Raw genomic sequence first — 288,358 nt, 5'->3', positions numbered from 1 at the left:
ACAGTACATTTATTCTCCGATAGCTTTTTTTCCACCTTCTTATTCAGTCTACTATTTACTTAATAAACTGGGAGCAAGTACGTAAAATGCGTTAAATAAACACTTCAAAATGTCACCAGTAGGAAAAATTGTGCTTTACGCCGCAAAAACGAGAAAATAAATACGCAGAAATAGCAGAAAAAAGGGACGAATTAGCAGGGATATAACCACTAATGTGAGGCAAATTCGGTGTTTTTCGGACACTTGCAAAAGTACTAGCGTACTGTCAAGTCGTTTTGCAAGACTATCACTACAAAAATGTACGTCAGGCTCTGTAATACTATAAAGTGCCGTACCATACCGAAAACTACCAAAACTCGAGTGCATCTGAACTGTGACACCTATCGCAAAGAAGCTGAATGCAATATCACTTGCCCTTAAAATATACGTAGCTGGTTTATTCCCGGTATCAAATGGATACTGTTAAAATGTCTGCGCAACATATATAAATAATCCACGAAACCTACGAAAAGAATTCGTCTGTACTAGGGATATAGTGACATTCGAAACATACAGGGCGCTATACTGACAAACACACGACGTCCCAAGAACACGTGACCAGGCCGGCAATGTATGTTGACAACACAAAATCTGTTCTGCGCATGTGAATGCTCAGTCCAGAGATATATACTCTATGGATTCTGCACGCTACGATTCCGCCGCTCCACCGCCGAGAGGAACTGTGCGAGTTAAAACACAACGTATTAGTCTGATTAAAGGGTGTCAATAAATGATTGTTAGTGGAACCACCAATGTTTCACTCACACCTCACCCACTGATCCAAGGAAAGAGCCCACTTCACCACCCTCAAAGTGTCGCTTCCTTCCCACCATCCCTGACAAAATAATGACCTTTGCCCCCCTCTGTCACTGACGCTCAATATCTAGTGGCACTAAATCCTGACTCGCTACAATGGCAAATTCTTCGTACAATGGGCGGCGGGATACTCAGTTTTGAAGTATCTTAACAAAAATGACCAGTAACGAAAAGATAACCACCTCATCGTGCAATATTTACATTGGTTATAAATACATTAAAGACATCATGATGTTCGCCCTTCGTTTGCCACGTAATGTCACTGCAAACGCCAGTTCGCTACGGAACGCATAACATTCGCGCCTCCAGACAACTTTCCTGTCGTGCGCTAATTATATCTTGTAAGTTATATGAATGTGATGATACTCAGTTACTTAATTTTGTTCTCTGAAATTTATTCATAACATTGCGCAATGCCCCGCGAACAAAATGCGGTATCCCACACCAGTCGACTGTCCCTGGATACTTCATGGTATCCGTGCGACGCCGGTCTGAGTCGTTAGTACTGTGCAAGGCGAACCTCGCGTTACCAACGAAAGGTAAAACAGAAACTATATTTTCCGAACATTATTCAGGAACAGAGTCTAAAAGCTGCTTTGTGACCCCTGTTTCCACCGGCAGTGGGGAGCGGCTAACGCGTTACCGTCCGTGTTGTTTGTAATAAAACTTAATTTCTGAATTTTGTAATAATCAAGCTTGAAATTAGGTAAATTAACCACAGAAAATTCTTTCTTTGGCGACTATGTTATAAGAAAAACTGAGGTCATAAAGTGAATCGCGGTTGATTAAAAATTACCAAATGAATCGTCTGCCATGCCAAGTGTGGGCCGTAGCTACTCTAACAAGCGCTATGAAAGAAACTCTATAGCATTATAAATTTTTCTTGCCTTTTCCATGCAATCGTTCGCGATACAGGGTGGTCCATTGATAGTGACCTGGCCAAATATCTCACGAAATAAGCATCAAACGAAAAAACTACAAAGAACGATACCCGTCTAGCTTGAAGGGGGAAACCAGATGGCGCTATGGTTGGCCCGCTAGATGGCGCTGCCATAGGTCAAACGGATATCAACTGCGTTTTTTTAAAAATAGGAACCCCCATTTTTTGTTATATATTCGTGTAGTACATAAAGAAATATGAATGTTTTAGTTGGACCACTTTTTTCGCTTTCTGATAGATGGCGCTGTAATAGTCACAAACGTATAAGTACGTGGTATCACGTAACATTTCGCCAGTGCGGACGGTATTTGCTTTGTGATACATTACCCGTGTTAAAATGGACCGTTTACCAATTGCGGAAAAGGTCGATATCGTGTTGATGTATGGCTATTGTGATCAAAATGCCCAACGGGCGTGTGCTATGTATGCTGCTCGGTATACATCATCCAAGTGTCCGGACCGTTCGCCGGATAGTTACGTTATTTAAGTAAACAGGAAGTGTTCAGCCACATGTGAAACGTCAACCACGACCTGCCATAAATGATGATGTCCAAGTAGGAGTTTTAGCTGCTGTCGCGAATAATCCGTACATCAGTAGCCGTCAAATTGCGCGAGAATCGGGAATCTCAAAAACGTCGGTGTTGAATATGCTACATCAACATCGATTGCACCCGTACCATATTTATATGCACCAGGAATTGCATGGAGACGACTTTGAACGTCGTGTACAGTTCCGCCACTGGGCACAAGAGAAATTACGAGACGATGACAGATTTTTTGCACGCGTTCTATTTAGCGACGAAGCGTCATTCATCAACAGCGGTAACGTAAACCGGCATAATATGCACTATTGGGCAACGGAAAATACACGATGGCTGCGACAAATGGAACATCAGCGACCTTGCCGGGTCGTTATGGGAGGAATGATAACTGGCACCCATTTTATCGATGGCAATCTAAGTGGTGCAATGTATGTTGATTTCCTACGTAATGTTCTACCGATGTTACTACCAGATGTTTCACTGCATGACAGAATGGCGATGTACTTCCAACATGATGGATGTCCGGCACATAGCTCGCGTGCGGTTGAAGCGGTATTGAACAGCATATTTCATGAGAGGTGGATTGGTCGTCGAAGCACCATACCGTGGCCCGCACGTTCACCGGATCTGATGTCCCCGGATTTCTTTCTGTGGGAAAAATTGAAGGATATTTGCTATCGCGATCCACTGACAACGCCTGACAACATGCGTCGTCAGCGCATTGTCAATGCATGTGATAACATTACGGAAGGCGAACTACTCGCTGTTGAGAGGAATGTCGTTACACGTATTACCAAATGCATTGAGGCTGATGGACATCACTTTGAGCATTTATTGCATCAATGTGGTATTTACAGGTACTCACGCTGTAACAGCATGCGTTCTCAGAAATGATAAGTTCACAAAGGTACATGTATCACATTGGAACAACCGAAATAAAATGTTCAAACATACCTACGTTCTGTATTTTAATTTCAAAATTACCAACTGTTCGTCTAAAATTGTGAGCCATATGTTTGGGACTATTGCATCGCCATCTATCACAAAGCGAAAAAAGTGGTCCAACTAAATAATTCATATTTCTTTACGTACTACACGAATATGTAATAAAAATGGGGGTTCCTATTTTAAAAAAACGCAGTTGATATCCGTTTGGCCTATGGCAGCGTCATCTAGCGGGCCAACCATAGCGCCATCTAGCGCCATCTGGTTTCCCCCTTCAAGCTAGACAAGTTTCGTTCTTTCTAGTTTTTTTCGTTTGACGCTTATTTCGTAAGATATTTGGGCAGGTCACGATCAATGGACCACCCTGTATAGTAAACGATTGCATGGAAAAGGCAAGAATAATTTATAATGCTACAGAGTTTCTTTCATTGCACTTATTAGAATAGCTACGGCCCACAGTTAGCATGGCAGACGGTTCCTTTGGTAATTTTTAATCGATCGCGAAAAGAAATAACGTTTTCCCTCCGGGTGGAGCGGGGAATATTTAGGAATAATATCGGACTTGCTAAAATTTAAATTATTGCTGGTTCTGTCGCCTATGTTAATTGAATTACAATCCCGCGCAAAGTGTTGCTTAGAAAGATCGCGAACCAAACGAAAAGCCTCCGTATTTAAATAAGTCGGTTTGACCAAGGATACTACTTTCAATGATGATGTAGTCTTTACTCAAGAAAGTATTTTAGAGATTTTTTAAAATGAGAAACAAATAACACATGAACACACATAGTATTTCCAATTCACATAGCAAGAGAAGTCAGCCGGCTTAGCGTAGCATCAGTGTTCTTTTTTTTGTACCAGTACGCATATTTACAGTCTATCGAGAAAATATTTGTACAGAGATTTATCTTGTTATTCACTTTAGATCACGTGGATCGCAGAATTATGCAGATACTGACGGAAAGAAAATTGAATACTACTCCATTTATGCGCAATAGATCGTAGTATATAACACGTATTGTTCATGAAAAGAGGGGGAAAATTTTATAAGTCCAGCTGTGACGCCACGTAGTCATAGCTCTTGGGCGGTGTCTAAGTCAAACGCCCGTGACAACAGCACGAAAACCCGGTATTGAATGTACTTTTTCTCGGAGCATTAAAAAAACTTGTGTCACTGAATTTGTCTTTTACAGTTCTACTACTCTGGAGTAAAAATTCCGGAGTTCCATTAAAAAGTTGATAACTGATATCTCTGTGACAGATAATTGGAAAAAATGCGGTTGCCATTGTTACATGAGCTCCAGGACGTTGTTTGTAAAGGTGAAACATCTTTAATGAGTGAAAGGTTATTGTGGGTGGGAAAGTTGGTACACTGAATAGTAAACTACTGCTCGTTTGTAACACACTTGCAACAACTTGTTACAGACAGCTAAGATTTTAGTATATTTTAAGACGTATTAAAAGAAAAAAAAAACTGCGCGGAAACGAGGCCTGTAATGCAGTATTTGTTCCCATCACCATGGCAACGGCGAGTGTAGCGGGATTACGATGACGTGCGGATACGTTCATTCGTTCCGGTAATTCGCAGCGACGTTTCGTTTTTGTGACCAGCTTCCCGTTAAATATTCACGGTACTTGTCCAACGGGAGAATCGAATATTCTGCCTCACTCAATAAAACACTCTCTCGACTCGCAATGGACCGGAACGTTTGGCTTTAAAATAGGAAGTTACTTTTAGTTAATTCTACAGCCTGTGAAGTTAATTTTGCAGGTTCAGCCGCCTGCTGCAACTGTTGATGACGAGAAATAATTCACCCAACAGTTTACGATGTCAGGCAGTGCTTATTATATTAGCCGTTTGTGATTAAAAAAGTGGGTCCGCCAACATAGGCAACATACTGTACTGGGATTCAGACTGAGAAGTAGGTTTTAATTCTAAACGGAATAATTTAATATGGGACCTAATATAAATTTTCATTTGAATTTCCGTGAAGCGAACATTTTAGCGGGCAGAGTGGAGACTGACTATGCCCGTATTTATTGGTCACCTTTCACTGTGCAGTAAGACTAGACAAGCTCAGAGAACTAAGTGCCCAGATGCCAAGTTGAACACAAGTTGAGCGTCCTCCACGGCTTCCTGGAGCCTTTAGGTGGCATACTCCCTAAGGAAGGAAGAAGCCTCCTTGTGTACCGAAAAACTCATGTCTGTTTCTTTCTACAGTCCTGGAAATGGAAAAAAGAACACATTGACACCGGTGTGTCAGACCCACCATACTTGCTCCGGACACTGCGAGAGGGCTGTACAAGCAATGATCACACGCACGGCACAGCGGACACACCAGGAACCGCGGTGTTGGCCGTCGAATGGCGCTAGCTGCGCAGCATTTGTGCACCGCCGCCGTCAGTGTCAGCCAGTTTGCCGTGGCATACGGAGCTCCATCGCAGTCTTTAACACTGGTAGCATGCCGCGACAGCGTGGACGTGAACCGTATGTGCAGTTGACGGACTTTGAGCGAGGGCGTATAGTGGGCATGCGGGAGGCCGGGTGGACGTACCGCCGAATTGCTCAACACGTGGGGCGTGAGGTCTCCACAGTACATCGATGTTGTCGCCAGTGGTCGGCGGAAGGTGCACGTGCCCGTCGACCTGGGACCGGACCGCAGCGACGCACGGATGCACGCCAAGACCGTAGGATCGTACGCAGTGCCGTAGGGGACCGCACCGCCACTTCCCAGCAAATTAGGGACACTGTTGCTCCTGGGGTATCGGCGAGGACCATTCGCAACCGTCTCCATGAAGCTGGGCTACGGTCCCGCACACCGTTAGGCCGTCTTCCGCTCACGCCCCAACATCGTGCAGCCCGCCTCCAGTGGTGTCGCGACAGGCGTGAATGGAGGGACGAATGGAGACGTGTCGTCTTCAGCGATGAGAGTCGCTTCTGCCTTGGTGCCAATGATGGTCGTATGCGTGTTTGGCGCCGTGCAGGTGAGCGCCACAATCAGGACTGCATACGACCGAGGCACACAGGGCCAAAACCCGGCATCATGGTGTGGGGAGCGATCCCTTACACTGGCCGTACACCACTGGTGATCGTCGAGGGGACACTGAATAGTGCACGGTACATCCAAACCGTCATCGAACCCATCGTTCTACCATTCCTAGACTGGCAAGGGAACTTGCTGTTCCAACAGGACAATGCACGTCTGCATGTATCCCGTGCCACCCAACGTGCTCTAGAAGGTGTAAGTCAACTACCCTGGCCAGCAAGATCTCCGGATCTGTCCCCCATTGAGCATGTTTGGGACTGGATGAAGCGTCGTCTCACGCGGTCTGCACGTCCAGCACGAACGCTGGTCCAACTGAGGCGCCAGGTGGAAATGGCATGGCAAGCCGTTCCACAGGACTACATCCAGCATCTCTACGATCGTCTCCATGGGAGAATAGCAGCCTGCATTGCTGCGAAAGGTGGATATACACTGTACTAGTGCCGACATTGTGCATGCTCTGTTGCCTGTGTCTATGTGCCTGTGGTTCTGTCAGTGTGATCATGTGATATATCTGACCCCAGGAATGTGTCAATAAAGTTTACCCTTCCTGGGACAATGACTTCACGGTGTTCTTATTTCAATTTCCAGGAGTGTATTACCATGTGACTGCTTTCCAACAAATGGTTTAATTGTAACACAGGGGATAGGGGGGGGGGGCATGTTGCTCATTTAGAACCTCGCATAGTTATATGCCTTGTGCCAAATTTGCAGTTCGCAAAAGTGCCATCTTTGTACCTTTTCTCGGAGTTTGGAGAACACCAAGTTGTCTGTCATATAACCGGTATTCCGTCGAACATATTTAGATCAACACGATTTTACAGATTTTACGATACAATAAAACGTTGGTATTACACAATATGTCCAACTTCGTAGTGAGAACAATAACCATGGCCGGCTGCTGTGGTTGAGAGGTTCTAGGCGCTTCAGGCCGGAACCACGCGGCTGTTGCGGTCGCAGGTTCGAATCCTGCCTTGGGCATGGATGTGTGTGATGTCCTTAGGTAGGTTTACGTTGTTCTAAGTCTACGGAACTGATGACCTCAGATGTTAAGTCCCATAGTGTTTAGAGCCATTTGAACCATTTTGAACAATAACCATAGGATACAGACTTTCTTCTCTATTATTCAACCGGTATTTTGATGAAGCGATTAAGGAAATCAATAAAGAGGTAGACAAGGGATATGAGAAATAAGGGAAAAACGTATGAATGACAAGATTCGTCGATGACATTTTTATCCTCTTATGAAAATGTGGAAGGATTACAGAACCTGTTGAACGAGAAGGATATTCAACTGGTCAACTGAGCACACAATATTTCTTTAGAGTAAACAAAGGACAGACAGAAGTATTAAGGAGTAGCAGAAATGTGATTAGTGGCAATCTTAAAACCGAAATTTGGGATCACCTTATAGATGAAGGTAAGGAATTCTGCTACTTTGGAAGCCAAATAAAGCATGATAGACGAAGCAAGAAGGACAGAGGAGCAGAATATCGCCGGGAAAATTATTATTCTCCTCGTTTTATGAAAGTGATTCAGATACCGTGGCAAAAGCAGGAGAAGAAGAGAATCGAAGCGTTTGAGTTGTTGTTTTACAGGGGGATTGTGAAAATTAAGTTGGCTGATAAGAAAAGGAACGAGGAAGTTCTCCTCAGAATCGCCGAGGGAGGAATATGTGGAAAACACTAGAAACAGGGATAGGATAATAGGACACTGTACCTTTTTTCAATAAAAATAAATGATATGTTGAATGTTGTGAACTTATACAGTAGCGGATTGGTTTCCTATCTTTTAACTTCAAGTGTGCCTGTGTTGTATGGCTGAACAATGCATGTGGTGTATTACGAAACGCTATCTTATGAACTCGTCAAAACTGTGTAACTCTGTTCGAATAAACTTCTACCAATTTCATTAGGAAAAGTAAATCTGTATACTAAGTGGGGTGTCTTGTGAAACTCTGTATTGAGCAGAGAACAGCGCTAAAGTGCGTGACGTCACAATACATCACGTGATGTTTCAACACTCAAAACTAACAGTATAAAAATGCTACGTAAACTTACGAAATGACTTTTAAAAGAATAAATAACCATAAATGTCCTTTCCTCCCCCCCCCCCCCAAAAAAAAAGTCCAGTAATTCTACGTAAGCAACTGACTAAATAAAATTCCAATCGCTAGGTTATACACAAGCAAATGTAACTGAGCACTGTAAGAACGAGACTGTCTGACAAGAAATGTAATTTCAACTAAGCTTTACCTAATCTGAACCTGATATTAATTTTGGAATGCAACACCTAACTATGAATGATCTTATTGTCATGGCTCTGATGTAAAACTGGCCCTGACAAATTTTCTTGACTCAAAGAAAACTCTGTACAGCTCGAAAGTAATCAATATAAAAAGTAGAGCGCAGCAGGCGACCAGCTACATAAAAATAGATTCCTTTGCAGTGCCGTGCAAAGACACGCAAGTATGTTGAGCACATCAAGGTCCAGCTTTACTTTTGTTCAGCTGGTTCCGCTCAGTACAATCAAAAAATAAAATTCGTGAGGAGACGGTGGAGGACATCGCGTTTACTATACGACTGAAAAGAGAGTAGCGTTCAAACACTACATTATGCATGATGAAACTAATGCTACGATTATTACGAGGGCAGTTCAATAAGTAATGCAACACATTTTTTTTCTCGGCCAATTTTGGTTGAAAAAACCGGAAATTTCTTGTGGAATATTTTCAAACATTTCCGCTTCGTCTCGTATAGTTTCATTGACTTCCGACAGGTGGCAGCGCTGTACGGAGCTGTTAAAATGGCGTCTGTAACGGATGTGCGTTGCAAACAACGGGCAGTGATCGAGTTTCTTTTGGCGGAAAACCAGGGCATCTCAGATATTCATAGGCGCTTGCAGAATGTCTACGGTGATCTGGCAGTGGACAAAAGCACGGTGAGGCGTTGGGCAAAACGTGTGTCATCATCGCCGCAAGGTCAAGCAAGACTGTCTGATCTCCCGCGTGCGGGCCAGCCGTGCACAGCTGTGACTCCTGCAATGGCGGAGTGTGCGAACACACTTGTTCGAGATGATCGACGGATCACCATCAAACAACTCAGTGCTCAACTTGACATCTCTGTTGGTAGTGCTGTCACAATTGTTCACCAGTTGGTTCAAATGGTTCAAATGGCTCTGAGCACTATGGGACTCAACATCTGAGGTCATCAGTCCCCTAGAACTTAGAACTACTTAAACCTAACTAACCTAAGGACGACACACACATCCATGCCCGAGGCAGGATTCGAACCTGTGACAGTAGCGGTCTCGCAGTTCCAGACGGAAGCGCCTATAACCGCTCGGCCACTTCGGCCGGCCGTTCACCAGTTGCGATATTCAAAGGTTTGTTCCCGCTGGGTCCCTCGTTGTCTAACCGAACACCATAAAGAGCAAAGGAGAACCATCTGTGTGGAATTGCTTGCTCGTCATGTGGCTGAGGGTGACAATTTCTTGTCAAAGATTGTTACAGGCGATGAAACATGGGTTCATCACTTCGAACCTGAAACAAAATGGCAATCAATGGAGTGGCGCCACACCCACTCCCCTACCAAGAAAAAGTTTAAAGCCATACCCTCAGCCAGTAAAGTGATGGTTACAGTCTTCTGGGACGCTGAAGGGGTTATTCTGTTCGATGTCCTTCCCCATGGTCAAACGATCAACTCTGAAGTGTATTGTGCTACTCTTCAGAAATTGAAGAAACGACTTCAGCGTGTTCGTAGGCACAAAAATCTGAATGAACTTCTCCTTCTTCATGACAACGCAAGACCTCACACAAGTCTTCGCACCCGAGAGGAGCTCACAAAACTTCAGTGGACTGTTCTTCCTCATGCACCATACAGCCCCGATCTCGCACCGTCGGATTTCCATATGTTTGGCCCAATGAAGGACGCAATCCGTGGGAGGCACTACGCGGATGATGAAGAAGTTATTGATGTAGTACGACGTTGGCTCCGACATCGACCAGTGGAATGGTACCGTGCAGGCATACAGGCCCTCATTTCAAGGTGGCGTAAGGCCGTAGCATTGAATGGAGATTACGTTGAAAAATAGTGTTGTGTAGCTAAAAGATTGGGGAATAACCTGGTGTATTTCAATGCTGAATAAAACAACCCCTGTTTCAGAAAAAAATGTGTTGCATTACTTATTGAACTGCCCTCGTACAATAATCTTTATAAAAATTACTTCTCCTTTAAAATATGACTCTGAAATGAAACTGAGTATGGAAATGGTAAAGAAGTGATGGACCTACAAGTTCTGAGTGTAAGCCATGTGACCTGATGATTCTACTTATGCACGTCTGACCAATGAAACTAGCCCGAAGCAATAACGCCGATCGAATAAAACTTCGTTTTCTAAACAAATCATAAATGAGAGGCTGGCAAGGAGCGCAGAAAAACGTTGCCACTCTTCGCTTCTCAAATTAATCTTTACCAAATCATATGCAGATGATCTAAACATCATTAGCGATAGAAAGAATCTGTAACAGCAAATGCGAATGCGTTAATCAAGGCTAGTGAAGATGTAGGTCTAAGGATAAGTGAAGACAAAACTAAATACCTGGTTACTACTAGAATGCCAACAGCAGTAGATCACGAAATGTTAAGAGTTGGAGACATGCAGTTTGAAAAAGTGAACACATTTAAGTATCTAGGCGTGGACATCACTTCGAGAAATAAGATTGAATCCGAACTGAGGAAGAAATTACGGGCGGGAAATGCGTGCTACTTTTCACTGAATAGATTGCTTTCACCACGGATATTGTCTAGGAATTTAAAGATTATAATATACAAAACTATTATTCTACCAGTTATGCTGTATGGGTGTGAGACTTGGTCTCTCGCTGTGCAAAATGAAAAGCCGTTTCGAGTATTTGAAAACAAAATTTTGAGGAAAAATTTCGGAGCAAAAAGGGATGACATTAGCGGAGAGTGGCGAAAACTGCATAACGAAGAGGTTCACGCACTCTATTGAAGCCATGACATAACAGTATTATTAAATCACGTCGGCTGCCATGGGCGGGTCACGTAGCTCGAATGGATGAGGGCAGGGCAGCGCGCAGAGTACTGGTAGGGCACATGGAGGGAAAACGTCCTGTGGGGAGACCGAGGTGTAGATGGGAGGACAATGTGAAGGCTGATTTGAGGAGCCTAGGTATTGAAGGTGAATGGAAGGAAATAGCCCAGGACAGGGGCAGATGGCGAAAATACGTTGCTGTAGTAATGGACTCTCGAGTCCGGTATGACCAGTGAGTGAGTGAGTGTGAAACCATATTCTCAATTTTCAACATCCTCTGTATGTTTATGCGCTGCAAGCTATTTACAGTAGTGTGACTTACACCCGACTCACTCACTTACTTCTCACAGAATGCTACAGCAACAACTGTACTATTGACAACCAAAGATCACACTGCTTGTTCTCAAAACCTCTGTGGCGTAACATACCGTCTATTGCAACTACTGTTTGAGAAGTATCCGGAGTAGAGATACGAAGTATGACGCATCAAATGAAAATATAGAGTTCGCATCACAATCCTTGAATACCAAAAATAAACTAGAAATCTTACAACACGTATTAGGGCAGCAGGAATTGTAGAAGAAGACGAAGACTGGAATATGTCCAACAAATAAGTCCTTGCTGCTAATACATTGTCAGAAGCACACGTTTTCGTAGTCATTCGAAAAGACATTCATCATCCAGTCACATTAACGTGACCACCCGTCAGAAGTCTGAACAACCACCTTTTACAACACGGACCGCTGCGAGATGTGCAGGAAGAGAGTCAGTGAGGTTGTGGAAGGTACCGACAGGGATGTGGGGCCATGAAGACCCCAGTGCCGACTCCATGGCGCGAATAGCCCGATCGAAATGGTCTCTTAGATTCTCAATTGGGCTTAAATCCGGGGAGTGTGGTGGCCAGGGGAGTACATTAGACTCTTCCTGGTGCTACTGGAATCTCGCACGTACACTGCGAGCTGTGTAAGACGTTGCATTGTCCTGCTGGTAGATGACGCCGTGCCGAGGAAAAACTAACTGCATCTAGGAATGGATTTGCTAACCAAGGATAGGGACATACTTGTGTTGGTCCATGGTGTCTTCCAGAATGACGAGATCGCCCAGGGAGTACAACGAAAACATTCTCCAGATCATGACGCTCCCTCCTCCGCCCTGTAACCGTTAGACGATTGTTGCAGGGTGTTTGCTTTCAGACATTTCACACCGTACACGCGCAGTGCCATCCGTCAGATGGAGCATAAAACGCGATTCAACTGAAAACGCCACTCAATGGACGTCCAGCTGAGGTATTGGCGTGCAGATTCCAACCTTCGTCGATGATGAACAGCAGTTAGTGTCGGTGCACGAACCAGGCGCCTGCTGTGGAGACCCATACGCAGCAAAGTTCGCTGAACGGTCATTGAGAGGACGATGTTGGTAGCCCCATGGTTCACCTGGGCGGTCAGCAGCTCAACATCTGCACTTGTATTCTCCCGTATACATCTCCACAGCCGTCGTTCACCACAGCTGCCTCGCCGCCGTTTTGTATAGCGCCATTTTAACCTGCACAGCGTACTTTAGCTTGGAGTTTACAAACTTAGCCGCTTCGGAAATGCTTGCACCTCAGCCCGAAAGTCAATGATCGTTCCCTTTTGAGCGTAAGATAAATCGCTCCCTTTCTACATTATGACATCGACTGTACTGTTTTCCGCGTCCTCCTGACACGATCTGTGTGTCCTTCACTGCTAGTGCTGCCACCTACCGTCTGCGTATGGTTATTGCACTCTGATGTCGAATGTAGGTGGTGTTCACATTAATGCGATTAATGCGACTGGACGATGAATCTGTATAAATGTGCAAGAGATATACAGAAAAGGCTTCCAGCTCCATTATGAATGATAGTTCATATGTGAGTGGGTTAAGTCGTTAGAAGATGTAGTTTCCTGCCATTTACAGTACTCATTCCTAAGGTTTCGGTGCCATTACAAGGGCTCTCTTCACTGGGACATTCTTCTTCTTCTTCTTCTTCTTCATCGTCGCCTTGTCCCACGTCACCTAGGGTCGGCGTTGATCTTCTGAATTCTTCGCCTCCACAGTACTCTATCCATTGCCTCTTCCTTCTTCCATCCTTTCTCCCTTAGGTCCCCAGATATCTTATCCTTCCACCTCATCTTCGGTCTTCCTGTCCTTCTCGCTACTTCAATCTTTATATCTTCAACTCTGTTTCCGATACACTGTTCCCCTTTTCCCTGTAAGTGTCCGTACCACCTTAGTCTGCTCTCTTGTATCTTTTTCCCCATGGGTCCCACTTTCGCAGCTCCTCTAACAAATTCATTTCTAATCCTGTCCTTCCGTGTTACCCCACACATCCACCTCAGCATCCTCATTTCCGCCACTTCCATCTTCCTTTCCTGGGATACTGTGATTGGCCGTGTCTCTGCCCCGTATTTCATAGCAGGCCTTACCACCGACTTGTACACTTTCCCTTTCAACCCAATGCTCACCTTCTTGTCACACAACACTCCACTCATTTTCCTCCACTTGGTCCAACCGCAACTTATTCGGTGTTGTATCTCGCTTTTCAGTCCTCCGTCCCTCTGTATGTACGAACCCAGGTATTTAAATTTGCAGACCGATTTCAGCTCATCATCCTGGATCTTGTAAGACCTCATCTGCACACCCTTCAGTGCTAAATATTCTGACTTTGTCCTCCTAATTTTCATCCCTCTTTCTTCTAGTGCCTTCCTCGAATCCTACAGTTTTTCCTCAAGTCTGTCAATGCTCTGCTCACATAGAACCACACCATTCGCAAACATCATATTCCACGGCGCTTCCTTCTTCACATCTTTCACCAGCAAATCCATAATCAGGTCAAAGAGGTAGGGACTACGCGCAGACCCTTGATGTAACCCTACTTTTACTGGCAACTCCTTTGTCATGCCCACACTACTTCTCACCTGTGTCATTGCTCCTCTCTACATTTCCTTCACTAACCTCACATACTTCTCTGTCACGCACTGCTTTCTCATGCTTCTCCACATTTCGTCGCTTGGGACTCTGTCATATGCTTTCTCCAAATCAATGAAAGCCACATGTAGATCGGCTTGTAGCTCCCCGTGTCTCTCCACTATCCGCCTTAAAGCATGTATTGCATCAGTTGTTCCTCTTCCAGGCATGAACCCAAACTGTTCTTCACACACCACAGTCCCCTTGCGTAATCTTGCTTCTATAACTCTTTCCCAAATTTTCATTGTGTGTGCCATCAGTTTAATACCTCTATAGTTACTGCAGTCCTGCACATCACCTTTCCCCTTAAATATTGGGGTCAGTACACGAGTTCTCCACTCGTCTGGCATCTCCTATCTTTTTCATCTCTTCACTGTGACATTATCCCATCTTATGCTGTCTCTAGCATGACCTCCAACCGGAGACGCTAATCACTGGTTTCTCCGCCAGGCTATATGTCAATATGGCGCCGGGTATCCAGTGTTTGTCACTGACCATACTTTAAGATCACCAGTCGCATTTTATTTTCAAAGTCTTGTGAGGCGAGGGCTGTTTACCTTAAGCACCTCCACAGTTTCTACGAGTACTTCTTTTCAGAAGACTCGCTCTTCTTTCACTGAATCGGAGTAGTACAGGGACATCCCCAAGCAGACAAAATTATGTGCAACTATTACCTACACTGAGGAGACAAAACTCATGGGATAGCGATTTGTGCGCATAGAGATGGCAGTAGTACCGCGAACACGAGGTATAAAAGAACAATGCATTGGTGGAGCTCTCAGTCGTACTCAGGTGATTCACGTGATAAGGTTCCCGGTGTGATTATGGTCGCACGACGGGAAATGACAGACTTTGAACATGGAATGGTAATTGGAGCTATCCGCATGGGTCATTTGATTTCGGAGATCGTTGTTGTTGCTGTGGTCTTCAGTCCTGAGACTGGTTTGATGCAGCTCTCCATGCTACTCTATCCTGTGCGAGCTCCATCTCCCAGTACCTACTGCAACCTACATCCTTCTGAGATCGTTAGCAAGTTCAATATTTCGAGATCCGTAGTGTCAAGTTATCGTACCGTGTTATCAGGAGAAAGAAAACTGGCATTCTACGGATCGGAGCGTGGAATGTCAGATCCCTTAATCTGGCAGGTAGGATAGAAAATTTAAAAAGGGAAATGGATAGGTTAAAGTTAGATATAGTGGGAATTAGTGAAGTTCGGTGGCCGGAGGAACAAGACTTTTGGTCAGGTGATTACAGGGTTTTAAATACAAAATCAAATAGGGATAATGCAGGAGTAGGTTTAATAATGAATAAAAAAATAGGAGTGCGGGTTAGCTACTACAAACAGCATAGTGAACGCATTATTGTGGCCAAGATAGACACAAAACCCATGCCTACTACAGTAGTACAAGTTTATATGCCAACTAGCTCTGCAGATGATGAAGAAATTGATGAAATGTATGACGAGATAAAAGAAATTATTCAGGTAGTGAAGGGAGACGAAAATTTAATAGTCATGGGTGACTGGAATTCGTCAGTAGGAAAAGGGAGAGAACGAAACGTAGTAGGTGAATATGGATTGGGGGGAAGAAATGAAAGAGGAAGCCGCCTTGTAGAATTTTGCACGAAGCATAACTTAATCATAGCTAACACTTGGTTCAAGAATCATAAAAGAAGGTTGTATACCTGGAAGAATCATAAAGATACTAAAAGGTATCAGATAGATTATATAATGGTAAGACAGAGATTTAGGAACCAGGTTTTAAATTGTAAGACATTTCCAGGGGCAGATATGGATTCTGACCACAATCTATTGGTTATGAACTGCAGATTGAAACTGAAGAAACTGCAAAAAGGTGGGAATTTAAGGAGATGGGACCTGGATAAACTGAAAGAACCAGAGGTTGTAGAGAGTTTCAGGGAGAGCATAAGGGAACAATTGACAGGAATGGGGGAAAGAAATACAGTAGAAGAAGAATGGGTAGCTCTGAGGGATGAAGTAGTGAAGGCAGCAGACGATCAAGTAGGTAAAAAGACGAGGGCTAATAGAAATCCTTGGGTAACAGAAGAAATAATGAATTTAATTGATGAAAGGAGAAAATATAAAAATGCAGTAAATGAAGCAGGCAAAAGGGGATACAAACGTCTCAAAAATGAGATCGACAGAAAGTGCAAAATGGCTAAGCAGGGATGGCTAGAGGACAAATGTAAGGATGTAGAGGCTTGTCTCACTAGGGGTAAGATAGATACTGCCTACAGGAAAATTAAAGAGACCTTTGGAGAGAAGAGAACCACTTGTATGAATATCAAGAGCTCAGATGGCAACCCAGTTCTAAGCAAAGAAGGGAAGGCAGAAAGGTGGAAGGAGTATATAGAAGGTTTATACAAGGGCAATGTGCTTGAGGACAGTATTATGGAAATGGAAGAGGATGTAGATGAAGATGAAATGGGAGATAAGATACTGCGTGAAGAGTTTGACAGAGCACTGAAAGACCTGAGTCGAAACAAGGCCCCGGGAGTAGACAACATTCCATTAGAACTACTGATGGCCTTGGGAGAGCCAGTCATGACAAAACTCTGCCATCTGGTGAGCAAGATGTATGAGACAGGCGAAATACCCACAGACTTCAAGAAGAATATAATAATTCTAATACCAAAGAAAGCAGGTGTTGACAGATGTGAAAATTACCGAACTATCAGTTTAATAAGTCACTGCTGCAAAATACTAACGCGAATTCTTTACAGACGAATGGAAAAACTGGTAGAAGCGGACCTCGGGGAAGATCAGTTTGGATTCCGTAGAAATGTTGGAACACGTGAGGCAATACTAACCTTACGACTTATCTTAGAAGAAAGATTAAGAAAAGGCAAACCTACGTTTCTAGCATTTGTAGACTTAGAGAAAGCTTTTGACAACGTTAACTGGAATACTCTCTTTCAAATTCTGAAGGTGGCAGGGGTAAAATACAGGGAGCGAAAGGCTATTTACAATTTGTACAGAAACCAGATGGCAGTTATAAGAGTTGAGGGGCATGAAAGGGAAGCAGTGGTTGGGAAAGGAGTGAGACAGGGTTGTAGCCTCTCCCCGATGTTATTCAATCTGTATATTGAGCAAGCAGTAAAGGAAACAAAAGAAAAATTCGGAGTAGGTATTAAAATTCATGGAGAAGAAGTAAAAACTTTGAGGTTCGCCGATGACATTGTAATTCTGTCAGAGACAGCAAAGGACTTGGAAGAGCAGTTGAACGGAATGGACAGTGTCTTGAAAGGAGGATATAAGATGAACATCAACAAAAGCAAAACTAGGATAATGGAATGTAGTCAAATTAAATCGGGTGATGCTGAGGGGATTAGATTAGGAAATGAGACACTTAAAGTAGTAAAGGAGTTTTGCTATTTAGGGAGTAAAATAACTGATGATGGTCGAAGTAGAGAGGATATAAAATGTAGACTGGCAATGGCAAGGAAATCGTTTCTGAAGAAGAGAAATTTGTTAACATCGAGTATAGATTTAAGTGTCAGGAAGTCGTTTCTGAAAGTATTTGTATGGAGTGTAGCCATGTATGGAAGCGAAACATGGACGATAACCAGTTTGGACAAGAAGAAAATAGAAGCTTTCGAAATGTGGTGCTACAGAAGAATGCTGAAGATAAGGTGGGTAGATCACGTAACTAATGAGGAGGTATTGAATAGGATTGGGGAGAAGAGAAGTTTGTGGCACAACTTGACTAGAAGAAGGGATCGGTTGGTAGGACATGTTTTGAGGCATCAAGGGATCACAAATGTATCATTGGAGGGCAGTGTGGAGGGTAAAAATCGTAGAGGGAGACCAAGAGATGAATACACTAAGCAGATTCAGAAGGATGTAGGTTGCAGTAGGTACTGGGAGATGAAGAAGCTTGCACAGGATAGAGTAGCATGGAGAGCTGCATCAAACCAGTCTCAGGACTGAAGACCACAACAACAACAAGTGTCAAGAGTGTGTCGAGAACAAATTTCAGCCATTACTTCTGATCACCAAGGACAACACTGTGGACGACGGTCTTCACTTAACAACCGAGAACAGCGGCAGTTGCGTAGAGTTGTCAATGGCAACGGACATGCAACAGTGCGTGAAATAACCGCAGAAACCAATGTGGGGCTTATGACGAACATAACCGTTACGTCAGTGCGGGAGAACCTGGCGTTAAGGGGCTACGGCAGCAGACGACTGAGGCGGGTGTCTTTGCTGAAAGCACGAGATTGCCTGGGATCGTAAAAATATCGGTTGCACCCCAGACGACTGGAAAACGGTCGTCTGCTCAGATGAGTCACACTTTCAGTTGGTAAGAACTGATGGTAGGGTTAGAGCATGGAACAGACCCCACGTAGCCAAAAGGCACTGTGCAAGCTGGTGGCAGTTGCTCCATAAGGGTGTGGGCTGTGTGTACATGGAATGGAGTGGCTTCTCTGGTCCAACTGAACCGATCACTGACCAAAAACGTTTACGTTCGTCTACTTGGAGACCACTTGCAGACATTCATTGACATCATGTTCCCATAACAATGTACCATGTCATCTGGCTATATCGTTTCGTGACTTGTTTGAAGAAAATCCTGGACATATCCGAGCAAATTGGCCACCCATATCGCTCGCCATGAATCCCACCGAACATTTTTATGGGACATAATCTAAGGTCACTTCATGCAAGACTTTCGCAGTAATGGACGACTCTAGAGGCAGCGTGGAGCAGTATTTCTGCAGGGGACTTCCTACGACTTGTTGACTCTATGCCAACTAGAGGTGCTGCACTACGCCTGGCCAAATGAGATCCGACACGATATTCGTAGGTATCCCATGTCTTTTGTCACCTCAGTGGAATTATTGAAAAGGAATCAGAAGAACGCACAGAACTAAAGACGTACCTCTTCCAAGTAGATTTTTTTAAAATTATAGAACATGTATTGTGCTTGCAAAAATTTACACTACTGTCTATTAAAATTGCTACATCAAAAAGAAATGCAGATGATAAACGGGTATTCATTGGACAAACATATTATACTAGAACCGACATATGATTACATTTTCACGCAATTTGGGTGCATCGATCCTGAGAAATCAGTACCCAGAACAACCACCTCTGGCCGTAATAAAGGCCTTGATACGCCTGGGCATTGAGTCAAACAAAGCTTGGATGGCGTGTACAGGTACAGCTGCCCATGCAGCTTCAACACGATACCACAGTTCATCAAGAGTAGTGACTGGCGTATTGTGACGAGCCAGTTGCTCGGCCACCATTGACCAGACGTTTTCAGTTGGTAAGAGATCTGGAGAATGTCCTGGCCAGGGCAGCAGTCGAACATTTTCAGTATCCAGAAAGGCCAGTACAGGACTTGCAACATGCTCTCGTGCATTATCCTGCTGAAATGTAGGGTTTCGCAGGGATCGAATGAAGGGTAGAGCCACGGGTCGTAACACATCTGAAATGTAACGTCCACTGTTCAAAGTGCCGTTAATGCGAACAAGAGGTGACCGAGACGTGTAACCAATGGCACCCCATACCATCACGCCGGGTAATACGCCAGTATGGCGATGACGCATACACGCTTCCAATGTGCGTTCACCGCGATGTCGCCAAACACGGATGCGACCATCATGAAGCTGTAAACAGAACCTGGATTCATCCGAAAAAATGACGTTTTGCCATTCTTGCGCCCAGGTTCGTCGTTGGGTAAACCGTCGCAGGCGCTACTGTCTGTGATGCAGCGTCAAGGGTAATCGCAGCCATGGTATCCGAGCTGATAGTCCATGCTGCTGCAAACGTCGTCGAACTGTTCGTGCAGATGGTTGTTGTTTTGCAAACGTCCCCATCTGTTCACTCAGGGATCGAGACGTGGCTGCTCGATCCGTTACAGCCATGCGGATAAGATGCCTCTCATCTTGGCTGCTAGTGATACGAGGCCGTTGGGATCCAGCACGGCGTTCCGTATTACCCTGCTGAACCCACCGATTACATATTCTGCTAACAGTCATTGTATCTCGACCAACGCGAGTAGCAATGTCGCAATACGATAAACCGCAATCGCGATAGGCTACAATCCGACCTTTATCAAAGTCGGAAACGTGATGGTACGCATTTCTCCTCCTTACACGAGGCATCACAACAACGTTTCGGCAGGCAACGCCGGTCAACTGCTGTTTGTGTATGAGAAATCGGTTGGAAACTTTCCTCATGTCAGCACGTTGTAGGTGTCGCCACCGGCACCAACCTTGTGTGAACGCTCTGAAAAGCTAATCATTTGCATATCACAGCATCTTCTTCCTGTGGGTTAAATTTCGCGTCTGTAGCACGTCGCCGTCGGGGTGTAGCAATTTTAATGGCCAGTAGTGTGGTATTCCGGAGTCCGAAAAATCTCACGTGGGAAACTATAAATACTTTTGGCAAGCACCGGAAATGTGAGAGCGAGCATGCTCTGTTCATTAGCGAGATTCAGAAGGAAGTACCTAGGGACTCCAGAAAGTTCCAGACATATGGTCCGCGCTAAAAGACCATTGCGCAGGGTGGCGCATTGTCAGAAGATTGTGTATGCAATGTGGCAGTAAAATGGCGCGGTGACTGAAGATATACTGCAGAATTGAAATACGCGGGGCAGTACGACTGTTGTGCACAGAAGCGTCTAAACTGCACACAAGTTCACCGTGATATTATACCATATGCTATGTCGCGCCCTGCCTTAGTGAGCTGGTGCCAACAATTTGACCACTGCCGTGCAGACGGGGCTGATGCAGATTGGGAAGTCCTGGTATTGCACCATGCGATTTCCATCTTCTCGTCAAGCTGAAGGAACTTGCGCGGAACGAGAAGATCTTTTAATCACGAGAACGCCCACACAGCGGTCCTCGAATGCCCCTGTATCCAACGAATGGATTTCTAACTTCGAGTAACTTAATGTTTGATAGTACGCCGGGCGGGGTGGCCGAGCGGTTCTAGGTGCTACAGTCTGTACCGCTACGGTCGCAGGTTCGAATCCTGCCTCGGGCATGGATGTGTGTGGTGTTGTTAGGTTATTGCCCGAGTCAGGATTCGAACCTGCGACTGGAGCGCCTAGAACCGCACGGCCACAACGGTCGGCCAATCAGAGAAGTTACGTATTACTCAAAACTCGTCATAGCTCTTTGTGAATCCGTCTCTCCTCAACTTCCTTGGTGTGGCTGACAACTCGAGACCTGTCCTGTCTGTCCTGTGGTATAACATTTACAATGGCTTCTTATTTCAGTATTTTAGCTTCACTGATCGTATTCTCAATCGCATTTAAGGTAGCGTGATACGGATGAAGGCTGATTAAACTATGGCCTTTAGGATCAGCCAGTTCCTCGACCTGGTACCGTCGGGTTTTTATTTCGTACAGTACTTCAAGTTCCACTAACTTCACATTATACATGTTTGTGTTCAGCCTTAGCTATTGGAACATTTCTTTGTACCCAGAACCAAATATCCGCTTTCATCCACTGCGTTGTTGTAGCTTCATCCATCGCAACAGAGTGATATGGCACAATGTCCGTTATTATTGTCGAATTTCGAAATTTATGGTAAGGTCTCACGGGACCAAACTGCTGAACTGCTGAGGTCATCGGCCCCTAACCTTACGCGCTACTTAATCTAACTTACGCTAAGGACAACACGCACACCCATGCCCGAGTGAGGACTCGAACCTCCGACGGGGGGGGGGGGGGGGGGAGGGGAGCCGCGCTGGCCGTGACAAGGCGCCTGAGACCGCGCGGCTATTGTTGAATTCGGAGAAATATTTTGCAGCAGAACATTACTTTCAGAGCCAGAGAATGTGTTCCTGAACGTCCATTTTTATTATTGTGTTTTCAGACGTACTACAGTGTTATTATTAATGCAGCACCAATACAAAACACTCATTCACAATACCTGACGACTATAAAACACCTCAGCGCCAGAAGATATCATTTTGTAACGAGAGTTAATGAACGTAGGTGCCTCTGATGGCGTGACACAACGTCGTAGTGCTTACCCACCGCGTGGCAACAACGGACGCTTTACCAAGAGAACTACTGGCGGCGTGGTACGGAAGCCCGGCTCGCCGTTGGTGTTAGCGGGGCAACGGCGTCACGTTCCCGCCGCTGAGCCACACGTCAAAAGCTGCAACTAACTGTAAACGCACTGAAGTCCGTACGTTCGGTTACCCAATGATAACGACGTCCCTCTTTCGCTGTATTGATAACCTTCTTATACCATATTATTTTTTACGTACTTGTCAGCCCATTACATTTACTGTTGGAACGTTCTTGTAATCAAAACTTCTATGATTTGTTCACTTTTTTGGTTACTTAGAAGTAACTTAACTTCATTTATAGTTTCTAACATAATTTCATTTCATTTCTCCTTATTAGGACATTGGGCTGTCGTCGCCCTTTAAGCCTAATACAGTGATTGCTACGGGTTTTTCTTTAGTCTGTTAATTCCTTATGATGGCTCTGGAAACTCTCACTCTGTGCCATTCTCGAAGTTCGGCTATCCCAGCATATTCTAGGTGACTGGCTGTATTTCTTAATCGGTCCATTTTTTCCAACAGTTTTCTAGTATTTTCCTGTATTTGTTGTGTGACTGTTGGCGTACTGAGTTCAACATGTGAGTTATTTATTCTAGTACAAAAAAAAAATGGTTCAGATGGCTCTGAGCACTATGGGACTTAACTTCTGAGGTCATCAGTCCCCTAGAACTTAGAAGTATTTAAACGTAACTAAGCTAAGGACATCACACACATCCATGCCCGAGGCAGGATTCGAACCTGCGACCGTATATTCTAGTACACCGCGGGGCTTTGAGCATTATTCTGAAACAACGGTTTTGGACTCTTTGCAACACTTGCTGGTTTGCGTTGCAAATTGTCACCCAAGTTGAGCAACTGTATAATAGTGTTGGTAATATAGTTGTTTTGCCGGCCGAGCGGTTCTAGGCGCTTTAGTCTGGAACCGTGCGACCGCTAAGGTCGCAGGTTCGAATCCTGCGTCGGGAATGGATATGTGTGATGTCCTTAGGTTAGTTAGGTTAAGTTGTTCTGGGTTCTAGGGGACTGATGACCTCAGAAGTTAAGTCCCATAGCGCTCAGAGCCAATATAGTTGTTTTATACAGTATTGATTTTGTTCGCATTCCCATATCTGTTCTGGCCAAAAGTGGGGATAGTGTATGTACTAGTATTATCATTTTGTCTTTTTTATATACGACATGTGTTTTAAAGGTCAGCTTATTGTCCAACATTACTCCAAGATATGTCACCTGATTTGTCTAATTTGTATGTGTTCCATTTATTAGTAATCTGTCGCGTAGTTCTGGCCGCTTCCTCGTAAACAATATTGCTTGTGTTTTTCAGCTTTTGACATGATTTTCGCGTGCCTTTTCTTCTATGGTCCTTAGCTGTCTTTGCACACTCATCGGACCGGTCGTTGTACTACTGCTCGCAAGTAGGGCGGTGTCGTCTGCAAGTTGAGCCAATTCTACGTTGAGTAACGGGCGTATGTCGTTGGCAGGGATTGTGAGGGTCGTCGGCGATTACAATATTACTGTTGACTGCACCATAATTTTTAAAATTGCTTCGATATTTATAGAGCATTCATGCAAAAATGGCTGCGAAAATTTCACTTAACTTTGCAGCTATGCTTTCCCCTATTGGTTAAGTTGCATGCTACCTTGCTCGTCCTGGTATCGATTTATAAATGTTTTAAAATAAGAAAATAAAACTTCTCGGAGGAAGGTCGCATCATATTAACGACAGGAACAGAGTAGCGAAAATACAGTGGAACTTTGGCTTTAGAAGTAATGAGCTGAAACTATGAAAATTCTCTTGCTGGGTGTATCACTTTAAATTAGTTAAATACCTGTTCTCTTCGTGAAGCTAAAGCGTCAGCCTTAAAAGTCGTTGTTGGAAAGTGTGTTAGGTTTTTACACAAAGAAGTGATTTGTCAGATAATAGAAATAACGAACGGACTTCGGTGAATACATGGATTGCAGGCTCGACTTATAACTCTTGAAAGATGAAAACGATTTCTTGCTTATAGCGCGCAATCGTGTCACCAAACCGAGTACTTTCAAGCATTTTAACAGGTTGAAAATCACAGAAAAGATTTAATCGCTTAGAGGATCAAAGGATTAGATATACAGAAGTGGAAATTAGTATAAAGGCAGCGATATTTGTACGAAAATTAACCTTGTCGGATGGAATAGTTGTGTACAGTGTATATGCAATAGCATGAGATCTAGCATACTGACAAACGCAGTCAAATGGTATCGCATTTGGTGTCAGAAGTACAGTATATAACAAGACAGCAACATTCAGGTGTTAGAGGGCGGAACTCAATATAAAAACAACCAGCTCTCTGTGGTGTTAATGTGTTCGTATGTGTCTTTACTGGAGATAGGAAAAAGATACCATTAGCGACAGTGCGTGTTGTGTACATAAACCATAGTTGTGACAATTCCACGTGGAAAACAGTTAACATGACATGAAAAAGCAAAAATTGGTGCGCGAAAGGAAATGGGACTCTCTAGCCGCTAAATCGCCAAGAAGCTGAACCGTTCGAGTATAGTGATCGATATTTTCCTTAGATGGGGCGCACGATAGGGACAAAACGAAAATATGGGCTGATTAGAAAATTACTTGAGGCATAGAGACGGTTCATTCCGCCAAAGCAAGGGCCTCAAACCTTCATTCTTCTCGACTTGTTGCTGATCACAGTTGTCGGTTAACTGCCAGAAGTGTGCGACAATTTTGTCAAATGACAAATATCTCACATTCAAGAAACGACCAGAAGCCTCCTCTGACACCAAAACATAAATAGACTAGACTGGGGTTCGCTGAAAAACACAGATGGATTACAGAATAGGGTAAAGTGATCTTCAGTGATGAGAAGAAATTAAATTAGATGAGCCAGACAGATTTCAATATTATTGACATTAGCTGAGAACAGAGCAGCATGTAAGAATGAGCAAAATTTTTTTAGGTGGGAGTATTATGATTTGAGCAGCATTCTACGCAAAAGATAAATCACCCATTGCTTCGCTTAACACTGCAGTGAACTCTGACATGTACGAAGAGACGATAGTCACAGAATTGATTAGAGTGTATGAGAACCTAGGGAACGGTAGTCTAATGTTTCGACAACATATTGCATCTGTGCATGTTCTGCTACGGTCAAAAGTGGTTTGAAGATAAAGATATCGATGTCTTATCCTGGCATGCATATATCCCGGACATGAACCCATTGGAAAACCGTTGGGAAATACGTGCAAGGAGTGTTTATCGCAATGGAAGGCAATTTGAGGCCACATATTAGCTGAAAGGTGCTATACGAGAAGAGTGGGTGACAATTTCACTGTAAGAAATACAAACCCTAAGAAAACGAACGCCGGAGAGAACTTTTGAGGTAATTAGGAAGAACAGATGTTGAACAAAGTACTAACAGTGCAATAAAACAACAGGACACTGAGTGCCTTTGTACCAGTTTCCATCCAGGAAATGCAAACGCCTTATTTTGTTACTTGTCTTATGAAAAAAAAAACAATCTACTTTCGTAATAAATTCTATACAGTTTGCTACAGACAGGAAGTGCAAAATGGCTGAGCAGCGATGGCTAGAGCACAAATGTAAGGATGTAGAAGCATGTACCACTAGGAGTAAGATAGATACTGCCTACAGGAAAATTAAAGAGACCTTTGGAGGTTAGAGAACTACCTGTACGAATATCAAGAGCTCAGATGGAAAACCCGTCCTAAGGAAAGAAGGGAAAGCAGAAAGGTGGAAGGAGTATGTAGAGGGTCTACATCAGGGCGATGTACTTGAGGGAAGGCCACATAGATGAAGATGAAATGGGAGATATGATACTGCGTGAAGAATTTGACAGTGTACTGAAAGACCTAAGACGAAACAAGGCCCCGGGAGTAGACAACATTCCATTAGAAGTTGTGATAGCCTTGGGAGAGCCAGCCCTGACAAAACTCTACCATCTGGCGAGCAAGATGTATGAGACAGGGGAAATACCCTCAGAATCAAGAAGAATATAATAATACCAATCCCAAAGGAAGCAGGTGTTGACAGATGTGAAAATTACCGAACTATCAGTTTAATACGTCACGGTTGCGAAATACTAACATAAATTCTTTACAGATGAATGGAAAAACTGGTCGAAGCCGACCTCGGGAAAGATCAGTTTGGATTCTGTAGAAATGTTGGAACACGTGAGGCAATACTGACCCTACGACTTATCTTAGAAGATAGGTTAAGGAAAGGCAAACCTACGTTTATAGCATTTGTAGACTTAGAGAAAGTTTTTGATAATGTTGACTGGAATACTCTCTTTTAATTTCTGAAGATGGCAGGCGTCAAACACATGGAGCGAAAGACTTTTTACAAATTGTACAGAAACCAGATGGCAGTCATAAGAGTCGAGGGGCTTGAAAGGGAAGCAGTGGTTGAGAAGTGAGTGGGACAGGGTTGTAACTTCTCACAACTGTGCGAGGCTTGGCGCGTAATGTCTAGCGCATCTGCCTGGTGAGCAGGAAACCCAGGTTCGGATCCTGGCCTTGGTACAGATTTTCATTCGTAAATTCACACTGCATGTACACATAATAGAAATATAATTAATTATGTGGTTGATATTCCAGTGACTCCAGAAAGAGATGTAAGACTACTACACGTACTTCACTTTTTTTTAAACAGCATACAGCCAAAAATTGGAAAAAAATGTATTAATTCGTTACGTAGATATTAACTCTGCTTTAAGCATCGCGAAATACAAAAGTTTGTTTCACTGCACTGCTGAATGGCAGAGGCAATGTCTACTGCATAATATGGAAACGGTATTCAACTCTGTTTCATACAGGGGCTCATCGTTTGACGCATAATAGTTTCTTCTAGACAGTACAGATAATTAACATGCGATAAATGGTATTCATGTTATGATGTTTATGCAAATGTTTTAATTACAACCGATTTGTGAAAGTTTTGCAACAAAATAGTAGATGTATTAAAAAAACTAGAAACCCGCCTCGATTGCGAAAAAAGCACCTAGTGTTAACCTAGGTTTCGGCGTAGATAACTACACCTTCTTCAGAACAGCAATAGTTTATGGCGAGTCATGGCCCATCGAACATAGGTCGGTGTGAGGTGGAGCGTACACTATTAAGTTAAGTAGTGGTTTTGATTTTGTACGTGTGTACTGTTTGTGTTTTCCTTTTTTTCGTTTATAAATGTATAGCTATGGTGTTCTTTTAAAAAAATGGCTTTGAGCACTATGGGACTCAACTGCTGAGGTCATTAGTCGGTGTTCTTTTAATCATTGACAAAGGTCTTCTTAGGCACTTGTGGGTTTTATTGTTCTGAAGAAGGTGTAGTTATCTATGCCGAAACCTAGGTTAACACTACGTGCTTTTTTCGCAATCGAGGCGGGTTTCTAGTTTTTTAATATATTAACCAACTATTGCCGACGCGCTGCGATGTCGAAGGTCCTTAAAATAGTAGATGTCATGACTTGTGTTTAAGTCTGAAATTTTTGTTACGATCTCGACCATTTATGTGAATATATACCCCTCCCTCCATCTGGTCGTAGTTAACAGGAAACATAAGAAAACTGCGACGGGGTCTTCGGACGTAACATTTTACTCAGTGAAAGATGATATGAAGCATTCTACAATGAAAACGGTACAGTATAGAGTACAGACGTTAATTGTTTTAAACACATGTTTTGGTAAAACAACTTGTGAGAATATGTTGTTTACTAAACTTGTCATTCAGTATGTTTTTAAAGTCTCTGCTTATACAGCTCAAATTTGTTGTTTATGAAATTAAGCTTCAGTTAACGACCTTATTATTTTTTGGTTCGTAGTTTCTCGTAGATAACACCACATGAGTGACATATAATACATAGCAGAATGTTAACTCTTATAGTTCATTTTGAAAGTCAGTAAGTGTCAGGAGTCAGAAGATGCTGGATGATGGTGATGCTTGGATGGTGTTGCAGGCGATGACAAGGTACGACGGACCAAAGGACAGTCTGTAGGCAAGGTTATCAGTTGTTTTGGGGATCCATTTTTGTCGCCATGATCCTGACAGAAGTTGATGACCAGACAGCGGGCGGAATAAGTCAGCGTAGCCCCGATTGGATGTCAAAATGTCATCAGACAGTCCACCATTACCAGGTTACATGCAACAGTTGTACAAAGGAATTAGAATTACTTAATGTACGACCTATATAGGTTGCAATGAAAAAAAAAAACCTTTCTTAATACACAAGTAAAATTTTTCACTTGACCTGAATGTATGACTTGAATGTATGAAATGGATGTGTCTATCTCGTGGTGACATTACATTTATTCGTTTTTAAAGTACAGCTCAGTGCTAAGTACATAGCGTTAGAGATCTTTAATTTTTGTTTTGAGCTAGCTGATGAAGTCAACACCACTATAGCATAGTATATGTCCGCAACAAGCACTGAGAGAGCGTCCCTGTTGGACAAACGTTACTGATGTTTACTGTATAGTTTTAAACCACAACGTCTTGCACGGTGCTCCACGACGACAATCAGTCTTGTGGCAGGCAGTCTGTATTGTCGAACTTGCAACGCTGAGGTCCACTTCCCGGTGTGCGTCCGTCTCAGCTACTTAGTGAACGAGATTACACAGAAAATGGTAGAATATCACTCGAAGACATCCTTCATATTTACTTGAGCACCATATGTGAATCACAGATTGCTGGCTACAACTCAGGTAAATACAAAAGTACTTTAAAGAGCTTCCTCTGCACACTAGGTTTGCTTGTCCTCAACGTTTCACTGGCAACAATGTGTTCACCAGTGTTCCATACTTTCGTTGTATACTCACTAACAAAGTAATTTTTTCGAGACTGAGTTCACTGTACCACAGTTTGTCATTACATAGTATTTACAATGCTTGCTTTCATATCAACCACATGGATCTCAATACTTTGTTCAATAGGAAAACATATATATAGCACCAACTACTTCTCAAGCAATCATACAACATTTCACACAATTGGTGCGAGAGCAAGCAATCGTGCGAAACTAAAAAACTGCCAGCAGAACGAACTACTTGTACAGCTGTTCTTGAAATTTGAGTTACATGATTCACAGATGGAAGTGGTAAACAAATCTGCCTTTTTACAGACTCCTGTTATATTTAGACTCATTTAGAATATGAGTTGTCATTCTATATTTATTGGTACCATATATAACATTCATGGCAATTTTTCTTACTTAAAGCTAAGAGTCAAATTCTGAAATGCTGTCCTTCAAAAAATATCACTCGATTCTGAACCATATATAATGTTTATTAGCTTATTGGAGACTATAATAATTTCCCATGTCACTTGCAAATGAGCATTTCGATCCCTGTTCACATATTAGCATACTGTGTAAAAACTCAGTCGTCTTTAAAACAGGTTGATAACAATTCAAACGAAACAAGAAAGAAGATTAATTGGGAGCAGAATGCCGAATAAACGAAATAAATCTTATTCGACTGTAGCTCCGACCGCAAGAATAAATTGCACTGGTTAGATCTATTGTGGAGATAGTACTCGCAATTATCAGCAAACAGCAGGACGAGCTAAAGCCTGTGAACTACATTAAATCGTAATCGTGATACTTTATTTATTCCCTAATGGCTGTGTTTTCGTATGACCTGCACTCTGTAAGATACTGCAATACGTATTCTACGGTTATTTTCCGACTGAAGTCTGAAATATATTAGTACGCTTTGACAGCAGATTGCTAGACCGTTGGAAACTGAAAACTGGAGCAAAGCCCGAGAGCTCTGAGCTGTGACGTCAACTGTTCTGATAGCTCGAATTGCGTTCAAGCACAGTACTACGCGGAACAATGAATTAAGATTAACGGGCTCACCAACTCGTCATTGTCTCGCCGAAACAAGAAGATCAACACATTGTACAAGCCAGTCTTTGCATTGTATTCGTTCTAGAATGACGTGTCCATATTTGTGCCATGCTGTGCTTTTGCAGTTGTTATTAACTGATTTCTTCGGAAAAAGTTTAAGGATTTATTACTACGAAGAGCACCGCCTGGAAGAATATTCTACGAACACATTTCCTGTTTTGCTCTCAGCTGTTTGTCGTTTCCTTTACAAATAGGTGCAGTGAGATTATTTATTTTCAAATATTTTGCAGAATGTACAGTGTTTTTATTGTTGCTTGAAGCAGAGACAATTACTCTTTGTTTTACTTCTGAATAGTGTTTGGTGCCTGTCGGCGAAACGAGTGGTAGAACATTATTGGAAGCAGTGAGATACGAGAGCGTGCAGAAAAGTAACGTCTCTGATTCATTTATGTGAAGGTTCTTAAAGCTCTTTAAGTAAAAGAACCGTTATTAACATTCTACGTCTTTATTCTTCATATCTACATGTTCGAAGCCGTCTGCCGCTGGGGCTCCGAACTGTAGTGTGTAACATGGCAGTGTGTAACTACGTCGATGCGTGAATAAGAGCATGCTGTAATTGAGTTTCGAATTCGAAGAGTCTGTCCACACGTGGAGAACTCTCTCCTTCAGCATGACAATGCTAGACCACACACACACACACACACACACACACACACACACACACACACACACAAGCGCTGCGACATCTGCAACAAGCCGACGCCTTGGATTCCTTGTCACTACCATCCTCCATATGGTCCTGACTTGGTCCTACACGATTTTCATCTGTTTTCGAATCTTAAAGAACACCATCGAGGTCTTCATTTTGGTACTGATGAAGCGGTACAAGCAGAGGTGAGGTTTGGCTCCATCGACAAAGGCAAGCATTCTTCAGTGACAGTATCAACAAACTGGTGTCTTGTTGGGAGAGATTTGTCGGCGCCAGGGTGACTACGTCGAGAAATAAATATGTAGGCATAAAGAATAAAGATTTAGAAGGTTTTTAATAACGTTTGTTTCATTTATTAACTTTTAAGAATTTTCAGATAAAAAATTCGGAGATATTACTTTCCAGTACACCCTCGTATGTATACTGAGACTCCAATTATGATTTATATAACAAAATCTGCCAATCTGCACCGGATCTAATATTCATTTGTTCTGGCAATGTGTTTCAGTCAAACATGGGCATTAACTCCGAAATCAACAAAATGGGATGAGTGTGATACAGCCAAACAAGCATACAGCAACATAGTAAACTGGACAGAATATGTGTATATCAAGGGTATACACGTTAATTTTGCTTTGTACCTATGCTGCAGTACATAAATTTTGTTTTGTACCTCTGCTGCAGTACATAAACTATCATGGTGATTGAAACTGTCAACCTTGGCCCATTATGTTAATTTCATAGTTAGTGGTCTGAAGATAGTCGTCCTTGAATGAAACTGGTACCAAAATGAATAAATATTATAAATTTCCTTTAATTTACGTCTATAGTCACAAGCGTTTTGTTAACAGGTTACCGGTTTCGGTCTATAATGACCATCATCAGATCTGTTTTATAAAAACAAAGTCCTAATGTACTGCAGCCATAGTGACATCGTCAAATATAAAATGCAAAATGAGCACCAGCATCGTAAGATGTGATACTGACAACATGACTCGTGCATATGATGTTATTTATATATATTTGATGATGCTGGTGCTGATTTTGCATTTAACATTTGACGATGCCACTATGGCTGTAGTACATTAGGACTTTGCTTTTGTAAAACAGATCTGATGATGGTCATTACAGACCGAAACCGGTAATCTGTTAAGAAAAAGTTTGTGACCATAGACGTAAATTAAAGGAAACATATTGTATATACGGGTCACTGTCTCGCTGCTTGTAAGAATAAATATTAGATGCAATTCAGAATGACTTTTTGTCAATCTGCTTGTGATGATCGCTGTCGTTCCAATATGACAGCAAAAATTATTATGATTTGTACGTAAGTAACTTAAAGTTCGCCGGGATTTTTATTTTAGGACCCTTATATCGGTATAGTTGAACTAGAAGAACTTGAACATTTAGTGAACACTTCGTGCTCGGAATTTTCAGTTTACGTTTTTTCAGAATGAACTCCCTGTATGTTACCCTTGATAATTTCAGAATTTCAAGGAGTGTATTTCAGTAATGAGGTTACTGCTCTCACAGCTCATCCGAATATCGAGGTGTCCATACGAGCCTAGCGAGCAACAGCGGTGCGCAAGTTGTGAGTTTAAGTGAAAGTGCATCTCTGGCCACAGCGACAGATGGGTTTTGTCTTGAGTTTCGGGCCACGGCCTGTTAAAGAGTCGGTCGGCACAGTCATTGGCGAGCAGTCGTAGCGAATGATTGTAGTGATGTGTATCGGGAATTCGACTTTTAGATGATTCGCCTGAGGATGATAAGAAAGTCAGCCGCACGAATTTTTGTAAAGGTGTAATTAAATTGCTAACCAGATTGCTCAGAAAAAGGGGGGGCACATACACTACCTGTCAAGAAAGTGGAGTACCCACAAGGCGTGGACTCAAGTCAATGTAACTTCATACACATAAACAGCGTCGGGCGATACGTAAATAATTAGGAGTTAGAATGACCACCAGAGGTCGTTAGCCAGGTTCGTATTCAGTGTTACCACGGCTGGTAGGGTATATACAGGGTGTTTCAAAAATAACCGGTATACTTGAAACGGCAATAAAAACTAAACGAGCAGCGATAGAAATACACCGTTTGTTGCAATATGCTTGGGACAACAGTACATTTTCAGGCAGACAAACTTTCGAAATTACAGTAGTTACAATTTTCAACAACAGATGGCGCTGCGGTCTGGGAAACTCTATAGTACGATATTTTCCACATATCCACCATGCGTAGCAATAATATGGCGTAGTCTCTGAATGAAATTACCCAGAAACCATTGACAACGTGTCTGGCGGAATGGCTTCACATGCAGATGAGATGTACTGCTTCAGCTGTTCAATTGTTTCTGGATTCTGGCGGTACACCTGGTCTTTCAAGTGTCCCCACAGAAAGAAGTCACAGGGGTTCATGTCTGGCGAATAGGGAGGCCAATCCACGCCACCTCCTGTATGTTTCGGATAGCCCAAAGCAATCACACGATCATCGAAATATTCATTCAGGAAATTAAAGACGTCGGCCGTGCGATGTGGCCGGGCACCTTCTTGCATAAACCACGAGGTGTTCGCAGTGTCGTCTAAGGCAGTTTGTACCGCCACAAATTCACGAAGAATGTCCAGATAGCGTGATGCAGTAATCGTTTCGGATCTGAAAAATGGGCCAATGATTCCTTTGGAAGAAATGGCGGCCCAGACCAGTACTTTTTGAGGATGCAGGGACGATGGGACTGCAACATAGGGCTTTTCGGTTCCCCAAATGCGCCAGTTCTGTTTATTGACGAAGCTGTCCAGGTAAAAGTAAGCTTCGTCAGTAAACCAAATGCTGCCCACATGCATATCGACGTCATCAATCCTGTGCACTATATCGTTAGCGAATGTCTCTCGTGCAGCAATGGTAGCGGCGCAGAGGGGTTGCCGCGTTTGAATTTTGTATGGATAGAGGTGTAAACTCTGGCGCATGAGACGATACGTGGACGTTGGCGTAATTTGGACCGCAGCTGCAACACGACGAACGGAAACCCGAGGCCGCTGTTGGATCACCTGCTGCACTAGCTGCGCGTTGCCCTCTATGGTTGCCGTACGCGGTCGCCCTACCTTTCCAGCACGTTCATCCGTCACGTTCCCAGTCCGTTGACATTTTTCAAACAGATCCTTTATTGTATCGCTTTTCGGTCCTTTGGTTACATTAAACCTCCGTTGAAAACTTCGTCTTGTTGCAACAACACTGTGTTCTAGGCGGTGGAATTCCAACACCAGAAAAATCCTCTGTTCTAAGGAATAAACCATGTTGTCTACAGCACACTTGCACGTTGTGAACAGCACACGCTTACAGCAGAAAGACGACGTACAGAATGGCGCACCCACAGACTGCGTTGTCTTCTATATCTTTCACATCACTTGCAGCGCCATCTGTTGTTGAAAATTGTAACTACTGTAATTTCGAAAGTTTGTCCGCCTGAAAATGTACTGTTGTCCCAAGCATATTGCAACAAACGGTGTATTTCTATCGCTGCTCGTTTAGTTTTTATTGCCGTTTCAAATATACCGGTCATTTTTGAAACACCCTGTAAGTGCGTGAACAGCGTCAGATGTTGAGTGACCACTGTGGAGGACACGGAGATGTCGCGTGCTCATGTGCGACAGCGTTATCAGCACCTGGCATAGTTTGAAAAGGGCTTTGTTGTGATTCTTCATTTGGCCAGCTGGTCGAATCGTGCAATATTCAGATATGTAGCTCCTTCGGATGGGGTAGTGGTCCGATGTGTGACTGTATAGGGACATGATGGCAGACATACTTGTGACAAGTTAACTCGTAAAGTGAAATGACGGTAAATCACAGTTTTTTGGTAGGTTACCACTTGGTGCATCTTTGAATCCAAATACAATGAAAATTATCTGTTTATTCTTTGCATGCTGAACACATGAGCGATACACAGTCTCTGGTTTCCAGAGGTTACATTATTAATCAGAGCGCAGGCAAGCAGTCGACTTGAGTGGCAGTCTTGAGCAGTACCAGTTGAGGAGTCGTGCAGAGGGAGTCTTGTATAATGGCAGAATGAGCAGGTTGGAAAGAAATGTTGAGATGTTCTACGATGCGTAAGTTTAGAATAAGGAATGTTTTTAAGATGATTGTATAAAGAGACAGCGCTTCAGAAAAAGTTAATTTATTTTGAGTTTCCTAGCTGCTAGAAGTAGTTCAGTAATTACTGCTGTGCGAACATTTCATTGTGTCTAATAATATCTACGTATTTGTTGGTAATAAGGAAGAAATGTCAATCATATTTTTAGTTTTCTAATTAACCTTCCCCCATTTAAATTACTTAAATAATATTGATTGAAGAATCCAAGAAAATAAATTTCACAATAGAAATATTTTGTATAAGCAGAAATTATAGTATATGCAATGTGGAGAAAAACCCTGCTGATTGTTCATATTAGCTTGAGCTTACTTTTGTGTCATTAAACACGCCGCAAATAATTTCAAAATATTTCCTATTGTCATTTATAAATATTTAGCAAAGCGAATCCCCACTATTCAAAGAAAAATATGTTTAGTGAAGTTTAAACCGGCGCACTTTGCACCATTGCGTGAACAATAAATTAATAATTTTGAAAAGAGAATAAGTAAATAATTTGCTAAAATATCAGTATAAAAGAAATAAAAATAAGAAGGCAAACTGCTGTGCAGCGATTTATTTCAGGTCATCAGTCTTGCAGTGCTGCCAGAGCAGAGTAGCGTTACCATTCCGAGGTAAGAATTTGTTGTTGGGCCTAAATGAGCATTTTGACAGAACATTAGGAAGAGTTTTCACTTACTAAAATTTCATGTAAATTCAACAGACGCGTTTTATCTAATAGGTCATATTTAAATTACCTAACAGTTAGTCATTCTGAATATTCTTGTCCGTCCTTTTTATGCAATCTACTTACTGGCAGTTAGATGCATTTCAGATTAATTAAAATCAAATTGCTAAAACGTTCACCTTCGAATTGCAGTAGCTAGGCCGATTCTGGATCAGAATCTGTAATCGGAATTTAGGAGTCGGAGAGTTTTCAGATTACTAATGAGAGATTCAGTTACATTTCAGCATAAATCTTTCAAAATACATACAATTTCACTCATTGTAAAGGTTCTGGTCGATCATGTCTGACCAACACAAGAGAGGATCACCGAACTGCGTACCAGGCACGTCGTAACACCTTCACATATCTGTGTCTGCCAACCGACAACAAGGACGAGAGGAAAGGGGCGGGGGAAGGGGGGCTCGAAAAGATTCTAGCCTAACAAATAAATAATGACGGAAATTTCATAACACCAATTTATTTTTCAATATAATACCCGTGTACACTAATACAGTTGCGGGCACGCTGAGATAACTTCTGAAAACGCAATTTTGTCATATGATGACATGATGGAGACCGTGGCTGTTGTTTGGAGACAAATGTTGATGGTGTTAGGACAGCAAACAGCCACAAATTTACTTTCAGTTCCTTTATTCAAAGGAAACCGTTACCGGTTTCGAATCGTTGTGATTCATCCTCAGACGGTTTACACGCTTTCTTTATGACATTTGGTGTGTTTCTACAGATTAATTGTCGTGGCTGTTTGCTGTCCTAACACCATCAACTTCTGCAAACAATTGAAATAAAAGGTATTCGATTTAAAGTCCAAACAACCGTTCATAGCCTCAGTCACTGCATCATCATTGTCCAGTCGTCGTCCTTTGAGGTCTTCTTTAGGTTTGGGAAAAGAAAAATGTCTGATGGAGCCAAATCTGGAGAATGTGGCGGATGACGTAACAATTCGAACCTGCAGTCACGCAGGGTTTCCAGTGTTGCGAGGGATATGTGCGCCGATGCGTTGTCCTGATGCATAAGAACTCAGCGCGCCAATTTTCCGCGCCTTTCTTTATTTATCTCGTCTCTAAAACGGTGGAGGAGGGTGCAATAGTATGACGCGTTGATAGTTACGCTCTTATGCAAGTAATTCGCCATAATTACCACTTCTGCATTCCAGAAAACCGGTGCTGTCACCTGACCGGCTGATTTTGGGGTAGGGGATGAAGGATGTTTCCACTGTTCTGACTGTTGTTTTGTCTCAGGATCAAGGTGGTGTACCGACGTTTCGTCCATTGTCACATACCTTGCAAGAAAGCCGTCTTCATCCGCTTCAAATTGGCGGACGATTTCTTCAAAGACTGCACACGTTCCCGTATCTGATCTGCATTCAAGTCTTTCGGGACCCACCGAGATGAAACTTTCCGCCGGCTTTTGCGGCCGAGCGGTTCTAGGCGCTTCAGTTTGGAACTGCGCGATCGCTACTGTCGCAGGTTCGAATCCTGCCTCGAGCATGGATGTGTGTGATGTCCTTAGGTTAGTTAGGTTTAAGTAGTTCTAATTTCTACGGGACTGATGACCTCAGATGTTAAGTCATATAGTGCTCAGAGCCATTTGAGCCATGAAAGTTTCCGCTTTCCCGAAATATCCACAACGGTGTCATGAGCACGCCCATGGGAGATTCCAAATGTGGTTTCAATGTGCTGCAACGTTGTCCGACGATCCTGCAAAATCGTAACGTGAATTGCAATCACTGTTTCGTCGGTGGCAGCGGTGGTAGGCCTTCCGCTCGTTGGCGCATCTTCCAGAATCACTCATCCACGTTTAAAGTCTGACACCCAGTTTATCATTGTTGCGTAAGAGGGAGCACTGTCCTTAAGTGTACTCCGCATGTCCTCCACAATTTCCTTGTGCGTCATTCCTCTCAAATGAAGATATTCAGTCACAGCGCGATTCTTGATTCTCTCAAAATTCGCCATTTTTTTTACGCTACGGTATACAACGCATCCTAGCGGCAAAATTACCGAAGCTGGCGCAGCGAAATTTGACTTGCATACCCACGAAGGGTCGCCATAAAAGTAGATTATGGTGTTTGTGCGAGACATTACAGTAACTACCTCGGGCCAGGAACTTTTCGACCGCCCCTCCAGACAACATTCCGCGTCATCCCACACCATTGGCCAGAGATCAGCAGCCGCCGGATCAAGGAATAAGTGTCACATGCGTAGGCTGCCGTTAACACCACGACACAAACGTTAGCGTTCGGGGTGGTGCCGTAACAGGGAGGCACGGAGTGCTGATGAATAGCCTCGCATCTTGTTCAGCAATGAATCCAACGCCTCCACTACTGTGGATGGCCATACTACGTGCGACAATAATGTAATGAGACTGATTTTCTTTGCAACATGTGGCAACCCTGCAGGCTTACATAGGCACAATATCTTTGACCTTGGTCTATAAGCTGCTTCTAGTCCAAGCGGCACATCTATGCAACTGCACAGTTGTGAGTTGTGCTTTAATAAGTTAACACTTGTTTGTGTCTCTCGTCACGGAAATGGAACAGCATTATATTGCGCAACTGTATGACATTTCTTTTTGCGTTAAATTGGGTGAAAACGCGACGACAACTTACGCTAAGCTTCAGAAGGCTTTTGGAGAGGAGGTTATGTCAAGAGCTCAAGTTTTTCGTTGGCATAAAATGTTTAGTGAAGGGAGAACGAATGTTGAAGATGAAGACCGCAGTGGACGACCATCAACCTCACGGACGGATGTCAACTTGGCCAGGGTGCGTGAACTCGTATGATATGATCGAAGATTATCTGTGAAAATGATTGCAGAAGAACTGAACATCAGTCGAGAAACGGTTCGTCTAGTAATAACTGAAGATCTTGGTATGAGAATGATTTGTGCAGAAATGGTCCCCACAAATCTCACACCACAACAGCGAGAAACGCGGAAAAATGTGGCAGCCCATCTGTTAGAGCAAACGGAAATCAGTCCAGAATTGTTGAGCCATGTTATCACTGGTGATGAAAGCTGGTTGTTTTTTTCAGTACGATCCAGTGACAAAACGGCAAAGTTCGCAATGGTGCTCAAAGGGATCACCCAGACCAAAAGAAGCTCACATGTCAAAGTCAAAAGTGAAATGCATGCTTGTGTGCTTCTTTGATTGCAAGGGAATTGTTCATAATGAGTGGGTGCTTCCTGGACAAACAGTTAACCAATATTACTACAAAGAAATTTTAGAAAGACGTCGTAAAAGAGTTCTTCGTGCCAGCATTGCTGATAATTGGATTCTGTATCACGATAATGCGCTATGCCATAGTGCTCTGTCAGTACAGCAATTTTTAACCTCAAAACAAATTTCAGAACTACCACAGCCACCTTATTTACCAGATATCGCTCCGTGCGACTTTTTTCTATTTCCAACAGTCAAAAATGCGGTCAAGGAACACCACTTTCAAACAACACAAGGTGTCCAAAAAGCTGTGACGAGGGTCTTGGAGGATATTACAGAAGATGAGTTCGAGAAATGTTACCATCAATGGCAGAAGCGCTGGAAAAAGTGTGTGCAATCAGAAGGGAACTACTTTTAAGGAGACAACACTAAACTTGACTAAAACGGTAAGCAACATATTTTCTTCACATCAGTCTCATTTCTTCTTTGTCGCACCTCGTTTTCCGCCCGCGTTTATGGGTGCTCAGATAGATTATATAATGGTAAGACAGAGATTTAGGAACCAGGTTTTAAATTGTAAGACATTTCCAGGGGCAGATGTCGATTCTGACCACAATCTATTGGTTATGAACTGCAGATTGAAACTGAAGAAACTGCAAAAAGGTGGGAATTTAAGGAGATGGGACCTGGTTAAACTGAAAGAACCAGAGGTTGTAGAGAGTTTCAGGGAGAGTATAAGGGAACAATTGACAGGAATGGGGGAAAGAAATACAGTAGAAGAAGAATGGGTAGCTCTGAGGGATGAAGTAGTGAAGGCAGCAGAGGATCAAGTAGGTAAAAAGACGAGGGCTAATAGAAATCCTTGGGTAACAGAAGAAATATTGAATTTAACTGATGAAAGGAGAAAATATAAAAATGCAGTAAATGAAGCAGGCAAAAGGGAATACAAACGTCTCAAAAATGAGATCGACAGAAAGTGCAAAATGGCTAAGCAGGAATGGCTAGAGGACAAATGTAAGGATGTAGAGGCTTGTCTCACTAGGGGTAAGATAGATACTGCCTACAGGAAAATTAAAGAGACCTTTGGAGAGAAGAAAACCACTTGTATGAATATCAAGAGCTCAGATGGCAACCCAGTTCTAAGCAAAGAAGGGAAGGCAGAAAGGTGGAAGGAGTATATAGAGGGTTTATACAAGGGCGATGTACTTGAGGACAATATTATGGAAATGGAAGAGGATGTAGATGAAGATGAAATGGGAGATAAGATACTGCGTGAAGAGTTTGACAGAGCACTGAAAGACCTGAGTCGAAACAAGGCCCCGGGAGTAGACAACATTCCATTAGAACTACTGATGGCCTTGGGAGAGCCAGTCATGAGAAAACTCTACCATCTGGTGAGCAAGATGTATGAGACAGGCGAAATACCCACAGACTTCAAGAAGAATATAGTAATTCCAATACCAAAGAAAGCAGGTGTTGACAGATGTGAAAATTACCGAATTATCAGTTTAATAAGTCACAGCTGCAAAATACTAACGCGAATTCTTTACAGACGAATGGAAAAACTGGTAGAAGCGGACCTCGGGGAAGATCTGTTTGGATTCCATAGAAATGTTGGAACACTTGAGGCAATACTAACCTTACGACTTATCTTAGAAGAAAGATTAAGAAAAGGCAAACCTACGTTTCTAGCATTTGTAGACTTGGAGAAAGCTTTTGACAACGTTAACTGGAATACTCTCTTTCAAATTCTGAAGGTGGCAGGGGTAAAATACAGGGAGCGAAAGGCCATTTACAATTTGTACAGAAACCAGATGGCAGTTATAAGAGTCGAGGGGCATGAAAGGGAAGCAGTGGTTGGGAAAGGAGTGAGACAGGGTTGTAGCCTCTCCTCGATGTTATTCAATCTGTATATTGAGCAAGCAGTAAAGGAAACAAAAGAAAAATTCGGAGTAGGTATTAAAATTCATGGAGAAGAAGTAAAAACTTTGAGGTTCGCCGATGACATTGTAATTCTGTCAGAGACAGCAAAGGACTTGGAAGAGCAGTTGAACGGAATGGACAGTGTCTTGAAAGGAGGATATAAGATGAACATCAACAAAAGCAAAACTAGGATAATGGAATGTAGTCAAATTAAATCGGGTGATGCTGAGAGGATTAGATTAGGAAATGAGACACTTAAAGTAGTAAAGGAGTTTTGCTATTTAGGGAGTAAAATAACTGATGATGGTCGAAGTAGAGAGGATATAAAATGTAGACTGGCAATGGCAAGGAAATCGTATCTGAAGAAGAGAAATTTGTTAACATCGAGTATAGATTTAAGTGTCAGGAAGTCGTTTCTGAAAGTATTTGTATGGAGTGTAGCCATGTATGGAAGTGAAACATGGACGATAACCAGTTTGGACAAGAAGAGAATAGAAGCTTTCGAAATGTGGTGCTACAGAAGAATGCTGAAGGTAAGGTGGGTAGATCACGTAACTAATGAGGAGGTATTGAATAGGATTGGGGGAAGAGAAGTTTGTGGCACAACTTGACTAGAAGAAGGGATCGGTTGGTAGGACATGTTTTGAGGCATCAAGGGATCACAAATTTAGTATTGGAGGGCAGCGTGGAGGGTAAAAATCGGAGAGGGAGACCAAGAGATGAATACACTAAGCAGATTCAGAAGGATGTAGTTTGCAGTAGGTACTGAGAGATGAAGAAGCTTGCACAGGATAGAGTAGCATGGAGAGCTGCATCAAACCAGTCTCAGGACTGAAGACCACAACAACAACAACACTTGGGGAGAGATCCATTCTTCCAATGTTTTATAGAAGTTCAAAACTGTTTGTCGTAGCGTAAATCTGGGAGTCATCTGGTGTGACTTTCGGTCACTGCTCGGTAGTGACGGCACAGTGCTGTCCTCATGTGTTGCCTCTCACGCGACAGTACCATGGTCTCAACACGACAGTGCTCGGCCACACAGGGTACATGCTTCTACGAACTGTCAGCGTGATGTTTATGTACTACCGCGGCTAGCAGGATACCCGTACCTGTCCCTGACACAACAGGTGTGTGACCAGCTCCGAAGTCAACTCTGCCCCGATGACAGTATTCAGTCTTTCATGGACCAGTTGTAACAGTTGCGAGCCAGACTGGCTCAGGAGAGAATTCAATGATCTTGGCGGACCCTTCCCAACGGAATCAGTGCATACATCAAGAGATACATCATGATTCCCGGTCATGCTCATAAATGGGCTCAATCTGGCAAATTCTATGTGAATTTAACTCGAGTTCATAACCGCTGACTTAACACTACATACCCTCTCAGCGCTGCATATTGAACTACTTTCTGAGCCACTGACAGATTTAATAAACGGTAATAAAAGTAATTTTTTCCTCTAGAGTTGTAGGTACGGATACGTCATTTCTTCTCAAATGCTGACGGATTATTTATGACGAATTCGTTAGCGAATGGTGGAGTTAAAATGCCGAACTCCATCAAGAGATACCTACATGACGACCACAGGCGTACGCTACATATTATTATTACTGCTTATTTTTTCTGAGTCTGATTTACGCCAGGTAATTATTCTCTAAGACATTAAGACACGTCCCCTTAGGAAAATTATACATGACTGTGCTTAAACTGACACACAATATTTTTTAGCGCAACGCAGTCTGACTTTCAATAATCCCTACAAGAGAATGGCCCTGACTAAATTAACCTATACCTTTCACAAAAATCTTCGTTACTCGAACTACTGCAATACAGCGAGCGCCACTACTGCCAGCTAAATAAATGATTCAAACTACGGAAGGCACTAACTACTGATAGGCATAGTTAGCAAAAGAAAGATTTTGATAGAGAACAAACAATGTATTTACCTTAATAGTGTTCAAAAGTCATAATATATATATCAGTCCATGATATCCCATATTACAAATTTACTGTTTCCGATGGACACACGTCCAGATCGTCCGCTCTCAAAACTCCGCCATCTCTCTCCCCACATCCATCACCGCTGACGGCTCACCTCCAACTGCACAACGCTACGCGCTGTTAACAGCCAACTGCCCAACACTACAATAGCGACTATTGCAACAATGCCACCCAGCCACAGACTGCACACAGCACAGCCAGTGATTTTCATACAGAGCGCTACGTGGCGTTACCAATATAAAAAGCTAAACAGCCTACTTACAATTACTGAGTGAAAATATGCCAGGAGGTTAATTCGTTTGTTTCCAAGACTGGCAACTATACCAAGAGCAAGAGTAGCTGAACTTAACGTTTGAGAAACTCGTTAGTATGTTTCTTTCAGTTCAAGTTTTCATCAATATTTACACCCAGAGATTTGAACCATTCTACCGTACATAGTAACTCAAGCTCCTGCACCACATAAATTGATAGTATAAGTACGTTGTACAGAGTCCTTTTTCAGAGAACCACTTAGTAATTAACTTCTCACGGTCGGGGTTTCTAAAAGGATTTTTAAAAGACATTATATTCGTCATTGACTGTAGAACTCATTTATTTCACAACTGCAATTTCAGTCTTTGGGACATTTTCAAGTAGACCTGCAAACGATTTTGCTTCAGCGCATGCCACACTTCAAAACCCTCCGACATGTATATATATTGTCAAAATAAGCTTTTCCACTGTACAAATACAGTAACAACAGACGATTGCGAAGCTCTGTGGTGTAAATTACGTGAAAAGTTTGCGTAATTTCATGATGTACAGAGCTTAGCACTCGTCTGATTTTACTTTATTTCTGCAGTATAAAAGCTTATTTTGACGATGACATATATACATACTGCAGGCTTAAGAAGTCTGACATCTGCTGAAGCAATATCTTTTGCAGCAGCCACTTGAAAATGGCCCAAAGGCCGAAATTCCAATAGTGAAATAAATAACGTCAACGGTCAACAGCGAATATGTCTTTAAACACTTAATAACTTTTTAAAAAACTTAATGAACAATCTCTCTAATGCTATATATTATAAAACTAGGAACATCTGACAAAAGTAACAGTTCTGCTTGTTGAATGTTGAGTCGAAGGCCATTTAAATACACAGTGTGTAAATTTTAGGTTGACAAACCAGAATAGCTCGAAAAGTAAGTTTCACACGAAAAAAATGTGTAGAATCCAAAGTTGATTACTTTTGAGAGGGACATCTGCTGGTGCTAAAATTAGCCCGCCACCCCGGCCCCCTGGGGGTAGGGCGGGAGGCAGCTTTAAAATTTCAAGTGGGAACCCCAATTTTTTTATTGTAAAATCATATTCTACATAAAAAACTACGTACATTTTGTCTTAAACATTTGTTTTGATCCTTGGTAGTTGGCGGTGTAATTCAAGAAAATCCATGTTCTCATTTTTGAGTGGAAAATGGTTACGGATAAGCAAAAAATAGTTATTAACTTCGTAAATTTTGATTTGCTAAAACTAAACCTCTCCCTCTCTCGACATAGTGTGGGGTATGAGAGAGAGGAGTTAGAGTTTTACAAATGTTGACCCAAATATTATTTTTTCCACAGATTCGGCTAAGTTTCGTTTCTTTGTGTCAACATTTGTAAACCTCTAATTCAAAATTTTAGCACCAGCAGATGTCCCCCTCAAAAGTAATCAACTTTGCATTCTACACATTTTTTCGTGTGAAACTTATTTTTCGAATTATTCTGGTTTGTCAACATAAAATTTACACCCTGTATAACGACTAAAAATGGACTCGGGATTGAACCCTGTGGGACGCACTGCGCGATTTCTCCCCAGTCACTAAGATTTTCTGTTTTTCCATCACTGTCTGAATTATTCAGCACACTATTTTGCATCCTCTTTGTCAAGTATGATTCAAACCATTTGTGCATAAAGCAATCAATTCCAAAAAACAAGTGATATAAACGCAGGTTTGCCTCTCTTATGTGTCTGCTGAGATATTCCACAGTGTCAGTATTGTCTCACGTGTTGCAATGAGCTACATCTACATCTGCATGGATACTCTGCAAATCACATTTAACGGCCTGGCAGAGGGTTCAATGAACCACCTTCACAATTCTCTATTATTCCAATCTCGTATAGCGCGCGGAAAGAATGAACACCTATATATTTCCGTACGAGCTCTGATTTCCCTTATTTTATATTGGTGATCGTTCCTCCCTATGTAGGTCGGTGTCAACAAAATATTTTCACATTCGGAGGAGAAAGTTGGTGATTGGAAATTCGTGAGAAGATTCCATCGCAACGAAAAACGCCATTCTTTTAATGATGTCCAGCCCAAATCCTGTATCATTTCTGTGACACTCTCTCCCATATTTCGCGATAATGCAAAACGTGCTGCCCTCCTTTGAACTTTTTCGATGTACTCCGTCAGTCTTATCTGGTAAGGATCCCACAACGCGCAGCAGTATTCTGAAAGAGGACGGACAAGAGTAGTGTAGGCAGTCTCCTTAGTAGATCTGTTACATTTTCTAGGTGTCCTGCCAATATAACACAATCTTTGGTCAGCCTTCCACACAACATTTTCTATATGTTCCTTCCAATTTAAGTTGTTCGTAATTGTAATTCCTAGGTATTTAGTTGAATTTACGGTTTTTAGATTAGACTGATTTATCGTGTAACCGAAGTTTAACGAGTTCCTTTTAGCACTCATGTGGATGACCTCACACTTTTCGTTATTTAGGGTCAACTGCCACTTTTCACACCATTCAGATATTTTTCATAAATCGTTTTGCCATTTGTTTTGGTCTTCTGATGACTTTATTAGTCGATAAACGACAGCTTCATCTGCAAACAACCGAAGACGGCTGCTCAGATTGTCTCCCAAATCGTTTATATAGATAAGGAACAGCAAAGTGTCTATAACACTACCTCGTGGAACTCCAGAAATCACTTCTGTTTTACTCGATGAGTTTCCGTCAATTACTATGAAGTCTGACCTCTCTGACAGGAAATCACAAATCCAGTCTCATAACTCAGACGATATTCCATAAGAACGCAATTCCACTACGAGCCACTGGTGTGGTACAGTTTCAAAAGCCTTCTGGAAATCCAGAAATACGGAATCGATCTGAAATCTCTTGTCAATAGCACTCAACACTTCATGTGAATAAAGAGCTAGTTATGTTCCACAGGAACGATGTTTTCTAAATCCATGTTGACTGTGGGTCAGTAGACCGTTTTCTTCGAGGTAATACATACTTTAATACGTTAATGGCAGTATTCTGCCTTATCGGTAACTACTGAATTATGGGAAATGAAGAGTTCATACAGCTGCACACAGGCACGGAGGGCGGTAAATAGCCGCCTTAATTTGGTGAACTGTCGCCAAACAACGGCACTGTGTGCAGACAGCACGCGACAGTGCAGTGCAAAATGAACCGTGACCATCGCGCGCCCGACACGTGTACACAGCGGCGGGGGTTTTTGAGGACGCATCTCCGTTAATTCGGCGTGGCGCAGTGTAGCCAGCCAGCGCTGGTGTAGCGGGCGGCGAGCGGCGTGTTGTGTCAGTGCGGGCAGATCCCTCCCTGCTGTGCGACCGTGTGTGGCGGCGGTTGGTGTGCCGTAGCGGAATGCAGCGAGACACAAATCAATGCGAGAGCTCCGCTGGACACTATAAACACTGCCGCAATTTACATAACATTAGTTGCCCATTATAGCGGCAACGCTGCGTGTTTACGGCGCGGGGCGCCCATCGAACAGTAGCGTGGGAGCGCAAGCAGATCATCGCGGCGCACTTGTTTTACATAGCAACGCGCAGAGCTCCGGGACTCCCCGTCGACTGCCAGCGTTGCCTAGGCAACGGGCAGCGAGCGTGCTGTTGCGAGAGATAGCTGCACTGCTGCACTTCGGCGATTAACGAAGAGTGGCACCAAATGCATGATTAAGTAATTTAACAGCAAACTTCGCATCGGGCTAACAACTGAAAGCGCTGTTGACTCTTAGGGTATTTGTAACTAAAAATTACACTCTACAGTGGACTGACGGTGCTTTATACAAGATAGAAATTTAGCGCGGCGTACTTCAAAGCGAGATGCTTCGTGTAGTTTCCACAACAAAAATCTCGCTGAATATCTGGCAGGATATCCAATCAGATTCTGCTCGTATATAAAGTACACCAGCACTAAGGCACAATCAGTACAGCAATGGTATTATCACCGACGACAGTGCTCCTAAAAGGAGTTACCCAACACGGTTTTCTGAGATTATTTCACCAAAGAAGAGGCAACAAACATTCCAGAAGTCGATTCAAGAACAACTTCAAAATGGCTCTGAGCATTGTGGGACTTACCATCTGAAGTCATCAGTCCCCTAGAACTTAGAACTACTTAAACCTAACTAACCTAAGGACAGCACACACATCCATGCCAGAGGTAGGATTCGAACCTGCGACCGTAGCGGTCGCGCGGCTCCAGACTGAAGCGCCTAGAACCGCTCGGTCACATCGGCCGGCTCAAGAACAACTACCAAGATGAGAAACTGACAAGTAATTATTCACGATGTAGCGAAGGACCTTAAATCACTTAAAGGCAAGTCGTCCGGTCTAGATCTATCCCTTTACGCTTCTTTTCGGGTATGTTGACGAAACAGCTACATTTTTGTCAGTCATATGCAACCCCACGCTCGACGAAAGATCCATAGCTAAAGACTGGAAAATTGCAGAAGTCACACCAATACGCAAAAAAGGAAATAGAAGTAATCCGCTGATTTATTGGCGTCTATTTGTAGTAGGATTGCCGGCCGGGGTGGCCGAGCGGTTCTAGGCGCTACAGTCTGGAAGCGCACGACCGCTACGGTCGCAGGCTCGAATCCTGCCTCGGGCATGGCTGTGTGTGATGTCCTTAGGTTGTTGTTGTTGTTGTTGTCTTCAGTCCTGATACTGGTTTGATGCAGCTCTCCATGCCACTCTACCCTGTGCAAGCTTCTTCATCTCCCAGTACTTACTTCAACCTACATCCTTCTGAATCTGCTTAGTGTATTCATCTCTTGGTCTCCCTCTACGATTTTTACCCTCCACGCTGCCCTCCAATGCTAAATTTGTGATCCCTTGATGCCTCAAAACATGTCCTACTAACCGGTCCTTTCTAGTTGTCAAATTGTGCCACAAACTCCTCTTCTACCCAATTCTATTCAATACCTCCTCATTAGTTATGTGGTCTACCCATCTAATCTTCAGCATTCTTCTGTAGCACCACATTTCGAAAGCTTCTATTCTCTTCTTGTCCAAACTATTTATCGTCCATGTTTCACTTCCATACATGGCTACACTCCATACAAATACATTCAGAAACGACTTCCTGACACTTAAATCTATACTCGATTGTAACAAATTTCTCTTCTTGAGAAACGCTTTCCTTGCAATTGTCAGTCTACATTTTATATCCTCTCTACTTCTACCATCACCAGTTATTTTGGTCCCCAAATAGCAAAACTCCTTTACTACTTTAAGTGTCTCATTTCCTAATGTAATTCCCTCAGCATGACTCGACTTAATTCGACTACATTCCATCATCCTCGTTTTGCCTTTATTGATGTTCATCTTATATCCTCCTTTCAAGACACTGTCCATTCCGTTCAACTGCTCTTCCAAGTCCTTTCCTGTCTCTGACAGAATTACAATGTCATCGGCGAACCTCAACGTTTTTATTTCTTCTCCATTGACTTTAATACCTACTCCGAACTTTTCTTTTGTTTTCTTTACTGCTTGCTCAATATACAGATTGAATAACATCGGGGACAAGCTACAACCCTGTCTCACTCCATTCCCAACCGCTGCTTCCCTTTCATGTCCCTCGACTCTTATAACTGCCATCTGGTTTCTGTACAAATTGTAAATAGCCTTTCGCTCCCTGTATTTTACCCCTGCCACCTTCAGAATTTGAAAGAGAGTATTCCAGTTAACGTCGTCAAATGCTTTCTCTAAGTCTACAAATGCTAGAAACGTAGGTTTGCCTTTCCCTAATCTTTCTTCTAAGATAAGTCGTAAGGTTAGTATTGCCTCACGTGTTGCAACATTTCTACGAAATCCAAACTGATCTTCCCCGAGGACCGCTTCTACCAGTTTTTCCATTCGTCTGTAAAGAATTCGCGTTAGTATTTTGCAGCTGTGACTTATTAAACTGATAGTTCGGTAATTTTCACATCTGTCAACACCTGCTTTCTTTGGGACTGGTGTTATTATATTCTTCTTGAAGTTGAGGGTATTTCGCCTGTCTCATACATCTTGCTCACCAGATGGTAGAGTTTTGTCAGGACTGGCTCTCCCAAGGCCGTCAGTAGTTCCAATGGAATGTTGTCTATTCCCGGGGCCTTGTTTTGACTCAGGTCTTTCAGTGCTCTGCCAAACTCTTCACGCAGTATCGTATCTCCCATTTCATCTTCATCTACATCCTATTCCATTTCCATAATATTGTCCTCAAGTACATCGCCCTTGTATAGACCCTCTATATACTCTTTCCACCTTTCTGCTTTCCCTTCTTTGTTAGAACTGGGTTTCCATCTGAGCTCTTGATATTCATACAAGTGGCTCTCTTTTCTCCAAAGGTCTCTTTAATTTTCCTGTAGGCAGTATCTATCTTACCCCTAGTGAGATAAGCCTCTACATCCTTACATTTGTCCTCTAGCCATCCCTCCTTAGCCATTTTGCACTTCCTGTCGATCTCATTTTTGAGACGTTTGTATTCCTTTTTGCCTGCTTCATTTACTGCATTTTTATATTTTCTCCTTTCATCAATGAAATTCAATATTTCTTCTGTAACCCAAGGATTTCTACTGTACTTCTTTCCCCCATTGCTGTCAATTGTTCACGCAATTTGAGTGCATAGATCCTGGGAAATCAGTACCCAGGACAACCACCTCTGGCCGTAATAACGGCCTTGATGCGCCTGGGTATTGAGCCAAACAGAGCTTGGATGGCGTGTACAGGTACAGATGCGCATGCAGCTTCAACACGATACCACAGTTCATCAAGAGTAGTGACTGGCGTATTGTGACGAGCCAGTTGCTCGGCCACCACTGACCAGACGTTTTCAATTGGTGAGAGATCTGGAGAATGTGCTGGCCAGGGCAGTAGTCGAACTTTTTCTGTTGTGACTTGGCAAGACAGCCAAGTCACTATGCGAAGATGCCGAAAGGCACGCGTTTAAGCTCACGCAGACTGGCGTGAGGTCTGGAACAGGACAATGTCTTGAGAATTGCAAATTAAGTACGAAGATCTTGGAATACTTAACTTTAATCCATAATTGGTGTACATCGCTCTTGACGGTACATTAATAACAATGTCAATATAAACTGGTAATGGCGCCTTGCTAGGTCGTAGCAAATGACGTAGCTGAAGGCTATGCTAATTATCGTCTCGGCAAATGAGAGCGTATTTGTCAGTGTAGCATCGCCAGCAAAGTCAGTTGTACAACTGGGGAGAGTGCTAGGAAGTCTCTCTAGACCTGCCGTGTGGTGGCGCTCGGTCTGCAATCAGTGATAGTGGCGACACGCGGGTCCGGCGTATACTGATGGACCGCGGCCGATTTAAAGGCTACCACCTAGCAAGTGTGGTGTCTGGCGGTGACACCACATTTTCTGTATCCAGAAATTCCCGTACAGGACCTGCAACATGCGGTCGTGCGTTATCCTGCTGAAATGTAGGGTTTCGCAGGCATGGAATGAAGGATAGAGACACGAGTCGTAACACATCTGAAATGTGACGTCCACTGTTCAAAGTGCCGTCAATGCGAACAAGAGGTGACCGAGACGTGTAACCAATGGCACCCCATACCATCACGCCGGCTGATACGCCAGTATGGCGATGACGAATACACGGTTCCAATTTTAATGGCCAGTAGTGTAATATCTACGAGCCAGTCATGAAATTTCCAAAGATCCGGGCTGCATGGAATGCTTGGAAACCATTGTAGACGCGCACGGCACTGACGCCACGGACCAAATGACTACGTGGAACACACGAAGACACAAACAACACTGAGGACAAGCTGTCCAGGCGCGCGCGACTCTTCAGTGAGGCTGAAAAGAACGAGGGAGAACTAAGTCAAGAGCGAAGCGACAACCACACTAAACCAGATCAGACAGAAGAGCAGACAGGCCTCATGTATCGACAGACAGAGGCCGTACAGCATTAAGGAGTATGCTTGTAAAATGTGCCAACGGTCTTGCCGCAGTGGTATCACCGGTTCCCGTCAGATCACCAAAGTTAAGCGCTGTCGGGCTGGGCTAGCACTTGGATGGGTGACCATCCGGTCTGCCGAGCGCTGTTGGCAAGCGGGGTGCACTCAGCCCTTGTGGGGCAAACTGAGGAGCTACTTGATTGAGAAGTAGCGGCTCCGGTCTCGCAAACTGACATTCGGCCGGGAGAGCGGTGTGATGACCACATGCCCCTCCATATCCGCATCCTGTGACGCCTGTCGGCTGAGGATGACACGGCGGCCGGTCGGTACCGTTGGGCCATCATGGCCTGTTCGGGAGGAGTTTAGTTTTAGTTTGGTTTGTAAAATGTCGCATGAAATCATTGGCAGACATTGCCCGTGAGTTTCAATGTGCTACCAACAGTCCATCCAGTGCAAATGATTATGCGTAGGGAATTATAAATAATGGGGTACAATGGTCCAGCAGTTGCTTGTAAGCTGTACATTTCTTGATATTAAGAGACCCTTGATGTGGTGCAAACGGTGACCCCACTGGATAGTGGGTGACAGGAAACGTGTGATTTGGTGTGATGAATCACGCCATATCCCGTGCCAATTCGATGGTTGGGTTGTGGAATGCCTGGAGAATGTCACCTGTCATCACGTGTAGTGCCAGCAGTGAAGGAAGGGAGAACGTCATGTTATGGTACTGGGGTGATTTTGCGATTGGGTTGTGGTCGCCTTACTGCACTTACGGGACGGATGACCTCAGCAGGTTTGTCCCACAGGAACTTACCACCACCACTGCACTTAGGAAAACGTTAAACGCGTGCAGTAGAGGAACAGTTTGGAGACAGTAGAGGAACGATTCGGACACCATGAGTGGGTGATTCAGCGTCACATTGCACCCTCTCATAAAGCAGAAGCTACGAGGCAATGGTTAGCGAGCACGAACATTCCTGAAATGGACTAACCTTCCCAGAGTCCCGACATGAACCCAATGGAATGAATTAGACCGTCGACTTCGTTCCAGACACCACAGTCCAACACCATTGCCGCCCTTGGTTAAGGCTCTCGTGTAAGAATGGGCCGCCATCCCTTCACAGAGATTCAGTCAACACACTGAAAGTCGCCCCAGTAGAAGTCCTCATAAGGGGGATGGGTGGGCACATCTCATGTTAATGTCCACTGGTAAGTGGGCGAATAATTTTGATCATGGTGTGTTGATGTAGAAATACGAGGCGTGTTTAAGTAAGTACCGTTTCTAAATTAAAAAAAAAGACGTGCTAAGACATCTCAATAATTTTATTTTTACATGAAATCCTGTACGTACTGACGCCATTACAGTCTGATTCTTCCTTGTTTACGTTGTGTACTGAGTGTTTAAGATACCTCCGATAATCGTGAGTCCCGCTGATTGTGAAGTACGGGCTGTTATAAGGTTTCTTAGTTCTAAAGGCCTAAAAGCGATCGATATTAATCGTGAGATCTGTGCAGTTTACGGAGAAAACATTATGAGTGATGGAATGGTAAGAAAGTGGGTGAGAGCATTTAAAGATGGCCGCACAAATGTGCATTCGGTGATTAATGAAAGTTAGGTGCAGGAAGTGGGCAAAAAAAAAAAAAAAGGTTAAAATGGCTCTGAGCACTATGGGACTTAACTTCTGAGGTCATCAGTCCCCTAGAACTTAGAACTACTTAAACCTAACCAACGTAAGGACATCACACACATCCATGCCCGAGGCAGGATTCGAACCTGCGACCGTAGCGGTCGCGCGGTTAGAGACTGTAGCGCCTAGAACCGCCTGGCCACCTCGGCCGGCAGGAAGTGGACAATAAGGTGAGACAGAACAGACGCTTTACGATTTCCTCCTTTCGGGATGACTTTCCTATTGTTTCTCGTAGTGTTTTGTATGGCATTGTGACCGAACACTTGAATTACCGAAAATTGTGCGCACGTTGGGTACCGAAAATGTTGACGGATGTGCACAAAACCAAACGTTTAGACAGTGCATTGACTTTCCTTGAGCGGTACGACAACGACGGTGATAATTTCTTAAGCCAAATTGTTACGGGCCATGAAACGTGGGCGGGCTACGTCACACCAGAATGAAAGCAACATCCACGGAAGTTGAGCAAGGGCATCGTTTTGCTGCAAGACAATGCCCGTCCGCATGTGGCGAATCAGACCAAAGATCCCATCACATCTTTTCGATGGGAAACTCTAGAGCATCCTCCGTACAGCCCCGATCTTGCGCCCAGTGACTACCATCTGTCCCTGCACTTGAAGAAACACCTGGGCGGTCAGTGTCTTCGAGACGATGACGAAGTCAAAACAGTGCAGTTGTTAACAAGTCAGACGGCAGACTTTTAAGAGGAGGGTATTCAAAAACTGGTACAACGTTATGACAAGTGCCTCAATATTGACAGAAATTATGTAGAAAAGTAGATTAAGGTACTGGCTTCCATGTAAAAATAAAATTATTGAGATATCTTAGCACGTCTTTTTTTAATTTCAAAACGTCACTTACTTAAAAAACACGCCTCGTATTAGGGGCCCGATACCATAGGTGAAAGGAGACTGCATTTTTTTAGCAGTGTCAGTAACATTCTTTTTTAATATTGCACTAAGTGCGACTTATGACAGGCATCACTACCATTTTGAGGCATATTCGCTGGAAGAGGAGCACGTAAGTAACATAATGGTCAGAACTAGTTTTCGCACTTATGTCAAATGGGACGAAAGTCATACAGCCATCACTTTTCAAGTAAGTACAGCGTGACAATTATTGAACCATGTGAAAAAACGTAAATCTGCTACAAACTAAGGCGTGCACACTGTCGTGTCCTGACATAGGTGGGAGAGGGAACAAGGGGTTGCTGGTCAGTCTGCGCTCCCGAGCGGTACAGGACAATTCGCAGTGAAGGCATATGATTGTTTTCTTCTATCTGAGCCAACACTAGTACAGGCATTTACTAGAAATGCAGGTGGTGAGACTAGGTAGGGGAACTCGTTGTGGAGACTCTTGGACAAACAGGGTTTTGAAATAGTTGTTTATTCCAGAAAGGACTAACTAATACACTGGAAGCTAGTTCTAGGGTTAGAGAAAGCATGAACAACACTATTGCAACAGAAGCCAGTGAAGAAGTCCCAGGAGTGGATGCTAACTACAGTGGCAAACACTAGCAGCATCTTAAGGCAACAACTTAGTTGCAAAACAAAACATAGTAAATGTGACGCTGTTCGCTAAGGCACTCCAACTGAGAGAGCAGACTTACGCGGAGCTGGACCGAGGCTGGAGTCGACGGACGCCGATTCGGCGCCCAGATCGTCTGACTGAGAATGCCAAAATGCGGAATCTAGGGGTTTTAAAGAGTCGCGTGGGGGCACTGTTTTTCCCATTTAAAGCCACCCAGCCAATCCCGAAGGTCTCTTGCAGGTGCCTGACAATCATGGTTTAGTTAATGCGGGGATGTTAATGCAGTTTGGTATCAACATTCTTCAGCTGAAAGCTAAACGTAAGTGCTCTGTCAAATAAGGCTTGCAACACTATTATTATACACCATTTACCCACGTCCCCCGGGCTCCCCGGTGTAGGGGCTGCTAGGTCAACAGTTTTTAGCGTTTTCGCTCTCTCTCTAACCCTTGTGAGTCTACTGACGTTACTGTTGTCAGGGCTGGTATCAAGCTGGCTTTATACACTAGTACGTGCCTGTTGGTTACAAAGTTCTACTGTGACAACCTACTACAGCGTCTAGACGACATATGAAGTTACATGTTAATTCCTTGAAGAGTAACTAACGCCCTGGGACCGCGTCTGGGGGCGTCTGAATTTTCGCAAGGCTCTCCCCTTACTGTTCACTTCATGTAACAGTATCTCTCCTAGTTTCGTCTGCCCTTAGCATCGTCTCTGCTTCCGCGCCTTGGAACGCCTGTCCTCCTTTCTCACAGCTCCAAGATAACACTGCAGTAGCAAGGAATAATCAATATACAGGGTAATTCAAAAAGAATACCACAACTTTAGGAATTTAAAACTCTGCAACGACAAAAGGCAGAGCTAAGCACTATCTGTCGGCGAATTAAGGGAGCTATAAAGTTTCATTTAGTTGTACATTTGTTCGCTTGAGGCGCTGTTGACTAGGCGTCAGCGTCAGTTGATGCTAAGATGGCGACCGCTCAACAGAAAGCTTTTTGTGTTATTGAGTACGGCAGAAGTGAATCGACGACAGTTGTTCAGCGTGCATTTCGAACGAAGTATGGTGTTAAACCTCCTGATAGGTGGTGTATTAAACGTTGGTATAAACAGTTTACAGAGAATGGGTGTTTGTGCAAAGGGAAAAGTTCTAGACAGCCGAGAACGAGTGATGAAAATGTAGCACGCATCCAGCAAGCATTTTTTCGCAGCCCAGGAAAATCGACTCGCAGAGCTAGCAGAGAGCTGCAAATTCCACAATCAACTCTATGGAGAGTCCTACGAAAAAGGTTAGTTATGAAACCTCATCGAGGCGATGGATCGGCCGCCAGGCAGCCCGTGACGGAGCACTTCATCACTGGCCTCCAAGAAGCCCTGATCTTACCCCCTGCGATTTTTTCTTATGGGGGTATGTTAAGGATATGGTGTTTCGGCCACCTCTCCCAGCCACCATTGATGATTTGAAACGAGAAATAACAGCAGCTATCCAAACTGTTACGCCTGATATGCTACAGAGAGTGGGGAACGAGTTGGAGTATCGGGTTGATATTGCTCGTGTGTCTGGAGGGGGCCATATTGAACATCACTGAACTTGTTTTTGAGTGAAAAAAAATCTTTTTAAATACTCTTTATAATGATGTATAACAGAAGATTATATTATGTTTCTTTCATTAAATACACATTTTTAAAGTTGTGGTATTCTGTTTGAATCACCCTGTATTACAACACACTTTATTCAACATGTAATCGTCACTACAGATACTCGGATTTAGGTTATGACACGTTCGATATGCCTGCCGTCATTAGTGATGATGTGGTGCAGACGAATAGCGAAGCTTTGCATGACCCGCTGAAGTGTCGGAACATCGGTGCTGTCGATGACCCCCTGATGGCTACATTCGGCTCAGCGATGGTTTTGGGGTTATTGCTGTACACCTTGTCTTTAATACAGCCCCACAAAAGGGAGTTCGGAGAACATGGCGGCCAACCGAGGCCCATGCCATTGGTCTCAGGGTACCCCAGAACCAGAATGTGGCCCCTAAATTGCTCCTTGAGGACATCACTCTGATGCTTCGATGGAAACGAACTACGTCTTGGATGAGCCACATCTTAACAAAATCAGGGTCACTTCGGACAATAACGATGAAATGATCTTCCAAAAGGTTCACGTGCCGTTTGGTGGTCACCGTGCCATCAAGGAATGTCGTACCGATTGTTGCGTGACTGAACGTTGCACACCACACAGTCACCCGTTGAGGGTAAAGAAACTTCTCGATCGCCAAATGCGGATTCTCAGTCCCCCAGATGCGCCGGTTCTGCTTATTTACGAGCCCATCCAAATGAAAGTGGCCTTCTTAGCTAAATCAAACCATATTAATTCCCCTCATGCCCCGCAGCCAGTCGTGCATTTTGAAAGGCCTAACGCAAACCGTTCAGAAGTTATGGCGATTTTTTTTCATATAGTTCAATAATCGTGACTCTGTATATCTTTATATTCACGTAATTACATCGTGACATGAAGCCGTATACCTTAATCAATATCTCCACTAATATTAATCCGTATTAATGTACTTACCATAGCGGATATACATGGAAGAATGGATACATGTATACATGGAAGAATCCTGGAGATACTAGTAGGTATCAGATAAATTATATAATGGTAAGACAGAGATTTAGGAGCAAGGTTCTAAATTGTAAGACATTTCCAGGGGCAGATGTGGACTCTGACCACAATCCATTGGTTATGAACTGTAGATTAAAACTGAAGAAACTGCAAAAAGGTGGGAATTTAAGAAGATGGGACCTGGATAAACTGACTAAACCAGAGGTTGTACAGCGTTTCAGGGAGAGCATAAGGGAACAATTGACAGGAATGGGGGAAAGAAATACAGTAGAAGAAGAATGGGTAGCTCTGAGGGATGAAGTAGTGAAGGCAGCAGAGGATCAAGTAGGTAAAAAGACGAGGGCTAGTAGAAGTCCTTGGGTGACAGAAGAAATATTGAATTTAATTGATGAACGGAGAAAATATAAAAATGCAGTAAATGAAGCAGGCAAAAAGGAATACAAACGTCTCAAAAATGAGATCGCCAGGAAGTGCAAAATGGCTAAGCAGGCATGGCTAGAGGACAAATGTAAGGATGTAGATAGGGGTAAGATAGATACTGCCTACAGGAAAATTAAAGAGACCTTTGGAGGAAAGAGAACCACTTGTATGAATATCAAGAGCTCAGATGGAAACCCAGTTCTAAGCAAAGAAGGGAAAGCAGAAAGGTGGAAGGAGTATATAGAGGGTCTATACAAGAGCGATGTACTCGAGGACAATATTATAGAAATGGAAGAGGATGTAGATGAAAATGAAATGGGAGATTCGATACTGCGTGAAGAGTTTGACAGAGCTTTGAAAGACCTGAGTCGAAACAAAGCCCCGGGAGTAAACAACATTCCATTAGAACTACTGAAGGCCCTGGGAGAGCCAGTCCTGACAAAACTCTACCATCTGGTGAGCAAGATGTATGAGACAGGCAAAATACCCTCAGACTTCAAGAAGAATATAATAATTCCAATCCCAAAGAAAGCAGGTGTTGACAGATGTGAAAATTACCGAACTATCAGTTCAATAAGTCACAGCTGCAAAATACTAACGCGAATTCTTTACAGACGAATGGGAAAACTGGTAGAAGCGGACCTCGGGGAAGACCAGTTTGGATTCCGTAAAAATGGAGGAACACGTGAGGCAATACTGACCTTACGACTTATCCTAGACGAAATATTAAGGAGAGGCAAACCTACGTTTCTAGCATTTGTAGACTTAGAGAAAGCTTTTGACAATGTTGACTGGAATACTCTCTTTCGAATTCTAAAGGTGGCAGGGGTAAAATACAGGGAGCGAAAGGCTATTTACAATTTGTACAGAAACCAGATAGCAGGTATAAGAGTAGAGGGACACGAAAGGGAAGCAGGGGTTGGGAAGGGAGTGAGACAGGGTTGTAGCCTCTCCCCAATGTTATTCAATCTGTATATTGAGCAAGCAGTAAAGGAAACAAAAGAAAAATTCGGAGTAGGTATTAAAGTTCATGGAGAAGAAATAAAAAACTTTGAGGTTCGCCGATGACATTGTAATTCTGTCAGAGACAGCAAAGGACTTGGAAGAGCAGTTGAACGGAATGGACAGTGTCTTGAAAGGAGGATATAGGATGAACATCAACAAAAGCAAAACGAGGATAATGTAATGTAGTCGAATTCTGTCGGGTGATGCTGATGGAATTATATTAGGGAATGAGACACTTAAATTAGTAAAGGAGTTTTGCTATTTGGGGAGCAAAATAACTGATGATGGTCGAAGTAGAGAGGATATAAAATATAGGCTGGCAATGGCAAGGAAAGCGTTTCTGAAGAAGAGAAATTTGCTAACATCGAGTATAGATATGAGTGTCAGGGAGTCGTTTCTGAAAGTATTTGTATGGAGTGTAGCCATGTATGGAAGTGAAACATGGACGATAAATAGTTTGGACAAGAAGAGAATAGAAGCTTTCGAAATGTGGTGCTACAGAAGAATGCTGAAGATTAGATGGGTAGATCACATAACTAATGAGGAGGTATTGAACAGAATTGGGGAGAAGAGGAGTTTGTGGCACAACTTGACTAGAAGAAGGGATCGGTTGGTAGGACATGTTCTGAGGCATCAAGGGATCACCAATTTAGCTTTGGAGGGCAGTGTGGAGGGTAAAAATCGTAGAGGGAGACCGAGAGATGAATAGACTAAGCAGATTCAGAAGGATGTAGGTTGCAGTAGGTACTGGGAGATGAAGAAGCGTGCACAGGATAGAGTAGCATGGAGAGCTGCATCAAACTAGTCTCAGGACTGAAGAGCACAACAACAACAACCACAACAACATAGCGGATATCGAACTTCTGTATTCCAGTCTCTTAAAAAAGTTTCGCCTGACGTAACCAATCACTGTGTAAAGCCCGTTTTGACGTCATCGTCGTTGTCGCGGTGCTGACCGCCTAAATGTGTTATTCGAGTGCGAAAACAAATAGTAACAACTAGGCTTTAAATAACGGCTAATCAGAGAGAAATCGTGTTAACAGAGTGCTGTTAGATCTTGGATTCGTTGAGACGTATGTGGATGACTATGGGTATGGAGTGAAGTCTCTTTTCTGAGCTTTCCACGCCTTTTGACTTACATAGCTCGTCGTAGTTTAGTTAAGGACTCATTGTACAACTCAGGGTTTAATTTTTGCAACAAAATTTCAGCTAGTAATACCAAATACATTGATCAAGAATCGCAAGAAGAGGTACTAGTAAAGCACATGAAGACCCTGGAAGAAACCAGTTGGATTACACCATACTGTGGCCTACATTCTGAAATCAGATATTGGATTGTATGGTGTATACAGAAGCTGATACAGACTCAGATCATAACTAAGTAGTGATGGAGAGCAGACCGAAGTTTAATAGAACTGTGGTGAAGAGTCTGAGTAAAGAAGTATTGTGGAATTGTGATGTACGTTTGAAGTTCTCCAAGGATGTAGATCCTGCTGTAGTGAATACCACGTTATGTGAAATGTACAGTATGTACCAGATCTAGAGATGTTATGAGAAGGGAAGACGAAGAGTGAACATCTCGAATTTAGAAGAGCATATGGCAGAATGACAGCCATGACGGAAAGGTTCAACAGTAAGATTAAACGAAATAAATCTCGGGTGAACAGCCTAGTATGAGTGTGCATAGGACACAATATTTCGAAATCAACCACGTTGCCATCATCAGGTGAAGAATCACAGTAAGAGTAAATTTCGTGACAAAAAGATATAAATGAATCTGAAGAAGCATTACAAGGCCTTTCGATTTGCACTAAAAAGTTCATTGAGGGTAGAGTAAGGACTCAGGGAAAACAAAGGATGTGGAAAGAAATGATTAAGCAGAAATGTGATAAGCGATTAACTTAACATCGAAAGTTAGGACAACGTACTATACGATGTGAGGCCGAGGCGAGAAGAATCAAATTAGCACAGGCAAAGAAAGAAATCCTTACTAAAACAAGTTTGCTGCCACCAAGCACACACCTTAATTCAAGGAGGATAATTTTTGCAAATGAATGCAAATGAACATATCTAGCACAATATTGGATGGTTATGAATAATGGACTGTGGAAGAATTAAACAAGTGAGGTAATTTATGATAAAAGAATAGGAGGCCATATATTTTGTTAGTACTCCCTGACAACTGCTAAACACACTGAAGATGGTTCTTCAAGTTGAAATGGTTTGACTGAATTACATGTGTGAGACTTGAGTTTCTCCCGACGATGTTCAAATAACTAACGGGAATGGAGCCGGTAGACGTCGTCGACAACCGCCGATATTTCAACGGGTCATTTTCAAGACAAAATTGCGTCAAGTGAGCACTGTGCAAGTGAATTAAAAACCTCGTCTTGAAGAGCAATTCCAGAAAATAACACGCACATACATACTGTAAACACTAGAGCAACCTTACAACCAAAGGTGACCGACGCCAGAAGATATCGACAGTGAAAATTACTAAACAACCAGTGAGATAGCATAACTCCGTCCCTCTGATTTTCGACAAAGGAGAGAGCAGGATTCCACGTAGGATTTAAGCAAAAACCTTGATCTTCATTTTCAACGTTACTCGCTAATTTATCTCAACTCCTTTCTTAATATCACCAGCCCAATAGCTGGAAGTGCATGTAGACACTCGCCTTACGCAAACCAGTATCATCCTTCATAAAACCCAAAAAGTTACTAATCTTAGATGGAGGTCGGGAAACACATTTCACATAATATTTCGGCAAAGTGCGACCAAGCCTGTTGGAGATACTCCCTGCGTAAGGCAGAAAGGCCGTAGACCTTGGTACCAACTCGATATCATCATCCATCATTCACCTGGTGCATCCTTGGTCGATAGCGCAAAGCACGTCTGACCTTTCACTATATCCATTCTGACTGAAAGTGACCTGAGAATTGGGTGTGACATGACGTGGACTCTGTCAACTAATGTAGGAAGTACCCCTTCACACTGAGCCGGACGGTTGCATCCACACTGAAGCGCCAAAGAAACTGGTATAGGCATGCGTATTCAAATACAGAGATACGTAAACAGGCAGCACACGGCGCTGCGGTGGGCAACGCCTGTATAAGACAGCAAGTGTCTGGCGCAGTTTTTAGATCAGTTACAGCTGCTACAATGGCAGGTTATCAAGATTTAAGTGAGTTTGAACGTGGTGTTATAGTCAACGCACGAGGGATGGGACACAGCATCTCCGAGGGAGTGGTGAAGCGGGGATTTTCCCTTACGACAACTTCACGAGTGTACCTTGAATATAGGGAAATCGGTAAAACATCAAATTTCCGACATCGCTGCGGCCGGAAGCAGATCCAGCAAGAACGGGACCAACGACGACTGAAGAGAATCTTCAACGTGGCAGAAGTGAAACCCTTCCGCATACTTCTGCAGATTTTAGTGCTGTGCCATCAACAATTGTCAAGGTGCGAACCATTCAAAGAATTATTATCGATATGTGCATTCGGAGCCGAAGCTCCACTCGAGTACTACCTTTGATGACTACACGACACAAATCTTTATGGCTCGCCTGGGCTAATCCACAGCGACATTGCACTGGTGACCCAGTCGGACGAGTCTTGCATCAAATTGTATCGAGCGGTGGGACGTGTACGGCTATGGAGACAACTTGATGGATTCATGGATCCCGCTTGTCAGCAGAGGACTGTTCAAGCTGGTGGAGACTCTGTAATGGTGTGGGGTGTTTGCAGATGGAGTGATATGGCACCTGTGATACGTCTAGATACGACTCTGACTGGTACGTAAGCATCCTGTCTGATCACCTGCATCCATTCATGTGCATTCCGACGGACTTGGGCAATTCCAGCAGGACAACGCAACACCCCATACGTCCGGAAATGCTACAGCGTGGCTCCAGGAACACTCTTCTGAATTTAAACACTTCCGCTGGCCACCAGACTCTGCAGACATGAACATTATTGAGAATATCTAGGTCCTAGGATGTCTTGCAATGTGTTGTTCAGAAGAGATCTCCACCCCCTCGCACTCATGATTCATGCTGTCACTTCCCTCCAGCACTACTTAGACATTATTAGAGTCCATGCCACGTCGTGTTGCGGCACTTCTGCCTGCTCGCGGGGGCCCTGCACGATATTAGGCACGTGTACCAGTTTCTTTGGGTCTTCAGTGTATCCTCCTGCATATACAACACAGTCGCAGTAGGCTTCCTATAAACAACGTGTTCCAAAGGATCATAAACCTTTCTCCTGACTAACTCATCAACGAAGGGAAGGCAGCCATCGTTTTCCACCTCTATCATGAAACAACGATTATTCGAATAGATTGAATTCAAATATTCTTAAAAGTCTTTCGAATTCCCACTGCGACGAGGCCAAACACAGAAAAGGTCGTCTTAAAGACGCAGGTTTCAAAGTCGCCGAGTAGAGGTCACGAAGCTCGAAGTCTTCCATTTAAAAAATTACTTGCTGCAGTTTTGCCTTGAAAATGTCAGGGTGTGCTCCTGTCGAATTATCGGCGGTTGTGGATGTCACCCAGCTGTGTTCCTATAAGTCATTTGAAAATGAATTTCACATCCTTTTGGTGATGCCTCCACTCTGTGGACTGTTTTCTTCTATTCAGTGCTATTTCAGCTCAAAAATGTGCATCACCTTCATTACTGAACCGATCATAAAATTTACAGAACTGGTTACTAGACTGATTTTGTGCACTTCAGTCAGTATTTTCCGAACCCATCGTCAGCACAAGTTCCAGTACTGTGCAAGTGTTCTGTAAGAATTTCATGAAGAACACTTCTTAACAAACGACGTAGCTGATCCAGCTTGCTACACCAAACTGGTCACAACACTGTCACAACGAAAAAACATTCCAAATTCAAACGAATGCAAAATCTTCTAGATTGGTGATCTTTTACAGAAGTTCGAAATTTAGCGGGGACTTCAATGAGAGATGCTTAAAATAATTTCCACAACAAAACTTTGTTTCGAAATCCGGCAGAAAATCTAAAAAGATTCTGGTCGTATGTAAAGTATGTTAATTCAAATGGCTCCAAGCATTATCGGACTTAACATCTGAAGCCATCAGTCCCCTAGACTTAGAACTACTTAAACCTAACTAACCTAAGGACATCACACACATCCATGACCGAGGCAGGATTCGAACCTGCGACCGTAGCAGCAACGCGGTTCCGGACTGAAGCGCCTAGAACCACTCGGCAACAGCGCCCGGCATAAAGTATGCTAGTGGCAAGACACAATGAATGCTTACTCTGCACGGTAGCAATGGAAATACTATCGATGACAGTGCTGCTAAAGCAGAGTTACTAAACACAGACTTCCGAAATTCCTTCGCCAAAGAAGACGAAGTAAATATTCCAGAATTTGAATCACGAACAGCTGCCAACATGAGTAACGTAGAAGTAGATATTCTCGGATCAGTGAAGCACTTAACAAAAGTTAAGTATTCCGGTCCAGACTGTGTACCTATTAGGTTACATTCAGAATATGCTTGTGCAATAGCTTCATAATCATACACAACCTCTCGCTCGACGAAAGATCCGCATACAAAGACTGGAAAGTTGCACAGGTCACACCAATATTCAAGAAAAGCGGTGAGAGTAATCCACTAAATTACAGGCCCATTTCATTAACGTTGATATACAGCAGGATTTTGGAACATATAATGTGTTCGAACGTTATGAATTACCTCAAAGAGAACGGTCTATTGAAACACAGTCAACACGATTTAGGAAACAACGTTCTTGTGAAAGACTAGTATCTCTTTACACACACGCGGTGTTGAGTGCTATTGACAAGGGATTTCAAATTGATTCCGTATTTCTTGATTTCCAGAAGGCTTTTGACACTGTACGACACAAGCGGATTGTAGTGAAACTGCGTGGTTATCGAATATCGTCTCACTTATGTGACAGGATTCGTGATTTCCTGTCAGAGATGTCACAGTTCGTAGTAATTGACGGAGAGTCATCGAGTGAAACAGAAGTGATTTCTGGCGTTCCCCAAGGTAGTGTTATAGGCCCTCTGCTCTTCCTTATCTATATAATCGGCTTAGGAGACAGTCTGAACAGCAGTCATTGGTTGTTCGCAGATGATGCTGTCGTTTATCGTCCAGTACAGTCATCAGAAGATCAAAACAAATTGCAAATGATTTAGAAAAGATATCTGTATGGTGCGAAAATTGGCAGTTGACCCTAAATAACGAAAAATGTGAGGTCATCCACATGAATGCTGAATGTAAACTTCGGTTACACGATAAATCAGTCAAATCTAAGGGCTGTAAATTCAACTAAATATCTAGGAATTGCAATTACGAACAACTTAAATTGAAAAGAACACATAGAAAATGCTGTGGGGAAGGCAAAGCAGAAACTGCGTCTTATTGGCACAACACCTAGAATGCGCAACGGATCTACTAAAGAGACTGCCTTAACTATGTTTGTCCGTCCTCTTTTAGAGTACTTCTGCGCGGTATGGGATCCTTACCAGACATGACTGACGGAGTACGTCGAAAAAGTTCAAAGAAGGGCAGCTCGTTTTGTATTATCGCGAAGTAGGGGAGAGAGTGTGTCACTGAAGTGATACAGAATTTGGGGTGTACATCACTAAAACAAAGGCGATTTCGTTGCGGCGGAATCTTCTCATGAAACTTCAATCAGCAACTTTCTCCTCCGAATGCGAACATATTTTGTTGACGCCGACATACATAGGGAGATACGATCACCATAATAAAATAAGGGAAATCAGAGCTCGCATTGAGAGATATAGATGCTCGTTTTTCCGCGCGCAGTACGAGGCCGGAATAATGGATAATTATGATGGTGGTTCGAAAAACCCTCTGACATACATTTAAAGGTGATTTGCCGAGTATCCATGTATATGACGATGTAGATGAAGATTTCACATGCGTGTTGTACTCCAAGTCTTCAGTCGGCGCCCACATCACACTCCATTACAATCATTAGTACGGCCATATTTAGACGCTGTAATACATTTCATTACCATTTCATCGCTGACAGTGCTCTCTACATCAATGTCACTAATTCACCGATTAAGGGGGGTGGGACGTCAAACGGGCCGACTTCGAGGAGAGGCAACACAGGACATTTTAATTTGCACTGCCTATACGTTTACAAATATATTCATAAAACTTTGTCAGCATGTCCAGGAATGATTCAGGATTCACACTCATAGCAGTGGAAGTTCAAAAACACGAAAAAATAATGTATTTTAAATGTGAAATTTCATGATTTTTTTCACTTACTGTTGGCTGCATTTGTTGCTATAGGTACACTTTTCTTCATAAGTAAGAAAGATTCTTCGATGAATTTTGCGCAGCTTACAAACCGTACTTACAGGTGTATGAAACTCTAGAATGTATGTAATCTACGGAAAAATCAATGGGCTGTTACGTTTTAAACTTCGTATTTAGAGAAAACTCGAATTTTATAGTAAATTATCTCAATTTTTTCCACAGTTTTTATCAGATTTGGGAAATTCTAGAGTTTCATACACCTGTAAGTATGATTTGTATGCTGTGCAAAATTCATCGAAGAATCTCTCTTACTTATGAAGAAAAGTGTACCTACAGCAACAAATACAGCAAATACCAAGTGAAAAAATGATGAAATTTCAATTGTAAAAAAAATGAGTATGAATCCTGAATCCTTCCTGGTCATGCTAACAAAGTTTTATGAATTTATTTGTAAAACTATAGAGAGTGTAAATTATAACGTCCTGTGGTGCCTCTCCTGCTCCAAGTCAGCCCGTTTCACGTCCTACCCCCCTTAATTAGATTGTGATGACGCCCTTTTGTACTGAGTAAACGGAGCAGACCACGTATTTCACATTCGGTGGGATTTTCAATTAACTGCCACATTTGATATATGCGCAAACAATTTTTCAAACACAATAATGCTGGACGTGGCTAGCCAACTGCCGTACACTTTCAGAGCGCATGCGCAGATGCTACACTGCAGTACTGCAGCGGCCTTATAAATGGAAAAAAAGCGATGTTTGCTTAAAAACACGCCTCATACGTAAAATGTAGCCAGTGACATTTCGTGCGTCACTTACGGTTTTAATCTAGTGTCGCAGAATCATTGGTATTTCTGCTTTAAAAGGTTTATGCAAACATTGGTCTCCGCTCAGCTCTTTCGGCTAAGTGCTGCCATTAACTAAACGGCCAGTTGCCTGCGAGTCAGGGCACAGTCGTCGAGACACACTTAATAAGACCTTCACGAGCACGAACTTGTGCCAGTTAACTGGCTGCGCAAGTAAGGCACGACACAACTCGCGGTATGTCTTTACATCTCCATCCACACTGCACGGGGAGGAGTGCAATACTTCTACCAGTGCAATTTCCCCCTTTTCCTGCTCTTTGCAAAAAATTGTTCAAATGACTCTGAGCACTAAAAATCGGAGGTCATCAGTCCACTAGAACTTAGGACTACTTAAACCTAACCAACCGAAGGACATCACACACATCTATGCCCAAGGCAGGATTCGAACCTGCGATCGTAGCGGCCGCGCGGTTCCAGACTGAAGCGCCTAGAACCGCTCGGCCACAGCGGCCGGCCTCCTTGCACGTGTAGTGATTTTCTTGTCGTGGTGAATTTGCTACATAAATTTCGGAGGAAGTAATATCAATCTTGTCGGAACGCTGATGTGATTGTCGTGGTCTTCAGCCCCAAAACTGGTTTAAGGCAGCTCTCTGCGCTGGTCTGTTCCGAGCAAGTCTCTTCGTCCCTTGTATAACTACTGCAGCAAAGAAGCACTCCGTAGATTCCTGCAATTATAAGGTCCCCCCCCCCCCTCCTCCCCGGTACTTATCTCTGTTACGGCGTGAAGTGACGTGCCAGCACGCCAGTCGGGAACGATAGAGCGAAGAGGCCTGAGACAAGACATCAGCCAATTGCACGCTGACCGACCTCTCTCGAGGACGACAACGCGACAGCAGCGGCCCCTATGCCAATGGGACATAAGCGCCGCTCTCGACTGATCGCGGCCCAGTTCTACAGAAGCTTCAAGACTAGCGTCGTCCGTCTGATCTTGTCCTCTCTTCCCCAACGTCCTTCCTATGTCACCATCCATAACACGGACTCCTACACCTTCTACCCCTCCGCCAGTGTGCCCCAGGGTTCCGTCCTCTGCCCTCTTCTCTACTTTCTATATATGACTCAAGGTCAATCCTCCGAAGCCCCAGGCGATCATTGAAGGCAAAACCACCCCTTCCTTCCGTCTCCTCGATTTCTATATCACCATCTATGGCCATCCTATCAAACTCACCCCCACCGTGTAGTACCTTGGCATCACCCTTGACCGTCGCCTCTCCTGGACCCCCCATCTCCTGACAATCCAAGCGAAGCCATCCTCCCGACTCTGCCTCCTCAAGCTCATTTCTGGCCACACATGGTGTCTGGACCCCTCCACCATCCTCGACACCTATAAATCCCCCATCCACCCTATCCTCCTCCTGGATCTCTGCCCCTCCTACCTTCTACAAATCCCTTCAAATCCCGGAATGCCATGCACTTCACCTCACCTATCGTGTCCGCCTCCCCTCCCCAATCCGGATCTGTATGACCTAATTCCGTTCCCCCAGCTCCTCCTTTTCCTTGAACGGATACAGATCCTCTACACCTCCCACAAACTTGATCCCCATTACACGCTTGTCTCTCCCATTCTTTCCCACCCCTGTCTGCTGCCGTGCCTGTATTCCCACATCCCACCCACTCTCCATCTCTCCACCATACCCTCGCCCAAGGTGGCTTCTGCCAACTCCCCCTCCCTGATGATGCCCTCATCCCCTACATCTGCCCCTCCTACCAACTCTGATCCTCCCTCCCCCCATGTTTTTCCCAATGGCACCCTCTCTCCCTTTCCTACCTCCTCTCTTCCTGCCTCCCTCCTCTCCCCCCAGGCTTCCCTTAGCACCCTACCTTCTTTCCTCTCCCTCCCTTCTCCTCTGCCACTGCCTTCTACACCCTCCCCCTCTCCCTCCTACCCCCACCTTTTCCCCTTTGGCAGGTCCCCAGAATTGTACATGAACAGTGACTGTTTGTGTTCCGGAGATCATCGCCAACGGTTTTTGTGTGCCTTCGTGTTAGTGCTTTAGTGTTTCACCGTTTGTGCTCCATCGTTCACATGTGTCATTTCTGTCGTTTATGTTCGTGTACAAGTGCTGAACGATTTTTATTCGGGCACTACGCCTGTGAACGGCTCCATGTATTTCATTTTGTCTGTCTACTCTTTTTTATCCACCATGTTTGTTTTGTTTTTGTATGTCTCTTTATGTACTGATTGTATTATCTGTGGCCGAAGAGCGGTGCAGTTTTGGCGCTGCCGGCCTGCCTGTAAAGGTTTGAAAATGACAGTAAAGAAAACAAAAAAGACTAGCAACTAGAATAGAAGCGTCAAAGCTGATTACTTTGCTCGTATTCTGTATAACTGAAACTTGGAACTGTTATACTGAAGAAACGCGACTATTTTGTCTGTCGCCCTTTGCTAGCGACACATGTGTAATATTCAAAGTTAAGTATTGTCATTTACTTTTTCGTAATAAAACTCATTAACACGATTTGCTTGAATTGTTGTCTAGCGATCCGAGAACAATCAGTTTAATAAGCCACAGCTGCAAAATACTAACACGAATTCTTTACAGACGAATGGAAAAACTAGTAGAAGCTGACCTCGGGGAAGATCAGTTTGGATTCCGTAGAAATACTGGAACACGTGAGGCAATACTGACCTTACGACTTATCTTAGAAGAAAGATTAAGGAAAGGCAAACCTACGTTTCTAGCATTTGTAGACTTAGAGAAAGCTTTTGACAATGTTGACTGGAATACTCTCTTTCAAATTCTAAAGGTGGCAGGAGTAAAATACAGGGAGCGAAAGGCTATTTACAATTTGTACAGAAACCAGATGGCAGTTATAAGAGTCGAGGGACATGAAAGGGAAACAGTGGTTGGGAAGGGTGTAAGACAGGGTTGTAGCCTCTCCCCGATGTTATTCAATCTGTATATTGAGCAAGCAGTAAAGGAAACAAAAGAAAAATTCGGAGTAGGTATTAAAATCCATGGAGAAGAAATAAAAACTTTGAGGTTCGCCGATGACATTGTAATTCTGTCAGAGACAGCAAAGGACTTGGAAGAGCAGTTGAACGGAATGGATGGTGTCTTGAAGGGAGGATATAAGATGAACATCAACAAAAGCAAAACGAGGATAATGGAATGTAGTCGAATTAAGGCGGGTGATGTTGAGGGTATTAGATTAGGAAATGAGACACTTAAAGTAGTAAAGGAGTTTTGCTATTTGGGGAGCAAAATAACTGATGATGGTCGAAGTAGAGAGGATATAAAATGTAGACTGGCAATGGCAAGGAAAGCGTTTCTGAAGAAGAGAAATTTGTTAACATCGAGTATAGATTCAAGTGTCAGGAAGTCTTTTCTGAAAGTATTTGTATGGAGTGTAGCCATGTATGGAAGTGAAACATGGACGATAAATAGTTTGGACAAGAAGAGAATAGAAGCTTTCGAAATGTGGTGCTACAGAAGAATGCTGAAGATGAGATGGGTAGATCACATAACTAATGAGGAGGTACTGAATAGGATTGGAGAGAAGAGGAGTTTGTGGCACAACTTGACCAGAAGAAGGGATCGGTTGGTAGGACATGTTCTGAGGCATCAAGGGATCACCAATTTAGTATTGGAGGGCAGCGTGGAGGGTAAAAATCGTAGGGGGAGACCAAGAGATGCATACACTAAGCAGATTCAGAAGGATGTAGGTTGCAGTAGGTACTGGGAGATGAACAAGCTTGCACAGGATAGAGTAGCATGGAGAGCTGCATCAAACCAGTCTCAGGACTGAAGACCACAACAACAACAACGATCCGAGAAAGCAGGTTTCCTAGACACCCAATATTCGACGATTAGAGTCTTGTACAAAAGTACAAGATACGTTCAGTAAGTAATGCAACACATTTTTTTCTGAAAGCAGCTTGGTTTTATTCAAGATTTCTGTAACCCACATTATAGCCCTCTCTTCTGGTTACAAAGCCTTATTTTTCAACATTATCTGCCTTCAGTGCGACGGCCTTACACCACCCAACTGGCAGGGCCTGTATGCTCGCCAGGTACCACTCTACTGGTCGACGTCGGAAGCAGTGTCTTGCTGCATCAGTAACCTCGCCGTCCACGCACTGCTTCCCGCGAAGCACATCCTTCATTGGGCCAAACAGATAGAAGTCGGAATGTGCGAGGTCCGGGCATATGGAGTATCGTCTCAGTTGTGTGACTGGACTCGTCATTTCCTCTCAGAGAGGTCGCAGTTCGTAGTGACAGACCGCAAATCGTCGAGTAGAACAGAAGTGATCTCTGGCGTTTCGAAAGGTAGTGTCATAGGCCCTCTGCTGTTCCTGATTTATGTAAATGATGTAGGTGATGATCTGAGCAGACACCTTAGATTGTCTGTAGATGACGCTGTAATTTACCGTCTAGTAAAATCATCAGACGATAAATTCCAGTTACAAAATGATCTAGAGAGAATTTCTGTATTGTGCGCAAAGTGGCAATTGGCATTAAACAAAAAAAAGTGCGAGGTCATCCACATGGGTACTAAAAGAAATCCGATGAATTTTGTGTATACAATAAATCGCACAAATCTGAGGGCTTTCAATTCGACTAAATACCTAAGAATTACAATTACGGGCAACTTAAATTGGAAAGACCTCATAGGTAATATTATTGGGAAGGCGAAACAAAGACTGCGCTTTGTTGGCAGAACACTTAGAAGATGCGACAAACCCACTAAAAAGACATGTTACATTACATTTGTCCGTCCTCTGCTGGAATATTGAAGTGTGGTGTGGCATCCTTACCAGGTAGGATTGACGGAGGACATCGGAAAAGTGCAAAGAAGGGCAGCTCGTAGAGTGTTATCGCGCAATAGGGCTGAGAGTGTCACTGATATGATACGCGAGTTGGGGTGGCAGTCACTTTGCGGCGAGATCTATTTACGAAATTTCTGTCACCAACTTTCTCTTCCGAAAACGAAAATATTTTTTTGACACCCACCTACGTAGGGATAAATGATCATCCTAATAAAATAAGACAAATCAGAGCTCGAACGGAAAGATTTAGGTGTTCCTTTTCCCCACGCGCCATTCGAGAGTGGGATGGTAGAGAAGTAATATGAAAATGGTTCGATGAACCCTCTGCCAGGGACTTTAGTATGAATTGTAGAGTAACCATGTAGATGTAGATGTAGAGGGGTCGATGACGAAGAACAGTCCAGTGAAGATTTTTGAGCTCCCTTCTGATGCGCAGACTTGTGTGAGGCCTTGCGTTGCCATGGAGAACGAGATGGTTTGCATTTTTGTGGCGACTAACACGCTGATGTCATTTATTCGATTTCCTGAGAGTAGCGCAATTCACTTCCCAGTTGATCATTGTAGCATGATCGAGGACATTAAACAAAATAGCCTTTTCAGAGTCCCAGAAGACCGTCGACATGACTTTACCTGCTGAAAATGTGGCTTTAAAATGTTTTCTTCAGAGGAGAGGTGGTGTAGCGCCACTTCATCGATAGCCGTCTTGTTTCCGTTTCGAAGTGATGACCCATGTTTTATCGCCAGTGACGATGTTGGACAAAAAATTGTCACCATCATCCTGGTAACGCACAAGCAATTACGCACATATGGTCCGTCGTTGCTCTTTATGGTTTTCTGTTGGCGGCGAGGAAGCCAGGTGGTATATACCTTGAGTTCCCCAATTGGGGGAAGAGTGTGTCAGCAGTACCAACGGAGACGTCCAGTTGAACAGTGGGATGTTTGATTGTGATCCGCCATCACCTTGAATGAGAGTGTCCGCACGTTCTAACATTGTTTGAGTCACAGCCGTCTCCGGTCGGACGTCACGCGGGAGTTCGGACAGGTTTCCGCGACCTTTTTGCTGTGGTGACGCATCCCTCGACCCACCGACTCACCGTGCTTTTGTTCACTGTCAGGTCTCTAGAGACATTCTGCAAGCGCCTATAAATATCTACGAATCTACGGTTTTCCGCCAAAAGAAACTCAATGACAACTCTCTACCTGTAACGCAACTCTGTTACAGAAGCCATTTTGAAGGCTGTGTATAGCGCCGCCACCTATAGGAACTTCGTGAGACTATAGGGGCTGAAGTAGGAGTATTCCACGATGTCTCCCAACAAATTCCGCATTTTCTCCACCGGAATTCGCCGAAAAACGTTTTTTGCATTAAATAGTGGATACATCTTATAAAGCAAGGATAGTGTAATACAGTCGAATTAAATCAGGAGATGCTGTTTGAGTTAGATTGGAAAATGAGACACTAAAAGTAGTAGGTGAGTTTTGTTATTTGTGCAAGAGAATAACTGGAGAAGAAGTGGATATAAAATGCGGTCTGGCAAAAAAGGGCATTTCTGGAAAGAGAATGGTGTTGATATCGAATATAAAGTATCTGGAAATCTATTTTGAAGGTAGATTTGTGTGGAAGCTGAATCGAAATACAAGAGGTTCAGACAAAAAAAGAAGTACAAGCTGTTGAAATGTGATGGTAGAGAGGAATACTCAAGTTTAGATTGACAGATCAGGTAACTAAACGTGAGGTACTGAATAGAATTTGGGAGGAAATATATTTATGGCACGACTTTATTAAAGGAAGGGATCAGTTGATAGGACACATCTTGAGGCATCATGGAATAGCCAATTTCATAAAAGAGGAAATTGTGGACGGCAAAAGACATAGAAAGAGACCTAGGTATCAATACATTGAGCATGCTCTGATGGGTATAGTAGTTGTTAAGATATGAAGAGTCTTGTACAGCACAGACTAACATGAAAATCTCTATCGAACCAGTCTTCCGACTAGCTACTTGATCTATTCCAAATAATATTCAGAAATCATGTGGAACACCGCTTTCCAAAAGCTCCTCTTTTCTTCTTATTCACACAGTCTATTGTCTAAGTTTCAGATTCATATGTGCCTACAAGATAAATACGCTGCGCAAAACATTTAAGGAACACTTCTTCGTAATCCTGTATTTATTTCACATTGTGACGTTAGTTTGAAATTTTGCTCAGAGATGCCTGCAACCTCTGACCATTCAAACCATTTGATGGAATTTGAACGCGATCTGAAGCAAGCAAATACCATTTACGCATTTTCAGCCTTCCTGTTTTGCGCTTCCCTGCCTCCATTTAAGATAATTAGGGATAATGATAGCAGCTGGAGAAATGAGTTAAAATTTGTGCCACGGCCGGGACTCGAAACCGGGTCTTCTTCCTTACATTTAGATAAAGATGAGACTTAAAAGTCTCGGAGAAAATTTAATTTTAAGATCATTAAGTTCGGCAGTAGTCTCAGTGCGACCTGCTCACGTTTGTTGAGCACCTTAGAAACGTACATGGCGAAAAATATTGAACTATATGAAAAAAAGACGGAAATTAGTTACAAACTACCACGTGCACACACTTTATTCAACATGTAAACGTGACAACAGATATTCAGATTTAGGTTATGACATGTTCGATATGCCGGACATCATTTCCGACGGCGTGGCGCAGGCGAATAGCGAAATTCGGCATGACCCGCTGAAGTTTTGAAACGTAGATGCTGTCAGTGACTTCTTGAATGGCTGTTTTCAGCTCATCAATTGATTTGGGGTTATTGCTGTACACCTTGTCTTTAATATAGCCCCACCAAAAGGAGACGCATGTGTTCAGATCTGGAGAATATGGCGGTCAATCGAGGCTCACGCCAGTGGCGTCTTGGTACCCCAGAGCCAGAATGCCCTCTCAAGAGTGATCCTCTAGAACATAAAACACTCTCTCCTGCTTCGATGGAGTCGAGCTCCGTCTTGCATGAACCACATCTTGTCGAAATCAGCGGCACTTTGGGTAATGGGGATGAAATCATCTTCCAAAACCTCCACGTACCGTTTGGTAGTCACCGTACCATCAAGGAATATCGCACCGGTTATTCCGTGAGTGGACACTGCACACCACACGGTCACCCGTTGAGGATGAAGAGACTTCTCTATCGCGAAATGTGGATTCTCAGTCCCAAAAATGCGTAATGTTGCTTATTGACGAACCCATCCAGATGGAAGTGGGTTTTCTCGCTAAACCAAACAACAATGCGCATACTAATTGCCATCATGTCCCGCCTCCACTCGTGCAGTTGGAGAGTCCTAACGCAAGCCGTTCAGAAGCTGTAATTATTTTATTTCATGCAGTTCAATAATTGTCACCCGTTACCTGCACAGAGAAAACCCGTGAGAGAGTCTTGGCCTCTTGCTAATAGGCATGTCGGGATGGACAAGTATAAAAGTGATTGCCTACCTACAGGGGCCTAGGAGTCTCGACACGGGTTTTCGCTGGAAAGATAGGTTTTAAAGGGTTCAACAACCTTGGGCGTATGGCACTGGGAGTGTTGCAGCACGGGGGAGGGGGGAGTCTTTGAGGTGCCTTTTCCGTTTTTAGATTAGATAAGATTAGGTTCAGTTTTTGTTCCATAGACCCAAAAAATGAGATGATTCTCGTGGGTGTGGAACATGTCTGAGCCGTTCGTGGCTCGTGTTTGTGCCGTTATTGCTTCACATGTTGTCTTGGCGGTACTGCCCTGTCGTTTCTTATTCCATTTACTGGCGTCACTAAGTTTGCTGGTTTGCCTGCCCGTGAGTGGCAGCAGCAGCGCTTATCGATAAGAGCACTGTCGTACTATCTTTGGAGCGACCGCCAGTATTTCAAGGTCGTCGTGTGTCTGGAGTTCAGTTGGGACGGAGCAACAGTGAGGTCCGGATGACTTCAGTGGGGATGACCTTGGTTGGTTGTTCGGTCAGTCGTCTCATCGGACGACGTGTATTTGGTCGCCGACCGCTTCCGGGATCTCTGTGTGTGTCGACTAACGATTCCTCCTAGTTGTTCCACAGTGACTGGTTTTTATGTTGTTTGAGTTGTTTGTGGAAGTGTTTTCACGGAACCACGTGTAGCTTGTGTGGTTTTGACTGAGCAGTTATTTTAATGCCGTCTGTGTGCTGGATTGAGGTGGTCGGTTGGTTGGGACGGAGCAGCGAGGAAGTCCTCGTGGCGCGAGCCAGGCCCGGACCGTTGGCGGCGGGCACGTGCTGTCAGATCGTGAGGCGCTAGTTGCGACAGCGACAGAGTTCGTTGCCCAGCGAACCTGGACGCTCAAGTTGAGTGATCAGTTAACCTGTTGTGAAACATCAACTATTGTGACATCTCGTCGTTCATTTGAGGGTTGTTGCTCCCTGGGCTGTTCGGGCTAGCAGCAACATACGAGGTGTTGGAGTCTGCGCAATCTTACAGCTGTCTTCCTATATTGTGATTAATTATTAAATTGACTGTTACTTGCCAGTGAAGTGCACCAGCGGTATTTTCTGCCCTGTGGTCGTTAACGCCCCAGTTACCTTCCCTGGCCGTTAGTGTAGTTTTCTGGCAGTGTTCCTTTCCTGGTCGTGTTCATGCTGTCCAGCACGGCGTGTAGTTCGACAGACTTTAAGTTGTTTGGTTCATATTTTGCTTAGTGTGGTTATTGCTGGCTTGGTTAGTTTTAGACGCCAACTTCTGAAAACGTAGTGCTCTTAGTAGCCTCGTCCTCAGCCGATACTTTTTATCGTTGTGCCGTTGGTCGGATGGAAGGGAATTAGTTAAACTGTTGGTCGGTCCTTGGGCCATCCCTAGTTTGGCTGCCTGTCTCACCTCACCTTACGTTTGAGCTACCTTCTCAGGCCGACCCTGGGGACACTTCTGAGCACCACTTCTTCTGTTTGTTTTAGACTGTGATTTTCATTTTAGTTTGAAGTATTGTGCGAGGTCTTCGGCTGTGTATTAATTTAGTTCTTTTTCAATTTTACATGAAGGCCTTCAGCCGTGATAAATTAAAATTTTGAAGATTGATTTCATTAAAAAAATTTTTTTCCTTAAAATTTGTCCTACCTGAAATTGTTTGGAATCCAGGCCCTAAGCCGTTAGTTGTTCGATGTGTTATGTGTGGCCTTCAGCTGAGGATTTACGCGAACAACTTGTAATAAGGCCTTCAGGCATGTGTAGTCATCAAACGAAATTTTTTTATAAGAAGGAAGTGGTTTATTTTAAATTGTTTGTCTGACTTGGTGTTCAGGCCTTCAGCCGTTGTTTCAAATTTGTTTGTGGCCTTCAGCCGTGCAATAAGTTAATATTTCTTTAATTAGGCTTTCAGCCATTCTGTTGTAAGTTTAAAAAGAAATTTCTGGGTTAGAAAAATTGTTTATTAATGTGTTTTAATTATAGTGGTCCTTCAGATGTGTAGTGTAGGCCTTCAGCCGCTAATTGTTTTCAAGTGCATGTTTTTTTTTTAAATTTTTACCTTCTATTTTTAATTGCTTTTGATTTCTAAGCCAGGCATTCAGCTGTTCTTGTTTTTGGGCCTTCATCCCAGAAAGCATCTCAAGGTTTCTTTAACTAGGCCTTCAGCCGTATTGTCTAATTGTGATCTTTTACAGCAAAGTGTAAATAAGTGGTTCTTAGAAAAATAAAGTTGTGTGTTTGGTTGTGCAACTCACAGGAACTGTTTACGGCCCCATCCACAATCATAACCTTACCATGTGCGCTCTGTGAGTACCTACCAACCAGGTTTCAGTGTCAGAAAGTACAACACAAAAAACAAAGCATCTGAATATAATACTTACTACCCTGCTCATTTGTCTGGAGACTGACAACCTATGTGAATACAATGCTGTAAACTGGAGCAGCTAATATTCACAGAATTAATACGCTGCCAGAATGAAACATTGTTATACACTATTCATATTTTGTCACACACAAAATACTTAATCTTGAGTGTTGCAACCAAGTGGCGTCAAAACCGAAATCTAACCATTTTTACTTAAGCTGGCCTCACAGTCTCTGTTAAAATATTCATGTATAGAGAAATTCGAGTGCCTATCAAAAAGTCTTTCAATCTCTATTTAAACCGTACTTTATCTGAAACCAAGTTTTTAGTGGTTGCTGGAAATTTATTGAAAATGTGTGTTCCTGAATATCGGACGCCTTTTTGGACCAAGGTAAGTGATTTTAGGTCTTATTGATACTATACATTGAGTTATTAGTTGGAAATAGAGATATAGTACTAGCTACAAATTTCATTAAGGAATAAATATACTGAGAAGCAGTGGTTGGAATACAGAGTTCCTTGAACAGGTTCCTACATGACGTTTTTGAATTTACACCACAAATGATTCTTATCACACGCTTTTGCACCCTAAAAACTTTTTCTCGGTTTGATGAGTTGCCCCAGAATATGACCCCTAATGACATATTAGAATGAGAGTAAGCAAAGTATGCAATTTTTTTGTACGGGTATTTATATCTCCTACGTCTTACATCATTCTCACTGCAAATACAGACTTGTTTAGGCACTTAAGCAATTATGTAGTGTGCCCTTCCCAACTGAACTTATTATCGAGTTGTAAACCCAAAAGGCCGGCCGCGGTGGTCTAGCGGTTCTAGGCGCTCAGTCCGGAACCGCGCGACTCCTACGGTTGCAGGTTCGAATCCTGCCTCGGGCATGGATGTGTGTGACGTCCTTAGGTTAGTTAGGTTTAAGTAGTTCTAAGTTCTAGGGGACTGATGACCACAGATGTTAAGTCCCATAGTGCTCAGAGCCATTTGAACCATTTCTGTAAACCCAAAAATTTAACACTGTCAATTTCTTCGATCTGTTTGTCTTCATATGTTATATACATGCTGGAAAAAAATCCCTTACAGGTTTTGAACATTCACGTATGTGTCAATGTAGCACCCCGTCCCCCTATGATCAGGCCAAACGAAGATGCAAAACAACATAACTGAAAAGGCATAAGCAGCCTTTGCTTCAGATCGCGTTTAAATTTCTTCGAATCGTTATGACCGGTCCCTTGTAATTCCTCACTGTAGACCAGAGTAAAAATAGTTGTCGCACTGTTCACTAAAAGGTTGCGATCACTATCGGTGCAACTGCTGGCCCACGTTGTTTTCAGAGAAGGGTTGAAGCTTACGTGAGACGTGAGCAGAGTTCTTCAAGAACGTCGTCCTGTTGCTTCTCGCACGCTGACCTGCTGTTCCGACCGCGAAATGTCTGAGAAACAACGGCTCATGGGAAAGGAAGGTTCCATTGAAGGTCATTACGTCACCCCCATAGGCCTTCTCGTGTCGATTCTGAGCACTGGTGTGTCTGAAATGTTTTCCTCGGGCACACATAAGAAAACCGCGTGATTTCAACTTTGCGCGTCGCGGTTCTGACCTCCATCGCAGAGGCGTCAAAAGGAGGGGTCAAACGTGAATAAGCGGGCGGCGCGACCGCTCTCCCGCAGTGTGAAACGTGACGGTGGCGTCGAGCAGTTTCGTGGTGAAATTTGGTGGCAAAGTGACGTCATTAGCCCAGCTTAAACCTCATATGAACTCCTGAGCTCTGGCCTTTTTACCAGCACGTGTCGATACGTCGCAGTTTGAAGCGACGCCGAGCCACCGGGTGACATCACATGCCGCCACCATGTTGCAACATTGCAAAGGAAGGCTGTGGGCAACTTTGAGCCAAATTTCAAACTTACACGACGCAACTGGAGATAATTACAAGGCTGTGAAGTCTATTTCGAGACGAGACATTCTAACAACTGTATTACACTGAAGCACCAAAGAAACTGGTATAGGCATGCGTATTCAGAGATATGTGAACAGGAAGAATAAGGCACTGCGGACGGCAACGCCTATATAAGGCAACAAGCGCCTGGCGCAGTTGACAGATCGGTTACTGCTGCTACAGTGGCAGGTTATCAAGATTGAAGTCAGTTTGTACGTGGTGTTATAGTCGCCGCACGAGCGATGGGACACAGCGTCTCCGAGGTAACGATGAAGTGGGGATTTTCCCGTACGACCATTTCACGAGTGTGTCGTGAATATCAGGAATCCGGTGAAACATCAAATCTCTGACACTGCTGCAGCCGGTAAAATATCCTGCAAGAAAGGGACCAACTACGACTGAAAAGAATCGTTCAGAGTGACGGAAGTGCAACCATTCCGCAAACTGCTGCAGATTTCAATGCTGGGCCATGAACAAGTGTCAGCTTTCGAACCATTCAACGAAACATCATCGATATGACCTTTCGGAGCCGAAGACCCACTCGTGTAACCTTGATGGCTGCACGACACAAGGCTTTACTCCTCGCCTGGGCCCGTCACCACCGACATTGAACTGTTGATGATTGGAAACATGTTGCCTGGTCGTACGCGTCTCGTTTCAAATTGTATTGAGCGGATGGAGGCGTACGGGTGTGGCGACAACCTCATGAATCCACGGACCGTCCATGTTAGCAGGGGATGTTCAAGCTGGTGGAGGCTTTGTAATGGTGTGGGGCGTGTGCAGTTGGATTGATATGGGACCTCTGATACGTCTAGATACGATTCTGACAGGTGACACGTCCGTAAGCATCCTGTCTGATCATCTGATCACTTGCATTCATTCGTGTCCCTTGTGCATTCTGACGGACTTCGAAACTCCAGCAGGATAATGCAACACCCCACACGTCTAGAATTGCTGCACAGTGGCTCCAGGAACAGACTTCTGACTTTTAACACTTCCGCTTGCCACCAAACTCCCCTGGCATGAACATTATTGAGCATATCTTGGGTGGTAGAATGAAGGCTTTCACGACCGGGTGACATGGCTGTTGATATACTTTCCGGGATGTGAGGTCGTGGTCCAAGAACTTTTCTGCTCCTTACGTTTCGTCCAGGACTGCGCTGGACTTCCTCAGAGGCGCTGCTCCGCTGAGTCTTGCCGACTGACTGGTCGGGTGTCTGAGAGCGACTTATATATTGTGAGAAAGGGGGGCGTGGTTCAGGTGACACGTGATGAGCAGTGATAATCCATAGCAAAGATAAGGTTGACTATCGATTACCACCTTGTCAAAGATAAAAATTGTTAGCAATTTTGTAGAGCCACTGTCCATATAGCGCTAAGTTTCATAGCCTCCTCTTTCCTATTAAAATTATCGTGATGTTTATAAATTTCAACAGCTTCTCTATATAGCAGTGGATAGTAATTTAACGTTGTAGATAAAACTTCGGTATCCGAAAACTTCACTTGGTGGTTGCCTGGTTGAAGAGCATGTTCCGCTACCGCTGATTTTTCTATTTTTCCACGTCGACAAAGACTTTTATGCTCTTTCAGTCGCGTGTTTACGCTTCTTTTGGTAGTACCAATATAAACTTTACCACAGGTACATGGAATTTTATACACACCATATGTCGACAGGGGAGGGCGTTTATCTTTCACAGATCGTAGTACTTGACTTATTTTCTTTGTTGGTTTAAAGACAGGTTTTATGTCATGTTTTCGTAAAATCTTACCGATCCGATCTGTTACTTTTTCAATAAAAGGGAAAACTACTGTATTTTTCTGTCGTTGTGGTTCATTCTTATCTTTTGGTCTTCTATTCCTTGGACGCAAAATTCTATTTATCTCTTTTCTTGAGTAGCCGTTTTTTTCAAAAGCCTGCTTCAGATGTTTCACTTCAGCATCCAAATGTTCATATGTACATATCCGTTCCGCTCGATCGACAAGACTTTTTATGACACCAACCAACAGAGAAAATAAGTCAAGTACCACGATCTGTGAAGGATAAACGCTCTCCCCTGTCGACATGTGGTGTGTATAAAATTCCATGTACCTGTGGTAAAGTTTATATTGGTACTACCAAAAGAAGCGTAAACACGCGACTGAAATAGCATAAAAGTCTTTGTCGACGTGGAAAAATAGAAAAATCAGCTGTAGCGGAACATGCTCTTCAACCAGGCAACCACCAAGTGAAGTTTTAGGATACCGAAGTTTTATCTACAACGTTAAATTACTATCCACGGCTATATAGAGAAGCTATTGAAATTTATAAACATCACGATAATTTTAATAGGAAAGAGGAGGCTATGAAACTTAGCGATATATGGACAGTGGCTCTACAATATTTCTAACAATTTTTATCTTTGACGAGGTGGTAATCGATAGTCAACCTTATCTTTGCTATGGATTATCACTGCTGATCACGTGACACCTGAACCACGCCCCCCTTTCTCACAATATGTAAGTCGCTCTCAGACACCCGACCAGTCAGTCGGCAAGACTCAGCGGAGCAGCGCCTCTGAGGAAGTCCAACGCAGTCCTGGACGAAACGTAAGGAGCAGAAAAGTTCTTGGACCACGACCTCACATCCCGGAAAGTACATCAACAGCCATATCTTGGGTGCCTTGCAACGTGCTATTGAGAAGAGATCTCCACTCCCTCGCTCTCTTACGGATTTGTAGACAATCCTGCAGGATTAATGGTGTTAGTTCCTTCCGGCACTACTCCAGACGATAGTTGAGTCCATGCCACGTCGTGTTGCGGCACTTCTGCGTGCTCGCGGGGGTACTCCTGACAACAAGAATCCAATAGTATTTTCATTTCTCCATTTTTTTTCCGTCGTTGTGCTACTGGTTCGCACATAACCTTCAAACGCCGGTCACGAACCGCCAACATGACAGCTTTCTCCTCGTGATTTAGTCTTTGCTTTTCGGTGTCGTATTTTCTGTGCACTGCATGACACGTCAATTGAAATATCACTGCCCAGTGAGTGTGATCTTGCGTTAAAAACTTGTGAAATGTGCTGCGTATTCAGAGTATGCTGTTACTAATCTATGTATGTACTCAAATTTTAAGTAAGTGTACCTTCCTGGGATTGAAAGCTGAAGTGTCTTAGCATACACGGAACTAGTTAAAATAATTAAAATAACAAAACAATCAAATATGAAATTCCAGACTGAAAATTAGAGTGAAAAAACAACAACGTTAATGATGAAAAACAAAGCTAGTTCTACAAAAATGAAGCAAAGTGAAGCAAACTAAATTCGGAACTTACAATTAGGCAAATTAGGGGAAAATACGTAGAATTAGGACTGACTGCTTAGTTTTTGCAGATCATCTGTGACTGAAATGTCAGAGAGCGCCATAAGAAACAGATTCTTCAAAAAGAAATAGCAGGAGGAGCAGACATCCAAAACACGTTACAAGATTACATGTCTGGCATCAGTTCTAACAATCACACAGAAAAATCGCCAAAAATTTAAACTGAAATATGTAGGCAAAAACTATTCGAGAAACTGGCCTAGAAATAGTAGTCATGAGATGTGGAAACTGTTCTCAGTCTTATAGAAGACGTACCAGTAAGAAAATGCAAAACTGACAGACAATAAGACGGTAAAGAAATGGAGTGTCACTATGTGGCAGCAAACACTGATTTTAAAGAGAAAGAGAAAGGTGAAGACATCCAAAAGACAATATAAAGTAATAAAAAAATTAGATAAAAATACACTTGTGATGGAAGAGTAACAGCAAACAACACATCAGAAGCAAGCTAACTTTCATTCGGAAGAAAAGAACATGCAGATTTAAATTCTGTGGAGATATCGAAATGGGTCCGCGAAACGGTGCACGGTAACTATATGTTCCTAAACGCCACCCTCGAAACAGATTTTTCGTTTTTTTTTTTATCTCGGGTGCTGTTAATCACAAAGAAAAGGGGCCAAGGGGTCTCCAACCCAGGAAAATTGAGCAAGTCATTTGGTTCTTTTATAGCCTATTAGGTGTGGTATAGAGTGGGTCTTAGGCAACTTATAAAAGCAACATTTGTCCGAGGGCATGTAATGTCCCTACAGAAAATACCCTCTACAACGCAACAATTAATCATTGTCAATCGAACCATCCACATTCATTCAATTTGGAAAAGTATCTGATCTGATTTTCTCGTAACATATGCGGCGACAGCTCGACGACGCCAAAGTATTTTCTAGTGCGTTTATTCTTTGAAATAACAGAGATGCATATATGCATTCTCCATGGTTGTTAGAGTGGTAACTAGGACAGCTTCTGGAGTATCTGTTGAGGGATTGACGTGTTTCTGAGAGATACGTATTCTGCTTTTCTTCTCGCTAAAGCGAGCCAATTAACATTTGTGCCGCTAGCGGTTTGTTTGAAGAGAAAGAGACTGTAAAAGGAAAATAATTAAGACGTGGAATCACCGGAGATCTGGACATGTAATGGAGATGGATTTAATACACAATTTCGTTCATAAATAACGTTTGTGACTTTTTGTTCTGGAGTGAATGAACGAATGAGTTTTTCTGAATCATTTGATGATCACGTTGGCCCTGTAATTAGTGAGGAAGTTTCAGCTGTGTCGAAGAGAGTCTGCCATCACTGAGTCTGTGTTAAATCGTCCAAAAAGGCTTCGTACACATCTGGAATTCGCAATCTTTCGTAAAAGGAACAAATTGTCCACACGATTGATTCTCCCGACTGAATACAGTGTTTAACAGTAATAATAAATGTAAAGATATCTTACAGCAAGTCGTCCAACAAATGGGAGGTCCTTACTTTACTGTATAGATTTATGTGTGAAGGTGAAGGGATCTTAAAGGCAACAGATACACGTCTATACAGACAAGACATTACACAAAGTTAGCGGCTAGCTGCATTCATCATCTATTCTTAGATGAAGAGACGACAACTTATTATCCTTAACATTTAAAAAAATGTTAAAGGCAGTTCCTGAGAAAATACCAAAAAACCAAGATTTTTTGAGTGCCAAAACGACTGTTGTGGGGATGATTATTTGTACAATTTCCATTCGTGGCAAATCGTCGAAATTATTACTGTGTGTCTTAAAATGCTGTTCATTAGGAACGTTGAAAAATTTACGGTATTGTTATCTGTTATCGAGATCCAGACGTTCAAAGATATCGTATTTATGCAAGTAAAATATCCACGTAATATCCGGTCTGAGAAGTAAACGTAGTTTTAAATGACGTAGTGAACACATGGAGAAGGTTAGCGTTACTGAAGTGTGCTGGAAATTAAGAGGACTGATAAGCAATCATAGCAAGGAATCTGAAGTTACCAAACTCCGTTTCCAGTCGCCATTTTTTTCACCAATTTAACTTTATGATGTGCTATCTCTGCACTTGGTGTTAAAAAGGGACTTAACAACTTTGAAAATTCATATACATTAATTCATAGTACCTACACAGGTGACTGTAGTGTCATTTTGTAGGGAAATACATCACTTTTGTCTCGCGTAGTTCGCTAGTGCCAAATCACACCATAAAGAGCGCTAGCGGCAGTTGCGTTAAAGATGGCTGCCTTCACTGTACCCCAGCGTGTTAGCTGTTTGTTGTGGTTTGAAGAATCGAAGTCGGCGACAACAGTTCAGCGTAATGTCAGTACCAATTATACTAAAGATCCTCTTAGTACGCCTACAGTTTATGAGTCGCATAAATGTTTTGTAGAAATAGGGTGCTCGGTAAGACATGGGAAATCATCAGGTCGTCCAAGCACATCTGACGACGTCGTTGAGCAAGTGAGACAACGTATTGTCAACAGCCATACGAAATCGACCCAGCGTGCATTTCGCGCACTGCAAATCCCACATATGACTGTTTAGCGTATGTTGAGAAACCGTACAAATTGACCATCGTAAAAACAATAAGAGAGACTGATAAAATTGCTCGCAAGAACTTCTGTGTGGGTATACTAAATCGATTACATGAGGATGAACATTTCTTGGACAAAACCATATTTTCTGACGAGTCGACTTTTCAGTTAAGTGGCAAGGGTATCACACGTAACTGTAGGATTCTGGGCAGTGAAAATCCACATTAAACATTGAAACATGTTCGTGATAGCCCTAAACTGAACGTTTTTGGTGCATTGAGCAAGAACAAAGTATACAGCCCCCTTTTTTTCCATAAGAGAACCATCAATGGGACAGTGTACCTGGATATGTTACAACAATTTTTGATACCACAGATCGATGAGGAATAGCAAGAAATAAATGTTTACTTCATGCAATATGGTGCACCACCCCACTACGTGGCTGACATCTGGAATTTTCTGTGACCTCTTTCTAAGACAATGGATTGGCCGTGATGCGCCAATTGCATGGCCCCCACGTTCCCCAGACCTGACACCATTCGATGTTTTTTATGTGGATTCAGCAAGGATATCATGTTTGTACCTCCTGTGCCGGCTTCTCTACCTGAACATAGAGCAAGCTACACCTGCGATGCTACAACGAGTTTGGGAAGAATTTGACTTCCGATGGGATGTGTGCACTATAGTCACATACAACATCTTTAATTTGTAAAAGAACTTGATGTGTTTCCCTACAAAATAACACTAAACCCAGATCCACATCTCCTTTCAATAAATGTATGTGAGTTTATAAAGTTGTAAAGTCCTTTTCGAAACACCCTGCATAATGGGCACTTCATGTCTGGGCAGGCTGTATTGACCTGTAAATTTTACATTGGTACAACCTGGCTTCGTAAGCCCCTTAAAAAATTATTTTGTCAACAACTTCTTTGTACTTGAAAATCAAACACCGTAGTTTTTGGTGTTCTACAGATGTAGACTGATGACCTCAGCAGTTAAGTCCCATAGTGCTCAGAGCCTCTATAGGTGTAGCTTAAATGTGTTGTGTGTTTTTATGTAAGGTAATGTAAAGTAAACTTGCGTTGACCTATAGAATTCGTTTTATAGGCATCATACCCTGCTGTAACATGGAAAACAAGGTAACCAGCTGAGAAACGATACTGTCAGAGCACTAAAAAGCGGAATATGTTCCCATTCAAAAGTAGGGAACTAGCTGTCCCATTCAGCCTCCCTCATCAAAAATTTTAGCATGTGGCCACATTTTCGGTTTTTTTTTTCTGTGCTGAGGGCAGCAGAGAGACAGCGATGGTCGAAGAGAGAACAGACATTGTCAGAAGGAGAAAAAACGAGAGGAGGCAATGAGAATGGCAGAAAGTGGCAGTGAAAGAAAAAAAGGATGGATGAAGATAATAGCAGTGGGAGCCAAAGAAGTGGAGATAGTGGTGATCAGTGCGAAACAGCAGCAGTAAAAGAGATGGAGAGATGGAAAGAGACAGTAGCAGTGGGAGCGAAAGAGAGAGGAGGCAGTGAAAATGAAAGAGACAGATGAGTGGTGACAAATAGGCTTTGGGGTTCTGAACCCCCAAGTGGCCGAACTTTAACACGACAAAATTCGCCCATTTTTCTCCATCCCCTACACCCACTTGTCAAAGTTTTGCGGTCTAGTGGTCAAAACACCGAGCAAACCGTCCGCAAGTACATGTTTGGAGAGGAGACACTGTTTGTTGATGAGTCAGACAAAGTTCTAAACGAGAAAGAAAGAGACGGTGGCAATGGGACAAAGGCAATGGCAGTGGGACAGAGAGACAGTGAAAGTGACGGAGAAGAAGACAGTGCTAAGGAAGAGAGAGAGAAAGAGCTGTAGATACTGACAGTTGGAGAGTCAGAAGAAAGTGCCAATGGGAGATAAAGGAGACAGTGGGAGAGAGACACACATACAGTCAGCAGCAGTGAGAGGAAGATTGTGAGTATGAAGGCTTCTCTACAAAGAGAGACTGGATGAAAAGATATGGAATGTTATGTGTCAAAAGAGCGCAAATATGTTCTCATGCAAAAACTTTCGGTGAGGAAAGCGGAGTGTGGATTGAGGAAGCTGGTTCTCCACTTTCCTGTTTAAAGAGGAGCATATTCGCCTTTTTTGTGCTGCGACAGGAGCATTTTTCTGCTGGTAAATTAATGTAAGTGATCAAATGCACAATCTTAGAAACCAGAAGTAAATCTAAAGTGCTTACAATAAAATGTAATGGGCAGTAAAAGGATACTTGAAGTAAGTAGCGATAACTCAACAGAAGGTGCAAGACTGGATAGTTGGCTAGGAAGAAACACCCAAGACGGAAACCGTTTGGTCTAAGAGGTAGGCAGTCCATTTTCAGACAATGATGGCAATAAGGACATAAAGGAAGTTTAAAAGACAATTCTGTAATGGCTTTCATTGCATTTCGCGTGCTCGAATAGAACCTAAAACAATCAAATATACAGGGTGTTACAAAAAGGTACGGCCAAACTTTCAGGAAACATTCCTCACACACAAATAAAGAAAAGATGTTATGTGGACATGTATCCGGAAACGCTTAATTTCCATGTTAGAGCTCATTTTAGTTTCGTCAGTATGTACTGTACTTCCTCGATTCACCGCCAGTTGGCCCAATTGAAGGAAGGTAATGTTGACTTCGGTGCTTGTGTTGACATGCGACTCATTGCTCTACAGTACTAGCATCAAGCACATCAGTACGTAGCATCAACACCTACGCTCAATGGAGCACGTTATCATGATTTCATACGGGATACTCTACCTGTGCTGCTAGAACATGTGCCTTTACAAGTACGACACAACATGTGGTTCATGCACGATGGAGCTCCTGCACATTTCAGTCGAAGTGTTCGTACGCTTCTCAACAACAGATTCGGTGACCGATGGATTGGTAGAGGCGGACCAATTCCATGGCCTCCACGCTCTCCTGACCTCAACCCTCTTGACTTTCATTTATGGGGGCATTTGAAAGCTCTTGTCTACGCAACCCCGGTACCAAATGTAGAGACTCTTCGTGCTCGTATTGTGGACGGCTGTGATACAATACGCCATTCTCCAGGGCTGCATCAGCGCATCAGGGATTCCATGCGACGGAGGGTGGAGGCACGTATCCTCGCTAACGGAGGGCATTTTGAACATTATTGTAACAAAGTGTTTGAAGTCACGCTGGTACGTTCTGTTGCTGAGTGTTTCCATTCCATTTGAAGAGAAGTAATAAAATGAGCTCTAACATGGAAAGTAAGCGTTTCCGGATACATGTCCACATAACATATTTTCTTTCTTTGTGTGTGAGGAATGTTGCCTGAAAGTTTGGCCGTACCTTTTTGTAACACCCTGTATAGAACGTCCGTCCCTGGTAGCTGAGTGGTCAGCGCTAGGGAATGTCATACCTAATGGCCCAGGTTCGATTAGCCGGCAGGGTCGGAGATTTTATCCGCTCAGGGACTGGGTGTTGTGTTGTCCTTATCATCATTTCATCCCCATCGACACGCAAGTCGCCGACGTGGCGTCAAATCGAAAGACTTGCACCAGGCGAACGGTCTACCCGACGGGAGGTCCTAGCCACACGGCATTTCCATTTCCAATATATAAAACAACAGTAATATGCATTTTACAAATAATGTAGGAAACAAATCAAGAGAAAACCGATACGACGATTACTTTATCTTGCATTATCTTTATATGACAACTAACTAAAATTATTATAACAGAATTCTGTGGACCAAATACATGGAGGTATCACCTAGTATTTCATTAATTTCAGTAAATAACATAACTACAGGACAAATAATTTGACTTCATCTACTTCTGGAAATGGAAACTGTTCGCTTAAACTACTGGAACCATCTAGAAACGCGCGTTGAAGAGTTCTGAATACTCCTTCGAGCAGTAGTTAACAATGTACTGTAAACAAATGACCTTTATCCTACCTTGTGTTCAGTGAACAGCCGGCCTGAGTGGCCGAGCTGTTCTAGGCGCTACAGTCTGGAAACGCGCGACCGCTACGGTCGCAGGTTCGAATCCTGCCTCGGTCATGGATGTGTGTGATGTCCTTAGGTTAGTTAGGTTTAAGTAGTTCAAAGTTGTAGGGGACTGATGACCTCAGAAGTTAAGTTCCATATTGCTCAGAGCCATTTGAACCATTTGTTCAGTGAGTTTCACTGTTAGAACGTCAGACGAGCAACATTTAGTATTGACGACTTGAATTAAAAGCCTATTGGTGTGTTGGATGCTGGGAACTTGTGCTGAAGCTACACTTCGCATATCTTTCAGCACATCATAACAGAAATGAGAATCCCTCAAAGAGACATGATGATATGTAAAAGAGGTGGACGGAAAGTACAAAAACGCGACACATGACCATGCCTAATACGGAGTAGGAGAACAGTTGGCATTGAAAACAGCATCCAGTCGTCTCGTGATGGATAAATACAGTGTGGTGTCACCGCTAGACACCACACTTGCTAGGTGGTAGCTTAAATCGGCCGCGGTCCATTAGTACATGTCGGACCCGCGTGTCGCCACTGTCAGGATCGCAGACCGAGCGCCACCACAAGGCAGGTCTCGAGAGACGTACTAGCACTCGCCCCAGTTGTACGACGACGTTGCTAGCGACTACACTGACGAAGCCTTTCTCTCATTTGCCGAGAGACAGTTAGAATAGCCTTCAGCTAAGTTAATGGCTACGACCTAGCAAGGCGCCATTTGTACCATTGCATGTATCTCAAGATAGTCTCACTTGTATCATCAAGAATGCTGTATACCAAAGGACGATATAAAAGTCAAGTGTTCTAGTAGCTACGTTCTTTTCTTTATCACATTCATTACGAATCCTGTTCCAGACTTCGCGCCAGTCGGCGTGTGTGTACGTGTGCCCTTTCGGCTACCCGTCACTGTGGACTGGCTGCCTTGTCAGTCCACTACATACAGGTTCCGCATTTTTTTCAAGGGACTCTTCCATCACTCTTCCTGCAAAATCGTAGCAAGGTCAGATAACGGTGATCGAGGTGGATAGCGTTCAAGCATTCTTCTCTCCAAAGTAAAACATAAAGGCCGAATAATACTTGAATCGGTGACTGCTTGGTTAGTAGAGATGTGACAATTCTCAGGTTCACATAACCAGTCCTGGACAACGCGAGCTGTGCTAATAGGGACCCTGTCGCCTTAGAACAGAGCATTACCATTGGGAAACAAATATCGTTCCATGGAATGGTCTCAAAATCCTTGGTAGGAATGCAACCTTGCACAGTAACCATGGAGTACCTGGACCACCACGATATGTCTGCCCAAATAATTACCAGATCCCCGACATGTTTCACTCCTGGGACTTAAACTCGTCCAGAAGTTGGCACCAATCTGAAACAAGACTCATCTGGCCAAATGACTTCTTTCAATTGCTTCATAGTCCATGTTTTATGGCTTCGACACCACATTTTCCTGTGATTGGCATTGCCATCACTAATGAATGATTCTAGAATTTCAGCTCGCCCTAAAATTCCCTGCTTATGGTGCTCCGTTCGCACTGTTTTGGTGCTGACAGGGTTCGCGAGTGCGACATTCAATTCTGCAGTTGCATCTTCTGTCGTCTTATTTTTCGGCACAATCCTCTTCATTGATCGTCTGTCACAGTAACTCATCTTTAGTCCGAGTTATGACATAGCGGATGATGTTTCCCGCTTTCTCTGTATGCGGAACAAACTTCAAAAGGCTGCGTGTTGAAACACCAAACACTTCGACAACCTAGGATACGGATGGACCCACCATACGAACAATTTGGCCACGTCGAAGAGACTTAGCTCCGACACAACGCACTTACAACTACACAAAACACTGTTTTTACCACGGCTAACAATTGCCACGTAATGAGGCTTTGCACAAGTGCCTTTGGTTGCGAAATACACCGCAACCTGCTGGGTTGGATAGTTTCTGCATTTACGTTCAAGCAGGCATTTCTTGCTGTGCACTGGGAGACAGAAGAAAAACAACGCATCATGAAGGGATTATCCGAATGAGATGAAAATCGGTAGATGTGATGTATATGTACAGACAAACAAACGATTACAATTTCAGAAAAACTGGATGAATTATTCAAGGGAAAGAGCTCCACAAAAAATTTAGCAAGTCAATAACACGTTGGTCCACGTCTTGTCCATATGAAAGCAGTTATTCGGCTTGGCTTTGATTGATAGAACGTTTGGATGTCCTCTTGAAGAATACCGTACAAAATATGTCGAATTGGGTGTTAGACTTCACCAGGTGCTACAGAAGCTCCGAGACGATGGGTGGGTAGAACGCTTCATGTTGTCCTGAGTCCACCTCACCATGACTCATTCTGCGGTCATTTAAGTACAGAGAAACTGTTTACCCGATTTAAGAGTGTGATGCTTATATATCTCCCACGACAATTCTTCACCTGACCTCAAAGTTCCAAAGATCGAGATCAGCTGGATATAAACGTCCTCCAGACATACTGTGTAGAAATCTCTACCTCCACAGTTTCAGTAACAATTATATAATCACATTGTTCTCCAACCATAGGGTACGATTTTTTTAACTAAAAATACTCTTTATAAGCTCGGATGAGGATGACATTTAAACAATACGTGACACAGACATGGAAATACTGGTATATGAGTTTGATAGCATTCAGTCAAAGTGTTAACGGTGTAGGCTAACACTTGCCACTACTGAGTCCGTTTTACAACCTGCACCACGCAAGTAACGAGCAGCCCTTAGTGGCTCGCCATCACAGTTTTATTTATCTTAAATATCTTTGTGACTAATGCCCTTTTAGCATATTTATTATTTTATAAATGACATGTAAGTACTGCCAGTCTTTCACGATGATTCCTTACTTATACTCTTGCATTCTTACCGTTTTGTGGTTCGACAACAGGGAAGATTAGTCGGCTCCTGAAGAGGCATAAAATAGACACAATATCCAGGCCTCCAGCAAAGATCCGGCAACTAACGAAATCTGTGAAAGACGATGTAGGCCTCAGAACGCCAGGAATTTACAAGACACCGTGTGGATGTAGACACCGTGTGGAAGTAGAAGTGGATAGTTCCTGTGAATTATTATGGGTGGAGGTTACACTCAACAACCGAGCTGGGTTAATAATTGGCTCCTTTTACCGACCTCCCGACTCAGCAGCGTTAGTGGCAGAACAACTGAGAGAAAATTTGGAATACATTTCGCATAAATTTCCTCAGCATGTTATAGTCTTAGGTGGAGATTTCAATTTACCAGATATAGACTGGGACACTCAGATGTTTAGGACGGGTGGTAGGGACAGAGCATCGAGTGACATTATACTGAGTGCACTATCCGAAAATTACCTCGAGCAATTAAACAGAGAACCGACTCGTGGAGATAACATCTTGGACCTACTAATAACAAACAGACCCGAACTTTTCGACTCTGTAAGTGCAGAACAGGGAATCAGTGATCATAAGGCTGTTGTAGCATCCCTGAATATGGAAGTTAATAGGAATATAAAAAAAGGGAGGAAGGTTTATCTGTTTAGCAAGAGTAATAGAAGGCAGATTTCAGACCACCTAACAGAGCAAAACGAAAATTTCTGTTCCGACACTGACAATGTTGAGTGTTTATGGAAAAAGTTCAAGGCAATCGTAAAATGCGTTTTAGACAGGTACGTGCCGAGTAAAACTGTGAGGGACGGGAAAAACCCACCGTGGTACAACAACAAAGTTAGGAAACTACTGCGAAAGCAAAGAGAGCTTCACTGCAAGTTTAAACGCAGCCAAAACCTCTCAGACAAACAGAAGCTAAGCGATGTCAAAGTTAGCGTAAGGAGGGCTATGCGAGAAGCGTTCAGTGAATTCGAAAGTAAAATTCTATGTACAGACTTGACAGAAAATCCTAGGAAGTTCTGGTCTTACGTTAAATCAGTAAGTGGCTCGAAACAGCATATCCAGACACTCCGGGATGATGATGGCATTGAAACAGAGGATGACACACGTAAAGCTGAAATACTAAACACCTTTTTCCAAAGCTGTTTCACAGAGGAAGACCGCACTGCAGTTCCTTCTCTAAATCCTCCTCAAACGAAAAAATGGCTGACATCGAAATAAGTGTCCAAGGAATAGAAAAGCAACTGGAATCACTCAACAGAGGAAAGTCCACTGGACCTGACGGGATACCAATTCGATTCTACACAGAGTACGCGAAAGAACTTGCCCCCCTTCTAACAGCCGTGTACCGCAAGTCTCTAGAGGAACGGAGGGTTCCAAATGATTGGAAAAGAGCACAGGTAGTCCCAGTCTTCAAGAAGGGTCGTCGAGCAGATGCGCAAAACTATAGACCTATATCTCTGACGTCGATCTGTTGTAGAATTTTAGAACATGTTTTTTGCTCGAGTATCATGTCGTTTTTGGAAACCCAGAATCTACTATGTAGGAATCAACATGGATTCCGGAAACAGCGATCGTGTGAGACCCAACTCGCGTTATTTGTTCATGAGACCCAGAAAATATTAGATACAGGCTCCCAGGTAGATGCTATTTTTCTTGACTTCCGGAAGGCGTTCGATACAGTTCCGCACTGTCGCCTGATAAACAAAGTAAGAGCCTACGGAATATCAGACCAGCTGTGTGGCTGGATTGAAGATTTTTTAGCAAACAGAACACAGCATGTTGTTATCAATGGAGAGACGTCTACAGACGTTAAGGTAACCTCTGGCGTGCCACAGGGGAGTGTTATGGGACCATTGCTTTTCACAATATATATAAATGACCTAGTAGATAGTGTCGGAAGTTCCATGCGGCTTTTCGCGGATGATGCTGTAGTATACAGAGAAGTTGCAGCATTAGAAAATTGTAGCGAAATGCAGGAAGATCTGCAGCGGATAGGCACTTGGTGCAGGGAGTGGCAACTGTCCCTTAACATAGACAAATGTAATGTATTGCGAATACATAGAAAGAAGGATCCTTTATTGTATGATTATATGATAGCGGAACAAACACTGGTAGCAGTTACTTCTGTAAAATATCTGGGAGTATGCGTGCGGAACGATTTGAAGTGGAATGATCATATAAAATTAATTGTTGGTAAGGCGGGTACCAGGTTGAGATTCATTGGGAGAGTGCTTAGAAAATGTAGTCCAGCAACAAAGGAGGTGGCTTACAAAACACTCGTTCGACCTATACTTGAGTATTGCTCATCAGTGTGGGATCCGTACCAGATCGGGTTGACGGAGGAGATAGAGAAGATCCAAAGAAGAGCGGCGCGTTTCGTCACAGGGTTATTTGGTAACCATGATAGCGTTACGGAGATGTTTAATAAACTCAAGTGGCAGACTCTGCAAGAGAGGCGCTCTGCATCGCGGTGTAGCTTGCTCGCCAGGTTTCGAGAGGGTGCGTTTCTGGATGAGGCATCGAGTATGTTGCTTCCCCCTACTTATACCTCCCGAGGAGATCACGAATGTAAAATTAGAGAGATTAGAGCGCGCACGGAGGGTTTCAGACAGTCGTTCTTCCCGCGAACCATACGCGACTGGAACAGGAAAGGGAGGTAATGACAGTGGCACGTAAAGTGCCCTCCGCCACACACCGTTGGGTGGCTTGCGGAGTATGAATGTAGATGTAGATGATGTGGGCAGTTCTATGTCGGCCAGACTGTTCGTACTATTGAACAGCGCCGCATAGAACATGAAAGGTGTTACAGTCCGCGCTATCCCGAAAAGTCAGCTGTAGCAGAACATGCTCTGGAAAACGGACACCGAATTGCATTCGATGAGACGTCTATTATCAAACGGACAAATGGCTTCTGGGATAGCGTGATGAACGAGGCCATAGAGATTAGAATTTCTGACAAGACCTTCAGTAGAGACGGTGGATTGCAGCTGAGTACAGCGTGGGATCCGGTGTTGAGGGAGTTGAAGCGGGCCTGGCAGTCGCGCGGCCAAACCATTACCACATATGGTGCGGCACAGAGCACCAGTGACGTCACGAGTGACGTCACTAGCGACGGCGCGGCTATATAAGCACAGCAGTGACAACCACACAGCAGTCATCCACTTGAAAACGGCAGAAAGCTCGTGGGCAGTAAACCACTTGACGCGGCTTGAAACCCTAGAATGTTTTACTAACGGACATCGCCGCGAAGGTACGCATTCGTACAGAGATTAGTATGTCTGCAGTGCTGAAAGGAAACAAATGTGTAATATAAAGGAATATAGATGACTTACAATATGTTGCTTGCATCAAATTTCGTTATCAGTTGTGCTACGAACTACTGTAATTCAGTTGTTGACTCAGATTTATTTTCTATCAAAACAAACCTTTTAGTCAGCGAATGTTGGAAGTTGGGAAACGCGCATTCAGCCTTTACAAAAGGTTTGAATCACGTAGTTAAGAATCCATGCTCAGTAACTTAATTTTAACCTGTGCCTGAGCTATTCAAGGATAGGAAACAAAAAGCACATTATGTTACTTCAACGGGGATGAGGACAGAAAAGAATAGAATGGGAAGGAACTAATGGTGTCAGCTGCATCGGAGTTTTTGTGCAGAATTAGCGGGGACGAGTGAAAAACGTATGCCAGACTGACACTCGAACCCAGGATCTCCTGTTTAGTGGGCAGTTGCGTTAAACTCTGCGTCACCCGGACGTAGTATTTACTGCAAATGCGCAGACTATCTCGCCAAGCTCCCCAGCCGACTCACATTCTCACCTAGCTCCACCTGTCCGCAGTCTCAGTTCATGTTCTCCGTGTCCACTGATTTTAGATTCCCGCTGGAAGTCGAACAAAAACGTGCATCTGCATTGAAGTTTGTGGATTCATTGCCCATCGATCCGAATCATGTCCAAAAAAATAGACACAACACATTCATGATAATTCATACACTACTGCTACACCACGAAGATGACGTGCTACAGACGCGAAATTTAACCGACAGTAGGAAGATACAATGATACGCAAATGATTAGCTTTTCACAGCATTCACACAAGGTTGGCACCGGTGGCGACACCTACAATGTGCTGACATGAGGAAAGCTTCCAACCGATTTCTCATACACAAACAGCAGTTGACCTGCGTTGCCTGGTGAAACGTTCTTGTGATGCCTCGTGTAAGGAGGAGAAATGTGTAGCATCACGTTTCCGACTTTGATAAAGGTCGGATTGTAGCCTATCCCGATTGCGGTTTATCGTATCACGACATTGCGGCTCGTCTTGGTCGATATCCAACGAGTGTTAGCAGAATATGGAATTTGTGGGTTCATGAGGGTAATACGGAATGCAGTGCTCGATCCCAACTGCTATCACTAGCAGTCGCGATGACAGGCATCTTATCCGCATGGCTGTAACGGATCGTGCAGCCACGTCTCGATCCATGAGTCAACAGATGGGGACGTTTTCAAGACAACAACCATCTGCACGAACAGTTCGACGACGTTTGCAGCAGCGTGGACTATCAGCTCGGAGACTGTGGCTGCGGTTACCCTTGATGCTGCATCACAGACAGGAGCGCCTGCAGTGGTGTACTCAACGACGAACCTGGGTGCACGAATGGCAAAACGTCACTTTTTCGGATGAACCCAGGTTCTGTTTACAGCATCATGATGGTTGCATCCGTTTCTGGTAACTTCGCGGTGAACGCACATTGTAAGCGTCTATTCGTCATCGCCATACTGGCGTATCACCCGGCGTGATGGTATGGGGTGCCATTGGTTACGCGTCTGGGTCACCTCTTTTTCGCACCGACGGCACTTTGAACAGCGGACGTTACATTTCAGATGTGTTACGACCCGTGGCTCTACCCTTCATTCGATCCCTGCGAAACCCTACATTTCAGCAGGATAATGCACGACCCCATGTCGCAGGTCCTGTACGGGCCTTTCTGGATACAGAAAATGTTCGACTACTGCCCTGGCCAGCACATTCTCCAGATCTCTCACCAATTGAAAACGTCTGGTCAATGGTGGCCGAGCAACTGGCTCATCACAATACGCCAGTCTCTGCTCTTGATGAACTGTGGTATCGTGTTGAAGCTGCATGGGCAGCTGTACCTGTACAGGCCATCCAAGCTCTGTTTGTCTCAATGCCCAGGCATATCAAGGCCGTTATTACGGTCAGAGGTGGTTGTTCTGGGTAGTGATTTCTCAGGATCTATGCACCAAAATTGCGTGAAAATGTAATCACATGTCAGTTCTAGTATAATATACTCATATACTAGTATAATATACCCATTTATCATCTGCATTTCTTCTTGGTGTACCAATTTTAATGGCCAGTAATGTATAAACAACAAGCATATTTTCTTCCCCCACCCTTTTCAGCTAGAAGCAACTGAGTGCCTATTCCTAATTCGAAAATTATTTTTTTCGTGGCCGTAGAAAATAACTTTCCCACAGGCGCCGACTAGCATCAGTCACGTGCGACATATTGGTTGTCGGAGACGGGAGGTGGGGACGATTTCGAAAGGGGATAACAACTGGGATGGCAGGAGAGCGAGTGGGGTGGGCGAGATCGGTGGCCGGACAGAATGGCGTGGAATTGGGGTGCATTGTGGCGGGCGCCGTGATCCCACATTACGCATGCGCGGCGGCCGAATCGGGTCGCATTGTGCGGGATCCCGTGCAGCCGCCGCTGGCGTGCGTGCGTGCGAAGCGCTGCGTCAAAAATGCTACGTGTGGCTGGCTGCGGCTTTTTCTCCCTGCGTCACGTCGCTCCGAGCCATCGTATAAAATTTGCTGTTTCGTATGGGGGAACCTGTTGTGCCCGACTCGTTTCGAAATCAGCGAATCAGCTGCTGTCGGTGTTTTACAGGAAGCTGTAAAACAAGGGCAAATTAATGAAACATGAATATAAACAGAAGCGCGAAAGAATCTGGTATAGGTATCCGTATTGAAACACAGAGATATGTAAACAGGCATAATACAGCGCTGCGGTCAGCAACGCTTATACACTCCTGGAAATTGAAATAAGAACACCGTGAATTCATTGTCCCAGGAAGGGGAAACTTTATTGACACATTCCTGGGGTCAGATACATCACATGATCACACTGACAGAACCACAGGCACATAGACACAGGCAACAGAGCATGCACAATGTCGGCACTAGTACAGTGTATATCCACCTTTCGCAGCAATGCAGGCTGCTATTCTCCCATGGAGACGATCGTAGAGATGCTGGATGTAGTCCTGTGGAACGGCTTGCCATGCCATTTCCACCTGGCGCCTCAGTTGGACCAGCGTTCGTGCTGGACGTGCAGACCGCGTGAGACGACGCTTCATCCAGTCCCAAACATGCTCAATGGGGGACAGATCCGGAGATCTTGCTGGCCAGGGTAGTTGACTTACACCTTCTAGAGCACGTTGGGTGGCACGGGATACATGCGGACGTGCATTGTCCTGTTGGAACAGCAAGTTCCCTTGCCGGTCTAGGAATGGTAGAACGATGGGTTCGATGACGGTTTGGATGTACCGTGCACTATTCAGTGTCCCCTCGACGATCACCAGTGGTGTACGGCCAGTGTAGGAGATCGCTCCCCACACCATGATGCCGGGTGTTGGCCCTGTGTGCCTCGGTCGTATGCAGTCCTGATTGTGGCGCTCACCTGCACGGCGCCAAACACGCATACGACCATCATTGGCACCAAGGCAGAAGCGACTCTCATCGCTGAAGACGACACGTCTCCATTCGTCCCTCCATTCACGCCTGTCGCGACACCACTGGAGGCGGGCTGCACGATGTTGGGGCGTGAGCGGAAGACGGCCTAACGGTGTGCGGGACCGTAGCCCAGCTTCATGGAGACGGTTGCGAATGGTCCTCGCCGATACCCCAGGAGCAACAGTGTCCCTAATTTGCTGGGAAGTGGCGGTGCGGTCCCCTACGGCACTGCGTAGGATCCTACGGTCTTGGCGTGCATCCGTGCGTCGCTGCGGTCCGGTCCCAGGTCGACGGGCACGTGCACCTTCCGCCGACCACTGGCGACAACATCGATGTACTGTGGAGACCTCACGCCCCACGTGTTGAGCAAGTCGGCGGTACGTCCACCCGGCCTCCCGCATGCCCCCCTCGCTCAAAGTCCGTCAACTGCACATACGGTTCACGTCCACGCTGTCGCGGCATGCTACCAGTGTTAAAGACTGCGATGGAGCTCCGTATGCCACGGCAAACTGGCTGACACTGACGGCGGCGGTGCACAAATGCTGCGCAGCTAGCGCCATTCGACGGCCAACACCGCGGGTCCTGGTGTGTCCGCTGTGCCGTGCGTGTGATCATTGCTTGTACAGCCCTCTCGCAGTGTCCGGAGCAAGTATGGTGGGTCTGACACACCGGTGTCAATGTGTTCTTTTTTCCATTTCCAGGAGTGTATAAGACAACAAGTGTTGTAAGACGTCGTGGTCTCCTGACCTTCAGTCCTTACATTTTACGCCCTCACAATCATATTCCGCACATCAAGACGCTTCATTCGAACCCAAACTCGATAAGATAAAGTCAGTGTTGTATAAATTCATGTAAACGATATGCAATGGACAAGTGAGCGCACCGTGGTTGAAATACTCGAGGCTGGCGTGCACACATACATTCCGGACACGTCAGTCACAGAGGCCTTTAGTTCTGGAGAGAGGCTGTAGGGAAGCAGCCTACTCACGCCATAGTAAATTCACATCAGTCTTTCCATTGTGTGCCAGCCAGTCCGATCGGGTGGAAATGGATTGCCACGTGAGCAAACTGATCAGCTGCAATACACTATAGGTATGGAATAAATGTGCTATCCTATGCTTTAAATGTTAATAGAGTGAGTATTACTTAAGTTTATACACTAGCAACATAATTGAGTAACATAATGACAGACGTGAAATATTATTTATAGCTCAGCATAAATACACTTCCAAGTAAGTAAGTACATAATTGCGGATGTGGAACTGACACAGCAGCAGAGGACCAATAATTGGATTTAGTAGTCAACTAAACGTAGTGTGTTTTGAACACTCAGAATCGTACTATTACCAAAAGTTAGTCACATGTACAAAGAAGCTGAGAAAACTACTAATCAAATATACTCATACTATCTCTAAGAATAAGGTAATCGAAGATGAGTCAGCTAAGTGAATAAAATACAGATTTGTCAGGAATGTACCGAGCATTGATTCAGTGTTCCGGCCCAGAAATAATAAATTGAAATTAAATAGAATTCATGATTGTATGCCTTGAGCATAAATTTTCTCTAGTAAGTGACTAACGGCGTTTTGAGCCATTTGTTTACCGATTTTATGACAGTCAAGTAACCATGAGAGTAAAATTAAAAAGATTCTGTTAACTTTGTTCCAGCAAAATATTGAAGGATAAAATGTATATATCCCCATTTCATTGTGACCCACCCTTAGATAATAAGTGAACAGAGTCTGAGGCACTCTTTTTGTTTGTTCTACAGGACAAACCAGATAATGGCAGCCTGGTAGCTGCGTGAAAGCGTGGAGTGACTTGGACACAACTCACAGTGACCCCTCCCCTTTCCCCATGTAATTTAGAGTGAATGTGAAGGACGCACACCATAGCAACTTCCCCTCCTCTACCCTTGTGAATGAAAGTGTAGGACGCCAGCCAAAGCGGCTACAACCACGTGTGAAAAAAAAAAAAAAAATATTTGTGAAATTTTCTTTCAGGTTTAGAAAAGACTGCTAAGAGATAATCATCTGTTTATGTAGCATGAATAACTTATTTTCTTTGAATTTGTGTATGTAAAAATGTATTTAATGGATTTAAGATTTTCATAATTTTACATATTTTGTGTGTTTGTTTCTCTAAGGCAATATGTATGCCAAAGTGTTTCATTGACTTTGCTTAAATTTTGAGTAATAATGTTGCTTAAGAGGCAGTGAACATGCCTGCAATTTAAATAATTAATGTAGGTAATCAGTTTTCTTTTAATGTTTGTACATGTTTACATTTCAATTTTAAAATTTCATAGGAAGTTAAGCTGTACTCTTGCTTCCCTTTTTGTAATTAAATTTTTTTTTCTCGTTCATTAACATTCATAAACAAAAAATTTAAGTAGAGTGTGAGGTAGGGAAGCAGCCTACTCACGCCGTAGTAAATTCACATCAGTCTTTCCATTGTGTGCCAGCCAGTCCGCTGTAACTAGCTCTGACATCATAAATGTTGCGCAATACTTTAAAAATCAAGCAAATAACCTAAAACACTATCATGTCAGGAGTAATACTAAATTAAAATGTGTTAAATATCAGTTCGATAACTTTAGCCATTTTCGAAATTTTGACGTTTTTGTGTAAAAATCATTGGCGCAACAGAAAAGAGCTAGAGAATTAAAAATTGATAATTAGATTCATTTTTCATAATTATTTAATAAAAACAGTCTTCTGGATCTCACAATTTAAGATTTTAGTGGAAATTCATGATTTTCTGGTTTTTGTCTTAAAACTTAAGGAATCAAGATAGATTAAGTAGGCTAATAAATAAGGCTAGGATGTTTACATTTAAGTAGGTTGGAGATCCGCTATAACTATGAAGATGTGAGAAGTTTCATTTGAATACCTATAAAACTATAGCGATAGCGTATCTCCAAAGGGCCACTTCAGAGCTCGTCTACTGCGTGTAGTGTAATTAAATTAATTCTCTCGCCCAAAATATATAACTTAGCCACGTCAAAATTGTGTTATCAATACTTACCTGCGTGCTGAATGCACATTTAAATTAAGAGCTTCATCGGCCATCAGCAAGAGAAGCTATGATTTATTCAATGACTTAAAGTGGTGCATTACTAGCCCAGCGGCTAGTCGGGAGAGCCGATTTGATCAGGCGTTCCCTTAGCCGTCCGCACCGCAGCTTTATATATAAGAACGCTGCGCGAGGAAGCAAGGCCCCAGTTCTCTCCAGACGCTGAATAACACGCCATCTGTGTCGGGAGTCGCGTCGCGTCGGTATCATTGCAACAAACAGCCTCGGATGACGTATTAAGTTACTCTAGATACGCGTAACCATGAAATCATTTTCGAGTGAAGTGTTAATTCTGGGATGATTTTCATTATCTAGCTTCAGTTTGTGTATTGTCGTATTTTCACGTGCCGCGGCGGGACAGACATTCTACCATGATTTAGCGTGGCGTTTGATGAACCTTATCATCAAATTATGGCGAGCATTCATTTAAACATTTAATTTGGACATTTATAGTTGCATCAGCGCATTAGACTCTGAACTGCTCTGTTAGTTAGATTGTGTGGATTCTTTTGTTTTCATCTGGGACTTTCAGAATACAGAACGTTTTTTTTACGACCGTTTTTGATTATAAATCCCGGACAATCTCCTAAATTCCTCAGAGCTATAAGCTGTAACTATAAGTGTATTCTCAGATGAAGTGGGCACTAGGAATTCTAATTACAGGCTTCACGTTTGCTAATCACTTTCTGGTTGCCAATATTGTAGTTAGAGAGCCAGTGTTGAGAACGGCGAAAGACAGCATAATTAACATTCTAAATAATAGGAACATTTAACAGGAAGTGTTTCTACAAACATTTATACAACATTTAACAACAATAATTCCACCCGCCGCCCCACATATGGTGCATCGGCCGGGAAATACTACATTTCTACATTCTACAGGATTTTTATATGTTGTTGTTGTTGTGGTCTTCAGTCCTGAGACTGGTTTGATGCAGCTCTCTATGCTACTCTATCCTGTGCAAGCTTCTTCATCTCCCAGTACCTACTGCAACCTACATCCTTCTGAATCTGCTTAGTGTATTGATCTCTTGGTCTCCCTCTACGATTTTTACCCTCCACACTGCCCTCCAATGCTAAATTTGTGATCCCTTGATGCCTCAAAACATGTCCTACCAACCGATCCCTTCTTCTAGTCAAGTTGTGCCACAAACTTCTCTTCTCCCCAATCCTATTCAACACCTCCTCATTAGTTACGTGATCTACCCACCTTATCTTCAGCATTCTTCTGTAGCACCACATTTCGAAAGCTTCTATTCTCTTCTTGTCCAAACTGGTTAGCGTCCATGTTTCACTTCCATACATGGCTACACTCTGTACAAATACTTTCAGAAACGACTTCCTGACACTTAAATCTATACTCGATGTTAACAAATTTCTCTTCTTCAGAAACGATTTCCTTGCCACTGCCAGTCTACATTTTATATCCTCTCTACTTCGACCATCATCAGTTATTTTACTCCCTAAATAGCAAAACTCCTTTACTACTTTAAGTGTCTCATTTCCTAATCTAATTCCCTCAGCATCACCCAATTTAATTTGACTACATTCCATTATCCTCGTTTTGCTTTTGTTGATGTTCATCTTATATCCTCCTTTCAAGAGACTGTCCATTCCATTCAACTGCTCTTCCAAGTCCTTTGCTGTCTCTGACAGAATTACAATGTCATCGGCGAACCTCAAAGTTTTTACTACTTCTGCATGAATTTTAATACCTACTCCGAATTTTTCTTTTGTTTCCTTTACTGCTTGCTCAATATACAGATTGAATAACATCGGGGAGAGGCTACAACCCTGTCTCACTCCTTTCCCAACCACTGCTTCCCTTTCATGCCCCTCGACTCTTATAACTGCCATCTGGTTTCTGTACAAATTGTAAATAGCCTTTCGCTCCCTGTATTTTACCCCTGCCACCTTCAGAATTTGAAAGAGAGTATTCCAGTTAACGTTGTCAAAAGCTTTCTCTAAGTCTACAAATGCTAGAAACGTAGGTTTGCCTTTTCTTAATCTTTCTTCTAAGATAAGTCGTAAGGTTAGTATTGCCTCACGTGTTCCAACATTTCTACGGAATCCAAACTGATCTTCCCCGAGGTCCGCTTCTACCAGTTTTTCCATTCGTCTGTAAAGAATTCGTGTTAGTATTTTGCAGCTGTGACTTATTAAACTGATAGTTCGGTAATTTTCACATCTGTCAACACCTGCTTTCTTTGGTATTGGAATTATTATATTCTTCTTGAAGTCTGAGGGTATTTCGCCTGTCTCATACATCTTGCTCACCAGATGGTAGAGTTTTGTCATGACTGGCTCTCCCAAGGCCATCAGTAATTCTAATGGAATGTTGTCTACTCCCGGGGCCTTGTTTCGACTCAGGTCTTTAAGTGCTCTGTCAAACTCTTCACGCAGTATCTTATCTCCCATTTCATCTTCATCTACATCCTCTTCCATTTCCATAATACTGTCCTCAAGTACATCGTCCTTGTATAAACCCTCTATATACTCCTTCCACCTTTCTGCCTTCCCTTCTTTGCTTAGAACTGGGTTGCCATCTGAGCTCTTGATATTCATACAAGTGGTTCTCTTCTCTCCAAAGGTCTCTTTAATTTTCCTGTAGGCAGTATCCACCTGCCGCCCCACATATGGTGCATCGGCCGGGAAATGCAGTGTTTCTCTATTCAAACTTTTATATAGCAAAAAATTCCACCCGCCGCCCCACAAGGCCGCACAGCGGGACGCCAGGCCCTTCAGGGGACGACCCAGCCCATGTCGGCCGGTGACCGCCCGTAGCGGACAGTGTGGGCCCGAGTGGAAAGGGGGGGGAACAACCACGTGTTCGGCTTAAAAGCAAATTCCGCTACATTGCGTCCAGCCTACGCATTCTTTACACATAGCACGCAGTTTCAGAGATTTTCACAGGGAGACAGCAAACGCCAAACGCCAAAGCTACAAGCTTCCGGATTGGTCGCCTTAAACGAAACGTCATTCTCCCGTTTTAGAAGCGCAATGCTGATTGGCAGATGATATTTCTGACGTCTTGAGGTGAAGGAATAATGGAAGAGACCGAAAGATATACCCCTACACGTCTGGCATGGAGAGGCGCCGTTCCGTTGTCGCTCTTGGAGCGAGAACACGTAACGAGAGCGTGTGCTCTCGTACATGTACTCGAAAGAGCGAGTAACAAGTCTCCTCAGTACTTCACTGGGATAGCACCTCTGTCGAGAGCGAATATAAGTGCGACTCCATATTGAGTCCTTGGGATCAAGCGTTGTTCACTGTTTTGGCCAACACACTTATTGTGTAGTGTGAACAGACAGAGCTATAGTTAAACGCCTGCGAGCGAATTTTGAGTGGCATCGCGGTGGACTGGTTATCTGACCGGTGTACCACGCCAATAGTTAGACTAGGGGCGAATAGGAATCCTTAACTTCATCAAGGCATAGGGAGAGTTTGATTGGCGAAGGTCAATCCAGATAGAACGAGAGTTATCTTATTTGTCAGCAGCGATCGGCGCAGACAGCAGTCATTGCAGCTTACGGTATTGTGCGCTACAGCTATTGTGAGCCCCATATTTCCTCTACAACAGTACACTTCACTTCACTGCATTTCACACGCGACAGCCTCGCCTGTACCTAGCAACATTCTAAAGGATAATTATTCAAGTTGAGTAGGCGTGCCTCTCAGCCATTCTGCCAAGTTAACTACCATCTTAAACTTAGTGTAGAAATTTCATTACCGAATCCTATCTTTGAAAGGTAACTTCACATTCCGAATAGAACCAGGATATAACTTGTTCAATTCATAACTAAAAGTGTCATTGTGATTTCTCAAAAGTTTTGCAAAATAAATAATAACTTTCGTTAGTTTCATGTTTCTCTTACACTAACTAGCACTACTCCAGTACCCAAGTATCCCACCAGTTACATAAGAAATTTTGTGAATTTTTGTGTCATTTCCTTACAGCGGACGACTCCAGAAGATATTTATGCTGAAAGTTTTTCAGGCATTTCTCTTTAGAACGTTAGGAGCGTCTGACTTCTGTAGTTGTGTGGGAGTGGAAATTGCATCTTGCAGGAGCCACAGGGTAAAGGGTAAATCTCAGATTAATCCATTGCGCAGAATAACAGAATAGCAGATCAACCCCACGCTCACAGTGTCTGACACAGTCGTTAGATCGGTTACTGCTGCTGCAGTAGCAGGTTATCAAGATTTAAGTGAGTATGAACGTAGTGTTACAGTCCGTGCATGAGCTATGAGACACAGCATCTCCGAGATGACGATGAAGTGGGGATTTTCCAGTACGACCATTTCACGAGTGTACCGTGAATATCAGGAATCCGGTAAAACATCAAATCTCCGACATCGCTGGGGCCGGAAAAAGATGCTGCAAGAACGGGACCAGCAACGACTGAAGACAAATGTTCAACGTGATGGAAGTGCATCCATTCCGCAAATTGCTGCAGATTTCAATGCTGGGTCATCAGCAAGTGTCAGCATGTGAACCATTCAACGAAACATCATCGATATGACCTTTCGGAGCCGAAGACCCACTCGTGTGCCCTTGATGACTGCACGACACAACGCTTTACGCCTCGCCTGGGCCCATCAACACCGAAATTGGATTGTTGATTAATGCAAACATGTTGCCTGGTAGGAGGAGTCTCGTTCCAAATTGTATCGAGCGGATGTACGTGTACGGGTATGCAGTCAACCTCACGAATCCATGGACCATGCATGTCAATAGGGGACTGTTTAAACTAGTGGAGGCCCTGTAATGGTGTGGGGAGTGTGCAGTTGGAGTGATATGAGACTCCTGATACGTTTAGATACGACTCTGACAGGTGACACGTACGTAAGGATTCTGTCTGATCACCTGCATCCATTCACGTCTATTGTGCATTTTGACGGGCAATCCCAGGGGGACAATGCGGCACCCCACACGTCCAGAGTTGCTACAGAGTGGCCCCAGGAACATTCTTCTAAGTTTAAACACTTCCGCTGGCCACCAAACTCCCCAGTAATGAACATTGTTGCCCAACAATGGGATGCCTTGCAAAGTGCTGTACAGAAGTGATCTCCACCCCCTCGTACTCTTACGGATTTATGGACAGCCCTTGGGGGCCCTACACGGTGTTGCGTTGGTTCACCAGTTTCTTTGGCTCTTCAGTGTATAAAACAATCGGAAATTAATGATTGGTGAATATAAGACCGCATACTAGTTGATGCTCGTAGCTTTATCACATAAAATAACTGTTGAATGATTTAATTTTGTCATATCTTTTCATTTGGACAAATACTGACCAGGGGCTCATATAGCAAGAATCAACGCTTTCTCGCTGGTTGGTACGCATGCGAGAGCATGCATTTCCAGTATATTCCAAAACGCCACTCTTAAAAACTGGTTTCTTTCGGGGCTCATACCTCGAGTTCTGTTGATGGTGGGAATGTTGGGTCAAGTGTTTTGGATAGCCCTTGAGCTAGGGACCACTTGTATAAATCAGAAGGATCAATTTACTGTAACTATCCAACAGTAGGTGGTCAAAGTCTGAATAATAAACATGCCTCCAGCTTAGGCTATTGGAGCAATTCTGTTGATTCTTTTTCATTAGATGTGGCCTACAGTGCACTTTAAAGCGATTACGGACGCACCATTTAGTTCACAGGCGGTTTCTGAAAAAAAAATGAGAAATGGTTTTTCAAAACTTTTTCTCCGTCAGCAGTTGATACCTGCAGCACATTGTCCACATTTCAACGCTATTTTCTCTAGGAATTTATCTAGAACCGGGATTACTGGCAAACAACAAATGGCTGTAATTTTTACGATACATCTCGATCTCAAATAGCCTTCAATATTTTCTTGATATCTTAATTGGCTTCCGAGTTACAGAGGTTCAAAGTTATCCTACATGAACACGTGAAATACGTACGTAATATCCGATGTGAGGGGACAACGTAATTTTGAAAGTGACGTAGCACGGAGAAATGTGCTGTAAAATGTCTGCACGTAAAGTCCGGTCCGAGATGTAAAATTAGTTTTCCGATATTTCAGTTTTACATACCTAAAGTATCAAACTTTTAATTACCTATAAAGTAATTTTCATATGAGTGATTTGCCATGCAGTGACAACGGAGCACAAAAACGGCGAATATGGTGCTGTCTAAAAGACTTTGAGGAGTGGAGTAACAGCTGCCTCGTCTTACATCCCTGAGCAACTCTAAAATTTTCTCAAAAATTTTGGCATGCGAACATTTTCACGCTTTTTTATGCCGAGAGAGAACGGAACAGTGGCAGTGGGAAAGAGACAGAAGAGTAATAAATACTGGATGATAGTAGGCAGTGTCTGCGGTAGAGAACGAGCGAAGCAGACAACGGAAATGTGACAGAAATAGAAAGGGCAGAGTGGCAGTGGAACGTAGCTGACTGTGACAACGTTGCTAGGAAAAGAGTGAACGTGACAGTGGCTTTGGAACGGGAATAAAGAGAAGGAGAAAGTGGAAATGCGTGAGAGCCAGTGATAATTAGTGTCTGTGATAAGGAGAACGAGGATGAGAGAAGTAGTGAGAAGAGACAGCAGCAGTAGGAAGGAATGAGTGAGTGAGATAGTAGCAGTAAGAGAGAGCAAGAGGGAGAGAGAGTAGGAGGAGACGGTAGTAGCAGGACAGAAAGGAGTAGACTGTGGATGTAGGACGGGGACAGTGACAGAGAGACACCAAGAGATAATGGCAATGAGTTGGGTGGAATGAGTGAGTGAGAGAATGGACAAGTGGGAGGGAATGGGTATGAGCGACTTACAGCAATGCACTAGTGAGTATGAGTGAGTTACACATTGGGGAGCTTGTCGGAGCTAGAGGCGAGCTGCATGTTGGAAAGAGACCGAGTATGTTCACATGCCAAACTTCCTGCGAAATTTATTAAATGTGCCGGGGAAGGTAGAACGAGGCAGCTGGTATCCCACTTTTCAGTCAGAGTATTTTCAAACAGGAGCATATTAGCCTTTTTTGTGCTACGAGAGGAGAATTTTTCCTCTGGTGTAGGACAACATCCAAAGCGAAACTCTTAGTTTTTTCACCTCGAACAACTTTTGAATGATTTAAGATATTTGTTATCTCTTTTCCCCTAGATACATAGTACCCAGGGGTTCATGTGACGAGAATCAATGCCAGAATGAGATTTTCACTCTGCAGTGGAGTGTGCTCTGATATGAAACTTCATGGCAGACTAAAACTGTGTGCCGGACCGAGACTAACTCGAGTTTCAGGAATCAATGCGTTCTCAGAAGTTCGTTGATAACTGAGATATGGACAGCAAATAAATTAATTGATGAAAGGTGATACGCCCGCTAAACCCGCTAGGCAGAACAAGTTATTAGAATTGTGGAAAGGGACAAATAAGGATGCGGTCAATAGCCGAACTTTTACTGCTACTACTACGAGTGTCAAACACCAAATCTTTCACGGCTGAAGGCTTCCAAACAAGATATCTTAAAAATCAACAAGTTAAAAACGCAGTTAAAAAAGCAATTAAAATAATTATAATGTAGATATCACAGCTGGACTCGCATTCGGGAGGACGACGATTCAATCCCGCGTCCGGCCATCCCGATTTAGGTTTTCCGTGATTTTCCTAAATCTCTCCAGGCAAATGCCGGGGTGGTTCCTTTGAAAGGGCACGGCCGATATCCTCCCCTAATCCGATGAGACCGATGACCTCGCAGTTTGGTCTCTTCCCCCAAACAACCCAAACCAAATACAGGGTGTTTCAAAAATGACCGGTATATTTGAAACGGCAATAAAAACTAAACGAGCAGCGATAGAAATACACCGTTTGTTGCAACATGCTTGGGACAACAGTACATTTTCAGGCAGACAAACTTTCGAAATTACAGTAGTTACAATTTTCAACAACAGATGGCGCTGCGGTCTGGGAAACTCTATAGTACGATATTTTCCACATATCCACCATGCGTAGCAATAATATGGCGTAGTCTCTCAATGAAATTACCCGAAACCTTTGACAACGTGTCTGGCGGAATGGCTTCACATGCAGATGAGATGTACTGCTTCAGCTGTTCAATTGTTTCTGGATTCTGGCGGTACACCTGGTCTTTCAAGTGTCCCCACAGAAAGAAGTCACAGGGGTTCATGTCTGGCGAATAGGGAGGCCAATCCACGCCGCCTCCTGTATGTTTCGGATAGCCCAAAGCAATCACACGATCATCGAAATATTCATTCAGGAAATTAAAGACGTCGGCCGTGGGATGTGGCCGGGCACCATCTTGCATAAACCACGAGGTGTTCGCAGTGTCGTCTAAGGCAGTTTGTACCGCCACAAATTCACGAAGAATGTCCAGATAGCGTGATGCAGTAATCGTTTCGGATCTGAAAAATGGGCCAATGATTCCTTTGGACGAAATGGCGGCCCAGACCAGTACTTTTTGAGGATGCAGGGACGATGGGACTGCAACATGGGGCTTTTCGGTTCCCCATATGCGCCAGTTCTGTTTATTGACGAAGCCGTCCAGGTAAAAATAAGCTTCGTCAGTAAACCAAATGCTGCCCACATGCATATCGCCGTCATCAATCCTGTGCACTATATCGTTAGCGAATGTCTCTCGTGCAGCAATGGTAGCGGCGCTGAGGGGTTGCCGCGTTTAAATTTTGTATGGATAGAGGTGTAAACTCTGGCGCATGAGACGATACGTGGACGTTGGCGTCATTTGGACCGCAGCTGCAACCCGGCGAACGGAAACCCGAGGCCGCTGTCGGATCATCTGCTGCACTAGCTGCGCATTGCCCTCTGTGGTTGCCGTACGTGGTCGCCCTACCTTTGCAGCACGTTCATCCGTCACGTTCCCAGTCCGTTGAAATTTTTCAAACAGATCCTTTATTGTATCGCTTTTCGGTCCTTTGGTTACATTAAACCTCCGTTGAAAACTTCGTCTTGTTGCAACAACACTGTGTTCTAGGCGGTGGAATTCCAACACCAGAAAAATCCTCTGTTCTAAGGAATAAACCATGTTGTCTACAGCACACTTGCACGTTGTGAACAGCACACGCTTACAGCAGAAAGACGACGTACAGAATGGCGCACCCACAGACTGTGTTGTCTTCTATATCTTTCACATCACTTGCAGCACCATCTGTTGTTGAAAATTGTAACTACTGTAATTTCGAAAGTTTGTCCGCCTGAAAGTGTACTGTTGTCCCAAGCATATTGCAACAAACGGTGTATTTCTATCGCTACTCGTTTAGTTTTTATTGCCGATTCAAATATACCGGTCATTTTTGAAACACCCTGTATAAGCTCTAAGATATCACAGCTAGGCTGAAAGCCTCAAGGCAAGGGTGGATGGACAAACATAGACAAGATGCAATACAAACGGCTGAAGGACCACAATAAAATTTTCAAGATTTTAAAATAAATTACCATAACACTTCACATTCAGAAGACCGCAATGTTTAAGCTTGAAAGGTAATTTTAAGAATAAGATTCCAAGGCTGAAGGCCCACAATTAATTGTCCAAAATAAAAAAAAATATAACCATAAGCCTTAAGTTTTAAGTAGCTGAAACCGGACTGAAAGAAAGACAACGCAACGGCAATAACCTTTCAGCAAATATCCACTTCCCGGAATTGAAACTTACGTACATTAAACACAGTAAAACCAAGATTTTTTTATCATTGACTATGATAGATTATAGACAGACACTTAAACAACGATGAGAAAGACAGTAAAGACAACAGCACTCAGAAGCCTCCAGTGGGTCGGTCTGCCCTCGTTCACTTAGGTGAGACAGGTGGTGAGCCCAACTGCACTCGATCCGTCGGGACCCAACCAAGGGGCAGCCACGGACCGACCGACAAACTATTGCTTGCCACCAATCGGTACATGAGAATTCAAACACAAAATGTTACGGGCGTGATTTTCCACAATCTAGTATGTATATGTATTAAGCTGTCAAAACTACAAACCGCGTTGGAAGCGACAACAGGTGAGGAAAGGACACTGCCTGAAATTACGTTGGTGGTTAGGGCAGGTAACCGGAACACTAACGGCCACAAGGCAAAAAATTCCGCTTTTGCACTTTAATTGTAGTCAATCAATACAGTTAATTCCACCGCATGGCGACTAAATTTCGGCAATACAAACAATCGGCGTTGCTCACAGGAAAACCTCCCTAACAGCGAACCACCAAAACGAACCACACAACATAAATGGACGTGGCTTGTGTACTTGGAACCACTACTTAACTATGACGTCCTGGGTGGGTGAACCACGAAGCTCGTAGCGATCGGACAGCTCCACACATGCTGCGACACTCCGCAGGGATCGCCAGAGGACCCAGCCGACTGCACCGAGCGGAGATAACTTCCCTGGTCCGCAGCAACCGACCGACTCTTCTCTGAATGCCGACAACATCTAAAATAATCGTCAGTGGAAATAACGACAACTACACACGCAATCTGACAAACACAGCACGAAGACCTGAACGATATCCAACAGTAACTAAGTACGCGCGAAGACAAATCGGGAGTCGCGCGCGCGCATGCGTGGCGGCAATAGTCGGGCGAGACAGGTCGACGCAGACCTCACTGCTGCTCCAACCCAACTGCCCTAGTGCCGCATTGCAACTCCCCGACTGGCAGGTCCGGACTGCACTCTAGACGCGTTCCAACTGACTGCAGCCCGAACTCGCGACCCGAACTCCCTTACGACCGACGACGACCGGGAAGTAATAGCAGTCGAGCAAAGATACTACGATAGGGGATATATTGACACCCGCTGCTAACGCCGTACACGGTCAGGCAAAGAAGCAAGTCAGTGACAGTAGTAATTTAAATTAACGTAGTGAGGTGGAAGTACATTAGAAACTGGGTGTAAAATACAGGGCTATTACAAATGATTGAAGCGATTTCATAAATTCACTGTAGCTCCATTCATTGACATATGGTCACGACACACTACAGATACGAAAAAAAACTCATAAAGTTTTGATCGGCTGAAGCCCCACTTCAGGTTTCTGCTCGAGAGCGCAGTGAGACAAAATGGCGATAGGAGCCGACAAAGCGTATGTCGTGCTTGAAATGCACTCACATCAGTCAGTCATAACAGTGCAACGACACTTCAGGACGAAGTTCAACAAAGATCCACAAACTGCTAACTCCATTCGGCGGTGGTATGCGCAGTTTAAAGCTTCTGGATGCCTCTGTAAGGGGAAATCAACGGGTCGGCCTACAGTGAGCGAAGAAACGGTTGAACGCGTGCGGGCAAGTTTCACGCGTAGCCCGCGGAAGTCGACGAATAAAGCAAGCAGGGAGCTAAACGTACCACAGCCGACGGTTTGGAAAATCTTACGGAAAAGGCTAAAGCAGAAGCCTTACCGTTTACAATTGCTACAAGCCCTGACACCCGATGACAAAGTCAAACGCTTTGAATTTTCGGCGCGGTTACAACAGCTCATGGAAGAGGATGCGTTCAGTGCAAAACTTGTTTTCAGTGATGAAGCAACATCTTTCTATTAATGGTGAAGTGAACAGACACAATGTGCGAGTCTGGGCGGTAGAGAATCCTCACGAATTCGTGCAGCAAATTCGCAATTCACCAAAAGTTAACGTGTTTTGTGCAATCTCACGGTTTAAAGTTTACGGCCCCTTCTTCTTCTGCGAAAAAAACGTTACAGGACACGTGTATCTGGACATGCTGGAAAATTGGCTCATGCCACAACTGGAGACCGACAGCGCCGATTTCATCTTTCAACAGGATGGTGCTCCACCGCACTTCCATCATGATGTTCGGCATTTCTTAAACAGGAGATTGGAAAACCGATGGATCGGTCGTGGTGGAGATCATGATCAGCAATTCATGTCATGGCCTCCACGCTCTCCCGACTTAACCCCATGCGATTTCTTTCTCTGGGGTTATGTGAAAGATTCAGTGTTTAAACCTCCTCTACCAAGAAACGTGCCAGAACTGCGAGCTCGCATCAACGAAGCTTTCGAACTCATTGATGCGGACATGCTGCGCCGAGTGTGGGAGGAACTTGATTATCGGCTTGATGTCTGCCGAATCACTAAAGGGGCACATATCGAACATTTGTGAATGCCTAAAAAAGCTTTGAGTTTTTGTATGTGTGTGCAAAGCATTGTGAAAATATCTGAAATAATAAAGTTATTGTAGAGCTGTGAAATCGCTTCAATCATTTGTAATAACCCTGTACATGATAGCGGGAACACGAGCCACGCACTGCTCAAAAGGAAAACAACAGTGTCAGAGCCACCATTCAGTGAGAGCTTCTGTATGGGAAGGCAGAAGGTGGCCAGAGGCAGTAGAATGAGACACTGTGGCAGCTACCAACGGGGTGTGTAGGCCGCTGGAGCAGCTGGGCGTGGCTGCACACAGCAGCTGACAGGTGTACATGCAGACGTCGACTCGCCAGACTATCTTCGAGATTCCATCTAAAATTACAAGTTAGGCTACTTCATAGCACCTGAAGCTATGATAATTAGACGGGTCATAATCCGGCGATAAAGGTAGTTAGCGTATGATGCACTGAGTACAGATCTACCAGCAGCTTCATCTACATACACTCCTGGAAATTGAAATAAGAACACCGTGAATTCGTTGTCCCAGGAAGGGGAAACTTTATTGACACATTCCTGGGTTCAGATACATCACATGATCACACTGACAGAACCACAGGCACATAGACACAGGCAACAGAGCATGCACAATGTCGGCACTAGTACAGTGTATATCCACCTTTCGCAGCAATGCAGGCTGCTATTCTCCCATGGAGACGATCGTAGAGATGCTGGATGTAGTCCTGTGGAACGGCTTGCCATGCCATTTCCACCTGGCGCCTCAGTTGGACCAGCGTTCGTGCTGGACGTGCAGACCGCGTGAGACGACGCTTCATCCAGTCCCAAACATGCTCAATGGGGGACAGATCCGGAGATCTTGCTGGCCAGGGTAGTTGACTTACACCTTCTAGAGCACGTTGGGTGGCACAGGATACATGCGGACGTGCATTGTCCTGTTGGAACAGCAAGTTCCCTTGGCGGTCTAGGAGTGGTAGAACGATGGGTTCGATGACGGTTTGGATGTACCGTGCACTATTCAGTGTCCCCTCGACGATCACCAGTGGTGTACGGCCAGTGTAGGAGATCGCTCCCCGCACCATGATGCCGGGTGTTGGCCCTGTGTGCCTCGGTCGTATGCAGTCCTGATTGTGGCGCTCACCTGCACGGCGCCAAACACGCATACGACCATCATTGGCACCAAGGCAGAAGCGACTCTCATCGCTGAAGACGACACGTCTCCATTCGTCCCTCCATTCACGCCTGTCGCGACACCACTGGAGGCGGGCTGCACGATGTTGGGGCGTGAGCGGAAGACGGCCTAACGGTGTGCGGGACCGTAGCCCAGCTTCATGGAGACGGTTGCGAATGGTCCTCACCGATACCCCAGGAGCAACAGTGTCCCTAATTTGCTGGGAAATGGCGGTGCGGTCCCCTACGGCACTGCGTAGGATCCTACGGTCTTGGCGTGCATCCGTGCGTCGCTGCGGTCCGGTCCCAGGTCGACGGGCACGTGCACCTTCCGCCGACCACTGGCGACAACATCGATGTACTGTGGAGACCTCACGCCCCACGTGTTGAGCAATTCGGCGGTACGTCCACCCGGCCTCCCGCATGCCCACTATACGCCCTCGCTCAAAGTCCGTCAACTGCACATACGGTTCACGTCCACGCTGTCGCGGCATGCTACCAGTGTTAAAGACTGCGACGGAGCTCCGTATGCCACGGCAAACTGGCTGACACTGACGGCGGCGGTGCACAAATGCTGCGCAGCTAGCGCCATTCGACGGCCAACACCGCGGTTCCTGGTGTGTCCGCTGTGCCGTGCGTGTGATCATTGCTTGTACAGCCCTCTCGCAGTGTCCGGAGCAAGTATGGTGGGTCTGACACACCGGTGTCAATGTGTTCTTTTTTCCATTTCCAGGAGTGTACATCTACATGACTACTCTGCAATTCACATTTAAGTGTTTGGCAGAGGGTTTGAATAGTACCCAAGTAAAATCAAAGGCATTGCACAAAGACTTTTTGGCTATCTGTAGCTTTCTAGCTATTATTCGTAGTTGTGTTACAGTATTTTGTGATTTTTTGCTAAATGTAAATAATCTTGCACAAAGTGGATGAAACGTTCAATTCCGGAATTATGCCTCAGGCTTCACTCGTAAACATTCTCTCCAAAAGCTTAGCTGGCAGCAGGTACTGAGCAGGCAAGGAGCCTTTTGGGAACATCTTGCCAAAGAAGAAGACGTCGAAAACCAACCGGATACAAAACCAATACGGAACTGTGAGCAGTAAAAACACTGAAACAACAGAATTACTACTCCATTTTTCACTTTTATCATTTTCTTTTTACGAAGATATTACTGTAGCTATATGAAGCACAGCTGGAACACAGACGATGATTTACATCCCATTTTTGGAGTAAATACTAGTTGGTAATCTAAGTAGATAACTTTTACTGTATCTCATTCTGATGTCAGTTGGACTCAACATCTTCCAGGGTAGCTTGTCAGTGTCGCTCTCAAAAGTGACTCGCACAGTGTTCAATTTCACATGGAGTTATCGGATGAACACTGCATGTTTGCGACGAGTCAGTTGAACCGTGGAATTACTCAATTCTTTAGACAATCAAAAATTACAATCTCACCACAGTTATTTAAAGCAAATAGGAAGCCCGGGATCACTGGTGATGGAAAAGCTTGTAATTGTTTTACGATTTTAATTTGACTCAAAACAAATTTTACTATAAACTTCAATTTGGACATCTGATCTCTTACTGCTGCAATATACAAATCTTCACTGTAACTGAATTACATAAATACAGGTAAGAATCAGATTATTTTCCGTCCGCAACCAAAATCATAGATAGTAGCACGGTGATTAATCAGTCATAAACAATCGTTTTTGTTTAACCATATCTCAAAAGACTAGTAACACTATACACTTCCAACCCAAAGTTACACAGCCACATAATACCACAACTTCCGGTTCTAGGCGCTTCAGTCCGGAACCGCAAGACAGCTACGGTCGCAGGTGCGAATCCTGCCTCGGGCATGGATGTGTGTGATGTCCTTAGGTTAGTTCGGTTTAAGTAGTTCTAAGCTCTAGGGGACTGATGACCTGAGATGTTAAGTCCCATAGTGCTCAGAGCCATTTGAACCAATATCACAACTTCATTAAAAAAACAAAGATCTTAAAGCTTAGTAAAACTGAACAGCCCACATAAACGACCACGATAAAACATGCTTATACTAAAAATACAAGGCGGGCCAACCACGGTCGCAAAACTTGCACGCTGAAATAATAAGAAGTTTCATGGTCATTAAAGATACACAAATGATTAAAACAGGTGTTAAATAAGAATGGCTACTAATAACTCAACCAGTAAAATAACTTACAGAAACGCTAATATTATAACATGGTGGCCTCCCTTAACTAACGGACATAATGACTCAGAATGATTCCCAAATTGCACTTAAATTTAGAGAACGGCCGGGAGACAATACAAGCGTTCACTGCACACGGCTTGCGCACAGGGTCACATAGCAGGCGGTATATATTTATATATAATCCGACAGACACCACAATGAGCGGTCCTGACAATCCATAAGCGCACCGACCCCAGGGAACAAACAGTCTTAACAAATGGCCTGCAGCATAAATATATTGCAATGGAAACAAGGTCAAATCACAGTCACACTGGACTAAATAATAAGCACATCCCCAAATTCTTACGGAGCAATACTCTAACATTCCTGTGCCCCAGTAAATTAGCGGAAAACTTTAGAGACCACTTCCAGTTCCCTTAAGGCACTTTCAATATTACATAAACATACCGAATGCTGCCGTGACAAATGATGAAACCATCAACTCTACGGGCACGTACACATGCGCAGCCAGTCCCAAAGCTGCAATAGGCGCTAAAGCAAGTTAAAATTTACATGAAAACCACTTAAAACACACACTCCACAGATAAACAGAAACGGAATGTGGAAAATAAGTCTCCTTAAAAATAGCCACTGTGGAACCATGTTCAGAACCATCTGCAACAGCGACCGTAAGTTTCAACAATCTTCTTAGCTGAACACAGAATAAAAGTCGTACGTAACCTGGAGCTTGCAAATTACGAGCTGGGAAGCCGTTCAGCATGAGCCGACGAACCCACCACAATTTTGCACGTCAAGGCGCCCAATGATCGGCACCGTACATCCGGCGACCGCCTAGACAAGGGCGGCGAGCACGGCGAGGCGCGTGCACCACGGTTAGGGCTTGTTTTCAACACAAGTTGGCTCGTTGAACGCCGATCGAAGGCTCACTTGTCACACGTTCACCCAGAAAACCCCCCGGCGGAGCAGTCAAAGATAGCAAGACAGCCGAATATCGATATCAGCGATGCAAGTCGAACAGCCCAGCGCCAGCCGCCATGGCTCATCAGTGTTACATGCAACAGGTACCTGCAAGGTCTGAGCAGGTGGCGCCTCCTGTAAGGAGCGGGAGTGGAGAGGATTGCAGCGCACATGTGGCCAGCAGCAGGTAGGCTTTTGTAAGCGTTACAACTCCACAAACTGTACCAATAGCAGCAACACGAGATTGCCACCTGATTACTGGGAAACGCGTACCTCTCGTCAATAACATTTTAATTTAAAACCGTGAAAGTGTTACGTCATTGAGTACGCAGTACTGTAATCGAAACAAAGTCTGATTACTGAGCTAGTAAGCAGAGAGTTTTTCCGGCATTTTACTGCTTGGAGAGACCATACAAATCAAAGAGTGAGTAGCTGGACCAGATCCCCGTTCTCAAATAGCTCGTGGCAGTAACTGGCTCCGTGTGTACCTCTTTACAGTACGTACCATTGCTCAAGCCCTGGATGTGCGGTCATAATAGTAAACACACGAATCGTACCAGAGACACGATTTTGACTCTCCTTTAGTACAACAGGCCAGTCGACTGTGGGACATCTTCTCCTGACGACGGGGCACTGGTTTGCGGCGCTGTTACCATTCCATCGAGTTCCACGTACGTTATTGTCCTCTTCTAACTCCTGTGCTTTACCAGCCGGTAAACCTGAAGTATTTTCATTTTAAATAAAACAATTAAAAATTACTTCAAAAGGATGGAATGGTGGACTAGACTAATTCACACACAGAAGTTGGACCTTATACTGTGGATTTATTTACAAGGAATACTCTTAACAAAACTCACAAGACACAATTATTTTAATACTACATACATTAACGCACTATCTCAATGAAAACATCAAATTTTTCTTCAGATAAGTAAATATAGCGTTTTTCTTTAAAATTTCTGCCGCGCAGGATTAGCCGAGCAGGCTAAGGGGCTGCAGTCATGGACTGTGCGGCTGGTCCCGGCGGGGGTTCGAGTTCGAGTCCTCCCTCGGGCATGAGTGTGCGTGTTTGTCCTTAGGATAATTTAGGTTAGGTAGTGTGAACAAAACTAATCTCATCGAAGCAGGTATCGCAGTCTGTCTTTTTTTAATTTTTTATTTACACGTCAAGTTCCGTAGGACCAAGCTGAGGAGCAAATCTCCTAGGTCACGGAACGTGTCAGTACATGAAATTACAACATAAAAGTAATAACAGATAAAAATAAATGTTCATGAACCTGAAAAAAGTCAGTCAATAACTTTAAGTAAAACGCTATCAGCAATACAATAAGAATCAGCTTAATTTCTCAAGGAACTCCTCGATAGAATAGAAGGAGTGACCCATGAGGAAATTCTTCAGTTTAGATTTGAAATCGCGTGGTTAACTGCTAACATTTTTGAATTCGAGTGTCAGCTTATTGAAAATGGATGCAGCGGTATACTGCACACATTTTTGCACAAGAGTTACGGAAGTCCGATTCAAATGCAGGTTTGATTTCTGCCCAGTATTAACCGAGTGAAAGCTGCTTATTCTTGGTAATAAACTAATATTGGTAACAAGAAACAACAATAAGGAATATACATATTGAGAGGCCAATGTCAAAATACCCAGACTCTTGAACAGAGGTCGACAAGAGGTTCGTTATCTCACACCACTTATTCCCCGAACCGTCTCTATCTAAAAGGTACGACATTACATTGTTTCTTAGTATTCATTCGTTAAGCGAACATTTCATGTCATCATACTTGAACCACTGGAACACTTTTGGGTTGGGTTGTTTGGGAGACACACCAGACAGCGAAGTCATTGGTCTCATCGGATTAGGGAAGGTCGGGGAAGGAAGTCTGCCGTGCACTTTCAAGGGAACCATCCCGGCATTTGCCTGGAGTGATTTAGGTTCAAATGGCTCTGAGCACTATGGGACTTAACTGCTGAGGTCATCAGTCCCCTAGAAGTAAAAACTACTTAAACCTAAGCAACCTAAGGACATCACACACATCCATGCCCGAGGCAGGATTCGAACCTGCGACCGCAGCGGTCGCGCGGTTCCAGACTGTAGCGCCTAGAACCGCTCGACCACTCCGGCCGGCGGAGTGATTTAGGGAAGTCACGGAAAACCTTAATCAGGATGGCCGGACACGGGATTGAACCGTCGTCCTCCCGAAAGCGAGTCCAGTGTGCTAGCCATTGCGCCACCTCATTCGGTCACACTTTTGATGGAGGCTTTATCAAAGGATAAGGCATAAGTAAATACCACACAGTACTAAGGAATATCCGAAGGCTTGCCCTCGAGTGATGAACCAATTCAGTTGCAATCAGTCAGACATGATCTAGCAGACAAATTCGTCCCACATCACGTACACTCAGGCTCATAAATTAAGGGTAATGCTGGTACATGGTGAAACAACGCTCTGTTGGGCGGTTTGTGGGAGTAAATCTCCTCGGGGTACGACGATACGGTGCAGTTGACCTGCTGTCGTCACATGGTAGCGCTGACAGCAGTCCACATACGCAGAGGTGCGTTGGTGCATCTCAGAGTACGGTGCAGCGAGTAAGTGTGCAGACGTTTTCAGACATGCTAATGGTGACTGTGTGCTGAAAATGGCCCAAAGAACCATATTGATGTTATGAGGGGTAGAATACGAGGTGTGGATAGAAAAAAACCGGACTTGTACTGGTGAAACAATAAAACGAATGCAATAAGGCTGAAAGTCGCGTGGCCTGTCACGTGACTCTCGCTCCGCCTACTGCTCGAGTTTCATCTGCCTCCTGCACTCAGTCTGCCCGTGGCGTCTGTTTTAAGTAGTTGACGTTTTGTCTGTGCGTCGGAAAATGTTGAGTGTACAGAAAGAACAACGTGTTAACATCAAATTTTGTTTCAAACTAGGAAAATCTGCAAGTGAAACGTTTGTAATGTTATAACAAGTGTACGGCGATGATTGTTTATCGTGAACACAAGTGTTTGAGTGGTTTAAACGATTTAAAGATGGCCGCGAAGACACCAGTGATGACACTCGCACTGGCAGACCATTGTCAGCAAAAACTGATGCAAACATTGAAAAAATCGGTAAACTTGTTCGACACTTTCCTTGTCAACTCCTGTTAACTCAGACACTGCTCTGATTGTTAAACGGCGATATTGGCGAACAAGTTTACCGATTTTTTCAATGTTTGCATCAGTTTTTGCTGACAATGGTCTGCCAGTGCGAGTGTCATCACTGGTGTCTTCGCGGCCATCTTTAAATCGTTTAAACCACTCAAACACTTGTGTTCGCGATAAACAATCATCGCCGTACACTTGTAACATTACAAACGTTTCACTTGCAGATTTTCCTAGTTTGAAACAAAATTTGATGTTAACACGCTGTTCTTTCTGTACACTCAACATTTTCCGACGCACAGACAAAACGTCAACTACTTAAAACAGACGCCACGGGCAGACTGAGTGCAGGAGGCAGATGAAACTCGAGCAGTAGGCGGAGCGAGAGTCACGTGACAGGCCACGCGACTTTCAGCCTTATTGCATTCGTTTTATTGTTTCACCAGTACTAGTCCGGTTTTTTTCTAGCCACACCTCGTAGTAGGGCGACTGGAGGCTGGCCAAACATAGCAGGTCGTAGCACGAGCCCTCCGTGTGCCACAAAGTGTGATCTCAAGATTATGGCAACGATTTCAGCAGACAGGAAACGTGTCCAGGCGCTACAGTACGGGACGTCCACAGTGCAAACACCACAAGAAGACCGACATCTCACCATCATTGCCCACAGTCGTCCACGGAGTACTGCAGGTAGCCTTGCTCGGGATCTTACCGCAGCCACTGGAACAGTTGTCTCCAGACACACAGTCTACAGACGACTGAACAGACACGGTTTATTCGCCTGGAGACGTGCAAGGTGCATTCCACTGACCCCTGGTCACAGGAGAGCCTGTAAAGCCTCGTGTCAAGAACACAGTATGTGGTCACTGGAACAGTGGTACCAGGTTATGTTCACGGACGAGTCCAGGTGTAGTCTGAACAGTGATTCTCGCCGGGTTTTCATCTGGCGTGAACCAGGAACCAGATACCAACGCCTTAGCGTCCTTGAAAGGGACCTGTATGGCTGTCGTGGTTTGATGGTGTGGGGTGGGATTATGATTGGTGCACGTACACCCCTGCATGTCTTTCACAGAGGAACTGTAACAGGCCAGGTATATCGGGACGTCATTTTGCACCAGTATGTCCACCTTTTCAGGGATGCTGTGGGTCACACCTTCCTCCTGATGGATGATAATGTATGGCCCCAACGAGCTGCCATCGTGGAGGAGTACCTTGAAACAGGTGAATGGAGTGACCTGCCTGTTCTACAGACCTAAACCCCATCGAGCACATTCAGGATGCTGTCGGTCGACGTATCGCTGCACGTCTTCAAATCCCTAGGTCACTTCAGCAGCTCCGACAGGCACTGGTGCAAGAATGGGAGGCTATACCCCAGCACCTGCTTGACCACCTGATCCAGAATATACCAACCCGTTGAGCAGCCTGTGTATGTGTGCATGGTGATCATATCCCATATTGATGTCGGGGTACACGAGCAGCAAACAGTGGCGTTTTGTAGCACATGTTCTTCGGGACAGTTTTCTCAACTTATCACCAATACTGTGGAGTTATAGATCTGTGTCCTGTGTGTTCCATATGTGTCTATGCTATTAGCGCCAGTTTTGTGTAGTGGCACTTTGTATGGCACCACATTATGCAATTATCCTTAATTTATGAGCGTGGGTGTAGTAGAGGCATTCTTCAAGTAAGTACCAACGACAACTGCTAACACTTAGAAAACTGTAACATGAAATTCTTTCCATCTTGACACCCCTCTTGTACACTGCAGTCCATTTTAAAGGGGCCCGGTAACTGATTTCGACACCTAACGCCCGGAACACAAATACGGCTGGAGCCGACTTACATATCCAGAGTGGTGCTGCATTTACAAGCCTCCCCCAGAATAAGAGCGCGGGCGCGACACAGTACCTTATTTCCCACTGCATCAAGTACACCACGTCGGCCACGTCGCTTAAAACTGCAGCTGTTATTATCCGTCCCGCACTCTCTGCTATCCGTCGCCGTACACCCAGTGCAGCAAGAGGACTCTACAGGCGTACCAAGGGCTATGCTGTGGTTTTTCAGCTCCGTTCCACCTCTCCGTGCCGACAGCTTTGGTTAAAGCCACCTGCGCGTTGCCACACCAGGTCGACTGCCCACGCTTCGTTTCTGCCTACCGCCCCCGCTTTCTCGATTACACGATTACATAACAGACAATAAACTTTGTGATACACTGAGCGAATCTGTGAAGCTCCTGAAAGCGATAATTACTATTCTAATGACCACGTCACAAGTCGAACGCTGTTTTTCTTCGCTGAAACGCATCAAAACCTTCTTGCGGAATACTGTGGACCAAGAAAGACTATCAGCACTCGCGATGCTCTCTATTGAACGAGACCTCGTTTTAGGAATTGCGACTTCAATCAAAGAGTGATTGAAAGACCTGCAAATATGAAGGAAAGAAGAATAGAGTTCCTGTACAAGTGATCACCACCACATTCAAATTCAGAGATATAATCGAACAGCGTTAACATCAGTCCTGTTGAAAAAGGTTAGTAAGGCACGCCTACCACTTTTTGAGTACATAGAGCTGCAGGTGATTTTAATTCCTTTTATTCTGCAAAATACTTTTTTCCGTGTACACCTTTTTGTTTGATTATGAGTAGATGCAGGAGTGACAGGAGCGAGCGGTCTGCTTATATCAGGCATTACAAAAACATTGAGCAGTGTACTGATTTTCTCCCTTTTGTTGATGTTTTCCTTCGTGAGTAAAGTGCACCATCCTCTTCTTTGGTCACGAGCCGCCACTGATATATACATATATATTGTTGTTGTAGTCTTCAGTCCAGAGACTGGTTTGATGCAGCTCTCCATACCACTCTACCTTGTGCAAAGTTCTTCATCTCCCAGTACCTACTGCAACCTACATCCTTCTGAATCTGCTTAGTGTATTCATCTCTTGGTCTCCCTCTAGGATTTTTACCCTCCACGCTGCCCGCCAATGCTAAATTTGTGGTCCCTTGATGCCTCAGAACATGTCCTACCAACCGATCCCTTCTCTAGTCAAATTGTGCCACAAATTTCTCTTCTCCCCAGTTATATTCGAAACCTCCTCATTAATTATGTAATCTACCCATCTAACCTTCAGCATTCTTCTGTAGCACCACATTTCGAAAGCTTCTATGCTTTTCTTGTCCAAACTATTTACAGTCCATGTTTCACTTCCATACATGGCTACACTCTATACAAATACTTTCAGAAACGACTTCGTGACACTTAAGTCTATACTCGAAGTTAGCAAATTTCTCTTCTTCAGAAACACATTCCTTGTCATTGCCAGTCTACTTTTTATATCCTCTCTACTCAACAGCTATTTTGCTCCCGAAATAGCAAAACTCATTTACTACTTTAAGTGTCTCATTACCTAATCTAATTTCCCCAGCGTCACCCGACCTGTTAAAGTGACACGTTCCACATCATTACGAAATGTCGTATTCATGATCTATGGAACAAATATTAATATAATATTGTGATATTGGACACTGGGCTGTTCTCAGACATTCCAGGTGTGTTACACCGCTATCAGGTCGGGAGTCTTGGCAAGCCAGTCCACTACAGGAATGTCACTGCCTAGGAACTATTGGCTCACGGATGCTGTTTTATGACAGGGTGCATTACCGTGCTGACACAACCGTCGTCTCCGAAATGCTCAGCTAATCTACTCGATACACAGTGGTGCAAAATGTGTTCGTATCACAGTGGTGTAAAAAGTGTTGATATCCTGCGGAATTTAGCTCAATAGCGGGAGCACACCCAAACCACAAAGAATATTCCAGTGACGTTCGTAACACCACTTCTCCCGTACTTTGCTGTTGGCACTGCACACGATGTCGCGTAACGCTCTTCAGGAATTCGCTGAAACCCAAATCCTTTCATCGAATTGCCACAGCGAACAGCGTCACTTCCAATCCACTTTTTCCCAGTCACCCACTGTCCCCTGCGGCCTCTCTTCTACACACTACCTCAAGCTTCACTTGAAACGTGCGGCACAGTCGTTGTGTTTTGTAGGGAGCACATTTTGCTCGTGTGAGAGCAATCTAGATGCTTGTAAAACAATCAACTGGTAGCCAAGATCGCAGGAATTCTTGGCATTTACATGAGGCTGCCACATAGTTGTACTTCTTATATTAAGTGTATCTTAAGACCAAAACCCATAGGCTCATACGCAATGTGTATTTTATCGGCATGTTTTTTAATATAAGACCAGAAGGATATGCATTTGTGTAACCCTGCAGTGTTCTTAAATTTGTGTATGTCGTTTGGTAGGTTTTATATATGACCGGACGATGTGCACTTGTGTAACTCGGCAGTCTCAGAAAATTTGCATTTCTTTCGGTATGTTTCATATGTAACCAGGCAGATGTGCATTTGATGTGACCGGAAAAATCTGCGCTCGTACGCAAGGTGTGTTTTATTGATACTTTTATATATGACCAGACGGGTACGCACTGTGTAAACCTGTAATGTTCTTAAAATTTGTGTGTACTCTCGGTAGATTTTATATATCACCAGACTGATGTGCTGCAGATCCCTTCAAATATCTATGTACGTTCCTATCTTATTACGTATAGGACCAGACAGATGTACATTTTTGTGAATCCGCAGTTCTCATGAAATTTGCATTTGCTTCTCGATATGTCGTATACGTGACGAGGCAGATGTACAATTGTTCTGCAGCTTTGGTTCAAATGGTTCAAATGGCTCTGAGCACTATGGGACTCAACTGCTGAGGTCATTAGTCCCCTAGAACTTAGAACTAGTTAAACCTAACTAACCTAAGGACATCACAAACATCCATGCCCGAGGCAGGATTCGAACCTGCGACCGTAGCGGTCTTGCGGCTCCAGACTGCAGCGCCTTTAACCGCACGGCCACTTCGGCCGGCTCTGCAGCTTTCATAAGTTTTGTATATGTTTACGTGGTACAGTAATCTCTAGAATTATGTACAATCCCTAATGACGTAGTGTTGCCACAAATGTCGGGATGGTTCTTTCCCTGTCCTTCCTTAATCCGATGAGACCGATGACCTCGCTGTTTGGTCTCTTCCCCCAAAACAATCCAATCCAATCCAATGTTACCACACACGCAGAGCCTGTTATGACGCGACCTGTGACATTCATTGCCGCCTCTTCCGATAGCGCCATCTCGCGACGCCGCCTGTAGTGTAAGGACAGAGCCGGAGTTGCGGTAGTACCTGGCTTACGCTTGTATGTGATGGAGACACTTAACATGTATGTCATCTCTCTTGGACGCCTCTGTGCTACTTACGACAATGTTGTAAGGCCTGCGTGTTATAGGCAACTGTTAATATCACCATTATTTGCCTTGATGTTGTAACCTGTATGTGTCCTAAGGTATGTAACTAAATTTATATGTATACATGTTATATAAGTGGAATCCAAGGCCACTTTCATAGTGTTTTCTGTCCTCCCTAGATCCGACGATGGCGGCTTTAGTTTCGCCGAAACCGGTAATCATGAATAAAAGGAATTCCTGCGATCTTGGCCACCAGTTTATTGTTTTACAAGTCACTGTGTTTGTTACACTGCTGGTAACGGTTTGGAACTCGCAAGTAATCCCTTCCACTGGTCACACGCGGTTATTTACAGCCACCTTCCGCAATACTCTACGGTCCGTTGTCGGTTAGGAGATGAAATCTGATCGGTCTCGGTTTAGCTTTGGATGTTCTTTCACGTTGCTACTTCACATTCATATGGCCAACAGTCCACTTGGGTAGCATTAGAAGTGAGTGGCTAGTCCGTGTTCTGAGTCACTGCGCTCTCCTGGCTGATTAATTCAGCTTTTACTGCATCTCTACTGACAATACAATAATCTGCGCCTTCTTTTATACTGACACGTCCGCGTCTCGTGACATCTGATAGTCACTTTCACGCGCATAGCGCATACAGTGCGAGATGCCTATAACAGTTTCCACAACGAAACTTTGTCTCGAAACCTGACACAAAATCCAAAGAGATTCTGGTGGCGACAAGAAACAATCAATGCCTTCTCTGCGCGATAGCAATGGAGATACTATCGAAGACAGTTCTGCCAAAGCAGAGTTACTAAATACAGTCTTCCGAAATGCCTTCACAAAAGAAGACGAAGTAAATATTCCAGAATTCGAATCGAGAACAGCTGCCAACATGAGTAACGTAGAAGTAAATATCCTCGGAGTAGTGGAGCAACTTAAATCACTTAATAAAGGCAAGTCTTCTGGTCCAGACTGTATACCAATTAGGTTCCTTTCGGAGTATGCTGATGAATTAACTCCATACTTAACAATCATATACAACCGTTCGCTCGACGAAGACCCGTACCCTAAGACTGGGAAGTTGCACAGGTCACACCAATATTCAAGAAAGGTAGTAGGAGTAATCCACTAAATTACAGGCCCATATCGTTAATGTCGACAAGCAGCAGGAGTTTAGAACATATATTGTGTTCAAACATTATTAATTACCTCGAAGAAAACGGTCTATTGACACACAGTCAACATGGGTTTAGAAAACATCGTTCCTGTGAAGCACAACTAGCTCTTTATTCACATGAAGTGTTGAGTGCTATTGACAAGAGATTTTAGATCGATTCCGTATTTCTGGATTTCCGTAAGGCTTTTGACACTGTACCACACAAGCGGCTCGTGGTGAAATTGCGTGCTTATGGAATATCGTCTCAGTTATGTGACTTGATTTTTGATTTCCGGCCAGAGACGTCACAGTTCGTAGTAATTGACGGAAAGTCATCGAACACACCAGAAGTGATTTCTGGCGTTCCGCAAGGTAGTGTTATAGGCCCTTTGCTATTCCTTATCTATATAAACAATTTGGGAGACAATCTGAGCAGCCGTCTTCGGTTGTTTGCAGATGGCGCTGTCGTTTATCGACTAATACTGTCATCAGAAGATCAAAACAAACTGCAAAACTATTTAGAAAAGATATCTGAATGGTGAGAAAAGTGGCAGTTGACCCTAAATAACGAAAAGTGTGAGGTCATCCACATGAGTGCTAAAAGGAACTCGTTAAACTTCGGTTACACGATAAATCAGTCTAATCTAAAAGCCGTAAATTCAACTACATACCTAGGAATTACAATTACGAACAACTTAAATTGGAAGGAACACATAGAAAACGTTGTGGGGAAGGCTAACCAAAGACTGCGTTTTATTGGCAGGACACTTAGAAAATGTAACAGACCTACTGAGGAGACTGCCTACACTACGCTTGTCTGTCCTCTTTTAGAATACCGCTGCGCGGTGTGGGATCCTTACCAGACAGGACTGACTGAGTAAATCGAAAAAGTTCAAAGAAAGGAAGCACGTTTTGTATTATCTCGAAATACGGGAGAGAGAGAGAAATGATACAGGATTTGGGCTGGAAATAATTAAAAGAAAAGCGTTTTTCGTTGCGACGGAATCTTCTCACGAAATTCCAATCAGCAACTTTCTCATCCGAATGCGAAAATATTTTGTTGACACCGACCTACGTAGGGAGGAACGATAACCACGATAAAATAAGGGAAATCAGAGCTCGTACGGAAAGATGTAGGTGTTCATTCTTTCCGCGCGCTGTTTGAGATTGGAATAATAGAGAATTGTGAAGTTGGTGCGATGAACCCTCTGCCAGGTAAAATGATAGAGTGATTTCTAACAAGAAAACCTTGAAACATTGTGTCTCAATGTGGAAAAAAGAATACTCCCATTCATATGGAACTGTGGACTGTATTATAGGCAACACACAAGACATACGCGTATCGCAGATTATCGATCTTTCAGGAGCAGAACTAAGAAAGAAAAGCATGCCTAGCTCCGCCGGGAACCGTCAGCGGATATTTGGTTACTGACGAAAGTTTTTCCCCGTGAAGTGATATATCAGTCCTAAGGATTTGATGCAAAGACTGTGGAACGCCCCGTATTTTGGACGCTTCACGGTACACAGCGTGGTTGTAATTAAACTTTCGTTACTTGAGAGTGGAGTCTTTTGTAAAGACATACGGGAGAGGAACAGCGAATAAACTAATGATAGAAACACATTTTACTTTCTACATGAGAAGGTTCAAAGCTGGTGATGTTGGTGGTTACGCGGTGTGGAACGGTCGGCTAAGGACCTAATTTGCTCCTGGAAGATACCGACGGCCAATTGCGCCACACTTTGTTAAGGACGTTTCTCTTGCCATGGTTGACAATATTGGACGCAATGTGCGATCTCCAATCGGCGCACGACTGGTGAACATTCCATGATCCACCGTTCGAAAAGTGCTGCGAACAACTGTGAAACGGTAGCCGTACAAACTTCAAATAACTCACCAACTTTTGCCACGTGACGCAGACATCACAGTAGACTTTACTCTTACGTTTCGTGCCAGTGTTGAAGTTGACGACATGTGGCCTCGGAACATTTTGAGGAGGACTCTTTACGATCACTGGGAAGTGGTCGTTACCGCCAATGAATGTTCATGAAGTTTCCCTGCATAGAGAATGCACCACGGTGTGGTCTGGCTTCTTTGAAAAACTCAGACCTCAAGGACCAAGGACATGCAGCGTAAACGCCACAGGTTTCTGTGATCTGGCTCGCCAATGTGCGATCCTTGCTCTATGGGAGAGAGGTGTTTCAGACCCAGCTGTTTCGATGCCTTACGTTGCTAGTGGGTTTTCTCTGTTACTCCGTAACACATACGGAGAAAACCAACTCACTGCCTGGAACGTTCCGAACTGTGTAACAACCAAGATCACCAGAGTTGAACCCTCCCATGCAGAAATTAAAATGTGTTTCTTTCGATGATTTATTCGTTATTTCTCTTCTGCATGTCCTCACAAATGTTTCCACAAAGTTTCATTGGTCTACGATCACTGTCTAGTAGTGAATCTTTAATTAAGGAAGAGACATGCAAAGACAAGAATTTCCACTAAATGCAGCTTTTCACAGTCAACATAAAACGTATTGAAAATAACATATTGCGATGCAGACTCCTTTACTTCTGTGCCAAAACCCAGTTCATAGCAGTAAATCCAATTTAAAATGAAAATATTCCTTCTAAAACTACATTTAAATATGGACATTTGCATGGAACATTTAATAGACAAGTTCAAAAGTAAATATCTTGTTTTTTTCTTTTTTCTTTTTTAAATAAGTTACATGTTAGCGTATAAGGTTTGCTATACTAGAGTGTAACATATTCCGCATTTGTAACAGTTTAGTATGTGATATCATGGGAGAAAAATTATAAATTGGTAACTAACATTAATATTCAGTGCTCTGCCGAAAGTCCTGTTTTCATTGTTGCTTCACAATTATTTTAAATATTTCAAATCAGCATAACAGACTACAACGATGTAACAATGGCATCACCTATTAATAGGGACGTTTTTTGAGGTAACTGTTACACTTTAACGTATAAACATCTTCTAAACAATCAGAAGCAATTTCCTTTACCTCTATGTTAAACGCTGTGGGTACATTGTCACTAATGGATGCGTACCGAGTCAAGTTTTATTGATGTTGGTGCACTTCACCGAAATAGTTTGCAGTAAACCGTCAACAGCTTTCTTCTTGTCATCTGACATTGGATGGCTGACGAGTTCTTCATCTCGTGGTCAAGAAGAAGAAACCACTAGAGTTTTAAGCCACAGTAGACCTCTAGAAAGTAATTTAACAAAAGGTGAGAGGAAGGCTCTTATGGATTTGAATGCAGATGAAGAAATAGTGGTTCTTCCTGCAGATAAAGGGAACGCTACTGTTGTTATGAATACAGAAGATTACCGAAAAAAATTTTGAACCTTTTAACGTCAGGACAGTATAAAAAACTTACGAGGGATCCTACAGCCAGTGTACTTAGGAAAACAAATAATTTGATTAAGTCATCTACCTCTATCCGAAAAGAAGATAAAAGAACTTTGTTGAAAAGTGAAGCTATGTGTCCTCGATTATATGGTGTACCTAAAATTCATAAAATAGATTTTCCTTTAAGACCCATAGTCAGTGCCATCAATTCTCCCACTTATGAAATAGCAAGATATTTAACAACTTGTTTACAAACATTTATTGGAAAAACCGACTCATACATAAAAGACTCGCGTCATTTTATTGAAAAACTAGAGGGACTAACTCTGGCCCCTGAAGATATTCTTGTAAGTTTTGACATTGTGTCCTTATTCACAATGATTCCTGTTAACGAAGTTATGATTTTCATAGCGGATATTTTTCCAGAAGATTTGACTGTTCTTTTCAGACATTGTCTTACATCAAGTCAGTTCCAGTGGGATAATGAATTTTATGAACAACTTGATGGAGTAGCAATGGGTAATCCTTTAGGCCCTGCGATTGCCAATCTTTACATGGAGAAATTTTTACAATCAGCCCTAGACAAAGCTAATAACAAACCATCTCGTTGGTATCGATATGTAGATGACACATTTGTGGTTTGGTCCCATGACAGAAAGGCCTTGGACGATTTCTTTGATTATCTAAATAAAATTCACCCAAAAATACAGTTTACCATGGAAATAGAAAAGGATAACAGAATATCTTTCTTGGATGTCTTAGTTATGAGACGGTCCGATAGAAGCTTGGAATATAAAGTTTTTCGGAAGGCAACACATACGGACAGATATTTACATAAAAATTCTAATCATCATCCACAACAAAAAAGAGGTGTCATAAAAAGTCTTATCGATCGAGCGGAACAGATTTGTACACCTGAACATTTGGATGCTGAAGTGAAACATCTGAAGCAGGCTTTTGAAAGAAACGGCTACTCAAGAAAAGAGATAAATAGAATTTTGCGTCCAAGGAATAGAAGACCAAAAGATAATAATGAACCACAACGACAGAAAAATACAGTAGTTCTCCCATTTATTAAAAAAGTAACAGATCGGATCGGTAAGATTTTACGAAAACATGACATAAAACCTGTCTTTAAACCAACAAAGAAAATAAGTCAAGTACTACGATCTGTGAAAGATAAACGCCCTCCCCTGTCGACATGTGGTGTGTATAAAATTCCATGTACCTGTGGTAAAGTTTATATTGGTACTACCAAAAGAAGCGTAAACACACAACTGAAAGAGCATAAAAGTCTTTGTCGACTTGGAAAAGTAGAAAAAACAGCTGTAGTGGAACATGCTCTTCAACCAGGCAACCACCAAGTGAAGTTTTCGGATACCGAAGTTTTATCTACAACGTTAAATTACTATCCACGGCTATATAGAGAAGCTATCGAAATTTATAAACATCACGATAATTTTAATAGGAAAGAGGAGGCTATGAAACTTAGCGATATATGGACAGTGGCTCTACAAAATTCCTAACAATTTTTATCTTTGACAAGGTGGTAATCGATAGTCAACCTTATCTTTGCTATGGATTATCACTGCTCATCACGTGTCACCTGAACCACGCCCCCCTTTCTTACAATACATAAGTCGCTCTCAGACACCCGACCAGTCAGTCGGCAAGACTCAGCGGAGCAGCGCCTCTGAGGAAGTCCAGCGCAGCCTGGACGAAACGTAAGGAGCAGAAAAGTTCTTGGATAATTGAGGGTCACTGTAGACCATCCCGAAAAGTATATCAACAGCTATGTCATCCGGTCGTGAAAGCCTTCATTCTACAACAAGAAAAAGAGGTTCGTAAAGGTCCATCTTCGGTTCTAAAGAAACTTGTGGTCCATTATTCTATAAACTGGCGTATATAGAATTCAGTGGACTTCATATATGGATGAGTGTTTCCCATAGCTTCGTACTTTTGTATGAAAATTCATTTAATTTAATTTGTAAGATCCAAATTTCGTAGTCCTTTAGATAGGGATTTCACGTCTATCACTCTCCAATCTTCATCAAGGTTTATTACTTAATCCTGTGTCTGATAGACCTCATTATATTCCTGTTTTGTTACAATTGTTTACAATTGTTTACCTTTTGGTAAAAGTGTCTCTGCTCTATCGAAAATGCAGTCAGCGGGTAAGTAACTGTGTTATAGTAATGATTATTAATATTAGTACTATGCAATATTATTACGAGGGAGCACAGAAGCGCAAACTGATGCAGTTGCTCCGCGTGGAATCGTTCTGGGCATGACTGGAATGGAAATCACGTGACAGGAATCAGCGTCTTCTGTTGCCGTAATAGACTAGTTGTGCTCTGCACGAAATGCAGCAGGTTGATGGGTAGATTACTAGTGTTTTTGCGTAGGTTTAATAAACGTAACAGGCACACATAACAGGGACTGTAGTCATCAATAATTTATTATTTTTCATTATTCAGTACACTGCCAAGCTGGGGCAACTTGTCGATTCCGCAACTGTAGAAATCACGTTCTTTTGACACGAAGAACTCGTCGAGACATGTTCGGAGCGCGTTCTCATGTGGAAAGGAAGTTCGTTGCACGTTGTTCGATAGAAAGCGGAAAAGATGAAAATCTGAAGGCGGTAAACCAGGCGAATAAAGTAAGTGTGGGATGACCTCCCAACCCAGTTCCTGTATAACGATTTCTGTCGGTCTAAAAGAATGCTGGCGGGCGCTATCCTGGAGTAGCATCACTTGACAGTCTTTCTGGTCGTTGTTCTTTGACCGCGTCTGCAAGACGTCTCAGTTGATGACAACAAATGTCAGCACTGATGGTTACACCACGGGAAAGCAATTCGTAGTACACCACACTGCCGCTGTCCCAACAGATACGTATCAATATCTTTTGTGGATGCTCGCAGGTCTTTGTACTGAGAGTTTCTGCTTTGTTTGAGCTCAACAATTTCTTTCCTCACTTTATATCATTATAAACACAGAATTTAACGTCACCAGTAACGATACAGGAGAGGAATGGTTGGTGTTGTTCACGTGCCAGTTGATGATAAACAAGGAGAGATGAGCGTATGGCTACCCGTTGATTTTTGTGATCCTGGTCGATTTTTGAGTCTTTCCCATTGCATACAAATGTCGCACCATGGTGGAAGTAACGCAGTTCATCACATCTGCCAGATATCAACTACACTGATGTGGGACACTGTGGCTGAATGCATGTACACGAACTTCATCAAACCCCTGAATGTGGAGAGTCTCTAATGTCAAAACGATCCTCCATAAACGGAGAATGTCCAATGGCACTATCCACACACACGGCGCAAATGTTTCTGACTGTATCCGCTGCTGTCACTCTTCTGTCGAACTTAAACAGAAGAATATGACCAAATTGGTACTGAAACAGAGGATGACAGACTAAAGGCCGAAATACTAAATGCCTTTTTCCAAAGCTGTTTCACAGAGGAAGACTGCACTGTAGTTCCTTCTCTAGACTGTCGCACAGATGACAAAATTGTAGATATGAAAATAGACGACAGAGGGATAGAGAAACATTTAAAATCGCTCAAAAAAGAAAGGCCGCTGGACGTGATGGGATACCAGTTCGATTTTACACAAAGTACGCGAAGGACCTTGCCCTCCTTCTTGCAGCGGTGTACCGTAGGTCTCTAGAAGAGCGTAGCGTTCCAAAGGATTGGAAAAGGGCACGGGTCATCCCCGTTTTCAAGAAGGGACGTCGAACTGATGTGCAGAACTATAGACCTATATCTCTAACGTTGATCAGTCTAACATTCTGCGTGGTATCTGTCTCTTCTAAGTCGTGTCTCCCTACCACTTTCGCGCAACGACGCTCTGAGCGTGTTTTTTAGGGAATTGACTAGTTTGAACCTGGGACCTGTTGCTGGTAGGGAGACGCCAGACCACACATGACATGTAGAGTTCAGAAGAGTTCAGTGAGACTAGCGATGATATAACCAAATACTTAATGATTTCAGCGTCAGCTCCACTGCACTCCCTGGAAAAGAATCTTAATACTGACTAAATTTAGGGGAAGGGGTTCAAGGCTTTCCTATTTTTACTTAGCTGGTAAAATGACGTCGAAAAAGCAGTTAAGTTTACCATTGGAAATTTTATTCTACTCACAAAACATTGTTTATAAATTGCACTATTGATAAAAGGAAATACTTTAATACAGAACGATAAAAACCAACTGCGTTCAACAAAAATGTGAACGAATATTCCCTGAGTGGGTTTCCAAGTTCTACAATGGATCGAAGGATCACCTATGCAATATCACATCTATAATCTAGGTTTAAATTAAGTTTCACAAAAGAGAAAACTATCAAAATGGTCTACAGTGACCCTCAATTATCTTTAATTACTCATCTAACTTGTCGTAAATTACAGTGGCTGATGTGGCTTCTCAATAATTATATAACAGAAAAATCATCGCGTTTCAGATTTTAACTTACGTAGCAAACGTGAATACCATGAGCTTTAATTGACGATCGACACTAGTATTACGTAAAACGGGGGTGTAACAGGTGAGACTTCTTCAGTTCTGAGTGAAGCTTTATGCGGTGTTATGCGGCATCGCGTGCGTTCATTACCTTGTCGTTGGTTAGGCAGCTTCAGGGGGGCAGCGGGCGGCGCAGCTCCACCTTCGCCGTCTCGGAAGCAACTCTTTTCTAAGTTCTCCTTACTACAATTTACCGAAGTTGGTTAAAAGAAAAACTATCTGGCTGTGTTTTCATGTGACCAATCAGGGTCTGAATGTTAACCTTAAGCTCCGTCTACAAAAATTCTGTCTATCCAATGAGAAACGTTATACTTATCGTGGTGGGGCAATGTTTTTTAAAGTTTGCAACGTAACAGAGACGCGAAAAAGTCTCACGCTAAAACTTGCAGCTGGTGTGGCCCTTTTAGTGTTATCGTAAGATCTATAGTGTTCTTCTGGAGAGCTATAGCTTTTAACATGGGCTGGGGGTGGTCCTGGTGGTTAGCTGGCAACGTGGGTGTCCGTCCCTTATCATAGGGCCTTCTAGCGTAACACGGTTCTGCTCTCGGCTTCTGTTCTCGTTTCTCCCCTCGGAACTGCGTCTGTCTCACGGTGGGAAGGTATGACATGCATTTAGGCATTCTTGTGTTAGTCTGTGGTTACTCGTATTACTTTGGTTAATTTAATGTCACGATTTATTCGGAGCTATGTGACATACTACTGGATTTGCTTATCATGGCAGGGTTTTCATGGAAGGTGTTGGATTTGCCTGACACCTTACATATCACCACCCTTCGAACTTAATTTTTGCACTGAATTTAGGCAATGATTGAATCGTTGTCTAAGTCAGCCAAAAATTATTCCTTTATCTAAATTTTGTTGCCTACTGTTCAGCCACGTTATTCTGGTTCTATGCTAGTTTGTGTTACTGCTACCTATAGCAACATGGCGGCGAGTGAATGACGTGCGATATCTTGGCTCGCAAGTTTACGTGAAATCTGGAGGTGTTTTAAGCAGTTAGGCTAGTCTACATATACTAAAGCCGTATATCTACTGCCGAGTGTCGTATTTTACATCACATACTGAGCACCAATTACACGGAATCGCACTTAAAATGGAAAATCGCCGAACAACGCGCAGTGCAGCCAACGGCCAGGCCGGCGACAGCGCAGGCGTGGAGTCCACACCGGGAGCTGCGGCCGCTCCGCCCGGCACCGCTGACATCGCCGCACTCGTGAAGGCTGAGGTGAGGTGGGTGCCGCGCTGCAGGCTAAGGAGGCGCTCGGGCTCGTTGTTCAAACCACAACTGATGCCGTCACTGCAGCAGTGACGGACAAAATACAGAAAACTCTGGAGGCGAATGCGAGCGAGATCCGTGCACTGGACACATCGTTAAAAGCAAGTGAGGAGAAAGCACGACTGCTCGAACAGAAATTGATCGAGAAGACGGACGAGCTCGAACAATATCAGAGACGCAATAATCTCAGCCTGTTCGGCATTCCAGAGAGCAGCAGAGAGAACACAGATGAACTTGTGATTAACCTTGTCCAAGAAAAGCTAGGCGTGCAGTTGACTCTGAGTGACATTGACAGAAGTCATAGAGTGGGTCGTAAGTCGCCAGGTTCTACAAAACCAAGACCTATAATAGTGAAATTTATGTCGTATAGGAAAAGATCTGAAATCTTCAGAGCAAAGAAGAATCTCGCGAAGTCGGGTCTGGCAGTACACGAGGATCTGACCTCTGAAAGACTAAAAATTTTGAAGAGCGCGATTTCGAAATTTGGGCTACAGAACGTATGGACAAATGACGGCAGGATAATGGTTAAGACCGAAAACGGAAAGAAAAAAATTTGCAGTATTAATGAACTCGAAAGCCTGTGCTTTAGAAGCTAAATCATGTCTAATCTTGCTGCCACTAACCTGTATCTTTATATTGTTTACACTGTCAACCATATCTTAACTAATGTATTCTCAAATTGTTCGTTTCTCTACATAACTATTTATTTTATCTCTAATTATTTTCTTTCTCGTGTAGTTTTTGTTATTATTTGTATTATCAACTTTTCGTTTCTCCACATAGCTATTTTCATCTTTAATTGTTTTTCTCGTGTAATTTTGTTAATTATTACATAAGGTAGTCTCACTTCCATGCTTAATTAGCAACCCACCATCATACTTTAGTTGTAATCCTCATAAGTGAAATTAATATCACACTCTGTCGTAACGTGCAGATTACTCCCGTTGTGTTTAGCGAAATTCCTTCCCCTGCCAGCCCACGGCTACTTCCAGAACCATTGAAGACCTCGCTGACCTTGGCCGCAGATCCCGTTGCCTCCCCAGGGACCTACCCCCTCCCCCTCCCAGCCGCTTTCACTGCACAGAACTGGAAGGACACTCCCTCACCCCCCTCCCCCCTCCTTCACACACCTTCCACATTCCTCATGCCAGACCCTCTTGTCAGCGCCAACCATGACCCGCAAACATCGGTCGGCAACCTCCTTGGGTTATCAACACCCGAACGCACCAAGCTGCATATTGCACATGCAAATGTCCAGTCTCTGCCAGCTCACTTCGACGAGTTCAAATATATATTTCAAACTGCTGATATACACGTAATACTTTTGTCAGAGACTTGGCTCAAACCAAGTATTCCTACAACTTCCGTAAACCTAGATGGCTATATCTTTCTCAGGCACGACAGATGCAACAGACGAGGGGGCGGAGTAGGGGCGTACATACGCTCTGATTTGCCACCTACAGTACTCCACACATCCGACAACAATGTAGATAAACAAGTGGAATATATGTTCATATAGATCAAATTAATTAACAGAAAGTGCTTAATATGTGTCCTTTACAAACCTCCTAAAATAGGTGGGTTCGCCTGCTTCGAAACTGCCCTCTCTAGTCTCGAATCGTCATATGAACATGTAATTATAGCAGGTGACACTAACATTAATTTTCTGTGCAATAGTCCTTCCACTGGGAAATTTAAGAGGATGCTTTCTTCCTCAAATATGACGCTACTTCACCTAGCACCTACTCATCACACGACTACCAGTCACACTTTCATAGATATATTCGCAACGAAATCTCCGAACAGAATAATCCGCACCTCTCAAATATCTGCGCCTGGCATGTCTGCCCATGACATCATTTCCATGACGTATTCACTAGAATGTCCTAGAAAGAAACAAAAACTGTCTACATACCGAGACCTCAAACGCATAAATTTACCAGAACTCGAAACTGAGGCACAAGAAATAGTTTGGGGGATGACCTCAACTGCCCTCATGAACATAAACGACAAACTCCAGGATTTCACTAACAAAATTACTCAACTATATGACAAATATGCTCCAATAAAGACCAGAAAAGTAAAAAGGCAACCTGCACCTTGGCTGACTGATGAACTAAAACAGCTCATGAATCTCAGAGATGCTGCACATCGAGCATACAAGATACACCCTACACCTGAAAATCATGCTGTATACAAGCAGAAACGAAACAAAGTCAGTCAAGCGGTGAGAAACGCTAAGCTCAGACACGCCCGTACATTAGCTGACAATAGATGTAGACCAGCAATCCTGTGGAAAAATCTCCGTAGTCTCGGTTTAGGCAAAATAAAAGTTGCAGAAGATCACATGGTCCCAGCTGAAGAACTAAACCGATTCTTCACATTACCTACAACCAAAATTGAACCGCAAAAAAAAAAACAAAAAAAAAAAACGAAGAATCATTGATTACTTCATGAGGATGAGCGACTGTAGCAAAGAAAAATTCTATCTACAGCACGTCACTTGCAGTACTGTCAAGAAAGCCATAGTGCGGATTAGATCAGCATCTACTGGACATGATGGTATCACTATCCAGATGGTAAAATTTATTATTGACCAACTACTGCCCTCTATAACAGACATTTTCAACGATTCATTAATCACAAGTGTTTTCCCTGAGGCCTGGAAACTGGGATAAATTAAGGCACTGCCTAAAAAGGACATCGCCACAGCACCCTCTGACTACCGCCCCATCTGCCTTCTTCCTGCACTATCAAAGGCCTTAGAATATATAGTTCATGACCAGCTCACCAACTACCTAACTACTAATAACCTATTAGACGAATACCAATCAGGTTTCCGTAAACATCGAATCACAACATCAGCTCTGATAAAGGTGACAGATGACCTGAAACTTGCCATGGACAGACAAGAAGCGACTATCATTTGCTTCTTAGATTTCAGCAAAGCATTTGATACTGTCGACTTCGACATCTTACTGGCCAAACTTAGCGGTCTAAATTTCTCACCAAGTGCAGTGCAATGGTTTCACTCATACACGACGTCTCGTCAGCAACGCGTCCTGTCTGGGAATATAAAATCACAATGGCGGCAGGTAGTGTCAGGCGTTCCCCAAGGCTCAGTATTAGGTCCTATACTCTTCTCTGTGTATGTCAATGATGTGTCATCGGTTCTGACCTATTGCAAATACCATATGTATGCTGATGACCTTCAGTTGTATCTAAGTGCGAAACCAAGCAATCTAAAGAAAGCTATTGAAAATTTCAATACTGACCTCGATGCACTGTCAAAATGGGCACAGGACATAGGTCTAAAACTAAACCCATCTAAAACCCAAGCGGTACTTGTTGATCACTCTAAGCTCATTAGCCCAAAACATTGGGAATCCGTACCACCTCTTATCCTAAATGGAACAAATATTAACTTCTCTCCCTCAGCAAAGAGTTTGGGAGTAATAATAGATGAAAATCTAAATTGGACAGAGCACGTAACTGCAATGTGCAGAAAAGCATCAGCATCCCTTCATGTCCTACAAAAATATAAAAAAACTCTTCCCTTTCGATCTGAAAAAGAAATTAGTACAAACACTTATACTCCCAATCATTGACTACAGCGATATTATCCTACAAGGCCTCTCTCAGGAAAATTCCTGACGTCTAGAACTGGTCATGAATACCTGTGTCCGATATATCTGTGACGTTCGACTTTTTCATCACATTTCACCAGCATATGCAAAATTGTCCTGGCTGCGTGCAGACAAACGCAGAGATTTCCATACACTCTGTCTCATCTACTGCCTTACAAATGTACACTGTCCCTCATATCTCTCCTCGTCCCTAACGCTCATGTTGGAACAACATGACAGAAACACACGTTCCCATCATAATAAAATCCTCTCCGTTCCACTGCATCGCTCAGTCACCTTCTCCAAGTCCTTTACAGTAGTGGGAACCCGACTCTGGAATAACCTCCCTCGTTATGTTAGAGAACTCAAAAACATGTCCGGCTTCAAAAAACAGTTAATGACAAATCTATGTAAGCAACAGTAATGCCTTCCTCTGTACATGAATGCACTTCACCTCATTACTTCCCTCTTTCCCCCTACTTAAATCCCCCTTCCCCAAAACTCGCTATACTAGTAAACATCTACTTTACACACCAAGATATTATGTACATCTGCACAAACCTTCATTACTATTGCCAATCCTTCTCATGTTTGTCATTATTATTTGATTTTTTTTTAATGTTCTTATTATTGCTTTTATCATAATCTGTATGTATAGTACCTGTTGTAATATATTGCCAGCATTTACTTCATTTGGTCTTAGTCATGTTTATCATTATTATTTGATTTTTTTACTGTTATTATTATTGCTTTTATCATAATCTGTATGTACAGCACCTGTTGTAAAAATACTGCCGCATTTACTTTATTAGGTCTTAGTCACTACTCTTTATTCATATTGTCATTAGAGTAAGCTAATTTTCTCATTTAAACTATGGTCATGATGTAACTCTGATGTGTGAAATGCTGCATGTGTGGAACACTGGTCCGATGTTAGAGAGGGCCTGATGGCCCTAATCTGATCAGGTTAAATAAATAAATAAATAAATAATTTATATTTTTATATTCTTCCACATTATTCTCAAAAATATGTTTATATTGACAAGAGAAAAGAAATTATAATAATTATTTTTTTCATTATTTTCTTTCTTTATTTAAGTGTGAAGTTTGTTTTTTAAGAAGTTTGTTATCGAAAGTGAGGAGTCTTTCACATCGATTTTCTTAGAAATATATTTTTTTATAAATGTAGTAATTAAGTAAAATCTATTCCTAACACATTTTCTAAATATCATGTACAAATAAAATGTTTTTGTTTCTAGACACTCATTTCAACATTGTTACACTAACAAATAAGAATTATTTCCAAGAATTGCTTTGACAAAGAAATATACATACACAAGTATTGAGATATTATCCTAACAAATGGTACAAATATTAAAAAAAATGGAAAACATCCAACAAGATAATTTTTATTCTTTGTTTTTATAAGGAGAAAATAAGTAAAATATAGTTATTCTTTTATTTTTATGAGGAGAAAATAAGTGGCATATAGTTTTAGTGTTTATTATGCCTTACTTTTGTTCTTTATTTTTAGTGTTTATTATGCCTTACTTTTGTTCTTTATATACTGTCCATTTCAGAACTAAAGACTTATTTTTATCGATAGTCTATTTATTACTTAAGTCCATAGTCAATGACTGTTATTTTATAGTTTATTAGCTGTTTGGTGTGCTTAACTTATTTAGTTTTTCACACGTTTCCTTTGCACAATTCCTACATCACATAATTTGATTTCACACATTCACATAATCCTATGTTTAAGCATGAGGTTGGCGAATGTTTTTGCACGAAGGTGATGGACTTGAGCATGATGGATGTGGACAAGTATTTGATGTACAGCTTCGTTCATCGTTCTTTGTTGTGTGTGTTGCTGTTGTGGAGGTCCCATAATGGAATGGAGCTGTGAGTGCAGAATCTCGTGGTTTACTGGCTTTGTATGCGTGAAAGTCATCGTTATGTGTCACTGAAAGCGCTCGTTTTTCGTTGTAATACTTCACAGACGACTATTTTACAATAGGATAGGGATTTGGGAAGGTATGTCGTCTATTCTTCACCCAACTTCTTTCTTGGTCTCAATCTTGCGAATCTTCAACTTCTGTTCTTCCTGCTTTTTCTGTGCTTCTTACTTGATTCTTGGTTCTTCTCTGGGCAGGATATGGAAATATTTATTGATAACTAGTCGCTTTGAAGTTCTCCTGTTAGTAACAGTTTGATAAATTGTTTGGGCATGTTATTTTTACTTTGTGGAAGTTTTCTTCAGTTTCGTGCATCAGCGTGCTGTTTAATTGCAGTAGTGTAACTTTTACACATATTTTTTGCCAGTGGTGGCTTGCCCAAGCCGTCTTCTCGTCAGGCCGTTTTTTGCTCGCTCCGCTGAGTCGGGGCGTCCCGAGACCCTTCTGGGGTTCGGTGTCCTGTCGTGTCTCTGCAGGGTTCTGCCACTCTGTGGTTCCACTGTCCTTTTCCTTCTCTTGGCGCTTCTGCCTTGTAGGAATCGCTAATTACGTCCTTTTCTTTCTTGATACTTCTCGCGTTGCAACTTGTGGGTCGTTGCATCTGGTCTTTGCTGGAGTTTTTACAATGGTTCTTATAAAAAGTTTTACTTATAATCATCTGACATATGTCTAGTACCTACATTGTTTTACGCCTTCTTAAAAAGCTTTACAAATTTCGGTGCCCTTTCCATGTTACAATTCTAAGATATTTTGAGTCTTAACTTCTACAAGAATCCTCAAATTCGTTTTTTAGTTTTGTGTAGTGTCGTGGTGTATAGCATTTTATTATTTAATGCTGTTAGACTATCTATGCTTTATCCCATCACCTTAATCTATGGTACTATTGGTGTTATTTGTGTTTTTATTTTTATTGAAACTACTTTCTTTTTCCCAGCTTCCTCTCTCTTCATTCTTCTTTCTCCTGACGATCTTGTCTGCAACATAATCTTGAAATATTGTGCTGATTATTTACCAGTAATAAAATTAATCTTCAAACTTTTTGATATGGCTCACATGGTGAAGTCCTAAGGTTTTGCCTGTTTTTGGGTTCAGTAGTTCCACAGCATTATCATGAGAAATTCGGCTAATTATGACAGGTCCTTTGTATGCAGCGTAAAACTTATGTATTTTGTGTTTCTGTTTGCTGGAGAGATGGTGTGTTTTTACAAATACTTTCTGGCCTTCTGAGAATGTTCTATCTCCTCTTCCTTTTCTTTTAATAGCTGCCTTTCTGATGTTGGAGACTGCTGATGCTATGACTTGTTTGTGCTGTCTACGTGGTACAATAGGAAATCCAACATTTTCTCTGGTTATGTTTGGGGGTTCAATATTTTTAAGTACAGTAACTTGAGGTAGTAGCGTAGTGCTATGTGGCATTTCTTTTATTACTTCTTGAAAATCTTTAAGTTATATATCCCAAGTGTTGTGTCTTTTGCCTGCATATAATCGGTATAAAGTGCCTATGTCCTTCATAGATTGTTCTGCTGGATTTACGCTAGGTCTGTACTTAGATATGTAGATGGGTTTTATTTTGTGTTGTTTTAACATGTTCTGCCATTCCACTGATTTGTATTGTGGGCCATTATCCGAAATATTCGTTCCACTCAACCTACTTGTCTGAGAAAATCTTGTCTAAATGCTTTACTTATAGTAAGACCTGTTGTCCGTTTTAATGGTGTCAAGGTAACATATTTAGAAGTGTGTTCCAAAACGACAAATATGAAAATATATCAATTTTTTGTGCGTGGGAGGGGCCCCATCAAATCTGTTGCAGCTATTTGTTTCAATTTTTTAGGGATTATTGGAAACATACATGGTTTGGCTTGGAAAGTGACGTGTTTAGCCCTCATACATTTTTTGCATTTGACTAATACTGTTCTAATTCGTCTTTCCATATTAGGGAAATGGCTTGTTTGTTTTATTTTTAAAAAGCATTTCTTTGGTCCAAAGTGGCCATTACTTGAATGTGTATACCATATGTACTTATTCATTAACCATTCATTCATTTGCAACATTTCGTCTAAAAAATAAAACATTGTTTTTTACGAGATAGTGCTGTCGAATGTCTGGAAAATCCTTACTTCCCCACTTGTGTTTGATTCCTAGTATTTCGGGATCCTTGTCCTGTTCTAAGCATATGTTTTTCAATGCTGTCATAATGTAGTTTTCGAAAGGTACTTGTTTCATATAGTACATTGTAAACTGGTCTTCTGCTGCTTCCAAACCTATGTTATTGGATGCACCCTGTGGACATCGTGATAAAGCATCTGCTAATACATTCGCTTGTCCTGGTATGTGTGTAATAGTGAAGTCAAATTCTTGTAGTATTAACATCCATGTGGCTAACTTCCCATGAGTTAGTTTGGCGGATAACAGAAATTCTAATGCTTTGTGGTCAGTGTGTAATCTCCCCCTCACTTATCGACCTTAATGACAACGAAAAATTAAACCGCGTGTACCTAATGGAAATTTGGGAAAAGCAATCGTCACCGAAGTTAATCTGTCGGTAAAGAGGGAGGAAAGAGTTACATCTAAATGAAAGGAAAAATGCAAATGAAACTGGTGGAAATTAATTTTGAAAAGGGGTCAAGTTAATAAAGAAAGTAAATGTGCGGCCGTTACGTTAACAATTAACTAGCGGTAATTAGATATTTGAGATTTGGGGGAAATTACGGTCGCCAGTCCTAAGGACAATTACTATAGTAACTGAAAAAGAAAGGTTATTACACATATAATTAGTACTAGAAGCATGGCAACTGAAGGTTGACATGTGTAGTGTGAAAACTGAAAGTTTGTCAGAAGTAATAAATTTCGCTACACTCTGACTTAATTTAGCAAAATAATTAATAAAACCGGAAAATTGAAAGTTAATTTAGTGACTGAAGTTAATAGTGAGCGTTCTTTCTGAAGCACATCGAAATTCAGTAAAATACGGTTAGTCTTGGACTACCTCAACAATCATTTCAAAAGCTACTTGAATCTACACAATTTAGAAATAAGAGATTTAGCTTTGAACTTGAATTAAATGATTCTGAACAATTAACAATAGTAAAATTTAGTACGTACCAAGCTGAGCTGTAGTCACAGGTAAGCTAAAATATGGTAACAAAACTCGCACTCATAATTTGTGCTTGTGTAATCTAAATATTGTAGCCAGCTATGAATACTTTAACTGAACTTTGAAATTAAAGCAGTGAAATAGAATAATATTGCTTTAATGCTGGCGTTTGAATTTCAACGACACTCAGGTTCATTCCGGAAAAGGAAGGGACCCTGCTTGGTAATGCAATTGGGACAATGAGCAACAAAGGTTCATGCTATGTTGCTGTAATTTTGTGATTTGAAGAGTTTTAAAAGCTGAGGTATGCCATACAGTTCTAAAACTTTACGTGCTTCCAGTCTTCCTTGTTGGTTTGAAACGTCCCCTTTTGAACAATTTTACAAGACTGTGCTTAAACTGACGCACAATATTTTTAGCGCAACGCAATCTGACTTTCAATAATCTTTACAAGAGAATGGCCCTGACTAACATTAACCTGTACTTTTCACAAATCACTTACCTCACAAAAATCTTGGTTACTCCCACTACTGCAATACAGCAAGCGCCACTACTGCCAGCTAAATAAAAGATTCAAACTATGGAAGGCACTAACTACTGATAGGGATAGTTAGCAAATGAAAGATATTAATAGAGAACAAACAATGTATTTACCTTGATATCATCATATACATATATATATATATAGAGCAGTTCATGACAAATTTCAAAACTCCGCCATCTCTCTCCCCACATCCACCACTGCTGGCGGCTCACCTCCAAATGCGCAATGCTACGCGCTGTTCACAGCCAGCTGCCTAACACTACAATGGCGAGTATTACAACAATGCAAAGCAGCCACAGACTGCACACAGCACAGCCAGTGATTTTCATACAGAGGTGGCGTTACCAATAAAAAAACCCTAAACAGTCTACTTACAGGTTGATTGAAGGTTTGAAGCCGTCGATCGAGGAGGTGGCGACAGTCACTCAATGTCGGCCGTCGCTGTTGCAGAAGCTGGATGTTGGCGCGCCTTCTCCTCGACACGGTCACCAGGTGAAACGGGCTCTTGATGTGCGCCAGCTAATGCTTCCCGTTCGCGACACCGTGTCAGAAACTATCATAGCAAGTCGAGCGCAATTACATGCTGCCAAACCCCGAAAGCGCGGCAACTCGAGGGAGCTTCACACAACACACCTGCTCCACTGCACCACCCCAGCCAGACTCCCTCTGCTCTGTCCGAGCTCCACGCGGTAGAGTTAACACTCCCAAAGATCCTAAACACTTGGGTTCTCCACACGACCTATCGATGTATTCGTTCGATAGCATAGTTTTCCCTAGCGTATAAATACAAATAAAGTTCACAAAACAAACCAATTATAAATCGACATAAATGCATAAATATATACAAATAGTAAAACAATTACAATATACAAAGACACAGAAATGTTATATCTTCAGGTAACAAAATAAGGAAAAAAAATGTGCAGTGCAATAGATGGAAATAGGAGGATATGCATTTCCGGCGTTACACGTGCCCCACATTGTCTGAGGATGTTCGTGTAACCTAAACAGACTCAGAAAATGTCCCAAAAAAGAATCAGCGGAAATGCATATGCTCAAAACGTCAACAAAGTTTAGCATTCGTCTAATTAACCATAAATCAATTTTTAGACCATAATAATTGAGTGGAGACACTCCTAATCATATTCCACTCTGTCATCTTGCACAAAATAAAACAGGTTGACAACATATTAAAATTCATAGAAAACATAGAAAATGGTTTAGCTCTTCCAAAATCATTAAAATTCCTAACAGTATCAAGAAATGGAATTCTATTTACAAAATTAACCAGAGTACATGGTAAAAAAAACAGATATATTAAAATACACAAATTAATAATTAATTACATAGAATACACATTTTATATAACCTTTTCATAATTAATATTCTCGTCATGAGAGTCCACTTAAGGCTAAACAAGAAAATAATATACAGCAGTTCGACAAAAAACATAAATATTGACAACAGAATTCTTTCACACCAGCTGTCCGGGAAGAAAAACAACTCCGCCTTTCGTACCCGCTAGTACAAAGAATGCCGACAGCGGCACAAGAGCCGACAGCGGCTCCGCCTCGCCAGCATTGTTGCGCCCGCCTGTGCGGCACGCTTGATCTCACTCGCCTGTGTAACGGCATTTCCAGAACGTCCGTTTCACTGAATTCTTTCGGAAAAACCCACTCCTGTGTAATCTCAAGGAGTCCATTAACACTATCACAGTGGATAACTCAACACTGTCCATCACACGCATATACTAGCCTGAAACTTAAAACAGTGTCTAAGTACATTGGCAATGATTAGTAAAACACATATTCATGAAATCTTACAGCTAGTTACAAAATCATATTTACATTGCTTAATCTACTGTGACTCAGCTGAAAACTTAAAGTAGCAGCTTGGATTTTTCAATTGATAAATAATCACTCTCCCTTAAATTATTTAGTAAAAATTAATTACTTATTAATTACAACTTCTTTAATGTCCTCTTGGTCAGGCAAAAGCATGGCAATCTAGCAAATCGTTTAAATCTTACACTCTATATTTACATACTGTACAAATTACCCATTCTGTGGTATTAATCAATCCTAGGTTGGTACAATTTCAAGTCTACAATGTTCCGTATACCTAATAGTTTTCCAGAACTTGGATACACTAAGCAATAAGCATTTGTGTGAGGTACACCAATGACTTTATATGGTCCATTATAAACAAACTTAAATTTAGAGATTTCATTGTCTATCTCGCTCGATTTCTCATGAGCTTTTACAAGTACTAAGTCTCCGATTGCAAACTTAGCAAAACACACTTTAGCATCATGACGACGTATGCGAGCATCGGCTTTTAGCTTCATTACTTCTCGCAAACGATCTTTTTTCACACCAATACTAATGTCAATCCGTGGAGGGAATTTGATTATCTCCTCCAGTTCACTTTCTACACTTTTGTCAATGCCGAGATTCCTCACGTTACGGCGGTTCAAATTCATTCCTACGTCAATGTCATCCGGCCAGTTAACAATGTGTATAGGCTGGTATTGCCTATGCACACCGTCTCCTGCCTCGTCAAAACTAACTACTATTGCTTTATCTTGTGACGTTCATGTCAAAGTTTTGTTTTCGCAATTAATCACTGCACGGTACTTTAATAGCCAATATAACCCGATAATTACTTCCGTAGTTAAGTCTGGCACGACGACAAACTCTTGTTCAAATCGTGCCCCACATATCTCAAAGTTGACAAAAATCTGTTTTGTGACCGGTTTACTGGCCTTCCCAGTAGCACCGATAATTTTCACTCTTGTTACTGGCATAACTACGATGCCAGGTCTGTCTTTCAGTAACTCAAATATTTTCCCAGATACAGCACTCAATTCTGCACCGGTGTCAATCAACACGTATAGTTGTAGGCCGTGCACATTAACAGACACTACTATCTGTCTACACTTGTCCTCGACTGTTTCTTTATTTTCCCACAGTAAATCCTCGTCTATATCCAGGTCATTCCAGAAAAAGCATCCGGCTTTGATCCTAAATCCGGCTTATCTGGCGGCTTTTTCAGCCTCTGTTCACATTCAGTTTTAATTTCAACACGTTTGTCCTGAGGCTTAGTCTGTAGCTTCGCCTCCAATACCGAAACCTTTTCCTGTAACTCGTCAACTATTGAGTGTTGCTTTGCTATCAATTCACTAATTGTCACCTTCGTTGATTCATCTTTGGCCAGATTGATCTCATCTGCCAATCTACCTGGAGGAATGTGCCCAGTAGTACCTGCAATTACTTCCTCTGGATCTGCGCAACAAATGGTTCAAATGGCTCTGAGCACTATGGGATTCAACTGCTGTGGTCATAAGTCCCCTAGAACTTAGAACTACTTAAACCTAACTAATCTAAGGACAGCACACAACACCCAGCCATCACGAGGCAGAGAAAATCCCTGACCCCGCCGGGAATCGAACCCGGGAACCCGGGCGTGGGAAGCGAGAACGCTACCGCACGACCACGAGATGCGGGCGATCTGCGCAACCCACACTGCTACCGTCCGACTGTATAACGTCAGCTCTAATCTCATACACGCTGTAATCCACGTGCTTTTCTACCAATCGTGTCCGGCTATCACTAAAATTCTCGTAATCTTTCTCCTCAATACTTTCGCAATGTTTTAACAGGGGTTTTGCGTCGGATAGGTCGGCCACTTCTAATACTATAACTTTCGGTAAAGTCTGCCAGTTAGGGCAGAACTTTCCGTTACTACTTCAACATCTAACTCCTGCGGGACGAAACACGACGAGTCTTGCTCGTACTCCCCATTAACATCAACTATTTCTAGTAAAGTCTGCCGGTTAGGGCCAGAACTTTCTTTCACTTCACAAATACTATCTTCCTTTGGGAGAGACGCGGCAAATCCTACCCGCGCTCCCCATAAACACTTCTCCCGTACAGGCCCCTATAATCTCTTAGTTCGTCGTATAAGCGACCGAACTGCCTTAACCAGACCTCATCCCTCTCTGCATACCCTCGCTCAATGACGAACGTTTTATCCGACATCTGATCTTCTCTCAACACTTGCGAATCATTCTTAAACTCAATCTTCATTTCCGCTGTGGGTGTTACAGCTGCCACTTTATAATCGTTTTCCGGAACACTACTTAAATTGTTCTCACTGACAGTGAATGTATTTTCTACCGCCGTATCTACAGCTGATCTACTACTTGTGGGCGCACTCCTTTCTCCTAACACTGGCACACTCTCCCGCCGTTGAATATTCCATACGGAATTTTCATAACGACGACACCTGGGTTTTCTCCTGTTATTGGGCCTCCAAAATTTCTCCACGCCCGGTGGGCCCCTCACCGGCGCGGCTAATCGTTTCCCTGTCTCGTCCCAGCAGATCTGCTCCCCGAATGCTGCTGAGGCGGCTGATCACGCCCTCTGGCGTTATTACGATTCTGTGAAGCCTGTATCACGCTAGTATGATACTGGTTTCCATCATTCCTGTTATTATTTGCATTGTAACGATTGTCATTACGGCCCGAACCACTATTGTTATTGCTGCCATGGTTGCGGTATGCATTATTCCCATGGTTATCGTTGTTGTGGTTCCCGTTGTTGTTACCACGGCCTCTACCACTGTCGCGATTATTGCGCCAATTGTCCTCGTCCTCAACTCTTTCCAGGAAATCATTGATTGTCCTGTAATTGCTTCCTACGTAGCGTTTTGTATCATCTGGAAGCTTCTTGTAGAGTTCCCAGACTATTTCGGATTCCGTGCGGCGATCACGCAAATATTCCAACTTGCGGATCCAGCCCTCACAAAACTCCTTCATCGAGCCGCGCGAATTCGCATCGAAAGGCCTCGATACGACAAATTCGCGCCAGACACTTTGCTGTTTTTGCTCTGACCAGTATTCAGCCAGAAACAAATTCTTAAACTCGTTCGTAATGTTGAGGTTTAAGCCCCAACTCTTGGCATCACCAGCCAACACATCAATAACCGCATTAATTTTTTTCTCATTAGTCCATGATCTGGGTAAAACTCTTTCACAATTTTTAATGAAATCCGTCGCGTGTATACCACCTTTTTTCAAGGGGTCGAACCGCTCATCTTTCGTCAACAATTCCGAACTATGTGCACAGATTGGCACATAGGTCTGTTTTTCGTCAAGTTTCTTTTCTAATTCCGACACTCTCGTAATTACTTGGCAAGTGGTTGTCAGAAGCGTTTCTACTTCCCTTTTTTTTTCTTCGCAGGTATTAGCCTGCTTCGTCACTTTGGTATCTACTTCGGATACTAAAGCCTTTAAAGTTTCCACCTTCTTTTGATCCTCCTTTTTCACTAATTGAATTTGTTCCGTCACCTTATTCTCGATGATCGGAGCAACTGCTTCTCCTACACTTTTCTCGATTCTGCTAATTTCGGAATAAAAACGAGTATTTATGCTCGCAACTTCCGCCTGAACGCCTATCATTTCCTGTTTAAGATTACCGATTTCGGTATTAATCACAACAATATCTCCTTTGATTTTATCAACTTTTGTGTTAACAACTCCAACATTCTTGTTAACAACATTAATAGATTTGTTCTGATTGTCTAGCTTCCGTTCAATTTTTTCAGACTGACTCGTGATTTCGTTAATCAAAACATTCAATAAATCAGTTAAATTCCCGGAAACTACCGGTTTTACTTTCGTAGCGGCTTCCTCTTTAATTGTCCCCCCGTATTCGTCATCAAGGGATTCACATTTGATTTTCACTTCCGATTCCGAAACATTTTCTAAAGTTGGGAATTCCATTTCTGCTCTTTGTTGCGTTTCGGCGGTCGCGTCTTTCATGCTAGCCGCCTGCCCCCGAAAAATGGGTTCCGCGGTGCGCGTTTCCTACTGTTCGACCGATTGTTCCGTATCCAAGTCTACCAAATTTTGGTAATTGTTGCCTTCACTCATTTTAATAATTTTCAATATAAATGCCAAATCTCAAACCTAATTAGGATTCCTCACACTAATATTCTCACTGACGTATCGACCATTTCGTAACCATTACTTTGTTACGAGATTTGCGCAATACAAAATTCGTGTCCAGAACAACCTCAGATTCGAAGATTGTCCTATCACCAGGTCGCCACGTGTAACCTCCCCCTCACTTATCGACCTTAATGACAACGAAAAATTAAACCGCGTGTACCTAATGGAAATTTGGGAAAAGCAATCGTCACCGTAGTTAATCTGTCGGTGAAGAGGGAGGAAAGGGTTACATCTAAATGAAAGGAAAAATGCAAATGAAACTGGTGGAAATTAATTTTGAAAAGGGGTCAAGTTAATAAAGAAAGTAAATGTGCGGCCGTTACGTTAACAATTAACTAGCGGTAATTAGATATTTGAGATTTGGGGGAAATTACGGTCGCCAGTCCTAAGGACAATTACTATAGTAACTGAAAAAGAAAGGTTATTACACATATAATTAGTACTAGAAGCGTGGCAACTGAAGGTTGACATGTGTAGTGTGAAAACTGAAAGTTTGTCAGAAGTAATAAATTTCGCTACACTCTGACTTAATTTAGCAAAATAATTAATAAAACCGGAAAATTGAAAGTTAATTTAGTGACTGAAGTTAATAGTGAGCTTTCTTTCTGAAGCACATCGAAATTCAGTAAAATACGGTTAGTCTTGGACTACCTCAACAATCATTTCAAAAGCTACTTGAATCTACGCAATTTAGAAATAAGAGATTTAGCTTTGAACTTGAATTAAATGATTCTGAACAATTAACAATAACAAAATTTAGTACATACCAAGCTGAGCTGTAGTCACAGGTAAGCTAAAATATGGTAACAAAACTCGCACTCATAATTTGTGCTTGTGTAATCTAAATATTGTAGCCAGCTATGAATACTTTAACTGAACTTTGAAATTAAAGCAGTGAAATAGAATAATATTGCTTTAATGCTGGCGTTTGAATTTCAACGACACTCAGGTTCATTCCGGAAAAGAAAGGGACCCTGCTTGGTAATGCAATTGGGACAATGAGCAACAAAGGTTCATGCTACGTTGCTGCAATTTTGTGATTTGAAGAGTTTTAAAACCTGAGGTATGCCATACAGTTCTAAAACTTTACGTGCTTCCAGTCTTCCTTGTTGGTTGATTGAAGGTTTGAAGCCGTCGATCGAGGAGGTGGCAACAGTCACTCAATGTCGGCCGTCGCTGTTGCAGAAGCTGGATGTTGGCGCGCCTTCTTCTCGACACGGTCACCAGACGAAACGGGCTCTTGATGTGCGCCAGCTAATGCTTCCCGTCCGCGACACCGTGTCAGAAACTATCATAGCAAGTCGAGCGCAATTACATGCTGCCAAACCCCGAAAGCGCGGCAACTCGCGGGAGCTTCACACACCACCCCAGCCAGACTCCCTCTGCTCTGCCCGCGCTCCACGAGGTAGAGTTAACACTCCCAAAGATCCTAAACACTTGGGTTCTCCACACGACCTACCGATGTATTCGTTCGATAGCATAGTTTTCCCTAGGCCAGACCCAGCGTATAAATACAAATAATATTCACAAAACAAACCAATTATAAATCGACATAAATGCATAAATATATACAAATAGTAAAACAATTACAATATACAAAGACACAGAAATGTTATATCTTCAGGTAACAAAATAAGGAAAAAGATTTGCAGTGCAATAGATGGAAATAGGAGGATATGCATTTCCGGCGTTACAAGTGTATACTTTTGTTTTTATTCCGAATAGGAAGTATCGGAAACGTTGGAAGCCCCATACAATGGCCAATGCTTCCAGCTCCGTGACTGAATAGTTTTTCTCGTTTTTTGTGAGTACACGACTGGCAAATGCAATTGTTCTATATGATCTTAGCCCTGCCTGTTCTTGTTCTTGGAATAAAACAACTCCTAAACCTGTTTTCGCGCTATCAGTGGCCATACAAAAATTTTGTGTTAGATTAGGATGTGCTAAAATCGGTGCTGTTGTTAGTGCGTTTTTCACTTTTAAAAATTCTTCATTGGCTTGTTGATCCCATACCCATGGCTTGTTTTTTCCAGTCAATGCACATAGGCATGGTGTTGCGAGAGAGTCGATCCACATAAATTTTTTATAGAATCCAGTGAGACCTAGAAATCCTCTGAGAGTTTTCTTATTATATGGAGTACAGAATTCTTTGATTGCCATTAGTGTTTCTGGGTCGGGCATTACCCCTTTCTCTGAAATTATGTGTCCTAGAAATTTGACCTCTCGCCTGCCAAATTCGGATTTTGTTATATTTACTGTGACCCCATGCTCTTTCATGATCTGTAAAAACTGATTTAATGTGTCGTTGTGATGTTCCCAAGAGGGTTCTGCTATAATCACATCAGCAACATAACCAGTAACTTTTTTGTAAAATTTCAGGACTGAGTATAGTATTAAATCCCCTAATAAACGCTGCTGATGATATGTTTAAACCAAATGGCAATCGTTTAAACTGGTAACATCTACCGAATACGATAAATGCTGTAAATTTTCTACATTCTGGGGCCAATTCTATTTGCCAGAAACCACTCCTTAAATCAATTGATGAAAATATCTTAGCACCGTGGAAGTTTTGTATCAATTCCTCTACTTTTTCTGGGCGATCTGTCTCAGTGATTATGATTGTGTTGATCTGTCTGGAATCAAGCTCTAACCTGATGCCCCCATCTCGTTTTTGTACAATATGGAGCGGGCTGTTATATGTGGAGGTAGCTGGTTCAATAATATCATCATCTAACATTTTAGATATCTCCGGGAATACTTTATTCCTATAGCTTAATGGGATTGTATAGGGTGGCACTCTAAATGATTTGTGCTGTTTTACTTCAAACTTGTACTGAAAGTGTTTAATACTGTCAGTCTTAGGTTAAAATACCTCTGCTTTATCTTGTAAAATACCCTCTAATTCTCTTTTACTGTGTTCCGAAATACCTTGAACTTCTTGCAATTTTTCGGCGATTTCTTTGTGGACTTCTAACATGAGTTGAGGCGATTCCCCCTATTGTGCATACCATTCTAATTCTTCATCCTCTTTATCTCGCATCATTCTTAATTGTTTGTTTATAGCTGATATTTATTCTAATTTTAGCTTTTGCTCAAAGAGAAGTGTGACATTCCCGAATGTTACGCTACCTTTCCCCATATCTATTATCGCTCGTCTCTCATTTAAAAAATCTGCACCTATAATCAAATCTACAGTTAGTTTAGGTATAATTACGAAGTTGGCTTCGATCTTTTGACCTTGGCACGAAAGAGTTAACCTTGTTTGTCTCGTAACTTCCGCAGCATTGTTTCTAATAGGACCTCTTACTTTAATCTTACGTGTTTTCAGAACTGGCAGATCCTCATTGGCATTACACTGCATGAATAAACTTTCAATTACAATATTGACTGGGATATGCTTTACCGTGGCCTTCACAATCGGTTGAATTTGAAAGGGTTGGTTCTGTTCTTCTTCTTCTTGCATAAACGAATCCTCCACTGAATCATACATGAGTCTTTTCAGGAATTTCGCTTGTGAATTCGAACTTTCTGTAGGATAACCTTCGACTGCTACTTCTCTCTCTTTTATTTCCTCTTCTCTATTTCTTCCTTCATTTACGCTTTCTTCAACATCCTCTACTTTTTCCTCATACTCGTCTATCTTCTCCTTCGTCATCGCTACTTCCACATAATCGTATCTAAATGCTCTAATTATGGCTTCATAACTTCCTTCATTATATACGTTGGGTTGTGTGCCCACTAGTAACTTATTTTCAACTTCTGTCGACTGCGCATTGTCCTCATTGAATTCGCTTTCCCTGGTTCCCATCTCAAATAGCTCTGCAATACTCATTACTTCGTCCTTTCCTCCTACATTCGTTGTGCATGCCTCTGGTAATTCATCTTCCTCGTCAGTATTCTCCCAATTAATTTCGTCCTAACACGATATTGTTATTTTCCTGTCTTCGTTTTCATCTGGTCCCTGCGGATTTGTTTCTCTCTTCTCGTGATAAGGTATTTACTTCTCTGTTCAAGGTGCTGCAATTGTCCTGGGTCGGTGCGCCATTCTCTTTGGCATGGGCGCTTAGCTGTCAGTTCGAACGTTTTTCGGGGTTTGGTGGTCTTACCTCCAACTCTTCCATCTGTATTCTCTTTTCTTGCTCCGCTTGTTGATATTGGTTTCTTTGTTGATAATTTGTCGGTCTATTGGCTCTCCAATACCCGCTCCGGTTGTCGTTATTCCCTCTGTAATAGTTGTTGCCGTTCCTGGGTGAATTATAGTTATTGTCATATTCTCTTCTAAATCCATAACCGGTTCTTTGTTGAAATCTATTGTCGTTTCTCGGTGCGAAGTTATCACGTGGTTCGTAATTATTGTTTCTTCGTACTGTGTCTTGTGGATTCCACTGCTTTTTGCTTTCGTTTTCACGTGCGCTTCGTCTTTTTCTTGCGTCATCTTCCGAAAATATGAACTCTAGTTCCCTTAGAATACCTTTAAATGCTTCGACGTCATTGCCTCCGCGACCGACTAATGATTTCTGGTATTTCAATGGTAACTTCATCGCGCGTAATTTAATCAACTCTCCGTCACTTTATGGTACATCTAAGCATTGATTTTTCTTCGCCATTAATTCGAAAAATTTCACGGGACTCTTCTCTCCTGAATTTTCAAAATATGGGTTCTGTAATAATTCGTACTTCACTCTGTTGTGTGCTTCGCTGGACCAATATCGTGAGAGAAACTTCTCTCTGAAATCTTCGTACGATCGGCATGTCGCTGCAACATTCTGCATGGTTTCTGCGCTGTTCCTACATGTGTGCACATATAAAGTCTAATTTGTGCGCTAGCGTCCAGTGTTCTGGTAATCCTACTCGGAATTGATCAATAAATGTTCGTGGATATAATGAGTTTCCTTCTCGAAAGTGTTGAAATTTTCTGACTGTGAGGAAATGATCGTTGTCGTACTTCGTCATAGTTCCATATGAAATTCGCTATTCTTCGCCACTTTTGTTTCTGATCATTTCTCCCGTCGTTCTTTCCGGTTGTGGTAGATCCATTGGATATTGTCCACTGTAACTTTCGCCTACCCTTGCGTAGTATCGTTGGAGTGGTACGCAATAATTTTCTTCTATTGGTTGTGAACGTGTAGCTGAATGCATTGCACTGTACTCTTCGCGACCTGGCTTTCTATTGTCAGGTATTGGTTCGGTAACCTTGCTGCTTCATTGCACGATCCAAAATGTCTTGAAACATACATTTGTGGTTCCGCATGTGTTTGTGATGCAGTTTGTTCATCGAGAATTTCGAAACGTGTTTGTTGCTGTGCAGGCTGTCTGATTTCCGAAAACAAAGGATGTAGGTTACAGTACACTTATTCGCCGACTGCTTGAATACTGCTCACCAGTGTGGGATCCGTACCAGTTATGGTTGATAGAAACAGAGCAGATCCAACGGAGAGCAGCGTGCTTCGTTACAGGATCATTTAGCAATCACGAAAGCGTTACGGAGATGATAGATAAACTCCAGTGGAAGACTCTGCAGGAGAGACGCTCAGTAGCTCGGTACGGGCTTTTGTTGAAGTTTCGAGAACATACCTTCACCGAGGAGTCAAGCAGTATATTGCTCCCTCCTACGTATATCTCGCGAAGAGTCCATGAGGATAAAATCAGAGAGATCAGAGCCCACACACAGGCATACCGACATTCGTTCTTTCCACGAACAATACGAGACTGGAACAGAAGGGGGAACCGATAGAGGTACTCAAAGTACCCTCCGCCACACACCGTCAGGTGGCTTCCGGACTATGGATGTAGATGTAGATGTAGATATGTCGCAGATATTCCGATTTCTCCACTTGGCACTACATTTTCTAGCATCCACAGCTGCACCCACTATCTCCAGATGACAAAGTGACAATACGTAAACTCAAATAGCAACATTGAACAGTAAATAAAAATGACAGTCGATAAATAAACCCATACCAACCGGAATACCTATATGGAAAACAAAAGCGGTACGAACTTACGCACCAATCTAATATTTTCACAAGCTGGTATCACGGAACATATTCGATTTCACTTCAATTGCGTGACGTATTTAGATTCTGCTTACCCTATATGTACCATTCCAGTCCGTATCCGATTTTTTATACTGTACACATGTTCGCCTTTGCGTATTACCTCCTCAGTTATAACCTATCTGTGTGTTAAACGAGTGAAGGAGACAGACGCCGTGCTCGTCTTACAGTTTGCCCTTCGTATTTTAAACAGGTATCCCCTGATTTCAACGTTGCTGAAGCCTACTGGTGAAGGTACAGTGAGTTAGCGATGAGCAAATCCGTGTTGCCTCGGCCGGAGCAATGCTGTCACGCCGTCCGCCTCTTACAGGGCAGCGTCGCTGGAAGAAAGGTTGCTCATGGAAGGGGGCGCACTTTTGTGCCCACTTCATTACACCCGCCCACTCCCCTTCCAGTTACCCCCATACCACCAGCTCACCCCTCCTCCCCCCCTCCCCCCCCTTCAACTCTGTAAACGAGTTGACACCGCTCTAAAGCCTCGCCGTGCACGATAAGACAGAAATTAGGCGCGCGCTCGTCTCGCTAATTTATCTAGCGGGCATTTTTCACGCGGAACTCTCTAGACGGGCCTTAAGGAGCTTTTTATGGTTCAGCGAGCCTCGTAAGGAAACCCTGTCTGAAAGACAAAAAAAAAAAAAAAAAAAAAGGAAAGGCAGCGTAACAGCCGGTGGAGTGCGTGAGTTTTTATTACTGGGCGCACATTTTCGTAACAGCGTCCCCGCTCTTGTTATCCACACTAAAGCCGGGGCAACGGCCATTTAGGGAAGCAGCGCGCAGAAGTGGCCAGTTTTACGGGGTAGCGCATGTCTCCGTAAAACTGTGGCCAAGGGCTGCGAGCGACGGCAAGTTAATGAAACGCCGCTTCGCGGGCGGTTAAGATGACAGCTTACGGCAAAACTACTTACAATTCAAATAGGAAATACGAAGGTGTGTCACATACAACAGAAAGCAGATGTACCGGCGTAACGGTTATCGTTTCTCACCGTGAAAGTCGCGAGTTGAGCAGAATTGGCTAGAAATCGTCATGTATTCGAGTGTAAACTTCTTTTCATGAAGTGGAATATTTTGACTTTTGGAAATATTCTGACGTTGCGCTCGATAAAAAAAGGCAAAACTTGAGAAAGCTCAGGACTTCCACTGGATTCATGGAACTAAAAAACAGCTGTTGACAACAGAATCTAGAGCAACAAATTTGAAAGCATCACCAAAATAAGTGTAAACTATAGGGAAACACGGGTGATATACGGTATTTACAATAACCAAGTTAATATAGTGAGACTGGAAGACCCTGATAGTAAAAGACTTTGTATTAAAAAGGGCCTAAGGCTGGAATGTGGTCTTTCTTCCTGCTGTTCAACCTTTGTGTCGACGGAGCAATGACGGAAGTAAACGAAAGATTTCCGGAATGGGATTATAATTCACCGGCAAGGACATCAATGTTAAGATTCGTAGCCGCGCAGTCTTGAGGCACCTTGCCACGGTTCGCGAGACTACCCCTGTCGGAAGTTCGAGTCCTCCCTCGGGCATGGGTGTGTGTGTGTTGTCCTTAGCGTGAGTTAGTTTAAGTTAGATTAAGTAGTGTGTAAGCCTAGGGACCGATGACCTCAGCAGTTTGGTCCTATAGCAAGTTACCACAAATAAAAAAAAATAAAAAAAACATTCGTCGATGTCAGTGTTATCATTAGTGAACGAGAAGAGATTTCAAAACATCCTGGCAATGTGCACATACGAGGTGCGACAATAAAGTAATGAGGCTGATGTGTAAAAAAATGTTGTTTATCGTTTTACTGAAGTTTAGTGTTGTCTCCTTCAAAGTAGTTCCCTTCTGATTGCACACACTTTTTCCAGCGCTTCTGTCATTGATGGTAACATTTCTGAAACTCATCTTCTGTAATATGCTCCAAGACTCTCGTCACAGCTTTTTGGATATCTTGTGTTGTTTGAAAATGGTGTCCCTTGACCGCCGTTTTGACTCTTGGAAATAGAAAAAAGGCACACAAAGTGATATCTGGTGAATAAGGTGGCTGTGGTAGTACTGAAATTTGTTTTGAGGTTAAAAATTGCTGTACTGACACAGCAGTATGGGATGGCGCATTATCGTGATGCAGAATCCAATTATTAACAATGTTGACACGGACACGAAGAACTCTTTTAGGAAGTCCTTCTAAAATTTCTTTGTATTAATATTGGTTAACTGTTTGTCCACGAGGCACCCACTCATTATGAACAATTCCCTTGGAATCAAATAAGCACACAAACATGCATTTCACTTTTGACTTTGACTTGGGAGCTTTTTTTGGTCTAGGTGATCCCTTGTTCAACAATTCTGGATTGATTTCCATTTGCTCTTACTGATCGGCTGCCACATTTTTTCGTGTTTCTCGCTGTTATGGTGTGAGATTTTTGGGGACCATTTTTGCACACATCTTTCTCATACCCTGATCTTCAGTTATTAAGAGACGAACCGTTTCTCGATTGATGTTCAGTTCTTCTGCAATCATTTTCACAGATAATCTTCGAGCAGATCATACGAGTTCACACACCCTGGCCAAGTTGACACCCGTCCATGAGGCTGATGGTCGTCCACTGCGGTCTTCATCTTCAACATTCGTTCTGCCTTCACTAAACATTTTATGCCAACAAAAAACTTGAGCTCTTGACATAACCACCTCTCCAAAAGCCTTCTGAAGCTTACCGTAAGTTTTAGTCGAGTTTTCACCCAATTTAATGCAAAAAGAAATGGCATACCATTGCGCAATATTATGCGGTTCCATTTCCGTGACGAGAGACACAAGCACGTGTTAACTTATTACAGAACTCACGACTGAGCAGTTGCATCGATGTGCTGCTCGGACTAGAAGCAGCTTATAGACCAAGGTCAAAGATATTGTGCCTACGCAAGCCTGCAGGGTTGCCACATCTTGCAAAGATAATCAATCTCATTACTTTATTGTCGCACCTCGTACACTCTGCAAGTCACTGTATGGTACGTGGTGGAGGGTACCCTGTACCACTACTAGTCATTTTCTTTGCTGTTTGACTTCCAAATAGAGCTATGGAAAAAAGACTATCTGTATGCCTCCATATGAGCCCTAAGGTATCTTATCTTCGTAGTCCTTACGTGTGATGTATGTTGGCGGCAGTATAATTGTTCAGCAGTCAGCTTCAAATGCTGGTTCTGTAAATTTGCTCGAAGTGTTTCTCGAAAAGAACGTTCCCTTCCCTCCAGTGATTCATTCCCATTGGAGTTCCCAAAGCATCTCCGTACATGTTGTTCAAACCTACTGGTAACGAATCTAGCATCCCACCTGTGAACTGCTTCCATTTCTTGCTTTTATTTGACCTGGTAGGGATCCCAGACACTCGAGCAGTGCACAAGAACAGGTCGCACCATCATCCTCTATCGTTTACAGGTAAACCACTCTTTCCTAAAATTCTCCTAGCAAACCAGAGTCGACCATTCACCTTCCCTACCACAGTTCTCACAAGCCTGTTCAATATCATATCGCTTTGCAACTTTACGGCTAGATACTTAACCGACCTGACTGTGCAAAGCAGGACACTAGTAGTACTGTATCTGAAAGTTTAAGGTTTATTTTTCCTACTCATCCGCATTGACTTACAAGTTTCCACATTTCGGGCTAGATCTCACCAACTGGAAATTTGGTCCAGGTCGTCTTTATCTTCCTACAGTACTCAACTTCGACACCTTACCGAAAACCACGGCATCATCAGCAAACAACCGCATATTGCTGCCCACCCTGTCCGCCAAATCGTTGATATATGTAGAGAACAACATCAGCCATACACACTTCCCTGGGGCACTCCTGACCATACCCTTGTCTCCAATGAACACTCCCCATCGAGGACGACGTAGTGGTTTCTATTACCTAAGGAGTTCAAATGGTTCAAATGGCTCTGAGCACTATGGGACTTAACATCTATGGTCATCAGTCCCCTAGAACTTAGAACTACTTAAACCTAACTAACCTAAGGACATCACACAACACCCAGTCATCACGAGGCAGAGAAACCTAAGGAGTCTTCGAGCCACTCACATACATGTGAACTTATTCCATATGCTCATACCTTCGTTAACAGCCTGCAGTGTTTCATCGTGTCAATCCTTTCGCACCGCGCATCGCTGCGAGACGTGCAGGAAGGATGTCAGTGAGGTTCTGTAAGGCACCGACAGTGGTGTGTAGCCCAGCCGACTCCATTGCTGTGGCCAGCTGCGCTACGTCTCTCGATTGAGGATCGACTGCACCAACAGCCCGATCGAGGTGACCCCACAAATTCTCGATAGGGTTGAAATTCGGGGTGTTTGGTGCCCAGGGGAGTACAGCGAACTCTTCCTGGTTCTCTTCGAACCACGCACGTGCACTGCGAACTGTGTGACACATTGCATTGTCCTGTTGGTAGATGCCGGCCGGTGTGTCCGAGCGAGCCGGCCGGAGTGGCCGAGCGGTTCTAGGCACTACAGTCTGGAACCGCGCCGCTGCTACGGTCGCAGGTTCGAATCCTGCCTCGGGAATGGATGTGTGTGATGTCCTTAGGTTACATAGGTTTAAGTAGTTCTAAGTTCTAGGGGACTGATTACCTCAGATGTTAAGTCACATAGTGTTCAGAGCCATTTGAACCATTTGATTTGTTGGTAGATGCCATCATGTCGAGAAAAAACAAACAGCATCTACGGGTGGACATGGTCCCCAAGGATAGGTGAATACGTGTGTTGACCCACTATGCCTCCCGTAGTGACAATATCACCCGGGGAACGCCACAAAAACATTCACCAGACCATAATGCTCCCTTTGCAGCCTCAACAATTCAATTGTTCAATTGTGTGTGAAATCTTATGGGACTTAACTGCTAAGGTCATCAGTCCCTAAGCTTACACACTACTTAGCCTAAAGTATCCTAAGGACAAATACACACACCCATGCCCGAGGGAGGACTCGAACCTCCGCCGGGACCAGCCACACAGTCCATGACTGCAGCGCCTTAGACCGCTTGGCTAATCCCACGCGGCCAGCCTCAACACTTCCGACGATTGATGCAGTCTGCTTGCTTTCAGACGTATCGCTCCAATGGAGCATGAAACGTGAGTCGTCAGAAAAGCCCACCTGTCTCCATTCAGTGGACGCCCAGTTGCGGTACTGGAGTGCAGATTCCCACCTTCGTCGCCTATGAAAAGCAGTCAGCATGGGTGCATGAACCAGGCTGCGGAGGCCCATACGCAGCAGCATTCGCTGAACAGTCGTTGAGGGGGCACTGCCTGTAGCCCCTTGGTTCATCCGGGCGGTCACCTCTCAACAGCTGCATATACAGGGTGGTCTATTGATCGTGACCGGGCCAACTACCTCACGAAATAAGCGTCAAACCAAAAAACTACAAAGAACGAAACTTGTCTAGCTTGAATGGGGAAACCAGATGGCGCTATGCTTGGCCCGCTAGATGGCACTGCCATAGGTCAAACGGATATCAACTGCGTTTCTTAAAATAGGAACCCCCAGTTTTATTACATATTCGAGTAGTACGCAAAGAAATATGAATGTTTTAGTTGGACCACTTTTTTCGCTTTGTGATAAATGGTGCTATAATAGTCACAAACGTATAAGTACGTGGTATCTCGTAACATTCCACTAGTGCGGACGGTATTTGCTTCGTGATACATTGCCCGTGTTAAAATGGACCGTTTACCAATTGCGGAAAAGGTCGATATCGTGTTGATGTATGGCTATTGTGATCGAAATGCCCAACGGGCGTGTGCTATGTATGCTGCTCGGTATCTTGGACAACATCATACAAGTGTCTGGACAGTTCGCGGGATAGTTACGTTATTTAAGGAAAGAGCAAGTGTTCAGCCACATGTGAAACATCAACCACGACCTCCAACAAATGATTATGCCCAAGCAGGTGCTTTAGCTGCTGTCGCGGCTAATCCGCAAATCAGTAGCGAACAAACTGCGCGAGAATCGGGAATCTCAAAAACGTCGGTGTTGAGAATGCTACATCAACATCGATTGCACCCGTATCATATTTCTATGCACCAGGAATTGTATAGCGACGACTTTGGACGTCGTGTACACTTCTGCCACTGGGCACAAGAGAAATTACGGGACGATGAGAGGTTTTTTTTGAACGCGTTCTATTTAGCGACGAAGCGTCATTCACCAACAGCGGTAACGTATACCGGCAGAACATGCATTATTGGGCAACGGAAAATCGACGATGGCTCCGACAAGTGGAACATCAGCGACCTCGGTGGGTTGATGTATGCTGCGGAATTATGGGAGGAAGGATAATTGGCCCCCACTTTATCGATGGCAATCTAAGTGGTGCAATGTATGCTGATTTCCTACGTAATGTTCTACCGATGTTACTACCAGATGTTTCACTGCATGACAGAATGGCGATGTACTTCCAATATGATGGATGACCTGCAGATAGATCGCGTGCCATTGAAGCGGTATTGAATAGCATATTTCACGACAGGTGGATTGGTCGTCGAAGCACCATACCATGGCCCACACGTTTACCGGATCTGACGCCCCCAGATTTCTTTTTGTGGGGGAAATTGAAGGATATTTGCTATAGTGATCCACCGCAACGCCTGATAACATGCGTCAGCGCATTGTCAACGCATGTGCGAACATTACGGAAGGCGAACTACTCGCTGTTGAGAGGAATGTCGTTACACCTATTGCCAAATGCACTGAGGTTGACGGACATCATGTTGAGCATTTATTGCATTAGTGTGGTATTTACACGTAATCACTCTGTAACAGCATGCGTTCTCAGAAATGATAACTTCACAAAGATTATGTATCACATTGGAACAACAGAAATAAAATGTTCAAATGTACCTACGTTCTGTATTTTAATTTAAAAAAACCTACCTGTTACCAACTGTTCGTCTAAAATTGTGAGCCATATGTTTGTGACTATTACAGCTCCATCTATCACAAAGCGAAAAAGTGGTCCAACTGAAACATTCATATTTTTTTACGTACTACACGAATATGCAATAAAAAAATGGGGATTCCTATTTTTTTAAAAACGCAGTTGATATCCGTTTGACCTATGGCAGCGCCATCTAGCGGGCTAACCATAGCGCCATCTGGTTTCCCCCTTCACGGTAGACGAGTTTCGTTCTTTGTAGTTTTTTCGTTTGACGGTTATTTCGTGAGATGTTTGGCCCGGTCACGATCAATGGACCTCCCTGTATATCACATCTACGCAGCCGTTGTTCACCCCTGTGATCTATGGCCCGCGTTGCACCACAGTTGCCAGATCGCTGGTTTGGATAGCGCCATTTTGTCATGCACCGTTTACTTCAACCGCAGCGGCATGCAAACAGGTTACAAACTTAACCATTTCGGAAATGCTTCCACCCTTGGCCCGAAAGGCAATGATCATTCCCTTTTGTACATCAGATAAATCACTCCGTTTTCTCAGTGCGACGACATCTGCATACCTCCGACAGGTATATATACAGCCCACTGCTGGTGCTACCACCTGCCGCCTATGAGTGGTTACCTCACACTGACGTCAAATATTCGTGTGGTCACATGAATGAGACTGTACCGCAGGAACGCGCGGTAGAAACTACCATGATCAGTTTCCGGCTTTTGCGATTTTTTTGTTGTTGTTGTGAAACATAAGGTTGTATTTTGTGCAGCATTTGTAAATGTGGCGAGTTCCACATACGCATATGTAACTGCCACATGGTATACGAGGGTAATCCCAAAAGTAAGGTCTCCTATTTTATTACAAATACAGAACTCTGTTTGTGTGGCAGTTGGTCACACTGTTATGAAGAGTGCTTCACGCGCTGTGTGTAAACATGCGCACGCAACGCTGAGGTGCTCAGTCTCGGCTTGGCAGCCGTTGAGAATGGAGCTCCCGTTGGATGTCACCGCCAAGTCTGCATTGCGCGCAGTTATTCGGTTTTTGAGCGCAAGGGGCACTGTCACCACAATTAATCCTGACAGGTACTGAGAGACTCTGAAAAAACTCAAACGGGCAATTCAAAACCGGAGAAGAGGAATGTTGAGCAAAGGCGTACACATTCTCCATGACAACGCTCGCCCATACATCATTACTCTCCTGCAACATTTACAGTGGAACATAATCACCCACCCACCCTATAGTCCTGACTTGGCGCCCAGTGACTAGCACCTGTGCCCTAAGTTGAAAGAACATTTGGCCGGGAAGCGATTCAGCTCCGAAGATGAGGTTAAAGAAGAGGTTCATAACTTTCTGAACAGCATGGCGGCAAGCTGCTATGACATGGGCATACAAAAAATGTCACAGCGTCTACAAAAATGCATTGTCAGAAATGCTGATTATGTCGAAAAATAGCTAAATGCGCAAGCTGTAAACTGATGTAAACAATAGTAGAAATAAACAGGTCTATGTACTTATAAAAAAATAGGAGACCTTACTTTTGGGTGCGGAACTGATGACCTCAAAGTCCCATAGCGCTCAGAGCCATTTGAACCATGTTTGAACCTTACTTTTGGGATCACCCTCGCAGTAAAGCTACTTGGAGGCTACTGTTAATTCTTCAGTTCCAGAGTTTCCATGGTGAGTGAAATTCTGTACATTTTTAAAATTAGTTACACGACATGTGGACGGTTGACCCACACTTCGCCGATTGTGCACCATCTACATCTTCGCCTACATCTACGTCTACGTACACACTCCGCAAGCCATCGTATGGAGCGTGGCGGAGGGTACCCTCAACTACTATTAGTGATTTCCTTTTCCATTCCACTTGCAAATATGGCGGAGGAAAAGCGACTGTATACAAGGCTTGTCCAGAAAGTAAGTTCCAGTCAGTCGCGAAATGGAAACTACATTGAAAATCTCTACATAGTAGTCGCTCCAGTTAGGACATCTGTCGCACCGTTATACCAATTTTCCAATACCCTCGTTATAGAAGGCAGCCGCCTATGCTTCCTGCCAATTACCTACGCTCATCTGTAGCTCGTTGTTTGAGCGAAAATGTTCTCTTCATAGCCAGTAGTTAATATGAGCAGAGATGAAACACAGAGGGAGCCAATTACAGGCTGTAGTGCGGGTGATCGAACACTTCCCATCGAAAACGCTGCAGGGGCCTTTTCATTGCCCCTGCAGACTGCGACCGAGAAGTAGGAACCGTATGCCAGTTTTGTAATGTGGGCTGCATAACATCAGGCGAAATCTCTCACCAGGACGTCATACTTGGAGGGAGCCATTATTTTCTACGCATCTTTATGTGCTCACCATGCGCTCAGAACTGAAAAGAGCGAAGTGATGCAACCGACAGGGATACTAGAGACATTGCCAAACGCGTATGTGCAAAGATTTATTAGATTTTCACAGTGGTTTCCATTTCTTGACCGATCGGAACTTACTTTCCGAATATACCTCGTATATTCATCTGTACGAGCCCTAATTTGCTTGTATCTTATCTTCGTGGTCCTTATGCGAATAAGTTGTTCTTCTCGAAAAGAACATCACCTTCCCCCCTGTGATTTCCATTTGAGTTCCCGAAGCATCTCCGTAATACTTGAGTGTTGTTCGAAACCTCCGGTAGCAAATCTAGCAGCCCGCTCCTTTAAAGTGATCTGGTGTGGACCAGAAACACTCGAACAATACTCAACAATAGGTCGCAGTAGTGCCCTATATGCGGGTCTGCATTACAGATGAACCACACTTTCCTAAAATTCTCCCAATAAACCGAAGTCGACTATTTTAATCATCACATGTCCGCCCCGTCTAGCTGCGTGGTCAGCGAGACAGAATGTCAATCCTAAGGGCCCGGGTTCGATCCCCGGCTGGGTCGGAGATTTTTCTCCGCTCAGGGACTGGGTGTTGTATTCTCCTAATTATCATCATTTCATCCCTATCGACGTGGAAGTCGCCGAAGTGGCGTCAAATCGAAAGACCTGCACCCGGCGAACGGTCTACCTACCGGGAGGCCCTAGTCGCACGACATCGACATTTTTATCCTCACATGCCGAAGAACACGTGATATTTGGAAATGAACTGAGTTCCCTTATTCTTGAAAATGGAAATTAGTACGAGTATTAGTTGCCAGTAGCTTCTATTTCAAAATTATTCAAGTAGCAACTAGCTTTTGATAACACTTGTGATTAATGATTTCATTTTTTGGTTATTGTTACTGATGTGTAGTAGTGTAACGATGCTACACATAAATCATTAAATGCAATAGTGAAAACATTTTGTCGACTGCAACAATTTGAAATCTGAACAGAATATTCATTCCTAGGTACGAGACCGTGTTGTACTAAGGAACAGTTTTTGATATTTGGAAGAGCCTCAATTTCCTGGAGTAGATGTTTGCAACTTCAGAAAGACTGAAGGGCACATAAAATGAATACTACCATTTCAAAATGCAATAAGAAAATATGCTAAAGTTTAATTTCAGGGCTGGCTAAGGGCGGAATCTTCAAAGGAGTTCCAAGGTGTAACAATCTCCCCTACTATTATCAAAAATCGCCCTTTATACGAGAAAGACGTTTCTGAGAACAAACTTCTGGAGTACACCACTGCGCGGAAAAGAAGCACGGACTTTGGAAAAACTGGAAAAGAAGAGAATCGAAGAGCTTCAGGAAGTCGAAGATTAAAATATGTGTAAAAACTGACTAGATGAACGGACAGGATGATAGGAGATGGCATATTGGGTCAGGGAATACGGTCCTTGGTACGTGAGGCCGCCGCAAGGGCAAAATCTGTAAGGAAAGACAGAAATGCGAAAGAAATTGAGCTGTTAGTTACGTACACTAATATGAAGTTAGGACGCAGGTGCACGGGAGGAAGTCGTGGAGGCCAGCGTCAATACAGTCAGCAGACTTTTTACGCAGGAAACGCAAAATTTTCAAGAGACTTTTATTGATTTTCAGTGCGGCGACATGTCAAAAACTAATAATATTAGAAACTATTTAGAGCTACTCAGATCAAATGCTTCTCACTTCTACTCAGTCCGATCTAAACCAAAGGCTGTGCATAACACAGGATTATCATTCTCGTATTTTTCCCCACAGTTCCGGCCTGGTCGGTTATTCTGCCAGTGAAAGTGCTTCTTTTCCTGCAGCTGCAATTAAGCTACTTGACTGTTGCGGTTGGCAGCAGTGGGAAGTATGACGTCATAGTCACGGAGACCACCGACTCCTGCCGATATGTATCGAGCAGAGCTAGGGAGCAAAGTGACTCTGTCACTGGGACAGACGGGAGCACATGTTGTTTATGTTAAATCTTGCGGTTTTATTGTTTTGTTTATAAGAAATTATTTTTCACAAACCTTAACTTCAGAACAGTATTTTGTAAAAAATTATTTCTCATTCTAAGTTTCGTCAGAAATTTTAAAAAACCGAAGGGGAAGGTTGTGTGGTTGAAGAGGTGCGTTCTGGCACCTAAAAGCTTAGGAATTAAGCACTGTTCCTTTTCTTCCGAAACCCTATTAAAAGCCGATTTTTCTCCGAAATACAGCTTGCTGCTTCATTGTGAGAGAAGCAGCTTCTTCCGGGTGGGGTAATATTACTGCACGTAATAGACATAGACACCGAGGTGAAAAAAGTCGTGGGTTACCTGTTAATACCGTGTCGGATCTCCTTTTGCCCAGCGTACTGTAGCAATTCGACGAGGCATGAAGTCAACAAGTCTTTGGGAAGTCGCCTACAGAAATATTGACCCACGTTGGCTGTACAGCCGTCCATAATTGCGAAAGTGTTGCCGGTGCATGATTTTGTGTATGAAATGACCTCTCGTTTATGTTCCATAACTATTCCTTGGGTCTCACGCCGGGTGATCTGAATGGCGAAGTCGTTTGCTCGGTTTGTCCAGAATTTTCTGCAAACTGCACTTAGATGCGGTACACACAATTAATATTTGTTTTTAAACTACTTCATTGAAAGATGAACATTAATTCTATACCGGTAAAACAATATTATCAACAATCAATGCCCTGAACGAGGAAACTATTAGTTCTAGAGAAAAAATTGGTACGCTGTTCTTTACAAGAAAATTGATGTAGTTTTTTACTGGGAAACAGTTAAGATAGAAGCAGCGGTTTTTGGGTTATTCGAGAGAAACGTAAAAAAGCTATCTTAAAATCCACCCCCACCCCAACGCTCACACCCCACCGGTCAGGATTTTGATTATGTTGCTCAGGACACTTCCTCCTAGCACTGAGCAAAAATTTGCAGTTAGACGGTTCTCCCTCCCTAATTTTCCTTCGTTGAACGGCCTAATAGCTCAAAGGCCAGGTCTGAAATGCAGTCAGAAGCTTCCGCAGGGAATTCGTGAAGGTCTTCCATTGTCCCATTCAGTGGTATGAGGGAACATTTGTATGTCATGTTATGTTATGTGACATGACCATAGATGCGTGAAGTGATGTGATATGCTCATCATCAGAATGCTTGGTTGTACCCACAGACAAATAAACATCACAACGTTGCTGTGTACTATTTGCACCTTAAAAAAATTTGTCAGTCTCGTAGGGAAACCTGTGATATTTAACGATCAGCTTTAAAATCTTGAGAAAACCGTCCGAATATGCTGAGCATATGGCAGAAAGCTGTACACATTTGTTGACTTACAGAAGTGCACCAGACATAAAGACACATTGTCCGTTCAGGCATCGTACGCTCACAGAGCGTTCTTGTTAAAGAAGGCTGTGTTGTCGACAGCAACATTTACCGAATTTCTGCCGGGCATTTTACGAGGGTGAGGCAAATGAAAACCTTAAATTTGTAGTAACAAATCGAAATTTCGCGCCGTTATCCGGTAAGTTGGTAAGCGTGCTACAAACAGCGTGCAGAATGGCCTGTAGATGGCAGCATAGTGCAGATGCACACATACCGTCGCAGTATCAGAATAAAGATGGCCGCCCCACTTGCGACTTGCACCAGGGAAGAACAGCGTTCTATTATTCGGTTTTTGCGTAGCGAAGGTGTGAAACTTATTGAAATTCATTGACGAATGAAGGTTCAGTACTGTGATGCATGTTTGTCACAGCCGCAAGTCTACGAATGGAGTAGGAAGTTCGTAAGTGGTGTGACTTCAGTGGAAGATGCTCCTCGTCCAGGTCAGGCACAACGAGTTGTGACTCCACAGAACATTGCAGCAGTCGAAGCCATACTGAAGGAAAACGGTCGAGTGACACTGAATGACATTACAGCATGTTTACAGATTAGTCATGGGTCAGTGCACCACATTGTTCATGATGTGCTCCAGTTTCACAAAGTGTCTGCAAGATGGGTGCCACGGCAGCTGACTCACAAATGAGAGAACGACGTGTTGATGCTTGTGAAGAACTTCTTAGGCGCTTTGAACGAGAAGGTGGTGACTTCCTTGCAAGAATCGTTACTGGCGACGAAACCTGGGTTCACTTCCTCCAATCGGAAACGAAGAGAGCGAGCAAGGCATGACGCCATTCCTCATCACCAAAACCAAACAAGTTTCGAACAGAACCATCAGCAGGGAAGGTTATACTGACTCTCTTTTTGGACGAAAAAGGCGTAATTTTGGAGCATTACATGCCTAGAGGACCACTATCACAGGTGCATCATACACAGATCTCCCGAAACATCATCTACGGCCTGCAATCAAATCAAAGCGACGTGGATTGCTGTCAGCAGGTGTCCTTTTGCAACATGACAATGCAAGGCCCCACACTGCCCGTACAACAGTTGCAACAATCGCAGACCTGCATTTTGAGTGTCTTCCTCATCCACCATACTCACCAGACTTTGCCCCAAGTGATTTCCATATGTTTCGACCACTCAAAGACGCAATGGGAGGAAAGAAGTTCCGTTCTGATGAAGAGGGACGCCACGTGGTGCATGAGTGGTTGCGCGGACTACCAAAAGAATTCCTTTCTAAAGGAATTTATGCACATTGTAAGCGCTGGAGGACTTGCATTGAGCGTGGGGGAGAATATGTTGAAAAGTGGTACAGCTTTGTACCACTACCGTACAATAAATAATATTAAATTTTTTTTAAGGTTTCCATTTGACTCACCCTCGTATTTGAAGGCGGTACTGTTGACTTTGTTCGATGTCCGTGCTGCACCCAGGTGAAATCATCTTGTTGTAGTACCGGTGGCTGAGTTTTGCACCAGCATTGTTGGACAGATAGACATCTGCTGACCAAGACTAACTCGTAGTCATTGTGCTCAGAATAAAAGTAATGAGAGACTTAATTCGAAGTGTCTTGCATGGGACTTTGCAGTGAGATATCTAATACCATAAAGATCCCTACCTTAACACCGTACAAAATTTTCTATGGACTTGTCCATAATGCTGACAGGGCATGCAGATTTTTGTAAACCCTAGTCGGCTATTTTGTAAAGGCCTCGTCGCTACTGCTGTGGAGGCAGAGTTGCCCGCCGGTCGGAGTGGCCCAGCGGTTCTAGGCGCTACAGTCTGGAACCGCGCGACCGCTACCGTCGTAGGACCGAATCCTGCTTCGGGCATGGACGTGTGTGACGTCCTTAGGTTAGTTAGGTTTAAGTAGTTCTAAGTTCTAGGGGACTGATGACCTAAGAAGTTAAGTCCCATAGTGCTCAGAGCCACTTGAACCATTTTTTTAGCCGAATTGCCACTGTAGTTGCGGCAGGGAAAGTATGTGAGTTCAGGAAACGGCTTCTGATACAGTACACTGCCAAGACAATTTTTCCTGCCATTGTTATACAGCTGTGCCCCAGGTCAGGTAATATGATATGAAAACGAAGGTTCTACAACACTCCCACAAATTAACAACAAAATCACGCAAATGAGTTAAATGGGTTTACTTATCTTTGTGACTTGTCTAATAATGGAGTCTGCAACACTGCATGTGGTATAACACAAAAAAGGCCCTCAGTGGCTAAATGTAAATAATCGTACGTACATAGCAAATGCTATTTACAACTGTCTGTTTACGTCTAAGAGTTCACGAAACGACGTTCCCTGTCTAAGTCAGCCCGGGACGATGACCTATAACCAAGTGGGCGAGAGCTGCTCTTCTAAGTAGGCTTCTGACCGTTGTCGTCTGATCATTGGCGGATTGTATTCGACCGGCAATTGGCCGAGGCGAAGTCGATATCTTCATCCTCAGCGCCGCCCGTGGCTCTGGTGACACTCGCGCAAGTGGCGAGTGTCTACGGCACCGGCACCAGCTCGCATCTCTGCGCCTCTGGTGCTTTTGCCCTGGCTGTGTGTTGTTCAGACAACACTGCACAAATTTCTCACATCGCGATAGAATTATTTGTTAGTAATTTTCGTGGGTGTTACACGGTTGCCTCTTTCCCCACCTTAAAAGAAATACACAGTGTCCATAAAGTCCCTTTACAACTTCAAAATTTTATTACAACGGCAGTTGTTGAAATATTGTAACAACATTTCTTTTATTGTAATCAGTGTTTATAAAAGTTTTTTTGACAGTGTATAATAGACCTCTATATGGGCGCCTTTAGTTTCACGAAGCACATCAAGACGGTACTCGATTTTTTGCCATGTTCGCTGTAGCACAGCGTCATCAATGGTGGTAATGGCATTACGAATCCTTTGCTTCAAATCACGTATGTCTCGTATCTGTGTCTGATACCCGATATCTTTTACATACCCCCACAAAAAAAAGTCCAAGGGAGTTATATCTGGCGACGCGGTGGCGAAAGAATTTGCCCATCCCTCCCAATCCATCTACCTGGAAACAGAATGAGATTTTCACTCTGCAGCGGAGTGTGCGGTGATGTGAAACTTCCTGGCAGATTAAAACTATGTGCCCGACCGAGACTCGAACTCGGGACCTTTGCAAAGGTCTCGAGTTCGAGTCTCAGTCGGGCACACAGTTTTAATCTGCCAGGAAGTTTCATCTACCTGGAAATGTTTCACTGAGGAACCGACGAACATGCAGTCCCCAATGTGGTGTTGCACCATCTTGCTGGAAAATGATAGTTGGTTGTAAGTCAATCAGTTGTGGGGCTACATATTCAGTCAGGAGGTCGAGGTAAACATCTGCAGTAATTGCTGACTCGTTGAAGAAAAATGGACCAATTATTCGGTTGCACATGATTCCTCACCACTCATTGCAGCCTCCTAGTCACATGGAGGTGTTCGGATCCCCAGATTCTCACATTGTGTCTACTTAATGTCCCAGAAACATGAAAAGTTGCCTCGTCACTGAAACAAACTCGTCTGAGGAAACATAAAAGACCAAAAGACATACTTGCAAGTGTATGTAGGCTGTTTAGGTTTTTTTATTGGTAACGCCACCTCTGTATGAAAATCACTAGCTGTGCTGTGTGCAGTCTGTGGCTGCTTTGCATTGTTGTAATACTCGCCATTGTAGTGTTAGGCTGCTGGCTGTGAACAGCGCGTAGCGTTGCGCAGTTGGAGGTGAGCCGCCAGCAGTGGTGGATGTGGGGAGGGAGATGGCGGAGTTTTAAAATTTGTCATGAACTGCTATATATATTATGACTATTGAGGTAAATACATTGTTTGTTCTCTATCAAAATCTTTCATTTGCTAACTATGCCTATCAGTAGTTAGTGCTTTCAGTACTTTGAATCTTTTATTTAGCTGGCAGTAGTGGCGCTCGCTGTATTGCAGTAGCTTGAGTAGCGAAGATTTTTGTGAGGTAAATGATTTGTGAAAGGTATAGTTTAATGTTAGTCAGGGCCCATTCTTTTGTAGGGATTATTGAAAGTCAGATTGCGTTGCGCTAACAAAATATTGTGTGTCAGTTTAAGCACAGTCTTGTATAATTGTTCAAAAGGGGACGTTTCACAAGGACATAACATCTATGGCCAAGCATACGCAAACATAACGGCACAGGCGAGCCCCTGTTAATCAGACGCATTTACTGGATATCCAGCTGAAATACACTGCCGAATAACTGGAACCACACAGGGAAGCCGTACCGTACACTGCATGCAAACAAGCTCCACACATCCCCCACACAGTGAGATGATCTATGGCCGATCTCCCAATACTGTATAACGATCTTGATTGTTCCAGGAATGTAGCAGCTGCAGCAACTGGGACACATCGCCATCGCTTGTCACGGTAATGATGCATGATACCTATACTAACAAATCCAACCTTGCATGAGCTATCGCAGATAGTAAGCCACTACTGCTCTTACTACCCATCCCACTGTCGCAGAGGTTTTTTTTCCCACGGCACGAGCCATGGCACTTTTTTCCCTCTGCTCTTCAAATCGCTACCCTCACTCGCGTTTCGTCCACTATCTATCACCTGATGGACCGTGTTAATGCGTAGCCTTACCCAGACGCACGGACAACATCACAGCCCAGCATCCTGTGATCCACTTACTAGATAACTAACATGTTTACGGAGGTGACAGTAGAACTTTTGGTTTGGTCACCACGTTGGTGCGGGCGTGGAGGGGCCCCATCTCTATTTTGAGGAATGCTTCATCCTCCGAAAGGCGTTCCAGCATGTTGAGTGCAAACTCTGTCCGTCTTGGCTTGTCATTTGGCTCAAGTGTCTGTAACAGTTGCACTTCGTAAGCGTACAACCGTAAAGTTCTTGTGGAGGACTTTATGGACAGTTGAACGTAGTAGTTGCATTGTCTGACAGCAGTGCGGGTGGACTTAGTAGGTGAACTACTGAAGACTTTTAAAACGCGATAGATGTTTCCCTCAGATGTTCTTGGACGCCCACTCCTCCCTTTGTCCAACATTGTCGCTGTCTCCATAAATTTTTTGTGACTTGCACGGACTGAAGGGCGTGATGGTGGATCTCTTCCATCCTTCGTTCTGAAGTATAGTTGAGTCTGAACATCCGATTTTATCTCGATAAACCAGGACACACATTGTGCCTTCTCTTAAGGAGTTGCCATTTCACAGAGGTTCAGTTCCTTCCATCAACAGAGTACATGAAACACAAAATTTTAGTGTATATAAAAACTTTTGTAAACGGTGATTACAATAAAAGAAATTTTGTTAAAATATTTCAGCAACTGCCGTTGTAATAAAATTTTGAAGTTGTAAAGGGACTTTATGGACACCATGTATATTCTACAAAATATTCCATATTTCTGCCACATTGAGAGTCCAGGTGGGATGACCCTTACACAACTCCTCCTTTGCACTAAAATCACCGACGCACATGGCAACAGCAAGCCTACTACCAGCGTCTACAATGATTCTAGATTATTATTCTCCCGCGAGGAGCGTCTGTTTTCTCCTGTGCCTTGCGGTGGCTGCGGTCCCTTCCCACAGAGAAACAACAACTTGTTGGGTAACCTCTGTATTTTAACCCTGAGGCTGCGTTGGAAAATATTTGGTGACATGAGTACCTGATGTGTCAATATTTCCATTCGGCTTCTACTAATTTACATCAGTGATTGCTAACTGCGAGGCGTCTTATGCAGAGTAACGAAAAGGGCAAGAGGGCAGAATTGTGAATGTGATGTTTCATTAGTTAACTATGCGATTATACTGAGCCAGCTGAAGAACGCTGCTGATACTTTACGCACGTAGAGCGCGTTGCGTGAAGGTGGAACACTGGTGCCAATTCGAACTCTGGAGTTTACCAACATTCAACATGGTGATGGTGCCATGTTGCCACCCGTACAACTTAACGTCGCGCATGGTATTATTCTTTCTGATCAGCTGCAAAACTTTTGTCGTGTTCTCGTCGTTTGCTGCAGATCTTGAATTAGTGATTCAGTTCGTGTTACCGGTAAGCTGTAAAGTATCGCATTGTTAATATTAAACTTGTATGATATAGCCTCTTCTTCAAGCCGTAGGAAAGCAGGCCGGGACGCTATCTTAAAGAGCCAATCTCCTGAATTCGTATTTTTTTAAAGACATCATGTTTACGCCAGTGACTGTTAAACTTCTTATTTCCACTATTGCAATTTGAGCCTTAGGCCATTATCAAGTGAAGATGTTTTGGCTTTAAGTCAAGTCTACTTTAACCAAGCTGACACATTTATATGTCGTTGTAATTTGCTGTTATATACATTCGTAACGCTGCAAAGTAGTGCCAGCACATATGTCCATATATTCTAAAACAACACAGTGTGTGCATACATATGTTCGTTCCACCATCACTAAACCACGCAAAAGTTCCTAGTGATGGTGGAACGAACATATGCATGTACACACTGTGCTGTGCAAATGTGTGTGAAATCTTAGGGACTGCAGAGGTCATCAGTCCCTAAGCTTACACACTACTTAATCTAAATTATCCGAAGGACAAACACACAGACCCATGCCCGAGGGAGGACTCGTACCTCCGCCGGGCACTGTGCTGTTTTACGATATATGGATATGTGTGCTGGCACTACTTAGCAGCGTTACGAATGTATATAACAGCAAATGACGTATGTTCGTTCCACCATCACTAGTAACTTTTGTATGGTTTAGTGCAAAAGTTACTAGTGATGGTGGAACGAACATACGTATGTACAAACTGTGCTGTTTCACGATATATGAACATGTGTGCTCGCACTACTTTGCAGCGTTACGAATTTATATAACAGAAAATTACAACGACATATAACCCCCTGCCTCGTCTTCACCGTTGTGTCCCCCCTACCCTCCATCTCTACACCCTAAATCTCCTTTCCCAAGGTGGCTTCCATCAACTCCCCCTCCCGGATGATGCCCTCTCTCCCTCCATTTACCCCTCCTATCAACTCTGATCCTTACTCCCCCTCCTTTCCTCTGTCCTTTTCCTGGGCTCCCTCTCCCCCCCTTCCATCCTCTTGCTTCCCCACCTCCCCTCTCTTTGCCCCCTTCTCTCCCCCACGTCCTTTTTCATTTCCCTCCTCTGCCTCCTCTCATTCCCTCTCGCATCTGCCCTTCTCCCCCTTTATTAGTCCTCTCCCTCCTTGGTTCCCCCCCTTTCCGTTTTTTCCTCTCCTCCCTCCTTGTTTTTCCCCCTCCTGCAGGTCCCTCCCCCCCCCCCCCCCCCATCTGCCTTTGGCTCGGGAGTGTCGTCTTTGTGCTGCCACTTTCGTGCAGTGTTCTACAGTGAGTGTTCTACAGTGCGTGTTTTACAGTGAGTGTTCCGTGTTGTGTTTTTTGGGACTTGTTGCGAACGGCCATCATACTGTCGCTGGGTGTGCCTTTTATCTCTTGCGAACAGAAACCAGACTGTCGCCATGTTTTTTAATTGTGTGTCTACTATGTTCCTTGTCTGATTCCTGTGTATTTTATCTACATTGCCAACCCCTTTTGCTTTCTGTTTTAACTTTCCGCAATTTTACGCCATTTTACACTTTAAATCACCATTTTATCGCCTGTTTTTCCTTGTTTCTTTCTTCTTCCTTTATTTAAAAAAAGTCTGTAGGCTGTAGAGCAGCGTAGTAAGCTGCTGCCAGCCCGCCCCCTTTGGGGGGAATTGAAAATCAATAAAAAAAAGACATATAAATGTGTCAGCTTTGGTAAAGTAGACATGGCTTAAAGCCAAAACATCTGCACTTGATAATGGCCTAAGGTCGAAACTGCAATAGAGCAAATAAAACGTTTAACAGTCAGTCGCGTAAGACTGAAATTTCAAATGACTGTGAATCCCAGTTATTAAAAGTATATGGTGTACTCTTATAACGTTGTCAAAAGTCGTCGAATGAGTAGCTGCAGCTCTGAAAATTGGAACGACCCTTGTGAAGAGAATAACGAGCGTGACGTGTGCCGCAGATCTAGAGCACCCAACTGCTGCTCTTTCGACTGCACGAATAACCAGGTTGCGTGCTTCTAAAACGACGGTAACATGGCGCATTGTCATTCATAAAAATTCCATCGTTGTTTGGGAACATGAAGTCCATGAACGGCTGAAAATTGTCTCCAAGTAGCCGAACATAGCCATTTACAGTGAATGATCGGTTCAGTTGGACCAGAGGAGCCAGTCCATTCCGCGTGGACGCGCCCAACACCGTTGTGGCATCATGCCCAGTGCTCTTTGTTGACAACTTGGGCCCATGACGTTGTGTGGCCTAGCATCAGCTCTTACCAACTGAAATGGGGGCTCATCTGACCAGACGATGAGCACTGTTGGCTTTTCAGTTTACAGGCTACAACTCCTCAGAATATCCTGTCCAGTTCTCTTACGCGAGTAGACTCGATAACCTCACCAAGCCCCTGGATCACGCGGTTCCTGGTTCGATTCCTGGTCGAGTCGGGGATTTTCTCTGCCCGGGGACTGGGTGTTTGTGTTGTCCTTCTCATTTCATCATCATTCGGGAAGTGGCGAGGCTGGAAAGTGAAAACGTTGGGAAGCTGTACGGGAACTGATAACTACGCTAGTGCCCCACGTATCAAAATCATCGTCATTATCTTCACCGAGCCCATGTTTATATAGTGGAGGGGTTTTATTAGCTGAGTACTTATCTGTAATTGTTAAAAAGACTAGTATGTATAAACATTAGACGAGTGGACCCGTCAACTCTACTACCCTGAAGAGCCAGTGCCAAGTGTAACACGCTTTCAGTGGATACTGGACAATGTCGATTTCATTGTATCCACTAACACTGTCTGGAATACTTTTCAAAGGCTTTAGAAGTATCAAATTTTTGGTCTCTCCCAAAATCTGAAGAGGCCCAGAGACTCTGCAACAGAAGTGAATGACGTAGGTATCATACAACTACAGATATTTCGACATTAGTCAAGCAGTGCACTGCAGCGATTTACTGTTCCAGACTTGAACGTGATCAGTCCAGTTCCATCGGACATTTTCACACCCACCTTGGAAGACATGCTACGGATGGGTGGTAAGTGGCTCCAATCAGTGCAGTCCACACTACAAGTGTCAGCAATTTCTGAATGGAAGAAGTTTATGCAGTCTACCAGCAGCAAATTAATGGAGAAAAAATTGTAATTACTTTTTGGTCACTTACTAATTCACCACCAAATGATTCAAACACAATAACATGGCTTTAATATACGCCGTGAACGGTAGACAGCAGCAAGGTACCACCTTTACCAATCCAGTTACTTTCCCATCAACACAATGTAGGCTACTGACAACATCACACTTGCATGTTAAACACACAAGAAACCATTTTGCATAATAGCTCAATTAACTACAAATAACTACTCACTTAATAAACTGAAAATAGTTCCACTACGTAAACACTGGCTCAGTGAAATTATCCTGTCCACCTGCGTAAGAGAACTGGATAGAAAATACTGGAGGGGTATAGTTTGTAAACTGAAAAGCGAACAGCCCTCATGGTGGGAGAAGTTACCTTTCCCGGAAGAACACTGCAACAGCCGTGGAGGATGATTAAGGAATTTCTCCTCTAGCAATGTAGAACAATGTTCAGAGATTAACGTAGATTTTGTCCGCATGCATTACCTGCGTTACTGTTGTTAGTAACACATATCCGCATTCCATGTAGTGTTACAGCATTATCTTTGAATGCGCACTGCGTCGCCAATGATTCATACTGCGCCCTGTGGTGCGCCCTCTAACTCTATGAAACACCCTCAGTTGCTTCTTGTGACCTAGTGGGGTACACAGGACGGGGAAGCACCAGCTCGACCTTCGGTTAGCAGACAAAATGAAAGAGGGAAGTCATGAACAGAAACCGGCGATCTACCTTTGCTTGCGCTTCTAATCCACTCATCTCGCCTATAAACCCTGTTACGTCTCAGGAACACAATTTATCCCCTAATACAACTCTACTGCACTTAGATGTGTTACACACATTTAATATTTGCTTTTAACCCACTTCGTTTAAAGATAAACATTACGTTTACACTGTCAGAACAATATTTTAAATAATATGCAATTTTTACACGCCATGGAGGCGGAAACTACCAGTCTCAGAGGAAAAGTAAACAATAAAATTTTTGTAGGAAATTTAATGCAGTTTAATTTTTTATGGGGAAACATTTTCAGTACAGCGGCGGTTTTTGAATTGTTCGAGGGAAAAAAAGTAACTTCCGATCCCACTCTCACTCCAGTGCTCGAACTCCATCGGACAGGATTTTTAATATGTTGTTCAGCACACTCCCTCTTAGCACTTAGCAAAAATTTGCGACTACACTATATTTTCCCTCTAGCCGATCATTAAGGTTTCCGTGACAGGGCTACATGTACGCTTTATGAACTTGGGACTGTATGTATCTGTGTAGAAATGTATATATTTGTTGTAAATAGTTGTCGAATATTTCTCCTATCATCATAAGATGAATAAAATAAATAAATAACCCAACATTCATAGAAATTTAACTCTGCAAAGTGCATAATACGTGTACTGTTGATATTATTAATAATTATAACAGTTAAAAGTAAAGAAAAAAGGGTATTATAACAGTGGATGTCCTATTAAAGCACTACTAACTAAGTCTGATACTACACAGCGTTCCTGTGAAATGGGAGCAATGTCATATAAACATAAGTGCGTGGAAGTGGTAAAGATGAAATTCAGGCTGGAGGCGTTGTCTGGTCTGGGGAAGGGTAATGAATAACGGGATAAGATTAGCGGATAAGACGGAAAAAGGTACTAGGAATGAGGACAGCTGGGAATCTGTTGATACAAGGATAAAAACCTGGTTCGCTTTTGGAACTAAGGAAGACAAGTAGAATTTGACGAGAGGGAAGCTACGTCAGTGATATCAGGTAAATATTGATCATCTCTGAAATGGAACGTGTTTTCAGATTAGACGCAGGTTACTGGGTGGTTTTATTCCAGGGACGTATGCTCACATGCAGAAAGAAACGTAGAGAGATTCGTTGATATGCATTGGTATAATCAAGATGATCGGCGTATCAGATCTTGTATTGCTCTTATGTAATGTTGGTAGGTGTGTGATTTGGTAGCGGAACTACTGAGGACATCAGTGGCTGAGACACTGATATCGTCATTGTTTGTGTACTTACATTGATAACTGTCTCTTCTTTTAATTGGTTGTGTATCACTCTCCATGTTTCATACCTCCTGATGCGGCCTTGTCTAGTACTAATTTTATTTTATTTTATTAGTTTTGTATATTAATAGAAATTGTTATGTAGGCATGCTATTCCTATTTTGTGCTAAAGGTTTTCCTGTGTACTCCATTGTTATTTGTGTACTGTTCAGTTTTTACTTTTTCATTGCAAATATGTTACTTACTGTATGTTTCTACTTCAGTCTAGATGTGTTACTTCTCTTCCAATGTTGTCTGCTAACAGTTAACTTCTTTGGTGATAATACTCAGTAAATGTCTGAAGATGGCCTTGTAAGCCGAAAACCGGTTAACAATAAAAGTAATATTGTAGAACAAAAGCAAACTGGTACTTTTCATTTATCATTGTTTCTCATTTTCCAGCCTTCATTTGTTCGTTTTCCACGATTATCTGTCTAACAATTCTTCTTTCAAGTAAATTCAGTCTACCCCGCTCGGTCTTCTGTGTTATGCAATCTCATTCACATAAAAATTCCGGCTTACAACTGTAGCACAGTGTTTTAATTTTTGTATTTCTAAAAAAAACACTCCTTACAAACTAAGCTATTTCTATTGTATTATTTCTTACGTCTGTTGCAGTCTACCCTGTACATTCTCTTTCATGGTTTCTCCAAGATGTTTGAATTTATTCCATTTCTATTTCTCCTGTTTATGTTTCTATTTATTTTCATGAAATTGTTTGTGATCGTCATCAGGGTATTTTAGGTGACATTCTGAACCCATTCCTGTCAGTTATTTTCTTTAAAAGATTCACTTCAATAAATACTTCTATTGAATTTGCTGAAATGTTGCAAACTATTAATTTAGTTTTGTCACTTTTGACTTACAAATTCCGTAATTCTCTAAACCACATTTGTACTCACTCTGCTGTCTTACGGAAGTGTTTATTGCAAATAGTAGAGATATTTCGCACGCAAATTTTATTTAGGATATTGTGTTTGTTAGTGTCACGAATTACATTTATTTCGACCAGGATATGACGTTATTGTAATTTCTGATGATTATAATAATGATGATGAGAGTGCTTGCAAGGGTCTCAGTGACATGGTAAACAGTACTGTTGCAGAATATGAACTACGCAGTGTAAACAGTACGGTTGCAGGATATGGACTATGCGGTCAGTGAGGAAAAGTGTGGCCTCGTAAACAATCATCTTGAGACAAAGACCGATTTATACATCTTAGAGACTTGAAAGACTGTCTGTCAGTGACAACATAAACAATCACTGCTTATCAGTATATTAAAGTTAAGAATAAAAATCACTAATGTACGTGACCTTTCATGCCTTTTCCTTATCTATACTAATAACAAAATTATAATACTGTCGTGTCTGTCTGTATGCCTGTTTGAACACAGTAATGTTCAATACTACTTGACGAATTTTCGTGTGGTCTTCACATGTTACTTGCGCACAGTCTGAGACAACGTACAGATTTCATTTAATCAAAATCGGATCACTAGAAAGAGAAAAGATGCCGTGATTAAATTTTTATCTGAAACGGTCGCCTGTTTGTCAGTTGGACATTCTAATCTTCAAAACTACTAGATAAATTTTCAATAGGCTTTGATAGGTAACGCCAGCTTAACTCGGGGCAACATCTGGGCATTATTCATCAAAATCAGATGACGGTAAAAATATACAGTCTTTTAAAATTTTATCTAAAACCTTCGTGTCTGTCTGTTTGAACAAGCTGATCTCCAAAACTACTAGGCGAATTTTGATTGCGCTTTTAAAGGCAACTTGAGCTTAGGTTGGGGAAACATAAAGGCTTTATTTCGACAAAATCGAATCATGGAAAAGAGATATTGTTATTTAAAGTTCTAGGGGTCTGCTCAGCTTAGTGGTCAGGAAATTTGACTTACTGCCACTATCATCACGGTGCAGTACGCCAAAGAACCAATAGATGTCACTGTTAGTTTTGTAATACAACAATGAACCAATTAACGGCGCCGTTAGTCTTTTTCTTCAGTGATGGAAGTTTTTTCAGTAGTTAGGCCTCGCAATATTATCTTTACCGGGACAAACTTAGAGTGAGTTTACTTGACTAGGATATACGGATTTATTGATTACTCTTTGTGTATTAAAAGCTTACCGAAATTGCTTTTCTTCTTTCGATAGGTTTTATATATATTTGAGTTACTGGTTGGGAAGGCCAGTCTATTGAAAAAGTGGTCCTATAAGACACCGTTTTTACCAACTGAGGTACGAAACCCAAAAAAGCGATAGTCTGCAAAGGGCATTCTTTAACTTCCGTTGCGAAGCACGGGCATATATCTAGTGTCTCGACAAAACTGTACACAAGGTTATTCATAAGCCCATATGAGGGTTCAGAAGGCATCTGCGTGAAAACTACCAGACATGCAGACAAAAGACACGCATCAGTGAACAGAGTAACTTCCTCACTTTCAGTATGTAATATATGTGGTAAATTAGCGTATTATGCAAATGTTCTCCCATTTATTTTTGACAAAATGCATTTATGTAACCGAAGATACATGTTTTGACGGTGACTTGGGTTCTGCTCAAGTCTAATGACTTGTAATACGTAAGTAGGAGTACAATTCATGCATCCCATACATTGATTTAACTGTTTGCGCTACTATTTTCTGATGCTCTTGTAACACTTGAGCCGGCCGCGGTGGCCGAGCGATTCTAGGCGCTTCAGTCCGGAACCACACGACTGCTACGGTCGTAGGTTCGAATCCTGCCAGGGGGATGGAGGTGTGTGATGTCCTTAGGTTAGTTAGGTTTACGTAGTTCTAAGCTCTAGGGGACTGATGACCTCAGATGTTATTTCCCATAGTGCTCAGGGTCATTTGAACCATTTTTTTTTGTAACACTTGGTAATGGCCTAAGGTAGAAATGTAGATGGGGAAATAAAACCTGTTCTACAGTCAAAATGACGGTTATAACTTTAAAAAAAATTTATATGACTGTGGCTCCATAGAAAATCAAAATATTAAAAAGTAAACTATTTTATACGCATCATTGAGTGCGACACTCTTTAAACAAAAACGGCTTGGATCGAGAATGTGGACAATGCTCTTAGGTGAAACTGTTTTTAAATTATCTGATATATTACTACTTGTATGAAGTTCATGTTACAATACTCATTAACGTTGACAAAGTACAAGATTAATATCCAACTCTTACTGTCACGAACATTAGACAAATAATAAACGCGTAAAATATCTTAAAGTGAAAATTACTCAATTTTTAATGAAGAAACTAAAGTTTCCTGATACTGATGTCTCATGCAACAACGGTTCCAAACTACGCGCGACTGCAGTGCAACTAAATAAAAAATATTACCTTCATTCTTCTTTTTATGTTTTTCTAATTTTATTACATGTCATGTCATTCTAAATCACCAATACTCCTCTAATGACAGAACTCCTGCGCTTTTCGCTGCCTGGCACGGATGACAAAACAATCACATCTTCCAGAGACGCAGCTACTGTGACCAGAGAGTGCGTAACAAGAAATTCAAAGTTGTCACTTAGCGTTTGAAACTTCCGAAGTATGTTCAAATTATAGAAATGCAAATAACAAACTCCTGTTTCATGCTGCATGGAACTATTTAGCGCCTGCAGGTAGACAACTCAGTGAGCAGATCATCCAGCGGGCTGCCTAGCTTGCGCCTACCCGGGCAGTTCAGTGAGTTGCACCTGCTCTTCCACCTGTGTTGACGTTTGCGTGTCGCAAACCGTATCCATGTTGAGCACATGCAATGCGAGTTAAAAACTTGGAGATATGCTTCATCCAGTGAGGTGTGTCTGTTTTCCGTACGCCTTGCAGTTTTCGCGCAGTCTTCTTCTGAAACCTCTGAGGTACTTAAAAATAACCCCGTACGGTCATGACATAAAATGCTAAGTAACACGAGAATTGGCTGAATACAGCTCTCTGACCGCTACTAAAAACAGGGAAATAGCCAGCTATTGTGGGACCAATTAAGAAAGTGTCGGTTCTGTATCTACATCTACACGCATACTGCGCCAGCCGCCGTACGGTGGATGCCGGAGGCTACCCTCGTACCACTGCTAGTAATTTCCTGCCTTTTTCCACTCGCAGACAGAGAGAGGGAGAAAAGACTGTCTATATACCTCCGCAAGAGTCCTAATTTCTCTCGTCTTACCTTAGTGGTCATTATCCGAAATGCACGTTGGCGGCAGTAGAATCGTACTGCAGTCGGCCTCGATTACCGATTCTCTAAATTTTCGCAACAGTGTTCTTCGAAAAGAATTTCGCTTTACCTTCAGGGATTTGCATTTGATATCACGAAGCATTTCCGTAATACTTGTGTGCTGACAGAACCTATTAATGACAAATCTAGCTGCCCGCCCCTGAACTGCTTCGTTATCTTTCTTTAATGCGAACTCCTGGGGATCCCAAACAGTCAAACACTGCTGAATAATGGGTCACATTAGCGTTCTATACGCTGTCTCCTTTACAGAAAAGCAATACTTCCTCAAAATTCTCCCACCAAAACGTAGTTGAGCATTCGCTTTCCCAATTACCAACTTTACGTACTCATACCATTTAATATCACTTTGTAATGTTACGCCTCGGTATTTAATCGATGTGACTGTGTCAAATAGCACATTACTAAAGCTGTATCTGAACGTTACAGGAATGTTTTTCCCACTCAAATGGTTCAAATGGTTCAAATGGCTCTGAGCACTATGGGACTTAACTGCTGAGGTCATCAGTCCCCTAGAACTTAGAACTATTTAAACCTAACTAACCTAAGGACATCACACACATCCATGCCCGAGGCAGGATTCGAACCTGCGACCGTAGCGGTCGCGCGGTTCCAGACTGTAGCGCCTAGAACCGCTCGGCCACACTGGCTTTTCCTACTCATCTGGATAGGCTTACTTTTGCTATATGTCGAGAAAGCTCCCATTCATCACACGAACTGGAAACTCTGTCTAAGTCGGCTTGCATACTCCTACAATCACTCACGGACAACACCTTTATGCACACCACAACGTCATGATCAAACAGCCTCTAACAAAATGAGATAAATAAATGAGCACACATCCGTAAATTGGTGTTCACCTTGTCCACCAGGTCATTTATGTATATGTTACCGTGAAAGACCGAAATTGGAGAATGTCGACTTTCACCGGTGAATGTCAACAGTACCAAATACGTCGGTGAAAGATCGAATATTTCATTACATTGTTGTACATTCGGACCCTCTCCGTACACAAAGGAATAAGAGTGATGCTATCACGCTTCCCTGTGGCACTCTTCACAATACCCTTGTCTCTGATGAACACTCGCCGTCGAGAAAACTGCACTGCGTTCCAATACTTAAAAAGCGTTAGTGCCACTCAAACATCTGGGCACCTAATCCGTATGCTCGGACCTTCGCCTACATTTAGCAGCGGGGCACCGTGTCAAGCGGATTCTGGAAATCTAGGAATACCGAATCTGCCTATTCTGCTTTATTTAAAGTTCGCAGAATATCGTGTGTTAGAATGGTAAGCTGAGTTTCACACTAGCGATGCTTTCTAAATCCGCAATGATTCCTAGACAAAAGCTTTTCTATCTCACGCAATTTATTATATTCGAATATGAGAATGTGTTCAAGAACTCCGCACCACACCCATGTTAAGGATATTGGCCTGTAATTATGCGTGTCCGTTCTTTTTATATGCAGGAGTCACTTGTGCTTTTTTCCTGACGCTTGCGTCTTTGCCCTGGGCAAGAGATTCGCGATAAATGCAGGCTAAGTAAGAGGCCAACGCCGAAGAGTACTCTCCGTAAAAACGAATTGGGATTTACTTTTGATGACTTTTCTTATGTCTTGACCACACTTACGAGGGTTGTCCAGATAGTAAGTTCCGATGTGTCGCTAAATGGAAATCACAGTGAAAATAAGAAACATTTTATATGCAAGAGTTAGCTACAGTTTCCAGGTACTTCTCTACATAGCCGCCGCTCCGACTTGGAGATTTACCGGAGCACTATCCCAAATTTCCAACACCATCGTCATAGAAGGCAGCTGCCTGTGCTTCCGATAATTCCCTACACTGGTCTATAGCGCGTAGCCTGCGCCCAAGTGCTTTGTATCCAGAAATTCGTGTGAATAGAGATGATACTTAGGACGAGCCAATCAGGGCTGTGTTGTGGGTGATCGAACACTTCCCATCGAAAAGGCTGCAGGAGCGCCTTCACTGCCCCAGCAGAGTGCGGCTGAGAATTGCCATGAAGAAGGAAGTGCGTGGCAGTTGTGTTATGTGGGCTGCATTCATTAAGGCGAAGCCTCTCAGCGGGCCCTCCTACTTGGCGGTAGACATAGTTGTTCTAGGCACCTTTACTCGCTCACAGGGCACTCACAACTGAAAAGAGCGTCTTGATACGATCGACCGTCGTACTAGAGACGCTACCCAACACGTCTGTGCAGAGCTTCATTGGGTTTTTGTTGTGGTGTCCATTTCACGACCGGACGGAACTTACTTTCTGGACAACCCTCGTACTTTTTCAACAACCCTACGCGTTTCGACTTTACGTCATGTTTAAATTCAGTGTTATTTCAGTCATGAAATTGTTCATTACATACATTGTATCACGTCAACATTATCGATCACGCGACAAGTGCAAACAAATGAGTAAACAGCCGCAAATTGGTGTTCACCCTGTCCGCCAGCTCATTTATGTATACAGAGAATATGAGCGATCCTATCACGCTTGCCAGGGGCATTCCTCACGATAGCCTTGCGTACAAAGTATCTAATGAAAAATTTTATGACTGACATAACACTGCCTTTTTAAATGACGTAAAGTCGAAACGCGTAAGGTTGATGGAAAAAGAAAAGTGTGATCAAGACATAAGAAAAGTTATTAAATGTGCATCCAAACGGCCTCATTGTCTCGCAGCATTTACATGCAAATTGCATTGAATTGCGAATCCACTGGACCTGACGACTTATTTATTTTCAACTCTTTCAGTTGCTTCTATACGCCATGGATATCTGTTTCAATGTGCTCCATGTGGGAGAGTACATGTGGCTGTCAAACGACGGTATGTTTCTAAGATCCTCCTGCGTGAATGATAACCTAAACGTGAAGTTTAAGACTTAAGCTTACTTTTATTCTGTCTTCTATTGCCGCCGTGGACTGGTGGATGACTTACAGGACAGGAACCTTCGGCCTGATTAGTGGTTTTACGTATAACCAGAATTTTATCTGGTACTCGGCAAGATCTTTTGCCAAGGTTAACAGTTTCAGTATAAGGCTGTGAAAAGTGTTCAAACAAAAACCCAACTCTTAGTTTAAAAATTTACACGGTGACTTGCGTGATGATGGTAGCAACTCTCACAGATGGTGGGGAAGGGGGTAAATTTATCAGTTTGAGGTAAGGGAGCTTAGCCTGGAAACGACCAAGTCGAAAGTTATAAGTCAAAATCTACTCCAGCGCCGCCTTACCCTCAGGCAGCGCTCACACTAAGGCCCACAACATCCAAATACTGATCACGACGTACGTCATTCGCGCCGAATACTCTCCAATACTCTAAGATAATTTTACCTGTTGATGGACTAGTAACGGCCCACGTGACTTGATGTCATGGAGACGGATAATTCCAAATTTACAATAAAGTAACAACATTATGTTACATAATTTTTGATGTTAATACTTTTCCACTATTAATTTTTTAAACCACATACAATATTTTCACAAATCAAGTAAGCTCATTTTTCATATAAACCCAAGTTCCAAAGAGAGAAATTTTATTGTAAGTAAGGGTAAATTTATTTTAATAAGCTGTAATACACTCATGCTCATAAATTAAGGCTAATGCTGACACATGGTGAAACAACGCTCTGGTGGGCGGTTTGCCGGTTTAAATCTCCTCGGGGTATGACCATGCAGTGAATTTGACCTGCGGTCGTCGCACGGTGGCGCTGGCAGCAGTCCACATGCGGAGAGGTGTGTTGGTGCATGTCAGAGTACGGTGCAGCGAGTAAGTGTGCAGACGTTTTCAGACGTGCTAATGGTGACTGTGTGTTGAAAATGGCTGAAAGAACACATATTGATGACGTTATGACGGCGACTTGAGGCTGGTCAAACACAACAGGTCGTAGCACGGGCCCTCCGTGTGCCACAAAATGTGATCTCAAGATTATGGCAACGAGTCCAGCAGACAGGAAACGTATCCAGGTGCTAGAGTACGGGACGTCCACAGTGTACAACATCACAAGAAGACCGATATCTCACCATCAGTGGCCGCAGACGGGCACAGAGTACTGCAGGTAGCCTTGCTCGGGACCTTACCGCAGCCGCTGCAACAGTTGTCTCCACACAGTCTACAGACGACTGAATAGAGATGGTTTATTCGCCCGGAGACCTGCAAGGTGCATTCCACTGACCCCTGGTCACAGGAGAGCCTTTAAAGTCTGGTGTCAAGAACACAGCACATGGTCATTGGAACAGTGGTCCCAGGTTATGTTCACGGACGAGTCTGAACAGTGATTCTCGCCGGGTTTTCATTTGGCGTCAACCAGGAACCAGATACCAACCCCCTAATATCCTTGAAAGGGACCTGTATGGAGGTCGTGTTTGATGGTGTGGGGTGGGATCATGATTGGTGCGTGTACACCCCTGCATGTCTTTAACGGAGGAACTGTAACAAGTCAGGTTTATCGGGACGTCATTTTGCACCAGTGTGTCCGCCTTTTCAGGGGTGCAGTGGGTCTCACCTTCCTCCTGACGGATGATAACGCACAGCCCCACCGAGCTGCCATCGTGGAGGAGTACCTTGAAACAGAAGATATCAGGCGTATGGAGTGGCCTGCCTGTTCTCCAGACCTAAACCCCATCGAGGACGTCTGGGATGCTCTCGGTCGACTTATCGCTACACGTCTTCAAACCCCTAGGACACTTCAGGAGCCCCGACAGGCACTGGTGCAAGAATGGGAGGCTATACCAAAGCAGCTGCTCGACTACCTGATCCAGAGTATTCCAACCCGTTGTGCGGCCTGTGTACGTGTGCATGGTGATTATATCCCATACTGATGTCGGGGTATATGCGCAGGAAGCAGTGGCGTTTTGTAGCACATGTATTTCGGGACGGCTTTCTCAACTTATCACCAATACCTTGGATTACATGTACCTATGCTATTAGCGCCAGTTTTGTGTAGTGCCACGTTGTGTAGCTCCACATTCTGCAGTTATCCTTAATTTATGAGCATGAGTGTAGTTGGCTGTACTTATCACACCCATCTGGCTGTTAGGAGGGAACTTTACAGCTCATTGTTAACATGTTGTAGTGTTGTGAAGTTATATTTGAGGTGTTTACGGTAGTTTTTTAGTTTCGTAGAAATGAGTTCCCTCAAGTGTTTGAATAATTCAGACATATTCTGTTATGTTTGTGGTAACTACGTAATTCATAAGCAAAGATAGGACATTGATAGTTCCGTGGAAAATTTCTACAACACATATTTTGGTGTAAGGCTTGGTGATCAAAACAAACCCTGGTATCACACATGGTGCCAATAATTCGGCTACATGAAAATGCTGTGTTTTATTTGTGAGTGGGACAGGCGAACCGAAGATAAGCATTGCAAGGTAACTAACCGGCCAGAAAGAATAATCCTACCACTCGATTCACAAAATAAATGAAACAACTGCTCAACCAAGCAAGATACAATTGCCTCGTCTTCACATAGAGCTTGCGCTAATGGAACAGTTCACTAACGTACTTCCGAAAGTTGGTGACTGCTTCCTGTACTTGGTAACAAGATTTCCGAAAGTTTCTTATGAGAAACCAAAATGGAAGGTATCTTTGTGGGACTGCAGATCATAAATTTAATGAAGGAGACTCTCTTTGAAAGTATAATGAAAGCAGCGGAAATAAGGGCTTGGCTTTCCTTTAAAGGAACAGCTGGGGCGACAACGAACAACCAAATTATGATACCATGTTTAAAACAGTGCTGCAGACTTTAATGAAATGAGGATGTAACATGGGTGTGAAACTTCATTTTCTACATTAACGCATTTTCCCTGCGAATCTTGGCAGTGCTAGTGAAGTCCAAGGAGAACGGTTCCACCAGGTACGTCAAATAGATGTGAAAGAGGGATCGAGAATGCTAACATGATGGCTGACTTCTGTTGTATGCTAAAGAGAGATGGCACTGGTGAACGGATAGAGCCAAAGAAGAGAAGTTTTACCCCAAGTCAGAAACAACTTGATACACTGAAATAAACGAAGGCAAATTAGAGAGTCATATGTGTTTTTGTAATAATTATTAGCAATTTAAGTGAATATGTTTGAGTGTCCACTCTACGGAAGGGTATAACGATTGTATAACGATTACAAAATAATAGCATATATTATAATTCAGTTAAAAAGAATTCCCTGTTAGGAAAGAGACGTGATTGTAGCTAAAATTTCAGACGTGATTTGTACACAAATATGACGTGACATAGGTAAACTAAAATCAGATTTGAAATTAGAATGAAAAATACTTTAAATAGTACCTTACATCCATAAAACGTCGTTCCAAATGTTTTAAGTGCAGCATAGTGTAATGAATTCATTTTACCTGCACAAGTTTCACAAGCCGCTACATGTACAACAGTTGTTCAAAACGCCGTTTCTCAGCATCGTCCGAAAAAGGTCTGTCGTACACGTTCTAATATGCCCGTCGTCGTTTGAACAGTGTCGCAGGCAGCGAGAATTCTTGCCAGGAAATCCACTTCAGCCTCGACAGCCAGCTCGTACACAAGACTTTTCCCGCATGGCCCCACAAGAAGAAATCTAGTGGGGTGAGATTGTATGAACGTGCTGGCAACGAAACAGGACCACCTCTGCGTACCACTTTATCAAGGAATGTCTGATCCAGGTGTCCCAGAAACCTAAATCCAAAGTGAGGCGCGGATCCATCATGCGTTGATGAATAACAACCGCTCGTCGGGACTGCCCAACATACAATATTAACATCAACAGTACCGGTGCATGTAATCCACTTTAAGAGGTATCGAAACCATTTTCACTTATAGTTTTCGAATCAGTCGTTTTCGAACCACGACCATTTACTTCAAATTAATACAGTTACCCTTCAAATGAAACTACATGGTTCCAGAGAGCTTTCCAAGTCTTAAAAAGCTATGGTGTATTCACGCAGACTGAAACGACGAATGAAAGTTTGTACCGAGGCCAGGATTCGAACCTGGGTCTTGTGCTTAATAATTAGATGCGTTAACCACTATACAATCCTGGCACAGTGGCTCTGCACGATAGCACGGACTACCCTAAACGCCTCCCTCCTTGGTACAAATTCTCATCCTTGAAGAAACGATTGTCCGCCCCTGGTAGCTGAGTGGTCAGCGCGACGGAATGTCATGCCTAACGGCTCGGGTTCGATTCCCGGCTGGGTCGGAGATTTTCTCCGCTCAGGGACTGGGTGCTGTGTTGTCCTTGTCACCAACATTTCATCCCCATCGACACGCAAGTCTCCGAAGTGGCGTCAACTCGAAAGACTTGCACCAGGCGAACGGGTTACCCGATGGGAGGGCCCTAGCCATACGGCATTTCCATTCCAAGGAAATGATTGAAGCTCCGCCATAAGCTTCATTCAGAAGTATTATTTTTTATTTCTTGATGGCGACAGGTTTCGGACACCTGTGTACGTTTGCAAACCATCAGTATCGTATGTGTGATAAATGCAGGCGATGGCCTACGAACAAAAACTACGCCTGCAGTAACGATCAAATTGGCACTATGGCCGAGTCAGCAACAGTAAGTACATCACATTGCCTGTATTTGTCTCATGTACGATACGGATGATTTGAAAATGGACAAAGGTGTCCGAAATTAGTCACCATCAAGAAATAAAAAAAATACTGCTCAATGCAGCTTTTGACGGAACAGTAACCAATTATTTCAGTTATAAGACAAACTTCCGACATATTTTTCACCCGTAGCTTGCTGCAAGTTCGTAAATTTTCATTCCTGCCTTCAGTCTGTCTAAATACATCATAGGTGTTCGAGACCTGAAGAGCTCTTTGGAACCATGTAGTTTCATTTGATTGAAACGTCTTGTAAGGTGGTCATCCCATTTTGGTTATTGTATGTTATGAAGGGAGACGAAAAATTAATAGTCATGGGTGACTGGAATTCGAGAGTAGGAAAAGGGAGAGAGCGAAACATAGTAGGTGAATATGGATTGGGGGAGAGAAATGAAAGAGGAAGCCGCCTGGTAGAATTTTGTGCAGAGCATAACTTAATCACAGCTAACACTTGGTTCAAGAATCATGAAAGAAGGTTGTATACATGGAAGAACCCTGGAGACTCTAAAAGGTATCAGATAGATTATATAATGGTAAGATAGAGATTTAGGAACCAGGTTTTAAATTGTAAGACATTTCCAGGGGCAGATGTGGACTCTGACCACAATCTATTGGTTATGAACTGTAGATTAAAACTGAAGAAACTACAAAAAGGTGGGAATTTAAGGAGATGGGACCTGGATAAACTGAAAGAGCCAGAGGTTGTACAGAGTTTCAGGGAGAGCATAAGGGAACAATTGACAGGAATGGGGGAAAGAAATACAGTAGAAGAGGAATGGGTAACTTTGAGGGATGAAATAGTGAAGGCAGCGGAGGATCAAATAGGTAAAAAGACGAGGGCTGGTAGAAACCCTTGGGTAACAGAAGAAATATTGAATTTAATTGATGAAAGGAGAAAATATAAAAATGCAGTAAATGAAGCAGCAAAAAGGAATAAAAACGTCTCAAAAATGATATCGACAGGAAGTGCAAAATGGCTAACCAGGCACGGCTAGAGGACAAATGTAAGGATGTAGAGGCTTATCTCACTAGGGGTAAGATAGATACTGCCTACAGGAAAATTAAAGAGACCTTTGGAGAGAAGAGAACCACTTGTATGAATATCAAGAGCTCAGATGGCAACCCAGTTCTAAGCAAAGAAGGGAAAGCAGAGAGGTGGAAGGAGTATATAGAGGGTCTATTTAAGGGCGATGTACTTGAGGACAATATTATGGAAATGGAAGAGGATGTAGATGAAGATGAAATGGGAGATATGACACTGTGTGAAGAGTTTGACAGAGCACTGAAAGACCTGAGTCGAAACAAGGCCCCCGGAGTAGACAACATTCCATTAGAACTACCGACAGCCTCGGGAGAGCCAGTTCTGCCAAAACTCTACCATCTGGTAAGCAAGATGTATGAGCCAGGCGAAATACCCTCAGACTTCAAGAACATAATAATTCCAATCCCAAAGAAAGCAGGTGTTGACAGATGTGAAAATTACCGAACTATCAATTTAATAAGTCACAGCTGCAAAATACTAACGCGAATTTTTTACCGACGAATGGAAAAACTGATAGAAGCCAATCTCGGGGAAGATCAATTTGGATTCCTTAGAAATGTTGGAACACGTGAGGCAATACTGACCCTACGACTTATATTAGAAGAAAGATTAAGGAAAGACAAACCTAAGTTTCTAGTACTTGTAGACTTAGAGAAAGCTTTTGACAATGTTTACTGGAATACTCTCTTTCAAATTCTGAAGGTGGCAGGGGTAAAATACAGGGAGCGAAAGGCTATTTACAATTTGTACAGAAACCAGATGGCAGTTCTAAGAGTCGAGGGGTATGAAAGGGAAGCAGTGGTTGGGAAGGGAGTGAGACAGGTTTGTAGCCTATCCCCGATGTTATTCAATCTGTATATTGAGCAAGCAGTAAAGGAAACAAAAGAAAAGTTTGGAGTAGGTATTAAAATCCATGGAGAAGAAATAAAAACTTTGAAGTTCGCCGATGACATTGTAATTCTGTCAGAGACAGCAAAGGACTTGGAAGAGCAGTTGAACGGAATGGACAGTGTCTTTAAAGGAGGGTATAAGATGAACATCAACAAAAGCAAAACGAGGATAATGGAATGTAGTCGAATTAAGTTGGCTGATGCTGAGGGAATTAGATTAGGAAATGAGACACTTAAAGTAGTAAAGGAGTTTTTCTATTTGGGGAGGAAAATAACTGATGATGGTCGAAGTAGAGGGGAATAAAATGTAGACTGGCAATGGCAAGGAAATCGTTTCTGAAGAAGAGAAATTTGTTAACATCGAGTATAGATTTAAATGTCAGGAAGTCGTTTCTGAAAGTATTTGTATGGAGTGTAGCCATGTATGGAAGTGAAACGTGGACGATAAATAGTTTGGACAAGAAGAGAATAGAAGCTTTCGAAATGTGGTGCTACAGAAGAATGCTGAAGATTAGGTGGGTAGATCACATAACTAATGAGGAAGTACTGAATAGGATATGGGAGAAGAGAAGTTTGTGGCCCAACTTGACTAGAAGAAAGGATCGGTTGGTAGGACATGTCCTGAGACATCGAGGGATCACCAATTTAGTATTGGAGGGCAGCGTGGAGGGCAAAAACCGTAGAGGGAGACCAAGAGATGAATACACTAAGCAGATTCAGTAGGATGTAGGCTGCAGTAGGTATTGGGAGATGAAGAAGCTTACACAGGATAGAGTAGCATGGAGAGCTGCATCAGACCAGTCTCAGGACAGAACACCACAACAACAACAACAACATGTTATCGCTATGCACGTCAGAGAGAGAGAAAGCAAGTTATTTTACTGTTAAACCATCTTTGGTCTTGTTCTGGCACAGTCTTTGCCTCTGCGCAGGCTAATAAATTCTTCGTTGAAGTGTGGTAGGTGATGGACATGTTTAGTAGGGCTGTATGGACTTGTGATTGTATCAGTTAGGTAAAGAAAGTTTGACTGTAAAGGAAACCAATGATTAGTATGATGTGTACTTTGAAAGATGAAGAGAATGTATATTTCCAGTAATGTTATTATTTTTGAAGAGAAGATGTTTTTAGGTAAGACTGCAACATTGCGCAGCTAGAAATGATTGTTGTCATCTAGTTTAATTGCTCAGAACTGAGAAAAAGACCATCCCACTTCCCTGAGTCATGCATTAACATATTAACTGATTAAGCTCTTCATAGAAATTCTCTGTTAACATTGTACCTTTATAAATCATTGTTCACTTTGTTAAGCATAGAACTGTGCAGATCAGTGTTATGTGCGAGGATCGCGCGAAGTTTTATTCTGTCTTTTTGAATACATACTACACTCAGAAATCGTTGTCTTGGAATATCATTTCATAGGGAATGTTACTCTTCCAACCCCAATATTTATCATAGTGCACTACCATATGCAACCGTTTGAACTTGTGTTTAGAAACAGAAATCTAGCTTAGCCACTGCGTGCTTGTTGTTTGCTGTTGTGCTTTCGAGAAATTTGCAACAATGTTATCAAGCCGCGAGGTAAGTGAAAAGTTTTGTTAGGGACAGATTATTGTTTTACTTCAGTTACGCATTTAATATAAAGATTAGTTGCATTCAGATCAGTTACAGTTCAGTTCAAATTAGGTTCTGTTTAGTCAAAGGTTAGGTTGGTTCTAAGCGCTATTGGACTTGACATCTGAGGTCATCAGTCCGCTAGACTTAGAATTACTTAAACCTAACTAACCTAAGCACATCACACACATCCATGCCCGAGGCATCAAAGGTTAGCACACGAGTTTAAGTTAGATAACAGTTTTTGGGAACATAGTTTTGCTAGTACGTAGACTTTTATAGAGTGGGATGTATATTTGGACTAAATTCAAGACAGAAAAACTATATAGTGGGGAGGTTGCGATTTTCGCATGGATTTCAGGCAGGATACCCCGGGTCGCCGATGCTGAGGTACTATTCCAATTCAGCTGAAGCACCAAGAAGAATGAGGCGTGAATTGTAATTTGGACTCAGGAGAGAGTAAATTAGTTACAAACTACGGCGTACACACACTTTATTCAACTGGTAAACGTCGCTAGAGATGTTCGGATTTAGGTTATGACCTGTTTGAAATGCCTGACGTCATTAGCGATGATATGGCACAGATGAATGGCGAAGTTCTGCATGACCCGCTGAAGTATCGGAACATCAAATGGTTCAAATGGCTCTGAGCACCATGGGACTTAACATCTGAGGTCATCAGTCCCCTAGACTTAGAACTACTTAAGCCTAACTAACCTAAGGACATCATACACATCCATGCCCGAGGCAGGATTCGAACCTACGATCGTAGCAGCAGCGCGGTTCCGCACTGAAGCGCCTAGAACCACTCGGCCACAGCGGCCGGCTCGGAACATCGATGCTGTCGATGACCTTCTGAATGGCTGTTTTCATCTCATTTACATCTACATCTACGAGATTACTCTGCTATTCACAATAAAGTGCCTGGCAGAGCGTTCAATGAACCACCTTCAAGCTGTCTCTCTACCGTTCCACTCTCGAACGGCACGCGGGAAAAATGAGCACTTAAATTTTTTCTGGGCGAGCCCTGATTTCTCTTATTTTATCGTGATGATCATTTCTCCCTATGTACGTGGGTGCCAACAGAATGTTTTCGCAATCGGAGGAGAAAACTGGTGATTGACATTTCATGAGAAGATCCCGTCGCAACGAAAAACGCCTTTGTTTTAATGATTGCCACTCCAATTCACGCATCATGTCCTTGACACTATCTCCCCAATTTCGCGATAATACAAAACGAGCTGCCCTTCTTTGTACTTTTTGATGTCATCCGTCTGTCCCACCTGATGCGGATCCCACACCGCACAGCAATACTCCAGACAAGCGTGGTGCAAGCAGTCTCTTTAGTAGAAATAGTTTTGGGGTTTTTGCTGTACACCTTGCCTTTTCTATAGCCACACAAAAAGGAGTCACATGTGTTCTGATCTGGAGAATATGGCAGCCAATCGAGGCCAATGCCAATGGCTTCTGGGTATCCCATAGCGAGAATGCGGTGCCCAAAGTGCTGCATCAAGACATCAAACGCTCTCCTGCTTCGATGGGGTCGAGCTCCGTCTTGCATGAACCGCATCGTGTCGACATCAGGGTCACTCTGGATAACGGTGATGGAATCATCTTCCAAAATCTTCACATGCCGTGCGGTAGTCACTATCCATCAAGGAATATCTCATCGATTATTCCGTGACTAGACACTGCTCACCACACAGTCACCTATTGAGAGTGAAGAGATTTTTCGATCGCGAAATGCGGATTCTTAGTCCCCAAAATGCACCAGTTTCGCTTGTTGACGAACCCATCCAAATGAGAGTGGGTTTCGTCGCTTAACGAAATCATATTGACATCAAAGTCCTGTTCGTTAATTCTGTGGACAACAGTGTTTGCGAAACACAACCACTGTTCCGTGAACCTGGGGCTTAATGGCTGATGAGTTTGAATGTTGTATGGGAAGAGCTGGACGTCTTCAACAAATATTTGCCTCCCAGTCGATTCCCACGTGTTGTGTAGCTCACCTGATCGATTTCCTGGGGCTGATTTGAAACACAGCGCATTTCTTCTCGATGTTTTCAGGCGTTTTCAGCCTTTTTGGACGACCGAGGTTGCCAACATTGTCATCACGAACACAAGCCGTCCTCTCAAACTAGCGAATCAAATTCTTGATTGTTAGCACACTTTGACCGGTTGTCTTCAGCTTGAACTCGGTCGCAAACTTTCTTTCAGCCGCAGCTGGGCTATTGTTGGTCGCCTTCACAAGCGCTATACGCTCAGGCACGCTCTACCGTGACGTTTTCACGTGCAAAGGGCTGACAACAACAAGGCGCGAGCGCATGTGCATACTACACTACTGGCCATTAAAATTGCTACACCACGAAGATGACGTGCTACAGACGCGAAATTTAACCGACAGGAAGAAGATGCTGTGATATGCAAATGATTAGCTTTTCAGAGCATTCATACAAGGTTGGCGCCGTTGGCAACACCTACAACGTGCTGACATGAGGAAAGTTTCCATCCGATTTCTCATACACAAACAGCAGGTAACTGGCACTGCCTGGTGAAACGTTGTTGTGAAGCTTCGTATAAGGAGGAGAAATGCGTACCATCACGTTTCCGACTTTGAAAAAGGTCGGATTGTAGCCTATCGCGATTGCGGTTTATCGTATCGCGACATTGCTGCTCGCGTTGGTCGAGAGCCAATGACTGTTAGCAGAATATGGAATCGGTGGGTTCAGGAGGGTAATACGGAACGCCGTGCTGGATCCCAACGGCCTCGTATCTAGCAGTCGAAATGACAGGCATCTTATCCGCATGGCTGTAACGGATCGTGCAGCCACGTCTCGATCCCTGAGTCAACAGATGGGGACGTTTGCAAGACAACAACCATCTGCACGAACAGTTCGACGACTTTTGCAGCAGCATGGACTATCAGCTCCGAGACCATGGCTGCGGTTACCCTTGACGCTGCATCACAGACAGTAGCGCCTGCGATGGTGTAGTCAACGACGAACCTGGGTGCACGAATGGCAAAACGTCATTTTTTCGGATGAATCGAGGTTCTGTTTACAGCATCATGATGGTCGCATCCGGCCGGCCGAAGTGGCCGTGCGGTTAAAGGCGCTGCAGTCTGGAACCGCAAGACCGCTACGGTCGCAGGTTCGAGTCCTGCCTCGGGCATGGATGTTTGTGATGTCCTTAGGTTAGTTAGGTTTAACTAGTTCTAAGTTCTAGGGGACTAATGACCTCAGCAGTTGAGTCCCATAGTGCTCAGAGCCCCATGGTCGCATCCGTGTTTGGTGACATCGTGGTGAACGCACATTGGAAGCGTGTATTCGTCATCGCCATACTGGCGTATCACCCGGCGTGATGGTATGGGCTGTCATTGGTTACACGTCTCGGTCACCTCTTGTTCGCAATGGCGGCATTTTGAACAGTGGACGTTACATTTCAGATGTGTTACGACCCGTGGCTCTACCCTTCATTAGATCCTTGCGAAACCCTACATTTCAGCAGGATAATGCACGACTGCATGTTGCAGGTCCTGTACGGGCCTTTCTGGATACAGGAAATGTTCGACTGCTGCCCTGGCCAGCACATTCTCCAGATCTCTCACCAATTGTAAACGTCTGGTCAATGTGGCCGAGCAACTGGCCCGTCACAATACGCCAGTCACTACCCTTGATGAACTGTGGTATCGTGTTGAAGCTGCATGGGCAGCTGTACCTGTACCCGCCATCCAAGCTCTGACTCAATGGCCAGGCGTATCAAGGCCGTTATTACGGCCAGAGGTGGTTCTGGGTACTGATTTCTCAGGATCTATGCACCCAAAATTTTGTGAAAATGTAGTCACATGTCAGTTCTAGTATAATATATTTGTCCAATGAATACCCGTTTATCATCTGCATTTCTTCTTGGTTTAGCAATATTAATGGCCAGTAGTGTAGTTCCCTTCATGCCCCGCGGCCAACACTGCTGTTTGAACGTCCTAACGCAAACCGATTTTATTTCAGACAGTTCAATAATTGTCACCCTGAATGATCTCTCTTCTACAAATTTCTGACTGCCTTACTACGTATTTTTGATTCCTTGTTCCACAAATTTAGGATGTTTTACATAGTATTGTTTGTCATTGTATTAGTGACACATAAGCCCAATCGATTCAGGATTGAATAGGCAAGTAGATTAGAGGGAAAGCCTCGGGAAGAGTGTATTTTACAGGGGGTACCAGCAGAGTCCGTCCCGCGTCTCCCTCTGCCTGTTGGCACAGTACTGCGCGGCGGTTGCTGCGAGATGCGTGCAGCGCTACTGCCCCCACTCCCCCCCCCCCTCCACCACCAAAGCCGGGGCGCCGGCACTCGGGCCTATGCTAATTTGATCCGATATTCATGCAAATCACCTTTTGAGCAGCGTTAGGGCCTATTACTGCCAGGGCGGCGCCGGCAGGATTTGCTGCCCGCAGAACAAATGTTTTGCTTCTCAACGCGGCAGGCCGGCGCGGGCGAGTCGCGGACTGCACCGTCATATTCTAATATCGGAGCACCCAGGCGGGGACGTTAGCCGCAGGATCACCCGAGGGAAATTAGAAGGCGCGAAGCGGACGGAACCACTAGCCGTCCCGAGTGCCATGGTAAGCTCTGCCGGATATATTGGCAGAAGTCTTCCACGGTTACATTTACACCTACATCTACATCTTGAAACAGGTCTACTGGGTGTTTTTTATTAGCATTTCAGGAATATGTACGTACCATGGACATCTCAGACGCTAAGCGACGATTTTGAATGGCTTGTCATTCACGCGCAGTCTTTGGTTAGAGTAGCTGTGTCGCTGGAGGATGTGGTTGTTTTTATCTTCCCTGTTGGGCAATGAGGAGGGCGGCAGTTCTATAGTTATAGTAGTTGTTGCACAGACGCCGTGCAGAGGACTCCTGACAGTGCAGATGTAAAGTTAAATGCATCTGTGTTTAAGTAAAATGATTTGTGTTTGAATACTATGAAGCAGAGGAGAAGGATTTGATTCGTGATTTAGAACAGAAAGAGTTTGAAGAGGAATTAAGGTAGTATTTTATATTTACTGGAACTGCAGTGGTGCGTAGTTAGGATTCATTGTTGAATGAGACATCTATATCAAGGAAGTTTAGATTTTTCATTATGGGGCTCCGGAATGGCTCAAAATCATGAAAAGTTCAATTTTTACTTTTTTGCGTTTTCTGAATCTGCAGACTATTACCTTTTAATAGATATATAATTTATTCAATTCCGAAGACTACAACTATTTTTAAATTTTTTTTGAAATGTGTTCTACATGGGCGTGACCCACTGTGGCGCTGTTAAACTGCTGTCAAATGGTGTTATTATTAACGTCCGTGTTCATCAGGTACATTTTAGTGATGTGAGATAAAGTATCTGTTGTGGCTAACCTGTGATGGTTCAATATATATCGCTGGTGTGATTGTCGATTGTTTCATGTTTATTTACTCTGTCGTTATCTCGAAAATATTCGTAATTAGTTCTGTTTCTTGAGTCTCTGTTTTGTTGAAGTATAATAATGAGTAAAAGTAAAGTTATTAGAAATCCTCTGAAGGCTTTTAAGAAAAGGAGAAATGTTGGAAAGCCAAAGGTATTTAGAAATATGGGAATGAAGATAGGTTCTAACATGGTACGAGCGATGCTTGCTTTAGACAAGGAACGCCTTCGGGCTGCAGAAATACAAGCAAGAGTAAACAGGAGGAGGAACAAGAGGAAGCTGGAGGAGGAGTTTGCAGAGGATGAAGATAATCCATCCTATGGACCTGTAATGCACTAAAAAGTTAATCCAATCTTTGTCGCTCGATTCCCAAAACTTTTATTTTCTCATACTAATTACATGTTTTCTAAGGATCTTCCAAATATATTTGTTTCAAACTTTCAGTAAATGTTACACAGTACCTTCTGCATAATTTAACACAGCCTTTTTCCAAAAAACTGTATATTTTTGAATATATAAATAAAAAATTGCAAAAAAATGTTGTGAATTTACATTACAATTAAAAAAAATCATCTTTAATAACTGAACTAAAATTTTGTAAAATCGCTGCGTTAAATTGTAGCCCATATTCCAATAAATAATCTGTAAAAAGCTCAACTTCCTACCTCAAATACTTTGTGAGGAAAGATGTAATTTATAAGCGTTATTTTAACATTGCAAGTATAGGGCGTTCCGGAGCCCCTTAAAGATTGAGTATTTTTCAATGTAAGGTATTTTTTATGTTTATTAATGATTTGTCTAACATTTGTGAGGGTAAGAATTTGTCAATGTTACTGAGTGTTTTAACATGAATTGTATACAAGTAATAATATACCAGACACGTTGAGAAACAATTTGTGAAAAGAATATTTCGCGTAAGAGCATTATCCACATCCTCCATCGGAGTCATGTTCATTTAAAGGAGTGTCTCACCCGGTGATATGTATAAAATAGTTTACTTGTTGTCTGGAGCACTGCACTAAGCTCTCAGGAATTTTAGTTAGCAATTTGCAGCTGGCGCACAGAGAGTAGCAAGCACCACGTTTCCAAGCAATTACTTTACGAGGTAAGATACTTTCATTTCAGGATCAGTGTGCTACGAAAATTACCAGCGCGCACGGACCATTTCACGAAGAGCATTATTAGGCAGGGACCACTTTGTTTAATTAAAGAGATTTAAAGTAAAGTTCAGGATTTAATGAATTTGTATATTTTGCTAGAAAGATTATAAAACAGCGGCAAATTTCTGTTGCATTCTTGCAGCCAGATATATTTGGTTTCTCTCGCAGTTGTAAATGCACAGTCACCCAGATCTAAACAACAGTAGAGTTACAGCCAAGTTATCTAGACAGTCAGTAATATCAAATCACATTAAAAGAATTATTTTTTAAGAAAACTTACAATCTATATTCTCCAATCCATCTTATGGCATCTACTGCCACATAACAAAATATGAGCGTATGCAATATCAGCAACCGCGTGACTGGACCGATTTCCTAGCAAAAAGAATATAGCATTTAGCTCTCAACGGACAGAAGTCTTCAGACGTGAAAGTAACTTCGGGCCTCCCCCATGGCAGTGTTATAGGACCATTACTTTTTGCAGTGTATACAGGGTGGTCCATTGATAGTGACCGGACCAAATATCTCACGAAATAAGCATCAAACGAAAAAACTACAAAGAACGAAACTCGTCTAGCTTGAAGGTGGAAACCAGATTGCGCTATGGTTGGTCCGCTAGATGGCGCTGCCATAGGTCAAACGGATATCAACTGCGTTTTTTTAAATAGGAACCCCCAGTTTTTATTACATATTCGTGTAGTACGTAAAGAAATATGAATGTTTTAGTGGACCAATTTTTTCGCTTTGTGATAGATGGCGCTGTAATACTCACAAACGTATAACGGTATTTGCTTCGTGATACATTAACCGCGTTAAAATGGACCATTAAGCAATTGCGGAAAAGGTTGATATCGTGTTGATGTATAGCTATTGTGATCAAAATGCCCAACGGGCGAGTGCTATGTATGCTGCTCGGTATCCTGGGCGACATCATCCAAGTGTCCGGACCGTTCGCCGGATAGTTACGTTATTTAAGGAAACAGGAAGTGTTCAGCCACGTGTGAAACGTCAACCACGACCTGCAACAAATGATGAGGCCCAAGTAGGTGTTTTAGCTGCTGACGCGGCTAATCCGCACATCAGTAGCAGACAAATTGCGCGAGAATCGGTGTTGAGAATGCTACATCGACATCGATTGCACCCGTACCGTTTTTCTATGCACCAGGAATTGCATGGCGACGACTCTGAACGTCGTGTACAAATCTGCCACTGGGCACGAGAGAAATTACGGGACGATGACACGTGTTCTATTTAGCGACGAATCGTCATTCACCAACAGCGGTAATGTAAACTGGCATAATACGCACTATTGGGCAACGGAAGATCCACGATGACTGCGACAAGTGGAACATCACCGACCTTGGCGGGTTAATGTATGGTGCGACATTATGGGTTCAAAATGGTTCAAATGGCTCTGAGCACTATGCGACTTAACTTCGGAGGTCATCAGTCGCCTAGAACTTAGAACTAATTAAACCTAACTAACCTAATGATATCACACACATCCTTGCCCGAGGCAGGATTCGAACCTGCGACCGTAGCGGTCACGCGGTTCCAGACTGAAGCGCCTAGAACCGCACTGCCATACCAGCCTGCGACATTATGGGAGGAAGGATAATTGGCCCGCATTTTATCGATGGAAATGTAAATGGTGCAATGTATGCTGATTTCCTACGTAGTGTTTTACCGATGTTACTACTAGATGTTTCACTGCATGACAAAATGGCGATGTACTTCCAACAAGATGGATGTCCGGCACATAGCTCGTGTGCGGTTGAAGCGGTATTGAACAGCATATTTCATGAGAGGTGGATTGGTCGTCGAAGCACCATACCATGGCCTGCACTTTCGCGGGATCTGACGTCCCAGGATTTGTTGCTGTGGGAAACGTTGAAGGATATTTGCTATCGTGATCCTCCGACAACGCCTGACAACATGTGTCAGCGCATTGTTAATGCATGTGCGAACAATACGGAAGGCGAACTACTCGCTACTATGTATTGCCAAATGCATTGAAGTTGACGGACATCATTTTGAGCATTTATTGCATTAATGTGGTATTTACAGGTAAACACGGTGTAACAGCATGCGTTCTCAGAAACGATAGGTCCACAAAGGTACATGTATCACATAGGAATAACCGAAATAAAATGTTCAAACGTACCTACGGTCTGTATTTTAATTTAAAAAACCTACCTGTGCCAACTGTTCTTCTGAAATTGTCAGCCATATGTTTGTGACTATTACAGCGCCATCTATTACAAAGGAAAAAAGTGGTCCAACTAAAAGATTCATATTTATTTACGTACTACATGAATATCTAATAAAAAATGGGGTTCCCATTTAAAAAAAAAACGCTGTTGATGTCCGTTTGACCTATGGCAGCGCCATGTAGCGGGACAACTATAGCGCCCACTTGTTTTCCCCTTCATTCTAGACAAGTTTCGTTCTGTGTAGTTTTTTCGTTTGACGCTTATTTCGTGAGATGTTTGGTCCGGTCACGATCAGTGGACCAACCTGTATAAATAGCCTAGTATATAAGGTTGAAAGTTCCACGAAACTTTTCGTGGATGGTGCTCCTGTGTTTAAATGAATTCTCGACCACATAAAACTGTAGCAAACTGCAGGAAGACTGCCAGAGAAGTGACGATTGGTGTTGAGAGTAGAAATTGGCCGTCTACAAAAAGAAATGTAATCTAATGCATATAAATAGAGGGAAATACGCATTATGGTATGGTTTTACGATTACAGGACAACCACTTGTAGGACGGCAGGTAAGTACTGAAATTGTCGTCACTTCATTATGTCGTTATGAAAAGACAATAAACAGTCTGTGCGTAATTTACACCTAACTTCGCCATTTACAAGAGCCTGAAAACTGTTTTTCCGGTCAGTCAGAAAGCGATGAAGAACATACTGATCATAATTTCCAGTCTGCACGCCCGTATTACCCTTTTTACTCACTGAAACAGAATGTTCCTACTTGCTGTTTATTCATTGGGATCAGGAACTATGACTATAAATAAAAGTTTTGAGCTTTAACTGATCTAGGAAGCTGCAGTCATGGACTGTGCGGCTGGTCTTGGCGGAGGCTCGAGTCCTCCCTCGGGCATGGGTGTGTGTGTTTGTCCTTAGGATAATTTAGGTTAAGTAGTGTGTAAGCTTAGGGACTGATAACCTTAGCAGTTAAGTCCCAGAAGATTTCACACACATTTTTTTTAACTGACTGATATATAAAGTTCACATGCACAGAATATAATAGTGTCCCTAACAATAATAATAATAATATTAACAATAACAATAATAATATCCCTATCGGTAACAACGCTATTAACAGTTCAAAGGCGACCTCTATGGCAAGTTCCAAGTAAAATAGTCCGTCACCTTGATTAATAATCACGAAAAGTTAATTGCTCGTCTTAAAAGCGGAAAATAATCTCGCCGCTTGCCATACGGTTATATCAACATTACTAGCAGCACACAAACAGATACTTCCATGACATCTAAGCGATTCAAGACGGTGTACAGTCGTCGCTCGTTGACTTCTTATTTTTAAACTGGCCACTGTGGCCGAGCGGTTCTAGGCGCCACAGTCTGGAATCGTGCGACCGCTACGGTCGCAGGTTCGAATCCTGCCTCGGGCATGGATGTGTGTGATTTCCTTAGGTTAGTTAGGTTTAAGTAGTTCTAAGTTATAGGGGACTGATGACCTGAGACGTTAAGTCGCCACAGGGGCCGGCTGCCTCTTTAAGTTTCCTTGTAATTATTATTATTCACCATACAGTCTTGAAACTTGGTACACTTGTGTTATCGCATGAATGTAATCAAGCGCTGTAAGTAGAACGTTTAATTACAAATGCAAATGGTACTTAATCTATTATGAATAAGGACATTCTCGTTCCAAATTCGGTGTTTAGTAAATAACTTGAAAACTAGTACAGGTAGGTTATTGATCTCACATGTATCAGGTTTTTACATGTAACTGAGGTAACATACGAATTTTCATCTTTCTCGGTCTAATACTTAAAGCCTTCAGTTTTTTTCAAAAACGCCGATTTTGGGCAAAATATTGCTCTGATTAAGTTGAGACTTACAACTTTTAATTCTGACACACTTTTCCCATACTCTGAGCAGTTTTTAGGTTTGTAGTTTCGTTATTTAGCGCCATTCATTTTTTCCTAATATCGTATATTTTGCTTGACATATTCATTTGACCATTCTGAGACTTTGGTATGTTAACTTCAGCATACACCGACGAAGTCTGGAAAATTTATTTTAATTTTTAATTTCACTCTTAGATTATGGCGCAATACTTTATATGTTAAACAGATGCGCGTCATGACGAAGTCGCGTTGGTAATAATGAACTGGGGTAACCTTCGGCACACTCACTCGCCTCTGTACCTCTTACAGTATGCTGTATGCTTACAGCACTTGTTTCGCCTCACACTAGCAGTTATTTCCATAAAATGTTTGCAAGTATGGGTACGGATTTATTTATTTGAAGTGGAGTGACCACATGAAATTAATCACAGGTAAGAAAGATATCAGACTGTTCGTGATTGCTTAGTTAGTTGTTAGTTCCATGTATCATTTGGACGGTAAATCGTATTGTTGTGAAACAAGTCATTTTGAATTAACACTGCAAATTAATTTGTAAATATAGCTAGCTGTTGAACACTTAAAAAGTTTTTTCTTTTTTCCCTTATAATTATTATTAAATATATAGACGTGAATTAGTAATTTCTATCTGCCATCTTTTACGTATTACAATAGCAGAAATTCTTATGCGGAATAAAAGGCGTTGTCAAAGACAAACTTTTTAATTTTTTTTCAAATTTTACTTTGCTGTCTATCACACATTTTATATCAATGGGCGAATTACCAAAACTTTTAGTTGCGGTGCTCTGCATCCCGTTTTGTGGTAAAGACAACGTTAATATGGAGTAGTGATTGTCATTTTTCCTTGCGTTATTGTTGTTGTGTGTATAATTATTTCTTTTGAACTGCAATTCGTTGTTTATCACAAACTTCATGAGGAAATAAAAATACTTTAAAGCAGTGGTCAAAATACCCGAATGTACAAATTGTTTCTGTTGAACTACAATTGATTATTAACAACAAACTTCATGAGGGAATAAAAATACTGTGAATCAGTGGTCAGAATAGCCAGCTCCTTAAACAAATTTCTACAAATGAACGTGAGTGAGCATTATATATTATTCTTACAGCACGGGAGAAGAATCATGAGGAAGTGAAGTCCATCGACAGAAACACTCGTTCGACCGTTCTTTGAATATTACTCGTCAGTCTGCGTTCCATACCAGCAAGGACCAATAAAAGAAACGGAGATGATACAAAGAAGGGCAGCACTTTTCGTTACAGGTTAATTTAAAAAGCGCGGAAGAGTCACGGAGATGCTCAAGCAACTCTGCTGGCAGTCACTGCAAGAGAGGCAAACTGCCGGTCTGCTGTTAAAATTCCGAGAGCATATGTTCCTGGAGGAGTTAAGCAATAAACTACATCCGCATACGTATATACCGCGATAAGACTATGGAGATAGAGTCAGAGAGGTCCGAGGCCGCACAGAGGTTTAGTATCCATCGTTCTCCCCCCGATCAATTCGCAAATGGAACGAGAAAATAGGGAAGTGGAGCTGGTACACAGTGTAACCATCACATACCGTGAGGTGCTCTACGGAGTATAGATACAGATGTAGATGTACCTGTAGAGGCACCACTGTTGCTTTCCACCTTTCCTGTTCCACTCGTGAATGGTCTCTGGGAATAATGAATGCTGGCTCTCCGTGTGGACTCGAATTTCTCTCATTTTACCTTCATGTTCTTTTCGAGAGATATGCGCAGCCTGAATTAATTTTTTGGTTAACTCTTCTAGGAATGTAAGCTCTCCGAAGGACAAAAGTAAAGCACACAGAGATGCAAAAAGCCGCCGGAGTTGGTTGAGCAACTCCGTGAAGCTCTCGTGCTTTCTGATTGAACCTGGAACGAAACGTATTGCTTTTCTTTGGACCTTCTCTGCTTCCTCTATCAATCCTATCTGCTACGAATCCCAGACTGACAAGAAATGTTCAGATATCGGTCGAACGATGGTTTGGAAAGCTACCTCCATTTTTTGAAGAACTAAATTTTTGAGCATTCTTCCAATGAATCTGAGGTTGGAATGTGCATTTCCTGCAATTAGTTTTATGTGGCCTTTGCACTTTAAATTTTTCCTTGCACGTACTCCTAGATATTATATCGATGTGAATACTTCCAGGGTCGTACAATAATGCGTCTTTCTCCTTTGTTATGCGCAGTACGTAACATTAATTTTTGTTGACGGTCACCTGCCATTCCATGGAGTGTAATGTCGTTACCGCTTAGCATCTGTATGAGGCAGGTTCAGAAAGTAAGTTCCATTTGGCTGTTGACCTTCGTGCCCGATGATTATATTATTTTAAAAAATACAGCAGCAAGCCTCTTTGTTATATAAATGTTTTTAAACCAGTACACGTTTCGGGCTTTCACCCGTCTTCAGTTAGCATGATATATATTTGAGTCAGTATATAGTTGTACTATCGACAGCAGATACTGCGCTGCCTTTCTACTCTGCGTGCCATTCCGATTACTGCAGTTATGGATTTGGCACAAATATTTTTTTACTTCTATTTTGAACAAAAACAGCCCACTGTCCGCCATATTGGTGACTGGCATCTTTCCGCGGTAGCGCCACAGTCGCAGTTCGGCGCTTGCGCAGCAGCTGCTTTGGATCGAGGAGAAGGAGGTGACACCATTTTGAGTTGTCTGTGTTGTTTACACTGAGGTGACGAAACTCATGGGACAGCGGTAGGCAAATACAAAGGTGGCGGCAGGTAGTGTATTGGCGGAGCTGTCATCAAGTGTTCCACGTGAAGATGCTTCCGAAATGATTATGCCCACACGGCGATCATTAACAGACTTTGCACGCGGAATTATAGCTGGAGCTAGACACATGGGACATTCCCTTTCGGAAATCGTTAGGTAATTCGATACTCTGAAATTCACAGTGTCAAGAGTGTGCCGAGAACACCGAATTTCAGGCATTGCCTCTCACCACGGCAGCGCTAACACGCAAGCAGCTCTGCATGAAATAACAGCAAAAGTCAATGTGGGACGTACGGAGAACGTATCTGTCAGGACAGTGCTGCAAAATTTGGCGTTAACGGGCTATGGAGGTAAACAACCGATGTGAGTGTCTTTGCTAACAACACGACATTGCCTGCAACACCTCCCCTGCGTCGTGACCGTATCGATTGGATTCCGGACTACTGGGTAACTGTGGCACAGTCACGTGAGTCCAGATTTCAGGTGGTAAGAGCTAATAGTAGGGTGGCGAAAGACCTCACGAAGCCATGGACCCAAGTTGTCAACAAGGCACTGAAGAAGCTGGTGGTGGATCCTTAATGGTGTGTGGCGTGTCTGCATGGAATTTACTGGATCCTGTGGTTCTCCTGAACCGACCATTCGCTGGACATGGTTATGTTCGGCTACTGGGAAACCATCTGCAGCCATTTATGGACTTCGTGTTTCCAAACAACGATGGAACTTTTGTGGATGACCATGCACCATGTCAGAACAGTCTGGGTGATCCAGACGAATGAGTTGGCCACCCACATCGCCTAACATGAAACCCATTGAATATTTATGGGACGTAATTGAAAGGTCAGTTCGTGAACAAAATCCTGCATGGGCAATATTTTCGCAATTGTGGACGGCTGTACAGGCATAACGGCCCAATATTTCTGCAAGGGACTTCCAGCGACTTGTTGAGTCCATGCCACGTCGAGGTGTTGCACTATCCCGGGATAAAGGAGGTCCGACACGATATTAGTAGCTACCCAATGACTTTTGTCAACTCAGTCTACGCTGTATAGTGCTTGTATAGAATGGCGAAGTTGATAGATACTTCCACCGCTTGCGGGATTACATCAGTAATTCGTTTTCTGAATTACATCAGCCAGATTTGAGAGGTTTATGGAGAAAATGCAATGATTGATACAGTGTTAAATAGATGGGTCCGACAGTTCATTGAAGGACTTGATGAAGCGCACTATAACGAACAAAATAGGTGTCTATGTTACGTTAATAAGGTACTGATTCGTGCCACTGAAGAACTCGTAAAGGAAAACCATTAGTAGTACCGAGTCTTTCTACATTTTAATCTCCATCTATATACACTACTGCCCACTAAAATTGCTACACCAAGAAGAAATGCAGATGATAAACGGGTATTCGTTTGACGAACATATTATACTAGAACTGACATGTGATTAAATTTTCACTCAATTTGGGTGCATAGATCCTGAGAGGTCAGTACCCAGAACAACCACCTCTGGCCGTAATAACGCCCTTGATACGCCTGGGCATTGAGTCAAACAGAGCTTGGATAGCGTGTACAGGTACAGCTGCCCATGCAGCTTCAACACGATACCACATCATCAAGAGTAGTGACTGGCGTATAGTGACGAGCTAGCTGCTCAGCCACCATTGACCAGTCGTTTTAAATTGGTGAGAGGTCTGGAGAATGTGCTGGCCAGGGCAGCAGTCGAAAATTTTCTGTATCCAGAAAGGCCAATACAGGACCTGCAACATGCGGTCGTGTATTATCCTGCTGAAATGTAGGGTTTCACAGGGATCGAATGAAGGGTAGAGCCACGGTCGTAACACATCTGAAATGTAACGTCCACTGTTCAAAATGCCGTCAATGCGAACAAGAGGTGACCGAGACGTGTAACCAATGGCACCCCATACCATCACGCCGGGTGATACGCCAGTATGGCGATGATGAATACACGCTTCCAACGTGCGTTTACCGCGATGTCGCCAAACACGGATGCGAGTATCACGATGCTGTAAACAGAACCTGGATTCATCCGAAAAAATGACGTTTTGCCATTTGTGCACCCAGGTTCGTCGTTGCGTACGCCATCGTTGGCGCTCCTGTCTTTGATGCAGCGTCAAAGGTAACCGCAGCCATGGTCTCCGAGGTGATAGTCCACGCTGCTGCAAACGTCGTCGAACTGTTCGTGGAGATGACTGTTGTCTTGCAAACGTCCCCATCTGTTGACTCAGGGATCGAGACGTGGCTGCACGATCCGTTACAGCCATGCGGATAAGATGCCTGTCATCTCGACTGCTAGATACGAGGCGGTTGGGATCCAGCACGGCGTTCCGTATTACCCTCCTGAACCCACCGATTCCATATTCTGCTAACAGCCATTGGATCTCGACCAACGCGAGCAGCAATGTCGCGATACGACAAACCGCAATCACGATAGGCTACAATCCGACGTTTATCAAACTCGGAAACGTGATGTTACGCATTTCTCCTCCTTATACGAGGTATCACAACAACATTTCACCAGGCAACGCCGGTCAACTGCTGTTTGTGTATGAGAAATGGGTTGGAAACTTTCCTCATGTCAGCACGTTGTAGGTGTCGCCACCGGCGCCAGCCTTGTGTGAACGCTTTGAATAGCTAATCATTTGCATATCACAGCATCTTCTTCCTGTCGGTTAAATGTCACGTCTGTAGCACGTCATCTTAGTGGTGTAGCAATTTTAGTGGCCAGTACTGTAGATACTCGGAAAACCACAGTACGTCGCGTTGCGGAGGTTACCCTGTACCACTGCTTGTCATTAAGAGTTTTTTACTGTCTAAGAACTTTCGATGAATGTGAAGAACACTGGCTTTTTGAAAACTGTGTGCTTTTTGGGTGCCAGAAACTCTTTCAGACTGACATTTTGGCACATTACAACAACGATGGAGAGGATTTTGTTGGGAAGATAACAAGTGGGGATGAGAATTGCGTAGGCTATGAAACCCCTCAATCGACAGCCAACAGAATGGGCGCACACTGCATCACCAGTGGAGACTAAAGCCACGTAAATCTCGATACTTCGAAAAGGCATGTGCTAGATAGGACATTCTGCTATTGCATTTCTTAACACAACGTGTAACAACGAGTACATACTATTACTGTGAGATGGTTATGAAACTTTGGCCCTTAGTACAGAACAAGCGCCGTGGAAAGTCCACAAGCAGCGTTTTTGTGATTCGTTAGAATGCTCGAACTCATACTGTGAACAAGAAATGACTAAGGTGGCAGACTTCGGTTTATAGGGAGAATATTAGAGAAATGCAATAAGTCGCAAAGGTGCGACCAATTATAAAATATTATTACAGACATGAATGGAACGGGGAAAAGCTCTAATAAATGGTACACTTGGTCTGTACCCTGTGCCTGGCACTTCACGGTAGTTTGCAGATTTCAGATATAGATATAAAAGCAATTGTGGACATTTATATGACTTTGGAAGATCCAGTGTGACCACCTTCCGTACAACGCTGGCTTCGCCCCTAGCGACTTCTATTTCTTTCTGAACCTGAAAACGTCTCTCGGTGGTCAAAAAATCAATAACGGTGACAGGCTCAAAGAATATGTTACCACGCAGTCAATGACTTACAGAAGCTTGTACCACGCTATTACCGACGGCTACAAAATGCTGGAACTTATGTGGAAAAATGGTTTAAGATTTTTAGTTTTTCACCATTAAATTGTTTTTCTGTATGCGTGCTCTTTCTGTTTTTAGTACTAAAAGGAGCTTTCTTGTCGGAAGCACTACTTATCATTTACGTCCACGTCTGTACTCTGCCAGCCACTATACGATATGCATGGCACAGGGCACTTCGTGCAACTGCTAGTCATTTCCTTTACTGTTCCATTCACAAAAGGAGCAAGTGGAAGGTGATTCCCTATATGTCCCGAAACAATCTCTGGTTCCCCTTATTCGATCGTTTCCGTCCTTAAGCGAGGTTAAAGTTCCAAGCAATAGAATCGTTCTGACGCCAGTCGCAATTTCAGTTTCTTTTAAATCCCTTAATAGCGTTGCGCCAAGAGACTGCCTTCTTCTCTCCAATAATTACTATGACGGCTCACTGAGCACTTCCGTAACACTCTCGTAGCGGTGACGCTGACGGTAACGAATCTAGCCTGCACACTGCACCGACGTCTTCATTTAGTCCAATCTAGTGTAGTTACAAAAGCATTGTAGCAATGTTCTGTACACGGTCTCTCTGATGTAAGGAATTGTTATTATTATTAATATTATTAAGCATCATATTGAGAAGAGGAAGCTCCCTTTCCCGTTTAGAAAGTACCATTGTGGAACAGTGAGGCTTTGTGCGAGCGATGTGCGGTTGGAGAAGGAAAGTTTTCTAAAAAAAATTCCCGGACGTCACTCGCACGTTAAATGTATCTAAGGGCCAGGTTAAAACTGAGTTTCAAGAATATTACAAGGGGGGAATATAAGTAATTTGTTAACGTCGGCCTCGACTGTTCTTTCGGCACAATGACACGTCGGACACGGTTGGCTCTGTAAAAAACTTCGCAAATAGAAAGTAAATGATTAAGCAACCGCAAATTTAGAGTAATTGACACTATAATTACGAACTTGGACTTAACGTACATATAACATGTTAACACCTACGTCAATAAGAATGACAGAGCTTGAGTGGTTTGAAAAGTTTAGAAATCACGTAGAAATGTCCATTCATTAACCACTCTGCGTTTTTCACACATGCTAGTCCCACATGCAACAAAATGACAGTATTTATCTGTAGGGTTTAACAAATTACGAGTCTAATAATGACGCCTCTGTAATGGTGCGTCCGTATTATACAAGAGATAAAAAGAGAGTGATATCGTCCGGCAGTGGACGATGGGTTACGCGCTTGTTTTTTGTAACATTCAAATGTCTTCAGAGTCTGATTTTAATATCGATGTTTTTACATGCGCGCTGAGTTAGTCTATAGTCTCTTAGGCACGTCAGTGGCGCTGGATTCATTCCTCCTTCTAAATTGTCAAAATGCATCATTACAATGCGTAGTTAAATACAGGGTTATTACAAATGACTGAAGCGATTTCACAGCTCTACAACAACTTTATTAATTGAGATATTTTCACAATGCTTTGCACACACATACAAAAACTCAAAAAGTTTTTTTAGGCATTCACAAATGTTCGATATGCGCCCCTTTAGTGATTCGGCAGACATCAAGCCGATAATCAAGTTCCTCCCACACTCGGCGCAGCATGTCCCCATCAATGAGTTCGAAAGCATCGTTGATGCGAGCTCGCAGTTCTGGCACGTTTCTTGGTAGAGGAGGTTTAAGCACTGAATCTTTCACATAACCCCACAGAAAGAAATCGCATGGGGTTAAGTCGGGAGAGCGTGGAGGACATGACATGAATTGCTGATCATGATCTCCACCACGACCGATCCATCGGTTTTCCAATCTCCTCTTTAAGAAATGCCGAACATCATGATGGAAGTGCAGTGGAGCACCATCCTGTTGAAAGATGAAGTCGGTGCTGTCGGTCTTCAGTTGTGGCATGAGCCAATTTTCCAGCATGTCCAGATACACGTGTCCTGTAACGTTTTTTTCGCAGAAGAAAAAGGGGCCGTAAACTTTAAACCGTGAGATTGCACAAAACACGTTAACTTTTGGTGAATTGCGAATTTGCTGCACGAATGCGTGAGGATTCTCTACCGCCCAGATTCGCACATTGTGTCTGTTCACCATTAAGAAAAAATGTTGCTTCATCACTGAAAACAAGTTTCGCACTGAACGCATCCTCTTCCATGAGCTGTTGCAACCGCGCCGAAAATTCAAAGCGTTTGACTTTGTCATCGGGTGTCAGGGCTTGTAGCAATTGTAAACGGTAAGGCTTCTGCTTTAGCCTTTTCCGTAAGATATTCCAAACCGTCGGCTGTGGTACGTTTAGCTCCCAGCTTGCTTTATTCGTCGACTTCCGCGGGCTACGCGTGAAACTTGCCCGCACGCGTTCAACCGTTTCTTCGCTCACTGCAGGCCGACCCGTTGATTTCCCCTTACAGAGGCATCCAGAAGCTTTAAACTGCGCACACCATCGCCGAATGGAGTTAGCAGTTGGTGGATCTTTGTCGAACTTCGTCCTGAAGTGTCGTTGCACTGTTATGACTGACTGATGTGAGTGCATTTCAAGCACGACATACGCTTTCTCGGCTCCTGTCGCCATTTTGTCTCACTGCGCTCTCGAGCGGTCTGGCGGCAGAAACCTGAAGTGCGGCTTCAGCCGAACAAAACTTTATGAGTTTTTCTACGTATCTGTAGTGTGTCGTGACCATATGTTAATGAATGGAGCTACAGTGAATTTATGAAATCTCTTCAATCATTTGTAATAGCCCTGTATTATACATTGGCAAATAAATGGCTCTTGGCCTCTTTAACTACTCAGATCAGTGTTTTATCTGACGAGATGTGGCGGTGTGAAAATACAACATCTCATCTCCTTTATACAGCAGCCACTCTACACGTTCCCAGAACACTTCCAACAACCATTAGTCGGCCATTCGCATTCCCAACAACTCGTGCTCGTTCCATTCCATGTCGCTTTGCAACGTTAGGCCTACATATTTAATAAACAATACTGTATTAGAACACTACAGAATTGTTTTGCCTACTGATAACCATTAACTTATTTTATCTCACGTTTAGAGCCAGCTGCCATTCATCACACCAAACAGAAGTTCTATCCAAGTCATATTATATTCTCCCAGAGACGCTCAAAGCCGACACTTTCTCGTACACTACAGTGCCATCAGCAAACAGTCTCAGACCGCTGCTCGCCCTCTATGTCAGAACGTTTCAACTACATCTACATCTAAATGTACATGAGCACTCTGCAATTCATAATTAAATGCTCACGGTTCATCGAATCACCTTCAAGTTATTTCTCTGCCGCTCCACTCTCTAAGAGCGCGCGACAAGACGAACACTTTAATCTTTCCGTGCTAGCTCTCACGTCTTTTGTTTTATTCCAGTGATCAGTTCTCTCCGCATAGGAGGGCGGCAACAAAATATTATCGGATTCGGAGGAAAACGTTGGAGATTGAAATTTCATGAACAGATTTCGCTGCTACGAATCCCAGACTGACAAGTAATATTAGGATATTGGTCGAACGATGGTTTGGAAAGCTACCTCCATTTCTGAAGAACCACATTTTTGAGCATTCTGAGTCTGGCATGTGCATTTGCTGCGATTAGTTTTATGTGGCCTTTGCACTTTAAACTTCTCCGTGCGCATACTCCTGGATATTATATCGATGTGACTACTTCCGGGGTCGTACAATAATGCGTCTTTCTCCCTAATTATGCTCAGCACGTAACATTTATTTTTGTTGACGGTTACCTGCCATTCCATCCTCGTGTTTCGAGGTAATACGAAACGAGCTGCACTTCTTTGAACTTTTTCGATGTCCTCCGTTAACCCAACCTGGGAAGGGTCCCATACGGCACAGCAGTACTCTAGCACAGGACAGACAAGCGTAGTATAGGCAGCCTCCTTAGTGTACCTACTGTATCGTCTAAGTATTCCGTCAATAAAATGCAATCTTTGGTTTGCCTTCCCCGCAAGATTATCTATGTGATCGTTTCTATTTAAGTTGTTCGTAACTGTAATTTCTAGATATTTACTTGAATGACAGCCTTTAGACTTGTGCGATTTATCGTTTAACCGAAATATAACGGATTTCTTTTAGTATCCATGTGTAAAATCCAATGTTTTTCATTACTTAAGGTCATTTGCCATTTTTCGTAGCATTAAATCATTTTGCAATTGGCTTTGATCTTTTGATGACTTTAATACACAGCAAAGAACAGTATCATATGAAGATAATATTAGAGTGGCTACTAAGATTGTCTCCTAAATCGTTTATTTCGATCAGGAACAACAGAGGGCCGATAACGCTTCCTCGGAACGCCAGATATCATTTCTGTTTTACTCGGTAACATTCGGTCAGTTACTACGAACTGTGACATCTCTGACAAGAAATCACAAATCCAGCACCACAACTGAAACGGTACGCCACAGGCATGCAATGTGATTAGAAGTCGTTTGTGGGGAACGGTGTCAGAAGCCTTATGGATATCCAGAAATATGGAATGCAAATGAGAACCTTTGTCGGAACCATTCATTACTTCGTAGGAATAATGAGATAGTTTTATTTCGCGAGAACGATATTTTGTGAATTCCAGCCGACTATTTGCTAATAGATCGTCTTTTTCGAGGTAACTCATATTGTTCGAACACAGTACATGTTCCAAAATCCTGCTACAAACTGACGTTAGTGATATCGGTTTGCAATTCAGTGGATTACTATTGTGCCCTTTCTTGAGTATTGGTGTGACTTGCGCAGCTTTCCAGTCTTTTAGTACGGATCTTCCGTCGAGCGAGCGGATGTATGTGATTGCTAAGTATGGAGCATTGTATCAACACATGTAAGTAGCCTGTTTGTATGCTGGCGGCGCTATAGTTTGTGTTAATGTCGATGAAAGCGCTCTACGTCCTCGGCAAGAGATTCTGTGTTTGGACGGACTAGCAGTTAGCGAGTGGATAAAGAAGTGTATGGACATCTTTTTCTTAGTGGAGACTCTGTGTTGGTAGGACACGCAATGTAAAGTGAGAAGAAAGTTCGTACAAGAAAATATGCAAGGAAAGGTGTGATAATGGATATATGGTTATAATGTTTGGGTAATTTAATTATTGGGAACTATATAATTTTTGGAACTCGATGTCACATGAATAAGGTAAAATTTTCTAAATACGTTGTTTGCTCTACAACAAAATTTTTCATTTGCTAACCATATGCCTCAAAGTAGTTAGAGTCTATAGCAGTTAGAATCTTTTTATTTAGCTGGCAGTTGTTGCTACTTGCTGTAGTTGCTGTAGGTCGTGTTATGAAGATATTCAGTGAGGTAAGTGACTTATAAAAAAGAATGGGGGTTTGTACTATCGGGATTCGTGATTGAAATGAGTTTAGGCAATTAACAGAGTTGTAGGTAATTTCATAGTTCTTTAATTTCATATATTTTGGATTGGTATTATTGCTAGGATTTCTTGCAATTCAGGGCCATTCTGTTCTATTAATGATTGGAAGTCATGTTGTTAATGTATAGCAGTCAGATTGCGTTGGGCTTGTATGTTGGGGGTAATAAATAAACAGGTTAAGTCTGAGTTGTCTTTGACAGGGAAAATTCGGTAGGTCAGTGTATAATAAAAATATTTAAAGAGTGAGTTTCACGTACTCTGCAAGGAATGTTATTGGTGTGGTATCTGGGTCGGAAGACTTGCGTTTACTAAGTTACTTCGCTTCGCCGTTGATATCTACTTCTGGGTTACTCATGTTGGGAGTTGTTTTGGTTCGAAATATAGAGGAGAAGAGTGGTCCTGTCCCACGTCCCTGGAGCACTGCTGATATTATCTATGACGAACACTGGCTGTCCAGGACACCAGGACAACATACTGCCTTCTATTACACAAAGTGTCCTTTGGCTACTCTCATATCTGAGAAGTTATTCCACATGGGCAGACCTTCGTTAACAGTCTGCAGTGTTTCACTGTGTCATGCGCTTTACGTACTCCAATCGACTTACACGGCACACACTTCGCCAGAGTTCGGTCTATGGTCACCTCAAACATTACCCAATATTCCCATTATTAAACAGTTAAAACAGTCACCTGGACCCAATTGCAGAGTGCCTGTCGAACGGCTTCCAGGGACAATAAAAATGCTATGTTCAGTATTTCATATACCTACTGAACATATTTAAATGCTTAAAATGGCTCTAAGCACTATGGGACTCAACATTTGAGGTCATCAGTCCCCTAGACTTAGAACTACTTAAATCTAACTAACATGAGGAAATCACACACATCCTAGCCCGAGGCAGGATCGAACAGATTTAAAAATTTAAAATGCTGTCATTACGTGCTCATGAAGAAGTATTATCTTACGGTACCTACAGGGTGTTTCAAAAATGACCGGTATATTTGAAACGGCAATAAAAACTAAACGAGCAGCGATAGAAATACACCGTTTGTTGCAATATGCTTGGGACAACAGTACATTTTCAGGCGGACAAACTTTCGAAATTACAGTAGTTACAATTTTCAACAACAGATGGCGCTGCAAGTGATGTGAACGATATAGAAGACAACGCAGTCTGTGGGTGCGCCATTCTGTACGTCGTCTTTCTGCTGCAAGCGTGTGCTGTTCACAACGTGCAAGTGTGCTGTAGACAACATGGTTTATTCCTTAGAACAGAGGACTTTTCTGGTGTTGGAATTCCACCGCCTAGAACACAGTGTTGTTGCAACAAGACGAAGTTTTCAACGGAGGTTTAATGTAACCAAAGGACCGAAAAGCGATACAATAAAGGATCTGTTTGAAAAATTTCAACGGACTGGGAACGTGACGGATGAATGTGCTGGAAAGGTAGGGCGACCGTGTACGGCAACCACAGAGGGCAACGCGCAGCTAGTGCAGCAGGTGATCCAACAGCGGCCTCGGGTTTCCGTTCGCCGTGTTGCAGCTGCGGTCCAAATGACGCCAACGTCCACGTATCGTCTCATGCGCCAGAGTTTACACCTCTATCCATACAAAATTCAAACGCGGCAACCCCTCAGCGCCGCTACCATTGCTGCACGAGAGACATTCGCTAACGATATAGTGCACAGGATTGATGACGGCGATATGCATGTGGGCAGCATTTGGTTTACTGACGAAGCTTATTTTTACCTGGACGGCTTCGTCAATAAACAGAACTGGCGCATATGGGGAACCGAAAAGCCCCATGTTGCAGTCCCATCGTCAGTGCATCCTCAAAAAGTACTGGTCTGGGCCGCCATGTCTTCCAAAGGAATCATTGGCCCATTTTTCAGATCCGAAACGATTACTGCATCACGCTATCTGGACATTCTTCGTGAATTTGTGGCGGTACAAACTGCCTTAGACGACACTGCGAACACCTCGTCGTTTATGCAAGATGGTGCCCGGCCACATCGCACGGCCGACGTCTTTAATTTCCTGAATGAATATTTCGATGATCGTGTGATTGCTTTGGGCTATCCGAAACATACAGGAGGCGGCGTGGATTGGCCTCCCTATTCGCCAGACATGAACCCCTGTGACTTCTTTCTGTGGGGACACTTGAAAGACCAGGTGTACCGCCAGAATCCAGAAACTATTGAACAGCTGAAGCAGTACATCTCATCTGCATGTGAAGCCATTCCGCCAGACACGTTGTCAAAGGTTTCGGGTAATTTCATTCAGAGACTACGCCATATTATTGCTACGCATGGTGGATATGTGGAAAATATCGTACTATAGAGTTTCTCAGACCGCAGCGCCATCTGTTGTTGAAAATTGTAACTACTGTAATTTCGAAAGTTTGTCTGCCTGAAAATGTACTGTTGTCCCAAGCATATTGCAACAAACGGTGTATTTCTATCGCTGCTCGTTTAGTTTTTATTGCCGTTTCAAATATACCGGTCATTTTTGAAACACCCTGTATTTATTTCATTATATTTTCTTGGAACGTGCCCATACAACCGTCTCAACACCGTAAATGTTACATTACAGATTGCTTTCACAGTTCAGAGCAGACGTTAGTATACGAAGTATATATACGAAGTTTGTTAGGCTGTAAAGAGGACAGATTCTAACATAAAACAAATTTTACAACCACAGTATACTGAAACATGTAAACAAGACGAGAATGTGACACAAATAGTGCGTTACAGATATATTACAGGTAATACAATAAGAAATCATAAATCGCTGTTGGTAAACATTTGGGGTATTCCTACTTCAGTCCATATTAATTACTATTATCAACAATAAAACGTTCTTTGGCATGTCCTGTAACAGTTATTTCAAAAGCTGTGGATGGAGAACTGAATATTTCTGCAGGTCTGTTGGTTGGTTGGGTGGTTTGGGGAAGGAGACCAGACAGCGGGGTCATCGGTCTCATCGGATTAGGGAAGGACGGGGAAGGAAGTCGGCCGTGCCCTTTCCGAGGAACCATCCCGGCATTTGCCTGGAGTGATTTAGGGAAATCACGGAAAACCTAAATCAGGATGGCCGGACGCGGGATTGAACCGTCGTCCTCCCGAATGCGAGTCCAGTGTCTAACCACTGCGCCACCTCGCTCGGTGCAGGTCTGTAAGTACCATCTAGACAGAACATGACAACAATATACAAGAACCAGATTTCGGTATTACAGCCATACATATAGATACAGCAGTATTCAGAAACATACGTATAGGAGGTACCTAGTGACATACATCTATAGGATAAGCTTTCCATGTCCAGCTGAGTAGCACGTAGGAACTAGTCAGTTAATTGTGATTATGTCCTCCCTTGGCATTCTAATTACCAAGGGCATTAGTCAACAGCACTGGGTGCTGCATCGGGATGTTGTCACTGTTCACGAACTCAGAAGGTACTTTATATGTTGCTATATCGTTGTACGTTAACAAGGTGTGGAGGCTGCTTCGATACTGATGACCAGAGCCTGAAGATTACTTGCAACTACGTTTGTGTGATGCTTAATCCGAGGACACTGTAGGAATATATGGTTTGGATCTTCTTGCTCTCTGCAAACACATAGAGGATTGATGCTTAAGTTGAGCCGATATGGATGTTCGTTGAACTTGAGATGATTAATTTCAGCCTACATTAAAGGTTTAAGACAAGTGAGTGTAACTCATGATGCGCAAATTAACTGGACTATACTCATCCAGAGTTTGATAATGATAGCGCTTAGCGCCTTCCAACATGCTTCAAACTTAATTAGTGCTCTGCGTCTTCAACCACAAACGATTCCGTGCTTAACCGTCAGTAAACTCACTTCTAAAGCAATCACGTGTTTGAAGCTGCCTTATACATGGGAGTTCGACTCTTTAGGAGTCGGGAGAGGAGAGCTGGGGGTCGGCTACTGGTCTGAACTGAGCGACGTCCATTCATTGTCCAGGTGGGATGTTAACAACTGCTCGTCTGCTCCTCCCAGCATAAAAAGTCTCCTAGCCTCCTTGGTGGATTTACGAACTTCAGTAACGATGGTGGCTTCGATGACATTGTGGTCGCTATTCCCTGACTCTATACTGACAGTGAAGATAAGGTCAGCCTTATTTGTAGCTATAAAGCCTAAAATTTCCACTGCCTGTGGGTTGTCGCACTAGTTGCTCAAGACTGTTTTCGGAGAAGTCACTCAGAACTTCCATTCAATTCTGTCTGTCCGTACTATTTGCCATGAATTCCGTAAACATCGTAGTCTTGACTCATCGGGCGAAAACTCTTTGAGTAATTTATCAATTGTTACGTCAAATGAGTGTGGATGGTAAAAGTCAACGATCTTACAACGTCTCATAAAAAATTGGTTTGTAATATTGCTGTAAATGTACTCTTCCTGCACTCGCACATGGATATCTTACCGGAAAATCTTGGGGCAGTGAGCGATGAGCGCGGGAAACTCATCAGGACTTTTCCGCTCTGGAAAAGAGCTATCAAGGCAAGTGGATGCTCCACGGGCGATATACAGCAGAAAATCATCATTTCTTACTTTCTAGGCGAATATTAACGTTTGAATATTGTGTATTTGCGAATGTAGAAAATATTGAAGTGTCTGAAATTATAAATACCTTTTCCTCGGGAAGCTTTCGTGATAGCGTGAAATTGATATAATATTTAATGTAAGAAGAAAAAGATACTTTGAAAATCATAATTTTTTCTTTCTGCAACGAAAAATATTCCTTTCTGTTCCTCTGTGAGATTAATTTGAGTACTTCTGAGGCGTTTAGCCGCGTCCAGATAACTTCACAGAGGCAATTTAGAGCTCGCTAGAAGGAGTAATTTTGTCGGTTGCAGTGAACATTCCACACATTTTGATGCCGCAACTCTTTTGCCAATCGTGAGTAAATTACGAATGAATGTCTTACATGCTAAATTAATTCCAAATTATAAGTTTTTGATGTTGCTATCAGTGGCACCTTGAATTTCCAAACTATACATATTTTTCTCATCGTGATAACATGTGGTAGCTTGCTGTAAGCCAAATGTCACCATTTTGTACATGAGGTTTAGCGTAAAATGAACATGGAACTTCCTTGCATATTAAAACTGTGTGGTGGACCGAGACTCGAACTCGGGACCTTTGCCTGGGTCGTGAGTCATGCGTGGGTAGCTCAGTCGGTAGAGCTCCTCCACCCGAAAGGCAAAAGTCCCCATTTCGAGTGTCGGTCCAGTTTTAATCTGCCAGGAAGTTTCATATCAGTGCACACCCCGCTGCAGAGTGAAAACGTCATTCTGTAAAATGAACAGTTTTACAACAAATTTTTTTTTTATCTGCTGAAGATGACTGCTATTATTGTTGTTGTGGTCTTCAGTCCTGAGACAGGTTTGATGCAGCTCTCCATGGTACTCTATCCTGTGCAAGCTTCTTAATCTCCCAGTACCTAATGCAGCCTACATCCTTCTGAATCTGCTTAGTGTATTCATTTCTTGGTCTCCCTCTACGATTTTTACCCTCCAGTACTAAATTGGTGATCCCTTGATGCCTCAGAACATGTCCTACCTTCCGATCCCTTCTTCTAGTCAAGTTGTGCCACAAACTCCTCTTCTCCCCATTTCTATTCAATACCTCCTCATTAGTTATGTGATCTACCCATCTAATCTTCAGCATTCTTCTGTAGCACCACATTTCGAAAGCTTCTATTCTCTTCTTGTCTAAACAATTTATCGTCCATGTTTTACTTCCATACATGGCTACACTCCATACAAATACTTTCAGAAACGACTTCTCGACACTTAAATCAATACTCGATGTTAACAAATTTCTCTTCTTCAGAAACGCTTTCCTTGCTATTGCCATCTACATTTTATATCCTCTCTACTTCGACCGTCATCACTTATTTTGCTCCCCAAATAGCAAAACTCCTTTACTACTTTAAGTATCTCGTTACCTAATCTAAAACCCTCAGCATCACCCGACTTAATTCGACTACATTCCATTATCCTCGTTTTGCTTTTGTTGATGTTCATCTTATACCCTCTTTTCAAGACACTGTCCGTTCCGTTCAACTGCTCTTGCAAGTCCTTTGCTGTCTCTGACAGAATTACAATGTCATCGGCGAACCTCAAAGCTTTTATTTCTTCTCCATGGATTTTAATACCTACTCCGAACTTTTCTTTTGTTTCCTTTACTGCTTGCTCAATATACAGATTGAATAGCATCGGGGAGAGGCTACAAGCCTGTCTCACTCCCTTCCCAACCCCTGCTTCCCTTTCATGCCCCTCGACTCTTACAACTGCAATCCGCTTTCTGTACAAATTGTAAATAGCCTTTCGCTCCCTTATCTTACCCCTGCCACCTTCAGAATTTGAAAGAGAGTATTTCAGTCAACGTTGCCAAAAGCTTTCTCTAAGTCTACAAATGCTAGAAACGTAGGTTTGCCTTTCATTAATCTTTCTTCTAAGATGCGTCGTAGGGTCAGTATTGCCTCACGTGTTGCAACATTTCTACGGGATCCAAACTGATCTTCCCTGAGGTCAGCTTCTATCAGTTTTTCCATTCGTCTGTAAAGAATTCGCGTTAGTATTTTGCAGCTGTGACTTATTAAACTGATAGTTCGCTAATTTTCACATCTGTTAACACCTGCTTTCTTTGGGATTGGAATTATTATATTATTCTTGAAGTCTGAGGGAATTTCGCCTGTCTCATACATCTTGCTCACCAGATGGTAGAGTTTTGTCAGGACTGGCTCTACCGAGGCTGTCAGTAGTTCTAACGGAATGTTGTCTACTCCCGGGGCCTTGTTTCGACTCAGATCTTTCAGTGCTCCGTCAAACTCTCCACGCAGTATCATTTCACCCATTTCATCTTCATCTACATCCTCTACCATTTCCATAATATTGTCCTCAAGAGCATCGCCCCTGTATAGACCCTCTATATACTCCTTCCATCTTTCTGCTTTCCCTTCTTTGCTTAAAACTGGGTTTCCATCTGAGCTCTTGATATTCATACAAGTGGTTCTCTTATCTCCAAAGGTCTCTTCAATTTTCCTGTAGGCAGTATCTATCTTACCCCTCGTGAAATAAGCCTCTACATCCTTACATTTATCCCCTAGTCATCCCTGCTTATCCATTTTGCACTTTGTGTCGATATCATTTTTGAGACGTTTTTATTCCTTTTTGCCTGCTTCATTTACTGCATTTTTGTATTTTCTCCTTTCATCAGTTAAATTCAGTATCTCTTCTGTTACCCAAGGATTTCTACTAGCCCTCGTCTTTTTACCTACTTGATCCTCTGCTGTCTTCACTATCTCATCCCTCAAAGCTACCCATTCCTCTTCTACTGTATATCTTTCCCCCATTCCTGTCAATTATTCCCTTGTGCTCTCCCTGAAGCTCTGTACAACCTCTGGTTCTTTCAGTTTATCCAGGTCCCATCGCCTTAAATTCTCATCTTTTTGCAATTTATTCAGTTTTAATTTACAGTTCATAACCAAAACACTTTCTTTTGTTAATGTGTATTTCGATTCGTTCTGCCTCTCTAAGGGCTTTCCTTCTTGAGAGGATCTACGTCAGACGATGAGCGAGTGAATGACTGCTAGGACTGTTGAAACTGGCTGTCTTGAATAAAAACTATTTTGTGCAATCTTGGATTTGAATGATTTTTATCAAATGTATAAGCTGTAAATGATTGACCACGTGCTCAGGTAAAAAATTTGTTATGCAAAAGGTACCTAGTGGATGAAAATGTACTTTTAATGCGCATGATAAATTTCAGAGTTCTGAAGGCCCATGACCATTTCGTTTTCTTTTTCTTTCTATCGCAGTTTATATTCAGTTTCAGCGAAAGTGTAATTTGCAGACTCGTAATAAACGACACTGAAAAAGCTTTCATATAGACTTTTCTCCCTTGTTACTGTCCAACGTGGCATTATGGTTATTTCAAAACTATTCTGAAAATTTCATTTAAACATTCAAAACATTGTCTGACATAAGACAAGAAGTTGAGAATCGTGAGCAACTGAAAATAAAAACACTTCTAATCAGCCACTCCTACGCGTTATCCTACTACCAAAATTGGAGAACAGTAGATTTCTTTTTCTTTTTTTTTTTTGGAAGTAGCTGCTTAACTGCTAACTTAGTACGTAAAATTTAGCTTGCGTAGGCGCAGGTAGTATTAAGGAGTACGCCAATAGTTCGTAATTAATGTAACGTACAGATCATCTTGGTGTGGTTCACTTTTCTTTTGTTAATGTATATTTCGATTCGTTCTACCTCTATGAGGGATTTCCCTCTTGAGAGGATCTATGTCAGACGATGAGCGAGTGAATGAATGAATGAATGAATGAATGTTCGTCGTCCTTATGAGTGTACGGCTTAAATTTCATTGAAGGTTTCTTGAAATTACTGCAACCAGTTGCCTTTTGTCTGTTCATCAGTTTTTATTATCCCACTACCGGTTCCGAGCTGCCGGCAGTTCATCATCAGATGGTACATATTTACTGACTGTTTGCAGCAGTGTGGGAGTCGTGTAGCTGTGACGAGATGTGTAAACGAAACGTGCAAGCACTAAGTGTGGCAAGAGTCATTCACATTATGAGCCCGATTTTGTTACATTACTAATAACTGTAAGTAACGTAACAAAATCGTGCTCATAATGTGAATCATTCTCGCTTGCATGTTTCGTTTATACATCATGCCACAGCTACACGACTCCCACACTGCTGCAGACAATCAATGAATATGCACCACCTGATGATGAATCGCTGGCGGTTCGAAACTGGTAATGGGATAGTAAAAACTGAACAACAAAACAAAAGGCGATTGGTTGCAGTAATTTCAAGAAACCTGTATTCATCACAGTCGCAGTGATGCTCATCCTTAATGGATAAAAATTAAGTTTCAGTGGCCAGCATGTCTCTTGTTAATGTATACCTTGACGCATCTACGTCATTAATGGCTCTTCTTCTTGATGGAACACAATAGATGAATGGCCGAATGAATGAATGTTCGCTGCTATACACCATTCACCACTGTGCTTGTCGGAGAGCGGTGGAGAGCCCATTCGCCGGTACGTGGCGGTATTGATAAGAGTCGCTACCGCGGCCGTGTCCACCTGGAACTCCACTCTGGTGGCATCAATGGCCAGCGTGATTAATAACTGGCTGGGATCTCGCTCGCAGCTGTTGCGGAGGCGGGCCCCGGAGCTGCGGAGTGGCGCCGTGTGTTCTGGACAGCTCTGACGCCCAGCGCTCCATACAGGCGTCGCCGGGTGTGCTCTTCCCTCGTGTCCTGAGCACGATATACTGTAGCAATAAACTGTGGATGCCGTGAGTATTTGCAGCAGCGCTCGCGGTAATAGCCAGGCCACGAACTGGGTAACGTAGCGCTGCATTGTTTGCTGCGAAATGGGTAGGTCGACAACGTTGACGAGGCACGGTGCTTAATTAAAGCCATGTATGCTGAACTGCACCGAAGGTGTACTGCGTACTTTCTGTTACGAGCATCTATCGACTTGGAGGGTGGGGGCACGTGCTGCAGTTACTTCTTCACTACTGGTCGGAGATATAATACACTCCTGGAAATGGAAAAAAGAACACATTGACACCGGTGTGTCAGACCCACCATACTTGCTCCGGACACTGCGAGAGGGCTGCACAAGCAATGATCACACGCACGGCACAGCGGACACACCAGGAACCGCGGTGTTGGCCGTCGAATGGCGCTAGCTGCGCAGCATTTGTGCACCGCCGCCGTCAGTGTCAGCCAGTTTGCCGTGGCATACGGAGCTCCATCGCAGTCTTTAACACTGGTAGCATGCCGCGACAGCGTGGACGTGAACCGTATGTGCAGTTGACGGACTTTGAGCGAGGGCGTATAGTGGGCATGCGGGAGGCCGGGTGGACGTACCGCCGAATTGCTCAACACGTGGGGCGTGAGGTCTCCACAGTACATCGATGTTGTCGCCAGTGGTCGGCGGAAGGTGCACGTGCCCGTCGACCTGGGACCGGACCGCAGCGACGCACGGATGCACGCCAAGACCGTAGGATCCTACGCAGTGCCGTAGGGGACCGCACCGCCACTTCCCAGCAAATTAGGGACACTGTTGCTCCTGGGGTATCGGCGAGGACCATTCGCAACCGTCTCCATGAAGCTGGGCTACGGTCCCGCACACCGTTAGGCCGTCTTCCGCTCACGCCCCAACATCGTGCAGCCCGCCTCCAGTGGTGTCGCGACAGGCGTGAATGGAGGGACGAATGGAGACGTGTCGTCTTCAGCGATGAGAGTCGCTTCTGCCTTGGTGCCAATGATGGTCGTATGCGTGTTTGGCGCCGTGCAGGTGAGCGCCACAATCAGGACTGCATACGACCGAGGCACACAGGGCCAACACCCGGCATCATGGTGTGGGGAGCGATCTCCTACACTGGCCGTACACCACTGGTGATCGTCGAGGGGACACTGAATAGTGCACGGTACATCCAAACCGTCATCGAACCCATCGTTCTACCATTCCTAGACCGGCAAGGGAACTTGCTGTTCCAACAGGACAATGCACGTCCGCATGTATCCCGTGCCACCCAACGTGCTCTAGAAGGTGTAAGTCAACTACCCTGGCCAGCAAGATCTCCGGATCTGTCCCCCATTGGGCATGTTTGGGACTGGATGAAGCGTCGTCTCACGCGGTCTGCACGTCCAGCACGAACGCTGGTCCAACTGAGGCGCCAGGTGGAAATGGCATGGCAAGCCGTTCCACAGGACTACATCCAGCATCTCTACTATCGTCTCCATGGGAGAATAGCAGCCTGCATTGCTGCGAAAGGTGGATATACACTGTACTAGTGCCGGCATTGTGCATGCTCTGTTGCCTGTGTCTATGTGCCTGTGGTTCTGTCAGTGTGATCATGTGATGTATCTGACCCCAGGAATGTGTCAATAAAGTTTCCCCTTCCTGGGACAATGAATTCACGGTGTTCTTATTTCAATTTCCAGGAGTGTATTATGCAATGATGACTGAATTCCACAACAGCTACCTTACATCAGTCTAGGTAGATATTTGTATCAAAATGAATATTTTCTTCTTGGAATGAAAGGATTATTCAAATAAAATGAGACGCAGGCACTAAACCGAAAATGTCTTTGGACGTTCGTCGTGAGTGATCAAAAGTATCCGGACACCCCCAAAACATACGTTTTCCATATTAGGCGCATTATGATGTCAACTGTTGCCAGGTACTCCATATTAGCGTTGTCAGTAGTCATTAGACGTCGTGAGAGCAGAATGGGGCGCTACGGGAAACTCACGGACTTCGAATGTGGTCAGGTGATTGGGTGTCACTTGTGTTATTCGCCTGTACGCGAGATTTCCACACTCCTAAACATCCCTAGGTCCACTGTTTCCGATGTGATAGTGAAGTGGAAACGTGAAGAAACACGTACAGCACAAAGGCGTACAGAACGACCACGTCTGTTGACAGATAGAGGTCCGCAGCTCGTGGTCGTGCGGTAGCGTTCTCGCTTCCCGCGCCCGGGTTCCCGGGTTCGACTCCCGGCGGGGTCAGGGATTTTCTCTGCCTCGTGATGACTGGCTGTTGTGTGATGTCCTTAGGTTAGTTAGGTTTAAGTAGTTCTAAGTTCTAGGGGACTGATGACCATAGATGTTAAGTCCCATAGTGCTCAGAGCCATTTGAACCATTTTTGACAGATAGAGACCGACGACTGTTGAAGAAGGTCGCAACGTGTAATAGGCAGACATCTATCCAGAATATCACACAGGAATTACAAACTGCTTCAGGATTCACTGAAATTACTATGACAGTTAGGCGGGAGGTGAGAAAACTTGGATTTCATGGTGGAGCGGCTGCTCATAAGCCACACATCACGTCGGTAAATGCCAAACAACGCCTCGCTTGGCGTAAGGAGCGTAAACATTGGACGATTGAACAGTGGAAGAACGTTGTGTGGAGTGACGAATCACGGTACACAATGTGGCGATCGAATGGCGGGGTGTGGGTATGGCGAATGCCCGGTGAGCGTCGTCTGCCAGCGTGTGTAGTGCCAACACTAAAATTCGGAGGCGGTGGTGTTATGGTGTGGTCGTGTTTTTCATGGAGGGGGCTTGCACCTCTTGTTTTGCATAGCACTATTACAGCACAGGATTACATTGATGTTTTAAGCTCCTTCTTGCTTCCCAGTGTTGAATAGCAATTCGGGGATGGCGACTGCATCTCTTAACACGATCGAGCACCTGTTCATAATGCACGGCCTGTGGTGGAGTGGTTACACGACAGTAACATCCCTGCAATGGACTGGCCTGCACTGAGTCCTGACCTGATTCCTATAACAGTTTTGGAACGCCGACTTCGTGCCAGGCCTCACTGACTGACATCGATACCTCTTCTCAGTGCAGCACTCTGTGAAGAATGGGCTGCCATTCCCCAAGAAACTTTCCAGCACCTGACTGAACGTATGTCTGCGAGAGTGGAAGCTGTCATCAAGGCTAAGGGTGGGCCAACACCATACTGAACTCCAGCGTTTTCAGCCAGGTGTCCGGATACTTTTGATCACATAGTGTTTTTACTGGGCTAAGTTTGTAACGACATGAGGAAAAAAATGTAGCGTTCGTTGACTTCCAGAAGACTTTCGACACATTTCAGTACTGTCGTCTAATGGATAAAATATGAACCTATGAAAGATATGAGGCTATCTTAGTGTCAGGACAGAAGACTTCTTAGTAAATAGAACAAACCACGCCATTGTTAACAGAGAGAGGTTTTCGGGCGGAGCAGTAACAGTGGGTTTAGCCAAAGGAATCGTCATACGATCATTAATGTTCGCTATATACACTGAGATGACGAAAGTCATGGGACAGTGGTAGACACGTATACAGATGGAGCTACCATCGCTTACACAAGGTATAAAACGGCAGTGCATTGGTGGAGCCGTCGTTTTTACTCGGATGATTCATCTGAAAAGGATTCCGACGTGATTATGGCTGGTCGACGGGAATTAACACACTTTGAACGCAGAATGGTAGATATAGACGCAAGGGACATTCCATTTCGGGAATCGTTGGGTAATTCAATATTCCGAGATCCACAGTGACAAGGGTCTGCCGAGAATACCATAATTCAGCCATTGTCTCTCACTACGGACAACACAGTGGCCAACGGCCTTAACGACAGACAGCAACAGCGTTTCTGTAGAGCGGTCAATGCTAACAGACAAGCAACACTGCGTGAGCGCAACGGCATAAATCAATGTGGGACGTACGACGAACGTATCCGTTAGCATAGTGCTGCAAAGTTTGGCGTTAGTGGGCTGTGGCAGCAGACGGCCGACGCGAGTGCCTTTGATAAACAGCACGACATCGCCTGCAGCGGCTCTCCTGGGTTCGTGACCATATCGGTTGGACCCTAGACGACTAGAAACCATGGCCTGGTCAGATGAGTCCCGATTTAGGTTGGTAAGAGATGATGGTAGGGTTCGAGTGTGGTGCAGACCCCACGAAGCCATGGACGCAAGTTGTCAACAAGACACTGTGCAAGTTGGTGGAGACTTCATAATGGCGTGGACTGTGTTTACATGGATTTGACCGAGTCCTCTGGTCCAACTGAATCGATCACCTACTGGAAATAGTTGTGTTTGGCTACTTGGTTGGTTGGTTTGGGGAAGGAGACCAGACAGCGAGGTCATCGGTCTCATCGGATTAGGGAAGGACGGGGAAGGAAGTCGGCAGTGCCCTTTGAAAGGAACCATCCCGGCATTTGCCTGGAGCGATTTAGGGAAATCACGGAAAACCTAAATCAGGATGGCCGAACGCGGGATTGAACCGTCGTCCTCCCGAATGCGAGTCCAGTGTCTAACCACTGCGCCACCTCGCTCGGTTTTGGCTACTTGGAAACCATTAGTAGCCACTTGTGGAATTCAAGATCCCGACCAACAATAGAGTTTTTATGGATGACAATGCGGCGTGTTACCAGGGCACCATTGTTCGTCATTCGTTTGAAGAATATTCTGTACCATTCTAGAGAATGATATGGCCTATCAGATCGCCCGACATGGGTCCCATCCAATATTTATGGGACATGTTCGAGAGGTCAGTCTGTGAATCAACTCCTTCATATGCAACACTTTTCCAATTTGGACGACAATAGTGGCTTCATGGCTCAATATTTCTGCAAGGGTCTTCCAACGACTTGTTGAGTCTATGCCACGTTGAGTTGCTGCATTACGCCGGTCAAAATGAGGTCCGACGCGGTATTAAGAGGTATCTTGTGGTTTTTGTCACATCAGTGTAAATAACCTAGAGCATTGTGAGATTGTTCGTGGACGATATTATTGCATATAGGGAAGTAGCAACGCTAGAATGTTGTACTGAAATGCAAAAAGTCTTGTAGAAGATCCAAGCTTTGGACAGGGATCAGCGGCCAGCCGCGGTGGCCGAGTGGTTGTAGGCGCTTCAGTCGTGAACCGCGCGACTGCTACAGTCGCAGGTTCGAATCCTGCCTCGGGCATGGATGTCTGTGATGTCCTTAGGTTAGTTAGGTTTAAGTAGTTCTAAGTTCTAGGGAACTGATGACCTCAGATGTTAAGTCCCATAGTGCTCAGAACCATTTGAACCAGGGATCAGCAATTTGTGAGTCACGGGCTGTTTTCTGTCCCTAACTGTCCTTTCCTCTCATTCTCTTAGATAAGTTGTAATATCTTACCTCCAGAAAATCTCTCCTGTCACCGCGATAGTGGTAACGTCCAACTTTTAGCCTTACAGCATGTTGAAACGGTTCTGCTGACGACAGAGGAGAGAAGTAAGTCAAAATTTCAGTCGAAAATTATTAATCATTTGCTGTGTTCACATCTTAATACTGTTTTTTTCCGAAAAATAATGAAGTGCGGTTTGGAGCAGGGAAAGGTCACTTACCTGGTGTAGCTGGAAATTTCTAAGATTCTTAGGCATGATCAAATTCTTGTCGGGTCTTCAGCCGTATGAAACTGTCATCTGCAGACAATGTTGGCGCGGGCCACCTGGCTGCCATCATCAGGTCTGAGAAGCTAATCCGCTCTCGCCGATAACTGATTCAAACCGTGACGACGGAATCTTCATATGCAGCAAAAATACGAAAGCGCTTGCGCTAAGGTAATACGATAGCGCTCAGTCGTTACTGCTGCCCTTTGGCGCAAGAAGAGTTGTAGCGCCTACAGTGGTGAATACTGTCGATAAGTGATATATTGTTAAAAACTAATACTGATAGCCGGTCGATTAGGATACCGTTGTTTCTTCATATCTGATGAAAGAAGATTCCATGTTTTGCTTAGCGGGTGTCCACTATCATGGTTAATGATATTATCTGGTAGTCTGATTTAGACAGACTCTTTTAAAACATAGTCCCAGTAACGCGAGGCTTCTGCTACCAGTTGTGTCTCACTGTATAGCATCTTATGTCGCTCTGTAACACAGTGCTCTGCCACCGCAGATTTGTCCGGTTGTAATAATCGCGTATTGTGATGACTTTCGGCACATCTGCCATTGACGGTACGAATAGTTTGGCCGGTGTATATTTTGCCTCACTCACATGGCATTTTGTAAACGTCAGGCTTTCTCACCTCAAACCTAAATCGTCCTTAACAAAGCCAAGAAGTGCTATAATTTTCTAATTTTAGTTTTTTTCACTTGCTTCTAGAAATAAATGAACTACTCCTGCTATGTAGGAATCAACATGGATTCCGGAAACAGCGATCGTGTGAGACCCAACTCGCGTTATTTGTTCATGAGACCCAGAAAATATTAGATACAGGCTCCTAGGTAGATGCTATTTTTCTTGACTTCCGAAAGGCGTTCGATACAGTTCCGCACTGTCGCCTGATAAACAAAGTAAGAGCCTACGGAATATCAGACCAGCTGTGTGGCTGGATTGAAGAGTTTTTAGCAAACAGAACACAGCATGTTGTTATCAATGGAGAGACATCTACAGACGTTAAAGTAACCTCTGGCGTGCCACAGGGGAGTGTTATGGGACCATTGCTTTTCACAATATATATATAAATGACCTAGTAGATAGTGTCGGAAGTTCCGTGCGGCTTTTCGCGGATGATGCTGTAGTATACAGAGAAGTTGCAGCATTAGAAAATTGTAGCGAAATGCAGGAAGATCTGCAGCGGATAGGCACTTGGTGCAGGGAGTGGCAACTGTCCCTTAACATAGACAAATGTAATGTATTGCGAAAACATAGAAAGAAGGATCCTTTATTGTATGATTATATGATGGAACAAACACTGGTAGCAGTTACTTCTGTAAAATATCTGGGAGTATGCGTGCGGAACGATTTGAAGTGGAATGATCATATAAAATTAATTGTTGGTAAGGCGGGTACCAGGTTGAGATTCATTGGGAGAGTGCTTAGAAAATGTAGTCCATCAACAAAGGAGGTGGCTTACAAAACACTCGTTCGACCTATACTTGAGTATTGCTCATCAGTGTGGGATCCGTACCAGATCGGGTTGACGGAGGAGATAGAGAAGATCCAAAGAAGAGCGGCGCGTTTCGTCACAGGGTTATTTGGTAACCGTGATAGCGTTACGGAGATGTTTAGCAAACTCAAGTGGCAGACTCTGCAAGAGAGGCGCTCTGCATCGCGGTGTAGCTTGCTCGCCAGGTTTCGAGAGGGTGCGTTTCTGGATGAGGTATCGAATATATTGCTTCCCCCTACTTATACCTCCCGAGGAGATCACGAATGTAAAATTAGAGAGATTAGTGCGCGCACGGAGGCTTTCAGACAGTCGGTCTTCCCGCGAACCATACGCGACTGGAACAGGAAAGCGAGGTAATGACAGTGGCACGTGAAGTGCCCTCCGCCACACACTGTTGGGTGGCTTGCGGAGTATAAATGTAGATGTAGATGTAGATGTTACTGTGCAGACTAAAGTTAGCAAATTACTCCAAGCTTTTGCTTTTGCGTAAAACTTGGTGCATGTCCTTGTCTAAGGCGGCTTCCTAGTGTAATCTTCCCGCCGTCAGACCGTCACGTCACACCACTAAGTTTAAATTTCGTGCTGGTACACATAGTTTAGATCAGTGCATTGTAGTTTACATACTTACGTCGTCTAGTAGCTTTCGGGTAAGCAATGCTTCTAGCAACAGGTGAATTTGTAAGTCCACTGTAGTAGAGAAATTTATTTCTGTTTAAGGGCTTGCGGTCTGTGGATATAGTGAGGAATCTGCAAAGCAGTTATTATTGTTCCTTTATTGTCTTTGTGGTGTCACCGCCAGACACCACACTTGCTAGGTGGTAGCTTAAATCGGCCGCGGTCCATTAGTACATGTCGGACCCGCGTGTCGCCACTGTCAGGATCGCAGACCGAGCGCCACCACAAGGCAGGTCTCGAGAGACTGACTAGCACTCGCCCCAGTTATACGACGACGTTGCTAGCGACTACATTGACGAAGCCTTTCTCTCATTTGCCGAGAGACAGTTAGAATAGCCTTCAGCTAAGTCCATGGCTACGAAGTAGCAAGGCGCCATTTGTAACGTTGCATGTACCTCAAGATAGAGTCTCACTTGTATCATCCAGAATGCTGTATACCAAAGGACAATATAAAAGTTAAGTGTTCTAGTAGCTACGTTCTTTTCTTTATCACATTCATTACGAATCCTGTTCCAGACTTAACGCAAGGCGGCGTGAGTTTACGCGTGCCCTTTCGGCTACTTCACTGTGGACTGGCTGCCTTAACAGTCCACAACAGTCTTCGTTACGTTTTGCGTACATTCCAAACTCAATAGTACCATTTGAGATCTTATACCTGTCTTTACACACTACTATATGGCTAGGGACTGTGCTTGTCGTGAGCAACCACAAGGAGAATTGGCTGATGTCGGCAAACAGCTGGAAACAGCATCTGGCTAGTGTTCGAATATGCGGCGACATCGGGGCGGTGGGGATGAGACCTGCGACGTCTCTGGTGATGTTGGAATCCCCTGGTGAACCGAGTGTCGTTGCATCTTCTGATACGCAACATCTGACCGGTCCGTCCTCACTCCAGAGTGGGTTGCAGACTGTGTGTCACTGGGCGGAAGGCGAAAGAGGGAGCAGGCCGTGCGGCTGGCTCCCTACGTCTTAGCAAGAGGTACGGGCTGCTACCCATTGTTTGAGCCGGTACGTGTTGCCTCTCCGGTTGGGCCAGCGTCGATTTTCCTGCCCAGTCCGGACAAGTACAGAGGGGGAGATGCTTGTCATTGGGAGCTGCTACGTTAGGCGGGTAATGGGTCCCCTCAGGGAGGTAGCGGGCAAGGCGGGAAAGAGTTCCAGCGTGCCGCGAAGTCTCACCCTTGATGTGGAGGAGGCCCTGCCGGCGGCTACCGAGCGCACTGGGTGCAACCGGCTGCATGTTGTGGCACATGTCGGCACGAATGACTCCTGTCCCTCGGGTTCTGAGGCCATCCTCGACTCCTTTCGGCGAATGGCCGATTTGGTGAATGCAACTAGCGTCGCATGCGGGGTGTTGACTAAGCTGTCTATTTGTAGCATCGTCCCCAAGGGTTGATCTCGGTCCTCTGGTTTGGAGCAGAGTGGAAGGTCTAAACCAGAGGCTCAGACGACTCTGCGGCGGTATCGGATACGGATTTCTCGATCTCAGCTATCAGTTACAGAATTGTGGGGTTTCTCTTAATAGGTCGGGCGTGTACTACACGAAGTAAGAGGCTGCTGTGATAGCGGAGTACGTGTAGCGTTCGCATGGGGCTTTTTTATGTTAGAGAAAACCTCCCTCGAGATCAAAGACGATTTGCCAGATAAATTAGCTACAGCGTCCACAGAGAACGTTCGTCGTCGCAGATCAGAGACAGAAAAGGTTAATATGATTATAAACTGCGAAAGCATCCAAGGAAAGCTCCCAGAATTAGTATCGCCTACTGAAAGTTATAATGCACAGGTACTATTAGGAACAGGAAGTTGGCTAAAACCAGACGTTAATGACAACGAAATCCTAAGTTCAGATTAGAATATTTATCGTAAGGATAGGTTAGTCTCCAGTGGTGGTGCAGTGTATAAAGCAGTAAAGAATTTGATAAAATCTAACTTGGTTATCGCGGATTCCGATTGTGAATTAATCCGGGTGAAGCTAAGTATCAAACAGCTGTCAAAAAGGGTAACTGAATGCTTTTATAGACCGCGTGGGTCAGGAGCTCTAGTGGTAGAACGCTACAGATAGAACTTTTTTTTAAAAATTTCTTTATTTAACCAACAATAATAATTATACAGCATAATCCACTTCCTTGTATGAGTAGTGGGTCTCACTTTGTAAGTTTGATAATATCAGTTGCAGCTAATTTAATTTAATTGATTGTGAGTTACAGCTATACTCTAATTACAATGGACAGCTAAATTCTTACAAGTATTAGTATTATAAGATCTTAACTAACTCCACTGCCTGCAGCGTCACAATTGTGTCATATATATATATATATATATATATATATATATATATATATATATATATATATATATATATTCATTTCATTGTTGCCCTTATGGACAGTGTTTGAACTCGAAAATCACATGATGACACAATTTTCACTTCTTTCCTCTCTTCCTCTTCTCTTCCCAAAATCTCTTCATCCTTTGGCTGTGCTCCTGTTTCCTTTGCTCTGTCCATAATGTTCCTGTCTTCTTTCTCTCCTTTACAATAAATTTTGCACTCCTAACTTTGTTTCTGAAGTATTTCCTGTCTCCTATCATTTGCCTGTTGATCCCTATCTGCCTTAAGTCTTCGTCTATTTCATGATACCAATTTGTTTTCTTGCTTGAGCTGTTTACTACATCAAAAATTTTCTTTGTAAGTCGGTTGTTGTCCATTCTCTGTATGTGCCCATAGAAAGTTAATCTGCGTTTTCTGATCGCGTCTGTTAGTCTGTCAGTGTGCTGGTACAGCTCTTTGGCAGGTCGCTTCATCCATATGCCATCTCTGTGAATTGGTCCAAATATTTTTCTGAGAATTTTGCGTTCTATTTTTTCTGTGTCTATGATGCCTGATGCTCCAATTGTGGTTGTTTCTGACGCGTACAATGCTTCTGGTAATACAACTGTTTTGTAGTGCCTAAGTTTGGCCTGCCTCGATATGCTTTTCTTATTATAATGTGACCATGTGAGTTTGTATGCCTTCTGGAGTTTCTTCGTTCGTTCCATGTTAGCCGCCTTGTTTGATCCTCCCATTTGTATGTACTCCCCTAAATACTTAAATTTTTCGACTCTTTCTACGGATCCATATACAGTATGCATGGTGTGTACATTGTTGGTCTGTCGTTCCATATATTGTGTCTTCTCGTAAGATACCTGCAGACCTGTTTTGGCAGCTATTTCATGCAAGCATTCCAGTGCTACCTTTGCCTCCTGTGTATTATTGCTGAGTATGGCTATATCATCTGCAAATGCCAGACATTTTATGATTGTTTTGGTTTCACGTGTTCTTCCCAGCTGTATTCCTTTAACTTGTTCCTCCCACTGCTTGATAATTTTGTCTAACACCATGTTCAACAGGATTGGTGAGAGCCCGTCTCCTTGTCGGACACCTGTGTGTATGTGGAAGGGTTCCGAAATTTCTCCCATGAACTTAAACTTGGAGGTAGTGTCTGTAAGCGTCTGTTGTATAAGTGTCCTGGTTTTTCTGTCGATACCATATTCTTCCAGTACGTCAAAGAGTGTCTGTCTGTCTATGGAATCATATGCTTTTTTAAAGTCCACAAAGGTAACTACAGTGTTTCTTGCCTGTCTGACTTTCAAAAGTGTTCTCAAGTTCCAGATCTGTTCGATGCATGATCTCCCTTTTCTGAAGCCCGCCTGGTATTCCCCAATTTGCAGAGCTGCTTGTGGTTCTAGTCTGTTTAATAGCACCTTAGAGAAAATTTTGTATGTAACTGGTACTAGCGAAATGCCTCTGTAATTGTTTGGATCTGACTTATCACCCTTTTTATGTAACGGATGGATCAATGCACATTTCCATTCCTCTGGCACTTTCTCTGTGATCCAAATTTCGGAGATAATCTTATGGATTTTTTTGGTGATGTTTTCATCTTGGAGTTTCCAGATCTCGGCGATAATACCATCTTCTCCGGCAGCTCTGTTATTTTTCATTTGTTTTATGATTTCCTCTATCTCTTCTATTGTGGGTGGATCAGAATCGGCATTAGATGTGGTCTTTTGGAATGTTAATTTTCCTGTAGGTTTTTTGCAATTAAGAAGTTTATCAAAGTAATGTTTGAGAATTTTACAGTTTTCTTTTGTGTTTGTTTCCAGGGATCCATCTGTTCTTCGGAAGCAGAGGCAAGGGGGTTGATAGCCCTTAATATTTTCTTTGACAGTTCTGTAAAAATTTCTTGTGTTATTTCTTTTGAAATCTTCCTCAATTTCTTTTAGTCTGTTATTGTCATATGCTCGTTTTTCCCTTCTGATTTCCTTCGATGCTAGTTTCTGAACTTCGTGAAATTCTTTCCATGTTTCTGAATTTCTGTAGCTACTGAACTTGTCCCATGCTTGCTTTCTTCTCTCAATGGCTTCATCACAATTTGCGTTCCACCACCTATGTTTGCGTTTTCTAAGTGGTTGTCCCCAGCACATAGTCTTCTGAACTGCCTTCGCCAGATCTGTCCATGTGTCTATTGAATGCCTATTAATTTCTTCAACGATTTTATCCCTGTTTATCTTCAAGTATTCCGGATCAGGTTTGACTATTTTGTTTTGCGCTGTCTGTTTCAGTCTTGGGATTGGCCTAATCTTAACTTGTAGCAAATAATGATCAGACTCGAAGACTCCTTTACGTGTTCTGACATTTAGAATTTCCCGCGAATTTTTCTTGGATATGGCCACATGATCAATCTGAAATTCTCCCCACACTGTGTTGGGTGCTTTCCATGTTGTAAGTTTTCGTCTTGGTTTTTGAAATTGTGTTGACATGATTTTGAGGTTAAAGTTTTGACAATATTTTATGAGGTGTTCCCCATTTCTGTTCGTGCGAATATGTGCTGAGTATGGGCCTGTTATTTCTCTGAATTTTCTCTCCTTACCAAGCTGCGCATTGAAATCACCCATTAAAATTTTCACACGTCTTTCTGGTACGTTGTTAGTTACTTCCTCCATGTCTTCCCAGAAGTCTTCAATTTCTTGTGGCTTCTTTCTGTTATGGTCATTTGTAGGTGCATGTGCGTTGATAATTGTGTATGCTTTATTACTGATTTGAAGGACAGTGTCGAGATACGTTCTGATATTGAATTGAAGTCTATGATGTTATCCATGACTGATTTGTGTACTGCAAACCCTGTACCAAACAATAATGGTGTTCCTCTTCAGACCACAGGTTTACCTTTGTAAATCCTGTAATGTTCTGTGTCGAAATGGTTTTCATCTACGAAGCGCGTCTCTTGAATGGCAAGAATTTTGATGTGAAATTTATCTAGCATGTCTGTCAGTTGTTTTAGTTTTCCAAGTTTGAACAGAGTGTTTGCATTGAGAGTGCCAAGGTAGTGCTTGCGAAGAGGTTTTGAGAAGCTCCGACTCTTCTCCTCATGATGTTCCTGGTCCCCCAGAATCCGATGACCAGGAAAGTCCAGTCCGTTGACTGGGGCCTGGGGTAGCGGATTTCTTTCCATTTGTTCCATCATGATTACTTCAAGTTGAAGTTGGTTGTGGTGACCTTTAACAAGATCACGGTAATTGCAGACTTGATTGTTGAGATCAAGCCATATTTCACTGCCGCACCAACTAGGTAAACAGACGCAGACCACTAGTCGCTGGATACCAGGACAGACACTAATGGATTTCTTGATGTTGTGTGTTTGGTCCGCGAGAGCTATTTTATTTCGCTCAAGTCCGCCGGCAAGCCGGTGAGGACCCCCCTATCCGCCACCTGGGACGCGCCACGTCGGAGTATCACCTCTCCGCCTGCTACGACACCGTAGTAGGTTCGTGTATATATATATATATATATATATATATATATATATATATATATAATTTATTGCCTTGCTCATCGAGCTTATCCCGATGGGCGTGCCCCTGACACGGGGCAGGCCAAGATGTTATTCGCTGCAGGTTCCTAAATAGCTAATTTCCTAATCTAAGTCCTACTAGCTAGTTCCAACCTAAGTCAAATCCGGTGCTTTGTCTTGTCCGTGATTTTGTTCCCCACTCCCCCTAGTCCCGCACGTGGCGGATTCCAGACTACTGAGGTCGGCCTATCTACGCGCAGGCGGTATAGGAGTAGGGCGCGTGTTTGGTATTTAGTATATCTAAAGTGTTATTTTAATTTATGTTAATTTATTTCCCTCAGGTATTCCTTTAGCACTTTTCGTGATACCTCATCTGCTAGTTTATCAACAGTTTGAAAAGTGTGTTGTTGTCTTATTAGGTGGCATGTGTCACGGTCAGGTAATTGGTCACGTAGTGTGGAAGCAACATCATTGAACAGGGGGAACTCGTAGATTACATGATCGGGAGTACCCTACGGTTCACCACATTCACACGCAGGTGTGGCCCTTTTCCCGAACAGACATAAGTATGTCGGGTATGGCCCATGTCCAGTGAGAAAATGGATTAGTCCTCTCGTGGGTTCAAAGTCTTTCATTTTTAATCGTTCCCTAATGTTTGGAATGAGTTCATATGTCCTACGCCCTGTTTCATCCGCCTCCCATAGTTTTTGCCATAGTTGTTCACCCCTTTGCCGAATCTCACCCTTTTCTCTAGCGCCAGTGCCTAAAATCTCTTCTATCTTCATAACATTTCATCTCTTAACCCAGAACCACGCAGCCTGCTCTCTAATTTTGATGTCCAGGGGCAGAGCCCCATTATGACTAGTAGTGCTCCCCCTGGTGATGTTCTGTAGACCCCAACAGATCTGAGTATCATGTTCCTTTGAACTCTTCTCACTGTCATGGCGGGCACAACCCTCGTGAGCCTGTGTGCCCAGACTACCGAGCCGTAACCCAATATTGATGTTAAGATGCTATTATGGTAAAGTTTTATGAGATGAGGGCGGAGATGAAATCTTTTGCGTCCAATGGAAATGAGATTGTTTAGTGTTTGAAGGGCTTTCTGAATTACGGTTTCAATGTGTTTCCCGAAGTTCCACTTCTCATCAATGATGATTCCCAGGTATCGTGTATCACGTCGCCGAAGAACCGGCGAGCGCTCGATACGTACAGTCGGGTTTCTGATTAATTCTCCCTTTAATAATAGGTAGGTAGACTTGGTGATATTGCCATTTAGCTGCAGTTTATTTAGGGCACTTTCTGTTTTGGGTTCTATGTCTTCGCTGCTACGGCCGCCGACCAACAGGAGGAGGTCATCTGCACCTCTTCACTTTGTTGTAAGGTGTCTAATAATGGCTCCATGAGAACATCGTTAGTAATTTTCCTGATCATGTCGTTGTAATAGGGGGTGACTCCAACTTCCCAGATAGAGGTTGGGAGTGTCATGCTATCAAAAATGGTACCAGAGAGATAGATTCGTGTGACATTGTCCTGGATGTTGTTGTTGTTGTGGTCTTCAGTCCTGAGAGTGGTTTGATGCAGCTCTCCATGCTACGCTATCCTCTGCAAGCTTCTTCATCTCCCAGTACCTACTGCAACCTACATCCTTCTGTATCTGTTTAGTGTATTCATCTCGTGGTCTCCCTCTACGATTTTTACCCTCCACGCTGCCCTCCAATACTAAATTGGTGATCCCTTGATGCCTCAGAATATGCCCTACCAACCGATCCCTTCTTCTAGTCAAGTTGTGCCACAAATTTCTCTTCCCTCCAATTCTATTCAACACCTCCTCATTAGTTATGTGATCTACCCACCTTATCTTCAGCATTCTTCTGTAGCACCACATTTCGAAAGCTTCTATTCTCTTCTTGTCTAAACTATTTATCGTCCACGTTTCACTTCCATACATGCCTAAACTCCATACAAATACTTTCAGAAACGACATCCTGACATTTAAATCTATACTCGATGTTAACAAATTTCTCTTCTTCAGAAACGCTTTACTTGCCATTGCCAGTCTACATTTTATATCCCCTCTACTTCGACCATCATCAGTTATTTTGCTCCCCAAATAGCAAAACTCCTTTACTACTTTAAGTGTCTCATTCCGTAATCTAATTCCCTCAGCATCAGCTGACTTAATTCGACTACATTCCATTATCCTCGTTTTGCTTTTGTTGATGTTCATCTTATATCCTCCTTTCAAGACACTGTCCATTCCGTTCAGCTGCTCTTCCAGGTCCTTTGCTGTCTCTGACAGAATTACAATGTCATCGGCGAATCTCAAAGTTTTTATTTCTTCTCCATGGATTTTAATTCCTGCTCCGAATTTTTCTTTTGTTTCCTTTACTGCTTGCTCAGTATACAGATAGAATAACATCGGGGAGAGGCTACAAGCCTGTCGCACTCCCTTCCCAACCACTGCTTCCATTTCATGCTCCTCGACTCTTATAACTGCCATCTGGTTTCTGTACAAATTGTAAATAGCCTTTCGATCCCTGTATTTTACTCCTGCCACCTTCAGGATTTGAAAGAGAGCTCTCACGTGTAGAATTGTAGGGTTTCTCTTAATAGATCGGGAGTGTACTACACGAAGGAAGCGGCTACTGGGATAGCGGAGTACGTGTGGCGTTCGCATGGCTCTTTTTTATGTTAGAGAAAACCTCCCTCGGGATCAAAGACGATTTGCCTGATAAATTAACTACAGTGTCCACAGAGAACGTTCGTCGTCGCAGATCAGAGACAGAAAAGGTTAATATGATTATAAACTGCAAAATAATCCAAGGAAAGGTGCCAGAATTAGTATCGCTTGCTGAAAGTTACAATGCACAGATAGTATTAGGAACAGGAAGTTGGCTAAAACCAGACGTTAATGACAACGAAATCCTAAGTTCAGATTAGAATATTTATCGTAAGGATAGGTTAGTCCCCAGTGGTGGTGGAGTGTTTATTGCAGTAAAGAATTCGATAAAATCTAACTTGGTTATCGCGGATTCCGATTGTGAATTAATCCGGGTGAAGCTAAGTATCAAAGAGCTGTCAAAAATGGTAACCTAATGCTTTTGTAGATCGCGTGGGTCAGGAGCTCTAGTGGTAGAACGCTGCAGACACAACTTGCAGAATGTCGTTAGTACTTTTCCTGATGATGTCGTTGTAATAGAGGGTGACTCCAACTTCCCAGGTAGAGGTTGGGAGTGTTATGCTATAAAAACAGGTACCAGAGAGATAGATTCGTGTGACATTGTCCTGGATATCTCGTCCGAAAATTACTTTGAGCAGATAGAGACGGTGACGGTAACGTCCCAGACCTCCTGGCAACCAACAGACCTGATCGTATCGGATTAGTTAACGTAGGGGAAGGTCTCAATGATCTTAAGGCTGTGACAGCATCTATGAAAACAGGTCTGACCAAAAATGTTAAGAGAGGTAGGAAGATATTTTTGCTTAGTAAGATTGACAATTTACCAATTTCAGAGTATCTGAGCAGTCAGCATCGAATACTCGGTGATGAGAAGGAAAATATGGAAAACAAAATAATGGAATAAATTCAAAGGAATCGTGCAGTGTGCCCTAGGCAAGTATGGTTCGTATAATGTTTAAGAGATGGGAAAGACCCACCATGGTTAAATAGCTGTGTTAGAAAACAGGTGCCATGGTGTAATAGAAACGTCAGAATAGTGGTACGTAAGCAAAGAGAACTTCACATCAGATTAAAGAGAAGTAAAAATCTAGCTGACAAACAAAAGCTGAACGAAGCGAAAATCAGCGTAAGGAGAGCAAAGAGAGAAGCGTTCAATGACTTTGAGACTTTTGTGCCGCGCGGGATTAGCCGAGCGGTCTCAGGCGCTGCAGTCATGGACTGTGCGGCTGATCCCGGAGGTTCGAGTCCTCCCTCGGGAATGGGTGTGTGTGTTTGTCCTTAGGATAATTTAGGTTAATTAGTGTCTAAGCTCAGAGACTGATGACCTTAGCAGTTAAGTCCCATAAGATTTCACAGACATTTGAACATTTTTAAAACTGTTGTCAACATATCTGAGTGAAGACCCTAAGAGAGTTTGGTCGTATGTAAAATCACTAAGTGGATCAAAGTCATCTATCCATTCACACAGTGACCACCATACTGACACCGAAACGGAAGATAACAGAGAGAAGGACGAAAGCCGGCCGGAGTGGCCGAGCGGTTCTAGGCGCTACAGTCTGGAACCGCGTGACCGATACAGTCGCAGGTTGGAATCCTGCCTCGGGCATGGGTGTGTATGATGTTCTTAGGTTAGTTAGGTTTTAGTAGTTCTAAGTTCTAGGGGACTGATGACCTCAGAAGTTAAGTCGCATAGTGCACAGAGCCAATTGAACCATTTTTAGAAGGACGAAATTTTGAATTCGGAGTCCCGAAACTGTTTCACGGCGGAAGATGGTAACACGGTCGCTCCCTTCAACCGTCGTACGAACGTCGAAATGGCAGATATCGGGATAACCGATCGCGGAATAGAAAAACAACTAAAATTGCTTAGTACTGGAAAGTCTCCATGACCACATGAGATACCTATAAGATTCTACAAAGATTATGCGGAAGAACTTGCTGCCCTTCTAGTAGTTGTTTATCTTGGATAGATTGAGTAACCGAAGGTACGTAGTGACTGCAAGAAAGCACAGGTCATTCCCGTCATTGGGAAGGATCGTAGTGCAGATGCACGCAATTATGGACCTGTATCGTTGCGTCAATCTGTTGTAGAGTTATGGAACGTGTTTTATGCTCAAGAATTCTGACGTACTTGGAGAAGTAAAATCTCCTCTATAAAAATCAACATGGGTTCCGCAGACAGAGATCCTTTGAAACTGAGATCGCTCTGTTCCTCCATGAGATCCACAGCGCCGTAGACAGTGGCACTCGGGTTGATGCCGTGTTGTTTGACTTCAGGAAGGCATTTGACACCGTCCCGTACTGCCGGTTAGCGAAAAAAATACGAGCTTATCGAGTATCGGAGCAGATTTTCGACTGGATTCAAGACTTCTTTGCAGGCAGAACACATCGCTTTTTCCGGAGCACCCCCAAAGAAGTGTGATAGGACCGTTACTGTTAACAGAATCTACACTCCTGGAAATTGAAATAAGAACACCGTGAATCCATTGTCCCAGGAAGGGGAAACTTTATTGACACATTCCTGGGGTCAGATACATCACATGATCACACTGACAGAACCACAGGCACATAGACACAGGCAACAGAGCATGCACAATGTCGGCACTAGTACAGTGTATATCCACCTTTCGCAGCAATGCAGGCTGCTATTCTCCCATGGAGACGATCGTAGAGATGCTGGATGTAGTCCTGTGGAACGGCTTGCCATGCCATTTCCACCTGGCGCCTCAGTTGGACCAGCGTTCGTGCTGGACGTGCAGACCGCGTGAGACGACGCTTCATCCAGTCCCAAACATGCTCAAAGGGGGACAGATCCGGAGATCTTGCTGGCCAGGGTAGTTGACTTACACCTTCTAGAGCACGTTGGGTGGCACGGGATACATGCGGACGTGCATTGTCCTGTTGGAACAGCAAGTTCCCTTGCCGGTCTAGGAATGGTAGAACGATGGGTTCGATGACAGTTTGGATGTACCGTGCACTATTCAGTGTCCCCTCGACGATCACTAGTGGTGTACGGCCAGTGTAGGATATCGCTCCCCACGCCATGATGCCGGGTGTTGGCCCTGCGTGCCTCGGTCGTATGCAGTCCTGATTGTGGCGCTCACCTGCACGGCGCCAAACACGCATACGACCATCATTGGCACCAAGGCAGAAGCGACTCTCATCGCTGAAGACGACACGTCTCCATTCGTCCCTCCATTCACGCCTGTCGCGACACCACTGGAGGCGGGCTGCACGATGTTGGGGCGTGAGCGTAAGACGGCCTAACGGTGTGCGGGACCGTAGCCCAGCTTCATGGAGACGGTTGCGAATGGTCCTCGCCGATACCCCAGGAGCAACAGTGTCCCTAATTTGCTGGGAAGTGGCGGTGCGGTCCCCTACGGCACTGCGTAGGATCCTACGGTCTTGGCGTGCATCCGTGCGTCGCTGCGGTCCGGTCCCAGGCCGACGGGCACGTGCACCTTCCGCCGACCACTGGCGACAACATCGATGTACTGTGGAGACCTCACGCCCCACGTGTTGAGCAATTCGGCGGTACGTCCACCCGGCCTCCCGCATGCCCACTATACGCCCTCGCTCAAAGTCCGTCAACTGCACATACGGTTCACGTCCACGCTGTCGCGGCATGCTACCAGTGTTAAAGACTGCGATGGAGCTCCGTATGCCACGGCAAACTGGCTGACACTGACGGCGGCGGTGCACAAATGCTGCGCAGCTAGCGCCATTCGACGGCCAACACCGCGGTTCCTGGTGTGTCCGCTGTGCCGTGCGTGTGATCATTGCTTGTACAGCCCTCTCGCAGTGTCCGGAGCAAGTATGGTGGGTCTGACACACCGGTGTCAATGTGTTCTTTTTTCCATTTCCAGGAGTGTATAAATGAACAAGTAGAATGCGTCTGATGCTCTCTAAGGCTGTTCGCAGATGAAGCAGACGTCTATGAGAAACTAGCAACGCCATAAGATAGTAGCGATTTTCAGAATGACGTCTAAAGAATTGATGAGTGGTGCTGGATCTAGCATTTGACACTGAACGTAAATAAACTTAACATATTGCGTATGCATAGGAAAAGAAATCCACTAGTGTATAGCTACACTATGACGACAAACCGCTGGAAACAGCATCTGCTGTAAAATATCAAGGAGCGACGTTAAGTGGAATGACCACGTAAAACAATAAGTGGGAAAGGTAGATGCCAGCAAAGATTCGTAGGAAGAATGTTAAGGAAATGTAACTCACCTACGAAGTATGTGGCTTATAAGGCATTTGTTCGACCGATTCGTGAGTACTGTTCATCTGCCTGGAATCCCTACTAGGTAGGACTTGTAACCTCCCCCTCACTTATCGACCTTAATGGCAGTGAAAAATTAAACCACGTGTACCTAATGAAATTTGGGAAAAACAATCGTCACCGAAGTAAATCTGTCGGTAAGGAGGGAGGAAAGGGTTACATCTAAATGACAGGAAAGATGCAAATGAAATTGGTGGAAATTAATTTTGAAAATGGGTAAAGTTAATAAAGAAAGTAAATGGGCGGTCGTTACGTTAACAATTAATTGGCATTAATTAGATATTTGAGATTTGTTGAAAATTACGGTCGCCAGTCCTATGGACAAATACTATAATTACTGAAAATGAAAGATTAATGCACATATATTTAGCACTAAAAGCGTGGAAACTGAAGGTTGACACGTGTTGTGTGAAAACTGAATGTTTGTCAGAAGTAATAAATTTCGCTGCACTCTGACTTAATTTAGTAAAAGAATTAATAAAACCGGAAAATTGAAAGTTAATTTAGTGACTGAAATTAATAGTGAGCTTTGTATTTGAAGCACTACGAAATTCAGTAAAATAACGTTAGTCTAGGGCTACCTCAATAATCATTTCAAAAGCTACTTGAAGATACGCAATTTAGAAGTAATAGATTTAACTTTTAACTTGAATTAAATGATTCTGAAATATTAACAATAGTAAAATTTAGTACGTACCAAGCTGAGCTGCAGTCACAGGTAAGCTAAAATATCGTAACAAAACTCGCACTCTTAATTTGTGCTTGTGTAATCTAAATATTGTAGCCAGCTATGAATACCTTAACTGAACTTTGAAATTAAAGTAGTGAAATGAAATGATATTACTTTTATGCTGGCGTTTGAATTTCAACGACACTCGGGTTCATGCCGGAAAAGGAAGGGACCCTGCTTGGTAATGCAATTGGGACAATGAGCAACAAAGGTTCATGCTAAGTTGCTGTAATTTTGTGATGAAACAATTTGAAAACCTGAGGTCTCCCATACAGTTCTAAAACTTTACGTGCTTCCAGTCTTCCTTGTTGGTTAATTGAAGGTTTGAAGTCGTCGGCCGAGGAGGTAGTGACAATCACTCATTCTCAGCCGTAGCTGTTGCAGAAGCTGGATGTTGGTGCGCCTTCTTCTCGACACGGTCTCCAGCTGAAACGGGCTCTTGATTTGTGCCAGCTAACGCTTCCCGTCCGCGACACCATGTCAGAAACTAACATAGCAAGTCGAGCGCAATTACATGCTGCCAAACCCCGAAAGCGCGGCAACTCGCGGGAGCCTCACACAACACACCTGCTCCACTGCCCTACTCCAGCTAGACTCCCTCTGCCCGCGCTCCATGCGGCAGAGTTAACACTACCAAAGATCCTAAACACTTTGGTTCTCCACACGACCTATCGATGTAATCGTTCGACAGCATAGTTTTTCCTATGCAACACCCAGCGTAAAAATACAAATAATATTTACAAAACAAACCAATTATACATCGACACAAATGCACAAGTATATACAGGGTGTTACAAAAAGATACGGCCAAACTTTCAGGAAACATTCCTCACACACAAATAAAGAAAAGATGTTATGTGGACATGTGTCTGGAAACGCTTAATTTCCATGTTAGAGCTCATTTTAGTTTCGTCCACCTACGCTCAATGGAGCACGTTATCATGATTTCATACGGGATACTCTATCTGTGCTGCTAGAACATGTGGCTTTACAAGTACGACACAACATGTGGTTCATGCACGATGGAGCTCCTGCACATTTCAGTCGAAGTGTTCGTACGCTTCTCAACAACAGATTCGGTGACCGATGGATTGTTGGAGGTGGACCAATTCCATGGCCTCCACGCTCTCCTGACCTCAACCCTCTTGACTTTCATTTATGGGGGCATTTGAAAGCTCTTGTCTACGCAACCCCGGTACCAAATGTAGAGACTCTTCGTGCTCGTATTGTGGACGGCTGTGATACAATACGCCATTCTCCAGGGCTGCATCAGCGCATCAGGGATTCCATTCGACGGAGGGTGGATGCATGTATCCTCGCAAACGGAGGACATTTTGAACATTTCCTGTAACAAAGTGTTTGAAGTCACGCTGGTACGTTCTGTTGCTGTGTGTTTCCATTCCATGATTAATGTGATTTGAAGAGAAGTAATAAAATGAGCTCTAACATGGAAAGTAAGCGTGACCGGACACATGTCCACATAACATATTTTCTTTCTTTGTGTGTGAAGAATGTTTCCTGAAATTTTGGCCGTACCTTTTTGTAACACCCTGTATATACAAATAGTAAAACAATTACAATATATAAAGATACAGAAATGTCATACCTTCATGTAACAAAATAAGGAAAAAAATTTATAGTACAATAGATGGAAATAGGAGGATATGCATTTCCGGCGTTACAGACTGATAGAAGAGAGAGAGAAGATTCAACAAAGAGCGGCGAGTTTCGTTACGGTTTCGTTTAGCCGGCGCGAGAGCATTACGGAGATGCTGAAGAAGCTCCATTGCCAGAACTTTCCGGGAAGAGTCGTACAACATATTATTCCGCCACCCACATACGTTTCGCGTAACGAGGAGAAAATTCGAGAAATTAGATCTAATAGAATGGCTTACCGACGAACATTTTTCCCAATCGTTATTCGCGAGCGCAACCATTAGATGACTTGCAGAGTGTGATGTAGAGGTGTATGTAATCTTTGATGGCGGAATGAATACAAATCTGACATCATGTTTTTTCAAAACACTGGCTATGTTGGCAGCAAGTTCCGAGCGTATTATATTCGCTGCAGAAGTTCTGAGGAGATTTTTTATTGATCATTTATTATTATTATCTAGTTCTGAGGATTTTGCATCTACATCCACATCTGTACTCCACAAGCCTTTATGCATCACTGTCGCTTCGCCGGCCGTTGTGGACGAGCGATTTTAGGCGCTTCAGTCCGGAACCGGGCTGCTGCTACGGTCGCAGGTTCGAATCCTGCCTCGGGCATGGGGTGTGTGTGATGTCCTTAGATTAGTTAGGTTTAAGTAGTTCTAAGTCTAGGGGATTGACGACCTCAGATGCTAAGTGCCATAGTGCTTAGAGCCATTTAAACCATCACTGTCGCTTTCCTTTCAGGTGTCCCAGTCGCGAATAGATGGCGAGAAGAACTATTGCCGGTAAGCCGCCTTGTGAAATGGAACCTCTCTAATTTTATCTTCACGGTATTCTTGCAATATGTACGTAAGAGGAAGCAATATACATTGCCGGGAAAACTAGTACACCTTTTTATAAGCTCCCATTTCACTTAAGAGCTATTGCTGGAACGGTGCGTATGGTGTAGACAATACGATTACATTTGCAGATCAATAGCACAGGTAGTTGTGAGGTGCCAGGAATCGACCCACGCTGGGGCACGTCGCGTAGCCTACACGGGCGGTAGCGTAGCCGCTGACTCTGGCATCTAGTCGATCGTAACAGATGGCGAATACAGGGTGTTTCAAAATGAATTTACGTGTTTTAAGGCTCTGTAGCATTTATTACATTCAGCTTACAATTATAAACAATGCATCAAATGAAAGAGCAACCCAAACAGTTTTGTGTGTGTACCTGTGCGCAAAGAGAAGACTATGGAACGACGAAGAGTGACTGAAGAACATGTTGAACGAGTGAGTCCCAAGAGTGGCCCCAAGAAATCAGTTCGGAAGGCTAGTCGTGAATTAACAGTTCCAGTGACATCTGTGTGGAGACTTTTAAGGACACACTTACAAAATCCTTGTCGTTTACAACGGTTACAAGTTCTAAAACCTACAGACTCCGGTTTGCACGCCAATTATGGAAACGAAATGTTACTGTGTGACGACGAACATTTTCTGGGTAGTGTCGTCTTGAGTGATGACTCGACATTTCACCTAGGTGGAACACGCATAAAGTGCGCATCTGACGGTCAGTAAATCCCAACTATGTGGTACATTCGCAAGAGAGACCCCTAAATTGAATGTTTTGTGTCATATCCCGGCGGAAAGTTTACCGCCGTTTCTTTGTCGGTGAAACAGCTGTATGTGGTATTTCTTACCTTGATGCGCTAGAACTATGGGTCTTTCTCAGCTGGAAGAAGCTGAATCACAGTTTGTCTGCAAGATGGTGCACCGCCTCACTGACGTAACTCAGTAAGGGATTGGTGAAACGACATTGTACCCGACCGCTGGACTGGATGTCAGGAGCTTGTTTTTCATGACCTCATGTTCACACACTCTCCGACGCTATCCGATTGTTACCTTTGGGTGTTTATAAATAATCGCCTCTATGTGCCTTCGCTATCAACAGAACTACCTGAGTTTGAGCGTTGTCGCAACAATTACTCGAGACACACTCATCAAAGTTTGGGAAGAACTCGCCTATCGATTCGATGTGTGACAAATGGTGCTCACATTGAACACTCTTAGGAAAAACTGAGTTGCTCTTTAATTTGATGTATTATTTCTAATTGTCACGTGAGTAATACAAATGCAACAAACTCATATATTCATGCCGGCCGCTGGTGGCCGAGCGGTTCTAGGCGCTTCAGTCTGGAACCGCGCGACCGCTACGATCGCAGGTTCGAATCCTGCCTCGGGCATGGACGTGTGTGATGTCCTTAGGTTAGTTAGGTTTAAGTAGTTCTAAGTCTGGGGACTGATGACCTCAGATGTTAAGTCCCATAGTGCTCAGAGCCATTTTTTTCATATATTCATTTTGAATTACCCTGTACTGTCCTGGCCGGCCCCGGTGACCGAGCGGTTCTAGGCGCTTCAGTCCAGAGCCACGCGGCTGCTACTGTCGCAGGTTCGAATCCTGCTTCGGGCATGGATGTGTGTGGTGTCCTTAGGTTAGTTAGGTTTAAGTAGTTCTAAGTCTAGGGGACTGATGACCTCAGATGTTAAGTCCCATAGTGCTCAGAGCCATTTTTTTCATATATTCATTTTGAAATACCCTGTACTGTCCTGGCCGGCCCCGGTGACCGAGCGGTTCTAGGCGCTTCAGTCTGGAACCGCGCGACCGCTACGATGGTAGGTTCGAATCCTGCCTCGGGCATGGACGTGTGTGATGTCCTTAGGTTAGTTAGGTTTAAGTAGTTCTAAGTTCTAGGGGACTGATGACCTCAGATGTTAAGTCCCATAGTGCTTGGAGGCATTTGGTTTTTTGTACTGTCCTGGAATACGTTGTGCCACTCCTGCTCGACCTGATTGCGTAGTTTTGTAAGAGTTGTTGGTTGACGCGTCACACGAGTCAATTCTCGTCCCATCATATTTCACACGTGCTCGGTTGGACACAAATCTGGAGATCATGCTGGCCAGGGAAATGGCTGCACGTCTTGCGGAGAACTTTGAGTTTCACGGGCACGGTAAGGGTGAGTGTAATTGAGTTGTGGCAACACATCACCTTCCTTTTGCAAGAATGGCAAAGGAACGGGTCTAAGAACTTTCTCTGCAGAAAGACCAAAGGTGAACAGGGAGTGTTGTAGCTTGTCGCACCTCAGACCACGAGGCCTGGAGTGGAGCCAGTGTGACTTGGACGAATCCACTCTACGAGACAGTGCTCACCGGATCTACATCGTATGCGCAAATGACTATCAACTGCGCGCAGGCAGAATCTGCTTGCATCGCTGAAGATCACGCGACGCCTTTCCGTCTTACGGGTGATCCGGGGCACCAGCCCAGTCGTGCACGTCGATGCTATGGCGTGAGTGGAACACACACTAGAAGTTTGCCTGCCCGTAGTCCCACTGCTAGTAACCAGTTCGCGACAGTTCACGTTGACATTTCTGGGCTCACAAGCCCTCTTATACAGGGTGTTTCAAAAATTACCGGTATATTTGAAACGGCAATAAAAACTAAACGAGCAGCGATAGAAATACACCGTTTGTTGCAATATGCTTGGGACAACAGTACATTTTCAGGCGGACAAACTTTCGAAATTACAGTAGTTACAATTTTCAACAACAGATGGCGCTGCAAGTGATGTGAAAGATATAGAAGACAACGCAGTCTGTGGGTGCGCCATTCTGTACGTCGTTTTTCTGCTGTAAGCGTGTGCTGTTCACAACGTGCAAGTGTGCTGTAGACAACATGGTTTATTCCTTAGAACAGAGGATTTTTCTGGTGTTGGAATTCCACCGCCTAGAACACAGTGTTGTTGCAACAAGACGAAGTTTTCAACGGAGGTTTAATGTAACCAAAGGACCGAAAAGCGATACAATAAAGGATCTGTTTGAAAAATTTCAACGGACTGGGAACGTGACGGATGAACGTGCTGGAAAGGTAGGGCGACTGCGTACGGCAACCACAGAGGGCAACGCGCAGCTAGTGCAGCAGGTGATCCAACAGCGGCCTCGGGTTTCCGTTCGCCGTGTTGCAGCTGCGGTCCAAATGACGCCAACGTCCACGTATCGTCTCTGCGCCAGAGTTTACACCTCTATCCATACAAAATTCAAACGCGGCAACCCCTCAGCGCCGCTACCATTGCTGCACGAGAGACATTCGCTAACGATATAGTGCACAGGATTGATGACGGCGATATGCATGTGGGCAGCATTTGGTTTAATGACGAAGCTTATTTTTACCTGGACGGCTTCGTCAATAAACAGAACTGGCGCATATGGGGAACCGAAAAGCCCCATGTTGCAGTCCCATCGTCCCTGCATCCTCAAACAGTACTGGTCTGGGCCGCCATTTCTTCCAAAGGAATCATTGGCCCATTTTTCAGATCCGAAACGATTACTGCATCACGCTATCTGGACATTCTTCGTGAATTTGTGGCGGTACAAACTGCCTTAGACGACACTGCGAACACCTCGTGGTTTATGCAAGATGGTGCCCGGCCACATCGCACGGCCGACGTCTTTAATTTCCTGAATGAATATTTCGATGATCGTGTGATTGCTTTGGGCTATCCGAAACATACAGGAGGCGGCGAGGATTGGCCTCCCTATTCGCCCTGTGACTTCTTTCTGTGGGGACACTTGAAAGACCAGGTGTACCGCCAGAATCCAGAAACAATTGAACAGCTGAAGCAGTACATCTCATCTGCATGTGAAGCCATTCCGCCAGACACGTTGTCAAAGGTTTCGGGTAATTTCATTAAGAGACTACGCCATATTATTGCTACGCATGGTGGATATGTGGAAAATATCGTACTATAGAGTTTCCCAGACCGCAGCGCCATATGTTGTTGAAAATTGTAACTACTGTAATTTCGACAGTTTGTCTGCCTGAAAATGTACTGTTGTCCCAAGCATATTGCAACAAACGGTGTATTTCTATCGCTGCTCGTTTAGTTTTTATTGACGTTTCAAATATACCGGTCATTTTTGAAACACCCTGTATGTGCTGTGGTAGCTGTGCGATCTGCCACTGCTGCCCTTACAATAAGACGATCCTGGCGGGCATCTGTACCGCGTGGACGTCCAGAACCTAAACTGGGCGTATGAGAACGCTCACGCAAACACAGATACCAGCATCGTTGCACAGCTTACGTAACACGACCAACTTGTGTGGCAATTCTCCCGAAAGTACCATCCCGCGACTCGGAAGCACACAGTTTAACCCCTTTCAAACTCGCTTGGTTAGCTGTAGGAAGCACGAGTGCGTCTCTGTGGCATGGTTACCTGCTTGCTTCACACTTTTTCCACCACACTGAGCCTTCTAGCTGTGAGTATTCCTTATTAAAGGGTAGATACGGATAGTGCTCTGGTATCTATGCCACTACGGTAGCTGTTGGCGGACGACGTAAAAGCCATTATCAGTGAATATGTGATCAAAAGTATCCGGACACCTGGCTGATAATGACTTACAAGTTCGTGGCGCCCTCCATCGGTAATGCTGCAATTCAATATTGAGTTGGCCCACCCTCAGCCTTGATGACAGCTTCCACTCTCGCAGGCATACGTTCAATCAGGTGCTGGAAGTTTTATTGGGGAATGGCAGCCCATTCTTCACGGAAGAGAAGAGGTATCGATGACGGTCTGTGAGGCCTGGCACGAAGTCGGCGTTCCAAAAGATCCCAGAGGTGTTCTATAGGATTCAGGTCAGGACTCTGTGCAGGACAGTCCATTACAGGGCCGCGCATTATGAACAGGTGCCCGATCGTGTTGAAAGATGCAATCGCCATCCCCTAATTGCTCTTCAACAGTGGGAAGCAAGTAGTTGCTTAAAACATCAATGTAGGCCTGTGTTATGATAGTGCCAAGCACGACAACCAGGGGTGCAAGCCCCCTCCATGAAAAACACGACCATACCATAACACAACCGAATTTTATTGTTGGCATTACACACGCTGGCAGATGACGTTCACCGGGCATTCGCCATACCCACACCCTGCCATCGGATCGCCACATTTTGTACCCATTCGTCACTCCATACAACGTTTTCCCACTGTTCAATAGTCCAATGTTTACGCTCCTTATAGAAAGCGAGGCGTCGTTTGGCATTTACCGACATTATGTGTGGCTTGTGAGCAGCCGCTCGACCATGAAATCCAAGTTTTCATACCTTCCCCCTAACTGTCATAGTACTTGCAGTGGATCCTGATGCAGTTTGGAATTCCTGTGTGATGGTCTAAATAGACGTCTGCCTATTTCACATTACGACCGTCTTCAACTGTCGGCGTTCTCTGTCAGTCAACAGACGTGTTCGGCCTGTACTCTTTTGTGCTGTACGTGGTCCTTCACGTTTCCACTTCACCATCACATGGGAAACAATGGACCTAGCGTTATTTTAGGAGTGTGGAAATCACGCGTGCAGGCGTATGACACAAGTGATACCCAGTCACCTGACCACGTTCGAAGTCCGTGAGCTCCACGGAGCGCCCCATTCTGGTCTCTCACGATGTGTAGTGGCTACTGAGGTCTCTGGAATGAAGTACCTGGCAGTAGGTGGCAGCACAAGGCACCTAATATAAAAAACGTATGTTTTTCTAGTGTCAGGATACTTTTGATCACATAGTGTATATACTATCCCCCACGTGGAATTTGCCTTAATAAGATGAAAATCGACGTCGTTTTTCTAGGTTTAGTATTTTTTTCTCGAGGTGTAATACTTCTCGCGAAGCAAAATTAAGAAAGGCAACGGCTGCAGGACGAGATGAAAACGGAATTAAGAGATTTACTCTACATAATTTTGACCGTGAATTTTGATTATTTAAACTCCAAAGGACCAGTTTTACTTCCAAAGTTAGCGAAGGTAACTATTTTATAAATGATAGAGAGCAGCAATCAGTCGTCCTCTTTTTAGATTTCGGCTAGTGCCTAGCCATTATCAATGGATTATTTTTTAATCTTGATGCATTTTAGTTCCCTGTTGTTTGGGCGTCAGTCACAGTTCTTTGAATACTCAAAGATAGTATTTAAGGAACTGTGACTAACGCCCGAACAACATGGAACTAATTTGCATCGAGATTAAAAAATAGTGTATTGATAATGGCTAGGCACTAAGCGAAATATGGATTTGCATAATAAAACCAGCAAAAAAAGAACGATTGATTGCTGGGTTCTGTCATTTATAAATTACATAACAGTCGCTGACTGCTCCCACTCTCCTAATGGAAGGTAACCTGATGAAAGTAACTATGTCAGAGTTTGGTAGCGAACTTCAAAGTACAGAAACGACAAAAAACCTCATAAATAATTTCGTAAAAATTGATGGAACAGACTGTAATTATGCTCAATTATAAATGGAAAGCCAATCAAATTCTCACTTCATCATTAATATGCTGTAATATACCGTTTTAGTGAATATAAACGTAGTTTGCATAATTGGACAGCTGTCCAGTTAGAACTTCTGGCCAACTGCATGCCTTGCCCAGTATGGCGAAAGAGTAGCCTTGTTATGTATGGTGCGCCGACATTCAGATCTAATGGCGGACACTAACAAATTTATCCAGAGTACCACATACCACAACAAAACATTGAAATTCACCTGATAAAAAACAGCACACCTATATCAAAGCACACCCCTCCAAAAGATACGAAATAACATATGCGAAAGCTGTAATACAATAAAAAAGAACAGAGGTAGCAAATAGTACTGACTATTTTCAATGGCGAGCATAATAACGTCAATACAGATTGAGATACGCTTCACTGAAATTACTAATTTTAAAGGAAGCAAATATCAAGAAAAGTGCCTTACAACAACAAAAGAAATTACAACTTTACGATGCCTAGGAAACGCCGTGTATACGGAGTGTTAAGGACGCAAGTGCAGATATTGCTATTGATGGGCAAGGACAGTATACTGAACAACATCAGTATTTAGTTCGTTTGTAGTCTGATAATTATAGGTATCGGGATAGTATGTTTCAATGTTGGTTATTTCCTTTGAGTACATGTGGTACAAGCAAGCCATTAACGTTATTTTCCCCTGGGCAGCAGGGGATGTATGGACACATTGATGTAAAACGGATAATCTGTACTGACAGGCGTAGTACACAGTGCAGTTACGACGGTGCAGCAAACATCAGGTAGTAAAATTTCTTTCGCTTTTCGACGAATATTTGCAATTTTGTTTTTGCATTGACTAGTTGGAGCCAATTTAGACAATTAGAGCTCGACAATTCTTTCATGAAACATCTGGTTTCCGTCACAAACAAAATAATTATTAAAGCGGAACTTTACGTGTCCATTCAATAGAGCGGTCCCAGATTAGTCCAGCGCGGTATGTGTTTTAGCGATATGAATTAACCGGGACAGTAAAACTCGAAGAGTAACCAGTACTCCAGCCACGAAAGTACCCTCCTGGCCCGCCACGTATGCGTGTTTTATTGCCCGTGTTAATTACATGTCGTCAAAACAGATATCGGGCGAGACTAACCAGGGACCGCTCTGTCGAATGAGCATGTAAAATTTCGCTTTAAAAATCATTTTGTTTGTAGCGGGGAAGGAATCTGCGCTTTCCGTCAACACTGGGAGTCGCATGACAGACATGATGAGCACTATTTCTTTGGGCTGACTCCAGATACATAACACAAAAGCGGAATTGCAAATATTGGCCTAAAAACGAGAAAAAGGGCCTGACGACTCTTGAGAGAGACATCCTGCATATACAGGGTGGTCCATTGATCGTGACCAGGCCAAATATCTCATGAAATAAGCGTCAAACGAGAAAACTGCAAGAACGAAACTTGTCTAGCTTGAAGGGGGAAACCAGATGGCGCTATGGTTGGCCCGCCAGATGGCGCTGCCATAGGTCAGACGGCTATCAACTGCGTTTTTTTAAAAGTAGGAGCCCCCATTTTTTATTACATATTCGTGTAGGACGTAAAGAAATATGAATGTCTTAGTTGGACCAATTTTTTCGCTTTGTGTTAGATGGCGCTGTAATAGTCACAGACATAGGGTTCACAATTTTAGACGAACAGTTGGTAACAGGTGGGTTTTTTAAATTAAATTACAGAACGTAGGTACGTTTGAACATTTTATTTCGGTTGTTCCAATGTGATACAAGTACCTTTGTGAACTTATCTTTTCAGAGAACGCATGCTGTTACAGCCTGATTACCTGTAAATACCACGTTAATGCAATAAATGCCCAAAATGATATCTGTCAACCTCAATGCATTTGGCAATACGTGTAACGACATTCCTCTCAAGAGCGAGTAGTTCGCCTTCCGTAATGTTCGCACATGCATTGACAATGCGCTGACGCATGTTGTCAGGCGTTGTCGGTGGATCACGATAGCAAATATCCTTCAACTTTCCCCACAGAAAGAAATCCGGGGACGTCAGATCCGATGAACGTGCGGGTCACGTATGGTGCTTCGACGACCAATCCACTTGCCATGAAATATGCTGTTCAATACCGCTTTTACCGCACACGAGCTACGTGCCGGACATCCATCATGTTGGAAGTACATCGCCATTCTGTTATGTAGTGAAACGTCTTGTAGTAACATCGGTAGAAAATTACGTAGGAAATCAGCATACATTGCACCATTTAGATTGCCATCGATAAAATGGGGGCCAATTATCCTTCCTCCCATAATGACGCACCATACACTAACCCGCCAAGGTCGCTGATGGTCCACTCGTAGCAGGGATCGTGGATTTTCCGTTGCCAAATAGTGCATATTATGCCGGTTTACGTTACCGGTGATGGTGAATGACGCCATACATCAACACGATATCGACCTTTTCCGCAATTGGTAAACGGTCCATTTTAACACGGATAATGTATCACGAAGCAAATACTTCCCGCACTGGCGGAATGTTACGTTATACCACGTACTTATACGTTTGTGACTGTTACGGCGCCATCTATCACAAAGCGAAAAAAAGTGGTCCAACTAAAACATTCATATTTCTTTACGTACTACACGAATATGTGCAAATGGTTCAAATGGCTCTGAGCACTATGGGACTCAACTGCTGTGGTCATAAGTCCCCTAGAACTTAGAACTACTTAAACCTAACTAACCTAAGGACAGCACACAACATCCAGCCATCACGAGGCAGAAAAAATCCCTGACCCCGCCGGGAATCGAACACGAATATGTAATAACAGTGGGGGTTCCTATTTGAAAAAACGCAGTTGATATCCGTTTGACCTATGGCAGCGCCATATAGCGTGCCAACCATAGCGCCATCTGGTTTCCCCCTTCAAGCTGGACGAGTTTCATTCTTTGTAGTTTTTTCGTTTGATTCTTATTTCGTTAGATATTTGGCCCGATCACTATCAATGGACCACCCTGTATATTACAAAGATTGATTTCGTCAACATAAGTGATACATAGTGACAACTACTTAAGGTTAATTAGTTATGTCGTAACACTAATAATTAGAGCGCAAGAATTTTTTCTTATTGATATTTCCTTAAATTACAAGTACTGGAATCTTTCTTTTTTCCTCCTTCGTTTCATTTTTCTTCTTTTATCAGTTAGACGTCAAAATACTTCGGGGAGAATATCCAAATACTGCCGAGAAATACTCGGGAGCTTCTACTTTTGGTGCAGGTTGGAGAGAGTGAGAGCAGATTTTGTGAACTGCGTTGCGTCGGTTCTCGATTGTGTCGAGGAGGAATAGTGTATGATTACGCGAAGGTGGTTTGAACCTGAAATTTAACCCGGATTGCCTTCACGCAGTCTGATTTTCGATAAAAATGCCTAAGGGAACTAACTGAATATTGAAAGGGAAATGGATGAAATAAAGAGAGTTATGGTAATGGTTATCAAATCTGAGATTGAATATATTAGTGGCCTCCCGAAAACACCCAAGATACAGCTGTAAAGAGCCGCCCTGTAACATAGTCGGCATACAACGGAAAAACACTGAGGTTACTCAAAGAAAAGAATAAAAAAAGGGATTTCATTATAACACATCAGTATATTCTGAAATAATCCATACCACTACGCATGGACAAATAACTATGGAATATAAAACTTGCATTTTGCACTTCTTACGCACATTCCGTGCTACGACAGTGTCCTTTCTTGTATATCCAATATTTTCGCAAAATTGATTCTCTTTGCGCGCGCGTGAATATTTCATAGCGTCGCACTGTTTGTCGAAGCGTTCGTTCGAAAATTTACATTACTGGTACACAAATGTTATATAAAACTTGCAGCGATGCTACACTGCACTTCTTAACACGTCAGCATCGAAACAGTAAAAGGTAACCAAGTCTTTAGAACCATTCATAACAAAAGACAAAATTTTTATAATTCATATGTTTCGTATCTTATGAGGGTCGAGCGCTGCGGCAATTATTTGCATATCTGCGCTCGGCGGGTCATGGTGTTTATTTGAAGCAGTTAATGCCGGACTCGCGTCTTTGGGGGTGTAGACACACATTACAAAAATATTTCTTTTCCTAACATTTGCGCTATGATGCGTAACATTTTACCAACTACAGCTCGATGGCTGTTCTTCTCTTTTATGACAAATATTTTATATACAGAGCATCCGAAACCCAATAATACTACAAGCTGGACTTATTTATCACTCACGAGTTTTACGTTTGCTTGATATTTCAAAATTACATTATCTTCCGTAGTCAAAAAAATTCTGTACACCAGTTAAGAGGAGAAGAATCACAAAAAACAAACAAAAATCCATAACACTATACAACTTTCTTCCCGAAGTTAAAAAGTTATAGGAAATCTCAGGTCTCTTGTTGACTTTCCCGTCGCAGTTATATTCCCTCGCCACAAATATTTCAGGCATCAACGGTGGTTCTGCACATAGCTTGCGATAATGATTCCGTAATTAATGATGCCTTAACTCAACTCCTTAAGATCTGGGAAGATTTCTAGCGCCTTATTTACAGTAACACAATGTCAGCCATCTGTTCAAGAAGAGTGGCTAGTGCCTATTAAAATATAGTCTTGACAATGAAACCATACTTCGCTCAATGCAAACTTCTACTACTTCCATCAACAACCAGAAAGCCACGACCCAGTTACCTTGGAGCATGCGTGTAGTGTAAAAAATCTAGCGTTGTCCGAAATACCAAAGAGTGTGCCCACTATCAGCTCAATCAATTACAAAACTCAGTTTCCTTTGGTCGCCTGCAGGATTACTAACCATGAAATGGGAAAGTCCGATTTTAACACCTTCAGACGTCAATTCCAATAACAATTACTTTGTCAGATAACCAATTTACATACACATCCAACAACAGTCTAACAAAATTATTTAAGATAGCATGTCAAATCGAAAACATCTTGAGCTGTCTATATTTAAAATGCTATTTTACTCATGTACCAGTATCGGCGTTTTACTATGCCAGCTTCAGGCACCCTGACCGACGCTATGAAAGAATCCAACCTCTTGTTCGATTGAAACAGGACCACGTAACGGGCCATCCTCCTCTAGCATTACTTTTCCTTAACAGTAGTTGTCAACACCAATACTATTTTTCGAATTTTGGTCTGGTCAATATAATCTCAGTTGCTTTTCTGAAAATTTTCATATAATTTTAAAGACAGTATGTTTTATTTCAAGCTAAAATTTATAAAAAAGTATTACTTTATAAAATATTTTAGTTTCGATACTATAATCGATAATTACTATATCTGTACTGTTTACTATTTTTGCTTCTGGATTCATTTATGAAATAATAATCTAAATTAATAATGTAACGGAAACTAGTACAAATTCATTTGTTAAGAAAAATTGTAAACCCTTTGGAATATTGTTATTTCCGCAGAGTGTGGTAGTCTTAAGCAAGCGTCTGATGTGATCAGCCGTATTTTTGTATTTTTAAGCGAACAATGTAATTTCTGCTTTGTTAATGTGAAAAATCAAAATTTTGTATGGTATACTAAAATATGAGAAAATATATCACGTAACAGCACCTTCAAATTTATTACTTGAAACCAATCGTGAAGAGCTGATGTGAGATTCTCAGCTTCAAGAATCAGACACCTAGACAAGAAGAACTGGAGCCACCCCACCATGACAAGCTAAGGAAACTAGAAAGTTTATTCTAAACTTATCTCCTCTCAAATCTTCATAAAAGACTTTGCTTATTAATTACTCGCACTGGACATTGTTTAATGTGGGCAATAGACGGAAGAAGGAATGAGGGAGGAGATTACAACCAGCATTCCGTAACTGGTAACTGTAGATTTCTTTTTTTAACGTTGATGCCCCTGAAAGCTGGCACTGTTTCAATTGAACAAGAGGTTGGATTCTTTCTTCACATCGGTGGTTCAAAAATGGTTCAAATGGCTCTGAGCACTATGGGACTTAGCTTCTGAGGTCATCAGTCCCCTAGAACTTAGAACTACTTAAACCTAACTAACCTAAGGACATCACACACATCTATGCCCGAGGCAGGATTCGAACCTGCGACCGTAGCGGTCGCGCGGTTCCAGACTATAGTGCCTAGAACCGCTCGGCCACTCCGGCCGGCTTCACATTGGTGAGAGTGCGTGAAGGCGGCGTAGAAAAAAGTCGAAGCTGGCCACATAAGTAACATATCATTTGAACTGTAGACGGCTGAATACGTTTTCAATTTAACATTTTGTACTGAACATCCTGTAAAAAGATGAACTTACGGAAATTATTGTCCAGCTTTCATTCAACAATCACCAAGATCCCTATGTTAATCTCATCAGCAAATTCCGGAACCTACATTATCGAAACACCTTGCTAGTTACCTACGGTAATTTCAAGATATATAAGCATTCACTCTTTCCATAAGAGACTTACCACATCGCCAGTTTATCCCCGACTATCCCCTCGATCACAGAGGATAAATTCGTGCCCAATGTGGCTAGGTGAGCTTAGTTCGCTCAACAACCGTGGATCATGCTCGGACGTTAAGTGTGGTCGGACGTTAGATGTCCATAAGTTACAAGTTTCTGGATTTTTATTTCATTATAAAATTTGCAATTTTCGGAATAAAATGATATATATCACTTGTAAACTCACATGGGAAGTATTTTTTTTAAAAGTATAATCTGCACTGGTTCAAGACGTTATAATTTTTACGTGCATTACTTTAAGATGTAATAAAATCAGTCATTTTTTAATATAGAAGGTTGTGGACAGCTGTCTTATAAAGGTTAACAGTGTTGGTCATGTCCAGAAGAGGATTGTCTTCCTGATGGCAAAACCATAAGAGGGAGGCTGACAGGCGAAATGATTGTTGAACTGCAGCAGTATTATGGGTTGGCCATTAGAAATAGTACTGAGGATTTGTTGAAAATGAAGCGGGCAGTATGGGCTACCTTCTTCCACAGACTGTAAACTGATGAAAAACCAGTACACCACCTTCGCCCTCCTGGACCCGACTCATGGTGCCATTATCGCAACCCAGTACTCAAACAGTCCATACAGCCATAAACATTCCATCCCAGTAGCAGTCATGGGTATCATAGATCCTATTTACAGAGATCTGGAAAACCCTAAATTACTGAAGAAGTGTCTACATGGTCAGAGTCAAAATCCCAATGAGTCGTTCAATAATATTATATGGACTCGCTTACCAAAAAATGTTTTTGTTGGAATGAAGATACTGAGGAGTTCAGTGATGCTGTTATTGCTTTTAATGATGGCAAAATTGGTAGGGCGAAAGTGCTGCAGCATACGGGAATTAATCCTGGAGCAAACTGCATCGGAGAACTTGAACGGATGGACAAGGTTCGCATTGATAAAGCAGAGTATGCAGCACAGTTGGCCACTAAGGAGTCCAGAAAGAAGAAAAGAAGAAAAAACTTGGAGAAAGATCAAGAGGATGATATACAGTATGCTGCAGGGTGCTTCTGAGTGACTAAAAATAAAAAATTAAACATATATTAAGTGAGTTATTGTCTTTTGAAATTTTAGAAGCCGTTCCTGAAAATCTACATTTTTCTGCTGCATTTTCTCCTAAATCTCAGAAACTACTTCGAGTAGAGTATTCAGATTTTCAGAGAGTAATAACATACATATTCTGAGTCTACTGAACCGAAAGAAGAACATAATGTTACGTATAATTAATATTATTTAGGATAGCGTACAAAAATGTACACAAAATTTTAACCGTGTAATTAAAACGTTGTACAACATTTCCAAAAACAGTGGCTGAAATGCAATTATTGTAGTTCAGTAGACTCAGATCATACAGTTTAATGTCCTGTAAAAGTTTCATGTCAATGGCTACAGTGGTTCCTGAAATACAGGGAAGCCAATTTACTAAAATTAACATTGTCGGAATGTTGTTGTTGTTGTGGTCTTCAGTCCTGAGACAGGTTTGATGCACCTCTCCATGCTACTCTATCCTGTGCAAGCTTCTTCATCTCCCAGTACCTACTGAAACCTACATCCTTCTGAATCTGCTTGGTGTATTTATCTCTTGGTCTCCCTCTACGATTTTTACCCTCCACGCTACCCTCCAATACTAAATTGGTGATCCCTTGATGCCTCAGAACATGTCCTACCATCCGATCCCTTCTTCTAGTCAAGTTGTGCCACAAACTTTTCTTCTCCCCAATCCTATTCAACACCTCCTCATTAGTTATGTGATCTACCCATGTAATCTTCAGCATTCTTCTGTAGCACCACATTTCGAAAGCTTCTATTCTCTTCTTGTCTAAACTATTTATCGTCCATGTTTCACTTCCATACATGGCTACACTCCATACAAATACTTTCAGAAACGACTTCCTAACACTTAAATCAATACTCGATGTTAACAAATTTCTGTTCTTCACCCAGTATGTTTCCTTCTCTCCCTTTTCCTACTACCGAATTCCAGTCACCCATGACTATAAAATTTTCGTCTCCTTTCACTACCTGAATAATTTCTTTTATCTCATAATACATTTCATCAATTTATTCATCTGCAGAGCTAGTTGGCATATTAACTTGTACTACTGTAGTAGGCGTGGGCTTCATGTCTATCTTGGCCACAATAATGCGTTCACTATGCTGTTTGTAGTAGCTTACCTGCATTCCTATTTTTTTATTCGTTATTAAACCTACTCCTGCATTACCCCTATTTGACTTTGTATTTATAACCCTGTATTCGCCTGATCAAAAGTCTTTTTCCTCCTGCCACCGAAGTTCACTAATTCCCACTGTATCTAACTTTAACCTATCCATTTCCCTTTTTAAATTTTCTAACCTACCTGCCCGATTAAGGGACCTGACATTCCACGCTCCGATCCGTAGAATGCCAGTTTTCTTTCTCCTGATATCGACTTCGTACAAGCGCGCACAAAACTTAGAATATTACTGCTAGATTTCTTTTATTTGCGTACATACAACCAGTTGCTGAAGCAAAAGTTAATGCGACACCAAAATTGTGACTCAAAAGACCGTCACATGTTCTTTACTCGTCAGAAGTTACTACACACATCAAAAAAGTTTTTCATCACCTCGGTTCAGAGAGTTCCGGAAACTGTACAGAAAATTGGAATAGAGATCAACATAAACATCATTTCCGCACTTTTTATTGCACGTGAAAACCACGCACTGTATGTTGTACCACCATACAGTGAGACCTTATGAGATGGTGGTCCAAATTGCCGTATACACCGGTACCTCTGATATCCAGTAGCACATCCTCTTGCATTGATGCCTGCCTGTATTCGTCGTGGCATACTATCCACAAGTTCATCAAGACACTGTTGGTCGAGATTGTCCCACTCCTCAACGACGATTCGGCGTAGATCCCTCAAAGTGGTTCGTGGGTCACGTCGTCCATAAACAGCCCTTGTCAATTTATACCAGGCATGTTCGATAGGGTTCATATCTGGAGAACATGCTGGCCATTCTAGTCGAGCGACGTCGTTATCCTGCAAAGCTGCGCACCTTACAGTCTATTGCGCACACTTTGAGTCGTAACATGACGTCCTTTGGCTACACGAAACGGGTTTCAAATGGTGACGTTGCTGTCAGGGATCCTCCGAGCAATAATCCGTAGGTAGCGGTCATCCACTGCAGTAGTAGCCTTTGGGCGACCTGAGCGAGGCATGCCGTCGACAGTTCCTGTCTCTCTGTATCTCCTCCATGTCCGAACAACATCGCTTTGGTTCACTCAGAGACACCTGGACACTTCCCTTATTGAGAGCCCTTCCTAGCACAAAGTAACAATGCGGACGCGATCGAACCGCGGTATTGACCGCCTAGGCATGGTTGAACTACAGACAACACGAGCCGTGTACCTCCTTCATGGTGGAATGACTGGAACTGATCGGCCGTCGGAACCCCTCCGTCTAATAGGCGCTGCTCATACATGGTTTTTTACATCTATAGGCGGGTTCAGTGACATCTGTGAACAGTCAAAGGGACTAGTGTATACAATATCCACAGTCAACTTCTGTCTTCAGGAGTTCTGGGAACCGGGGTGATGCAAAACATGTTTTCATGTGTGTATATCAGCATGCTCAGAAGGGAATCTGACTGGTATACAATCCGGACTGGAAGGCTTGAATTTATGAAGCGATTTGAGATGGTTCGCCACACTGATTATATACACTTCTAATTTTTAATGTTAGCAGCTGCTCCTGATTCTAATCCTGGAATATTTAATTCAATTTTTTTTCGGTACCATTATCTGTACCCTTCGACCCTGTTCGACTTGCGAATAGTGCGTGGGAAGAATGACTGTCGGTAAGCCTCTGTATTGGCTCTGTTTTCTCGAATTTTCTCCTCGTGATCAATACTCGAGATGTATGAGGGGGATTGGGTTGTTTGGGGGTAGAGACCAGACAGCGAGGTCATCGGTCTGATCGGATTAGGGAAGGACGGGGAAGGAAGTCGGCCGTAACCTTTCAAAGGAACCATCCTGGTATTTGCCTGGAGTGATTTAGGGAAATCACGGAAAACCTAAATCAGGATGGCCGGACGCGGGATTGAACCGTCGTCCTCCCGAGTGCGAGTCCAGTGTGTATGTGGGGGAAATAATACGTTGTCTGACTCCACCTAAAAAGTGCTGTCGCGAAATTTCAACGCCTCTCTTGTAACGTCCGCCAGTGGAGATTTTTTCACATCTCCATAACGCTCTCTCGACAGCAAAACGATCCCGTGACGAAACGCGCCGCTCCTCGTTGGATCTTCTCTATTAGTCCTGCCTGGTAGGGATCCCAGATAGATGAACAATACTCAAGAATCGAGCGAACAAGCGCCTTCTATGCTTCGTCTTTCGTGGATGAGTTAGCCGTATTTAGTAACTCCTCTTTAGAAGCACTTTCATTGTTATTGACTGTCTTGCCGCTGGTGTACTATGCGTTTTGTTAGCTTTGGACCCTAAGTTACAACAACAGCAATTACGACAATATAAACCTTGTGTCGTATTTATCCAGTACGCTTATTCAAAAACCAAACGTCGTTACTTCGCATACTGGAAAATTTGTGTCAGTCAGTGAGGAAAATGACTGCAGCTACTCATTGTGCAAACCCTGGCTGCTGCAGTAGTAGGGCAGCGATTCTGGATGGAGAGGAAATCTCGATGGCCACTTTACACCCGTCGTCTACCCATAGAGCAGCATGACGCATTGGTTGCCAGAGGTAATGGAATCCTTATCAAGATGACGCGTGACACGCCACCTCGGAGAGCTGTGAGCAGTCAGCTGGTTTCAGCGCTAGTAACTTCGTTGCTGAGTATGCCAAGGTGGAAACCTATGCTGAAACAAGATGCTGATATAAAGGCTTTCTTTTCACTTTCTATGTAGAGTGGATTGTTCGGGCGGTGGCGTCATTGTAGAGCTAGCGGCTTTTCAGCCAATTACTGAGCGAGTGAGGTAGTTGTTCAGAATAACAAAATAACACAGTTGATACAGACAGTTATTTACTTGTTTACAGGACTAGTTTGCCATGCGGGGTAGCCGCTCGGTTTAGGGCGTCTTGTCACGGTTCGCGCAGCTCTCCCCATCGTAGGTTCGAGTCCACCCTCGGGCATGGATGTGTGTGTTGTCCGTAGCGTAATTTAGTTTAGGTTTGGGTACGTAATGTGTAGACCTAGGGGCTGATGACCTCAGCTGTCTGGTCTCATAGGAACTTACCACCACCAGCACTAGTTAAACAAGAATGGGACAGGTGGTTGACTGTGGCCTTATAGCAGGAATATCCTGAAATTTGCCTGGCGTAATTTAGGGAAACCACGGAAAATAAAAATCAGGACGGCTGAATGAAGATCACAGCCTCTACCCTCCGCCATACAAGGCCAATCAGTTTAATACAGAGCTACCTCAATACCCAGTTTACATTACTGTTTTCCAAAGAAATTATTTAATAATGACAAAGGCTGGTATTACACCGTTCATTCAGTTCTCACTCCCAATCACTGCATACATCATGCACAAATTGTTTCGTAAAGTGAGACTGCATATACCATCAGCTGATGTGAGGACCAGGACCATACCAACGATGTTTGTTTTCCATTTTGTATACCGCAGCTTCCTATTTGCTATGTTAAAAACTGAGTCCACATCCCCATCTAATGAGTGAGATGTTCAACTCAGAAATAAGGTAAGGTGTTAGTATTATACATTGCATAACTTTGGGACTAAGGTTTCTCAGGAAAAAACGAAAAAACATAGTCTGAAAATGTTATGAGAAATGATGTTTTATTATATTTATTATAATTTGTACCCGTTACATCTTTTAGCAAACTCCTACTCTGTGTTGTCTAACTAATCCTTCACTGAATAGAATGCATACCTGAACATGTACTTCTTGGCTACCATTTTAAATAAGCCTGATTTAGTAACCTCTTGAATCTCTTCGGTGAATTTACTGAGCAGTTTTATTTCTTGGTAGAAAATACTTTTTCAAATTTTTTGTTTATTCCGTCTTGGTAAATGTAAGTTCAATCTACATCTTATTCCATGGTCATGGACAGAGCTGTTTGTGCAATAATTATCCACGTTATTTTTTATGCATACGACTGATTGGTAAATGTGCCCACAATGTGCATTTCCCCAGTGAAAGTGTAATTGTTTTTTTGTAATCGGAATAAAGTGTATACAGCCGTAGTCCCCTAACATTGGGAGTAATTGCTTCTTATGGCAACAGGAGAATGCTGTACTCATTCTGTCGTTCCAGAGGCCTTCACTGAATACACCCATAATGCCGTGAATAAATTCTCATTCACCGCTTCTCGCTTTTATTTCTACACCTACATACGTACTTTGCAAGTTAACAGTAGTTGGTGCTCTGTGCAAATAAATCAGTTTCTTAGAGAAAGGCGGCTTTGTGTCGCAGGAGAAAACAGTTATGTCGATTTATTATTTCATGAAAAAATGAGTCTAAATCGTGTTTTCATTTAAATATTATTAGCGGTTTATGGCGAATCAGGTCATCTTAACTTTTTAAATTACTGCAATTCCATATATTTTATTCGCATCTTGGTGAGTATAAGGAATGTAGACTACCAGCGACAAAACACCTCCCACCAATAAGTAGATGATTTGGCTCTACTGTTAAAAAAAAAAAAAGTTCAAATGTGTGTGAAATCGTATGGGAATTAACTGCTAAGGCCATCAGTCCCTAAGCTTACACACGACTTAACCTAAAGTATCCTAAGGACAAACTCACACACCCATGACCGAGGGAGGACTCGAACCTCCGTTGGCGCTACTGTTGTGCCGAAACAGCGAACACTATGTCTCTGACTACCGTCATATTTAACCGTAGCGCCTTTTGTGTTTTCACATTCGTAATGACAGCAATCCTCTTCCTCTTTTTCGTGACTGATCTGAGTACATAAAAATATGTCTTCAGAAAAATTCCCCGAACATATGCGAAATTTTTACCCAAGAAATAATTTATAATGCTATCAGTCCACAGATTCATAAACATATCCACGAGTTGTGCACGCTTACACTTCACAACGAGAAGAAATATGGATATAAATCAATATCTGAGTGAATAGCTCACAGTTACGTCCAGAAATTTCGTAACTGTATTTGGTGAAAATGTAACTGACCTTCCTTGTAGGTAGACCAAGTAGCATCAAGATGACTACTAGATCTGACAGCCTAGTCCCTCCTAGCAGAAAACGTCTGAACATATGCACACACACACACACACACACACACACACACACACACACAGACTAATGGGATACCTCCTAAAATAGTGTCGGACCTCTTTTTGCCCTGCATAATGCAGGGAATAGATGTGATATGGACTCAACAATTCGTTACAAATCCCCCGCAGAAATATTGAGCCACGCTGCCCGTATAGCCATCCATAATTGCAAAAGAGTTGCCGGATTTTGTGCACGAACTGACCTCACGATTGTGTCCCGTAAATGTTTGATGGGTTTCATATCGGGCGATCTGGGTGGCCAAATAATTCTCTCGAACTGGCCTCGGCCTTGAAGCAAGTCGCGAACAATTGTGGCCCGGTGACATGACACTGCCATCCATAAAACTCAATATTTGTTCAGGAACGTGAAGTCCAAGAATGCAAATGATCTCCAAGCAGCCGAACATAACCATTTCAAGTCAGTGTGTGATTCAGTTGTACCAGAGAATAACCCACACCATTGTGGAGCGACCACCAGCTTGCACAGTGCCTCGCTGACAACTTGGGTGCATGGCTTTGTGGAGTCTGCATCACACTCGAAACGTACCATAATCGGGACTCATCTGACCAAGCCACGTTTTTCCAGTCATCTAGGGTCTAACGGACACGTGTACGTGTCCAGGAGAGGAGCTGCAGGCGATGTCGCCCTGTTAGCAAAGGCACTCTGTCGGTCATCTGCTGCCATAGCCTATTAACGCCAAATCTCGTGGCACCGTCCTAACGGATACGTTTCTTCGGACGCCTCACATTGATTTCTGTGGTTATTTCACGCAGTGTTGCTTGTCAATACAGACGACTCTACGCAAACGCCGCTGCTCTCGGTCGTGAAGACCGTCGCCTACTGCTTCTCCGTGGTAAGAGGTACTGCCTGCAATGTAGTATTATCGGGACACTCTTGACACTGTGGATCTCAGAATGTTTAATTCTCTAACTATTTCCGAAATGGAATGTACCAAGCGTCTACCTCCAACTACCATTCAGCGTTCAGAGTCTGTTGACTGACGTCACGCGGCCGTAATCACGCTGGACATCTTTTCACATGCATCACGTGAGTACAAATGACAGCTTAGCCAATACACTGCCGTTTTATACCTTGTGTACGAGATACTACCACCCTCTGTATATGGGCGTATCGCTATTCCATAAACTACCTAAGAGACTCTACAGAAATATCTTCACCTTGTTGCTGAGTAACCGTGGGACGCACTTCCACAGGGAGGCGGCGATGTGTCGGCAAGCGGCGATACACACTGATCGGCCAGAATATTACAGCCAGCTCGTATGTACGGCTTTGGCACGGATAGAAGTGGCGACGCGTTGTGCATGGAAACAATGAGGCCTTGGCAGATGGCTGGAAGGAGTTGGCACCACATCTGCACACACAACTCACCTAGTTTCCGTAAATTCTGGGGAGGGGATCACGAGATCTGACGCCACGTTCAATCACATCCTAGATGAGCTCCACGGGGTAGCTGCGCGGTCTAGGGCGCCTTGCCACGATTCTTGCGGCTCCCACGTTGGAGGTTCCAGTCCTCCCTCGGGTATGAGTGTGTGTGTTTGTCCTTAGGACAATTTAGGTTAAGTCGTGTGTAAGCTTAGGGACTGATGACCTTAGCAGTTAAGTCCCATAAGATATCACACACATTTGAACATTTGAACCAGCTTGTCCCTGTCCCGCAGTACGGGTGTCAAGGAGCTGTCCCGCTGGAAGACGACGGATTCGCACCGTTCCGTCGGCATGATGAGGAAGGTATCGGGATTCATCAGACCATGCAGCGCTCTGCCACTGTGCCAACATCTAGCGCCAATGGTCACGTGGTCATTTCAGTCCTAGGTGCCGATCTCGTCGTGTTGACATTGTCACATGCATGGGTCGTCGGCTGCGTAGGCCGATCGTTAATAGTGTTCGGTGCGCTGTGTGTGCAGACACACTTGTACTCTGCTCAGTTCGCCGCCAGTACTGTTTCAGCAGTCTGCCCAGCCTACAGCGTCCGTCTTCTGTAATGAGGGGTGGCTTCCCAACACCACGACGTTTGGACGTGGTTTCACCTTGTAACGCCGGAAATGCATATCCTCCTATTTCCATATATTGCACTGCAAATTTTTTTCCTTATTTCGTTACCTGAAGATATGACATTTCTGGGTCTTTATATATTGTAATTGTTTTACTGTTTGTATATATATATATATATATATATATATATATATATATATATATATATATAATGCATTTATGTTTATTTGTTTTGTGAATATTATTTGTATTTATACGCTGGGTCTGGCCTAGGGAAAACTATAGTATCGAACGAATACATCGATAGGTCGTGTGGAGAACGAAAGTGTTTCCGATCTTTGGTAGTGTTAACTCAGTCGCGTGGAGCGCGAGAGAGCGGAGTCTGGCTGGGGTAGGGCGGTGGAGCAGGTGTGTTGTGTGACGCTCCCGCGAGTTGCCGCGCTTTCGGGGTTGGGCAGCATGTAATTGCGCTCGACTTGCTATGATAGTTTCTGAGACGGTGTCGCGGAAGGGGAAGCATTAGCTGGCGCACATCAATAGCCTGTTTCGCCTGGTGACCGTGTTGAGAAGGCGCGCCAACATCCAGCTTCTGCAACAGCGACGGCCGACAATGAGTGACTGTCGCCACTTCCTCGATCGACGGCTTCAAACCTTCAATCAACCAACAGGGAAGACTGGAAGCACGTAAAGTTTTAGAACTGTATGGCAGACCTCAGCTTTTCAAACTGTTCCATTTTCGTAACTAGAATTACCCCCCCATGAACCATGGACCTTGCCGTTGGTGGGGAGGCTTGCGTGCCTCGTCGATACAGATAGCCGTACCGTAGGTACAACCACAACGGAGGGGTATCTGTTGAGAGGCCAGACAAACGTGTGGTTCCTGAAGAGGGGCAGCAGCCTTTTCAGTAGTTGCAAGGGCAACAGTCTGGATGATTGACTGATCTGGCCTTGAAACAATAACCAAAACGGCCTTGCTGTGCTGGTACTGCGAACGGCTGAAAGCAAGGGGAAACTACGGCCGTAATTTTTCCCGAGGGCATGCAGCTTTACTGTATGATTAAATGATGATGGCGTCCTCTTGGGTAAAATATTCCGGAGGTAAAATAGTCCCCCATTCGGATCTCCGGGCGGGGACTACTCAAGAGGATGTCGTTATCAGGAGAAAGAAAACTGGCGTTCTACGGATCGGAGCGTGGAATGTCAGGTCCCTTAATCGGGCAGGTAGGTTAGAAAATTTGAAAAGGGAAATGGATAGGTTAAAGTTAGATATAGTGGGAATTAGTGAAGTTCGGTGGCAGGAGGAACAAGACTTCTGGTCAGGTGACTACAGGGTTATAAACACAAAGTCAAATAGGGGTAATGCAGGAGTAGGTTTAATAATGAATAGGAAAATAGGAACGCGGGTAAGCTACTACAAACAGCTTAGTGAACGCATTATTGTGGCCAAGATAGATACGAAGCCCACACCTACTACAGTAGTACAAGTTTATATGCCAACTAGCTCTGCAGATGACGAAGAAATTGAAGAAATGTATGATGAAATAAAAGAAATTATTCAGATTGTGAAGGGAGACGAAAATTTAATAGTTATGGGTGACTGGAATTCGAGTGTAGGAAAAGGGAGAGAAGGAAACGTAGTAGGTGAATATGGATTGGGGCTAAGAAATGAAAGAGGAAGCCGCCTGGTAGAATTTTGCACAGAGCACAATTTAATCATAGCTAACACTTGGTTTAAGAATCATGATAGAAGGTTGTATACATGGAAGAACCCTGGAGATACTAAAAGGTATCAGATTGATTATATAATGGTAAGACAGAGATTTAGGAACCAGGTTTTAAATTGTAAGACATTTCCTGGGGCAGATGTGGACTCTGACCACAATCTATTGGTTATGACCTGTAGATTAAAACTGAAGAAACTGCAAAGAGGTGGGAATTTAAGGAGATGGGACCTGGATAAACTGAAAGAACCAGAGGTTGTACAGAGTTTCAGGGAGAGCATAAGGGAACAATTGACAGGAATGGGGGAAAGAAATACAGTAGAAGAAGAATGGGTAGCTTTGAGGGATGAAGTAGTGAAGGCAGCAGAGGATCAAGTAGGTAAAAAGACGAGGGCTAGTAGAAATCCTTGGGTAACAGAAGAAATATTGAATTTAATTGATGAAAGGAGAAAATATAAAAATGCAGTAAATGAAGCAGGCAAAAAGGAATACAAACGTCTCAAAAATGAGATCGACAGGAAGTGCAAAATGGCTAAGCAGGGATGGCTAAAGGACAAATGTAAGGATGTAGAGGCTTATCTTACTAGGGGTAAGATAGATACTGCCTACAGGAAAATTAAAGAGACCTTTGGAGATAAGAGAACCACTTGTATGAACATCAAGAGCTCAGATGGAAACCCAGTTCTAAGCAAAGAAGAGAAAGCAGAAAGGTGGAAGGAGTATATAGAGGGTCTATACAAGGGCGATGTACTTGAGGACAATATTATGGAAATGGAAGAGGATGTAGATGAAGATGAAATGGGAGATACGATACTGCGTGAAGAGTTTGACAGAGCACTGAAAGACCTGAGTCGAAACAAGGCCCCCGGAGTAGACAACATTCCATCGGAACTACTGACGGCCTTGGGAGAGCCAGTCCTGACAAAACTCTACCATCTGGTGAGCAAGATGTATGAAACAGGCGAAATACCCTCAGACTTCAAGAAGAATATAATAATTCCAATCCCAAAGAAAGCAGGTGTTGACAGATGTGAGAATTACCGAACAATCAGTTTAATAAGCCACAGCTGCAAAATACTAACACGAATTCTTTACAGACGAATGGAAAAACTAGTAGAAGCCGACCTCGGGGAAGATCAGTTTGGATTCCGTAGAAATACTGGAACACGTGAGGCAATACTGACCTTACGACTTATCTTAGAAGAAAGATTAAGGAAAGGCAAACCTACGTTTCTAGCATTTGTAGACTTAGAGAAAGCTTTTGACAATGTTGACTGGAATACTCTCTTTCAAATTCTAAAGGTGGCGGGGGTAAAATACAGGGAGCGAAAGGCTATTTACAATTTGTACAGAAACCAGATGGCAGTTATAAGAGTCGAGGGACATGAAAGGGAAGCAGTGGTTGGGAAGGGAGTAAGACAGGGTTGTAGCCTCTCCCCGATGTTATTCAATCTATATATTGAGCAAGCAGTAAAGGAAACAAAAGAAAAATTCGGAGTAGGTATTAAAATCCATGGAGAAGAAATAAAAACTTTGAGGTTCGCCGATGACATTGTAATTCTGTCAGAGACAGCAAAGGACTTGGAAGAGCAGTTGAATGGAATGGACAGTGTCTTGAAGGGAGGATATAAGATGAACATCAACAAAAGCAAAACGAGGATAATGGAATGTAGTCGAATTAAGTCGGGTGATGTTGAGGGTATTAGATTAGGAAATGAGACACTTAAAGTAGTAAAGGAGTTTTGCTATTTGGGGAGCAAAATAACTGATGATGGTCGAAGTAGAGAGGATATAAAATGTAGACTGGCAATGGCAAGGAAAGCGTTTCTGAAGAAGAGAAATTTGTTAACATCGAGTATAGATTTAAGTGTCAGGAAGTCTTTTCTGAAAGTATTTGTATGGAGTGTAGCCATGTATGGAAGTGAAACATGGACGATAAATAGTTTGGACAAGAAGAGAATAGAAGCTTTCGAAATGTGGTGCTACAGAAGAATGCTGAAGATTAGATGGGTAGATCACATAACTAATGAGGAGGTACTGAACAGGATTGGGGAGAAGAGGAGTTTGTGGCACAACTTGACCAGAAGAAGGGATCGGTTGGTAGGACATGTTCTGAGGCATCAAGGGATCACCAATTTAGTATTGGAGGGCAGCGTGGAGGGTAAAAATCGTAGGGGGAGACCAAGAGATGCATACACTAAGCAGATTCAGAAGGATGTAGGTTGCAGTAGGTACTGGGAGATGAAGAAGCTTGCACAGGATAGAGTAGCATGGAGAGCTGCATCAAACCAGTCTCAGGACTGAAGACCACAACAACAACAACAACTAGAATTACAGCAACTTAGCATGAACATTTGTTGCTCATTGTCCCAATTGCCTTACCAAGCAGGGTCCCTTCCTTTTCCGGAATGAACTCGAGTGTCGTTGAAATTCAAACGCCAGCATTAAAGTAAAAGCATTCGATTTCACTGCTTTAATTTCAAAGTTCAGTTAAGGTATTCATAGCTGGCTACAATATTTAGATTACACAAGCACAAATTAAGAGTGCGAGTTTTGTTTGCATATTTTAGCTTACCTGTGACTGCAGCTCAGCTTGGTACGTACTAAATTTTACTATTGTTAATTGTTCAGAATCATTTAATTCAAGTTCAAAGTTAAATCTCTTATTTCTAAATTGCGTAGAGTCAAGTTGCTTTTGAAATGATTGTTGAGGTAGTCCAAGACTAACTGTATTTTACTGAATTTCGATGTGCTTCAGAAAGAAAGCTCAGTATTAACTTCAGTCACTAAATTAACTTTCGATTTTACGGTTTTATTAATGCTTTTGCTAAATTAAGTCAGAGTGTAGCGAAATTTATTACTTCTGACAAACTTTCAGTTTTCACACTACACGTGCCAACCTTCAGTTGCCACGCTTCTAGTGCTACTTATATGTGTAATAACCCTTTCTTTTTCAGTTACTATAGTAATTGTCCTTAGGACTGGCGACAGTAATTTCCCCCAAATCTCAAATATCTAATTACCGCTAGTTAATTGTTAACGTAACGACCGCACATTTACTTTCTTTATTAACTTTACCCCTTTTAAAAATTAATTTCCACCAGTTTCATTTGCATTTTTCCTTTCATTTAGATGTAACCCTTTCCTCCCTCTTTACCGACAGATTAACTTCAGTGACGATTGCTTTTCTCAAATTTCCATTAGGTACACGCGGTTTAATTTTTCACTGTCACTAAGGTCGATAAGTGAGGGGGAGGTCACAACCTTCGTTTCTCCACGTGTCGAAGACACTCACCACAGCACTCCTCGAACACCCGACAAGTCATGCAGTTTCCGAAATGCTCGTGCCGAGACTCTATAAACGAATAGCACGCTCACTGATACCACATGTACCGTACGTGTGTCTGACTAGTAGTCATTCCTTGCCAGGTGACGCTGCTATCACCTGGACTGGTTTGTATCGGCAGTAGGTCGGTGGTCATTAATGGTCTGGCTCAACAGTGTATGAGCATGCACGACATACATGATGAGGGCCGGAGCATTGGTGGTACAGTGTTCAGGGTTCGCGATTGTTGTGTTTAGCTTCCTGGCTGGCCAACCACTCGTGCAGAAGTAGCAGCCTGGCCTGAGGACTGCTGGTGCCGAGAAGTCTATTGGAATTCGCGCCACTGGTCACTCAGCCATTTGACGGACGGAAACCTGGCCTGGAATTTGCTCTTGCCTGAAAATTGCTGGAATGTATGCGGTCAGCGTCTACCTCCGTCACTGGGCAGCGATCTACTTGCTGAATTTGATAATTAAAAAAAAAAACAGTCTCGATCGCAAATTTCTTTTGATCGGAGTGACCGGTTTCAATCCTTCAGGTTCGTCTTCAGACTCCAGAAATGGGGGGACTTCCATGGAGCAAGCTGCGCCGACGCTCGACGCTGAGCAGTTAGTTCATGACCATGGTCAAGGTTTAAAATAAACAGAATTTAGTGCAACTGTGGGCTGTTCTTCATTTGAGCAATTTCGTAACGGTTGCTGTTGTACCTGTCATTATGGAAATAATGAAATATGTACCTACCCAGGTAGTGAAGGCAGCATATAGGTACACTCCTGGAAATTGAAATAAGAACACCGTGAATTCATTGTCCCAGGAAGGGGAAACTTTATTGACACATTCCTGGGGTCAGATACATCACATGATCACACTGACAGAACCACAGGCACATAGACACAGGCAACAGAGCATGCACAATGTCGGCACTAGTACAGTGTATATCCACCTTTCGCAGCAATGCAGGCTGCTATTCTCCCATGGAGACGATCGTAGAGATGCTGGATGTAGTCCTGTGGAACGGCTTGCCATGCCATTTCCACCTGGCGCCTCAGTTGGACCAGCGTTCGTGCTGGACGTGCAGACCGCGTGAGACAACGCTTCATCCAGTCCCAAACATGCTCAATGGGGGACAGATCCGGAGATCTTGCTGGCCAGGGTAGTTGACTTACACCTTCTAGAGCACGTTGGGTGGCACGAGATACATGCGGACGTGCATTGTCCTGTTGGAACAGCAAGTTCCCTTGCCGGTCTAGGAATGGTAGAACGATGGGTTCGATGACGGTTTGGATGTACCGTGCACTATTCAGTGTCCCCTCGACGATCACCAGTGGTGTACGGCCAGTGTAGGAGATCGCTCCCCACACCATGATGCCGGGTGTTGGCCCTGTGTGCCTCGGTCGTATGCAGTCCTGATTGTGGCGCTCACCTGCACGGCGCCAAACACGCATACGACCATCATTGGCACCAAGGCAGAAGCGACTCTCATCGCTGAAGACGACACGTCTCCATTCGTCCCTCCATTCACGCCTGTCGCGACACCACTGGAGGCGGGCTGCACGATGTTGGGGCGTGAGCGGAAGACGGCCTAACGGTGTGCGGGACCGTAGCCCAGCTTCATGGAGACGGTTGCGAATGGTCCCCGCCGATACCCCAGGAGCAACAGTGTCCCTAATTTGCTGGGAAGTGGCGGTGCGGTCCCCTACGGCACTGCGTAGGATCCTACGGTCTTGGCGTGCATCCGTGCGTCGCTGCGGTCCGGTCCCAGGTCGACGGGCACGTGCACCTTCCGCCGACCACTGGCGACAACATCGATGTACTGTGGAGACCTCACGCCCCACGTGTTGAGCAATTCGGCGGTACGTCCACCCGGCCTCCCGCATGCCCACAATACGCCCTCGCTCAAAGTCCGTCAACTGCACATACGGTTCACGTCCACGCTGTCGCGGCATGCTACCAGTGTTAAAGACTGCGATGGAGCTCCGTATGCCACGGCAAACTGGCTGACACCGACGACGGCGGTGCACAAATGCTGCGCAGCTAGCGCCATTCGACGGCCAACACCGCGGTTCCTGGTGTGTCCGCTGTGCCGTGCGTGTGATCATTGCTTGTACAGCCCTCTCGCAGTGTCCGGAGCAAGTATGGTGGGTCTGACACACCGGTGTCAATGTGTTCTTTTTTCCATTTCCAGGAGTGTATATGGACACGTGTTTAAAAATTATGAAAACAGGACTCCTGAAGAAGCTTATATTATTATAGAAGAAACCAGGGTCAAGGTTTGAAATAATATAATTTGGTGCAACTGTGCGCTGTTCTTCATTCGAGACCATATGTTTTTAAACTGATTACCAACAATGATTTTCATTTTCAAAAAATTGTTGCATATTGCTGTAGACGATTTATCTAATTTATTAATTTGGTGCCAGAAGGCGGCTTACTTAAATATCAAGGATGTATTTGGAGCCTCAGTTTTTCTTATTATTGCTCTGTTGCTTGTTATAAACCTAATGGACGTGGCCGTTGATGATGGTTCCTTTCGGTTGAAAAAAAATAAAAAATGAGGCAGTTTTCAGCGTCTAACTTGTAACTGGCTGTTTTCGGCGAATTCTCGCTGAAAATTATTTTTCCTGGTGGGCCCCGCCTATATTCCAGTCTGGCATTCTAAGTATGTTAAGTGAAATTTTGATCTCTCCCCCCCCCCACCTCAGTTAATCTGAACTTATAATTGTCCATTTGCCAGAACGCCTGGATAATTTTTAAAATTTTGGAATTAGTTTTTTAAAATTTTGCCGTGAGGCATGGAATTTGTTGTTAAGCTATTATTTATCAGTGGTACTAAAAGAACAGTAACCAACTGCCTTTCTAAACTGCTTTCTCACTGGAGAAAGCACATCAACTGACGCTGTCGGGTAGCAAGGGCCTTCCTGTCTGTTAGGTAACCAGGTACACTTACGTTTTTATCTCACAAGTCAGTCAAGTGCACTAGTATTCATATCTTAGGCACACCACCACATCACATCACCACATATTATTCTTACAGAAAGTTTTTTTTTTTTTTTTGCAATAAAGACTTTCTTTCTCAGAGATACCCCAGAACATTATTCCATATGACATTATTGAATGAAAATAAGCGAAACGTGCCAAAATACTGTTTTGTCTCTCTTCAAAATTTGCAATGATTCTAAGTGCAAATGTGGCTGAACTGAGTTCTTTTAGGAGTTCCAAAATCTGATTTTTCCAATTCAAATTCTCATCAGTATGGCCATTTAAGAACTTCGAAGTTTCCACTCTATATAATATTTTGTCACCATATGGTACACTGGTGTAATACCCCTGGACGTGGAGAATGCAATATGTTTCGTCTTTTTTAGAACTGAGGGCGAGGTCAATCGCAGAAAACCAGCCAATGGTAATTTTAAGACCTCTGTTCACCATTTCTTCTGTTTCTATATGTGTGATTGGCTGACACTAGTGTCATCTACAAAAAGAACTAATTCTGCTTGTTGTGTGTTAGACAAAAGATCGTTTAAATGTATGAAGAACGACACAGGACCAAAGACTGAACCTTGGGGAACGCCACACGTGATTTATCCTCGATCAGAATAATGTCCCCAGACTGTCTGGGTTGAATTACTAAGCACAACATTCTGCATTCTTTTTGCCAGACTGACGTTCATTGGTTGGCTACACCATCAATACCATACGAATTTAATTTATCTAGGAGAGTACTGTGATTCACACAGTCAAATGCATTAGTTAGGTCGCAGAAAATACCAACTGGTGAAATTTCATTATTCAATACATTTAAACTTTGGTGAGTGAACATGTAAACAGCAATCTCAGTAGAGAGACTCTTCAGAAACCCAAACTGTAATTTGCTGAGTATACTATTATTTCTAAGCTGAGACAGTATTCTAGAATATGGAGAATGATGTCAGCAGTGAAACATTTCACTAGTTATTCATATCTCTTCTACCACCATTTTTAAATAGGGGTCCGACAACGATACATGTCCTGTGGAAAAATGCCTTGAGTTAGTGATGCATTACACATTTCTGATAAGTGTGGGCTAATTATATGAAAACCCAATTTTAATACCCTATTGGAAATACCATCAAAACCTGATGAGCTTTTATTTTTGAGAGAATATATAATTTTCTTAAATTCAGAAGTTGGTGTTACATTTATATGGTTGAATTTTATGAGAGAAACATCTTTCACACACTACTGTGATTTTCTCCTGAACTGTTTGTCCTTATATTTTGCATTACACTTAAGAAATGATTATTAAATATATTTGCTACTTATGACTCATTATTTACAGCCCTTCCTTTCAGTTCAACATTGATGTTATCCTGTTCTGTGGCTGGTTGTCCAGTCTCTCATTTCACTGCATTCAATATAGGCTTAACTCTGCTTTCGGAATCACTGATTTCTGACAGTATGTACAAGTTTATCGATTTTTTAACCTTTCCTAGTAAGTTTGAGTAGTTTTTGTGTTATGAAACTACTGTAGGATCTATGCTTGTCCTCGATCATCACTCACCGACGACAGTTTCCCGTAGACAACAGCATTATTAGCGACTGCCACAGATTGGTTTCCATGTCTCTGACAGGCCGTGTATGAACGTGGGGAACAAGGACAATCCATACACACTCCCATGGGGCTCGTCTCACATTCTCGTTTATTACGCAGCCTCTAGAGACCTGACGTCAAAGTTTTGCAGTATATTGAAGCTAATAACATTTACGAGGTAGGTGGCGCCAGTAATGGTAACATATTCATCAATAATTAGTTTATGAGTCTTATGCGAGGGCAGTTCAATAAGTAATGCAACACATTTTTTTTTCTGAAACACAGGTTGTTTTAGTCAGCATTGAAATACACCAGGTTATTCCCCAATCTTTTAGCTACACGACACTATTTTTCAACGTATTCTCCATTCAATGCTACGGCCTTACGCCACCTTGAAATGAGGGCCTGTATGCCTGCACGGTACCATTCCACTGGTCGATGTCGGAGCCAACGTCGTACTGCATCAATAACTTCTTCATCATCCGCGTAGTGACTCCCACGGATTGCGTCCTTCATTGGGCCAAACATATGGAAATCCGACGGTGCGAGATCGGGGCTGTAGGGTGCATGAGGAAGAACAGTCCACTGAAGTTTTGTGAACTCCTCTCGGATGCGAAGACTTGTGTGAGGTCTTGCGTTGTCATGAAGAAGGAGAAGTTCGTTCAGATTTTTGTGCCTACGAACACGCTGAAGTCGTTTCTTCAATTTCTGAAGAGTAGCACAATACACCTCAGAGTTGATCGTTTGACCATGGGGAAGGACATCGAACAGAATAACCCCTTCAGCGTCCCAGAAGACTGTAACCATGACTTTACCGGCTGAGGGTATGGCTTTAAACTTTTTCTTGGTAGGGGAGTGGGTGTGGCGCCACTCCATTGATTGCCGTTTTGTTTCAGGTTCGAAGTGATGAACCCATGTTTCATCGCCTGTAACAATCTTTGACAAGAAATTGTCACCCTCAGCCACATGACGAGCAAGCAATTCCGCACAGATGGTTCTCCTTTGCTCTTTATGGTGTTCGGTTAGACAACGAGGGACCCAGCGGGAACAAACCTTTGAATATCCCAACTGGTGAACAATTATGACAGCACTACCAACAGAGATGTCAAGTTGAGCACTGAGTTGTTTGATGGTGATCCGTCGATCATCTCGAACGAGTGTGTTCGCACGCTCCGTCATTGCAGGAGTCACAGCTGTGCACGGCCGGCCCGCACGAGGGAGATCAGACAGTCTTGCTTGACCTTGCGGCGATGATGACACACGCTTTGCCCAACGACTAACCGTGCTTTTGTCCACTGCCAGATCACCGTAGACATTCTGCAAGCGCCTATGAATATCTGAGATGCCCTGGTTTTCCGCCAAAAGAAACTCGATAACTGCCCGTTGTTTGCAACGAACATCCGTTACAGACGCCATTTTAACAGCTCCGTACAGCGCTGCCACCTGTCGGAAGTCAATGAAACTATACGAGACGAAGCGGGAATGTTTGAAAATATTCCACAAGAAATTTCCGGTTTTTTCAACCAAAATTGGCCGAGAAAAAAAATGTGTTGCATTACTTATTGAACTGCCCTCGTACATCGTTTCAGGCCATCAGTCATGATAGATACATCAGGGTACTAACATGACACAATGATACATGGGTAAAAAAAAATTGCGGTATTTTAGATTAATAACGCAATAAAAAACTTTTTTCACGGTGTGAATAACGAAACGTTGAAAATTGCGTCATTTCTGTAATTTACTGAAATAAAAAATTGTAATAAACAATGTAAAATATGAAAATTACGGAAAGCTGCATGAAAAATTAAAAACTTATACGATATAAAAGTAATATTCTGTGAAGTACGTCGCGCTCTACAACAAATTCCAACCGAATTGTGGCAAAAGAATGCCGTACCTTTATAATGCCTCACATTTGTCACGTTTGAACAACTGTCCTCCCTAGGCCTTAATCTGCTCTTTTTTCAGGAGTAATTTCTCCTCAATGTCTGTATTTTTTATCATGGAGTTTCCTGTCTTAGCAGTATAGTGCATCAGAATTTCCATATTGAAAAAATAACATTATTTTCTTTTCTTTTGTGTTTCTGTTCAAGTGCAATATAGTTGTGGTGAATATACGCGTCAATGATGACGAAATAATATTTAAATAAATTCATAATACATCCAAGTAGAGGAAAGCGAAGAAACTATGTGATTCTTCAGTTTCTCCCGGCGTATTTGTTGCTCGAAGAGTCCACGGGTATACTGCCGGCTCATAATGCCCGTTAGACACTATGAACCGGCAGCATACCCGTGGACTGTTCGAGCAAGAAACTACGTAATTGTAAAATCAGACTCAGAAGTCTAAGAACAACAAAGCATTGTAGGACTTACGCCTGAACGGAGTGAAATCTATCTCCATCACTTGTTTTCAGGTCTACCGAATGTAGTCGAAGAGACCCGACGTATCAAGTGTGATACATTTAGGAAAAAATGATTTGCAGGAACTGAAATAAGTATTCACTTCCTATTCCCTGGTACAATGGGACTCAAGAAACTGTTGACGACACCTCTATTTTAGAAGAAAATAAAGCTGAACGAGCGATACAAACAATTCCTTCCTGAAGTCATGCTCTACTGATCGCAAACCACATGTTAATGACTGCTACTTATACAAAAATGTTCTTTTGAGAGCGACAGCTAGCTGACGTGGTTATTCTGCTGAGTGCATCGAATAACAGACTGTCGACGTTCATACGAAATACTGGGTATTTCAAAAAGTTTGTACGTGTTGCAAAGTATTATGTTGTCAAAACTATCGATCGCAGCGCCGCATATCAGTTTTTGATGGAACGAATACATTGTCTAGTTTACACTCGTTGCCGCTAGATGTCGGTTGTCTTCTGTTTGCTTGATTACCGTCACATGTTGTAAAATGGCCACACTGCAGCAGAAATAATTTTGTGTTCTCGAGATTACGAAGTGTAGTTCTGTGATTACAGTGCAAAGACGTTCCGGTTGAGGTACCAAACGGATCCTCAGAAAGGGTGGCACATTCGCAGACGGTATCGACAGTTTGTAGACAGAGAGAATCTACGTATAGAAAAGAGTCCTGGCGACCCTCCCCCCTTTTCCCCCCTTATAGATCCGGGTCCTCTCCCTCCCCCCCCCCCCCATCTGGCGCCGTGTCACCTGTATAGCGCTGTTATAAGTGATAAGTGAGTGTTCAGTAATGTGCGTCCCATGTCAGTTTTGCGAACATCGCCATACTGTCGCTAGTTGTATTTTTTTATCTCGTGCGAACAGAAACCAGACTGTCGCCGTGTTTTTTAATTGTGCCTGTCTACTTCATGTGTGTCTTCATCCTCATCGTCACCCCAGTGTTTTTATATTTCAAGT

General features: G+C 43.2%; 1 pseudogene; it reads left to right on the top strand.

Moving 5' to 3' along the window:
• Positions 1-51,127: 51,127 nt before the first annotated feature.
• LOC126199757 (5S ribosomal RNA) lies at positions 51,128-51,245 on the top strand (annotated as a pseudogene).
• Positions 51,246-288,358: the final 237,113 nt, after the last annotated feature.

The sequence above is a fragment of the Schistocerca nitens genome, chromosome 8, assembly GCF_023898315.1.
Source record: "Schistocerca nitens isolate TAMUIC-IGC-003100 chromosome 8, iqSchNite1.1, whole genome shotgun sequence".
Classification (NCBI taxonomy): Eukaryota; Metazoa; Arthropoda; class Insecta; order Orthoptera; family Acrididae; genus Schistocerca; species Schistocerca nitens.
The sequence above is the reverse complement of the archived record's forward strand: the minus strand, read 5'-3'. Positions and strand labels throughout refer to the sequence as shown.